Genomic DNA, 232820 nt, shown 5'->3' with positions numbered 1-232820 from the left:
TGAGACCACCAAACTCAATTCACATGTAGCCAAGACCGAGATTCGAACCCCTAGCTGCAGAGGTGATTGGCTTGTCAGCGCAGTGCCAATCGCGTTGAGCCACCGCAGCTCCTCGCCTACATCAGTTTTGACTTCCAAAAGTGTTTTCCCTATCCGTCTTTCAGGACAGCCACAACTTGAGAGATAGGCTCCTCCTCTTCCTTAGGAAACACTGCCCAGCCTTTAAAATCTCTCCTCCCCCTGCTAGACCTCAGTTCTTAGTGTTTCCTCCGGTGGGGAGACACTGCTAAGGAACCAGGCAGGGCAGTCAGGGGACTGTGGCCATCATTATTTTCCTATGGAGAGGGCTTCCTAAAGGAGATTGGGCGAAAGAACTTACCGCCAAAAGAAACGCACCCCAACCAGGTCGAGCGCGACAGACGGTTCTGTGGGGGGGTCCCTATCGTGTCCACAGGACCGCGGCGGGGGAATTCAGCTCCGGGCACCCTGATTACAGGCCGCACATTGTTTTTCTTTTTTTTTAAAATGCGGGCCGAGTGGCGGGCGACGTCATTTCCGGTGCGCCTCGGAAAGGATTCCCTATGACCCGCGACTTCCGGTTCCGGGTCGCGGCGCTGATAAGAGACCCACGCGTCCTGCTGGAGTGTCGGATACTCGTTGGGACGAGTTAGACACAGCGCAACCACCCCGCTATGTCGGTGACCTCTCCGGAACGGGACCCGACTAGGGACGCTACCTCCAGCCAGTCCAAGGTAAGGGTTCCTGGGGAAGGTTCCCAAAACTTTAGACTATGTCTCTTTTCCTTCCTCTATTTTCCCTTGGTGGTTGGGGGAGAGGAGGGATAGACGGCAAGGGCACCTAGCAGTAGTGTCTGTCTAGTGCTTCCCAGAGGGTTGTAACCATGTTGTTTTTAAAAAAAAAAAAAAAAAAAAAAAAACTTTTTTCTTTTATATCTCTGCTCTTTTAAATGTGGGTCCTTATGTCTTCTATTTTTCAGAAGAGCCTAGAAAAGAGCCAAGAAAAAACAGGAAGGACACATAGTTCTAAGAAGAAATGTGCTTCCTGTAGGGATTCCCTTCCTGATTCTTGGGCAAAAGTTTTATGCAGAGATTGCATAAACTCTCTAGTTAGGGAAAGGGATGCAGAACAGGAGGTTAGTCTAGCTGCTTCAGTTAAGGAACTAGCCTCTACCTTTTCCTCTTTCAAAACCTTGTTTGAAAGGGTGCAACCCCCCCTGGTACCCACACAGGTTACAGCCCACCCTGATGTTCAGGGTCCTGCACCTGCCTCTCCTGATCCTTCAGCGGAAGCAGTTGATTTTGCAGGCCCTTCTCAGGGGCAGCACTCCTTAATGGAGAATGTTGCTTCCGACTCGCAGGCAGAGTCAGGTGAAGAAGACCAGGACAGTGAGTCCAAGAAGTCTTCCAGATACAAGCTATCTCTTGATGAGGTTGAGGAACTACTAGGGGCCATTTACACGACCCTAGGCATTCACACGGATATTAAACCTTAGTCTCCATGACCAGATGTACAAAGGTCTAGGGGAACACAAGGGCAGGGTTTTCCCAGTGCACGAACTTCTGGTTGATACTGTTAAGGAGTGGCAGGACCCTGAAAGAAAGCCTTTCTTTTCTCAATCCCTTAAGAGAAGATTTCCCTTTGCGGAAGATTCCACGTCTGTTTGGAATAAGAACCCTAAGTTAGATGTGGCCTTCTCACAAGTCTCTAAAAAGACTGATTTAGCATTTGAGGATATGGGCAACCTGACGGATGCTATGGATAAGAGAATGGACTCGTTGTTGAAAAAAGCATGGGAGTCCATAATTGGCAATTTAAAACCAGAATTAGCAGTTACAGTAGTGGCCCGTAATTTGGAACACTGGCTCTCAAAGATCCAAGAACATATTGAGGCAGATACGGACAAGGACACTATTTTGGCTTCCTTCCCCACAATTTTAAAAGGGGTAGCCTACATTGCGGATGCCTCAGCAGAATCCGTCCGCATGTCAGCCAGGTCAGCAGCCCTGGCTAATTCTGCCAGAAGAGCTCTCTGGCTCAAGACTTGGTCAGGAGACATTGCGTCCAAGTCTAAGTTATGTGGGATTCCCTTTACAGGAGATCTCCTATTTGGTCCTGACCTGGAGTCAGTCTTAGACCGCACGGCAGATAAGAAAAAATCTTTTCCGTTTAAACGTAAAACTCCACAAAAAGGGAGAGGGTTTCGTCCCCAGAGACAAACAGGGGTCCCGAAACCAGAGACTCAAAAAAGGATCTGGACACCTAGGGGTAGGGGAAGAGGAGCGATTTTTCGCCCACCTGACCAGCCCCCCAAAAAACAATGACTCCCAGATCAGAGTGGGGGGAAGGTTGGGGGCCTTCCTCCCACAATGGGAGTCTTTTTCCCCAAACAGGTACGTATTGGCGATAGTGAGAAAGGGGTATTCCCTAGAGTTCTCATGCCTTCCGCCACAGAGGTACCTGGTCACTCAGCTTCCCAGAGCCAAGGAAAAAGCAGAAGCTCTAGTGGGGGCCTTGAGGGATCTGGAGGTCCAAAATGTTGTTTGCAGAGTCCCAAAAGGAGAGGAGAAAAGAGGGTTTTACTCCCACGTTTTCGTGGTAAAGAAACCCTCTGGCAAGTACAGGTTAATCTTAAACCTGAAACCGCTGAACAAGTCAGTAACATACAAAAGATTCCGTATGGAGTCAATTTTCACGGTAAGGGCCCTCCTACCACAGAATTGCTTTATGGTCTCCCTGGACCTCAGGGACGCGTACCTGCACGTACCCATTGCAGAGGGGTCTCAGGAGTTTCTACGGCTAGCGATAGACTTGGGAACTTCGGTGGTGCACCTACAGTTCCAGGCCTTGCCATTCGGTCTATCCTCCTCACCCCGCGTGTTCACAAAGGTCCTGGCGGAACCAATAGCTTTTCTGCGTCTTCAGGGAGTGGGTATAATAGCGTACCTGGACGACCTGCTTCTTTTTGCAGCCTCTCCGGAACAAGTCTCCAGGGACCTGGAACTAACCAAAAAGACCCTTATGGACCTAGGTTGGCTGTTAAACCTAGAAAAATCCAGTCTAATACCATCGCAGCGTATTCCTTATTTAGGGTACACCCTGGACTCCACCCTGCTAAGGGTCTTCCTTCCATTAGAGAAGGCTCTAAAGTTAGAAAAGTCAGTATCTGTCCTCCAGGGCAGCCATCAGGTTTCAATCAGATTCCTGATGTCAACACTAGGACTGTTAACTTCCACTCTACCGGCAGTCCAGTGGGCAGGGATTCACTTTCGGGCCCTGCAGGCCTTTGTACTCAGAATCTGGGACCACAACTCAGAACACCTAGACGTCCTGGTACAGGTCCCAAGTCAGGTAAAGAGATCCCTCTGGTGGTGGAGAAAGATCACCAATCTGTCACAGGGTCGTCTATGGCATATCCGGTCTCCATTGATTGTCACCACAGACGCCAGCGGCAGAGGTTGGGGGGCTCACCTGGGGGTACTTCCAGCACAGGGTGTTTGGGAAGTGGCAGAGCTGAAACATTCCTCCAACTGGAAGGAGCTGAGGGCGATCGGTTTAGCTCTCATCTTCTTTCAGGAGAGACTTCGAGGACACCACGTCCAGGTGAGGTCAGACAATGCGTCGGCCGTGGCCTATGTAAACAAGCAGGGTGGCACCAGGTGTGTAGCCCTGTCGGCCATAACAACAAGAATCTTTCGCTGGGCCGAAACAAACACCCTGTCCTTATCAGCAGTTTTTCTAAGGGGGATAGAAAACAGTACAGCGGATTTCCTCAGTCGAAGTCAACTGAGGGAAGACGAGTGGTCCCTCAATCAGGAGGTCTTCCATCTTTTGGTCAAGAGATGGGGGTCTCCGGAGATAGATCTCTTCGCATCCAGGGAGAACGCAAAAACACATTGGTTTTTCTCTCGGGGCAGGGGAGAGGGAGCAAGAGGGATAGATGCCCTATCCCAGAGCTGGCGATTCGGGAGTTGTTACGCCTTCCCACCCCCAGCTCTTCTACCACTGGTCCTGAGAAAATTTCAGCTGGAGAACACCTCACTTATCCTTGTGGCACCCTACTGGCCCAAGAGGGCTTGGTTTTCGGTTCTCAAGCAACTGACCACAGAACCCCCTCTTTTTCTTCCTCTTCGAGAGGATCTCCTCTCGCAGGGTCCAGTTCTGTGCCCTCAGGTACACAGGTGGAACCTTGCGGCGTGGTTACTGAGGAGTCCTTGCTGAGGTCCAGAGGTTTTTCGGACAAACTGACTGCTACCCTTCTTAACAGTAGGAAGAAGGAGACACGTTCTATTTATAGAAAAGTTTGGATTCGTTTTAATATTTGGTGCCAGGAATTTTCCTTTCCAACACAAAGCCACAAGTCCGTTCTGGAATTTCTCCAGTGCGGAGCAGATAAAGGCTTGTCAGTGAGTACCCTTAAAGGCCAGGTCTCAGCACTCAGTGTATTTCTAGAGAGCCCTCTAGCATCCAATCCCTGGGTCATCAGGTTCTTTAGGGCTTTGTCCAGACAGAAACCTTCCCAGGGACCTCCCTTCCCCAAGTGGGATCTATCACTAGTTTTACAGGTGCTAACAGGGTTGCCCTTTGAACCCTTAGACAAGTGTTCTTTAAAGGATCTAACATTTAAAACAGTCTTTTTAGTTGCAGTGACTACTGCCAGGAGGGTCAGTGAATTGGAAGCCCTGTCCATTCGTCCTCCTTTTTGTGTAATTTTCCCGGATCGAGTTGTTTTTAAAACCGATCCAGCCTTCCTTCCGAAAGTGGCTTCCAAGTTCCATAGAAGCCAGGAGGTTGTGTTACCTTCATTTTGTTCCAATCCCTCTGGTGAAAGGGAATTTAAGTTTAGTACACTAGATGTTAGGAGATGTATCCTACAGTACTTGGAGCTGACTCGAGCTTTTAGGAAGTCAGACTCTTTGTTTGTTTTGTTTTCTGGGACCAGAAAGGGACAGAAAGCGTCTCGGCGCACTATTGCTAGGTGGCTCAGACTAGTTATTGGGCAGGCTTACTCCTTGACTGGTAGGGAAGTCCCTACAGGAATTAAGGCACACTCTACTCGGGCGGTGGCTACTTCTCAGGCTGAAAGGGCTGGAGCGACGCCAGATCAAATATGCAAAGCCGCAACTTGGTCCAGCTACGCCACTTTCATCAAGCATTACAGAGTAGACTTGGTGTCAGCAGGTGAACAAGCCTTTGGGAGAAAAGTCTTGCAAGCCGTGGTCCCACCCTAAATTGTAAGTACTCGATTATCCTCTCAAGTTGTGGCTGTCCTGAAAGACGGATAGGGAAAAATGGAGTTACACTTACCGGTAACGTCCTTTCCAGTAGTCTTTCAGGACAGCCCTAGTTACCCTCCCGAATAGTAGGAAGAAGGGGTTTCTAATCCAGGAACATAGTATGATATTGATGTGTTAACTATGGATTACTAACATGTTCTTGTGTCTCCCCAGCGGACCGGAGTGCTCGTATAAAAACTGAGGTCTAGCAGGGGGAGGAGAGATTTTAAAGGCTGGGCAGTTCTTCCTAAGGAAGAGGAGGAGCCTATCTCTCAAGTTGTGGCTGTCCTGAAAGACTACTGGAAAGGACGTTACCGGTAAGTGTAACTCCATTTTTTTCGCCTTTATCCCCCTCCCACTGAACAGTGGTTCCTCTCTCCACCCCTGAGCCCCCCCCCCCATTATATCTCTACAGGGCTCAGCAGAGTAGGGAACCTGAGTGTAGTGGGGGACACTGGCATAAAATGACCCATGCCTCCTACCTTCTTCCATTCAAGGGCTGCAACCTCTGTCTGTTCAAATCATCTGGGAGTGTTGGTTACCTTTGCCACCCTTGGTGGGTTTGTGTTTGTCAAGGTTTTTAAAATGAACACATCTGCCCCTTTTTGACAACTTTACTGCATTGACCTGCCATCCCGCTGCTCTTTGACATCAACACATATTGAAGGACAAGCTACCTAGATGGTATTGGCACTTCTCTGTAGTTGAGTATGGCAAATGTATGTACAAGTGACTACACTCCAATGCAGGTACATGGCTAAAAAAAAAGTACAATCAGGGTTTTTGGTGAATCTTATTTTTTTTATTTTTTAAATACATTACAAAACATTACAGGGTACATTTCACCACAGGAGATTTCACATATCTTCCAAAACATACGTATCCACATTGCACCTCTATATTCTTCAGCTCTATCTTGGGTGTATTATGTCAAAAAGACCTTAAGTATATACTTTGTTTTTTTTTTCCTCCTTCCTTCCCTTTTTTTATTTTTTTCCTTCCTTCCCTCCCTTCCTTCCCTCCCTTCCCTATCTCCTCCCTCTATCTCACCCAAGACAAAAATATATCACCCTCCCTTCTCGCCTGTTCATTCTACTTCCTCCCGATGGCCAATACATCTCTGTCCCCAAGAATTCTACTTTGCATCAACCGCATTGGGGCTAGACCTGGGGTATCCAGCCAGGGGCCCCATATGTTCTCAAATTTCCCCAGATTGCCCCGATGCTTAAACGTAAGTTGTTCCCTAACGAGTGAATCCTTTACCGATATTATCCACTCTGTATGTGTGGGGGCCATTACAGACAGCCATTTCCTAGCAATAAGTTTCCTGGCCAAAAATAGGGCCCTTAGAATAGCAATAGAAGTATATGGCATATACTTTTCTTCGTCTAACCACCCCAACACACAACGTTTAGGGTCCATAGGCAGTTGAAGATTCCATATACTATTAACAGTGGCCATCACTGCCCCCCAATAGCGCTGCAGCTTCGGACACCTCCAAAGCATATTCACAAGAGTCCCGTTGTCTACTAGACAGAGGGGGCAAAATGGGTCATCCCTTCTGCGCCATTTATACAATTTTTCAGGTGTACAGTATGTACGATGTATAATAAAAAGCTGGGTGAGCTGCTGAGTTGATGACAATGTTACCTTGAGAACATTACCTAATATTGTGTTCCACTCATCAGCAATATGTCCTATGTCGTCCCCCCAGCCAGCTCTACACTTCAAAGTCGTTGCTGTAGAGACGTGGCCCAGGAGGGCGCTATACAGGGACGAAATTTGTCCTTTCCTAGAGGGTGCCATAGTTGGCTTCATAAGCATTCCTGGTCTAGTAAGCTCCCATATAGATGTTGAAGCCTGCGCCAAAATAGCGTGTCGCAGTTGTAAATATTGAAGAAAAAAAAGTGTATTGGGCAGATCAAATTCTGCACGTAGGGACTGGAAATCCCTAAGTACTCCTCCATCATATAATTGTATAATATAGTTAACTCCCCATCTCTCCCAGTTAATAAAATGTTGTAGTTTGTTGAGCTCTGGGTAGTTGCTATTCCTCCATATACGTGACCAGCTAGTGTATCCCATGTATTACAGATGTTTAGTTTTATTCCAAATCTTATCTATGTATAAATTTGGGGTACTGGTCCATAGCCCCCATTTCCCCCGCCTCTATACATTCCACTAGGTTATCTCCAGTTACCTGAGCACCCACCATATTTCTAATGGGGTCTGAGGGCTCCGGACATAACCATCCTGCCAAGTGTTGTAGCTGTGCTGCAACAAAATAATAAAATGGGTTCGGTACTGCTAAACCCCCCCCCCCCCCCCCCCAAGTCCTTCCTCTCCTGCAATGTTTCTAATTTAATTCTTGGGACCAGTTTCCTCCATATTAGTGCTCGATATATAGTATTACATCTCTTAAACACTTGAGTAGGGATCCAAATGGGAGCATTGTGGAGCACATAGAGTAACTGAGGATTCCAGATCATTTTGATCAGGTTGCAACGCCCAACAACGGATAGTGGCAGCCTGATCCAGCTAGTTTTTTCCTGAAATTTTTTAAGAACGGGTTCCACATTCAGTTTAATGTATTGATCTAAATTAGGATGGACCATAATGCCTAAATATTTAAATGTATCCACAACTTTGATCTGATTAGCAATCTGTGGCAAAGGTCCCAAAAGTGGATCCAGTGGAAGAAGGGTAGACTTATCCCAATTTTAAAGCTGGAGAAGGTTCCAAAGGTATGAACCAATTCCATAAGATGGGTCAGAGATGCAGACGTGTCACCCAAAAACAGCGCATCGTCTGCATATAATGCCAACTTATCTTCTAGTTCACCCCGCCTAAAACCCTGTATATCTGGATTCCCCCTTATAGCCACCGCCAAGGGCTCTATGGCCAGGGCGAAAAGCAGGGGAGACAGGGGGCAGCCCTGTCTAGTTCCCCTATATAAGTCAAAGGCGGGTGAAAGGGTGTTTATTCGGATACACGCTTTTGGTGCTTTATACAGTAGTTTAATCCAAGAGATAATATCCTCCACCAGTCTAACCTTCTCCAGCACTTTCCACAGATACTCCCACTCAACGCTATCAAAAGCCTTAGCGGCATCCAGCGAGAGTATGGCCCTATGTCCATGATTGTCAATAGGGATCTGCATATTAAGGAGAAGTCTTCGCAAGTTATTTGCCGTAGATCTGTTTGGTATGAAACCGGACTTGTCCGAATGCACCAGTGCAGTCACCACCGCCGAGAGTCGCATGGCAATCACTTTCGTAAGAAGTTTCAAATCCGTATTTATCAGTGAAATGGGCCTATATGAATTGGGTTTTTCGGGGTCCTTCCCTGATTTCAGTATTACTACCACTACGGCTTCATACATAGATCTAGGTAGGGAGCCCAACTCAAGTGCATTTATAAGCGTATGGAGTAGCTCCGGTAGGAGCACTCCACAACTTTTTATACAGTTCTATTGGCAGTCCATTTCCCAGAGCTTTTGAATTTGGAAAGGTGGCCAGCGCGGTCTGAAATTCTTCAAGGGAGAAAGGTGCGTTTAGACGCTCCCTATCTGTCTCCTTGAGATAGGGGAGTGTGATGGAATCCAGAAAACTAGTGGGTGACTAAAGCGCTAGCCAACAGTGAAAATTAAAAGTGACCAGTGAAAAACAAAATGCTGCTCAAATCTAAAATGTGCTAACAACAAATAAAGAAAGGTCTGAATAAAGAATGATGAGCGCAAACTAAAAATCTAAAAGTGAATATAAAGACAGTCCATAGGGGACTGATAGCAATCAATAAAGATATGCAGTGAATTCAAAATTAGTGAAATAACCCAAAACTGATAATAAATCCAAAAATAAAAGTCCAAATATATAAATCAAAGTTTGGATAAATCAATCTGGTGTGCCAGTGATAAACAAAACTTCTGCACTTCGGGCATCAATGTGGACAATCTTGATAACTCTTTGCTTAGCCTGGGCTCACAGAGCGCTTACCTCCAGACACTAGGTCATGCGTATCAACGAAATCCTCCCAAAACTGGAACAGAATCCAAACAGTGGGTAACTCGTGTTGCACGGAATCTTCCCAGTGCTGAGATAGAGTCGAGGGGCGTTCTCTGTATCCAATACCAGTATCGGTCCAGGCGCAGCGAAGTCGACTCCACAGGATAGCCACAATGTGTATCAAGAGCAAATGTAGAAATAAAAAGCTCTCATGGTGAAGTATGCAAGCACTTAAAATGTAATAAAGGTAAAAATGTGCTTACATTGAAAAAACGAATAAAACGCCAAACAGCGGCACTTCCGGTGGACGGTCAGGGTGTCACGTCACTTTCGGTCACGTCTAACCTTATGCATTACGTCACGACACGTGACTTCATCAGAGGTTACTGAGTGACTAATGGATACTGCCTTATATTGATACAAACAGAAAATGGTCCAGCAGCCATTTTAGATTACAAAATGGCATTTGAACACAGCTAGGCTGCGGCCATTTTGAAGAAGGGCAAACATAAGTGAAAAAAATACTTATTTATTTGAACTGGTGACGTAACAGAAATACGGACCAGAACATGTCACGCTAAAAACAACGGACATATTGAATATGAACAACTCAAAATGCCAAAAAAATAAATTATTATATTAAATTAAATGTAAAACCCACATTAAAACTTGTCAAAATAAAATATGTATATAAATGACAAGATAACAGACTAAGGACTCCTATATTGGATAGATAAACGTTTCATAACAATTAACTAGTGGGGTCCTAAACATTATTTAATTAATTGATGGTAGTCTGTAAATTTTAATAACCTTTCAAGATAAAATTTAAAATATTAAAATGTAAAATACATAAAATCTTGGATTGTGAATGAGGTACTGGACTAGACTGGAGTGAGTGATACCCCTTGCGTTTACAAGTGAATACCCCTCCAATGAATAGATCACATCATTGCATTCTAAACCAGAAATCTAAAACAACTAAAAATTGCTTAAAAAACAGTTGACGTCGAACTCAACATTTAACCCATTAGGCACTAAAGTATTTAAAGAGTGAATCCACTGAGATTCTTTCTGACTTATTGTCCTAACCAAATGGGCTCCTCTCCATGGCTTGTTAAATTTATCTATCCCCCAAAACATTAGTTGTTTAGGATCTTTATTATGTTTCTCCACAAAATGCCTACTAACGTTGTGCTTCGGGAAGCCATTTTCTATATTAACAACATGCTCCTTTATTCGAACCATTAATGCTCTCTTCGTTCTTCCTACATATTGCAAGAGCACTGGAGAACATATACCACCCCTTCAGTATGGCAACTAATGAAGTCATTAATAGTATGACATTCATTTGTATGGGTGGAGATGAACTCAGTCCTTTTTCTTTTGAGGACCTTTAGAATGTTTACAGGGAACAAAGCCCTTCGTATTAAAGAACGTATAACCACTCTTAGGTGGAGGGTCGACCACATTTTTCACCAAAATGTCTTTTATGGTTGGGGCTCTTTTATACACAATATTAGGTTTTTCTGGCAATATGGATTTTAAATGCCTGTCTTCTTTCATAACATGCCAATGTCTTTTGATCAATTTTTCCACATCTTTATGCTGAATATTGTAATCCAAAATAATGGCAGGGGCCATCATATCCCGCTGTTTCTTAATATTTCCCTGTAGCATCGTATTTCGATCTAGACCCGCAACTGATTGAATTTGTTCATCAATAAAGTTATCTGAGTATCCTTTGTTTTTAAATCTTGCACCTATGAACTCTGCCTGAGTCAAAAAATCTGTATTGTTTGTGCAATTCCGTTTAATACGAACTAGCTGTCCCTTAGGAATATTTAGTAACCATGATTTATGATGACAGCTATTCAGTGACAAATAACTATTAGAATCAACACTTTTAAAGTGTGTTTTGGTAATCAATTTGTTGGTTGATATAGTAATATCTAGATCCAAAAAATTAACTGATTTGTCACTAATATTGAACACCAAATTAATGTTTTGATCATTAATATTTAATTCTGCACAGAAATTCTCAAATGTTTCCTTGGTACCTTTCCACACCATGAGCACATCATCGATGTATCTTTTGTAGAATACTAATTGAGTGGGGGTATTGGAATCCATCGTACTATAACCAAAGAACCGGCATCGCCATGGGCGCAAAATTTGCACCCTCGGTGGCTAATGCCTTCATGGCACAGTGGGAGGAGAGTGTTATTTATTCCAATACCCCCACTCAATTAGTATTCTACAAAAGATACATCGATGATGTGCTCATGGTGTGGAAAGGTACCAAGGAAACATTTGAGAATTTCTGTGCAGAATTAAATATTAATGATCAAAACATTAATTTGGTGTTCAATATTAGTGACAAATCAGTTAATTTTTTGGATCTAGATATTACTATATCAACCAACAAATTGATTACCAAAACACACTTTAAAAGTGTTGATTCTAATAGTTATTTGTCACTGAATAGCTGTCATCATAAATCATGGTTGCTAAATATTCCTAAGGGACAGCTGGTTCGTATTAAACGGAATTGCACAAACAATACAGATTTTTTGACTCAGGCAGAGTTCATAGGTGCAAGATTTAAAAACAAAGGATACTCAGATAACTTTATTGATGAACAAATTCAATCAGTTGCGGGTCTAGATCGAAATACGATGCTACAGGGAAATATTAAGAAACAGCGGGATATGATGGCCCCTGCCATTATTTTGGATTACAATATTCAGCATAAAGATGTGGAAAAATTGATCAAAAGACATTGGCATGTTATGAAAGAAGACAGGCATTTAAAATCCATATTGCCAGAAAAACCTAATATTGTGTATAAAAGAGCCCCAACCATAAAAGACATTTTGGTGAAAAATGTGGTTGACCCTCCACCTAAGAGTGGTTATACGTTCTTTAATACGAAGGGCTTTGTTCCCTGTAAATATTGTTATGCCTGTAAACATTCTAAAGGTCCTCAAAAGAAAAGGACTGAGTTCATCTCCACCCATACAAATGAATGTCATACTATTAATGACTTCATTAGTTGCCATACTGAAGGGGTGGTATATGTTCTCCAGTGCTCCTGCAACTTGCAATATGTAGGAAGAACGAAGAGAGCATTAATGGTTCGAATAAAGGAGCATGTTGTTAATATAGAAAATGGCTTCCCGAAGCACAACGTTGGTAGGCATTTTGCGGAGAAACATAATAAAGATCCTAAACAACTAATGTTTTGGGGGATAGATAAATTTAACAAGCCATGGAGAGGAGCCCATTTGGTTAGGACAATAAGTTAGAAAGAATCTCAGTGGATTCACTCTTTAAATACTTTAATGCCTAATGGGTTAAATGTTGAGTTCGACGTCAACTGTTTTTTAAGCAATTTTTTGTTGTTTTAGATTTCTGGTTTAGAATGCAATGATGTAATCTATTCATTGGAGGGGTATTCACTTGTAAACACAAGGGGTATCACTCACTCCAGTCTAGTCCAGTACCTCATTTACAATCCAAGATTTTATGTATTTTACATTTTAATATTTTAATATTTTAAATTTTATCTTGAAAGGTTATTAAAATTTACAGACTACCATCAATTAATAATTAAATAATGTTTAGGACCCCACTAGTTAATTGTTATGAAACGTTTATCTATCCAATATAGGAGTCCTTAGTCTGTTATCTTGTCATTTATATACATATTTTATTTTGACAAGTTTTAATGTGGGTTTTACATTTAATATAATAATTAATTTTTTTGGCATTTTGAGTTGTTCATATTCAATATGTCCGTTGTTTTTAGCGTGACATGTTCTGGTCCGTATTTCTGTTACGTCACCAGTTCAAATAAATAAGTATTTTTTTCACTTATGTTTGCCCTTCTTCAAAATGGCCGCAGCCTAGCTGTGTTCAAATGCCATTTTGTAATCTAAAATGGCTGCTGGACCATTTCCTGTTTGTATCAATATAAGGCAGTATCCATTAGTCACTCAGTAACCTCTGATGAAGTCACGTGTCGTGACGTAATGCATAAGGTTAGACGTGACCGGAAGTGACGTGACACCCTGACCGTCCACCGGAAGTGCCGCTGTTTGGCGTTTTATTAGTTTTTTCAATGTAAGCACATTTTTACCTTTATTAAATTTTAAGTGCTTGCATACTTCACCATGAGAGCTTTTTATTTCTACATTTGCTCTTGATACACCTTGTGGCTATCCTGTGGAGTCGACTTCGCTGCGCCTGGACCGATACTGGTATTGGATACAGAGAACGCCCCTCGACTCTATCTCAGCACTGGGAAGATTCCGTGCAACACGAGTTACCCACTGTTTGGATTCTGTTCCAGTTTTGGGAGGATTTCGTTGATACGCATGACCTAGTGTCTGGAGGTAAGCGCTCTGTGAGCCCAGGCTAAGCAAAGAGTTATCAAGATTGTCCACATTGATGCCCGAAGTGCAGAAGTTTTGTTTATCACTGGCACACCAGATTGATTTATCCAAACTTTGATTTATATATTTGGACTTTTATTTTTGGATTTATTATCAGTTTTGGGTTATTTCACTAATTTTGAATTCACTGCATATCTTTATTGATTGCTATCAGTCCCCTATGGACTGTCTTTATATTCACTTTTAGATTTTTAGTTTGCGCTCATCATTCTTTATTCAATCCAGAAAACTAGTCATATTCATCCATTGGATATATCACCTTGGAAGAGTGTAGGTCTTGATAGAAGGAGTGAAACTCCTTCAATATAGAGGGCGTGTCCGTAACCGTCAATGTCGTAATACTGTGTACCACTTGGGGTGGCTGCTGAGACCTAGCTAACATGTGGCCAGTTTTCTCACCTTCCTCAAAGTATGTATCAGCTTGCTGTAGGTGAAGAGTGCGATAAAGTTTTTGTGCGTCTTTCCACTTCCCTTCAAATTTGGGCGTAGGATCCAAAAAGTACAGCGCCTCCGCTTTCTCCACCGCCCTCTCAGCCTCTTGAACCCACTGCCTGTTCCTTGTTTTAATAAAACTGATTTTATTTTTATACACATCCCCCTAATAAAAGCTTTTAGCTTGTCCCATACCACTCCAGGCGCAGCTGATAATTTATTATCCATTAGGTGACTGTCTAATGTAGTCCCTTTTATTTTTTAAATCAAGTAATTTTTATTTTAGTTTTGTTATTGCTCCTTTTACACACATAGTTGGGAAAGAAGAAAATGTTCCAATTTACATTATATAATACAAAGGTTTTTTATAAGACAAACTAGTATTACAACAATTTGATATTCCAACAGGGTAAAAATACTCAAAGAAAAGCAAAATAATAAAAAGAGTCCTTTAAGGCCTCCTTTAATGCCTGCAGCTTGCTCAGGTACTGCCACCTGCAGCATGGTGCAGAACAGATCTATTGGGGGGAATCTGTGGTGTCATTGGGCATACTTAATTTCCTGATGGTAGCCAAGATGTTTTGTGTCTGTTCAGATGACGGGTCTGTTGGGGGAATCTTTCGGTAGATCTGCAAAATGACATAAAGAATGTCAAAATGATTGATTATCAAACCAGTAATACGTTACTGAAGAAAAAAACTAAAAGCCTGTGTAGGTAGATGTGCAGTCTGTACTCCCCTCTGCAGGTAGTGCTTGACTGAAGCGACAATGCAGAAGGGGAGGAAAGGAAGTTGCAAGGAATCTGGTTCTTCTATGACTTCCTGTGGTCACAAGGAGACAGCTGTCCAATTGAAAGCTGGCACCCCATGTGACTCCAGTGACCATCTTGGATCAGGAAAAGTCTATTTAAAACTATGGCTCCCAAGTTTGGCACACTTTATGTGAGTGGCTAGTAAACATACAGGTTGAAGTCTGGCAGGGACAGTGCTTAGATGTATGGATAGGTTCCTGAGGAGTAGGGACAGTGCAGGGACTATGTCCTTCTCTTCCTAAAAACCCTCCAGCCTGGTCTGGACCGGCCAGGATGCATTCTGCGCCTCATTTCAGACCCTGTCACAATTCGTAGGTGGCTCCAGATGGGTGTGCCTACCCGCTTGCCCTGATTAAGTTGCGTTGAACCTTTCTACAATATACCTCTATTGTCTAACTTGCACGCTATGGCCCGGATTCTCAAAGCACTTACGCGACGTATCTTTATATACGCCGCGTAAGTGCACAGATGTGCCGTCGTATCTATGCGCCTGATTCCTAATGCAAGATACGCCTGAAATGTGGCTCCATCCGACCGATGTAAGTTTCCTATGCCGTCGGAGCCTCTGCGCATATTTACGCTGGCCCGCAAGGGGCGCTTCCATTGATTTACGTGTCGAATATGCAAATGACCGAGATACGCCGATTCACGAACGTACTTGTGCCTGTCGCTGTAATCTACGCCGCTTAAGTAAGGCGTACGTCCGGCGTAAAGTTATCCCACCATATAGGAGGCGCACGCCATGCAAAGGTATGGACGACGGAACAGCCGTCGTATTTTGCGTCATTTAAGTCGTACGTGAATGGGGCTGGGCGTAGGTTACGTTCACGTCGTAGGCATTGAGCCGTCGTATCTTGGGGAGTATATGCGACGTGATTCTAAGCATGCGCTGTTCGTTCGGCCCTTCATTTGCATGGGGTCACGCTTCATTTTAATAGATCACGCCTACTTTGAATTAGGCGGGCTTACGCCGGCCAATTACGTTACGCCGGCGCAACAAAGGGAGCAAGTGCTTTGTGAATACTGTTCTTGCCTCTCTGTTACTTTGGCATAGCGCATATGAAATGCGCTACGCCGCTCTAATGATGCGCCGATCTACGTGAATCTAGCCCTATGTGTTTACTGTCCGCCATACCACACTGCACCCTGCTCATTAACACAGCTCTCCATATACACCCTCTGAGCTCAAAATCTGCTAGACATTGATCTTCAGCATCACAACGGTTGGCAGAAAGTGGGAATTTGCAGCACCATTGCGGTGTATGGAAAAAAGCAAATTACACAATGTATGCTGTGATACGGGCAGAAACTATTCCATTATATGCCTAAATCTAGTCAAAAGTAGAATTTATATTTGCAGAATCATAGTTTAAATGCAAAAATCCCTATAATTACTAGTCAGTGCTTGAATGACAGGAGAGGCCCAAGGGATGAAAGGAAGAATGTATTCAGACTTTGGCACCCTTAGCATCTCTACTGCAAAGTCCTAACTTGCTGGTACTCCCGACAGTATACTCTATATATACTCAATTCAGCCTCACCTTTGCCCATCAATGCAGCCTTGCCAATGCATGGGGAGAGGAGAGCTGCCGGTTTACACAGAGTGGGGATCTCCTGCTTGTGCGGCCACAGTATCACACTAAGTCCTGCCTCCTGGACCGGCCCCTATGATGGACGTCACATGTCCCGGCATTGGACCAGTGTGACGTCCATCATAGAAGCTGGTCCAGGAGGTGGAACTTCACCGCGCTGTGTGAGCGGGAGATCCCGCTCTGTGTAATCCGGCAGCACTCACCCACCCCTTCTTTTCAGGGGCAGCCTGTGCACCCCCAGGATCCCAGTTTGGCCCTGCTTGGGACTTGGGGGCTAATAATTCTGACCTAGCAATATGAGACCCATGACTTTTTGGGTACCCACTCTGGGCTTTCCCCCCGGTCAGCTCCACCTCCCGACACCACTGAACATGGGGTTTGAACTGGTCCTCAGGTATAATTTGAGTTCCTGCTGTAACTCAACTTAGATGTGTTGGTGTACTGCAATGTACCACAGTGCAGCATTGTGTGTCATCTGAATTGCACTGGGGAAAAAATGCAGCCTACCTTAGATTGTAGTGCATTGGGGGGGGGGGGGGCATAACCCTCTGCAATGTGAGTCAATGCATGACTATTGCAATGAGTCCTAAATTGTATTACAAGACATAATACAAAAAAAAAAAAAAGCCCTATTTCATACTTCTCAGCCATACATACATTTCTCCATGTTGTAACCCTAAAAAATGTTCTGCCTTTACAACCACTTTTATTATAAATAATCCCTCCTGAGGGTTTAAAAAAAAAAAACTAAAACATGCATACCTCCTCCACATACTGACGTGTGATGGCTCTTACAGCCTGCATATCTGTAATGTCCATCACCAGAGTCTCAACCTGGCCCTTCTGGATCTTCACCACTCCTTCAAACACTTGCTGGTTGTTGTAGCAGGCGGCCAATGTAGCGATAGCTATCATCTAAAATACACACGGGCAATAGTTATGGTCAAGCGATATTACAGTAATACTCAAATACCCATTAAAGCTGAACTCCCAGAACACAACTAAAATACTGTTTGAAATCATATACAGTTACGTCAATTAATATTTGGACACAGGCACAATTTTCATACTTGTTGGCTCTGTATGTCACCAGAATAAAATTCAAATGAAACAATCCAAAGGAATTTGAAGTGCAGACTTTCAGCTTTAATTTAAGGGGTTGAACATAAATACAAGTATAAGTACAAATTTTAGGAATTACATGTGCGTTCCCGTTCGTAACTAATGGATTTTCGTACAAATTTGTTAGTATTCGTACATTAGTATCAATTCGAACATCCGAAAAGCTGAAAGAACTAAAAGACAAAATTACGAATAAGCAAAATAACGAACAAGCGAAAATACGAACGTATGATTGGACAATCTTACTAAAATACAAAACACCGAAAAAGCAAAAGAACGAAAATGACATCTATAACGAACGATGCATTCCGTATTTTAAATCCTTTGTCTGTTCGTATTTTCATTCGTATGTTCGTATTTTCATATGTATGTTTTGTAAATCTGTTTCTTTGTCTGTTCGTAAATTTGTGTACTTGTATCGTCTTTCGAATGGGCACTGGGCAGTGTAGTTAATGAGTGATATATCTTACTTAATATCTTAGCCAATCAGCTTCTCTCTTTTGTGCTGAGTCACATTGTACAGTGTAAAGCCTCGTACACACGATCGGACTTCAAACAAACTTTTCCGTGGATTTTTGTCTGAAGGAAGTTGGCAGGACTTTTGAAACAGAAAAAGTTTGTCCGATAGAGCGTACGCACGGTCGGATTTTTTGAAAAACGCTCATTTTGACGTTTGTTGGCAAAAAGTCGGACCGTGTGTACGGGGCTTAAGAGAAAGTATATCTTAATATGGATTAGCCGCGTGTTGCTATGTATTTACGAAAGTACAAAATTACGAATCCATTAAACAAAAATTATTATCTAACAAAATTACGAATTTCGAATCAACGAAAATAAATTAGACAGAATTACGAATTATTCAGTATAAATGAAAGTAAAACTGTTACGAAAAAACAAACGGGTCTGAATAGGAAAACTTGCGTCTTACTATATACAAACGGGTCTGAATAGGAAAACTTTGAGTCTTACGAAATTACAAATCTTTACGAATCTACGGAACGAGACGAAACGGAACAAAAAAATACGAAAATTTTTGTTGTGCACATGTCTAATAATCATAAACAAAATGTTCCCTTTTTAATATTTTGTAGAGAATCCTTTACTGGCAATGATTGTTTGAAGTCTTGAACCCGTGCACTGGGTTTCCTCCTTTCTGAGGCTTTGCCAGGCTCTAACTGCAGCTGTCTTCTGTTGTTCTTTGTTTGTGGGTCTTTCTATTTTAGCTCTTTAAAGCTGGTACTTTCATTTTTTTAATCCAGACATCCCTGTAAAAAAAAACTGGACATACTTGCCTTTCTTGCAACACCCACCACAAAAATCTTTTATGATATTCTGGAATCTACTGGTAAACTTCCCACTCCAAGGTTCCCCCACAGTTCTCATGGCTTCCTCCTCCTGTCCGCTACTGTCTGATCACAAGATAGAGGTGTAGCGGTAGGTTGCTACGAGTTACAAACATCCACCAAATCACCCTGCTGCCAGACCCCGCATCTATCACCTCTGAGGCCCCATACAGACAAGCGGACAGTCCGATGAAAACGGTCCGCCGGACCGTTTTCATCGGACATGTCCGCTCTGAGATTTCGGTCTGATGGCTGTACACACCATCAAACCAAAATCCGCGCTGACAGACAGCATGGTGACGTGGCGGTGACGCCGCCACGTCACCAAACCAGGAAGTAAAATACTTCCACGCATGCGTCAAATCCATTCGACGCATGCGGGAGATATCTGTCCGCTGGACAGCTTTCCAGCGGACATGTTTCTTAGCATGCTAAGAAACATTTGTCCGCTGGAAATCTGTCTGCTAGCCTGTACACACGATCGGATCTGTCTGCTGACACTGGTCCGTGGACCAGTTTCAGCGGACATGTCCGGTCGTGTGTACGAGGCCTTAGACAATGAGCAGTCATTTGTGTAGTTTTGTTGCGTTTATTGTGGGATACAACTTGGTTGGGGTAAAGGAAGATATGGGATGCCCATAGCACTTATTGAATTTCCATCACATTTGTAGAACATTGGTTAGTAAATTTAGCCTTGAAAATTATGCACTTCTAACATTCACAGTCTCTTCCCCTGCATATCTCCACTGCAGACTATTACTCCTCCTCCTATGCACTAACTCCTGCAGAGTATCACTCCCTTGAACTCCTCTAGTACAAACCCTTTGCTGATCTCATCACTTCCAGTAAGACACTCTGAATAACCCCAGCTTGCTGGCTGTACTTAGTTTGTTGTAATAAAGTCTCTTGAATTGTGTTGCTGGAGCAAATCAATAAGCCAGAGGCATATAATACCTCTCCCCGGTGGCTCAATGAGTTTGGTAACTACACAGTCTCTTGGATGGTATTACCTGAGTGCTTTACTAGGCCAGAGATACGCGGTACCCACCCTCGACGGCCTAGCAATGGCAGCACACAGTGATAAGCGGACTACTGCTCCCAGCCAGTCCATAACTGCAAATGCTGCGTTCCCCGGCCACAGCATTCTGCACTACTCTCAACAATCCTCCTCATGCTTCTTCCACACTGATCTTCTCCAAAGTACAAGTCCTGTGTTCCCCCGGTCACAGGAGCCTGACACTATCTCCATGGTGAAGATCTTTATCCAGGAATACATCCTAGCAGCTCCTCCGGCCCTCCTCCACGCTCGGCGCGTCCCCATGTGGGGACACCCTGCAGCAACTGCCTAAACCTCCATTCTTATTTCTCCTGCACCGTCAGAATCCCCCTAGCAGCATGTGACCTCAGCTCATATGGGAGGCCTACCCCCTGCCAATACCGAGTGGGGATCGGTCAGAGCTCCCCACATGAGCTGCCTGCCACTCAAACCTCTGTTCCGGAACAATCTTCCTGAAAGCAGGTGAGTCGAAGCACAGGTGATCACACCCACTACTGCACTAAACACTCCCAGCCCCAGATCAAAACAAACAGGCCTAGCCTAAAGCACAGGCCTGCCTAAATTTGCCTGAACTGATCATTTAAACCCAGAAAAATACTATTCTAGCACCTACCTAAAAGGTAGAGGGTGCTACAGAGGATTGACATGAAGCATTACTCTGGGTCAGCACAGCTGGGGATGGGGAGGAGAATTTTAGTGGAAGCTGGAGATAGTGTTGTCGTGGCTTTTGAGGGAGCTCCCCAGTCTGGGAGAAGGGGGCCTTGGGCCTGGTCTCGAGTGCGGGCGGGACCCTTTCAGAACCCAAAGAGATGTCCTGGCCAGGAGGCAATGGGAGCAAGGAGGACAGCGGGAGAACAGTGCTGGTCAAGTCTCCAGGAGCATACATGTGCTTCCACTGAGGAGACTTTACATTTTATAGTTAGGACCAGGGCTGGACTGGGACAAAAATTTGGCCCTGGACTTCATCCAGACTGGCCCACTTTGACAGGTCTCTCACATGGCGGCCGGACAACTCCCGCACCCCCCCCCCAGGCCACCCAAGCCCCCTCTCCCCCTTCACTAGCCACTAGCCATTCTACTTTATTAGAGTAGAACGGCTGGTACTGGTACTCTTATAGGCAGTACCAGTGGGGAAGCTAGACATTATTTAACCCGGGGCAAAAAATCAGTTCGGTGCCCCCCCCTTATGGGACAAGATTAGGCAGAAGTGAGAAACTCCCAGGCCATAGCTGTTGAGTCAGCTGTCTGTCCCCTACCCCATGCTCCTCTGTCATCCACCCTGCTTCTCTGGTCCTCCCCCTGCTTCTCTGTTCCCCCCAGGTGAGCGCTGCGGGGAGGAAGAGGAAGTGAGCGCTGCAGGAAGGGAGAGACAGAGGAGTGGAGGGGAACGGCGGTCCGCTGTCACTGAAGCCGGCCCACTGAGCCATCGGCCCACCGGGAAACTCCCTGTAGTCCCAATGGCCAGTCCATCCCTGGTTAGGACTGCAGTACACAGAGAGCCTTGGCGGGGCCTGCAGCTTACACATGTATTTGCAAATGCGTGCAACTAAACCTCTGCTTTTAACGCATACTGTTAGACAGGTGAATTTGGTTGGTCGGTAAGTTTGAGCTTGGATATTCTGTGTTATATTTGTATGTATATGCGCCCTTTCCAGTGCTCCTTACTGTATAGACCAGTCATAGGTAGGGGCAGTGACATTTGTTATTTGTATTGAAGTCTCCAGGAGCAACAGGAACAGCCAAGAGGGTTGGTGTGTGACACATAGTCAGGAGGACTGGGAGGCATGCCTGAGAGGACTATGATAGAGCAGTCTGGGATTGGTGCAGAGCCAGTCAAGAGGACTGTGATGGCATGGGCAGTGGAAAAGGGCAGCTGCAGCCAGAAGGACTTGCAGGGCCTGAAGAGGTGGTACTGGGAGCAGTAGCCATATGTAGGACAACTAGCACTCAGGACTACCATATTTTTGCTACACTATAAGGGCCTGTAGTCCCTGCATGCAAAGGGCATTTGCTTTGGGCCTCACAGAGTCTGTGTCAGGTCCCCACGTCAGTGCTAGCTGACCCTGGTAGTGATAGTCTGCAAGCAAGTGTATGTGCTGGAGGTGAAAGAGAAGAGGTTGTATATACCAGAGTGTATATAGTTCAGTCCCTATGTCTATTTTTTCAATCAAGTGGGCATCCCATATGTACCCCACCCTCATCCAATTTGAATTCCCCTAATAAAATGTAGCACCCTGATGTTTAGGCAGTGTTGCTCCTAAATTTACCTGCCAGGTGTAGTTACCTTGGCTCATTGTTGGGGATCAGTTGATTTCATCCTAAGTCTAGAATTGCTGCACTTCTCTTTTCTGCCGCTAGGTGGCCAGGTACCTGGTTGCCTTAGATAAGACAAGGGCAAAGCAAGGACAGATTATGAGTATATGGGATATCTCAGCCAATGGGCAGGGGTTTTCTTAAATCCTTTGGCCTGCTAGGAGAACCTATATATTTGGGTGGAGTCAGGTGATCCATGTTCTGTTCCACCTGGATGGCCGTCTGGGTGGACCTGTGTTGTACTGACCAGGCTGCTAGGCTGGAGTTTGGGCCTATCCCGGGCACATCTGGCTGCCAGGCTGTCTGACGGCCTATCCAGAAGCAAGAGAGCAGCGCACTGCTGGGATTGCGGCTTGCAGTCCAACCAGAAGTGACGGTTCTGCCGACCGGAGAACCTGATGTGGTTGGAGGTAGAGGGAAAGCTGTCGCCACTAAGGGACCATCCACCTTATTACAAGGGACCACAGACAGTAGCCGAAGCAAGTATCGGAGCAGAATTTTCAATAACCGGGGACAATGAAGAATCAGGAAACTTCAGTGGGTATCAAGCCAGGGACCCAGCCAGTGGAGGTCACGCTTGCAGAGCAGCCTTGTGTGTCAAGCCAGGGACCCAGCAGGCCAGTGGGGTGAAGCTTGAGAAGTATCTGCCTGCCAAGCTAGGGACCCAGCAGAGTAGCAGGGGTGACGCTTGAGGAAGATACTTAAAGGAGTTGTAAAGGAAATAGTGGCAATGATGCTTGAGGAAGATACTTTTAAGGAGTTGAGGAAGATACTTAAAGGAGTTGTAAAGGAAACAATGGCCGCTCGCTGTATCACGGGAGCGCGCCCACAATTAGTGACCACCATGCGAGCTCTCGCATGACTGTGGTGACTAATTGCGGGGAGGACCAAGACAGCCGCCGAGGAACCCCAGAAGACGAGGATCGGGGCCACTCTGTGCAAAACGAACTGCACAGTGGAGGTAAGTATAACATGTTTGTTATTTAAAAAAAAAAAAATTCCTTTAGTAACGCTTTAAGTGAAGATGGGAAGAGCTGAAGGGATTTAGTGACGGCGAATCATCTAGTCTTGTGAGAGAGACTGGGAGCTCAGTAGGTTGAAGAACTACAAGAAGTGACAATCACTTGTAGTGGAAGTGACGGAACTGTTACACCTTGTGTTAGAAACTGTTAAAGACTGTTGCCATAGGAGACAGCATTCCTACACATGCAGATGTGGCATCTTGCTGGATGCCTTTAACTGCATGGCTGTCCTCCTGTAGAAGTCTTGGAGTCTGCCAATTAACCACTTCCTTACTGGGCACTTGAACCCCCTTCCTGCCCAGAGGACTTTTTGCGATTCGGCACTGCGTCGCTTTAACTGACAATTGCGTGGTCGTGCGATGTGGCTCCCAAACAAAATTGACGTCCTTTTTTTCCCACAAATAGAGCTTTCTTTTGGTGGTATTTGATCACCTCTGCGGCTTTTATTTTTGCGCTATAAACAAAAATAGAGCAACAGTTTTGAAAAAAATATATATATTTTTTACTTGTTGCTATAATAAATAGCTGAATTTTTTTTAAAAAACAATTTTTATCCTCAGTCTAGGCCGATACGTATTCTACATATTTTTAGTAAAAAAAAAAATCGCAATAAGTGACTGGTTTGCGCAAAAGTTATAGCGCCTACAAAATAAGGGACAGAATTATTATTTTTTACTATTTTTTTTTTACTAGTAATGGCGGCGATCTGCGATTTTTATTGGGACTGCGACATTATGGCGGACACATCGGACACTTTTGACACATTTTTGGCACCATTCACATTTATACTGCAATCAGTGCTATAAATATGCACTAATTACTGTATAAATGTGACTGGCAGGGAAGGGGTTAACACTAGGGGGTGAGGAAGGGGTTAAATGTGTACCCTATAGCGTTCTAACTGTGAAGGAAGGGGGGTGACTGGGGGAGGTGACCGATCTGTGTCCCTATGTACAAGAGACACAGATCGGTCTCCTCTCTCCCTGACAGGACACTGTCAGTGTGTGAGCCGGCAATGAGAGATGATCTCATATGTTTACATATGAGATCATCTCTCATTGGCCGCACAGATCACCTGGCAAACGGCCACTCCGATTGGCCGTTCAGGGCGATCTGTGATTGGCTGTGTCCAAGGGACACGGCCAGCACAGAAGTTCCCCGCTGCGCGCTCGGGAGCACGCGCGGGGAACGAGCAAAGGGGCGGCCGTAAAAAGACGGCGCCCCAGAGAAGTAGAACCACCCTGCGGCCGTATATAGTCGTACGGCCGTCGGGAAGAGGTTAACATTGCAACTGCTTAAGGGTGTCCTGGTCCTAACCCTCTCTCCCAAAGTTCTGTTCAAGAGAAATAAAATCTCTTTGCATTCAAGAAGTGGCTGGCGCCCATGAATCTACTTTACACTACAGCCCCGATATGCCTTACAACCCACCCTATATGGAAGGATGTCAGCAGCTCTTGGCTCTGGAGGTTCTCATTAGACTGAAGGATGTCTAGGACCTTGCTACAAAAACAACCAAAAAAAAAAAAGTTCAAGGACTTCTTCTTGACTCAGTGTGTTTGGAAATTTTTGTGACGGGCTGTGCAGAGTGGGAGACGAACCACATTCACCAGCGGCCCCTGGGGGTGTAGCGCTACATATTTTTTTTTTTTAACACACATTTTACATTCATACCTTTTTTCCTATCTTTGGTTGAGTCATGTGATGGAAAGGCTCTTCTTTGTTCATTTCTTCCTCCAGGGATGGGTAGGCCCTAAATACTGCATAGAACGATGCCGTGTAACAACCTGCACATTGTTCTCTGCAGCATTATGTGTAAGTCCAGATCACAAGTGGGTAGGTCCATCCCTCAGGTCACAGGAAATGGGTTGAATGATGCTGGGTGTTTATCAACCCAAAACAGGACCAGCGCTGAATGGCAGAGCTGAAAGTCTGCCGGGTGACCATTGCAGTGTTCTAATAACCACTTAAGGACCACCTCACGCCGATATACGTCGGCAGAATGGCACGGCTGGGCACAGGCACGTACAGGTACGTTGCCCTTTAAGTGCCCAGTAGTGGGTTGCGCGCCGGCGCGCTAGCGACCCGATCCGAAGCTCCGTGACCGCGCTCGCAGATCCGATCGCCGCCGGTGTCCCGAGATCGGGTCACAGGAGTTGAAAAACGGGGAGAGGTGAGTGTAAACAAACCTTCCCCGTTCTTCTCTGTGGCCTGTCACTGATCGTCTGTTCCCTGTCATAGGGAACGACGATCAGTGACGCGACACGTCCAGCCACGCCCCCCTACAGTAAGAAACACACAATAGGACACACTTAACCCCTTTAGCACCCCCTAGTGGATAACCCCTTCACTTCCATTTTCACAATAAGCAGTGCATTTGTATAGCACTTTTCACTGTGAAAATGACAATGGTCCCAAAAATGTGTCAAAAGTGTCCGATGTGTCCGCCATAATGTTGCAGTCATGAAAAAAAAGAAAAAAATATCGCTGATCGCCGCCATTACTAGTAAAAATAAATTATTAATAAAAATGAATTAAAACTATCCCCTATTTTGTAAACGCTATAACTTTTGCGCAAACCAATCAATAAACGCTTATTACGATTTTTTTTTTACCAAAAATATGTAGAAGAATACATATCGGCCTAAACTGAGGAAAAAAAGTTTTTTTTATATCTTTTTTTGGGGATATTTATTATAGCAAAAAGTAAAAAATATTGCATTTTTTTAAAATTGTCGCTCTAATTTTGTTTATAGCGCAAAAAAAATAAAACCGCAGAGGTGATAAAATACCGCCAAAAGAAAGCTCTATTTGTGGGGGAAAAAAAGGACGCCGATTTTGTTTGGGAGCCACGTCGCACGACCGCGCAATTGTCAGTTAAAGCGATGCAGTGCCGAATCACAAAAAGGGGCCAGGTACCTGCAGAATCCGGGTCTTAAGCTGTTATGTATTTTTTTCATTATCTGTATAATTCAGATTTTTTTTTTTTTAGATCTGCAATGACTGTCTTTGAAATTGCCCCAGATCCTGTTCAAATCCAATCTGGGGACAAAACCAGGGACAGACTTGGTCCGGGGACAGTGTCTTCAATCCGGGGACTGTCTCCGGAAACCAGGGATGTCTGGTCAACCTAGCTTAGACTAGCATCTACTATGAAATATTTTCACTTACCATCTGGACTGCGCAGAATTTGAACACACTCTGGTTTCTCAGTTGTGACAGGTACAGAAATACGTCGGGCACATATTGCAGGTCATTGGTGATGAGCTCATTCAGGCACTGCAAGGCTGGCACAATATTTTCCGGCTTGGTAAAGTCACACAAGTTCTTCCCATATTTACTCCACACCTGGTAGAGGTAGAGCGACAGACATCAGATACTGATCTTAGATCTTAAACCTATTCCAGAACTAGTACTGCATCTAGGACAGGGTGTCAAACTCAATTTCATTGTGGGCCGCATCATCTTTCCCCCCTTACAGTGCCAGTTCCCACTTTTTCTCCTCAGAGTGTCAATGTCCCCCCTCTCACTCATACAGAGCACCAGTGCCCCCCTTTACCTTCACAAAGCGCCAGTTCCCACCTCTACAGAGCATCAGTGACCACCCCCCCCCTCTTCCTAGCGCCAGTGCCCCCTTTCCCCCCTCACAGTGCCAGTGCCCCCTTTCCCTCCTCAGAGTGCCAATGCCCACCAGTGCCCACCTCTCCCTCCACAAAGCACCAGTGCCCCCCTCTCCCTCTGCATAATGCCAGTTCCCCCCACCCTAAGGCAGAGAATCAATGTCCCACTCTCCAGTCCCACCACAGAGCATCTGTACCCCCCTTTCTACCTCCGCAGAGCACCAGTGCCCACTCTCCCTCTGCCTAACATAAGTGTCCCCTTCCCCCCTCACTGTGCCAGTTCCTCTTTCTCTCCTTAGAGTGCCAATGTCCCCCCTCCTTCATGTAGAGCACCAATGCCCCCCTCTACTGCCGCAGAGCACCAATGCCCCCCTCTACTGCCGCAGAGCACCAATGCCCCCTCTACCTCTGCAGAGTACCAGTGCCCACCTCTACCTCTGCACAGCACCAGTGACCTCTCCCCCTCTTCCTAGCGCCAGTGCCCCCTCTCCCCCTCACAGTGCCAGTGCCCCTTTTCCATCCTCAGAATGCCAATGCTCCCACTACCCTCTCCCTCATACAGAGCACCAGTGCCCACCTCTCCCTCTGCATAATGCCAGTTCCCCCTCATCCTAAGGCAGAGAACCAATGCCCCCTCTCTCACCACAGAACACCTGTACCCCCCCCCCTTTTCTACCTCCGTAGAGCATCAGTTTAACTATGTTCCTTTAGGCTATGCCCAATATACAGCGTAATTTAGCCACACCCACTTTTCGGGCTGCCCCTTATTGTCAATTTCAAATGTTGGAAGGTATGCTAATATAAATCCTATGAAGTGGCACTGCTGCTGAGTAGGGGGTTGTGTGTGCCACTTGATGGATGAGAACCAATAGCCTGCAGACAGCCTCCTCTCTCCTCTTTATGGAGGGTTTTATGTTATGTTATTCACATTTATATTTGGTGATGTACACTTTATTATTGCTCTTGCTATTTTGTTATTCATTTGGAGTTTTTGTCACATGACTTTTCTTGTTGCAATTTTATTTTTATAGATGGTAATACATGTTACACATTCATATTTTTTGTACTGTAGCACTTATATTCATATGGAATGATCAACTTTTTGCTTGCGGCTTAATTCATAGTTTATAGCTGGAGGGCAGGATTTTCTTTTTAAGTAATAGATGAGATAGCCTGTGATTATCTATCACTGTACAGACCGTCTGCGTTTTTTTTCCTCTTGCTCTCCTTGCTAGAGGAGAAAAAAAGTGTAATGCAAACTAAAGCCCTGTACACATGATCAGAAAATCGTACGAAAAATAATGCTTTCGAAGCGATCGCATGACAATCGGTTTGTTATCACAGAGCTTTCGAGAGCCGATCATGACATTTCATCCGATATTATTCGATCGGGCATGCACAATTTTTTTTTGTTGTACAATGCCAGATCGTACTATTTTCGTTTAATCAGTACAGCTGTCGTTCGAAAATGCATTACAAATGCATTACAACACATTACATCACTTCTGAATTTTTATTCTGTCGCAGGGGAATTTTTGTGACTTTAGTAAACTCTTCAGGTTCGATCTAAGATTAGCATGCAAACAAACAAGAAGTCTTATAATCTTGTTGTGTGTACCAGGCATAAGTGTGTGTTAAAAAAATAATAATAAAAAAAAATCCAGAAGTTTTTTGGTATTTTTTACACAATTTTGTGCTAATATTTTCTTAGGTAGTGGGAAGAAGTCTGTACTCACCTCTTTTGGCCAGAAAGCTTGGCCATTCACCTGGTCTTCCAGGAAATCACGGATGATGTTGGATTTCTGCAGGAACAAACCAAAAGAGGTGGAGAGCCTCTTATCCTCTCCTACAATGGGATTCTCCAGACCTTTGACAAAGAATATTACTGACATGCCACGTGTTACCGAAGCGAATACATGGTCACAGTACTGTGGGGGGAAATATGAAAGACCTTAGAGGAAACAAGTAGTGATTTTATGCATTTTATTGTATTATTATGTTCAGTATAAAAAAAATATCTACTTTTTTGTTAAGCTCCAAGTCCTCTGGTTGTAGGTCGTAGGTCGTAGGTCCTCTGGACCTGGAACTTGGCACACATGTAGCCCCATTTCTCCTCTATAAGTGTGCAAAGTTTGTTGTCTGGGGGACCTATGGCTGGGGAGCACCGATTTTTCAAAGCCGGGCACCGCTTCCATAGACTCCCATGTTAAACGTCAGTCTAGTCATGGGCACAGTGAGGCATGGGCACGGTGAGGCATGGGCACAGTGAGGCAAAGTGAGGCACAGTGGGGAATGCAGATGGACACCCTAGGCTTATACTTGAGTCAATAAGTTTTCCCAGTTTTTTGTGGTAAAATTAGGTGCCTCGGCTTATATTCGGGTCGGCTTATACTCGAGTATATATGGTATATTGCAGAATAAGAGAGAAGGTGGATCTATCTCTGGTGCCCAGGGGTGTACACAGTCATATTTAGATTCCATTTTCACAGTCTTGCCCCTATTTCTTTGTTGTATCAGTAGTGAGGGGAGATGGTTCATGTAATGTTCATCTGATTGCGTATTTATTTTTGTGACTTCTATCAGGCTTGACATTCCAGCATTTGACAGATGAATAACAGAGGGTGGGGCTTACTTCTAGTAAGGGGCAGGGCTTCCTCCTGATTTGGACAAAGGTGTTCCACAGGGATCAATTTGTAGAATAATACAGGCATTTTCACTTTAGCACGGTTGATACTTTAGAAACATTTTAGGCTAGATCAGATTCACTAACATCAGTCGGTTTGTACAGGCTGCAAACAGCTACTGTATAAGGTTTTATAGCAACGGCTGGGTCCATGGTTTGCTAACACATTGTCACGTCAGTGACAAACTTCCATTTTTGTTTCTTTGTTTTGTAAAATAAATTATTCTAATTAAATTCTACTTTAAAACATCAGTATTAAAGTAGAACATAAGGCTAACTAGCAAACTGACGTTTTTTTATTCCCTCCCCTTTTCTCCCCACGTCTCTGCACGGCTTTTATCGCTAATTGCCATGTAAACAATTTTTTTTCTGTGTTTTATACATTCAATGACCACCAAGCTCCAGGTCCTCTTCCCTCTGGCATGCTTACTACTGCACAGAGGGAAAATGGATGTCCCCTGATCTCTCATATCTGAGAGATCCTAGGAGGGTGAATGGAGTGGCAGCCTCAGCATGGACTACGACCAGGCCACACCCCCTTACTACTGCAGCTAGTGGGAGGCGTCCCTTCTATGGTGGGTGATGTCACTGTTCTAGTCAATTCATCCCCTCCCCATTGCAGAGAGGACTTGGAGCTTTAAAGTAATGTGGTCACATGCAAAAAAAAAATGCTAAAAAAGCTATTACACAGCGATATGGCACACTTGCTTTGCAGCTGATCCCCATCCATGTTCCCCCTCATTTTCCTGTATTCGCTGATGCCATCTTCTCCAAGTCTTCTTTTGGGTAACACAAGTAGGGTCACACTGGTACCGATACTAGTATCGGTATGAGTGCCGATATCGAGCATTTGCACTAGTGATATAATTTCTCACCTTGTCCCAATCTTGTACAGACTCTACTTGCTTCTGTAGGTACTCCACCATTCCATCCGCTATCTCGCAAGCAACATTAGCAATCACCTCCTGGTAGGCCACAGCCAAGTTCCTGAACTCCTGAGAGATCTGGGAACAGATCAGAACAAAACAAAGCAATATGAAATAATAAGGATGTTTTCCTTTTTTGTAAAATTATTATTATTTTGAGAGTACAGTACAGGACTCTATCACCTTTACGTCATTCAACTGAGGACACTGGCAAACAAAGTTGCTAGGACATCCCATATAAACCCTTTCAATCCCATCAATTCTCAGGGCCAGATTCAGATAGACTTTACGTCGGCATATCTATTGATACGCCGCGTAAGTTCTAGGAAGCGCCGGCGTATCTTCTTTCTGTATTCAGAAAGCAAGATATGCCAGAATTTTACTAAGATACGGCCGGCGTAAGTCTCTTACACCGTCGTATCTTAGTTGCATATTTACGCTGGCCGCTAGGTGGCGCTTCCGGAGATTTACGCGTTGAATATGCAAATTAGGTAGATACGCCGTTTCAGAAACGTACGTGCGCCCGGCTCATTTTTTTACGTTGTTTGCATAAGGCTTTTTCCAGCGTATAGTTACCCCTGCTCTATAAAGCGTACGCAATGTTAAGTATGGACGTCGGGCCAGCATCAAATTTTTTTACGGTTTACGTTGTTTGCGTAAGTCGTTTGCGAATAGGGTTTTGCGTAAGTTACGTTTACGTCGAAAGCATTGACTATTTGCGGCGTACTTTGGAGCATGCGCACTGGGATACTTTCACGGGCGGCGCATGCGCCGTTCGTTAAAAACATCAAAGACGTGGGGGTCACGATTAGTTAGCATACAACACGCCCCCTACCAGCCATTTTTGAATTAGGCGGGCTTACGCCGGCCCGTATACGCTACGCCGCCGTAACTTTGGGCGTAAATTGTTTCTGAATATGGGACTTGCCTGTCAAAGTTACGGCGGCGGCGTTAAGGGTGACCACACAGCAGGGGTGGACTGACAACTCATGGGGCCCCTGGGCGATAGAAGATTATGGGGCCCCCGGGCTTACAGATGGCCACCACGCCAGGAGGCATTGTATTGGCAGGGGAGCTAAAATCTCAGGATTTTCACATCAAAAGCATGTCGGTTTTGGACATATCCGGGACAGATGAAAAAAAATTGAGCCTGGCAACCCTGATGGGGCCCCCTAGTGGCATGGGGCCCTCGGGCAGTGCCCGAGAGTCCCAATGGTTAGTCCGCCCCTGCCACACAGTGAAAGGGGCAAAGCCCTGAACTTACCATGCCACCTATCTAGACCACTAGGTGGAAATGACTTGCTTTGCCCACTTCAGGAAAGCTTACTCTCTCCTTCATGAAGAAGGTCTTCAGGGACTGGAGCTACTGTATATATAGAGTACTTTGCAGCTAACTACACCATGTTGCACTACTGTACTGAGGCTGATTGCCACATGCAGAGTAGTGATCATTTCAGAAGCTGCAATCCTAGTGCCTTAATGGTATAAGTGCAACCAGATGGAGACAGGACTTCTACATGTGAAGAACCAAGCTTCAAATTTTCAATCTTCCAGTATTATCAGAATCATAACCCAGAAACCTGATCTCAGTAGAGAGGCCATACACCAACTTAGGACACTAGCAAAAAACTGAGAATTTCTCGGAGTGGGAGGTTCATATGGCCTGTCCTAACAATTTTGTTTGTCAGTGTCTTCACTTGAATGTGGCAGCATAAGTCATGGTCAAGACTTAGAGGAGCTCATGTCCTGTACTGCACGATTAAGTATTTGCAAATCCTATAGAAAGTTGGACACTATGGAAAGTTTCTATTCCTTTAAAGTCTCATAATGTAGGAGTTGCAAAGGTTACTTTATTTTTACTTAGCAGCTGAATTAACAATAATTTACTGGCTAGTTGTTTTGTAATAATACACTGACCATCAATGAAAAGGGGCTCTTCACTGACAATTAAATGTTAGGAGGTACTACAGTATACTGTACTGACCACCAATTTTAGAAGACACTACACCACAAAACTACTAATATAAGGGGGCATTATACTGACCATAAATGTAAAAAAGGCACTATATCATTAATTAGTGTAAGGGGCTCTTCTTTATTGGCTAACATTATAAGGGGGACTTAAATTGATAACTAATGTAAGAGGGGCCCTTTTGTAATGACCAGTATAGTGGGGCCCTTTTCCACTGACTACCAATGGAAGACAGCCCTTTGCTACTAACCACCGATGTAAAAGGGGAACCTTTCCACTGATCATCAAAATAAGGGGACAATTTACCAGTGGCCATCAATGTAAGGAGTCACTACACCACTGATGAGTAATGTAAAGATGCATCTATCCAGTGACCACCAATTTAAGAGGACACAAGTCTCCACTGACCTCTAATTATAGGGGTGCTATACTGACCACCAATAATAGGGGATTGTTACAGCAACACCCCTTAGGAAGGTGGTGCATTCTCACCCACCACACACAGTCTAAGCACCAGCTGACCTTCACCAAAGCACTTGAAGGTGGAGATGGGCCTGGAGCCCTATTGGCCCCCAGAGATCTTTGCTGAAGGCTGGTACCAGGTTGTAGCCTTCAAGATTGCTCTATCAATGTGTGAGCGAGGACATGCAGGCTACAGTGTGGAGAGTGTACACAAAACATTTGGCAAAGGAGATGTAAGATCTAAACATAGGTTGTGAGTAAACAGGAGGAATGAGATTGGTCAAGTACAAGGCTACATTTGCAGACAGTCAGCAGGCATAGCCAGGTCAATCTGGGTCAGCAAAGAAACAGGAAATCAGTGGTGTAGTTTAGGCCTTTTGCACATTACAGGGTATCTGGCAAGAGAACACAGCACCAGCCACTTCCAAGGCTGGATCTTAAATACTATCTCAGAGGACATGCCCAGCATCATTTAAGGAAACTTGAAGTTCTGGCAGGAAGTGCAAGAGTTCTGGAACTCCAACTGCAAACACCATAGGAAGTACTGGCAGAGATGTCCTTGGTAATCCTGTGTAGTGCCCCAATAGGCTACCATTGTTAAAATGCGCGTCAGGACCCTTCAGGGTAAGACCACCCTATATTAAGACATCTCTCAACTCAACTCAAAATTTATATTTTTGTTGGCCTTCCTGTTGCCAGGGAGAGCAATGATCTTTTAATAGTGTCTGTTCTGGGTCCTGTTGGTGCAATCTGGGTTACTTCCCCCTGCATCCCACGATGCTACGGGATATAGTGTGTGAAAGAACCCAGACCGTGGCCTGCATATAATACTTCTTCAGCCAATCCTTGGTCAGGGGGATGAGTGACCAGAATAGGGCTGAGAGGGCTAGGATCCAGAACAGAAGTCTCTTGTTCTGGGAGGTGTAAGACCCAGCCAGAGGGCTGTGGCACTACTGGGAAAAAACCTGAAGCTATAAGAATCCTGCTTGTGGTCCCAGCTTCTGTTTGTCTGGGGGACATCTGGCCTGTGTTATAAAAGCGTGAGATGCCTTTGGAGGTTTTACTATTTGATAGGAATTGCCACACTCCTTCAGGTATATCTTTTTGAAGTTGGGAGTTGTGTATTTGGCAGTGGGTTATTTGGATATACTTGAAATAGTATTTGTGGGGAGTGAGAATGCTTGTTTCAGTGATGAAAATTATTTGAGGAAATTGTTTGAATAGAGATCAGCAACTTGTGTTATACCTTTGTCCTGCCAGGAGGACAGATGTAAGTTAGAGATCATTAAGGCTATAGTCGCTATTGGAAGTGGTATTTTACATGTTTTTGATTCCTTGGAGATGTTGACAAGGAAGTAATTGAAAGCTGCTATGGAGGCATAGATGGTTGGGGAGATATTTTTGTTACTATTCTTCAACTTAGGTGCAAAGAAGCCAGTTTTTTAGGTTATGTCCGGGGATCTGGAGGGCTTCAATGGTACTCCATGGGCAGTTAGAGTCAGGGTCAAACCAGGTTTTAAGTTGTGCCAGAATTGTAGCATTATATTAATCTCTAAAATTAATATAACCCATCCCCCTGCTGATCTGTACTCTATTAGGATGGTGTGAGAACGTCTAGCTTTTTTATGTTGCCATACAAAGCGTCCTAGAGTAGATTGCATTTGTGTAAAAAAGGATTTGGGAATTGGGATGGGGAGTACTCTAAAGAGATACAATAGTTGAGGTAATTTAAGCATTTAAAATGCTGCTAGTCTGCCAGACCATGAAAGTGTTAGTTTGGAGATACTATCTAATTCCTTAGGGAGGTTGTTCAAAAAGGCAATAAAGTTGGCTTGGTAAAGAATGGATGTTGATTTGGTTAAGGTGATCCCTAAGTAGGTAAGGGAATCTGTGATCCATGCATAAGGTTATTTACTTTTTAAAGCGGAGTTCCGGACACAATTTCACTTTTTAAATATAAATACCCCTGTAATACACAAGCTTAATGTATTATAGTAAAGTTAGTCTGTAAACTAAGGTCCATTTTGTTAGGTTGTTACAGCATTTAGACACTTTATAAAATAGAAATTGACTGGGGCCATCTTAAGTGTGGGCATCATGAAGCCAGACTGTATGACTTCCTGGATTTCAGCCTTGCAGATCTTGCACATGCTCAGTGCTGCACAAGCAGTGTAATAGGTTTCAGATCAGGTTTCAGCACCTGTACTGTCCAAGTCACATGATTCTTCGAGACTGGGGAGTGCACAGACTCCTGGAAAGTTACACCCACTACATTCCCAGGAGTCTGTGCGGTGTAGGTTAGGAAGCTTAAGCACATAGGTGCAGGAAGAGGGAAGATTAACTATTCTACCTAGCAACAACACTTTGAAGGCATCTAAAAAAAAAAAAAAATATTAAAGGACTAATGACATTTTTTTAAAACTACTGATGTAATGTTATATTTATGGGTGGAACTCCACTTTAAGGAAGTTTGTTGCTATGTTGTCATTCCTAGAGATAGGATATGCGATTTGGATGCATTTACCTTATAATAAGAGACAGAGCTATATTCTTCCAGTATTTTTTGCACTGAAGCCAGGGAAGAGACTGGATTGGTTAGCATGAGGATGACATCATCCGCAAAAAGGCTGATTTTGTGTGGATGCGGTCAATGACCAGCTCAATGTTTTTCTTGTCGGGAAGTATAGCTTTATTTGGGCCTTGTGCATATGAAGATTGGTCGGCAGGTTGCACCGATTCCAGAATCCTGCGAATCTTGATACGGGACCTGTCTTCTATTTCTGCTATTTTATCCTTTATCCATTTAGTATCATGAGCCTGGTCCTCCTGGGTATCGATTATGTAATTCACAGTATTAGTAAAGTCACCCATGTTTGCTTCAATGTGTGTAACCCTGTCCTCCAGTACACCAATGATGTGACCGAATCTCTGCATGAAAGAGAGCATGTCTGATTTCAGTGAGCTCCCTAGGGACACTAGTATGTCTTTAAGTGTGGTGTCCAACACTGCTTGTCATACAGTAGGAAATGCAGCTATAGAGTCTGGCTGGGGGCTCTGGATTGGTGTCATAAAGACTTCATTTTAAAAGGGGGTGCAGACAGTGCAATAGTTCAAGTTTAGTGTCCTCTACTGTAAGTTTCTGTTTCTTGGAGTATACTTAGGCTCACCCTATCCAAGTTCTTTAACAAAAATAAAACTAAAAAAAGAAATGTACAGACTGTTCCCTGATTTGAGTGACTGTGGATTACGGTGTGCCTATCAGGGAAAAGAACCTGGGACCAAACAGCCAGACCAGTCCTGACTCTGCGCTACACCTGAAAATTGAGAGAAGTGTGTCCTGGAAATGCAGAGATAGGTGATAAACAGATCTCCATCTCCACTGACCAGCAATATAAGAAAAAATTGCAATGACCATTTAAGGGGGCACTTCACCACTAGCCACCAACAGAAGGGGGTACTTCACCACTAGCCACCAATATACGACGATCCTAGTGACCATCATTGTAAGGAGGCAATACACTGACTACTGATGTAAGTGGACAACAACTAAATATAATTCATACAGTGCTGATGCGATCTAATAAAGAGTCCAATAAACGTGCTTTGAAATGGAAAATAATGCCATGGTAGCATCATGGTTCACATAAATGAGTAACAATTTGTACTCACAGTTGGGAAATCCTCAAGCACTTGGCGACTTTGCTTCTTGCTGTCCATGAACCTCCAGTCAGGCTGGTACAGTAGGTTGTGAAAGTTTTTCAGAATGGGGACCTTGGTCTCCAGACTGATAGTCATGTCATCTTCCACAGTGTCCATAGCCCTCACAACCAGATAGAGGATACAAAATATGTGCCTAAGGAGTACAGACAGAAAACAGCTCCTTACAATCTAATAGTACAATTTCTGCAACCAATCCACCCTCTAGTGATGGCCCACTTTTTTTAAATCACTAGTGCATGCTGCTTCTGTTGCTGGCATCCTAGGGTGCTATTCCAGCTACTGAAAAATTAAATACAAATAAACTAGTGCACGCTACTTCTGTTGCTGGCATCCGAGGGTGCTATTCCAGCAACTTAAAAATGAAATACAACACCATAGGCTAGATTGACCCCATTAGATGACATCCCATCAATGCTAAGGCACTGATGCTTGTGCAACTCAGACAAAAAAAAAATTAATTCCCAAATATTTCAAAAACAGTATTTAAAAAAAATCTTATTTAACAGACAATACACTCACCGAAGCTCCCCTTTCAAGGTCTGGGTGATTGGTGCGTAGCTCCTGCCCGTCTCATTCAAGTATTTGTAGCAGGTCTGCAGGCTCTCACTCATGGGATCCTGTTGGGAAAGAGAATGGATGGAACCTTCAAAGCAATTGTACACAGCCTTCTATGAGCAGTCCCCTCTCCCTCACCCTGATTCTGCACTTCCGGGTCTGCAGTGCACGTGTGCGCCACCGGCGACCCCCCCCCCCCTGTGATTGGTCACAGCGGGAGCCATATCAGCGGGTCAGACGGACCCAATGTCTGCCGGGACCTGCCAATCATTCCCGACAAAGGCAGAACGGCAGTCTGCCTATGTAAACAAGGCAGATTGCCATTCTGTTAGTAGGGAAGACAGAAATCCTGTATTTCTGCTTAGCAGGAACACAGATCTCTGCCTTCCCACAGTTAAAGCACCCCCCGCATAGTTAGCAAGCACTCCCTAGAAACACATTTAACCCTTTGATCTCCCGTAATAGGGCATTGCAAAACCCCCTTCTTAATTATATTTTGAATGATGTATTGCACGAATTGTGCGGCGGCCGGCGGGGACAGCTGCACATGGAGGAACTGATCTTTCCATATTCCTCCTGCAGCTGCTGAATGGCCGTTTCTTCTATGGGCGTTCATTGGCTGCAGAAAGAATATGGAAAGATCAGTTCCTCCATGTGCAGCTGTCCCCGCCGGGTACTTACGTTCTCTCTGAGCGGTCAGCCAGGCTGCAACAGGGGCTGGGATGGGATCCATCCACCGCTCTTTTACTGCCCCCGTGCTCCCTGGTTCCTCCCAGTTCTCCCTGCATACCCCCTGTGTTTAATGGTTCCCTCCCCCAGTGCTCTCTGATCGTGTGCTCCCTGGCTCCCCCACTGTGCTGTCCAGTACCCCCCACTGCTCCCCAGCTCCCCCCCATTGTGCTGTCCAGTACCCCCACTGCTTCCCAGCTCCCCCCCACTGTGCTGTCCAGTACCCCCCACTGCTCCCCCCACTGTGCTGTCCAGTACCCCCACAGCTCCTCCTATGCTCTCCCTCCCACTGTGCTGTCCAGTACCACCCACTGCTCCCCAGCTCCCCCCACTGTGCTGTCCAGTACCCCCACAGCTCCCCCTATGCTCTCCCCCCCACTGTGCTGTCCAGTACCCCAACAGCTCCCCCTATGCTCTCCACCCCCACTGTGCTGTCCAGTACCCCCACAGCTCCCCCTATGCTCTGCCTCCTACTGTGCTGTCCAGTACCCCCCACTGCTCCCCAGCACCCCCCCCACTGTGCTGTTCAGTACCCCAACAGCTCCCCCTATGCTCTGCCTCCCACTATGCTGTCCAGTACCCCCCCACTGCTCCCCAGCTCCCCCCACTGTGCTGTCCAGTACCCCCACAGCTCCCCCTATGCTCTGCCTCCCACTGTGCTGTCCAGTCTCCCCAACTGCTCCCCAGCTCCCCCATGCTCTCCCCTGACTGTGCTGTCCAGTACCCCCCACTGCTCCCCAGCTCCCCCATGCTCTTCTCCCCACTGTGCTGTCCAGTCCTCCCACATCTCCCCCTATGCTCTCCCTCCCACTGTGCTGTACAGTCCCCCCCACTACTCCACAGCTCCCCCATGCTCTCCCCCCCCACTGTGCTGTCCAGTCCCCCCCACTGTGCTGTCCAGTCCCCCCCACTGCTCCCCAGCTCCCCCTATGCTCTCACCCCCACTGTGCTGTCCAGTCCCCCCACTGCTCCCCCTATGCTCTCCCTCCCACTGTGCTGTCCAGTCCCCCCATGCTCTCCCCCCACTGTGCTGTCCAGTCCCCCCACTGCATCCCAGCTCTCCCTATGCTCTCACCCCCACTGTGCTGTCCAGTCCCCCCACTGCTCCCCCTATGCTCTCCCTCCCACTGTGCTGTCCAGTCTCCCCACTGCTCCCCCTATGCTCTCTCTCCCACTGTGATGTCCAGTCCCCCCACTGCTCCCCAGCTCCCCCTTTATGGATGTAGGGGAGAATGTGTTCCCACACCCCCGATGGTAGGTCTAGGCTTCTAGGGAAAGCTCCTGTTCCCAGTGTTGGCTGGCCTTGTTTAGTTTGGGGCCGATGATGGTAAACATAATAGCGTAAAGGCTTTTTGGGTTTTGTTTTCACCAAAAATATGCATCAGAATACATATTGGCCTACATTTATGAAGACATTTTTATTTATTTTTTTAATTGGATGTGTTTTATAGCAGAAAGTAAAAAAAATATATATTTTTTAATTGTCAGTCTTTTTTTGTTTATAGCGCAAAAAATAAAAACCGCAGAGGTTATCAAATACCACAAAAAAAAGCTCTATTTGTGGGGAAAAAAAGACATCAATTTTATTTGGGTACAGCGTGGCATGACCATGCAATTTTCAGTTAAAGTAATGCAGTGCTATATAGCAAAAAAATGGCCTTGTCATGAAGAGGGGTAAGTCTTCTGGAGCTGAAGTGGTTAAAGTGTTACAAAACACACAACAGTAAAATCAGTCTGTATTTGCACAAAAACAAGCTTGTTATACTCACAGTGGAACCTAAGGAGTTATTCGTCTGTGTTGTGTATAAAGGCTGTGTGATGCTGTATCCACAGATCCTCCTCTTCTTCCACTGACTCCAGACCATTTCCTGATAGAACAGAGCATTAGGGAACAGGCTGCACATGCTCAGATTGGTGTGTATTGCTAGAGAGTTTTTTTTTTCTTGGGAGAGTGCATGTGATCAGTACAGGGCCAATCAACACTGTCCAGACAAAGGGTGAGGCGAAAATGAAAACTCCTCCTACAAGCTTTAACCAGACACTGATAGAAGTCATAAGAATGCTATATACCGCTGATGAGAAAAAGGTATTTAGAAGTTTATATTTACTAAAATAATTGCATTTCCATGTTTTGTGTATTGTGGGAGAGCAGATATAGTGCAGGGTCCTGAGTTTAGTAGTGATTCTAAAGGTTCTCTGCATTTTATCCAACAATCACCAAGGTGGTGGGGAGATGATATGTCTTTTCCTCACTGCCTGTTTTAACCCTAAAAAGGCTGACAACCACACAAACTGCATGCCAGTTGCAGCATGGCTCAATACACTTAAATGGGTTGTGTTTAGTGGCACTGTCTGCCAAAAGCAGCATGTGATTTATTTTTTGTTCACAAACTTTTTTATTTGAGTTAAATTGTGGTACAATGAGAGAATTGCAATAAAAAAAATAATATAATATAAAGGTTATTCAATGATATACCTTGTGTAAAATTGACATATAGAAAATATATCTGTACAATCATTTTAGTATTTTTGTACGAAATAGTACTTGTTCATTAGTATTAGGGTTGTCCCGATACCGATACCAGTATCGGTATCGGGACCGATACCGAGTATTTGCGGGAGTACTTGTACTCCCGCAAATGCCCCTGATGCCTGAATAGAATACTTGCCCCCCTCCGCCGCAAACCCGCCACCGCCACAAACCGCAAAGCCGCCGCCGCGTTAATCAGCATGCGGGGAACATTACAGCTTTCGTTTGAATAGCTGTATCCCCGCCGCGCTGTGTATAGACACTCCCCCTTGCGTGGGATTGGACAGATGATCTGTCCAATCCCGAGCAAGGGGGAGTGTCTATACACAGCGCGGCGGGGATACAGCTATTCAAACGAAAGCTGTAATGTTCCCCGCACGCTGATTAACGCGGCAGCGGCGGCATCATACAGGTATGGGGGACATGGCTGGATATATGTGGGGGGACATGGCTGCAATATGTGGGGGGACATGGTTGGATATATGTGGGGGGACATGGCTGTAATATGTGGGGGACATGGCTGTAATATGTGGGGGACATGGCTGTAATATGTGGGGGACATGGCTGCAATATGTGGGGGACATGGCTGCAATATGTGGGGGACATGGCTGCAATATGTGGGGGACATGGCTGCATATGTGGGGGGACATGGCTGCATATGTGGGGGGACATGGCTGCATATGTGGGGGGACATGGCTGCATTTGGGGACACATTTAAAAAAAAGTACCGGTATTCGGTATCGGCGAGTACATGAAAAAAAGTATCAGTACTTGTACTCGGTCCTAAAGAAATGGTATCGTGACAACCCTAATTAGTATAAATAAACTTATACCAAAAATATAGAAATACACATTTAAACATACATCTCTATTCTTCTTTTCTGGTAGGCCTTACAAAATGTAAGTGTTACTGAGATAATCGATAAATGAGATCAATTATTTGCAGGCCTGAATAATAATATAACACTATACAATTTTATAATAAAAAATTGGACTTTTTTTTTTTCAAAGCAAAGAATAATGGCTATTGCATGTGTACTGCCCAGAGCGGCCCAATGCCCTTATTTAGATGGGCAGAAAAATCGCATCTCTACCACCTGCTTCAATTACCCTCTCCTGACGCCCTAAACATGCACAGCAAGCATAATAAATACAGCAACTGTAATACAGACTCCAAATGGAAGAAGAGAATTCTAGATGTTGGGCAATGGGGGTGAATTTGACTTTAGTGGGTATCGCACCCATTTTATAAATGCAACAAATCTGGTGAAAAAGTGGCAAATAACCTGATAAGCAATCATAGTTCTCTTATGTGTGCCCCCCTCCTAGGACAGGTGTATAGGGATCCCCTCTGCTCAGACTTGCCTGCTCCACCTTGGCCAGGCCACCCATCTTGTACCTGATGAGGTTGTAGATCACCTTGGGTTGGAAGCGCGACCTCAGGAACTCCATGGCCGGGGATGATCAACTCTCCGCAGTGGCTGCATCCACACGCTCCTGCCACTTTTATAGTAGCAACAGGCGGCCCGCCCTCACCTGTCATCAGCAGCCAATTACTGTGCGGAGGAACAATGTAGAGGCACATTTCTCATGGAATTTCTTGTTTTATTGAGCTGAAAGATATCAGATATGTAGTCAGCTGCTCTCTGTAGCTCCTGACCTGGGGGTGTTGAACCAGTTAAATTATTCTTTGGTAAGGTTACATGTTACACCCGTATTTAGCCTCCTGCTTGGCTCTCAAACATCCCTGGAGGACATTTCCCAGGATGATGAGAAACATGCACGGAGGATGATGATTTTTTTTTAAGGCAGTCGAATATACTTAAAGTGGTTGTAACCCTAAAAAAAAAAAAAGAGAGAGGTGCTGTTCCTTTATAGTAGGTTAAATAGCACAGTGCTTGTGCTGTCTAATTTGTCCCTTTTCTAAGCTGTAAAATACCTGGTTGATCCTGCCTGTTCTGTGTCCCCCTATGTGTGCTGACCAAGATAATCATAGCTGCTGAGCAATGATACTGTGTTCAGGGTATGTACCTCCATCATCCCACTGCTCTCCTCTCATCCCCCTCTCCCTGCCTGTCAGCTCCTGTGTGTGAGCGATCTCCTCCCTGCCCCTCCCCTCCTGTCACTATTAGTAGCTGGCAGTAAGGTCAAATAAAGTTCCTACCAGTGCCAGCCCCTCTCTGTTCTACCAAGCTACAGTATATAATACACAGTGTAAATGTTTGTATAAAATGATGCCTCAAAATATCTTAATTCAGATCATTTCAGATACGTGACCTCCGGCCGCTCTCCTCGCCTGATCTTAGGACTATGGCAGGAGGGGCTGAGCGTACAGCACAGCTGTCATGTGATCTCCCGGCTAATGTCGGAGGGGGATCTCAGCCCCTCCCACTGTAGCCCTAAGATCGGGGGAGTAGAGCAACCAGAGATAGTTCTAAATTGTTTTATCAGTGATATAGGCCCCTTTCACACGGTCGGACCGTTCAGGTCCGCCTGTCAATTTTGTCGGCGGACCTGAATGGCAGCTCCATGCAATCCTATGGAGCATTGGATGTCAGCGGAGACATGTCCGCTGACATCCGACCCGATCCAATCTGGCAAAATCAGACGGATGGTGTCCCCATCCTTCCATGGCGGATCAGATCGGGTGAGATCTGATGAAAACGGACATGCTGTCCGTTTTCATCAGATCTCTCCTCAGGAGACAGCGGCGCTGCAAAAGCCCCTCCCCACTCAGTGAGCAGAGAAGGACTTGTCATCCGTCGGCTTAGCAGAGACTGGTGAAAGAGGCCTTATAGTCCCCTTGTTTCTTCTTCTTTCCTCTCCCAGTGGTGTCCCGTGCCTCCCTCCTTTTTGTATATCATACATTTTTTTTTTTCTATTTATCTATTCATCATTTGTAGACCATTTTTTTCTTACACACATATACAGTATATGGGTATGCAATCTGTGATTGTTTTGGTACAATTTGCATTTTAGAACCTTCAATTGCCTTATTTTAATATATTTTTTCTATGTGGCATGTTACTATTGTATATACTGTATGTGGTCTGTGATTTATATCTTAATTTGCAAGGGTTATTGTCATTATATTGTTTTTTCTTTTTTTAACCACTTCAGCCCCGGAAGAATTGGCTGCTCAATGACACTGCATCGCTTTAACTGAAAATTGCACGGTCGGGCGATGCTGTAAACCAAACAAAATTGATGTCCTTTTGTTCCCCACAAATAGAGCATTCTTTTGGTGACCCCTGGAGCTGCTTAATAAATTACTTTAAAAACCTGTGTAGTGTGCTTCATTTTTGACACTTTTTATTCCAGGTGAATGGGTAGGGGTATTTTGGGCCCCCGCCTCAAAGCACCCACCCCCCATGTTGAGGGCATGCGGCCTGGTACAGTTTGGTAGTTTTTGCTCGCCCCATTCCTGCCCTGCTGGGCTGTGTGCTCGGATAAGGGTCTGGTATGGATTTGGGGGGACCCCCACACTGAATCCTTGCAATTCATACCAGACCAAAGGGCCTGGTATGCTCTTGGAGGGGGAACCGATGGCGATTTTATTTTTTAAATTTGGAGTGCAATTCCCCCTAAAGATTTATACCAGACAGTGCCTCTTTTTTTTTTAATCCAAAAAAACAAGTTTATTGATCATAAATTTGTCACTTACAGTCCAAAGTACCTTAATCATACACAATAGAGCAGATCCATACATGGCCATGTACAAAACATTCACAGGTGTAAGTTTAAAACAACATTCTGACAGGTCCCATGTGCCGCATCCCGCCCTCACACCTCAACTCATCTCTCTAGCCCAAGATTCTGTCCATGACCAGGTCGTTCGGGGCTAGCCCCGGCGTTCCCAGCCACGGATCCCATAACCGTTCAAATTTTCCAGAGCAACCCCTATGCTGGTATATGACCTTTTCCATCCTTAGCGTACCACCGAGTGCAGTTATCCACTCCCCAACCGTGGGAGGCTCCTCTGATATCCAGTGCCGCATAATTAGTTTCCTGGCCATGAACAGGGCCCTGTTGATGGCCTCTCTAGGGTGGGGTTCCCACTCCAGCTCATCCAAAAGGTTCAGGATACACTGCTTAGGGTCTACTGGGATTGAGACCTGGAACACCGCGTTCAGCGTGTCTATCACATCCGCCCAGTAGGTGTGCAACTTGGGGCAGCGCCAGAGCATGTGTATCAAATCCCCATGGTCTCTTTTACATCTTGCGCATGTCGGTGTGGGCCGCACCCCCATCAGATGCAATCTGTGGGGCGTATAGTATACTCTTAGGAGTATATACAGTTGTGTGAGTCGCTGTGTCACATTTAGGGAGCAGCTGTTAACTGACTGCAGGGCCTCCTCCCACTGCTCCTCCTCCAGGGGGCCTACATCCGCTTCCCATTTCTTCCTAACTGTCAGAGGGTGTTTTTTAAGGTACCTACAAAGCAGTACACTATAGCTCTGGGATATAAACCCTTTAGACGTTTCTGCGCTCTTGAGCTGGGAGAGGAGTGGAAGGGATTCCACATGCCACTCCGAGGCCCTGGATTGGGCGACAAATGCGTGCCTAAGCTGCATGTAGTAGAAGAACATGCTCGCTGGCAACTGGTATGTCTCCCTCAGCGTCTCAAAAGGCAGCAGACCACCACCACCCAGAATCTGTGATAAATAACGGATCCCATATCTCTTCCACCTTTCCCCTTGTTGCAGTTTGGCCAGTTCAGGATACGATTCATTTGCCCAGATAGGGCTAAATTCGGTGACCCCCGAGGCCCCTTGTAAATACTTGGCTTTGTTCCATATCTTCTGTATTAGGCTATAGGTGGGGAAGTTTTTATGGGATTTTTCAAAGGCCAAGGACTCCAATGCTGTCGGGATTGACTCTCCTCCCACCGTCCTGAGCATAATATGCTCTGAGGCGCTGGGGACCCTGTCTGACTGCCCCCCCTCTAGTACCATGGTACCTATTAAGTGCTGCAGTTGCGACGCCAGATAGTACAGCCAAGGATTCGGGAGGGCCAGCCCCCCCTCCTCCTTGGGGCGCTGCAGGTGCTCTAATTTTATCCTGGGTGGGCGATTCTTCCATATCAATTCTCGAAAGATGGTGTTAACTATCCTAAAGGTCTTTAGGGGGATAACCACCGGGGAATTGTGCAGCATGTAGAGCAGTTGGGGCATTAGAATCATCTTAATCAGATTCACTTTGCCCGCAACTGACATACACAAAGCATTCCACGTCTTAGCCCGGGAGCGAAATCTAGTCAGCAGCGGGGAGATGTTCAACGAGCCATATTCCCCAATACGCGGCGTCACCTGTATTCCTAAGTATTTGAAGGTAGTGGCTACAGGGATACCACCCACACTGTCTCCGTGTTGCAGCTGGGTATCGTCCAGAGGCATCAAGGCAGACTTAGACCAGTTTATTTTAAGGCCCGAAAACTCCCCAAATTTGACTACCGTTTCCATTGTCCTGCTCAGGGAATGCTCCGTATCACCTAACAGGATCATCGTGTCATCTGCGTACAGCATCACCTTCTCCTGTCTATCTCCATAGCAGAAGCCGGTGATACCCCTATGATCCCTAATCTGACTCGCCAATGGCTCTATTGCTAGGGCAAACAGCAGGGGGGACAGTGGACACCCCTGCCGCGTACCCCGGCCCAGAGCAAAAGACACAGACACTCTCCCAGCCTCTCTGATAGCCGCCTGGGGGAGATGGTACAGCAACCGCACCCAGGAGATAAACACCTCACCGAATCCGAATCGCCGCAGCACTCCCCAGAGATACGGCCACTCCACGCTATCAAAAGCCTTCATAGCGTCAAGCGACAGCAGAGCTCTCCTCCCCAAGTTATCTGCCCTGGACTGCATGTTGAGAAATAGCCTTCTGAGGTTTATGGCAGTAGATTTGTTGGGCATAAATCCCGCCTGGTCCGGGTGTATGACTGAGGAAATTACTTTATTTAACCTGAGGGCCAGCACTTTCGCAAGGAGTTTGATATCAGACTGGAGTAGTGAGATCGGCCTGTATGAGGCCGGATCCACTGGGTCCTTGCCCGGTTTAAGGATTAGTACAATGTGTGCCTTAGCCATGGAGGATGGGAGGGCACTAATCTCCCTTGCAGCATTAAATACCCTCAGTAGTCTGGGCAATAGGATCTCCGAGTATTGTTTATAAATCTCCATGGGTATTCCATCACCCCCTGGAGCTTTACAATTGGGGAAGGTCGCCACTGCCTCCTGTAGTTCTTTTAGGGTCAAGGGAGAGTCCAGCTCCGAGCTCTGGGAAAGGGATAGACACTGAAATGCTATGCCGTCCAAATAGGCGGACAGCTCCTCAGTGCTACAGGTCGAAGCCGGGCGATACAGCTGTTCGTAAAAATCCGCTAGTGTCTGTATGATTAGGTCGGGAGTATGAACCAGACGCCCAGCTACGGTCCGCAGTGCCCCAATAGCTGGGGACTTCTGTTCAGAGTTTGCTATCCTAGCCAGGAGACGACCCGTCGTCTCTCCCTCCTCAAAAAATGCGGTTTTGGTGAAAAAACGTTTTTTTTTCGGCCGCGGAGGCGAGCAGGTGCTCATACGCATATTGAGCAGACTGCCACGCCCCTCTAGCTGTCTCAGTGGGGTCCTGGACATACTTAGTCTCGAATGTGTGGACCTGCATCTCCAGAGCCTCCCTGAGAGCCTCCGAACGCCTCTTAACCTTATTGACCTCCCCACTAAGCAAACGTTTAAGGTACAATTTGAAAGATTCCCATTCAGTAAGGATAGATTCTGGGCTGGGCTGGTCCGCAAAAAAACTCCGGATACTCCCCTCTAGTTCCTCCGGGGCACTAAATAGCTGAAGCCAAAAGGCATTGAACTTCCAGGGTGCTCTGGGAAGAGCAGATGGATGAGACACCGTAAGTGATATTACCATGTACGAGTGGTCCGAAATACATCTAGGTCTGTAAGCAACATCTGAAACCGAGGGGAGCATCGCGGAATTACCCACCGCCAGGTCTATCCTAGATAGCGACCCATGAGCCTTCGTAAAACATGAGAATTGTCTAGCTGTGGGGTTTCGGTGTCGCCACACATCCAGCCAACCCACCTCCCGCAACAACCTTGCCAACGGGGTGGCCCTGTGAGGGTCTGCCCCGGGTGCCGGATGTTTATCCAACCCCGGGTCCAACCAGCTATTGAAGTCCCCCACAAGAAGCATCGGGAGATCAGGCCTACCCTCCAGGAATTCCAAGAGGAGCCTCAGCACCCGAGCGTCAAATGGGGGAGGAATGTAAACACACGCCAAAATACAGTTCAAAATTCCCATCCGACAATGTAAAAACACAAACCTCCCCTCTGAGTCAACTTTAGAAGCATATTCCTGGTAATCCAGGGATCTGTGTACCAGTACACTCACACCCCGAGAAAAGGAGGTGTGAGTGGAATGGTAAGCCCTACCCACCCATGAGTATTTCAAACAACTTGTGGTATCATGTGTCAAATGCGTTTCCTGAAAACATAAGATAGCAGGGTAAAACTTTTTCATACATGTAAATATCATTGTGCGTTTCAGGGGGGAGTTCATGCCCCTAACATTCCAGGAGATCAGGGGGGTGTCCTCCATTGCAGCAGCAAAAGTAGTACTCGGGCATGAGGGGCGATGCGGGTAGTCTTACACGATAGCAAATTATCGGGTGGCCAAAATAAAAGAAATAAAAAAGAAAGATACGGTAGGTACAACAATATTCCCTTGGACTGTAGGACAATGAGTACTTCCAAATATAACCAGGCACAACGGTGCCCCCAAAATTAGTGCAATGGTGCTTAGGCAGGCCCCGTTCGGGCACGCCATCCCAATTCCCGGGAGGACCCGGAAGGAGCCCAAACATGGTCAGGCAAGATGCCAACAGGGCAAGAACAGGCACTCTAACCCGGCTCAAACGTGAGCCCACTATTCCCCTCAACATCTCGGCTGAAGTCTTATTCAGTTGCATAATACAGTCACAGTTTGTTTCCTAGCGCTTTGGAAAAGTGAAGAGATTTCCCCGGCATCTGGTACAAAAGAGAGAACCGGACCTGCACACAGGATAATTCAAAAGTCAGAGCCGCAGTTCAACAATATGGGGAGAGTATCATGCCCATTGCAGAAGCACAGTCAGTGTGGCACGGATCAAGCCATGGTCAGTCTCCTCCCGCGTCAGCCCTGCGGTGGCGCAGGGCCTGTTCATTATGATCCAGCCAAGCCATAGCCTCCCTGGGGGACTCAAAAAATTGTGCATGCCCCTCTGCGGTAACCCGCAACTTGGCCGGGTAGAGCATGGCATAAGGTAGCTGTAGGGCCCTCAGGCGTTTTTTGACATCAACGAATCTTGCTCTGCTCCTCTGCACTTCGGCCGAGAAGTCCGGGTAAAACGACACTCTGACTCCATTAAAGGTTACATTTCCTCGCTCCCGTGCGCAGCGGAGAATCGCCTCTCTGTCGCGGTAGTGCAAGAGCTTGGCCAGCATCGACCGGGGGGGGGCCCCTTGTGGGAGGGGTCGGCCCGGTACTCTATGAGCTCTCTCCACAGTGAAAAATGGCGAGAATACTTCCCTCCCGAACACTTCTATGAGCCAATTCTCCACAAACATGGTAGGGTCTCTGCCCTCTGTCTTCTCCGGGAGGCCAACAATGCGTATATTATTTCTGCGTAAACGGTTCTCTGTGTCCTCGGCTCTGCTTAGCGTATCTTGGGCCATACGGTGTGCCGCTCTAACTTCATTCGCTATATGTGGGAGCTTATCTTCCAGGTCACTTACTCTGCTCTCAACCGCGGTTGCTCTCTCCCTGACTTTTTGGAGATCCTGTCTCAGAAGGGACACCTCCTCTCTCAGGCCCCCGAACTGCTCCTTCATGTCAGCATTGCCCACCTGCACCGCCTTTAGAATGTCTGCCAGCGTCGGTTGCCCCACATTATCTTGTGTATCATCCGAAGGGGGGGGAGCATCAGCGTCTGCCTCTGCCCTGGAGCTATGGGGTGTTTCCTCCGCCTCATTTCCCCACTCTAGCTGTGTTGCACGGCCTCCACCTCCACCACCATCTGCCGACCCCCCCGCCCCAGTGCTAGCAGGGCCCTTGAGCTTTTGGGCGAAAAAGAGCATGTCCCTCGGCTGCTCCTTACCCTGAGTCTTTGGTGGTTTCCTTGCGGTACCCTCCTTAGGCTTGTCAGCTCGTGGTGTGCGCTGTGAGAGGGCCGCGGCGGCGCCATCTTGGATGTCCGGTCCCGTCATCTCCGCCGTTCCGCAGCGGGTCTTTCCCCTAGTACAGAGGGCCGGGGGTGGGTCCGGGCGGTGCAGGGACTCGGTAGCCAGCTGATGGGTCGAAGAGAGCCGGATCAGAGACGCCGGGGAAGGATCAGTAGACGGATCAGGCAGGAGCTGTGAGAAGTGCGTCCTCTCACATGCCGGTCTTGGCCACGCCCCAGACAGTGCCTCTTAATTGAAGTTGGACTTCAAGTCGCATGGCAAAGTTGGATCCACAGTCATATGACTGTCTTGTCAAAATCGCTCGACTTTGAAGTCGCACAAGTGTGAAAGGGGCCTAATGCAGCTTTTATTTGACAATAACAAGTAAGTTAGTTCAGGGAAATTTGCTCATGACTTGTGACACAACTACTGATTGAGTTGGAAAACACAAACATGAAGGAAATAATTTGAGCTTGCAGACGGCGCAGGTGGGATTTTTGGTTGGTCTTTAAACTTGCATGACTACATACATTTTATAGAATTATGAACAAGAAAGTTTATCAGCAGGTTGCTCACCCCTGGTTCAGTTTTAGGTTTTTAATACTGCCTAACACCTGTTGGAATTTTTTTAGGGCCCATTCACACCACAACATGAAGTGGTTAACAGTGTTGTAAGTTTCCATATGTTTACGCTGTGTAAGGGGTTAGCTCGGTAGCGGGGTGTGTGACCCCCTGGATGGGTTCACTACACACTGAATGTATACAGACAGGCAGTCGAAGATGGTTGGAAACAAAGATTTTGGTTTATTCTTCCATCTTCCTGGAAACAAGTGCAAGCATCCAAACAGCATAAACAAAATCAAACATAAAATAAACCCTGGCCACTTGAGGCGTCTACCTTCACCACACAGGAACCTATCTAGGGAGCCTGGCACAGCCTAGTGCTGGGCAGACAATGCTGGTCATACAGCAGAAAAACAATAGTCTTTTGATTTTTATCACACAGAAAAAATCAATCACCATCTCACCTCCTCAGAAGACTTTCAGCTACTGCTCTCTTTCACTCAGAAAACCTCAGGATGCAGCAAATCAGTGGTAATCCTCTGGATTACTTATAGAGGCCTTAACTGCCTCATTCTGAACAGCTGAAGTCTTCTAACGCCTTTAGGCCTTTTCTGGCTACATTTGCAGCCGACGCCTAATAACAATTGGTGTATTGTCTAAACAAGGCAGAAATGTATGTCCCATCTGTGACAACACCCACAGATTTACCTGACTTCCTGTCACATACCCCGCCCCCCCCCCTCTTGTTTCAACCCTAGGGTTGGGACACAGGTTGCCAGGCAGGCATGCACTCGGGACAACCCATCTGCATTCCCCATTTTAGCACCGGGGCGATGCGTTACCACAAAACTAAATTCCTGGAGGACCAGAAACCACCTATTTATTCTCCTATTGGTATCTTTGTTCTGTGCCATCCACTTCAATGGGGCATGATCCATCACCAGTTCAAACTGTCTACCCACAAGGTAGTACCGGAGAGAATCCAAAGCCCATTTCACCGCCAAGCATTCTTTTTCAATGGTGGCATAATTCTCTTCATGGGTCTTCAACTTTCGGCTGAGGTACATAACAGGGTGTTTCTCCCCCTTGATAATCTGAGACAGTACAGCTCCTAAGCCCACATTTGACGCATCTGTCTGAACCACAAAGTCCTGTGAAAAATCAGGCAAATTTAAAACTGCCTGACTACATAAGGCCTGTTTTAAAGCCTGAAAAGCTGTTTCTGCTTTGGGAGTCCATTTGGTCATTACAGACTCCTTCCCTTTGGTCAAATTGGTCAGGGGAGCAGCCTGTGAGGCAAAATGGCGATAATAGCCCGCAATCCCCAAAAATGCACGAACCTGTTTCTTGTTGGTGGGACGTGGCCTATCCTGAATAGCCTCAACTTTGTTTATGTGGGGCTTGATTAGACCTCTTCCAATGGTATACCCCAGATACTTCGCCTCTTCTAGCCCAAGGGTACATTTTTTTTGGATTGGCTGTAAACCCGGCTTTGCAGATGGAATCCAACACAGCCTGAACTTTTGGCAAGTGTGATTCTAAATCCTCACTGTGGATGACAACGTCATCGAGGTATGCAGCAGCATAGGCTCGATGAGGCCGAAGGGTCTTATCCATGGTGCGTTGAAATGTGGCGGGTAGAATTCTGTAACCCAAAAGGCATCCTCCGATATTGGAAAGATCCGTCTGGAGTTACAAATGCTGTTTTTTCGCTGGCCGACTCTGAGAGAGGAATTTGCCAATAACCCTTGGTCAGGTCTAACGTTGTCATGTACCGGGCAGTGCCTAGGCGATCAATCAGTTCATCTATGCGGGGCATAGGATAGGTGTCAAACTTAGTGATTTTATTCAGGCGGCGAAAGTCATTACAAAACCGCCAACTTCCATCTGGTTTGGGCACTAAGACAATGGGACTGGACCAATCACTATTTGACTCTTCTATCACCCCCAGCTCAAGCATATTTTTTTACTTCCTGGCGAATTGCCTCTCGCCGGGCTTCTGGAATTCTATAAGGATTCAACTTGACCTTATCCCCTGGTGTGGTGATAATGTCATGTTCAACTCCGGAGACCCAACCTGGCAGGTCTGAAAACTTCTCCTTATTACGGAGCACAAATTCTTTAACCTCCTGTTTGAGTTTTGGATAGAGTCCAACTTCAGGGACAGCCAGGTTAAATGGAGCAGAAAATCGGGTAGTCTTAGCGACCAAGAACTCTCTATCCTTCCATGGTTTCAGCAAGTTCACGTGATAGAGCTGCTCAGGTTTTCGTCTTCCCGGTTGGCTAATTTTATAATTCACCACTCCCATTTTTTCCAACACTTCATATGGACCCTGCCATTTGGCTAGGAATTTACTTTCGACCGTGTGGGGACCAGCACCAGCACCCTATCACCAGGTGCAAAGGAACGGACCTGGGCCCCACGATTGTAAATCCTTTGTTGGGCCAATTGGACTTGGGCTAAATGTTCCTTCACAATCGGCATCACTTGGGCAATTCTATCTTGCATTTGGGCTACATGTTCAATCACACTTCGATGAGGGGAACTCTCACTCTCCCATGTTTCCCTGGCAATGTCCAGTAGGCCCCGGGGGTGCCTCCCATACAGTAGTTCAAACGGAGAGAACCCTGTGGACGATTGGGGAACCTCTCTTATTGCAAACATCAGATAAGGGAGTAGATAATCCCAATTCTTTCCGTCTTTATCCACCACCTTCCTCAACATTTGTTTTAAGGTTTTATTAAACCTTTCCACTAACCCGTCTGTTTGAGGGTGATATACTGATGTACGTAATTGGGTCACTTTCAGGAGTTTACAAAGTTCTTTTGTCACCCTAGACATTAACGGGGTGCCCTAGTCAGTTAGGACTTCCTTAGGAAGACCCACACGGCTGAAACCCTGAAACAACTCTTTGGCAATGGTTTTAGCAGAGGTGTTTCGGAGAGGAATCGCTTCTGGGTAAGGGGTGGCATAGTCCATTATTACCAAGATGTGCTGGTGCCCTCTAGTGGACTTCAGTAAGGGGCCAACCAAGTCCATGGCGATCCTCTCAAAAGGGACCTCGATAATGGGCAGGGGTACCAACGGACTGCGGAAATGTGGAATGGGTGCAGTAATCTGATATACTGGACAGGAAGAGCAGTACAATTCCACTTCTTTAGTGATCCCAGGCCAATAAAACCTCTGGGTGATCCTCTCCCAAGTTTTTTCTGCTCCCAAATGTCCCCCAAGAATGTACCCATGGGCCATTTCCAAAACCATTTTGTGGTACGGTTTAGGCACTACCAGTTGCTCAATGGTGTCCTCGAATCTGTGACACTCTGTGACACTCGATATAACAGGTCCCTTTCAATAATGAAGTAAGGGAGGGAAACCCTCTCGTCAGGGTTAACTAACTCCCCATCTATCTTTACTACATTCTCCCGGGCTCTTAGCAATGTGGGGTCTCTCAATTGCTCAGTGACAACATTTTCTCTGTGCACATCAAGGTCATCAATCCCTATCGGCTGCTGTTCCTCTTCTGAGGTAGCAGGCTCCTCCCTAGGGACTGGTGTTTCCCCTGCTAATACTGAGAATGGAAACTCAGGAGAATCCTCACAGTTGTTGGTTTCTGGAGTAGATGGTTCAGACTCAGAGGAACCACCTACTGGGGAATCTGGGCAGTCCCAGAGTTCCCAGAATTTTGGGAAATCCCTTCCCACAATGGCGTCATGTGGCAGTTTGGGAACTAAACCCACCTGGTGACACAAGTTACCGAGGGAGGTTTCAAAGGAAACCGTAGTCACCGGATATTCTCAAGTGTCCCCATGTACACAAACTACAGCCATTTTCCTAGGATGTAAGGTTTTTCCCACCACTAGATCACTTTTCACTAAGGTGACCAGGCTACCTAAATCCAACAATACCACAACATTTTTACCATCTAAGCACATCCTATATAAAGGTTTCTCATTTCCCTTTACTGCAGTGCATGTGGTTGCAAAAAGGGACTGTCGTCTCTCTGTCAGAAAGTCACACTGCATGGGTTCATCACCCGCTGGGCAAACCGCTGCTACATGTCCCTCTTCCCGGCAACGGTAACAAATCAACCTTCTGGTCCTCTCCTGTAGGATGGGTCTTCAAGGCTGCTCTCGCCAAACATTAGCAGTAGTCCCAATAATTCCTCTAGTTGCTCCTTGGTCCCTCTCTCCACCCCCATCCCTTGATGCAGTCTTGCCTATAGGTGGGGAGGGTCTGGTCTTGGGGTGAAAAGTCTGTGCGTCTCTGGTGGAAGAGGACAAATTCTCTGTTGTTAGGTACCTTTCGACCAGGTCTACAAGTTTGTCTGTGGTTTCCGGACCACCATGGTTCACCCATTTCTGCAGGGTGTTAGGAAGAGACCTAAGAAATTTATCCATGACTACTCGCTCCAAAATTTTTGGTCCGGACAGAGTTTCTGGCTGCAGCCATTTCTTAGCCAAATGGATGAGGTCATACATCTGCAACCGAGGTGGCTTCCTCTGCTGATAACTCCAATTGTGGACCCGCTGAGCACGGACATCCAAGGTTACACCGAAACGTGCCAATATTTCCAATTTTAAGCGATCATAGTTTTTTGCATCTGCAAGCTCCAAATCAAAATATGCCTTTTGGGCTTCTCCAGATAATAGGGGGCCACTAGTCCAGCCCATTGTTCTTTAGGCCAACTCTCTCTTTCCGCTGCTCTCTCAAATGTGGTCAGAAACATCTCAGGGTCCTCATCTGCAGTCATTTTTGGCAATAAGTGTCTTACCCGAAAAGTCGGTATGTTACTGGCCTGACTCCCAGCCTCGGTCTGCTGTCTCTGAAGCTGTGTCACGATGGCCTCCATTTGCTTCTGGTGTCTCTGTTCCAAGCCTGCAAATGCTCTCTTGGTGAACCTTTTGTTGAGTTGCCATGCTCTCTTGGTGAGCCTGTTGTTGAGCTGCGCGAGCCTGTTGTTGAGCTGCAAGGCTCCGCTGCAAACCTGCGTTTGTCTGCTGTTGATTTGCATTGGCTAAAGCCAGCTGTTTTAGTATCTCCTCCATTTTGGGTTTACTTTAACTGCCCGCATTCTCCACCATGTGTAAGGGATTAGCTCTGTAGCGGGGGTGTGTGACCCTCTGGATGGGTTCACTACACACGGAACTTAAACAGAAAGGCAGTCGAAGACGGTTGAAAACAAAGATTTTGGTTTATTCTTCCATCTTGCTGGAAACAAGTGCAAGCATCAAAACAGCATAAACATAAACATAAAACATAAAATAAACCCTGGCCACTTTGGGCGTCTACCTTCCACACAGGAACCTATCTATGGAGTCTAGCACAGCCTACTGCTGGGTAGACACTGCTGAACATACAGCAGAAAAACAAAAGTCTTTTTGATTTTTATCACACAGAAAAATCAATAGCACCTCACCTCTTCAGAAGTATTTCAGCTCACTGCAGTCCTTCACTCAGAAAGCCTCAGGATGCAGCAATCAGCAGTCATCCTCTGGCTTACTTATAGAGGCCTTAATTGCCTCATTCTGAACAGCTGAAGTTTTTCCCACGCCCTTAAACCTTTCTGGCTACTTCTGCAGCCGACACCCGATAATAATTGGTGTATTGTCTAAACAAGGCAGAAATGTATATTATATATATATATATATATATATATATATATATATATATATATATATATATAAATATCCCCCCCTTTCCTTCTCTTCTTTTGATAATTAATAATAAATATTTTCCCCTCCTTTCCCCCCCTCCCTCATATCACCTAAATTTAATCACTATCAAATGTGCACACACACTTATGTGCAGTCATGCACATATGTACACACACATGTGCACAGTCAGTACCATCTGTCGTGTACACAAATTCCTCCTTCCCCTTAAATTAAATTATACCTCAATCCATACAAACTTAGTCAGCCATACTTGTATATTGCTACCATAACATAAGACAAAACCCCAATCTTGTTTTAATTTAAAATAATATTTTAAAATATTATTTTAATATTTTAACATCCTAATGTCATTTTTATTTTTGGTCCTAATCTCCAAACATTGGTTTTAACTCGTTTTTAATTCTAACACTGATTCGCCTTGTCATATATCCATTCTGGTTATGTGCTTATGCTTTGGCACCGTGCGGCTCACTGCACCGTCCTTTGCTGACACTTCCCCCTTTCTTTCTTTTCTCCCCCTCCCCGTGGCCACCTTATAGTTAACACTGCATATCTCGGCCCCGAAGCGCCCGCCCCCCTCCCGCACGTCACGTTCAAGTCCTTCCTCCTTATAGTCTTAACACAGATGATAGTGCCGTTCTTGTTCCGCCTTGGCTCATGCCCCGACATGCCCACTGCCACCGCCCCCTCCTCTATACAATTCAGCTCCAAGTCCCCACACAGTCAGCTTGACAAAGGAGCGCGACTGCCGCATCATCGCAGTACGCCCGCTCAGAAACGCGTTGCACGCCAGTGACGTCACCACCCTCGGACTGCTGCTATCTCCAACCTAAACCTTGTTTTGAAGCTCCCCCACCGCCGCCGGCCTCAACACCTTACAGCGGTGATAGATATCTTCACTCAGCACAGCGCCCCAGCAGGAAAAGGAGTAAAGTGACCGACCTGATGTCTTCTTTTATGGAAATGTTGTACAATGCCTATTTGAACTCTACCAAATGTGAGTTGCCTGTACTTATCTATTCATTAAATTGTTTTAAAACATCTACACTTAGAGGCGCCTCTTCCCTTGCTTTTTGTTTACAGTACTGGAACATGGTTTATGTTTCTCTATGATGGCAGCCCTGAGTTTGTATTTGTGACCCCTGCAACAACATTCATCCATCCATCCCTGGACTCTCTCCCATTTATACCTCCTTGAGCTTGGACTCTTTATACTGTACATTTTTTTGTACACTATTATTAATAATATTATTACAATTTGCTTTTTTATATTTATATTATTATTAATTTTATATTACCGAGGTATTCTTGTTTTTAGTTCATGTACATTCTTGTGTACTCTTTATCTTCTCAGATGGTAAAGCTGCCCATTCCTCTTGGCAAAAAGTCTCCAGTTCCTGTAAATTCTTGGGCTGTCTTGCATGAACTGCATGTTTGAGATTTCCCCAGAGTGGCTCAATGATATTGAGGTCAGAAGACTGAGATGGCCACTCCAGAACCTTCACTTTATTCTGCTGTAGCCAATGATGTGTTTTGGATCATTGTCATGTTAGAATGTCCAAGTACATCCCATGCGCAGCTTCCTGGCTGATGAATGCAAATGTTCCTCCAGTATTTTTTGATAACATACTGCATTCATCTTACCAACAATTTTGACCAAATTTCCTGTGCCTTTGTAGCTCACCCTTCCCAAAACATCAGCGATCCACCTCCGTGTTTCACAGTAGGAATGGTGTACCTTTCATCATAGGCCTTGTTGACTCCTCTCCAAATGAAGCGTTTATGGTTGTGGCAAAAAAGCTAAATTTTGGTCTCATCCCTCCAAATGACTGTGCCAGAAGATTTGAGGCTTGTCTCTGTGCCGTTTGGTGTATTGAAAGCGGAATACTTTGGCATTTGCGTAGTAATGACCTTCTTCTGGCGATTCGACCATGTAGCCTATCTTTCTTTAAATGCCTCCTTATTGTGCATCTAGAGTCCTGTATTGCACCTGAAGTTATTTGTGGGTTTTTCTTTGCATCCCAAACAATTTTCCTGGCAGTTGTCGCTGAAATTTTAGTTGGTCTACCTGACCGTAGTTTTATTTCAACAGAACCCCTCATTTTCCACTTCTTGATTAGAGTTTGAACAATGCTGATTGGCATTCTCAATTCCTTGGATATCTTGTTATATCTCTTTCCTGTTTTATACAGTTCAACTACCTTTTTCCCGCAGATCCTTTGACAATTCTTTGGCTTTCCCCATGACTCAGAATCCAGAAACATCAGTGCAGCACTGGATGAAAGATGCAAGGGTCTGTCAGGAGTCCAGAAACGCATTGATTTTTTATACACACACACACTAATTACAAGCACACAGATGGGGATGGGTACCTTTAATAGCCATTCAAACTCCTTTGTGTCAACTTGTGTGCATGTTTTCAGGCCAAAATCACGTAGGGTATGTAAACTTTTGATTAGGGTCATTTGGGTAGTTTCTGTTGTGTTTATGATTTAAAATAGAGTAAACACAGTTGATTGATAATAAATGGCTTCAGCCAAACACTAACCATGAGTGAAAAATGTTTGTGTCATCATTCATATTTTCTGAAAAATGGCCAAGAAATGATAAATTCTGCCAGGGTGTGTAAACTTATGAGCACAACTATGAATGGGGATATACTATACTCTAATCACTTCTCATGGATGGCTGAGAAGCAGAAGTGTGACCAGTCCAGGCTCTGCACACAGGTAGCAGACAGAAATCCATCACACAGGACCCTGAGCTCAGGAGCAGAGCACAGGGGAGGCTACAGCATGCAAACACACACACTGTGTGAAGATCGTATCTTGCATGTCACAAGAGGCCAGCCAGATGTAATAAATGTTGCATAGAGAGAAAGAGTGCAGGTTGATAACAGTGGCAGTGTTCTGGCAGCAGGATCTGCGGGATGCCAGGACATTGTATAGTTTCCAGTCAGTAGTGTATTTAGGTTTTGTGCTGCTCTAGGCCTGACTAAACTTGTGCGCCCCTAATTTAAATATGGCCCACCCCTTCCTGTCAAGGCCACACCCCTTGCCGTTTAAAGACCCATCCTGAAAATTTCGAGTGGGGACACTAGTCCTGAGGGCCTGGATTCCCTTAATTTGCATAGAATTCCTCTCACTTCCTGTTTGGCTATGGGGCAGAAAGTGAAGGAAAATCTCTGCAATGGGACAGGGATGGTAAAAAATAAACTGACGGGGGATATAACCCACCTTTACTCTATCCAAAATTAAAATAAAAAGTGTTATCTATAGTTCTACTTTAAGCACAAATTTCTGATAATTTTATGGAGAGGACTAAGAAGATATAACCATGCCAATGGTGCAGCAGCAAACAGCACAGTGAGGAAGGTTTGTGGTCCAGGATGACAGGACAGTCAAAATTAGAAGCACCCCCCACAGTTGCAGAATGCCGGCCGCCCGCTTACCGGAAGCAGTGCGGCCACTTTCTGGGGGAGCTAGACTAATTTGCCTCTCTGCCCAGTCCGTCCCATAAGACTGGCACTACACTAACAGTATAGTGCAAGCCGGCGGGGACTCTTTCTGTGCTGCCCCCCCCTGCATGGTGCTGCCCTAGGCCTGGGCCTTGTTAGCCTAGGCCAGGATACAGTGTTGTTTCCGGTACAGTCCTGCAAGTTCCGGAAAAGCTGGGGAGGTGTGCCGGAGCCCCTCTTAAGGCAATGCCCAGAGTAGATGCAGGAATCAGTCTGACCAATTCCTGCATAGGCTACGGGGACAATCTTGATGTTGAGCTATAAAAGTGTGATTACAATATGATCTGTATTACATGGTAGGAATTTGGTGCTATTCTCTGGCAGTCATTTTGGCCCTGCCTGGGCCTCTCTGGGATGTGTCCTATGTATGCACACATATTTAAGAAGCTGAAGGAGGTAGCACTGCTAGGCTCTGAGGAAGACTGTTATCCTTCGAAACGCGCCAGCCTGCGGTGGTTTTTAAGTCGTCTCTTTTGCCATTTGGAGACTGTGGCTATTAGACCGATTGTCATCCTTTAAAGGCTTCTATATTGCGGTTTTCTTTCACATGCTTGTGAGCCCTCTCTTTTCTATTTCTTTTCCAACAAGAGGGGGTGCAGGAGGCTTTTAAGAACACTATCCTTTATATACTAAAACATCCTCTGGTTCATACATTTCCATCCATCCCCCAACCCTCCATTCAGCTGCTGGAAGTACCTTTTTTTTAAATGCAACTTTTATTGAAATTAATTAAAAAGCCTTTGTACAGAGTTTCTAAAAAATTAAGTGGTATAAAACATTGCCAGAAGTGAACGGGCAAAGTACTAAAGTGAAGGTATCAAACTAATCAATGAGGTAGAACACAAGGAAACATTGGATTGCTATACATCGATGGAATGTAGCACCTGACCTGGTGTAAGCCCATGAAAAATCATAAAAGAGAATCAAAAATTGGAACCTGAAAATGATCGCGACGGACTGTAGACCAAAAGGCGGTAGTTACGCAGAGTAAATCAGCCACGAGACAAAATAAATTAATAAAAAAAGGTGTTTTAGAAAAATGTTCTATCTTGCTTCTTTGAATTTTCTTCTCACTGCGGCTGGAAATGAATGTTGATTTGACACCCAACTAATGAACATTCTTAAGCCCCGTACACACGGTCGGACTTTTGCCCAACCAACTTCAAAATCCGTCACTTTTCGTATTTGTCCGACCGTGTGTACGTTCCATCGGACCAACTTTTTTGGCTTTCATCGGACAAAAAGTTGGGTCTGCCAACGGACCAACTTTCTGGCAAGAAAAGTCCGATGGTGCCTTGTCCGACCGTGTGTACAGCAAACCATCGGACTTTTGGACAAAGTACAAATGCGCATGCTCAGAACCAATGTTAAACTCAACCAACAATAGCAGAAGTTAACCAAAGGGTGGCAGTAAAGAGCAAGTAAAACCATGTGATGTTGGGAAAGTGTTAGAAAAGTTTGCAGAAAAGTCCGAGCGTGTGTATGCTATGGGTGTGATCGGACAAATCAATTAAGACAAAAATCCAAGGGAAATTTTGTTGGATGTCCGACCGTGTGTACGAACCTTTACTTTGAATTTTTTTTTAATGAAATTCTACTAGTGTATAGCCAGTGCATGCCAAGTGCCAGCACAGTCACATGCAGAATGTCCATAGGTGTGTAAACTCATTGCGTCTTCTGCTCCAGGTGGTTGAATACAGCGACAGGAGGTGAAGATAAGGTGGGCGTGACCCTGAGCTGCATGGATAAAGAGGTGATTTTTATTTGCTCAAGGAATACTTTTATACATCTCAGCTGCATTGGTGTCCTCAGAAGTCTCAATCCTCTGGATCCCTCAAGAGATAATTACCATGGAGAGATGGGTGCATTGCCACTGGTCCATGTGGACCCCCGTCCTGAATATTGCTCAGTTACTGCCAGCAGAGGGCCACCAGTAGCACCATTGGGCACACTTAGTTTCCTAATGGTAGCCAAGATGTTTTGCGTCTTTTCAGATGATGGGTCTTTTGGGGGAATCTTTTGATAGATCTGCAAAATGAAACAAAGATGTCATGATTGGTGAAGTAAATCTTGCAATACTATACACTCTGCTGAACTTACAGTATATAGTTATTGCATATATGTATTCATCTGTATGTTCCTATATTGCTAGACTAATCTAATTTAGAGTATGCTAGGCCTAATGATATAATGTTAGCTATGAAGACAGACGCATTTGCTTAGTAAACAAGTTACATTTATTTCCTTTAAGAATAGGAATATATACCAACAACAGATATCTATAAAGTTTTCTATAACAATAGAGCTAGGTCTCTTATGCCCTGTACACACAATCGGTTCATCCGATGAAAACGGTCTGATGGATTTTTTCATCAGATATCCGATGAAGCTGACTTTCATCAGTCGTGCCTACACACCATTGGTTAAAAAAACGCGGTGACGTAAAACACTACGACGTGCTGAGAAAAATGAAGTTCAATGCTTCCGAGCATGCGTCGACTTGATTCTGAGCATGTATGGATTTTTAACCGATGGACGTGCCCACAGACGATGTTTTTTTTCTATCGGTTAGTTAACCATCAGATGATTTTAAAACAAGTTCCTAGTTTTTTAAACCGATGGATAAAAAAACGATGGGGCCCACACACGATCGGTTAGTCTGCTGAAAACGGTCCATCAGACCGTTTATCAGACAAACCGATCGTGTGTACACGACATTAGGGCCACATGGCTTAGGCCCTAAATAGCAGTCAGAGCAAAGTCCCAAGATGACATAGAGAGAACCTCATGGCAGGCTTGCAACGAAAAGAGAGACTAAATTCATTCTTTGTGAGCTTTTTACTTGAACACACACTCCCACTCATAACCACTCCCCCTTGCATCTTATCCAATAAGGTATTGCCAAGCGATAGCCCTTGTATTGGCCACTAGGGGCAGCATTGTAAGCTTGCTTGCAGAGTATTGTCTTACACACACACACACACACGAGCCAGGCCCCCCTGTTATGCAGATTCTGCCTGGGTCCCAATTCCTCTATACCTTTTAAAACCATGGGACTGCAAGTGTCAGCTTGTTGTAAAAACAGAGGTGTAGAAACATTAGACCATGTTGCCTTCCAACAATTGGCATTTTCTTTAAATATCAAAACCAGTGATAAATTACTAAACAACTGAAAGCTTGTGTCTACAAACGTGCCAACATGGCTCTCCATATACAAATTGGAATTAAATCCTGCTAGACATGGATCCTCTGCATCACAATGGCTAGGAGAATGGGGGAGCTGGTTGCAACATTATTCCTGTGTATAGATAGAAGCACACAATGCATGCTGGGCTATATATTCCATATGTGCAAACATCTAGTCAAAAATAGACTTTACATTTGCAGAACCATACTGTAAATGTGTTCAAATACATTTTACCACTGCAGAGTCAGTAGGCGGGAGTAACACAGTCCAGATGCAATAGAAATAACTTTTATTGTAGTCAGAGTATAACAGTTCACAACAAGCCCGACAGAAAGCCTGACTAGATTAACAGCAGATTGTAGCAGAGCACATCTCAGCCAACTGGTCAGCAGTCTTGAAGGGTGGAATGTGCCTAAGCAGGGAGGTTTCCAACAAGGGCGGTGGATTCCTAAGCTTTCCCTACTCGCCTGCAACCTTTCCCTGACGCTATTACTGTCCGACAGGTGATCTGTCCCTGCTCTACCCACACACAAATGCACACCAGAACCAGGGTCCTAAATAGACTGAGCCAAGATGGCCACCAGAGTCACATGAGCAACCAGCATCCCACTGGACCGCTGCCCCAGAAAACCATAGAGGAACCATGTTCCTCTTGACATCTGACCAAGGATCAACATGCAAGTGACTCTCCCTAGCAAACCCAAGAATCTCAATATTTATTATAGTCCGTGCTTGTATCACAGAGAGGGGAGGGCGAGAGCACAAACCACTATGGTGTAGTAAGTTCCAACAAAATTTGATGACAAAGATAAGTTAAAAATGAATCACAAAAGTATAAAAACCACACATACAGTGCCTTGAAAAAGTATTCATACCCCTTAAATTTTTCTCAAAATGTTGTCATGTTACAACCAAAATTTATTTTATGTGATAGACCAAGACAAAGTGGTACAAAATTGTGAATTGTGAAGCGCGTCAACGTGCGTCTCAACGTGCGCGACGACGTGCGCACCAAGCCTCATGCAAGCATCATATGCAAAGCCGTGCGCGCATGCGCACCGCGCCGCTAAACAAGCCTCGTTTTCAACAACTGTCTAAGGACAAGCGCACAGACGCACTAGTACCATGAGCCAAGCCTCACTCTGAGTCACTGTCCCCAGATGTAGGATAACATATAAAAAGGAAGAAAAAAAACTTTCGTACTCTATTGGGAAGTCATGGAGATTCATGTTATACCAACCACAACATAGAACCCAAAAGAAAACCGCCACAAAGGCTGTTAAAAATTGAACATTATTAAAAATGGTGTTCGCTTAAAACAATGGAAATGTTAAAAAATAATGAAATTTAATAAAATATTTGAAGCCCAATTTAATATAAAAATGTAACTGAAGGTAAATTACCAACATTTATAGTACTAAAACAAATAGAAATTGTACTATCGCATGCAGAGACTCAAAATGACAAGTTTTGGCCCATGATACCACAGAATTCCATCCAATGAAAGTAAGCATTTCTAGCAATCAAAATACAATAGATGCTACATATTATAAACACATCGGTAAGATTATATGATGTTGTTTTATATATATGCTCAGACCCATGTGGTAATCAAATGAAATGCTCAGTTTTAATCACCACAGCTGCCTCCTACTGGCAACTTCAAAACCTAACCAAACCTCAAACATGAATGTTGAATAAAAATATTTATAAAATACCTATAAAACAATCCAAAATATTAGTATCAGATATTAATCAGATCCTCCTACAAGTTGTTAATGAATGCGTTAACGTCCGTGTCGTCGTTAAGGCCAAAAGGAACATAAGTCTTAGGTTGATAAATCCAGGACATTTCCTGTGAACCTTGTTCACTAAGGTTCTCTAACAAACCTATGAGGGCTTCACAGAACAGCTGTACTTAAACTGAGATTAAATTACACAGGTGGACTCCATTTACTAATTAGGTGACTTCTGAAGGCAATTGGTTCCACTAGATTTTAGTTAGGGGTATCAGAGTAAAGGGGCTGAAAAACAAATGCACGCCACACTTTTCAGATATTTGTTTAAAAAAAAAAAAAGTTAAGCATTTATTATTTTCCTTCCACTTCACAATTATGTGCCACTTTGTGTTGGTCTATCACATTAAAACCCCCAATAAAATACATTTACATTTTTGGCACACAAATGCGATTTTACAATTTACAACAAAATGGAGCAGCACTCAAACCAAAAAAGCTTTTTTGGTTTATGAGCGCGACACCATTTTTGTGGAAAAAAACCTCTTTAAAAATACCAGAGAGCTCCTAATTTCCTGTTTGGGCTGACAGTCATTCTGCTGCACTAAAATCTCAGTCAGTGTCGTCATCCCTGCTGGACCACAGGTCTTCACCTATCCCACTGCTTCTCATTGCTCCTATCCCTAGGCATACATTGCATACTTTCCCAGCAAAATAATGCTGCCGCTTTGACTCCCAAAAGCCTGCCTATGCACCATGTAGAGAAAGGGTTCAGGTAAAGCCAAGCAACCCCATAGACTTAAAGAAGGGCACTTTGAATCCTGGGAATTGTAGTCAAACACAGCAGCCATGTAATACAGGAACTGACTTTCTGAACCATATATGCCAGTGTAACTCCACCCCTCCTCTACAGTGAGCAGGCACAGCAAACACCCTGGGAACTTGTAAAAGGGTAATCTACCCATTATTTACACATATGGCAGAGACTGAGCCAAAGAGCAGGACGTCAAGTGCACCCAGCTCTATACTTTACCCATATCAAAACATATACTGCAGTTATACTGAACTGTCAATGCATTTGACCCACATTTACAGTGTACCTGTTCCACACCTTTTTTAAAGCGGTCGATAAGTGTAAAACTGCTTCGTAAAGGGCCCCCACAATAGCCGGCAGAACACAACAAAGGAATTCCCCTCCAGCAAGTCACTTGACACACAGCTCTAGGCCTAGCATAGTCATTTATGCACTTTAGCAGTATATCCTCCTATATTCACTAAATTAAGGTTCATTACTGCCCGCAGCTGCACTTTAGATGGCCTTGCTGCCGTGTATGCTGATCTGGACGCCACATGTCATCTTATGCCAAGTCCATATTACTAATAATTCTGTATGCAAAATGGTGTTCTTGCATTTGTTAATCCATTTTTTTCCATGCTTGCCTCTTTACCCACCATATCAGTTGACAATGTGTTAATTTTGCCTTTACCAACTGGTTCGGTGCCCGTTTTATTCGACATGGTAGCATTAATGGTTATCAGATATTACTTTAAGTGATTTTCTAGTGCTATTGCATGCTTTGTACTCTCAACCTAGTGTGTCAGAGGGATGAAGTTCTTGTAAATTGGAGGCAGAGGACCCTTAACCAGCGGCTCCTACAGGGGTAGGCTACACCAGTAAGAACTGAGATCCCTGTAGTTTCCCCAGCAAGAATTTTATAGGCCTGGTGGCTAGATCACATCGAATAGTAAAAGGCATTTCTCACTACAGAAACAAGGTATGAGAGAGAAAAAAAAAAACTCTAGGGTAGCATAAAGAGATTTTTAATACAGCTTACCTGTAAAATATTTTTCTTGGAGTACATCACGGGACACAGAGTGGCATATTTATTACTATATGGGTTATATGGAGTACCTTCAGGTGATGGACACTGGCAATCTCAAACAGGAAGTCCCCTCCCTATATAACCCCCTCCCATAGGAGGAGTACCTCAGATTTGTAGCAAGCAGTATGCCTCCCAAAATGGTCCCCATAAGAGGGGTGGGAGCTCTGTGTCCCGTGATGTACTCCAAGAAAAAGATTTTACAGGTAAGCTGTATTAAAAATCTTTTTCTTTATCGTACATCACGGGACACAGAGCGGCATATTCATTACTATATGGGATGTCCCAAAGCAATGCTTATTGAGGGGAGGGAGAACATCTTCCCAAGACAAAAGGATTTAATTTAGAGATATACTCAAATCCTAATAAATCCAACTTATTTGAGAAAAAAAATAATTTTAAATTTTAAATTTAACTCAAAAGGGAGCCCCCCGGAATCCGAGGGTCTCAAACTGCAGCACTGCCTGCCCAAAGGCTGTATCAGTATTCCTTCTTACGTCCAACTGGTAGAATTTTGTAAACGTGTGGACAGAAGACCAGGTTGCCGCCTTGCAAAACTTGAGCCATAGAGATCTAGTGGTGTGCTGCCCAGGAGGCGCCCATGGCCCTAGTAGAATGAGCCTTTAATGATAACGGAGGAGGCAACCCCTTCAAGCCGTAGGCCTGAGTGATTAACTGTTTAATCCACCTCGAGATGGTGGATTTTGCAGCTGCCTGCCCCTTTTTGGGCCCATCCGGTAAAATGAACAACACATCCGTTTTCCGAATCTTCTCTGTAGCTTTAAGATAGGCCTTCATGGCCCTGACAATATCCAAGGTATGCAGCAACCCTTCCTTTCTGGAAGTAGGTTTAGGAAAGAAGGATGGTAATACCAAATTCTGGTTTAGATGAAAACTGGATATAACCTTTGGTAGGAAGGAAGGATGAGGGCGGAGAACGACCTTGTCCTTATGTAAAATAAGATATGGTTCCTTACAAGATAAGGCTGCCAGTTCCGATACTCTTCTGGCGGAAACTATGGCGACCAAAAATACTAACTTCCTTGTCAGTAAAACCAAAGGAATCTCAGCCAACGGCTCAAAAGGTTGTGTCTGTAAACTTGACAGAACAAGATTTAAATCCCACGGACAAAGTGGGGATTTAACTGGAGGATTAATACGCAAGACCCCTTGAATGAAGGTCTTAACCAGCGAGTGGGTGGCCAGCGGCCGCTGAAACCACACTGACAAAGCTGAAATCTGTCCTTTGATTGTGCTTAATGCCAGTCCTTTATCCACTCCTAGCTGTAGAAAACTTAATACTCTATCGATGGTAAACTTGCGGGAAAGCCATAGCTTGGACTCACACCAGCCTACATAGGCCTTCCAGACCCTGTAATAAATTACCCTAGAGACCGGTTTTCTGGCTCTGATTAGGGTAGAGATTACCTTCTGAGATAGACCTCTACCCCTGAGGATCAGGGCTTCAGCTTCCAGGCCGTCAAATTTAGATGCCGTAAGGCAGGGTGGAGGATCGGGCCTTGCGATAGCAGGTCTGGCCGTAGAGGAAGAGTCCAAGGGTCTCCCACTACCATCTTCAGGATTAGTGAATAACATGCCCTTCTGGGCCATGCTGGAGCTACCAGGATGACTGGTCTGTGCTCCACCCTGATCCTGCGCAGCAGGCGGGGTAGTAACTGGAGCGGGGGAAATGCATACAGAAGTTTGAACTGATGCCAGGGGCAAACCAGCGCATCGGTTCCGCAGGCCATCGGATCCCTTGAGCGGGATATGAACCTGTCTAGCTTCTTGTTGACTCTTGATGCCATGACATCCACGTCCGGCACTCCCCATCTCTGGCAGAGTGTCTGAAAGACCTGTGGATGTAGAGACCATTCCCCCGGCAACAGAGTCTGGCGACTTAAGAAGTCCGCCTGAAGGTTGTCCACTCCTGGAATGAATATTGCCGATATGCAGGGCACATGAGCCTCTGCCCACAGGAGAATCAAGCTCACCTCTGAGCGGCTTGACTCTTGGTTCCCCCTTGGTGATTTATATATGCCACGGCCGTGGCATTGTCCGATTGAATTCTCACCGGGAACCCCTGCAATTTGGACGTCCAAGCCCTGAGGGCTAGTCGAGCAGCTCTGAGCTCCAAGATGTTGATGGGCAACTGCTTCTCTAGCTTTGCCCAAGTACCTTGGCGAGTGCAACCATCCAAAATTGCTCCCCAGCCCGTCAGGCTGGCGTCTGTGGTTACTATCTTCCAAGCCACTGGGCTGAAAGACTTCTCCTTCAGTAGATTCTGAGGGTCTAACCACCAACACAGACTTTGTCGGACTCTTGATGAGAGCGGCAAAGGGATATCCAAGGCCTGTGGCCTCCTGCTCCATGCTGACAGGATGGCTGCCTGCAGGATGCGAGTGTGGCTCTGGGCGTACGGTACCGCCTCAAATGTGGCCACCATCTTGCCTAGTAACCGCATACATAGGCGAACAGTTGGTTCTCTCTTGCTTAGAACCAGTAGGATTAACTCCTTGATGGCTTTGACCTTTATCAGAGGCAGGAACACCTTGTGTTGTTCTGTGTCTAACCTCATGCCGAGATATTCCAACTGCCTTGTGGGCTGGAATGCTGATTTTTCTCGATTTAGGACCCAGCCGAACCTCTCGAGGTACTGAACCGTGAGGGCCACTGCTCGTTCCAGGCCAGGAGACGAGTGATCTATGACTAGGAGGTCGTCCAGGTACGCTAGGATCGTGACCCCTTGGATCCTTAGATTGGCTAGGATTGGAGCTAGGACCTTCGTGAACACCCGGGGGGCCGTAGCCAACCCGAAGGGAAGCGCCACGAATTGGAAATGACGCAGAGCCACCGTAAAGCGTAGAAATCTTTGATGTGGCTGATAAATTGGAACATGAAGGTAAGCATCCTTTATGTCTATGGATGCCATGAAGTCGTCCTTCTGGAGTGCGGCAGCTGCTGACCGCACGGATTCCATCCGAAATGAGCGGACCTTTTAGGTATGCATTTACCATTTTTAAGTCCAAAATTGGCCTGACATCGCCGTTGGGCTTTGGGATGATGAATAGGTTGGAGTAGAAACCTAGCCCCTGTTCTTGGACTGGTACCTCTACTATTACCTCCTGGGAGAGTAGATGATTCAATGCCGCCATTAATGCGGCTCCCTTCCCCGGATCGTTTGGTAGCCTTGACTCCTGGAAATGAGGAGGAGGAAACCTTAGGAAGTCTAGTTTGTAGCCTGTAGCCACGGAAGACCGTACCCATCTGTCGGGAATGCTGGCCTCCCAAACCTCTGCAAAGAGACGCAGCCTTCCCCCCACCCTCGTGGGTGGGGGCGCCCCTTCATAAGGCCGGCTTGGGGGCTGGCTTTGCTGGCTTGCGAAACCACTGCTTCTTGCCTCCAGCGGCCTGTCCCTGCGATTTATTGTTAAAGTTTGATCTTGCAGGAGGCCGTCGAAACTGTATGGTATTGGAGGGCCCCTGCCCAGGGGAGTACTGTCGTTTAAACGCAGGCCCCCGAAACTTTTTCTTGGTTGGCAAAAGAGTACTTTTGCCGCTTGAAATGGTCTGAATGTATTTATCCAGGTCTTCTCCGAAGAGTCGTCCTCCATGGAAGGGGAACCCTACCAGGAGCTTCTTGCATGGGGGCTCTGCCTCCCAGCTCTTTAACCATAAGAGTCTTCTCATATGGATAAGGGATAACGATAAACGTGACGCTTGCTGGATAGAATCCTTAATCGCATCTACCGTAAAGCGTATGGCCCTGGGCACATCCGAAAATTCTTCTGCCTGCTGGGCAGGAATAAGTTTAAGCATCTGCTTAGCTTGATCCGATAATGCTTGTGCAACCCCAATCGCAGCCACAGCTGGCTGCACTACTGCCCCTGCAGTAGTGAAGGAGGTTTTAAGTAGCGTTTCCAAGCGTTTATCAACCGGATCCTTGAACACCTGTATGTTTTCTACAGGGCATGTTAAAGATTTATTAACACATGAGATGGCTGCGTCCACAGCCGGGGTTGCCCATCTCTTGGAAAATTTCTCTTCCATAGGATATAATGCAGAGAATCTTTTAGGTGGTAAAAAGATTCTATCTGGCTTGGTCCAATCTTGGAACATAACTTCCTCTAACAGAGGATGGATCGGAAAAACTGCGTTGTTTTGAGGCGTTTTTAGTGAGCCCAAAGCTGAAACCGTCGATACTTGAAGATCTGGTACTGGTAAGTTGAATGCCCTATGGACCAAGTCCATTAAGGCTTGAACCCACCAGCTCTCCCCTTGGGAGGCTGCCCCAGACTCCTCCGTATCTTCGATCCCCGAACCTGCTTGGTCCTTGTCCAAGAGGTCGACCAATTCCCCTGCAGAAAGGACTTCCTCATCTGAGGGTCCGCGCTCGGGCGACGGAGACCTATTCCGTTTTCTGCCCCGCATAGCCTTGGCTATCATCTTTTCCACTCTTTTTTCCATTTCTTTTAAAGAGGTGGCCAGCACCTCGTCCGTGACCACCCCAGGGTTGGACTGACCCGTGCCAGCCCCAGCGCCAGATCCCGATGGTCCCACCAAGGCTCCCTCTCGGGAAAGCAGCGGCATAACTTTGTCCGAGAGCTCAGACTCTCTGGGGGAATCCCCACCTCTTGTACCCTCTGATCCAGATGCCATGGTACAATACCGAGGTACGCCCGCTAACTTAACGGTGTTTGGAAAAATAATAGTTATTGCCCAAAAACCCTTTGGGGGGTAAAAAATGCCTTCTTTCCTTTTAATGGTTTGTTTTCTTCTTTTTTTTTTTTTTTCAAACCAAAAGAGAGAAGAAAACACTCTGTCCCCCTTAGTAGTATTGCCAACAACTGCTGAAAAAGAAAACAACCTATCTCTAGGCTTGGACAGTCTATTCAAGACTGTAATATTCCCTTTGGCCACTGTGTGTCCTCGGCGCCCCATGCTGCCGCTCTGGTTTCTTCCTCTCTCAGTCTCCTCACACACTGAGCTGGCAACAATGGAAGGGCCGCCCCTTCCTTTAACAGACTGGCCCGCCCTTCCCCCCCGGGGGGGGGACACACGAGGAGGCCAGAGCTTGCATCCTGCCATCCAGGGCCAGGAGGAAAGAAAAAATCCTTATGCAGTGCAGCAACCGCCTGGAGGCTTGCAGGTAGGCACTCAGACCCTTCCCAAGCGTTTATCTCACTTTTAACCTGAGAACATTTATAACACACAGGCCCCTTTTTCAATGCTTTTACCTAGCACCAGTATACAATACTACCAGGGAGGTCACCTTTATGGGGAATACACATAGAGCCATCCTATCCTAAGATATGTGACTCACTTTGCCAGATGCAGCGCATAATCCTTAGGCATTTCCCACTGTGACCTCCCCCCCCCCCAGAAAACCTGCTGCGAACCAAGTTCCGCAAGCTTCCCTTTACTTACCTGCTCCATGCCGCAGGACTTTGCACAGCAAGAGGCCCAATCTTCCCCCATCTCCGTGGGGTGTCTAGACCTTCAGGCCCTGGGTTCCTATGAAGGATCCACTGTCCTGGGCCCATATAGCACTCTGGCAACAGAAACATTAGGCCCCCAAAGGTTTCTAAGTCCTGGGCCCAGAGTCCAGCTCTCTAAAAAGAAAAGCATTATGGGCTATACCCCATTGGTTTGGGGTCCGGTTGCTGACCACTTTAGCGCTGAGGCCTTTGGACAGAACCGGTTAGCCCACCTTAATCCCAAGGATGTGGAGGCAAGCTAAACCATGACCAACACCTAAGACACTGGCGTAAAAACTGAGGTACTCCTCCTATGGGAGGGGGTTATATAGGGAGGGGACTTCCTGTTTGAGATTGCCAGTGTCCATCACCTGAAGGTACTCCATATAACCCATATAGTAATGAATATGCCGCTCTGTGTCCCGTGATGTACGATAAAGAAAGTAAGTTTAAAGGTAAATTTGAGTCAGTTAGTCCAATACAAACCACTTTAATATCTGCCTTAAGATTTGTTTACAGTCAAGTTATCTGCTTTAAGGGTTTAAAAACCATAAGACATCCATACCTCCTCCACATACTGAGATGTGATGGCTCTTACAGTCTGCATATCTGTAGTCTCCATCATCAGAGTCACAGTCTGGCCCTTCCGGATCTTTACCTTTCTTTTAAACAGTTGCCAGTTGTTGTAGCAGGTGGCCAATGTAGCGATAGCCATCATCTAAAATACACACACGGTCAACAGTTATGGTCGCGCAATACAAAATGACTGTTCCAATTTTGTGGTCTAGGTACGGAAAGACAGTATACCCAGGTCTTTGATCTTCACAGACTTTAGAATAGGTTGATCAAGAACCCACCTCCAGCCTGCTGAATCAACAACGAAGGAACCATTTTTTGCAATCCATACACCTCTACTAGACGGCACAACGAGAGTGACATAACTTTTCAGCAATATGACTGGGCAGCAAAAGAACAGCAACACACCAATAATTCATCAACTTCACTCTTGTCACCTGTCAGCACATGTGCATTGCAGTAACCCCCGATTTGCTCCTAGAACTGATCTCACCTCTCATGCCTCGTACACACGACCGGTTTTCCCGGCAGGAAAACTGCCATGAGAGCTTTTGGCCGGGAACCCCGGCCGTGTGTATGCTCTTCCGAGGGGAGTAAAAAACTGTGCATGCTCAGAATCAATCGAAATGGAGATAGCACAATTGTCACGCTCTAAGGGACTGAAAAGCACGAAGACTGAAAAGAACGAATCGTCTCTTAAAGTTTTACTAACACGAGGATCAGCAAAAGCAGCCCAAAGGGTGACGCCGTTTGAATGGAACTTCCACTTTATAGTCCGTCCTACGTGGTGTATGAGGCATCAGAGTCTGAGTTTGTTGTATTGGGATGACAGGAGGTGGATATCATATTATATTTTTAGGATGGACATTCACCCTGAAGGTCATGTTGTCCTGCCACTTCCCCCCTCTCACAACACAACATTCTTTATTACCTATGTAATTTGTGCTGGAAAAGCATTGCTTCCACACGTCTCACCTAGGTACGAATTACTGATTTTGCTTTCTTCCCGCTCTCTGTGCATGTGCAGATGTGCCACAGGGCACAAAAGTGAGTCTGTTGTACAGCTGTGAACACACTGGTTTTGCTGACCATTTTCATATGTATGGAGTTTCCCCGTGCATATGCAAAAACAACTATCAGTGAAGTCCCAAACTGTGGAGGAGGTACAGAACAAGGTTACTGCAACTGGCTCCATTATCTGGGGACTCAAAAGCGGAAACAAAGACCATGGTATCGGTCTGCATAGTGGTGGAGCTCTGCCTATCAGTCACCCCCTTCACTCAGATGCCGCTCCAGTACAGTAAGCAGGGCTGTCTAACACAGGGCAAAGGGGGAAGCTGCCCCTGGCCCAGTCTCTGTGGGGCCCAAGACAGCTTCCCCTTGAGCCTGCATTGCCTGACAATAGTTGGCAAGTGGATTCGGAAGGGCCCAAGAAAAGGTTTGCCCAGGATCCAATGATTGTGAAAGACAGCCCTGAATGCAAGCATGATTAAAGTGATACCTCAAGTGCTGTACTGTGTTAAAGTACCGCCAAAGTTGCAGAGAATGGTTGTACCCAAGTCATCTATGTTGACTCTGAGGCCATATGGTTTTGGAACTGTTAATCACCTTGCTGCTGCCCTCCACAGGAGTTGTTACTTCTAATTAACCAAATAATGGTGCCACTTACTATGGTCTCTGTGTGCCTTACGCCATCTTGATACCTGTGGGCAAGGCCTTGATGCCTTGGGGGGGGGGGGGGGGGGGTCACAAGAAGTGGGTTGCATGATGCCGGGCATTATCCAAATGCAGAAGAGGGCCAGCATTGGACTGCAGCGGAGATGGGGTAAAGGTAAGCATTGCTGTGGGAGCGGATTTCTTATTTTAACTTTTGTGGGGGAAATAATTTTTTGAAATGCTGTAGTTGAGATACAATTGAAAGGAAGACCATCCATGACTTGGAAGAAAATCTATTATTTACTACAAAACCACTTAACATTACCATTTACTACAGAAGTTTGGCTACTTACCAGGGGGACTGCACAGAATTTGAACACTCGCTGGTTTTGCAGTCGGGACAAGTACAACAAGACATCAGGCACATGTTGCAGGATATTTGTGATGAGCTCGTTCAGACACTGCACAGCTGGCACAATATTTTCTGGCTTGGCAAAGTCAGACAAGTTCTTCCCATATTTACTCCACACCTGGTACAAGCAGAGCGACAAACCTATGATTAGCAGCTGATGTCTATCTCAAACCCTTTCCATCACATACAGCTCATAAGCCAGAGGTCAACACTGGGAATAAAAAAAAAAGGCAATTTCCTTCCTTTCCTTCCCAAGGATTCACAGCCATGTACAAAGAATTCTGGGTCCTTTTGCTTTGGAAAATTTCAACTGGCCGTACTCATGAGTTGGGGATTAGAGGGGGCATACTTGAAAACAGATGGGTTTAAAAGGACCGACTTCTGGAACTGGTGCTAGTCCTGGGCAGAACTTTGGCATACCTCCCAACTGTCCCTGGATTTCATGTGAAAGTCCCGCCTTGGGGAGGTCTGTCGCGCATCCCGATCACCTTCATTCTGGGACAATAAAATGTCCCGGATCCGTGCCCATTCCAGAGCTGATGGTGACTGCCAATTCCCTTTACTTTTGTATTGTTTATGTTTTAAACCATTGTAAGGTGTATGTTGACACCCAATAAAAATTGTCAATTATAAAAAAAAAAAAAAAGTCCCGGAATTGCCCCCTGGGCCAATCTGATGCCCCCTAAAAAGGCCGCTGCTGTCCCTCACTGCCCAGTGTACTGCTGGCTGAGACCCGCCCGTTGCGCTTTACCCCAGACGCTGCCTGGTTTACTGCCCAAACAACTGTTTGCTAGGCACAGTCCGCCTGACATCTAGCAACCAGTGACATACTGATGAGGAGGAGAGCAGGGCCCAAGCATTCAGAGCAAGCCGTAGGAGAATCTCGTCCTTGTGCCTAAGCTCCGCCCCCCAGACTCTGGGTCTTCCGTGATGTCTGTTCCTGCTTTGGAAGTAATGTAGGAGAAATGCTCCCTGCCCAGAGGACGCTCATAGTCACTCTGCTCCCTCCCGTACACTGCCCCTTTCCAGTCATACTGCTGTACAGTCCCCCCTCCCATCATACTGCCTTCCACTACACCCCTCCCATCATACTGCCTTCCACTAGCCCCCCTCCCATCATACTGCCCCCCCTCCAATCATACTGCCCTCCACTGCCCCCCCTCCAATCATACTGCCCCCCCATCATACTGTCCTCCACTGCCTCCTCTCCCATCATACTGCCTTCCACTGCCACCCCTCAAATCATACTGTCCTCCACTGCCACCCCTCCCATCATACTGCCCTCCACTGCCACCCTTCCCATCATACTGCCCTCCACTGCCACCCCTCCCATCATACTGCCCTCCACTGCCCCCCTTACCATCATACTGCTCTGCCCAATCATACTGTCCTTCACTGCCACCCCTCCCATCATACTGCCCTCCACTGCCACCCCCTCCTATCAAAAATGTATAAAAATTATAGCAGATAGGAACATTTCATACAGCACTATTGGCTCTCAGTTCTATAGTCTTGGAATGAGCCCTAAAATTATGGCCAATCTAGCATTTTAAAATTGTGTAGCTTTTAGTTATCAATGGGAAACCTGAGCCTGGGGTGATGCATACAACCCACTTTGATTAAATTACTCATCTAAACTTCACATCGGAGATCCTCCCATTGCATCAGTGTTTCCCCTTCATGCCTCATCACATCAGAGGTCCCTCCATCACATTAGACTCCTTCATGTTGGCATCCCCCCATGGCAGAGTCCCTCCCGTTTCCCAATCAGGGTCCACCATCACTACAGAATTCTACCATCAGAGTCCTCTAATCCCATCAGAGACTAAACCCCCCCCCCCCCCCCCCCAATTACAGTTCACCCATCACAGGCCCTGCAATAGGCTCAAAAAAAAATATCCAGGGTAAATTGGGTCCCATGCATGTGGCCCCCTCCAGAAGAACCCAAACAGCACTCCAGGGTGCCTCAACACCTTGGCAGACCAAACCAGTTGACAAAGTGCAGGTGGTTGCATAACCATCATCTCATGTTCGTGTGCTGGGATTAGAGAACCTTGGATTTTCTATACTTGGCGGCGAGCTGGTCAATTTCTGAGGACACACAACAGACAGCAATACCTTTGGCAAGGTTTGGCCTCCCTTGTGCCTTTTGTACCCCGATTTGCGACAATAGAGCAGACAAATTATTGAAGAATCCCACAAGGTGGTAAGCCTTCTTCAGAACTAGCACTGCATCTATGAGATGGCCAACAGCCACCTCCAGTGCTGGATATGAGAGTAAAGACACCTGCACATTCCACCGTGTTTTGTCTCCAACACCACAAGTACAGAAAAATCTGCCAATCTGCTAAAAATCCAGTGAGCTCCATCAGTCCTGTTTGAGTTGACTACACAGTGACACTGAAACCCCAGGCAGTGTTGTCAGCCCCACCCAAGTTCTCCTCTGCAGGACTACAGAACTCTTCCTTTTAAGGTTACGAAGATGAGGTGCAAAAACCAAAATGTGCCTAATGCCAAATATTTTTATTTGAATGCAGCCAGGTTTAACAGCTTCTTTTTTCCCCTTTGACTCTATAGTACTGATGAGGCCCCGAAATGCATTTGTTACCTCTGTCACTTTTATCATTAGAACAATGGCAGGCTACCAAAAAGGAAAGCAAGGAGAAAGCTGCAATTTCAGCGCCCTCTGTTGTAAGGCCCCATGTACACAGGACGCTGGTGCAAACTCTTCTGAACGAAAGTTGAAACCAACGTTTAGAAATGTCCGTTTTGCCGCGTTTGCATGCCGCGTTTGCGTCTAGAAGCGTTTAGTTGAGAAACATCATAAGGACCCTCCCTAAGCTAAAAAAACAGTATTAACCATTTCAGCCATTTTGTGAGACCAGAGTGAGTAGCAGCAAGTGAGAGAGCAGTAGAGAGTGTACTTGTATTGAGCGTGTCACTTGCCACAAGTTGTGGATTGTCCACTTGCCACAAGTTGTGCATTGTCCACCTGCCATGTCACCTGCCACAAGTTGTGGATTGTCCACAATGCAATGCAAGCAATTACATTTTTTTTTTACATTTTTTTCATGGCAAATGAAAAACCATTATTTGAGATTGTTAAAGTAAAAAACAATAGGTCACCTTTAAAAATGCATATAAATGAAAACGCGGCAAAACACCGGTACCGCGTTTAGCCACATTTAGTGTCTGAAACGTGGTAATCTTTGGAGTCTGAACCCATTTTTTTGCTTTCAGAAAAACAAGGTTAAACACAACTGCCTAAAAACGTGGACACATAGGATAACATTGAATGTGTTCAGGGGCAGTGGAAAAAAAAAAGTGTCCAACTGCCTCTGAATGCACATTTACCAGTGTCCCGTGTACATAGAGCCCAACAAGCAGTAAATATTTAAATGTTGTATCCTGGCCACATATTTAATTTAAATAAGCATTCTACACAAAACTGAGTTTTAGCTCCAGGCTCATGATAGTGAGCAGAAAACCCATACTCGCCTCTTTTGGCCACAACTCTAGTCCGTTCAGCTGGTCTTCCAAGAAATCACGGATGAGGTTGATCTTCTGCATTAAGAGACTTACAGAGATGGAGATCCTTGTGTCTTCTCCTACTATGGGTTCTTCCAGCCCTGAGACAGAGAACATTACTGACAGACCAATTACCGTTGGACTAGATGCGTAATAACAGTACTGTGGGGGGAAAAAAAAAATGTAAATAAATGTATATATATATACACACACACACACACACACACACACACACACACACAGTATCCCACAAAAGTGAGAACACCCCTCACATTTTTGCAAAGATTTTATTATATATTTCCATGTGACAACACTGAAGAAATTACACTTTTCTGTATAACAGTGTAAATTTGCTGTCTCCTCAAAATAACTCAACACACAGCCATTAATGTCTAAACCTCTGGCAACAAAAGCGAGTACACCCCTAAGTGAAAATGTACAAGTTGGGCCCAAAGTGTCACGATTTTGTGTGGCCATCATTATTTTACAGTACTGCCTCAACCCTCTTGGGCATGGAGTTCACCAGAGCTTCACAAGTTGCCACTGGAGTCCTCTTTCACTCCTCCATGACAACATCATGGAGCTGGTGGATGTTAGAGACCTTGCGCTCCTCCACCTTCTGCTTGAGGATGCCCCACAGATTCTCAATAGGGTTTAGGTCTGGAGACATGCTTGGCCAGTTCATCACCTTTACCCTCAGCTTCTTTAGCAAGGCAATTGTTGTTTTGGAGCCATTTGGGGTCATTATGTTGGAATACTGCCCTGCGGCCAAATCTCCCAAGATAGGGGGATCATGCTCTGCTTCAGTATGTCACAGTACATGTTGGCATCCATGGTTTCCTTAATGAACTGTAGCTCCACAGTGTGGGCAGCACTCATGCAGCCCCAGACCATGACACTCCCACCACCATGCTTGACTGTAGGCAAGACACTTGTCTTTGTACTCCTCACCTGGTTGCCTCCACACATGTTTGACACCATCAAGTTTATCTTGGTCTCATCAGGCTACAGAACATGTTTCCAGTAATCCATGTTCATTGTCTTCAGCAAACCATTTTAGGGCTTTGTGCATCCTCTCAGAAGAGGCTTGCTTCTGGGACGACAGCCATGCAGACCAATTTGACGCAGTGTGCAGCTTATGGTCTGACCCCCATCCCCCCCCAACCTCTGCAGCAATGCTGGCAGTGCTCATATGTCTATTTCCCAAAGACAACCTCTGGATGACGCTGAGCACATGCACTCAAACTTCTTTGGTCGACCATGGCAAGGACTGTTCTCAGTGGAACCTGTCCTGTTAAACCCAGTGGCGGTGCGTCCATAGGGACGCAGGAGCGCCGCCCCCTCTGGCTCGCTCACAGCCAGTAAAATATACAGATTCATACACTGTATGAATCTGTATATTTTCGCCGCTGCCGTCCACTATTCAGCTGGCCGGAAGTTGAGCGCCGGTCAGCTGAATAGCGGCAGCTGACTGGCTGTGTGGAAGTGCCTATCAGGGCCAGCGGCCCTGATAGGCTGTCCGAGTACAGCCCTGAGGCTGTAGTCGGCTTCCTGAAGCTCATCCTCGGGGCGTACCGGCCATACGCCCGAGGATAAGACTGACAGGCGTCTCAGCCAATCAGGTAACCTGATTGGCTGAAGCGTCATCGAGGGCGGGACGAGGGACATCGAGGGACGTAGAAGCCATAAAGGCAAGTGCGGGGGGGTACTGGGCACAGTGGCTACAAGTGGGGGCACAGTGGCGACAATTGGGGCACAGTGGCGACAATTGGGGGCACAGTGGCGACAATTGGGGGCACAGTGGCGACAATTGGGGGCTGTGTTTGATGGCATAGTGGTGACAATTGATGGCACAGTAGCTGCGTTTGATGGTATGGCACAGTGGCTGTGTTTTGATGGCATGGCACGGTGGCTGCGTTTTGATGGCATGGCACAGTGACTGCGTTTTGATGGCACGGTGGCTGCGTTTTGATGGCATGGCACAGTGGCTGCGTTTTGATGGCATGGCACAGTGGCTGCGTTTTGATGGCACGGTGGCTGCGTTTTGATGGCATGGCACAGTGGCTGCGTTTTGATGGCATGGCACAGTGGCTGCGTTTTGATGGCATGGCACAGTGGTTGCGTTTTGATGGCATGGCACAGTGGCTGCGTTTTGATGGCACGGTGGCTGCGTTTTGATGGCATGGCACAGTGGCTGCGTTTTGATGGCACAGTGGTTGCGTTTTGATGGCACAGTGACTGCATTTGATGGCATGGCACAGTGGTGACAATTGATAGGTACAGTGAGGCTGCAATTGTTTTTTTTTTTTTCCGTTTGCGCCCCCCCAAAAATTTTGAGCACCAGCCGCCACTGGTTAAACCGCTGTTTGGTCTTGGCCACAGTGCCGTAGCTCAGTTTCAGGGTCTTGGCAATCTTCTTATAGCCTAGGCCATTTAATGTCATGGAAAGAACGTTTTTCCTCTACGCGATTCTTGTCAAGCTTGCCTTGCATACACACAATCAAGAAAAAAAAATGATTGAGCAAAGCGCGGTGACGTACAACGCGTATGATGGCACTATAAAGGGGTAGTTCCATTCGGATGGCGCCACCCTTTGGGCAGCTTTTGATGATTTTGTGTTAGTAAAATTTTGGTGAGAGACGATTCGCGCTTTTCAGTCTTCATGTTTTTGAGTCTGTTACGCTAGTTTTACCAGAACGAGTGCTCCTGTCTCATAACTTGCTTCTGAGCATGCACGTTTTTCCGTCGTTAAAGCCTACACACAACCGTTTTTCGCGACGTGAAAAACAACGCGAAAAATTAGAGCATGTTCTAAATTTTTAATGCCCATTTTTCACATCGAGAAAAATGCTCTGGAGCCTACACACGATCGTTTTTAATGACCAATTTAAAAAATTGCATGTTTCTCTTCATGAAAAACGGTTGTGTGTACGCGGCATTAGAGAGTTCTTTGCCATGAGGTGCCATGTTGAACTTCCAGTGACCAGTATATGAGCGTGAGAGCGATAACACCAAATTTAACACACCTGCTCCCCATTCACACCTGAGACCTTGTAACACTAACAAACAGTGATTTGATCGAGGTAGAAGGAAGTCCATAATCTTCCTCCTAATTTCCCCTGGGATTCTCTCTTCTCTCCCCGATTCACCACCTCTGAGCAGGTGAATTCAGACACAGATCGCCAGTAAAGTGCTAAGTTTGCACCTTCATAAACTGGCTGTTTCTGTGTCAGTCAGTTACAGCTCGTCTGTGTGCGGAGATAAATCGGTGGAGCACATGTTTTCCCCCAAATCATTTATTTTTAATAAACCGTTAATGAACTGAGATCAGCGGCAATCTTCAGTTTTATAAACAGACATCCCCCCACCCCCAAGACAACAAAACATGTCCCCCTGCCATGTGTGTGTGTGTGTGTGTGTGTGTGTGTGTGTGTGTGCGCCAAGGCCGTCTTTAGCACAGGGCAAACGGGGAACTTGCCCTGGGCCCAATCCTTGTAGGGGGTCCCACGCTTCCTGTGAATTGGGGCCCCGATGACGGCTTTGCAGAGTGCAGTAGTGCACAGAGGACACGGGAGGCTGTATTCCCGATCTAGCTAGCAGTGAGGAGGCGGGGCCACAAGCTCCACTGACACGATGACCTCGCCCCATGTAGCCTGTATGCAGAGTGGCTGTAGTAAAAGCAGTGATCGGAGTGGGCGCGGCAGTGGAGCTCCCTTCCCCGCCCCCTCTATACTGGTTGGGGAATACAGAAGTCCCGGGTGGGGCCGGCAGCTCCACTGACACTCCCACTCTGATCACTGGCTCTAACTACAGCCGCTCTGAGTGGAGCTCCCGGCCCCACCCCTTCTCTGCTGGCTAGCGTGCGAATACAGCCTCCTGTGTCGTCTGTGCACTCTGCAAAGTCTGTCATCGGGGCCCCAATTCACAGGAATCACGGGTAATCTAATACAGCATGTCCGCAGTCTCTGGTAATCTCGTGCAGCATGTCCGCAGTCTCTGGTAATCTCGTGCAGCATGTCCGCAGTCTCTGACCCTCTCCTGTAGTATGTGTATTAATGTGCCGCTTTACTTGCTCAATTATTTGGGATTGCTCCACCGCTCAGTGAGTGGTAATGACGTGCATTAACCTATAGCAACCAATCAGTGAGCGCTAATATTGTGCAGTAACCTCTAGCAACCAATCGGCAAGCAGAAATTATGTGTTGTAACCTCTAGCAACCAGTGAGCGGTAAGGATAGGCTGTAACCTCTGGCAAACAAATACAATCTCTGTGTGATCTGCTGCAGTAAACTGAATTTGAGTCTGCTATTTTTTTGTATGTCTTAGAATGGAGGAGGGGGGCCCAAAAAATGTTTGCCCAGGGCCCAAACAAAATTAAAGACGACCCTGGTGTGCGCGCACATACACAATTTATTTTTTATTATAATGTAGAGGGGACTCATTTTAGTACCATGAGGTGGACGGTCTCCTCGGACAATGTCCGTGTACTGAGCAGTGGATAATTTACTGTGGCGTAACAAACAGACACCTAGAGTGTTTCAGTGAATTTCTGGTACTGTAATCTCACTAGGTCTCATGAGATTACAGAACCAAGAGGCATTCTCCACTGTTTGCTTCCCTTCTCAAAAGGAGAAGTAATCTACAATCTACACCACTTCGTAAACAGGCACACAGGAGAACGATCTCCTCTGAATGCCGGAGAACTGAGCAGTGGATATTTTCCGCTGCTTCATAAATGGACACCTTAGTTTGCAAAGAATTCAAGCCATAGATGGTTTGAATCTCAGCAAGGAAGTAAAAGATTCAAACAATCTATGGGCAGGCCAAGCGGTTGTCTTGGGTACAACCAGCTTGTCTGATTTTTTTTACACACGATTGCCAGCTGCTATAGCCACTAGCAATAATCACTGCTCTCCTGCTGGGAGAACACAATAGCTCCACGGGAGGCATTCCCCTCAATACTGAATGTGGGGGAAATCGAGCGATCGCATCACCTATGGCCTGCCTAAGTGTCAAACAGTCTCTCTCCCATTTCTTTCAACATGCTCTTAGGCCCCGTACACACGACAGAGGAACTCGACGTGCTTGGCACGTCGAGTTTTGGGATGAAGCCGCCGAGGAGCTCGGCGGGCCGCCTTCTCCCATTGAACAACGAGAAAATAGAGAACATGTTCTCTATTTTCTCGTCGAGCTCCTCGGCGGCTCCATCGAGCCAAAACTGTACAGACGACAGAGTTTCTCGGCAGAATCCGGGTTTTGACCGAGTTTCTCGGTGAATTCTGCCGAGAAACTCTGTCGTGTGTACGAGGCCTAACTCTACCCCCCTGTACACGCACACAAACTTGAAAACAGTCAGTCATATGTTCCGTGTGATATGAACGTTTTGGGAATATGGACATGAGGTCAACATACATCTGACCCACATGCAAAGTGACTCATATCCAGGGCCGTTTGAAGGAATTAGGGGGCCCCAAGCAAAATGGACATGGAGGCCCCCCACCCGCGCACGCAGAACCACAGCAAGCAGAAAACCAACAGCCAGGTGGATGGAAGGGGTGATGGTGGGGCAAGATGAATCACTAGTGCCCCAGCATAGCATGAAATATAAAAGAGGGCTCCATATGGTGTAGATCAACCAATGAATTTTATTTATAAAAATATCTTACAAATCAGTGTAAATATAGCCAATAAAAGTTATCACAAAATGGTAAAATATGAATAAAAGCAATGTGGGAAGCATAAAGATGCCAGCATCTTTATGCTTCCCACATTGCTTTTATTCATATTTTATCATTTTGTGATCATTTTCCATGCACCCAGCTGTGCCAGTGAGCTCTCTTCTTTCTATTCACAGTCACTGAGAGACTCTCACCATATAGCATCATTTCTTACAACTTGTGATTGTGTTTTTATTTTATTCACAATTTCTTTTACATATTGTCAGCAGTGTAGTGCAACGTCATCATATGACGGCTGCATTTAATTTTTTTTTTTTACATACTGATGACAAAAAATAATCCTTTTTCATTCAATTCTTTAAACTTTTTTAGTAAAAAAAAGAAAAACATACTGTAACCGGAGTACTGTAGTTTAGTGTCATCATAGTGACATAGTAAAAGTATAGCAGAAAGGCAGCCTGCCCCACTGTGTTAAGTTTGTTTCACCAAGTAGAATTTTAATGAGAAGTATACTGGCCAAAGGGCTGGTCTTGGAGAGCGAGAATAGTGGCTTACCATGGAAAGCAAGGTTGAAATGATAGATCCCCCCCATGTTTTGTTCTATTCTCACTCCCCTTCTTACCTGTAGCGTGGCCGAGCTCCTCTTCCTCCTTTCAGTCAGGTGTCCTGCCGTATTTTCGGAGACTCGGCGTCGCGCATGCGCAGTACAAAGAAGGTCCTTATCCCCCGGGCAGAACTTATTCGGCAGAACACCCAGTGTGCACTTCCTGTCAGTCCGGCCGGGAAAAGGACACTGAATCTCCTGTACCGCGTGGTACTTGGCCGGACTGACAGGAGGAAAGAAGAGGAGCTCGGCCATGCTACAGCCTGGAAAGGGGAAGTTGGGGGCCCCAGGCCAGCTCGGGGCCCCAAGCAATTGTTTGCTTTGCCTGTCCTGTAGCGACGGGCCTGCTCATATCTACAAAACCATCACATCCGAAGATTGGTTGGACATTTGGCAAACAATCCATTTGGTCACTCCAAATATTGTATAGTTTTACCAAGATGGTACTTGGTGCCATACAGGATAGAGAAGTGTATCCTGAGCTACTCATCTGCCGGTTTTCAGGGGGTGTGGGGAGCACAGAACACACATATGTTATTTCTTGCAAGTGTAGCGCCTGGTTACTTTAGAGTACCGATGCTATTTAAATTTAGAGGGAGATCAGAGTAGTTAAAGTGGAGTTTCCATCCCAAATTTTGTTTCCATTATTGTGCTCATTAGACCTAAAAAAGTGAAAAATCTGGAAATGCCTGTTGCTATGCGGTCCCATGAAATCTGCCTTTGAAATCACCTAGGATTCTGACATCATCTCCCTCTAATGCTCCTGGGAAATGTGTGTCATTTCCCAGGATGCAGTGCTCTGTCCAATTATCACTCCCCATTCAAGACTTCCAGGAAGTAAGTGCTTGTAGGCTTAACAATGCCCACAAGCTAAATGACAACAGTGTAGACAGTTTTATAAACTAGGGGCTAGATTCAGGTAGATTTCGGCGGGCGTAGCGTATCTCAGATACACTACGCCGCCGTAAGTTAGAGCAGCAGGTCCTGTATTCACAAAGAAGTTGCGCTGTAACTTACGGTGGCGCAGTGTAACTGGGCCGGCGTAAGCCCGCCTAATTCAAAATAGGCTGGTTGGGGGCGTGTTCTATGCAAAATACTAGTGACCCCACGTATTTGACGTTTCTAACGAACGGCGCATGCGCCGTCCGTGGACGTATCCCAGTGTGCATGCTCCAAATGAAGTTGGCAAACCGTTAATGCTTCCGACATGAATGTAAATTATGGCCAGCCCCATTCACGAACGAGTTACACAAACGACGTAAAATTTGAAAAATTTGACGCGGTTCCGACGTCCATAATTAACATTGGCTGCGCCATCTTTTTGGTGGTTTATCTTTACGCCTGAAAACCCCTTGCGTAAATGGCGTATCTTTACTGCGACGGCCGGGCGTACATCAGCGTACACGCCCCTAGCGGGCAACGTAAATATGCAGTTAAGATACGATGGCGTAGGAGACTTACGCCGGTCGTATCTTAGCAACATTTAAGCGTATCTCAGTTTGAGCATACGCCTAAAGTTGCGACGGCGCGGATTCAGACTTACGATGGCGTATCTACTGATACGCCCGTCGTAAATCTTTATGAATCTGGCCCTATCTTTTTTGAATATCTATGCGGATTGTAAAATAGTAAATGACCGGATTTATATATTTTAAAAACGCAGGATGAAAGGACATACATTTAAAAAATGCCAATTGTGGTTGGAACTCCGCTTTAAACTCTGATCCAAATTGTTATGTGCAAAACAGGGTCTCTGTCTCAGCTTGGCTGTGCTGTGAGCTCATTCTGCTGTGCTGGGGTGTTCTTCCCACCCCTGTGCAGTAGATGGCAGCAGTGGAGTCACGGCGCCCCGGCGTTATGGCCTACCTGGCCGGGTCGTGCGTGCCTACTTGGCCTGGGCGTGCGTGCCACGTGGTGTTCCTGGTTTCGGGGCCATGTTGGCCCGGAACATCTGAGCAGCAACGGAGACCCAGTGAGCGACTGGGTTCCCACTTTTGAGGATCCCAAGCGGTATTGCTGTTTAGTGGAGAGTCTGTCTGAGGAGCGCCATTGAGCGGCTGGCGATCCAAAAGGGCTTCCACAAACCACTGGGGATCAAGGTAGCCAGACACTGAAGGATTGATCACCTGTCAGTCGGTACCTGGGCGACATTAAGAAGGAGATCCAGGCATAATTCACCAAAGGAGGATTGCCTCCGTAACTACAATCAGAGAGGGCCTGTGGCAGAGGTGTCTCCCTGACGTTCATTCAGGAGGGTCTGTGGCAGAGATTTTTGATCAAGTTCATTCAGGAGGGCCTGTGGCAGACTTTATCCTACAAATATTTGAGTGATACTCTGGCTGCCAGGTCGGTGAGAGAGGCCTGTCCGGGTACGCTATGTCCACTCAAGCAGGAGTGGCGCAGAGAAGTGTTACACGTGGGAGCAGGACTGTTTCCCTATTGCTACACCTGAATTTGCTATTCTCCTTTCTTGCTTCAACTTTACTTTCCTCACCACAAGTTTTATTTTTTTTACCTGGCTGGGTAATAAAGAGCACAGCAAAGAGCACCTGCTGCAGACATTCCTTTACTTCTGCTAAAAGCACCATTCACCCCTAGGAATTCGGAAGAGCCACGAGGTAAATGTGCCACCCAAAACAACCAGCATCTCCTCCGGGGGTAATGCTACACGTGGGTGCTCATTGAGGATAGACTTACCTCGAATACCCTAATTCAGAAGTTTAATTCCGCCATTAATTTAAGGAATTGTTTTGTGTTAAACTGTGCCTGGTGAGGAAGGAGTTAACGTCGCCATTGAAGTTGAGCGCGGGTGCAGCGAAGCCACGTGTGCCTGCAACGTGTAAGAAAAAGAACTTAGGTGGGAGGAGTCATCCACCCCTGCGTGAGACGTAGGGCGAGTTGGCGCCAAAGGACAGAGTGATTGCCCGCCCACGAGAGAGAGACGTGCAAGCATGTCTGTGCCATCAATGCCATTTGAAAGGCTACGACCCCTGATGTCTGTGCCGGGAGTCAACACGATGTCTGCTACTGCTGGAGTCCCCCTGACAGATACTGGAATCCGAATGCGGACCCAGGGGAAGTTCATTTTGTTTTCCAGTGGTAGCGTGGAGGTCCTCGGATTGTCCTGCCCCTGCTGTTCGGAGCTGGACATCCGCATTTTGCCTTTTGCCCGGTGCAAGAAGTGCCGGAACTATTTGTTCCAAGTGGAGCCACCGACAATCTCCCCGGGAGTACAAGGTGGACTGGATCACTGGGACAGTGTCCGCGGAAGTAGAGGCCCCATGGCCAGAACCCTTTTCAACTACTGCGATTGCTGATCCGGAGACAGTGACTGTCTCGTCTACACTGACTCTGCCATCGGCCGTTACCCCAATCGTGTCACCGGAGGTAAGCGATGCAGATGACAGAGAGAATGTGCCTATTGTGGAAGCAGATGCCATAACGGAGACAGCGCTTACCAATGTGGTCTCTGTTTGAGACGCTATTGGAAAGATGGGCCCCGTCCAGGTCTCCCACGGCTGTGGTAGAGGCCTACCCTTTTGCAAACATGACAAGGTCAGTACCTTTGCTGAAGAGTGTGTGTGTTTGCCTGCTGAGTATGACACTTCTGACCTGGACTCATTATCTGATGCTGGAGATGACAAATGGTTCAAGCTGACAGAGGACAGATTTACCTCGGCCCTACACAGAATCTTGTTCGCTATGGCCTGAAGGGCGGGGATACTTGTGCCCTCCTGTTTGTTTGCATATGCGACAGCCGCCGCATTGTCTGTCCGCACCTGTAGATGCTGTCCCAACTATCTGGGATTGGAAAGCATCTATAGCCCTCAGAATCGCTAAAAGCTCGACAAGCCTCTACTGGTGACCAGGCTCCCTGGGCTAAGGCTTCCTCCAGATGGGCCCCCCAACCCAATGCACTGGCGTCGGTTGTCACCACTATGGCCGTAGGCCTGGCCCAGGACAGACCCTTCTCCAGGTTGCGATAAACTCGCCACCACCATAAAGTCCTTTTGACCTTGGCTGAAAGGAGCACAGATTGATCTAGGCTTTTTCTGCCATCCCAGTGACTCAACATGAGACTCTGTAGAGGGTGCTGATGAAGCCTTGCCCAAGGAACTTCTGGGAAGCAGGACGACATCAAACCCAGTACCCTCATAACCTCTCTTTAATTAGGGATACCTGATTGGTTTGAAGTTGGGCTACTGCCTGATCCACTTTCAGATTTGTCCTGGTTGATTAACCACCCCAGAGATAGTAGGAAACTCTGGGCCTCCTGTAGGTCTCCCTCTAGTTGGTGAAAAGATGGGGCGACAAACAGGAGATCGTCCAGGTAGGGGATCACCGTAATGGCTTTTGACTCTCAGCGGGGCCAGGGTGTTGCAGAGTATGATGGATAAGTGCAGCAGAGTCTAATTCAGATCAGACATATTCTGTAGTAACAGAAACTGGCTTGTTTATTGTAGGATCATCAGGCAGACAAAGATGTCTCTCTGCCTCATGGCAAGAAGAACACACAGATTACAAGCAGGAAGAGAAAACCAACGAGTACATCACTGTGATACAGAAAACACAACATATCATAAAGAACACATCATATCAATGATCACTAGCGACATCTTGTGTCCTTTATCTAAACTGCATCTGATATATTTCTAAGCTATAGTTTGTTGCATATATCCAACACCCCTTCTCAACAAACTGAGGCTTAGTCCATTAAACCTATCTTCTTCGTAAGCTTTGAATGTCTTTCGGCGGTCAGAGGCTTTGTAAGGATGTCTGCCGTCATTTCCTCTGTTGGGCAATAAAGTAACTCAAGAAGACCTTGCTCTTGAAGATCCCTAAGAAAGTGAAACTTCACATCAATGTGCTTGGTTCTTGAATTAACTCCTTCCGTATGTGCAAATCCAATGCATCCTTGATTGTCCTCATAGATTTCTGTTGGTCCCAACTGTGGTTGACCTAAATCTGTTAATAGCTGTCTCAGCCATATAAAACTTCTTTGCTTGCTTCCGCTGCAGCAATGTATTCTGCTTCAGTAGATGACAGTGAAACAGTCAGTTGCTTCTTACTAGTCCAACTGATGGCGCCTCCTGACAGGAAAAATAAGTAACCACTGGTAGATTTTCTGTCATTGGTGTCTCCCGCCCAGTCAGCATCCACATAGCCTGTTAAGGTGCTTTCATCGCTTGCTGGTAACTTGAGCTTGTAGTGCAAAGTCCCTTTAAGATAGCAAATGATTCGCTTTACAGCATTCCAGTCCTTTTGATTTGGTATTGAAACCTTTCTGCATAGGATTCCAACTGTTGCTGCAATGTCAAGCCTTGTAGCTGTGGTAAGGTACAGCAATTTCCCTATTGCTTTCCTGTATTGAGTATTAGTTGGTAATGGGTTATCTTGACATTTCATCTCCTTTAGGTAGTTGGTTTCCATGGGAGATTTCACTGGTTTGGCGTCTTCCATTCCAAAAGTTTCAATTATTTCTTGTATTTTGTGTCTTTGATTCAGAAGAAAGCTGCCATCTTTCTCTCTCTCGATCTGGATGCCGAGGTAATTATTTATGTTGCCGAGGTCTTTAGTGTCAAAGTGCTGATTTAGCTTTTCAAGTATTTCTGCTTCATCCCCTTCTTGCTCAAAACAAATCAGAATATCATCCACATAAATAAGCAAATAGATCCATCTGTTTGCCAATTTCTTTGTGTATAAGCAGGGGTCTGCTTTGCTCCTTTGAAAGTTTTGATCTGTAAGCACTTCATTTATTTTTATATTCCACGCTCTGGCGGCTTGCTTTAGGCCATATATACTCCTGCAAAGTTTGCATACTAGGTCTGACCTTTGTTCATCTTTGAATCCTGGCGGTTGTTCCATGTAGATTTCTTCTGTTAAATCGCCATGTAGAAACGCGGTTTTCACATCAAAATGTTTCACTTGCATTTTCCTTATGACGGCTACTGTCAGTAAAGTCCGTATTGTAGTGTGCTTGACTACTGGTGCAAATGTCTCATCGTAGTCCTCTCCATATTTTTGAGAATAGCCTTTGGCTACTAGTCTTGCTTTGTATCGTTCAATTGTGCCATCTGCATTGTATTTCACTTTAAAAGTCCATTTACAGCCTATGGCTTTCCTTCCGGGTGGTAGTTCTGTAAGTGTCCATGTTTTAGTGTCATGCATGGATTTTATCTCTTCCTCAGCAGCCTTTATCCATTTAGTTGCTTCTTGTTCTGAAAGTTGAGATATGTCTTCCCATTTTACACAGGTTCGTTGATACTGGCAGTACTTGCTTTGTATGAGAGATGTATAGGTGGTTTACCTTTGTTTTCCCTTGTTGACCGTCTCATTTTTTTGTCTGAGCCTTCTTGTGTCTGCTCTTCAGTACTGGTTGAGTCTACGCTCACGTCAACTGTTTGTTCAGAAGTTACAGAGATGGGCTGGTCAATGTCAGTATTCTCTTGTATTCTTGCTTCTACTGTTGTCATTACATTGTCTCTTAATCTTCAACAAAAGTTACGCTGTCGCTAATGGTAACCTTGGCTGTTTTGGGATCTAGGATTCTGTAACCCTTGACATTGTCACTGTATCCAACGAAGATACCTTCAATTGCTCTGTTTTGGAGCTTGGTGCGTTTTTCTTCAGGTATGTAGACAAATGCTTTGCATCCAAAAACTCTTAGATGTTTTACACTTGGTTTCTCATTGTGCCATAGTTCATATGGGGTTTTCTCCACTGTTCTGGAAAGAAGTCTGTTCTGCAAATATGTAGCTGTCATTACTGCCTCACCCCAGTATTTTTGTGGTAGCCCAGAATCTGTCAGCATACATCTGATCATTTCGGTCAGAGTTCTATCCTTTCTTTCAGCTACTCCATTTTGTTCTGGTGAATACGGAACTGTATTTTGATGTTCTATTCCGTGCCTTTAAGTATTCTTGTATCTTACCTCCTGTGAATTCACCTCCATTATCGCTCCGGAGTATGAGAGGCTTCCTCTGAAACTTGTTACTTGTCTTTGTTACATAGTCTTGTAATTTGTCGAAAACTTCACTCTTGTGTTGCATTAGGTAGGTGACTGTATATCTTGAATAGTCGTCTATGAAAGTCACTATGTACCTGTTGCCTCCAGGTGTTGGTGGGTTTAGGGGACCACACACACACGTCACTGTGAACCAAGTCAAGTGGTCTTGAAGCTCTCTTTTGACTGACTTTGGGAAGTGTTGCTCTTGTAGCTTTGGATTTGATGCAACACTCACATTTGATAGTGACTGGACAAGGGGATATTATCAGATCCCTTGTCATATTCCTCCTCTGTAGTTCCTGTATGCATTCTGGGTGTCTGTGACCTAGACATCTGTGCCATTTATGTATACAGTCATTGTGCTTGTGTGTACATAGTCTCACCTTTTCCTTCACTGTGTCGAGATGATATAGATGATCATCCAGCTTGGCACTTGCTATTGTCTGTTTCCCGTTTAGAATGGAACACTTGTCACCTTGGAATTTCACAGCGAGTCCTCTGGCTGTTAGATGTTTCACAGATAAGAGTCCTCCTTCTAGATTAGGAACATAAAGTACATCTTTCACTGGTATGGTTAAATTGTGTCCTGCATCATCAAGGCATACAAGGGTTCCGTGCCCACATCCTTCTGCATGTATCTTGCTTCCATCTGCAAGGTAAATACTTTCTTTGTTGTTCAGATCAAGTTCTGTGAAGAAACTATCACTCGTCATGTGACTGGTTGCTCCTGAATCGATGCACCAGTCTTGGCATTTATTGTTGCCTGTCACTTTAAATGTGGCATTCCAGTTGCCTTCCCTTGGGTCATGGATTGTGGTTTTGACCTTTTGTTTAGCATAAGAGGGATGTTGTCTCATTTGCTCTGCTCTCCATATAGTACAGTCTTTCTTTATGTGTCCCTGCTTGTGGCATCTGAAACACACTCTGGTTTATTTTCTGTGTAATCTTGCGTCTGTAGCTTTACGAGCGGTGCTGGTGTCGGTTTCTGTGGAGTCATGCATTAATTCCTTTCTTCTCTGATACTCGTCTATGAGCCTGGTTTTTACAAATGCTACCTTCAAATCTGTTTTGGCTCGTGTCTCCAGTGCATTTATTAGTGCAGTGTATGTATCAGGTAAACTGCATCACAACATGGCTGCAATGTGACTGTCTGTTATGTTCTTCCGATTGATCTGAGTTGCGCAATCACTTCCAGCATTGCGTTTATATGCTCCTGCATGTCCTGTTCTCTGCCAAGTCTCATTTTGTAAAGTTTACGCAGCATAAACAGCTTGTTGCAGTCTTTTCAGTATATCCCACATGCCTTTCGCTGTGTCCTCATTGCGTATATGAATGAGCTGATCATCTTCTACTAGTAAACTTATTGTGGCACGTGCTTGTTTTTTTCTTGTCCCAGTCCTGATTATTATCCTGTTGTCTGTCTGTAGTGGTAACCTCCCACAAGTCATCTCTGGATAACAGCATTTCCACTTTAAACTTCCATAGCTGGTAATTGTCATTATTCAGCTTTGCCACTGAGAGTTTAAGCTCTGAGTTTCCGGCCATTTTATCCCTCCTTTATATATAAACAGTCTTACTTGTCTATAGGAGATGTCACTGGAAAGCTTCTTTATGTCGATCTCCGCATCAGCCACGCTGTCTTCCGTTCAGGCTTTTGTTCTGCTTAGGCCGCACCTGGTCATAAGACTTTATCCGGACTCTGGGCCCATAACCTGTTGCAGAGTATGATGGATAAGTGCAGCGGAGTCTAATTCAGATCAGACATATTCTGTAGTAACAGGAACTGGCTTGTTTATTGTAGGATCATCAGGCAGACAAAGATGTCTCTCTGCCTCATGGCAAGAAGAACACACAGGCCCGGATTCAGGTAGATTTGCGCATTTTTTACGGAGGCGCAGGGCAACGTTTTTGCCCTGCGCCCCCGCAAATTTACTGCGCTGCCCTTGATTCATGGAGCAGTAGCTCCGTAAATTGCGTGGGCGCGCTGGCAAAATGCCCGGCGTAAGCGCGCGCAATTTAAATGATCCCGTAGGGGGCGGGAATCATTTAAATTAGGCGCGTTCCCACGCCGATCGTAGAGCGCATGCTCCGTCGGGAAACTTTCCCGACGTGCATTGCGGCAAATGACGTCGCAAGGACATCATTTGCTTCAAAGTGAACGTGAATGGCGTCCAGCGCCATTCACGAATCACTTACGCAAACTACGTAAAATTCTAATTTCGCGACGCGGGAACGACGGGTATACGTAACATTGGCTGCCCCTGCTAATAGCAGGGGCAGCCTTACGCGAAAAACGCCGTACGTAAACTGCGTACGCAGGGCTCGCGTAACGTTGTGAATCGGCGTTAGTATGCAATTTGCATACTATACGCTGAGCACAACGGGAACGCCACCTAGCGGCCATCGCAAGAATGCAGCCTAAGATATGCGGGCATAAGAGCCTTATGCCGCGCATATCTTAGGCTGCAGTCGGCGTAACGAGGTTCCTGAATCAGGAGCATTCGTTACGCCGGGGCAAGTAAGCAATTGCGCTGTGTAACTATGGTTACACAGGCGCAATTGCTTCTTGAATCCGGGCCACAGATTACAAGCAGGAAGAGAAAACTAACGAGTACATCATTGTGATACAGAAAACACAACATATCATAAAGAACACAGTCTATCATATCAATGATCACTAGTGACATCTTGTGTCCTTTATCTAAACTGCATCTGATAGATTAGAATATATATATATATATATATATATATATATATATATATATATATATATATATATATATATATATATATATATATATATATATATATATATATATATATATATATATATATATATATATATATATATATATATATATATATATATTCTAAGCTATAGTTTGTTGCATATGTCCAACACAGGGCCTCTGCTAGAACCTTCATAAAGATTCTTGGCGAAGAGGACAGACCGAAAGGCAGTGCCCGGAACTGGTAGTGCAGAACTTCTGAATTTATTTGGACCGCCAACCTGAGGAACTTTTGAAATTCCTGATGTATGGGGATATGCAAGTAGACATACCTGAGGTCTACTGTGGCCACGAAATAGCCTGGAAACAGGATGTTTGTCACTGTAAATATTGACTCCATCCTGAATCGCTTGTACCTTACAAACTTGTTCAGGGGGCGGAGATTAAGGATTAACCTGAACTTCCCTGAAGGTTTTTTCACAACACACACATGGGAATATACACCCTGACCCTGCTCCTTCTGGGGGTACCTGAATCAGGACTTTTTGATCCACTAGATCCCCTAATAGACCGACGTAAAGCTTTCGCTTTTTCCCGGTCTCTGGGCAGCTGGGTAAGCTGAAACATTGAGGGGGGAACCGAATCAAACTCCAATCTAACTGTTCCTTATGATATCCAGAATGAACAGGCTTGAAGTCGAACTGGTCCATTGTGGGAGGAACTCCCCCAGTCTCCCTCCCACTGGGACACAGTAGTCACTGGGGCTTTGGGGTGGTTTTAGGAGGATTAAATAGGATTCATCCTGTTCCCCACCCCTTTCCTGTTGGCCCTGTTGTCTGCAGCCTTGATAAGGAACTGGGGCCTTTTCAGGAAAGGCTTTCTTCCTACCCCAAGTTCTTTCCAGTGCCTCCTGTAGGCCTGGTCCGAACAGGTGGTCACCTGAAAAGGGTAACCCACAAAGCTTAGAGGCGGAATCGCCTGTCCAGGTTTTTAGCCATACAGCCCTTCTAGCTACATTTACTAGTGCGGCAGACCTCGCTGCCAGTTTTACCGACTCTGCGGAGGCGTCTGCCAGAAAGCCCACTGCTTTGAATAGTAAAGGGAATGATTTCAATAGCTGCTGGTACAGGTGTGTGGGATTGTAATTGTGTGAGCCAGCACTCCAGATTTCTGGCCACACAAGTGGCTGCAAGGGCTGGTTTCAACCCTATTGACAAGGCATCCCAAGCCCTCTTTAGCAGCACATCCCCCTTTTATCCATGGGATCTCTGATCCCAGGTCAACAAAGGGCAAATCTGTCCTTTTACAGACTTTGGCCAACGGTGCATCCAGTTTAGGAATCTTATTCCAGGGATGAGAAGTGCTTGCTTCAAAAAGGGAACCTCCACTTGAGACTACCATAAGAGAATGGTCTCTTTTCCAGCCGTTCCCACTCAATCAGAAATGTATGTATGGGAAACACACTGTCTTTCTGTGCACTAGAACCCCGATACATCAGGTCGCGCTTGGAGAGTTGGACCTGCTCCTCACGGATTTCTAACGTGTCGTAAATCGCTTTCAATAAATCCCCCACATCGTCCAGGGATAATTTGTATCTGGACCCCCTGGAGGAATCATCCTCCCCCTCAGAGCCAAAAGCTGAATCTGCCTGAGAAGAGGCTAGCGATCTTGGTACCCTCTCCCTATCCACCTCCTCCTGACTGGGCTCAGACAGGGAAGGCGCACTGGCTGCTCTGGATAGGGATGAAGAGGGACCCTGCATCCTGTCCATCGTTCCCTTGAACAACTGAAATGTGAATGCTAGCTTGTCTTTAACCGAAGTCAGGATTTTGTGACACTGCCACAGAATCATCTGTGATGAGGCTGCTGACACAATCAAGGCATAATGGCTTCTCCCAGTTAGAGCCTAACTTGGCCCCACAAACGGCATACTTTTTTCCTAGGCGGCTGCATACGAGTCTTGTCCTGGGCTTTAACCTGAAAGCCAAACAAAAGAGAAATGACAAAAAATTTCCAGTATGCCTCCCTGACCCACACCACCACTGTGCTAGAGTCAGCCTAGGAAGTGCCCAGCCCATCACCTGAGGTTCCCCACCCAGGGAGGGAGTACATGGGTCCCAAAGACCCTGACCCCCCCAGTGTAAGAAGTGGTCCACCCTCACCACCTTATCTGGGAGGTGCCGGAGCCTGTTGAATCGCAGTCTATCACTATTGCAGCTGTCTCCATGGTTCTCGGTGCTTGCGCAGCCTCGCCGAGCCTTCTTCACTGCTCCGGATGCCTGGCTATCCACTGCTGTGCCAAAGAGACTGGAACCGCGTCTCAGGGTGCCCCTTGATGACGCGGTTCCGCCAGAAGCCATCGTCACTTCTGCCTGCTGGAACGCAGAAGCCCAGCCCCCCGCGCTGTACCCGGAAGTGTCGGCCGAATCGGCGTGGCCGGCTGAGCATCTGCCGCCCGCCAGCCCAGGACACAGAAACACAGGTACAGGCGGTTTAGGAGGGCATAGGGGTCTGTGGTCACCAAAGGTCCAGCTCTCTCCGAGCTAGTGGTAGCGGTGGGGCCACCAACCTTGCTCTTCCCCAGCAGGACAGAGATTTGCCCAGGCAGAGGAGAGCCAAAGCCAGGGGCTCTTCCCAGGATAGTCCTGAGACATGGTGCTCCCTTAGTTCCCTAGCATGCTCCTTTCCGTCCATCAGGAAACACAATAACTGAAGAGAGGCCTGGAGGACCACCTTTTAAAGATATTTGTATGCGTGTTTCCTGTCCCTGAGGAGGAGCCCTATGTCTCTATGTCTGGAAGACGAAAGGAGAAAACGTACTTGCACAAAGTCAGGAATTTTGTAGGATTAGAGTTGATTAAACAATTATACCAAGCAAATGCTAATGATCCATTTTAAATGTAGGTTGAAACACATTAAATGAAACAAACAGCTCTGTAAGGGGCTTACAACTGGGTGAGGAACAGCCAAACTCTGCTACTAAGATGAGATTGTGGAAGACAGTTTCAGTGATAATGTGGCTGGGATTACAAGGAGATAGAAGGATTTGAGGCAGCTGACATCCACAGAAGATCTGTAATTTGTTCTCCAAGATGTTTGGAACAACTTACCTACAAAGTGCCTTCAAAATCTGCGTGTAAGTGTACCTAAAAGAATTGATGCTGTTTTAAAGGCAAATATTGATTTGAATTTTTCTGTTCATTTACTTTCCATTTTGTTAATAGAAAAATAAACTAACACATATATTTCTAAAAGCATTCTTCATATATAGCATTTTTTTTTATATTTATCCATTTTTTTTTACACACACACCTGCCTAAAATACTTTCAGGGTCTTCCAAAGTGCCCACATCCAGTGAAGCCATATCTGCCCTCCCCCTTATCACTGCTGTTAGTGGGGGAAGGGAGCTGTATCAGCAGCAAGAGAAACTTCTATGGCAGAAGAGACCAACAAAAAAAATAAAACCCACACTAACAAATAAAGTACCACGTTTACAATCTAATCAGCACATGGGGTATGAATGAAGTAAGGCTGGCCATACAATATACAATTTTCTTGTTCAACTTCGTTTAGATATGTCAAAACCATATAATATGAGGTCAAACCTAAACCTTTTTGATTTGTATGCAACCAGGTAGGCCCTTGTACTCATAGTTGTAGGTAAATCTAAAGAAAATTGAATAAGAAAATTGTATAGTGTATGGCCAGCCCAAGCAAAATATTATAAATGCCCTCTTTACTAGCAATCTTATTTCTCACCTTGTCCCAATCTTGTACAGTCTCTACTTGCTTCGGTAGGTACTCCACCATCCCCAGCGCCACCTCATGAGCAGCATTGGCAATCACCTCCTGGTAGACCACAGCCAAATTCCTAAACTCCCGAGAGATCTCAGAATAAGAAGAGAAAAATGTAATGAGTATAAAAAAGGATAGGCACTAAAAAAGTTGCTCTTAATGAGTGAGTGAGTGAGTAACTTGTATTGCGCAACAAATGCGAACTTAATCGCCTCACGTAATCTAAGGCCTAGTACACACGAGAGGATCGATCCGCGGAAACGTTCTGGGGGACCGTTTCCGCGGATAAATCCTCTGGCGGATTTTGATCTCATGGTTGTACTAACCATGAGATCAAAATCCTCGCGGAATTCCCTCCGCGGTGACGTGTCGCGCCGTCACTGCGATTATGACGCGGCGACGCTGTCATAAGGAATTCCACGCATGCGTCTAATCATTACGACGCATGCGAGGGATGGAATCGGACGGATTGATCCGCTGAGTCTGTACAGACCAGCGGATCAATCCGCTGGACTGGATTCCAGCGGATAGATTTCTTAGCATGCTAAGTAATCTTGATCCGCTGGAAATCCATCCCCGGGGGAAAAAAATCAGCGGAAAAATATCCGCTGGATCGTACACACCAGGGGATCTATCCGCTGAAACAGGTCCGCGGATCGATCCTCTCGTGTGTACGGGGCCTAAAGCACTTGTTTCAAACAAGGCCCGCGGGCCAAATTCAGCCCTCCAGGTCATTTCAGGTGGCCCTCACAGTTCATGCAGCTCTGCCTCCAGATTCTTCCTGACAGCAGTACAACGTTAGGGGGGGGGGGGGGGGCTTTGTCATGTAAGGGAGAGTGGGGGGACTCTTGACTTCCAATGGTGGTTGGGGTAGTTCGGGACATTATGAGAATACTACAATTCTTTGCAAGTTGAAAAAAAGAGGGTTGCACACTGCTGGTATCATCTACAAAAAACTTTATTGGAGACAAAACCATGTTCTGTCTGAGCAGTCTCCAATAAAGTTTTTGTGGATGAAACCAGCAGTGTGCAACCTTCCTTTTCAGACTTGCATAGGCAATTTTTTAATATGATCAAATGTAGGTACATTTATATAGTCTTACAGATACATCTGGCCCTTTGAGGGCAACCATATTGCCCATGATAAAGTGGAGCTTGAAACCTTTGTTCTAAAGCCTTGTAGTGTGAATGTTCCAAAATATATTTTACACCTAGAAGTTGAATTTATTTTTATTATTCAGACCAACTGCTTCATAATATCTTTGCAGTAATCTATGGACCATCAATGTGAGGGGGAGATACATAATCTTACGGAGACTGTGACAGACTCACCCGGGACATCCCCGAACCATCTTAGGTTTAAAATCATCCCATGTCCACTAGGGGCATAGGAGGACTTAGAAATGATATCTTGGACTACCTGAGATGGGATTATTTAATTATTATCCACAATATATTCCAAGATATCTGTAAGAACTATTTACAGGTTGTCGATTCTGAACATCATGTTGGGACACATACTGTTAGATGCTAATTGACCCTGCTATTGTGGAGGTGTTCTGTGTTTACACTTATGATAATATGTATTGTATAGTAGGTGAGGAGCCGGGATGTCTACCTTGAAAGGTCATATCTCGAGAGTCACCTTGTCTGGGTAAATGATTAGTTAATTAGCTCATGTTAATTTATGTTGTGGTTACCTCCTCTAACTGTATACAAGGATATATTCTTGGTTCTATTAAACACTCCATGTTTAGCACACAACAAGTCTCGTCTCGTTGTGTGTTGAGAGCAGCTGGAATATCTGATATCTATATCCAGACTGATAGGAAGCGGTATATGACGGAAGCACTCAAACGAAATGTGTGGGACGTTCCGTTACAGAGACCTCCAATTCCAAGGAGGCACTATACCACTGACTGCCAACATAAGTGGGTGCTTACCCACTGACTACCAAATTTAAAGGGACACGTTTCCACTGGCTATAAAAGTATGGTGGCACTTCGCTAGCCACCAATTTGAAAGAGCCCTACTAACCACCAATGTAAGGGGGGGAGGTCCTCCTGCACTGACCACCAATGTAAAAAGTTCACTTCTCCATAGACTGCCCATGTAGGGGGGAACACTACAGTGCCTACCAAAAGTAGAGGAGCACTTCACAATTAATCACCAAGGTAGGCTGGCCCTACAGGGACCACCAACTACCAATGTAAGGAGGCACTTCGCTACTAGTCACTTACGTAAGGGAGCCCTACACTGACCAAAAATCTAAGGGTGTACTTCACACATAAGAGTGAATAGTAAATATACTTTACTGCATCAGTGTACTAAATAGTCCAATAATAATGCTTTGAAAATAAAAAAACAAACAGTGGCTGCATGGTATAAGAGTTCACATAAATGGGTCCCTAACTTGACTCACTGTTGGGAAATCCTCGAGCACTATGCGATTCTTCTGCTTGCTGTCCATGAACCTCCAGTCAGGCTGGTACAGGAAGTTCTGAAAGTTTGTCAGAATGTGGATCTTGGTCTCCAGACTGATAGTCGGGTCATCCTCCACAGTGTCTACAGCCCTTGTAACCAGATAGAGGATACAGGCTGCATGGCTGAGGACAGAAGACCCATATACACCAATCAGGCATAACATTATGATAATGTGAAGCTATAAAAACTGCGCTTCGAGCAAAAAATAAAATGAAAAACACACACACACACACACACACACACACACACACACACTAACTTCACATTTCCACAGATGCACTCGAAAAGCAAAGAAATACATACAAATGCTCAAAAAACTGCTTGCGGTGTGTGAATATCCAAAAATCATGCAAATATAAACCAAAATTAGACCAATTAGGTGCTTCTCCTTAAGTGCAAATTGTTCCAATCACCATATAAAAAACGTATATCTTCAACATAAAGAAAATTGTGTTCATCATGTCATTTAGGCGGGGTTCACACCTATGCAAATTGAATGCACGTTTCCCCGTATTCAATTCACATAGCAGGAGAATGTGACTGGCTCTCTATGGAGCCGGGTTCACATATCTCTGCAGCGGGTCCGGTGGACACACGACCGAACATGTCTGCTGAAACTGGTCCATCGGACCAGTTTCCGCGGACATGTCCGACCGGACAGTTTTCCGGCCTAGCGGACAAATGTTTCTTAGCATGCTAAGAAACATGTCCGCTGGAAGCCTGTCCGTCGGACATGTCCGACGGTTAGTACGACTCACCGGACATGTCCGCTGGCCCGAGAACCCACTCATGGCGTCGAAGTGGAAGCATTGAACTTCCGGGTTTGCGCACGTCGCCGCGTCATCGCCACATCACCGCGTCGTCTGTCCGCGGGGAATTTGGTCTGATGGTGTGTACAGCCATCAGACCAAATGATCCGAGCGGACATGTCCGATGAAAGCGGTCCGCGGACCGTTTTCATTGGACATGTCCGCTCGTCTGTACGAGGCCTAAGTGTGTGAGGAATGCCAGACACACAGGGGTATGGGAAGCATGACGTGCTGCAATCACCAAACAAAAAAAATCTGATGTAAAGGGGGACTCTGATGGGGACACCCAATGTAAAGAGGGGCACCTGCTGTAAAAGGGGGCTTGGATAAGGACACCTTATGTGAAGTGGTTTTATTTTATTTTGAAATGTGGATGTGATTGGCCTACTGTGACAGAAACAGTGAGGCTGCATATGATGGGCACAGTTGTATCTAGCAGTAATGATACATAATCACCTTATAATGGCTATTTACAGTCCTGCATTACTAACAGTTAAACTTTTCAGTTTGCACCCCCAAAAATTTATTTCCAGCCGCCACTGTTGTCAAGAGGATCGGTATATGCTTACTTTTTTTAAGCTTTTCAAGTAGTTTTCAGTTTTTTAGTTAAACATTTGACGGTATTACACTACAGGGAGTGCAGAATTATTAGGCAAATGAGTATTTTGACCACATCATCCTCTTTATGCATGTTGTCTTACTCCAAGCTGTATAGGCTCGAAAGCCTACTACCAATTAAGCATATTAGGTGATGTACATCTCTGTAATGAGAAGGTGTGTGGTCTAATGACATCAACACCCTATATCAGGTGTGCAGAATTATTAGTCAACTTCCTTTCCTTTGGCAAAATGGGTCAAAAGGACTTGACAGGATATCTTGCAGAGGGATGCAGCACTCTTAAAATGGCAAAGCTTCTGAAGCGTGATCATCGAACAATCAAGCGTTTCATTCAAAATAGTCAACAGGGTCGCAAGAACCTTTTAGAAAAACCAAGGCGCAAAATAACTGCCCATGAACAGAGAAAAGTCAAGCGTGCAGCTGCCAAGATGCCACTTGCCACCAGTTTGGCCATATTTCAGAGCTGCAACATCACTGGAGTGCCCAAAGGCACAAGTTGTGCAATACTCAGAGACATGGCCAAGGTAAGAAAGGCTGAAAGACGACCACCACTGAACAAGACACACAAGCTGTAACGTCAAGACTGGGCCAAGAAATATCTCAAGAATGATTTTTCTAAGGTTTTATGGACTGCTGAAATGAGAGTGAGTCTTGATGGGCCAGATGGATGGGCCCGTGGCTGGATTGGTAAAGGGCAGAGAGCTCCAGTCCTACTCAGACGCCAGCAAGGTGGAGGTGTAGTACTGGTTTGGGCTGGTATCATCAAAGATGAGCTTGTGGGGCCTTTTCAGGTTGAGGATGGAGTCAAGCTCAACTCCCAGTCCTACTGCCAGTTTCTGGAAGACACCTTCTTCAAGCAGTGGTACAGGAAGAAGTCTGCATCCTTCAAGAAAAACATGATTTTCATGCAGGACAATGCTCCATCACACGCGTCTAAGTACTCCACAGCGTGGCTGGCAAGAAAGGGTATAAAAGAAGAAAAACTAATGACATGGCCTCCTTGTTCACCTGATCTGAACCCCATTGAGAACCTGTGGTCCATCATCAAATGCGAGATTTACAAGGAGGGAAAACAGTACACCTCTCTGAACAGTGTCTGGGAGGCTGCGGTTGCTGCTGTACGAAATGTTGATGGTGAACAGATCAAAACACTGACAGAATCCATGGATGGCAGGCTTTTGAGTGTCCTTGCAAAGAAAGGTGGCTATATTGGTCACTTATTTGTTTTTGTTTTGTTTTTGAATGTCAGAAATGTATATTTGAGAATGTTCAGATGTTATATTGGTTTCACTGGTAAAAATAATTAATTGAAATGGGTATATATTTTTTTTTTTGTTAAGTTGCCTAATAATTATGCACAGTAATAGTAGTCACCTATACACACAGATATCACCCTAAAATAGCTAAAACAAAAAAAAAACAAAAAAAAACGACTTCAAAAAATATTCAGCTTTGATATTAATGAGTTTTTTGGGTTCATTGAGAACATGGTGGTTGTTCAATAATAAAATGAATCCTCAAAAATACAACTTACCTAATTACCTAATAATTCTGCACTACCTGTATTACTCTTTCATCTAGCCAAGTTAAGGAGCAAGGACTGGATTGGAGTCTCACATTGGAATACAGTCGGTGTTTCCTACGCCATAAGATCCTTGAAGCAAGGTCCACGCAGCTTCATACCTAGTTGGACCACCTATAATTCGGGGGGGGGGACTAACGCTCTAGTATGAGCCTGTGGTTTTAGCACTGGTGGACATACCGATTAGGCCTGGTTCACACCTAACAAAAAAGGACCAATGAAAAAATTCCAAGCTCTTACTGACCAGCCTATGACTAATCAGATTAACCTGTCTAACAGTACGTGTTTAAAACAGGGGTTTAGTTGCACAAATTTGCAAATGCATGCGTAAGCTACAGAGCCCTGCCAAGGCACCCTGGTATCTGTAGTCCTTTAACTTACGGTTCACACCTATGCATTTTTTAGTGTGTTTTCATATTTGCAGAAACACACTACAGTCTCCATTTAACATGGGTCACGTTCACATCTGCATTTTGAAGAAAAGGGCCAGAGACTTTTCAGTTTTTTGGTTCCATAGACTTCAATGGAACAAAAACGTGTATTGAAAAACACAAAATGCACCTGGGATATGCAAACTGCAACCTACATAGGTGTGAATCAGGCCTAAGGCTCTATTCACATCTATGCATGTTGCTTTTGAGCGTTTCAGCAGTTTTGTTTTGATTTTTTACACCCTTATCCAAGCATGCAGCCTGGCAGCTTAGGAAAGGGAGGGGGGAGTGTTAGGAAAGGGTTCACCCGTTGGTGGCGCTGTCGGTCCTGTGGATCGCAGTACCAGTGTGCACCAGCAGGTGTCTAACAGTCAGGATCTGTAGTCAAGGGTTTCACTTGCTAGTGGCACTGTTAGATCCTTGGGCTGAAGTACCGGTGTCCACCAGCGGGTGTCTCCCAGCAGTGTGGAGCCAACATTATCTCCTGCGATCAGGCGTCACCTGAACCTGATTGCAGGAGATGTGTATAAATACCCGGCAACACACACCCACACACAAAGTTGCCTTGGTATCTTCCTTGCGCCCTGACCCAAACCTGTTATTTCGGAACTTGACCTTGTCTCTGTACCCGATACCTGAACCCTGTGCCCTGTACCTGTACCTGTCCCTCCTGAAACTCTATTACCTTTACCATACCCTGCAGCCTGATCCATCCATCCTCTGCCTGTCCTGTTCCCTGTCTCTATCTGCTGATCTCCTGTGAATGACCCTGGCCTGGCTAATGTTTACGATTCCGGTATTTTCTCATTTATTGTATATCCCTGTCTGACTATTGTCATTTGTGGGTCTCCGTCTGTTAGTTGGTTTGTTGTGCACTGTGTTATATTGGAGGTGGTTGTATTTATATTATTCACTTATCTTAATAAAACACCATTTTCCCTTTACATGCATTTGGTTTTCCTCTGTTGATATCCACACAGTTCTGGTCACACCTGATTCGTGACAGGGAGGAGCGAGCGCCCCCCCCCCCCCCTGAACCATACCACATGCCCTCAACATGAGGGAGTGCTTTGGGGCAGGGGACAAGGGCCCCTTTCCGACAACCCTGGCCAGTGGTTGTCGGGGGTCTGCGGGCAGATAACTTATCACAGCACAGTGGTGTAATGAGTAGCACTTTCGCCTAGCAGCAAAAGGGTCGCTGGTTCGAATCCCGACCATGACACCATCTGCCTGGAGTTTGAATGTTCTGCCTGTGTATGTTTCCTCCGGGTACTCCATTTTCCTCCCACACGCCAAAGGTAGGTAAATTGTATCTTGTCCAAATTGGCCCAGTATATCTGTGTGTCCCAAGCGTGTCGAGATCCTTACGGGGTAAAATGACCGCACCAGCCAAGCAGACACTGGCTGGAAAAAGCGCCTAGAGGCGATTCAGTTCGCATGTGTAGCGCTATACAAGTCATTCATTCATCAGAATCTCCCTTTAACAAGGGAGCCCCCGGCCTCCCCCCATGTGGATGAGTATAGGGTACATTGTACCCCTACCCATTCACCAAAAAAGGTTTAGTGTGACATAAGACAGAGAGGCCCAGATTCAGAAAGCCCATCGTAACTTTGTGCGGGCGTAGCGTATCTCATATACGCTACGCCGCCGTAACTTAGTAAGGCAGGTTCAGTATTCAGAAAGAACCTGCGCCCTAAGTTACGGCGGCATAGTGTATGTGGTCCGGCGTAAGCCCGCATAATACAAAGTTATTCACCAATACATGTGGTTTCTGCAGGTGGTAGTCTACGGTGCCATTTATTTTAAGTGTAGCTTAAGCCTAAATTGACCCCATCTGATGACAAGCCATACATGCAGACAGACTGATGCTTGTGCCACTCGAACAGGGGGGGGGGGGGGGGGGGTAAAAAAAAAACATTTAAAGTGATAGAATTTTCATTAAGACAGTACATTCTCACAAAATCAACTTACTGCAGCTATTAAGGGGTTAAAACAGACAATACACTCACCGTAGCTCCCCTTCCAAGGCCTGGATAACAAGTGCGTAGCTCCTGCCCGTCTCCTCCAGGAATTTGTAGCAGGTCTGCAGGCTCTCACTCATGGGGTCCTGTCAGGAAAGACAGACAGAGGATGGAACGACAAGTTTCCAGTACAAAGCAATTGTGCATGGTGTGGTCTTCCCCAAGCCCCTCTCCTGCAGCCTAATGACCCTCACCAGCAACAGATGCCCACTGACTTCATTGCAGGGGAACGGCACACAGTTCAATGACAAAGAACATCTGAATTCTCACTTTGAGGCACACTGGGCATTTGCCCAGCTCGGATCGGGGTTGCTCTACTCCATAGATCAGGCAAGTATGAAATTTTTTTTTATCCTTTATGAACTTAACTGAAAATAACTTACATTTTAAAGTGGAGTTCCACCCATAAATATAACATTACATCAGTAGTTTTAAAAAAATGTCATTAGTCCTTTACGAATTTTTTTTTTTTTTTTTAGATGCCTTCAAAGTGTTGTTGCTAGGCAGAATAGTTAATCTTCCCACTTCCTGCACCTAGGTGCTTAATGCTTCCTAACCTACACCGCACAGACTCCTGGGAATGTAGTGGGTGCAGTGGCGTCACTAGGGTTGGTGTCACCTGGTGCGGTAAAATATGGTGTCACCCCCCCCCCCCAATAAAAATGTTCAAATATTTTTTACCCTACTGTTTTGCTCTCTGTTCTCCTTTCTTCCCCTTTTCTCTCTCTCCCTATCCATCTTTCTTGTGCGTTCTATCCCTTCTTCTTTCTCTCCATTTTTCTTTGTCCCCTCCCCCCACCTCTCTTTCTCCAGAACCGGAATTCACATCTCAGGAGCCTATAGGGGTGTAACTTTCCAGGAGTCTGCACTCAAAGAATCATGTGACTTGGACAGCACACGTGCTGAAACCTGATCCGACACTGCTTGTGCAGCACTGAGCATGTGCGAGATCTGCAAGGCTGAAATCCAGGAAGTCATACAGTCTGGCTTCATGATGCCCACACTTAAGATGGCCCCAGTCAATTTCTATTTTATAAAGTGTCTAAATGCTGTAACAACCTAACAAAACGGACCTTAGTTTACAGACTAACTTTACTAGAATACATTAAGCTTGTGTATTACAGGGGTATTTATATTTAAAAAGTGAAATTGTGGCCGGAACTCCACTTTAAGAGATCAGGATTCTTATGCAGGTGTATTAGCTTTGTGAATTGAGCCTACAGCATCCTCTTAAACAAGTTAATCGCCACAGTTAAAGTGGAAGTAAACCCTCCTATTGTTTTCAGCCAAGGAAGCTGCCATCTTGGCCTCCGTTTAATCTGCAACTGCCACGATGCTGCACATGTGATCAGTTATGAAACCAGCCATTGAATGGTTTGACAGTTTGGTTGAGAGCACAAGCAAATGTGACATCTAGCATTTCTGGCATGCCGGGAATGTTAACTGTTTTTTTAAACTATCAAATAGATGGGTTTACTTCCGCTTTAAAGCAGACATTCAACCACCAGACGATCCAAGGCTCCAATCACCCCAACGCAAATCAGCACTTTACGTTTTGTGCTGCCCCAGGCCTTGGACTGAGGAGGACCACGATAGCGCTGTGAGAGCTGGGCTGCTGCACCTGATCAGGAGACAAAGCTGCCCAACAGGTAAGTGGGGCTTAAAAATGTACACTGCTCATTAACCCCCAGAGTCAGAACAAGTAACTTTTCAGCAATCGTGAGAGGTGCTCGCTCTCAGGCTGCCAAAAAAAAAAAAAAAAAAAGGAGGGGGAGGTGGGGGGGGGGGGGGGAGAAGGTTGCATGCCCACTGTGAGCAAACACTAGCTGGGCAGCACTCTTCATGACCGACTCCCTGATGTTACACAGCCCTTTGTAATGTTTGCTGTGTACCACCAGAGGGAGCTCTAGAATTCAACAGAGTTTATGCTGCTCCTCGTTCTACCGGGTTTCCTCGAAAATAAGACCTACCCCGATAATAAGACCTAGCATGATTCTTGGGGAGGGCTGCAATATAAGCCCTACCCCGAAAATAAGCCCTAGTAAAATTAGTTTAAACTTTTTTAATCTGTTTTGCAGAATGATTGCAGCGGCTTCCCCTCTTCTCTCTCCTGATGTCCGCAGCCCCTCCCTCCTCAGTACATGGAGCAGGCAGACGCCAGCGGGACACTGGCCCCCCCCCCCCTCCTCCCGCCCGATGCCCCTACCTCAGCATACAGTGCGGGCAGACGCCAGCAGGTCACCGGCTCCCCCCTCCTCTGCTCTCCTCCCACCCGACGCCCGCGGCCCCCTCCCCAGTGCACGGAGCAGGCTAATGCCAGAAGGATGCCGGCTCCCCCCTCCTCTGCTCTCCTCCCGCGGCCCCCTCCCCAGTGCACGGAGCAGTCACGGAGCAGGCCGACGCCAGCGGGGATCCTGGAGCAGAGAAGAGCCCAGGCAGACCATGCGACAGCCAGGAAAGTCAGGGAAGCTGCAAGAAAGGTACCCACTTTAGGATCATTGTACATACCATAGTTAAATAAGACACCCCCTGAAAATAAGCCCTAGTGTGTTTTAGTTTGCCAAAATTAATATAAGACCCAGGCTTATTTTCGGGGAAACACGGTATTGTGATGGTTGCTTGTTCCCTCCACCTTTTCACTTTAGCTCTTTTCATAGCTTCCTCTGTGTCCCACATGCATCACGTCCTTGTATTTTTCACCCTCTGGTCCTTGTGAAAAGAACTTTTCTGTTAAACATTGACCTATTCCTACTGCATAACCCAGCCATCGTATATTTGCCTTATCTGGGTCAGAAATCAAAACTACTGAACCAATTCACAGAGCCTGGGTGGCATGGGTGCTTTCTATTGGCTGTCCAGTGTCAACACCTTTCAGGACTGATGTCACACAGGCGACTGGTGGATATGTTTACAGACTATACCTCTAAAACCATCATTTGTCACTCCTGGAAGTGGCGCCATTTTTTTATTTTTTTAATGAATGTCCAGAGATGTACTTTAAAATGGAAGTAATGTCTGTAATACTTACCTCTCCTTGAATGGTCTGAGGTCCCTCAACCACACTGGCATCTCCTGGGTCTTCATTGACCAGCGCAAGCTGACATCACACCTATGCATGCAAAGGGTTTTAGTCATCCAGACACAGGGGGCCAGATCCAGAGAGCAAGTATGCCGGCGTATCTACTGATACGCGGGTGTACTTTCAAATTTCCCGCCTCGTATCGTTGTTTTGAATCCTCAAAACAAGATACGACGGCTTCTAGGTTAGATCCAACAGGTCTACGTCTTCGTACGCCTTCGGATCTAAGATGCAATACTTCGGCGTCCGCTGGGTGGCGTTTTCCGTGTCGGGTATGCAAATAAGCAAATTACGACGATCCACAAACGAACGTACGTGCGGCCATCGCATTTTCTAATGTTGTCGTTTGGCTTTTTCCGGCGTATAGTTAAAGATGGTATTTTGCGCCGTATAGATAGACTTGCCATGTTAAGTATGGCCGTCGTTCCCGCGTCGAAATTTTAATTTTTTTTTTTGCGTAAGTAGTCCGTGAATAGGCATGGACGTAACTCACGTCTAAGTTCAAAGAATGACGTTGTTGCGACGTCATTTCGCGCAAAGCACGGCGGGAAATTTCAAAACGGAGCATGCGCAGTTCAATCGGCGTGGGACGCGCTTCATTTAAATGAATCACGCCCCCTATCCACCCAATTTGAAATCCGCCGCCAGAAATACACTACGCCGCCGTAACTTACGGCGCAAAATCTTCCTGGATTCGACTTAGAGCCAGGTAAGATACGGCGGCGTAGCGTATCTGATACGCTGCGCCTGGGCATTTCTATGTGGATCTGGCCCAGGATGTCTGCCAGACCATAAAATGGGCAGCACAAGAAAAGAAAAAAACACCCTACACCCTTTACAACTGTAAAAGCGTGATTTTTGACACGTGTTATGTCAATGGCTTTTCTCATGACTTTAGTACAACAGATGTCCTACTTCACTTACTTACCACCTTAACAAAAACCCTTAGTATCCCCCCAACCTCTGCCCATTAAATTGAGACCACACCATTGCTTGTTGGGGAAAAATAGGCCGTAGCAGCCTGATTTATTAACATAATAGATTTTAACACAAACTAAGCAAGAACATCTGCTAACTTGAACTACCTGAAGTTGGTCCCCGCAGGCAAAGCCTCTATCCTTCCGTAAACTATATATATATATATATATATATATATATATATATATATATATATATATATATATATATATATATATATATATATATATATATATATATATATATATGTTTATATATATATATATATAAACATATATATATATGCCCTTTTTGATGCACTCCGGTCTTCGGATTCCTCTGCAGGCCTCAAGCCGAACAGGCTCAAAGGCGTCTCACGACCGTAGTGCTCCATACTCCATTCTTCCAGCTAACCTCCGTTAACTGGCATCACCCTCATCATCGCCTGTCACCGACAGGTCATTAATTTCATTCTCAAAGTCTATTCCTTACCCGCAGGGACCAACCAACGCCACCAGCACCCAAAGGTAAAACCTTACCCTTGGGTGCCCCTCCACACCCTAATGGCCCTCTGAATCCCATCCTGTAACCCCAATACCCACATGTCAATCCCAACTGGGCTAAGGTGGACCCCGTCTCCTCGCAGATACCTCCAGGTCTCTTCCTCTAATTCCATATGGCGTACCACCAACCCCCCGTTCCTCACTACAAACTTGGCCACGTCCCTATTAATTTTTCTCCGGGCCCTGTTGATTCCCGCTACAGACCTAGCCATCCGCCATGCCGTCCGAGCCACAATGTCGGACCACACGACGATCATATCCGGAAAGGCCATCCGAAGTCTCAAGATATCAAACTTGATATCCCGAGTGATGTCCATCATTGCTCTGACCCCTAGGTCGTTGCCCCCCACGTGCAAGAGTAAGACGTCGGGGGGCCTGTCCAGCCGCGCAAAGCGATGCACTTCCGGAACCACCCTGCCCCAGAGCATTCCCGGAATCCCTAACCAGTGCACGCTTGCCTCTTCCCTCGGGAAACCCAACTGCCGACCGCTATGTCTAAGCTCAGCCCGTTTGCCCCCCAAAAGACATAAGAATGTCCCATTATCCATACTAGTGCCGGGGTCCCACCTGAAAGAAAAAAGACAATTGCACCGGGTAATCCACCGCATAACCCAGCAACACTCAAACAGATAACACCACACCCCAGACCCCCCCCCCACCCCCACTTGACGTGACCGTCCTATACATCCAATAGGTGGGGGCGGACATAACTCTGAAACCTCCTAGATTCCCATCTGCCTATACGCTGTATGGCTTCCGTACCCAATCCCCAACGGGCCGCCTCTGAGGCCGCCCCTATCCTAAAGGAGTGGGAAGAAAAACCCTTGCCATCCAACCCCATGGCCAACAAACACTTCCTAAAAACAGCCCCGAACTGATATTTTGACAACGGCAACCCGTCCCTATGTACCAGAAACGACCCCGTCGCCTCAGGCCGTTCGGCCACGAAGGCCCGCACCGCCTGCACCGGACATAAAGGAGAACCCGTAATTGTAAATACCTGTATGGACTTGCCCCGTCCCCCCTGGTCCGTCTTTGACTTCGGCAGCCAAATAGATACCCTGTCCTGCCCACAAGCCACATCTTGAGAGCCCAAGCCCCCTTGACATTTGGTAGACGGGCTGACCAGCTCACTGATCCTGAAAGCCCCAAAGAAAGCTAACGTGAAGGCCGCCCTGAACAGCAAAAACTCATATTCCGAAGAACAAATAACCGGTAATTTTTCCAGCATTCCTTCCAGTAGAGCAAACGACACGGGGCGCCTGGAGTCCCTTGTCGTTCCTGCCTTTCTATAACCTCTCAGCGCCTGCCGCACCCAGAAGTCCTTCGTGAAGTCCTGGCAACCCCGCAATTTAAAAAGGAACGCAAGACCTGCCATCTTTTTGTTCAGCGTGGCCACAGACGTGCCGTCTTCCATGTTCCTAGCCACGAAGTACAACACCAGCCATCGTGTCTCCGACCCGAACGGGTCCACAGCCACCATTCTCGCCAAAGCCTCCCATTCCAACCACACCTTGCTGTATGCCCCCCAAGTGGCCTCACTCACCGACCTCTTGAGCCATTTTGATATCACGCCAATGCAACCCTCCACAGCCAATCCGGACAAGGCTCTCCGTGTCGTTCCGCCTCCGGGGCCAACTCTCGGAACCTGTCCCACTGAAATCGAAACAGCGCGTCAGCAATGACATTCTCAACCCCAGGCAGATGAACTGCATGGACAAAAATATTCAACTGTAGGCACCGTAGAACCAGATGCTGCAACACCCGAACCACCGGCGGTGATGAAGCCGATACCCTGTTAATGACCTGAACCACTCCCAGGTTATCCCCATGGAACCTGACCTTCTGATCCCTGAACTCCGAGCCCCACAACTCAACCGCCAGTACCACTGGAAATAATTCCAATAGCACCAAATTCTTAGTGAAACCCGCGTCCACCCAGTCTTGCGGCCAAGGACCCGCACACCACTTGCCCTGAAAGAATGCCCCAAAGCCTGTGGAGCCCGCAGCATCCGTGTACAGCTCCAAGTCAAAGTTACTGACCGGGCCCGCCATCCACAATGCCCGGCCGTTGAATGACTCCAAAAAGGAGTGCCACACCCTCAGATCCTCCCTAAGAACCCTGCCGAGCGTGACAAAGTGGTTAGGGGAACTCACGCCCGCGGTCGCCGCCGACAGCCGTCGGCTAAACACCCGCCCCATGGGCAAAATACGGCACGCGAAATTAAGCTTACCGAGCAACGACTGTAGCGCTCTCAGCTTCACTTTCCTGACCCCCAGCATGCCCCTGATTTCTGCCTTCATCGCCTCAAGTTTGTCCTCCGGCAGGCGGCATTCCATTGCCATGGAATCCAATGTTATGCCCAGGAAAGTCATCTCCGTGCTTGGGCCCTCCGTCTTCTCGGGAGACAGGGGGACCCCGAAGCGCTCCACCATGTGTTCCAGCGTTGCCAGCAGAATCGCCGCGATCCGTGACGCCGCCGGTCCAACGCACAGGAAGTCATCCAGATAGTGGATGATGGAACTCACCCCGGCCACGTCCCTAACCACCCATTCCAAGAATGAGCTGAACATCTCGAACAGTGCACAAGAAATGGAACACCCCATGGGCAAGCACTTGTCCACATAAAACTGCCCCCCCCAATGACACCCCAACAGCCGAAAGCTGTCCGGGTGCACTGGCAATAAGCGGAAAGCCGCTTCAATGTCCGATTTTGCCATCAAGGACCCCCGCCCATAATGTCGCACCCAATGGACAGCCGCATCGAATGACGTGTAGCTCACTGTGCACGCCTCCTGGTCTATAGCGTCATTAACCGACCCCCCTTTTGGGAAGGAGAGGTGGTGTATCAGCCTAAACTTGTTGAGTTCCTTTTTGGGCACCACCCCCAGCGGAGAAACCACCAGATCCCCCCAGGGTGCCACCGAAAAAGGACCTCCCATGCGCCCCAGAGCTACCTCCTTCCGCAGCTTCTCCGAAACCACTTCTGGATGTAAGAGAGCAGACCGCAAGTTGCGCGGGACCGGGGGTACCACCCCCAGCGCACACGGTATTTGAAAACCCTCTGAGAAACCCTTTTCCAGTGCCCGAGCCGCCCCCCTGTCCGGATACCTACCGAGAAACGGCCGCATCCTTTCCACCATCACCGGTGTCGTCCCTCTTGTTCGCAAAATCTCCGGAACGTCCCTTACCCTGTTTGAAGCACTTGGACAACGGGTGGGAGCCTCCGCAACCAGAGCACTCGTGTTTGTATCTGCAGGTGCCTCCGAATTTGCAAGTGCCGGAGCTAAACTGCCAACACACCCCTTTTGCCCGACCGGCCGGTTGTCCAAGGGAAGATGGACCCCCGGCCCCCCCTTGAAAGGACTGCCCCGGAACCCTCGCCGCCGTCATCAAACACAGCCAAAGGTTCATATCCTTTTGATTCCAGCGCAGGTCCTGCCGCACCGCCATCCGTTGCCGGAATTGCTCATCGTATCGCAGCCAAGCGGATCCTCCGTAGATCCTGTGTGCCTCCCCTATCGCATTCTGATATATGAAGAGCCCTGAGCAGCATTCCGGCTTTTTCTCCCCTACCACACACGCTAGGATGCTGAACGCCTGCAGCCAATTGGTAAACGTCCGTGGAATCAAGCGATACCTCCGCCGTTCCTCCTCCTCCTTCTTGGATTCATCCGGCTTCCCCCTGTCCAGGTTGAACTTCTCTAATGGGAGTAACGCGAAAATCTCCACATACTCACCCTTCCATATCTTCTCCCGGACCTCTGCCTTCAAATGTGTCCCCAGCGACGCCTCATAGCATAAGTACACCTCACATTTCGCCGCGTCAGTGAGGCGGATTATTTCCTGTCGCGCCGCCTCACTTGCCACCGCCCCTTTTTCCACTGTTGCTGCCGCCGGAGCCGCAGCTGCTCCCGAACCCCCGCTCACCGCGGGGGCGGATGCCACCACCGGCCCAGCCGTCACCACCGCCGGCAGAGTGTTAAGCGTAGCGACCACCCCTCCCCCCACCGGAACCGCAGGGGGGACCCAAGCCGCAACCGGGCCCGCAGTCGCCCCATCTGAGCCCTCAAATCTACCCACCAGCTCTTTTATGCCTGCCAAAAAACCTGCAAAACCACCCCCCCCAGGGACACCCCCCCCGCCCGGTGTCACAGTCTGAGAGCCCCCTGCCCGAGTATCCGCCCCCCCCGAGCTGACACCCCCCCCCCCGCTGCCCCCAGCAGACATCACACCCCTCCCCACAGTACAAGGCAAAGATAAAAGTGACTTACCGGGCTGCCTAGGTGATGACCCACCAGCCGATCGTCCCGTCTCCACCGCCGCTGCTACCGTCCTGGATGGTTGTTCGTCCTCCGAATCCGTCAGCTCCCCTTCCGACCGTAGCGTGGATGGATCCTCTTCTTCTGCTGATTGCACCCCAGGGAAAGGATCCCTGGCTGCCGTGGGCCTGGCGTCCGCCTGGTCACTCCTCCGCGCGCCCGACCCGTTCACCGATTTCTGCGCCGCTTTCCGTGGGCCTGGGGGGGGGTCTCCCCAGCCCTGCTGCCCCCAACTAGGTCGCCGGTGGTCCCCTCCCCCTCAATCCGCACCGCGGCAAGGCTGTGGGCCGAGGAAATAGGAAGCCCAGCAGCCGGGCCTCTAGGTCTCCCCCGCTGAGGCGCCGCACCCCCCACGGTGGCGCGGGGGGCGGGGCCCGCCGAATCCCCAATCCGTACGCCGCGCGGGCCCAGGTGCTGCTCCAGGGCTGGCCGAACGGCTGGCTGCCGCGCCACGGCCCCGATTGGGATTCCTCCCGTTCCCCCCCTTTGTGGGCAATGCTGCGCGCTTGGCGGGGGGCCCGGAGGGGCCCGCGAACGGGGGCTCCCTTGTTTTCTTTGGGCCCTGGGGCATGTGTCCGGGGAAAAGCGCTCCGGCGGGCGAGAACGCCGGGCGCGTCCTGTGTCCCTCCCCCCCGCGTCCTCAATAGCTGCCGACCTACCGAAAATAGGCCGCAGCTGGTCCCGAAGCCACTCAGGGCCGTGCGCCGACGCCTCCGCCTGTAGCTGGGCTAACATGAGCTGCACTTCAGACATTCTCCTGGAACTTTCCTCCGTGCTGTGTTGCCGGGAGGGCGGGAACCAACCATTAAATAAACTCCCTTCCCCGCCCCCCGGGTCCTGACAGCCAACCATTGATTTTGCTGTCCCCTGTGACGTCAGTCATGCCAGCCCTCCACCGAGTCCACTGCGTTCCCCTGCTCTGGGCTTTTCTGGACATTTCGTTCAAAAGTTCAAATAGCCAGGCTTACTCAAAGTGTGAGTTTTATTTTAAGTTCAAATCTTCATACAGCTTGATGTAGTAAAACAAAAGATAGTTAGGAATAAAAGCTTAACCTGCCTGGCGGTCTTCACGAGTCTGACTCGGGGTTAGATTTTCCTGCTGCGAGCGGACACCCCGAGTCAGACTCGGGATCGCCTCGCTAGATCCACAGGCACAAGTTACTTACCTTGTCCCTGGATCCAGCGATGCCACCGCGCTGTGTGAGCGAGTGGGACCTCGCTCGATTCACACAGTGCCTCCGTGTGACGCCGATCTCCGTTCCCTGCGACGTTACGACGCACGGGGACGGAGAACGGCGCCAAATTCAAAAAAGTAAACAAACACCTTACATACAGTATACTGTAATCTTATAGATTACAGTACTGTATGTAAAAAAAACACACACCCCCTGTCCCTAGTGGTCTGTCCTGTGTCATGCATGTCATTTTATATAATAAAAACGTTTCTTTCTCCCTGCAAACTGTAGATTGTCCATAGCAACCAAAAGTGTCCCTTTATGTCAAAAATAGTTTTAGATCAGCTAAAAAACAGCGATAATAAATTATAATCACTTGCAGAATTGTGCGATAGCGATTTGTGGGGAAATTCGTCATAAAAAAAAAAAAATAATGACAGCAACAATTCTGCAACTGAGCAAATTTCAGTGATTTTGATTTGATTACATTATTGAATAATTTTTATTATAATTATATTATTATTTGTTATAATTATTTATAATTATTTATTATATTATAATTTATAATTTTGTTTTTAAAAAAATGTCATACCTGGGATGCCTATTAGAATCTTGTTTGGTCAGATTTAAGTGAGTTATTTCTAAAAATTACAGACCTACAATATAAAACGCCAAATTTCCTTGCAAATAATGGTACCGCTTTTAGCATGTTTTTTCTGACAGAATCATACCGCCAGGGAGGTTAAAAGAAAAAAGTACAGGAAAAAGACTCAGCTTCTTCTGTTGTGAGAGAGGTGTCTGCTAGAACAGCGGTTTGTGAGGTAGGCTTGTGTATAGGCTTAGAGCAGTGGTTCTTAAAGCGGGAGTTCACCCCCCAAATCAAATTTCTGACATTAGTTCCAGCATACTGCTAACATCTGCAGAATGCGGGTTTTTTTTCCGCTACTTATCGTTTTATGAGCCCTTGTTATCCGGCTCCGAGCGGGGATCGCTTCCGGGTATAGGCGTTCCTAAGCGAAGAGGAGTTGATTGACGGTCGGCTAAAGCGTGTCACTGCTTCCGAAAATACCCGAAGTGACACTCGGGTGTTTACGGCGCCTGTGCAGTCAGCTCTACACGGCAGGCGCAGGCGCCGTTTAGCGCCGTAAACACCCGAGTGTCCCTTCGGGTATTTTCGGAAGCAGTGACGCGCTTTAGCAGGCCGTCAATCAACTCCTCTTCGCTTAGGAACGCCTACTCCACCCAGGATTCCCCGCTCGGAGCCGGATAACAAGGGCTCATAAAACGATAAGTAACAAAAACAAAAAAACAGCATACTGCAGATGTTCGCAATATGCTGGAACTAATGTCAGAAAGTTGATTTGGTGGTGAACTCCCGCTTTAACAGGGGTGTTGCTAGGTGCCAAAAAGACCAGGGGCTACAGCCCGAAGCCAAGCCGACACCGGGGGGGGTGCGTTCACGCGCAGTGCCACGTGGTTACCTGCTTGACACACATACACACACGCTGACATAACCTACATACACTGACCTGTCCTGACCTACATACTCTGACCCAGGCCCGGACTGGGACAAAAAATAGGCCCAGGCATTTTAGGCTGAGCAGCCCATTTTTTTTTTTAATACAGATCAGGGAAGCATGACATGTTTGTTATTTAATCAAACCCCGGCCCCCTCCTGTCAAAGTGCGCCCCCAATTGTAAGCATCTGAGACATTTCATGGTCTGCAGCTGTACATATACAAGAGGAGTGTGCAGCTGCGGGGCTATGCTGGCTGGAAAGCTGAGGATAGTTCAGACTGGGATCCATACACACCTGAGCTCACTCCTGCCAAGTGGAATGCTGCAGCTGGCTTTAAGGCCTCAGCTCAGGTTCACACTACTGCGGTGTCAGACACCACATGTAATTCGCACAGGACTCACAGCACATTCCTGCGTGAATTACATGTGGTGTCTCTGGGGGTGCGATTTGAGCCATGGATTTGTATGGCTCAAATCGCACTGCATTCAAACCAAACTGGTGCAGGACCCTTTATTGTCCACACCAGAATCAGATTGCATGGGTGTTCACACCCATGCGATCCGATTCGTCAAACTGAGCTGCGTTTTGTAAACCGATTGCGGGGTGTCATTAATTTAACATACACTCTGCAATTGGTTCACATGGACAGGTTGTGATTTTAGATTCAGTGCGGAAACCGCAGCAAATTTTCTGTGAATTCACATCACATCTAGTGTGAACCCAGGCTAAGAGATAACAGTTAATTTTAGGGCACATTAAAAATATATTACCCAAAATTATATATAAAAAAATAATCCATTTAAAGTGTAAATACTGTAGGATTTTTTTGTTAACACTGCACCACACTTACCAAGCCAACCAGTACTTAATATACCACAATTACAAACACAAAAGAAAAAAAAAATAATCACATATACACTTTAAATGCAGGACACATTTTGTGCCCAAGAACTGTCCCTCTCTCACACAATTTTTTACACCGCATTTACACAGCATGATGAGAGCATGCTTTGGTCTGGTCAGTGGTCTCTTTTACACCGTATAGAGTGATGCTGAACTATTTTTTACTGTGTAAAAGAGACCACTGGCCAGACCAAAGCACGCTCTCATCATGCTGTGTAAATGCGGGTGTAAAACATACTTTTTTGCAAAAACAGACATGCTGCCATCACTTACATTTTAGCAGTCTTTTCCAGGCCCTGTGGCTGCAGATACATCTTTCCGACATCAGGCAGAAGGAGATTCCTCCAGGCATCCCCTCCCCATTCATGGTCACATGACCGGTCTTGACCTCTTAATTTCCTCCTTCTAAGCTTGAGAAGAAGGCTGGCTGGACAGCCGTGGAGCCGGCCGTGGTGAGCGGTGCCAGCATGGGCACAAGGAGAAGCCCAGCTCACTGCCTTGAGAGTGGGGACCCGGCCGGAACTCTGCCTGAAATAAATGCGGCCGTCTCCGCAGAGTCGGCCGCGGAGCCAGACGCGAACTTGTCGCTGAGAGGCCGGCCAAGCAGCTGAGAGTGGGGAGACATGAACTCGCGGCCCACCGGGCAAATGCCCGGTGTGCCCTATGGCCAGTCCGGGCCTACTCTGACCTGTCCTGACCTACATACTCTGACCTGTCCTGACCTACATACTCTGACCTGTCCTGACCTACATACTCTGACCTGTCCTGACCTACATACTCTGACCTACATACTCTGACCTGTCCTGACCTACATACTCTGACCTACATACTCTGACCTGTCCTGACCTACATACTCTGACCTGTCCTGACCAGTGGCGCTCAAAATTTTTGGGGGGGGCGCAAACGAAAAATAAAAAATTGCAGCCTCACTGTGCCATCAAACGCAGCCACTGTGCCATGCCACCAAATGCAGCCACTGTGCCATCAATTGTCACCACTGTGCCATGCCATGCAACAACTGTGCCATCAATTGTCACCACTGTGCCATGCCACAACTGTGCCATCAATTGTCACCACTGTGCCATGCCATCAAATGCAGTCACTGTGCCATCAATTGTCACCACTGTGCCATGCCATCAAACAGCAACTGTGCCATCAATTGTCACCACTGTGCCATGCCATCAAACACAGCCACTGTGCCATGCAACACAGCAACTGTGCCATCAATTGTCACCACTGTGCCATGCCACCAAATGCAGCCACTGTGCCATCAATTGTCACCACTGTGCCATGCAACACAGCAACTGTGCCATCAATTGTCACCACTGTGCCATGCCATCAAACACAGCAACTGTGCCATCAATTGTCACCACTGTGCCATACCATCAAATGCAGTCACTGTGCCATCAATTGTCACCACTGTGCCATGCAACACAGCAACTGTGCCATCAATTGTCACCACTGTGCCATGCCATCAAACGCAGCTACTGTGCCATCAAACACAGCCACTGTGCCATCAATTGTCACCACTGTGCCATGCAACACAGCAACTGTGCCATCAATTGTCACCACTGTGCCATGCCATCAAACGCAGCTACTGTGCCATCAAACACAGCCACTGTGCCATCAATTGTCACCACTGTGCCATACCAAACGCACTCACTGTGCCATGCCATCAAACGCAGCCACTGTTCCATCAATTGTCACCACTGTGCCCATGGTCACCACTGTGCCCATGGTCACCACTGTGCCCCATGATGCCACTGTGCCCCATGATGCCACTGTGCCCCTTTCCCTGTAAAAAGCACTTACCTGAGGATTCCATGTCCTCCCTCGATGTCTTCTGCCGCTGTGGTGAAGCTTCAGCTAATCAGGTTCCTGATAACCAGAATCCGGGAACCTGATTGGCTGAAACGGCCGTTTGTCTTATGCAAGGAGCGCAGATTGCCTGCGCTCCGAGTATAGACATCTGAGAGCCGGAGAAAAGCCTATCAGAGCCGCTGGCTTTGATAGGCAGTTCCCCTCAGCCAACCAGCTGCCGCTATTCGGGTAACCGGCGTCCCGCGATCCGATTATATGAATAGACCAGGCAGCTGGCAACCAACCAATAACAAACATTCGTGCATTTATGCATGAATGTGTGTTATTTGCGAGAGGGGGTGGCGCTGCAGCGCCCTCTATAGACGGCCGCCAGAACTGCGGTTAAAATGTCAAAATGACATTTTAGCCGAATAAAAGTTCTTAAAGGGCCCGTTTTTTTTATCTGTGACTGTGGGAGGGGGGGCAGCACCCGTTAGTCCCTATGGACAGGCCGCCACTGGTCCTGACCTATTACTCTGACTTGTCCTGACCTACAGCCGAAGAGCAGAGGACAGCTGAGGACAGCCGAGCCGCCACAGGGAGCTGGGATGTGAGGTGCGGCGCTGGCATGCCCAATGTGTCTGACCCTGTCATGAGATGCAGCCAGGCTCAGGAGGAGCCGAGGAGGAGAGAAGAGCCGCTGAACCGAGCGGGGATGGCTGTGACATCATGGTGCGCCGGGCGGCTTTATAATTCCCGCCTTCTGAACTTGCAGCGCCTATGAATGACGTCACACGTCCGCAGTCCCGGATTGGACCAGTGGGATGTCCTTCATAGGCACTGCAAGTTCCGGAAGGTGGGATCTGCTGTGTCTCTCGGCCACACTCGTCAACACGGCGCTCGCTGGGCTCGGGGCTCGTAATTCACTATGGTGTGCCCGAGACTCGGGGCTTTACGGCTACCCATTCGGGGCTCCAGCCTCCCCAGCAACGCCCCTGGTTCTTAACCTTGTTGGAGGTACTGAACCCCACCAGTTTCATATGCGCATTCCCTGAACCCTTCTTAATTGGAAAAATAAAATATGATTTTGCGTGTGATGGGCACAGTGAGGCTGCTATATATATATATATATATATATATATATATATATATATATATATATATATTTTGCTAGTCAGAGAAGGCTCATTTAAAATAACACAATTTTTTTTTTTACCCCAGTCACCTCAGTCAGCCTCCTCCCCTCCCCTCCCCCCAATCCAGCCATTTAATTATATGCTCTTAACAGGTTCTACTTACTTTTAAACAAGTTCAGTAGTCTTTTAGCACACTGTCTGCTAGGTTCAAATTCCACTAGTCAGGCAGGCTCCTGGAGACTAGTCCTTGCCCAGGGCCGATCCTAGGGTCACAGGTGCCTGGGTGCAGTAATATTTCTGATGCCCCCACAAGTCATGGACGTGGTCATTTTACTAACCCCTCCCATTGACAAATGTTTCTATGGCAATGACAACCACAGAGATGCTCCCCTACAAAGTCTTCATTAACCTGGGATCCTTACATGATCTCTTAACAATAAACAAAATACAGGAAGAGAAGCAGAGTACTTTATTGGGACCTGGAGGGGAGCCTCTCTGATGGACACAGAGAGGGCTTCTGTTAGAAAAAAAAAACAGACATACTACAGACATGATACAGATGGTCAGAGACTGCAGACATGATACAGGAGACGATCAGAGACTGCAGACATAATACAGGAGACGGTCAGAGACTGCAGACGTAGTACAGGAGACGGTCAGAGACTGCAGACGTAGTACAGGAGACGGTCAGAGACTGCAGACGTAGTACAGGAGACGGTCAGAGACTGCAGACGTAGTACAGGAGACGGTCAGAGACTGCAGACGTAGTACAGGAGACGGTCAGAGACTGCAGACGTAGTACAGGAGACGGTCAGAGACTGCAGACGTAGTACAGGAGACGGTCAGAGACTGCAGACGTAGTACAGGAGACGGTCAGAGACTGCAGACGTAGTACAGGAGACGGTCAGAGACTGCAGACGTAGTACAGGAGACGGTCAGAGACTGCAGACGTAGTACAGGAGACGGTCAGACTGGAAACATAATACAGGAGATGGTCAGATACTGCAGACGCAGTACAGGAGATGGTCAGAGACTACAGACATAGTACAGGAGATGGTCAGAGACATCAGTTCTGGACGGACACAAACAAGGAGAGAAGGAGGGAGGGGAGAACTCTGCCCCTTTGGCGCCCCCACCTCTGCAGGCGCCTGGGTGCAAAGCACCCTGTGCACCCTGCCTAGGATTGGCCCTGTCCTTGCCTCTCTAGCTCGTCACAGGCAGCGCCGACACACAGCTCTCTGCGCAAGGGAAAGGAATCACCGCTCCAGGTGGATCTTTAGCAGACAATTTGAGGAACCTCCCAGGAGTCCAAGGTGCTGGCAATGCACTAGGCAAACATGGAAAAAATGGAAATGGATGGACAGCCGCACTCCGAAGGAACTTGAAGAAGTTGTCTTTATTAATAAAAACTGGACATGCATAAGGGGACAGCCTCTCTGCGCAGCGCTCCGAGTCCCCCCCTTCCGGCCATGAGTGGAGTGACGTCACGCCGCTGGAAGGGACCAAGAGACTCCTTCATAGGGGGAGTAAACAGGCTGCAGCAGACAGGAAAGGGAGGCGGGAGGTGACGGTCCCGGATGCAGAAGTGCACTCGGCACACAATTTGTACAGTGCCGCTGGCAGTCGCGGCCGTAGCAGAGCTTCACCTGCGACTGTGCCCCCCCTCCTATATGAAATGGTATCGCCCAGGGCACCCGCCCCTGCCTTGTACCGGCGGCCCTGTGTGACCTCCGCCAAACCCCCGAGACTCACTCACCGAACCCCTGGGGTTCGATCGAACCCAGGTTAAGAACCACTGGCCTAGAGTAAACAAAGTCTTTCTTGATGTGTTTCCTTCCGAGTGTATGTGTAGAAAGAATCGTGTGGTGTTTGTGTGTCTGTATGCCAGTTGAAACTCTTTTATTCTATTCTCAAACCTATATGTCAGCTAAATACAAAGGTAACACCCTTTCTTGCATAGATGCTTTATATGGCTTCAATCTATAGTTAAATTACATAGCTCCACCCATTATCCTGATATGGTTAAACTTCAAAAATAGAGATTACAATTTATCCCCATATTTGTCTGGATCACCTTGCCGAGATCTGACCTATCTTTCAGGCTGTTTTGATTGACAACAACATAGAACAGTTTCCTATAAAAAAAAAAAAAAAAAAAAAAAACAGTGTTGACCTTCTGTTAAATGCCAAATTCTTACAATAGATATATCTTTAACCACTTAAGACCCAGACCTTTAGGCAGCTAAAGGACCCGGCCAGGTTTTGCAATTCGGCACTGCGTCGCACGGTTGTGCTACATGGCTCCCAAACAAAATTGGCGTCCTTTTTTCCCCACAAATAGAGCTTTCTTTTGGTGGTATTTGATCACGTCTGCGGTTTTTTAGTTTTTGCGCTATAAACAAAAATAGAGCGCCAATTTTGAAAAAAAATTCAATATTTTTTACTTTTTGCTATTATAAATATCCCCCAAAAATATATAAAAAAAAAATTTTCCCCTCAGTTTAGGCCGATACGTATTATACCTATTTTTGGTAAAAAAAAAAAAAAACGCAATAAGCATTTATCGCTTGGTTTGCGCAAAATTTATAGCGTTTACAAAATAGGGGATAGTTTTATTGCATTTTTATTAATTATTTTTGTTTTACTACTAATGGTGGCGATCAGCGATTTTTTTCGTGACTGCGACATTATGGCGGACACTTCAGACAATTTTGACACATTTTTGGGACCATTGTCATTTTCACAGCAAAAAATGCATTTAAATTGCATTGTTTATTGTGAAAATTACAGTTGCAGTTTGGGAGTTAACCACAAGGGGGCGCTGAAGGGGTTATGTATGACCTAATATGTGTTTCTAACTGTAGGGGGTGTGGCTGTAGGTGTGACGTCAAATCGATTGTGTATCCCTATAAAAAAGGGATCACACGATCGATGCAGCCGCCACAGTGAAGAACGGGGAAGCCGTGTTTACACACAGCTCTCCCCGTTTTTCAGCTCCGGGGACCAATCACGGGACTCCAGCGGCGATCGGGTCCGCAGCTTCAGACCGGGTCACGGGCGTGCGCCCGTGACCCACGGCTGGGCACTAGCACAGGACGTACCTGTGCGTGCATGTGCCCAGCCGTGCCATTCTGTCGATGTAAATGTGCAGGAGGCGGTCCTTAAGTGGTTAAGATTCAGAAATTCTGTACCAAAACTTACAAATGCATAACCAACTCATAATTGAATACATACACACACACAGTACAGACCAAAAGTTTGGACACACCTTCTCATTCAAAGAGTTTTCTTTATTTTCATGACTATGAAAATTGTAGATTCACACTGAAGGCATCAAAACTATGAAGTAACACATGTGGAATTATACATAACAAAAAAGTGTGAAACTGAAAATATATTTCATATTCTAGGTTCTTCAAAGTAGCTACCTTTTGCTTTGATTACTGCTTGGCACACTCTTGATGAGCTTCAAGAGGTAGTCACCTGGCGCAGCACCCCATCACTTTCCTTCTTGGTCAAATAGCCCTTACACAGCCTGGAGGTGTGTTTGGGATCATTGTCCTGTTGAAAAATAAATGATGGTCCAACTAAACGCAAACCGGATGGAATAGCATGCCGCTGCAAGATGCTGTGGTAACCATGCTGGTTCAGTATGCCTTCAATTTTGATTAAATCTCCAACAGTGTCACCAGCAAAGCACCCCCACACCATCACACCTCCTCCTCCATGCTTCACAGTGGGAACCAGGCATGTAGAGTCCATCCGTTCACCTTTTCTGCGTCGCACAAAGACACGGGGGTTGGAACCAAAGATCTCAAGTTTGGACTCATTAGACCAAAGCACAGATTTCCACTGGTCTAATGTCCATTCCTTGTGTTCTTTAGCCCAAACAAGTCTCTTCTGCTTGTTGCCTTTCTTTAGCAGTGGTTTCCTAGCAGATATTCTACCATGAAGGCCTGATTCACACAGTCTCCTCTTAACAGTTCTAGAGATGTGTCTGCTGCAAAAGGTGGCTACTTTGAAGAACCGAGAATATGAAATATATTTTCAGTTGTTTCACACTTTTTGTTATGTATAAGGCTCTGTTCACACCTAGGCGTATATACACCTGAAGCGCGATGCCGCAGCAGCCCCTAAGACGCTGGAGGGATGATTTTACATTGCCCTCTATGGAGATGGTTCACATCTCCACGCCGAACGCCTGCCGTCTGAAAACAAGTCCCGGACCTTTTTTTCCAGGCGGCTTTCGGCATAGGAGATGTGGACCTGGGGGTAAGCTGCATTCACAATCGCGGCGTTTTATCGCGGGACAAAACGCCGCGATTAGGTACGCCAAGGTGTGAATGCAGCCTAATTCAACATGTGTTAATTCATAGATCACTTCACACGAACTCTAAATAATTAAACAATATCAAATAACTAGCTAAGTTATGGATGATCTGTGATTTTAGCTTTAAAACATGTGAAGACATTTCATTACTTGGTTCAGCTCTGACACATGAACTCTGTGTGCATTCTTATCTGTGACCCGCTGACCTCATGTCAAACCTTGGATACTGGAGAACAACCGCGTCAAAAACCTGACATTCAAGATTCCTTATGTTATTCTCAAATTGGCTGACCAGAAATATCCAGCAAAGCTCAGCTTTAGATTGAAGAATTATGTCATATCAATTGACCAAGGTCATTCACTCATACCCAATTATTATGATTAATCATAAAACCAAATATGTTTTGCAAGCTTGCCATGAATTAGGAATTTGAAATAATATTCTAACAACAGCAGAGACTTCCTTCCACCGATGGTCATCTGAAAGGCCCCTTACATTAAGGCGACCAGATTTTTAAAATTAAATCCGGGGACATATTTTTTTTTTTAATTGGCAAATGGTAAACTATTTTATACACATATTTTTCTCAAATTATATATGCAGTCTAGGGTGACCACGTGTCCCGGGCACCTTCATTCCAGGACAATACAGTGTCCCGGAATGAAACTGACACAGCCACCCCCCGGGCCAATCTGATGCCCCCCAAAAAAGCTGCCACATCACCGCTTTACTCACTGACAGTACTTGTCCTGACCGGGAATGCCAGGAGGAGCACAATCCCGCCCCCTGCTTGTGATTGGAGAAATCATAAGTCCCGCCTCTTGTGTCCAATCACTGTGCTGTGATTGGTTACAGCACAAGCTGATTTTTGGTTTCCCTGAATGGTAGTTTGGAAATGTGGTCACCCTAATGCAGTCAGTGGTGTAGCGTGGGTTGTCAGCGCCCAGGACAAGGCAAGAAATTTGCCCTCCCCCCCAGTTTTTTAACACTACCCGAGTCCCTTCCACTAGTACTGACCAACTTGATTCCTACACTAACCTACCTGTCCACTGCACTAACAACTACACTGACCTACCCGATTCCTAGACTGACCCCTACACTAACTTACCCGATTCCTACACTGACCACTATACTGACCTACCTGAATCCTACACTGACCACTACACCGACCAACCTACCAGATCCCTACACTAACCTACCAGATCCCTACACTGATCCATACACTAACTACTACACTGACCTACCCGAGTTCTATACTGACCACTACACTGACCTACTCGATTCCTACACTGAGCACATTGACCTACCTGATTCCTATACTGACCACTACACTGACCTACCCGAGTTCTATACTGGCCACTACACTGACCTACCTGATTCCTGCACTACTCACCCCCCCCCCCCACAGGAACAGTGTAGATTGGGTGATTTTTCTCACCTCTCCATGGCCTCCATGATAATCCATCCCCAGCACCAGGCACTGTTCCCGACACCCAGCCGCTCCTCAGTATCCCCTGCCAAGAGCTTCTCCAATAGCCGCCATATGCTCTGCACTGCTCCTCCCCTCCGCTGTTCTCACACACAGGCCATCCGCACCAGAGGGATCATGGGGGACAGGCTGGACAGTTTGGGTTTTGAATCATGTGTCCGAGTTTCAGTCCACCTGAAACCCAGACACGAGCGTGGCTCAGAATAGGGCCTGACAGGAGGCACTATGTTCGCCGCATTACTATTCTCTTTGGAGTGCCCAAAGGTGTCCCAGGTCTGTTGCAATCCTATAGTGTACTGTATACAAAAAAAAAACAAAAAAAAAAAAAAAAAAAAACTTACTGTGCACCGCTAAAGTGTTCGGGTTTGGCTTGAAGAAACCCAAATGCAAGGAGTTTAGCCCCGGTGTGTCACATCCCAGCATTTGGATGCCTGAGACACACAGGTGCAACGTTCATGCATGGACAAGAATGGCACATTCCACCTAGGGTTGCCACCTGTCCAGAATTCACCTGGTTCCGCCATGTAGACGGTGTTACACGTCGCTTCCAGCTACCCATGTCACCTTCCTCAACATTTTTTACATGTATGTGGGGGGCTCAACTTTTTCTCTTTTTCTCCTCCTCTCCCCCACCCCCCAACACATATATGCACAAAGGTAAATTCAATAAAGCCCTGCTGGCGATCCACAAATGAAATATTGACAGGCATGCTGGAGTGGGGGATATAACTCTAGGTCCATTATTCTTGGTTAACTCTAAACTGATGTAGGGGGGCTTTAAAGTGGTTGTAAAGCCCCCCCACATCAGTTTGAAGAACTGATGTTCTTCAAGCCGTTAAAGGCGGCTCCAGCACATTCGTGGGAGTGACATCACGCGACTCCGCCCAGTCGCAGAGCCGGAGTTTGCGGCCTGGAAGGAAGAGGGGGTGAAGAATGGGGGTTGTAATAAGGTAAAACATTTCCTAAATAGCTTCCTTTACCTTAGTGCAGTCCTCCTTCACTTACCTCATCCTTCCATTTTGCTTTTAAATGTCCTTATTTCTTCTGAGAAATCCTCACTTCCTGTTCTTCTGTCTAACTACACACAGTAATGCAAGGCTTTCTCCCGAGTGTCGTGCTCGCCCCCTCCCTTGGACTACAGGAGAGTCAGGACGCTCTCTACGCTGCAGGTAGAGAAAGGAGCCGTGTGTTAGTGGGCGTCCTGACTCTCCTGTAGTCCAAGGGAGGGGGCGAGCACGACACGCCACACCAGGGAGAAAGCCTCGTATTACTGTGTGGAGTTACAGACAGAAGAACAGGAAGTGAGGATTTCTCAGAAGAAATAAGGATTTTTAAAAGCAAAATGGAAGGATGAGGTAAGTGAAGGAGGACTGCACTAAGGTAAAGGAAGCTATTTAGGGGAAAAAATTGTTTTCCCTTTACAACCCCTTTCAGGCTCGATTCACACCTATGCATGCTGCTTTTCAGCGTTTTTGCAGTGCTTTTTGTGGTGCTTGCTGTATTTTTTGGCGTGCGTTTTTACCACGATTTGCATTTTTTATTTTTTTTTGCCATCAATTTAATTTGTTTTACATTTCCTTTAACAACCAGCTATAAACAGGTTAAAAAAAAAGCAAATCGCGGCAAAATCGCAGTAAAAATGTGGTAGTTGCATTTTGGATGCGGGTCCATTGAATTCCATTACATGCAAGACGCTGCTTTTTGCGGGAAAAAAATTCTGACATTTTCCAAAAACGCAGAGGCACAAAAAAGCATTGATGTGAACATGTTCCATAGGAACCCATGTTAAAAAAAATTTCCTGCTTTTCTGCAAAATGCACCAAAAATCGCATTAGTGTGAATCGATCCACACGATAATTTTTCGGCATGAAAAAAAACGACATTTTTTAAAACGTCATTTAAAATCATCATGAGTGGGCTTCACGTCGTTTTTAGGCTTCTGAAAATTCGAACATGCTGCATTTTTTCCATGTCGTTTTTTAAAAGTACGTTTTTCGTGTTGTAAAAAATTATCTTATGTGGGCTAAAACGACGTTTTAAACCCCGCACATGCCCAGAAGCGAGTTATGAGATGGGAGCGCTCGTTCAGGTAAAACTACCATTCATAATAGAGTAAGCACATTCATCACGCTGTAACAGACCAAAAAAGCGCAAATCGTCTTTTACTAACAAGGAATCAGCTAAAAGCAGCTCAAAGGCGAATAGAACTTCCCCTTTAGAGTGCCGTCGTACGTGTTGTACGTCACCGCGCTTTGTTCATCATTTTTCAAAAACGATGGTGTGTGGGCAACGTCGTTTTTAATGATAAAGTTGGGAAAACGTTGTTTTTTGGACATGGAGAAAAATGACATTTTTTTTCATGCCGATCGTGTGTACGCGGCATAAGGCTCCATGCACACTGGAGCTGATAAACTGCAGTTTATTGAGGTTTAGGCATTTTTTTAAAAAGCGCATAAACTCCACTCCAGCTGACGTTTTTCAGCTTTAATGAGCAGTGGCGTTTATGGGCTTTTTTCTGAACGCCCAAACATCGCGTTCAAAGTGCCATTTTTTTTATCTCAAAAAGGGCCAAACGCCAATAATAAACGTCAATAAATGTTCAAAAACGTGGCTCACCAGCCATAAAAAAAAAAAAAAAAAAAAAACGAAAAAATGCTAATAAACGCTATTGCAAAAAAGGTAAACATTGTTGAAAGACTCACTGCAAAGCTGCTGGAGTTTTTTTTTTTTTATAAAATAATTTTAGCATCCAGTGCGCATGGAGCCTTAAAATGTTGTCTATGGAAAAATAAAAGGGTACTGAAGTTTGCCGTCACGTCACAGGAGCGCGCAATTTTAAGGCTGGACATGCACCTCTTTACTCAGTGAAACATCATCTTTTTGTTTTCCAGAAACTCGGGTTAACATTTGCATCTGTGAGCCCCAAAAAAATAACGTTAATGTATTTTTTAGTGTTTCATAAACCATTGCACTAATATTGTGCGACTTTAGAAAATAGGGACTACCAGCATTTTATTCTCTAGGGGTGTGCGCTTTCAGAAAATATAGAACGTTCAGAGATTTTACGTAATCTTTAAAAACAGCTTTGGCTGAAAGCGTTACTTTAAGAGACCCCATCCCTAATTGGATGAGTGATGTTGGATGGACAGCACTGAATGTGACTTGTTTGGCACATGGAGGACACTTATTTCTAATATAATCAGAGAACCAATCATGGTCCTCTTCCTGTGTGTGCCCCCCTCTTAGGACAGGTGTACAGGGGCCCCCTCCTATAGGACAGGTGTACAGGGGTCCCCCTCCTATAGGACAGGTGTACAGGGGTCCCCCTCCTATAGGACAGGTGTACAGGGGTCCCCCTCCTATAGGACAGGTGTACAGGGGCCCCCCTCCTATAGGACAGGTGTACAGGGGTCCCCTCCTATAGGACAGGTGTACAGGGGTCCCCCTCCTATAGGACAGGTGTACAGGGGTCCCCTCTGCTCAGCCTTACCTGCTCCACCTTGGCCAGGCCGCCCATCTTGTACCTGATGAGGTTGTAGATCTCCTTGGGGTAGAAGAGTGACCTCAGGAACTCCATGGCCGGGGATGATCCGCTCTCTGCTATCGCCGCCTCCGCACACACCGGCCGTATTTATAGTAGCAGCGGCCGGCCCCGCCCCCACCTGTCACCAGCCGCCAATCGCTGTGCGGAGGGACGATGTAGGGGCGTGGCGTGATGCTTCCAGTGACAGCTGGACGGGGCTGTGCAGGTGCGGTGGGCGGGTCCAGCCATACAGGAGACTTTCTTTTTTTAATTTTCTATTAGAATTGCATCAAAGAACTGGATCACAGCATACAACCCAGGAGAAGCCTTTTCTCATGGTATTCCTTTATTAATAGAGCTGATAGACATCAGACAGTCTACATTTCAGCCACATCAGATGCCTGCCTTCTACACGATATTGCCAAAAGTATTGGGACGCTTGCCTTTGTCCGCAAGATTTAGGAGTGTCTATGGGAATGTTTGACCATTCTTCTAGAAGCGCATTTGTGAGGTCAGACACTGATGTTGGATGAGAAGGCCTGGCTCACAGTCTCCATTCTAATTCATCCCAAAGGTGTTCTATCGGGTTTAGGTCAGGACTCTGTGTAGGCCAGTCCATGTCTTTACGGACCTTGGGCCAGATTCACAAATGAGATACGACGGCGTTTCTCCTGATACGCCGTCGTATCTCTGTTTCTATCTATGCGACGGATTCATAGAATCAGTTACGCACAGATAGGCAGAAGATCCGACAGGTGTAATTGTTTTACACTGTCGGATCTTAAGATGCAATACCGCGGCCGCCGCTGGGGGGAGTTCGCGTCGTAAACCAGCGTCGGGTATGCAAATAAGGAGTTACGGCCGATCCACAACGGTTTTTCGCGTTCGCTACGTCGCCGCTAGTATATTTTCCCGTTGGATAGTTACACTTTTTTTTTGGTGCCTTAACTTTAGTCAGCAAGTGTATTGCTGTCTAAAGTATGGCCGTCGTTCCCGCGTCGAAATTTAAAAATCAACGTCGTTTGCGTAAGCCGTCCGGGAATACGGAAGTACGCTACGCGCGTCGCCGTTCAAAAAAATTACGTCACGGCGCGCAAAGCGGGAGTTAGGAAACGGAGTATGTGCAGTAGGTCCGGCGCAGGAGCGCGCCTAATTTAAATGGCACACGCCCATTTGAATTGGCCCGCCTTGCGCCGGAGGCCGCGGGCATAGGTTTTCATCGCAAGTGCTTGGTGAATCAGGCACTTGCGATGAAAAATTGCGGCGGTGTAACTTATCTAGGATAAGTTACGCCACCGCGATTCTACGTGAATCTGGCCCTTTATGCTTAAAGTTCATGTGCATGTAAAGGCAAGTGTCCCAATACTTTTGGCAATATATTGTATGTATATACACACACTCCTATAAATAAATGCAATCATTTTTAAAAATGTATAAAAACATTGAGGTTTCAGTAGAACATAGATTGCTGTCAGTAGGACACTGGATGGTGTCAGTATTTTTTTTTTTTTTATTATTATTATTATTTTTTTTATTATTATTTGCAATTTTATGTTTTTATTATTATTTAAAAAAAAGATTAGGAGCTCCTTTTGGAGGCTTTGGTGAATATTAGCAGGGGCAATCTGCACTGCAGGGGGTGATTAGAGTGTGCCCAGGCACATCCGGCACACCCCCTGTGTACTCCTATACTTTAGTTATATTTTAACCACTTGCCTACTGGGCACTTTCACCCCCTTCCTGCCCAGACCAATTTTCAGCTTTTAGCGCTGTCACACTTTGAATGACAATTGCGCAGTCATGCAACACTGTACCCAAATGAAATGTTTATCATTTTTTCCCCACAAATAGAGCTTTCTTTTGGTGGTATTTGATCACCTCTGCGGTTTTTATTTCTTGCGCTATAAACAAAAGAAGAGGGACAAGTTTGAAATAAAACACAATATTTTTTATTTTTAGCTATAATAAATATCCATTTTTTTTTTTTTTAAATGGGATATTTATTATCCACTTCAGCCCCGGACCATATTGCTGGTCAATGACCGGGCCACTTTTTGCGATTCTGCACTTCGTCGCTTTTACTGACAATTGCGCGGTCGTGCGAGACGTGCCTCCCAAACAAAATTGACGTCCTTTTTTCCCCACAAATAGAGCTTTCTTTTGGTGGTATTTGATCACCTCTGCGGTTTTTAGTTTTTGCGCTATAAACAAAAATAGAGCGACAATTTTGAAAAAAAAATGAATATTTCTTACTTTTCGCTATAATAAATATCCCCCAAAAATATATAAAAAAACTAATTTTTTCCTCAGTTGAGGCCGATACGTATTCTTCTACATATTTTTGTAAAAAAAAATTGCAATAAGCGTATATTGATTGGTTTGCGTAAAAGTTCTAGTGTCTACAAAATAGGGGATAGATTGATAGCATTTTTATTATTATAATTTTTTTTTTACTAGTAATGGTGGCGATCGGCGATTTTTATTGTGACTTCGATATTGCGGCGGACACATCGGACACTTTTGACACATTTTTGGGACCATTCACATTTATACAGCGATCCCTGCGATTAAAAATGCATTGATTACTGTATAAATGTGACTGGCAGGGAAGGGGTTAACACTAGGGGCAAGGAAGGGGTTAATGTATTCCCTAATTAGTGATTCTTACTGTGGGGGGAGGGGAGTGATTGGGGGAGGTGACCGATGGTTGTCCCTATATACAAGGGACACACCATCGGTCCCCCCTCCCTGACAGGATGTGGATCTGTGTTTACACACACAGATCCACTTTCCTGCTCAGTTCCTGAGCAATCGCGGGTGCCGGCGGCCATCGCAGCCGCCGGGCACGCGCACCGGGTCCTCAGTGACGTGCCGGGCGCGCGCCCGCCCCCTAGTGGTTTTTAAAGGTGCAACGTCATATGAAGTCGACCCAGGATAACAGAGTCTTCCTCCCTAAAAAAAAAAGCAGCCTTTGAAATACAGAGTAAAAATAATTAATATCAATAAACTGTTTTAAATTATCATAAAAATTATATATTTGAAATCAAATCTTTATTATTTTTTTGGCAATAACATGGTGTGGGCGGATTTCTGCCAGTCACAAGCTGTGTCACGCCCCTCCAGCCTGTGTCACAGAATAAGAAGGAGGTGAAGCCTCCATCAATCTACATGTAATATCCCACCCATATTGTGTTTAGTTGGTCAGTGGGCATGGAGAAGGAGGGAGGGAGTGTCATTTACCACTGTGTATACATCGACGTGTGTGACTCTGTAGTCACACGATCTGCTCAGATGTGATAGGGAGGAAATGCTCAGCATAGAAACTCACTGAAAACTGAGCATGTGCAGAGCTGCCAACACTGCTCTGCAAAATTCCTAGCTGAATTGGGGACATGGACAGAAGGTGGAGATAAAGAGCAGCAGGATCAACCAGGTTTCTTTGCAGAAAAAGAATCTTGAAGTATTAACAGCATGTAATACACAATTTATTGATAGTTCTTTATGATGTGGATTTAGTGACAACTTGTCACAACTGGTTTGTAAACCCTTTTTTATAACTTTTTTAACCACTTGCCGCCCGCCAATGACAAATTGACGGCGGCAAAGTGGTTGTAGAATCCTGATTGGATGTCATATGCCCCCGGGGGCACGCATCGCGGCGATCGTTGTTGCAGGGTGTCAGTCTGACACCCCGCAACACCGATCTCGGTAAAGAGTCTCTCACAGAGACTCTTTACCACGTGATCAGCCGTGTCCAACCACGGCTGATCACGATGTAAACAGGAAGAGCTGTTGATGGCTCTTCCTCACTCGTCTGAAGTCTGAAAAAAAGTCAAAAAAAAAAAAAGTCTGAAAAAAAAAGTCTAAAAAAAAAAAAAGATGCCAAAAAAAAATGCCAATCAGTGCCCACAAATGGGCACTGATTGGCAACATAAGTAAATCAGTGCCGCCCCACAGTGTCCATCGGTGCCACCCCACAGTGTCCATCAGTGCCACCCCATAGTGCCCATCAGTGCCACCCCACAGTGCCCATCTGTGCCACCCATAAGTGCCACCCCACAGTGCCCACCTGTGCCACCCATAAGTGCTGCCCATGAGTGCCCATCTGTGCTGCCTATGAGTGCCCATCAGTGCCGCCCATGAGTGCCCATCAGTGCCGCCCATGAGTGCCCATCAGTGCCGCCTATGTGTGCCCATCAGTGCCACCTATGAGTGCCCATCAGTGCCGCATACCAGCGCCGCCAATCAGTGCCACCTCATCTGTGCCCGTCAGTACTACCTCATCGATGTCCATCAGTGCCATCTCATCTGTGCCCATCAGTGCCACCATATCAGTGCCCGTAATTGAAAGAGAAAACTTACTTATTTACAAAAAAAATTACAGAAAAAAATAAAAACTTAATTTTTAATCAAAATTTTCAGTCTTTTTTTAGTTGTTGCGCAAAAAAAAAAATCGCACAGGTGATCAAATACCACCAAAAGAAAGCTCTATTTGTGGGGAAAAAAGGACGCCAATTTAGTTTGGGTACAGTGTAGCATGACCGCGCAATTGCCATTCAAAGTGCGACAGTGCTGAAAGCTGAAAATTGGCTTGGGCAGGAAGGTGCGTAAGTGCCCTGTATGGAAGTGGTTAATTTCCCCCTGTGTCTGCATGTCCCGAAGTCATCTGCACATGCGCACTGGGGCAAACTGAAGCAACGGCACCCTTGTGCCGTTGCTTCAGTCTTTGTGCTGCTACCAGCGGCTTCTCGCGTGCATGACGTCATCCCGGCTCCGGCCAATCACAGCGCCGGAGCAGTGATACCCGGAAGTAACTCCGGGACGACATGTCGGCGTCCGGAGGGGGAGACGTGGAACGCTGCAGGGGGCTTTGATTGGAGGTAAGTAATAGATAATGAGCTAGTATGCTAGGCTATGCTTGAGGAGGGTTTACTTCCTCTTTAAAGGAGATTGTATAATGTATGGTGAGTAGGGTGACCACATTTCCATACAGCCATTCAGGGACACCCCCCCCCCCCAGCAAGCAGCGGTCGGTGACATCACAAGGAGGCAGTGCCGCAATATGACGTGGCCGAGAGGCCCCGCCCCTTACCTATTTAAGCATTTGTTTCATGTATGGAAGCCCAACATTGCAGCTGCTTAGATTCACAGAGTGTAATTGTTCTTGCGATGTTGGGCTAACATACATGAAACAAATGCTGTTTATATCTAAGGCACTAAAGTTGTATATAAAACCCTGTACTTTATACCACAAAAGAAATACAAATGACACAAGGGATCTGGGGTAAAAACTGCACATACACTGACCTACCCGACTACTACACTGACCTACTGTACCTGATTCCTACACTGACCTACCTGACCACTACACTGACCTTCCTGATCCCTACACTGACCTAATTGATTGCTGCATTGAAATACCTGACCACTACACTAACCTGATCCCTACACTGACCTACCTGATCATTACACTGACCTACCCGATTCCTACCCCATCCATTGGGGGAGCATGTCAGATCCTCAGCTCTAAGGGACTAATGCTGGGACCTGTAGTCCTTCATTAGGAGGATGAGGCCAGTGGCAGACTGGCAGTGCTGGGGGCATGGGTTAAGTGGCAGTGCTTGGGAAGGGATGGGATCACTAACTCTCACTTGCTGTCACCTGTTAGTGTCCATTTGGGAGGGGAGAGGGGCTTGGTGAGGGTGGGAGAAGGGGTGGGAGAGAGAGAGAGAAGGGGTGAAAGAGAGAGAGAGAGAGAGAAGGGGTGAAAGAGAGAGAGAGAGAGAAGGGGTGGGAGAGAGAGAGAGAAGGGGTGGGAGAGAGAGAGAGAGAAGGGGTGGGAGAGAGAGAGAGAAGGGGTGGGAGAGAGAGAGAGAGAAGGGGTGGGAGGGAGAGAGAGAGAGAAGGGGTGGGAGAGAGAGAGAGAAGGGGTGGGAGAGAGAGAGAAGGGGTGGGAGAGAGAGAGAGAAGGGGTGGGAGAGAGAGAGAGAAGGGGTGGGAGAGAGAGAGAGAAGGGGTGAGGTAGAGAGAGAGAAGGGGTGGGAGAGAGAGAGAGAGAGAGAAGGGGTGAGGTAGAGAGAGAGAAGGGGTGAGGTAGAGAGAGAGAAGGGGTGAGGTAGAGAGAGAGAGAAGGGGTGAGGTAGAGAGAGAGAGAAGGGGTGAGGTAGAGAGAGAGAGAAGGGGTGGGAGGGAGAGAGAGAGAGAAGGGGTGGGAGAGAGAGAGAGAAGGGGTGGGAGGGAGAGAGAGAGAGAGAGAAGGGGTGGGAGAGAGAGAGAGAGAGAAGGGGTGGGAGGGAGAGAGAGAGAGAAGGGGTGGGAGAGAGAAAGAGAGAAGGGGTGGGAGAGAGAGAGAGAGAGAAGGGGTGGGAGGGAGAGAGAGAGAGAAGGGGTGGGAGAGAGAGAGAGAGAAGGGGTGGGAGAGAGAGAGAGAGAGAAGGGGTGGGAGGGAGAGAGAGAGAGAGAGAGAAGGGGTGAGGTAGAGAGAGAGAGAAGGGGTGAGGTAGAGAGAGAGAAGGGGTGGGAGAGAGAGAGAGAAGGGGTGAGGTAGAGAGAGAGAGAAGGGGTGAGGTAGAGAGAGAGAGAAGGGGTGGGAGGGAGAGAGAGAGAGAAGGGGTGGGAGAGAGAGAGAGAAGGGGTGGGAGGGAGAGAGAGAGAGAAGGGGTGGGAGAGAGAGAGAGAGAAGGGGTGGGAGGGAGAGAGAGAGAGAAGGGGTGGGAGAGAGAGAGAGAGAAGGGGTGGGAGGGAGAGAGAGAGAGAAGGGGTGGGAGAGAGAGAGAGAAGGGGTGGGAGAGAGAGAGAGAGAGAGAAGGGGTGAGGTAGAGAGAGAGAAGGGGTGAGGTAGAGAGAGAGAAGGGGTGAGGTAGAGAGAGAGAGAAGGGGTGAGGTAGAGAGAGAGAGAAGGGGTGATGGAGAGAGAGCGAAGGGGTGATGGAGAGAGAGCGAAGGGGTGAGAGAGAGAGAGAAGGGGTGGGAGAGAGAGAGAAGGGGAGAGAGAGAGAGAGAGAGAGAAGGGGTGGGAGAGAGAGAGAGAGAGAGAGAGAGAGAGAGAGAGAGAGAGAAGGGGTGGGAGAGAGAGAGAAGGGGAGAGAGAGAGAGAGAGAGAGAAGGGGTGGGAGAGAGAGAGAGAGAGAAGGGGTGGGAGAGAGAGAGAGAAGGGGTGGGAGAGAGAGAGAGAGAGAGAGAGAAGGGGTGGGAGAGAGAGAGAGAGAGAGAGAGAGAGAGAGAGAGAGGGGGGGGGGGGTGAGTGAAATTGAACCCCTAAGCTGGCCTGCAGTCCTTCCTGTACCCCCTGTCCCAGCCCCTGTCTGTGGTAGGTGTGTGTGATGTATGCACCTACCTCCAGACCATCCTTGTCCTCTCTGTCAGCCTTGATGATAGGCACAGCTGGAGCAGACGTTGGGGGAAGGTGTGCAGGCTCTGGGAGGATGTCACTGCTGCTCAGGTCTTCTCTCACTCCCTCTCGTGCTGTTCCTTCCAGTCAGTCTCCTGCTGCTCCCCGGGGCCACCACTCTCTGTTGTCCTTAGGTGATGATGCTGCTCTCCCTCTCAGATCAGATTCTGCACATTTGTCCCTCTCTGGTATGTCAGGGGGCAGCCTCGGAGCTCAGCTGCTTTGGGTCCCAGGAGGCAGACAGAGCAGAAGCGCGGAGGAGGAAGTGAAATCCTCCCGCGCTTTCAGTTCTGAACAGAGGGGGTGCACTGCAGCCGTGATGTCACTGGTTGCTACACGCCAAGCGGCTGTAGCAACCAGTGAGCACAATGAAAGTCATGGGGAGGTGGTTCTGCATGCCGCAGACAGCGCTACCGCGGCTCAGACTCTGCTGAATTCATAATGACTTTACCCAGTGCTTCATTCCGGGACATTGTATTGTCCCGGAATGAAGGCATCCGGGAACAGGGACACAGATGCCAATTAAGGGACAGTCCCGGGCAATCCGGGACACGTGGGCACCCTAATGGTGAGTTAGAGGCCATGTTCACATATGTGCGGCCGTGGCTCACCGCAGGGGGTCTAGTGCATCCCTGTTTCAGGTGCGAATCAGGTCAGAATTCTTGCCTAATTTTGCACCTGAAGATGCACAAGACCCGTTCCAAATGCGGGCCGCGGCCACCCTGGAGGTGTGTGAACCAGCTCCATTGAGAGCCAGTCACACTCTCCTGTCATGCGAATTGGATATGGGGAAACCCACATCCAAATCGCATGAGTGTGAACCCAGCCTAAAGGAGATGGTACATTCAGAGTGTAACGTGTGTGGGGAGCTTGACAAAGTGATCAGGCCAGTTAGGTTGGCCATACACGGCTAGATATTTCATTCTGAAAAATGTTAAAGCTGAACTCCAAGGCCCCGTACACATGAGAGGATATCCGCTGGAAACGGTCCGCCGGACCGTTTCCAGCGGATAAATCCTCTGGCGGATTTGGATCTGATGGCTGTACACACCATCAGATCGAAATCCGCGCGGAATACATCCGCGGTGACGTGTCGCGCCGTCGCCGCGACGACGTGCGCGACGCTGGAAGGTAAATACTTCCACGCATGCGTCGAATCATTACGACGCATGTGAGGGAGGGGAGCGGACGGACTGATCCGGTGAGTCTGTACAGACGACCGGATCAGTCCGCTGGACTGGATTCCAGCGGATAGATTTCTTAGCATGCTAAGAAATTTTTATCCGCTGGGAATCCGTCGGCTGGATTTTTATCCGCCGGGAAATGTCCGCTCGGACGTACACACGACCGGATCTATCTGCTGGAACTGATCCGCGGATAAATCCCAGCGGATAGATCCGGTCGTCTGTACGAGGCCCAAGGATGACTAAAAATGCTTCTTTATAGTGGGGCTGCCCCTGCACTGCAAGGGTTAAATGTTTGTCTAGGTCTGGTGGGTGGCAAAATGCAATTTTACTTACCCAATCGTTCAGCTGAAATATAGGAAAACCACCTCAGCTGGAGGGCAGTGCCCTGCGGAGAGAGGGATCCACCCCTGAAATTGTTGACAAATGATTTACACAGGATATTAAGGAGAACAAATTGAGGATGGGTGGTGAGAACCAAAGAACCTGTATAACTTGTATAAGACAATCTGACGCCATCATCCTCCTAACTGAACGGTAACAGTAATCCACATTCTGTACATTTATAAAGTTCATTGACATAGAATAAAAACGTCTCCAGAGCCCTGGTGCAAAAATAATGGACAATGCTGAACCTCAAGCTCACCATACATAGATTGCTCCTTTTTTTGGATCAGCCAATGGATTCTTCCATCCACACAAACGAGTTGGAGGATTCCTCCGTACTGCGATATTGTATTCTGACAGCAGAGACTTTTCCACTGTCAGTATTACTTATGCCTTGTACACACGGTCAGACTAAAGTCAGACAAAAGTCCGCCGTGAGTCCGTCGGAAGTCCGACGGAAAAATAGAGAACAGGTTCTCTATCTAAGGTCTGTCGGACTTCCGAGAAAAAAAGTCAGATGGAGGCTACACACGGTCGGACTTTTTTTTCGCGGAAAGTCCGGCCGTGTATACGAGGCATTACTGTATCAGTGCTGCAGCCAATTAGTTGCAGCCGTTGATCGAACAAAAATTTTCCAACAGTCCTATTTGAGAAGAGTCAATCATTAGATCGATTTCTCTCCAACGGGAACACCATAGATCAACATTTGGCTGGTTTAGCGAGGACTGGCCGAAGGTCGATCCATCTATGGCCAGCTTTAGCCTCAGTGCAACTCTGAAGCCTAGCTTCAACCGATTTTGAAAAATTGACCCTTGACCCAATTCAGCCCTAATTGCCAAAATATTTACAGAAATGTATATAACGGGCTGTCCATAAATCAGTCTTTCTCAGCCAGGACTCCCGGGAACCCCAGGGTTTTTCCAGAGTTTGCTAGGGGCCCTTGGAGCAGTGAGCAGTGATGTTTGCATAGTCCTGAGGCCAATGTCCCATGGCATGGTACCAGCAAAACCTCTCCTTTCTTCGGTAAGTAAATATCCATTTAGCTGTTGTTAAGGGGGCATCATGATTACCAATGCAAGGAGACCCTTTCTTACTGCCACCAATGTAAGGGGGTCTCATTCAGACTGACCATCAATGGAAAGGATGTCCTTCTGCCACTGACCACTAATGAAAAGAAGTCCTTCTCCCACTGACCACCAATGAAAGGAAGTCCTTTTGTGACTGACCACCAATGAAAGGAAGTCCTTTTGTGACTGACCCCCAATGGAAGGAAGTCCTTCTCTGACTGCCCATCAATGTAAAGGATGTCCTTATCCCACTGACCACCAATAAAAGGAAGTCCTTTTGTGACTGACCACCAATGAAAGGAAGTCCTTTTCTGACTGACCCCCAATGGAAGGAAGTCCTTCTCTGACAGCCCACCAATGTAAAGAATGTCCTTCTCCCACTGACCACCAATGAAAGGAAGTCCTTTTGTGACTGACCCCCAATGGAAGGAAGTCCTTCTCTGACAGCCCACCAATGAAAAGAAGTCCTTCTCCCACTGACCACCAATGAAAGGAAGTCCTTTTGTGACTGACCCCCAATGAGAGGAAGTCCTTCTCTGACTGACCACAAATGGAAGGAAGTCCTTCTCCCACTGACCACCAATAAAATAAGGCATTCCCCCACTGACCAACAATGTAAGGGAGTCCTTCTCCCACTGAGAACCAATGAAAAAAGGCATTCTCCCACTGACCAACAATGTAAAGGAGTCCTTCTCCCGCTGACCACCAATGAAATAAGGCATTCTCCCACTGACCACTAATGAAAGGAAGTCCTTTTGTGACTGACCACCAATGAAAGGAAGTCCTTCTCTGACTGACCACCAATGGAAGGAAGTCCTTCTCCCACTGACCATCAATAAAAGAAGGCATACTCCCACTGACCAACAATGTAAGGGTGTCCTCCCACTGAGCACCAATGAAAGAAGGCATTCTCCCACTGACCAACAATGTAAGGGAGTGCTTCTCCCGCTGACCACCAATGAAAGAAGGCATTCTCCCACTGACCAAGAATGTAAGGGAGTCCTTCTCCTGCTGAGCACCAAGGAAACCTTTTCCCACTTAACACCAATGTAAGAGAAGTCCTTTTACCACTGAACTTCAATGTACAGGAGTTCTTCTCACACTGAGCACCAATGTAAGGAGCTTTTTCCACAAGAGGAAAAGAAGCAGTTTAATAGCCAGAGATGGTAGTCATCTATAGCTTAGCAATCAATCATTCAATCAGATGCAAGACAAACAGACTAAGTACAAGCTGAATTTAAGGTGGCAACATCTGAAAGTGGCAAAGATTGTGTCAATAACTGTCTGTCATTGATTCCAATGCACTATTCCAATATGTCTTCAGGGGCAAGAACTAACTAACAGACAGGAAAGATGCCATCTGTCTTCAGGCAGGTGGTCAGAGCAAACAGCAGAGAGTGGGAACAGGGTAAGCAGGCACAGACAACCCATTCCCAAAGAAAATACAGGTTCTTCACAAGTAAATAGAGCAATAGCAAAGCCAATAATCAGAAAAAGCACAGACAAGTTGAATACAAACTTAATCTAAACAATCTGCAGAAATAACCGAGAACGAACAGACAGACATCAGACAGAACTGAATCTAGGGCAAACATACACAGATTAACTTGCTGGTCAAGCATATGCTAAATGTCAAGCAGTCTCCTTAAGCGCTTGCTTCCTTAGGGCAGGTGTACAAAGCAAAAAACTGAGCTGCAATACTAAGTATCAACCAGAAGATGGCGAAGGTTCAAGCCTTATTTCAAGGTGGCAAAAGGAACTTACCTGGTTATAGAACATGGAAGTGCTTAGTTTGCTACAAAACACTCCAAGGATGTGACCTACTGACTTTCTTCTTTCATAGTAGATGCTAGATATAGAGAACAGAGCATCTACCATAAAAGAATTAGCAAGGAAGAAGAGGTAACAGCAATCAAAACAATGGCCAGGACCACAGAGAATAATAGATATACACACCCAGGGCCGCTGATAAGCCAGTACAACTGGCCCAGAGGCCCACAGGGTCCAACTGGCCCAGAGGCCCACAGGGTCCCAGATGACAACTCCCCCTTTTTTTTATTTATTTTTTATAAAAAATATATATATTTTTTTTAATATATTTTTATTTTAATTTTTATTAAAGGGCCATTTTTTTTTTTAGAGGTCCGGGGGTCCCCAGGGGTCCGAAGGCCCCCAGGGCCCTGGATGGCAACCCCCCTTTTTTTTATTTATTTTTTATAAAAAAAATATATATTTTTTCTAATATATATATATTTTTTATTTTTTATTAAAGGGACAATTTTTTTTCTTAGGGGTACGGGGGTCCCCAGGGGCCCGGAGATCCCCAGGGCCCGGGATGAAAACACCCCTTTTTTTAATAAAAAAATAAATACATTTTTATATATTTTTTATATATATATATATATATATATATATATATATATATATAATTATTAAAGGTCCCCAGGGCCCTAAATGGCAACCCCCCCCCTTTTTTTTATAAATGTTTATTTATTTATTTCATATATTTTTTTATTTTTTCATTTTTATTAATAATTTGTAAAGGGCCCCCCTCCGCTTCTCAATTCGCGGCAGCCCCCCCCCCCCCCTCCCGCTTCTCAATTTCAGACGGCAGCCCCCACCGACCCCCCACCCACCACCACCGGTTCTCTGCTCCAGGTGCCTACCAGTGCCGCCAATCCCGTAACGTGCTGCAGAGACAGTTTCAAGGCGGGGCCAGGGGTGGAGCTAAAGGCGGGACCAGGGGTGGAGCTGAAGGGGGCCCCGTCAGGTAGGCTGTACGGGGCTGTACGGGGCCCCATGATTTCTATCAGCGGCCCTGTACACACCACCAAACAAAGCAAGGCAAATAAGTCCAATGGATGATGAGAATTATAACATTAGCAAGATTATGTAAGGCAAGGTTACCCAAGACTAGACAGGGAAATTAAGGACACTGTTGTACATAAGGCAAAGTGCCTTAAGTTAGACCATAAGGTGTGACAATGTCCCAGCACCTGGCCAACAGGGAGGCAACACTAAATATCCATAGGCAGAGCACAAATAGAAAACAGGTGTGGGCAAGCTGAGCAGGGTGGAGGCACAGCCCGGGGACAGCTGACATACAAGTGACAGTAGGAAAAGAGAAGAAGAGTGCACATAAGAGCCAGGAGAATTGGGATTGACTCCAAATGTTCCTTACATAAGCTGGGTAAGAAATGAAAAGGCCTGCTTTATAAACCTTTTTAATACTTAAAGGGGAGGTTCACCCTATAAAAAATTTCTAACACTACATCCAGCCCAGTTCTGCATATAAAATTACACTGACCTTTTTTTTTTTTTGCCGTAGATATCGTTTAGCCTTAGAATTCACCACGGCTTCCGGGTAGGGAATCCCGCGGGAGTGGGCGTTCCTATTGACATGCCAATTGATTGACATGCTAAACGACGGCGCACACAGTGCGTCACGACTTCCCGAAGGAAGCTCGGGTCGGCTCGGCTTTATGGCCGGCGCCGAATAGAGCCGAGCCTACCCGAGCTTCCTTCGGGAAGTCGTGACGCGCTGTGTGCACCGTCGTTTAGCATGTCAATCAATTGGCATGTCAATAGGAACGCCCACTTCCGCTGGATTCCCTACCCGGAAGCCGCTGTGAATTCTAAGGCTAAACGCTATCTACGGCAAAAAAAAAAAAAGGTCAGTGTAATTTTATATGCAGAACTGGGCTGGATGTAGTGTTATAAAAAATTTCCAGGGTGAACCTCCCCTTTAATTCTTTATGTCTGAGAAAGCCAAATGGCAATTGTCCAGAGGCCCTACAACTGATCTCCAAGGATCTGAAATGGTCACCTACCACTGGACACTCTACCGATTGGTGGTGTTTTCTGAGTTTTAACTGAAAGTAAGAAAACCACTTTCCCATCACTTTGAAGGGAATGTGCTAGAAGCATGAGCCTTCATCTCCGATCAATATCATACTGCGCCAGTTTGGTAATACAGGCTTCACCATTACCTTTCACCATTAAATCAAAAAAAAGGGAAAAAAGAGGTAACAAGCCTCGGGGACTTTAACCACTTGCTTACTGGGCACATATACCCCCCTCCTGCCCAGGTGAAATTTCAGCTTTTGGCACTGCGTCGCTTTAACTGACAATTGCGCAGTCGCGCGACGTGGCTCCCAAACAAAATTGACGTCCTTTTTTTTCCCCACAAGTAGAGCTTTCTTTTGGTGGTATTTGATCGCCTGTGCGGTTTTTATTTTTTGCGCTATAAACAAAAAAGAGCGTCAATTTTGAAAAAAAATACAATATTTTTTACTTGTTGCTATAATAAATAGCCCAATTTAAAAAAAAAAAAAAAAAAAAAAAAAAAATTCTCAGTTTAGGCCTAGGCCGATACGTATTCTACATATTTTTGGTAAAAAAATAAATAAATAAGCGACTGGTTTGCGCAAAAGGTATAGCGCCTACAAAATAGGGGACAGAATTTTTATTTTTATTTTATTATTTTTTTACTAGTAATGGCGGCGATCTGCGATTTTTATTGGGACGGCGACATTATGGCTGACACATCAGACACATTTTTGGCGCCATTCACATTTATACTGCGATCAGTGCTATAAATATGCACTAATTACTGTATAAATGTGACTGGCATTGAGGGGGTTAACACTAGGGGGTGAGGAAGGGGTTAAATATGTTCCCTGTATAGTGTTCTAACTGTAGATGGAGGGGGGTGACTGGGGGGGGGGGGGTGACCGATCTGTGTCCCTATGTACAAGGGACACAGATCGGTCTCCTCTCCAGAGACAGGACGCTGTCTCTGTGTGAGCCGGCAATGAGAGATGATCTCAAATGTTTACATTTGAGATCATCTCTCATTGGCCGCACAGATCACATAGCAAACGGCCACTCTGATTGGCCGTTCGCCGCGATCTGTGATTGGCGGTGTCCAAGGGACACGGCCAACACAGAGTTTCCCCGCTGCGCGCTCGGGAGCGCGCGCGGGGAACGAGCAAAGGAGCGGACATCAATTGACGTCCAGTTGGATTTTCAGGTCCGCGCTGTAGCCGTCATTCGGCTATAGCGCGGGTCTGAGGTGGTTAAAGGTGTCAAGTATCAAATAATAAATAACAATCGAATTACAAAGTTGATAAAAACATGATAGAAATGGATATATCTTTGGGATGGAATGGATATATCTCCATAGGAGGTATAATTAATATCAATACTTGTATCTTGAATATATCTTATCACCTGGCTATATTACATATAAGCCAGAAGGAATGTATCAATATATTGATATATATGAAATCATTTTATCCATTTAGAATTTATCATCGGAATCGTGTATTATTGTGTGAGCTCCTGTGCCCTCCGGGTGGGCCACCCTCCTGATCCATCTATCGGCCTTTTATGGCGCAGTGCCCGCGGTGAGATCACGGGGTGGACTGGGCGTGGTTCATGGGATGGATGCACATCCTTTTTATAAAGTGTAGTCTATTATATTATACAGTGCCTTGCGAAAGTATTCGGCCCCCTTGAACTTTGCAACCTTTTGCCACATTTCAGGCTTCAAACATGAAGATATAAAACAGTAATTTTTTCTGAAGAATCAACAATAAGTAGGACACAATCATGAAGTGGAACGAAATTTATTGGATATTTCCCACATTTTTTGTTAACAAATAAAAAACTGGAAAATTGGGCGTGCAAAATTATTCAGCCCCTTTACTTTCAGTGCAGCAAACTCTCTCCAGAAGTTCAGTGAGGATCTCTGAATGATCCAATGTTGACCTAAATGACTAATGATGATAAATAGAATCCACCTGTGTGTAATCAAGTCTCCCTTATAAATGCACCTGCGCTGTGATAGTCTCAGAGGTCCGTTTAAAGCGCAGAGAGCATCATGAAGAACAATGAACACACCAGGCAGGTCCGAGATACTGTTGTGGAGAAGTTTAAAGCCGGATTTGGATACAAAAAAAATTCCCAAGCTTTAAACATCCCAAGGAGCACTGTGCAAGCAATAATATTGAAATGGGAGTATCAGACCACTGCAAATCTACGAAGACCTGGCCGTCCCTCTAAACTTTCAGCTCATACAAGGAGAAGACTGATCAGAGATGCAGCCAAGAGGCCCATAATCACTCTGGATGAACTGCAGAGATCTACAGCTGAGGTGGGAGACTCTGTCCATAGGACAACAATCAGTCCCTGTATACTGCACAAATCTGGCCTTTATGGAAGAGTGGCAAGAAGAAAGCCATTTCTTAAAGATATCCATAAAAAGTGTTGTTTAAAGTTTGCCACAAGCCACCTGGGAGACGCACCAAACATGTGGAAGAAGGTGCTCTGGTCGAACTTTTTGACAACAATGCAAAACGTTATGTTTGGCGTAAAAGCAACACAGCTCATCACCCTGAACACACCATCCCCACTGTGAAACATGGTGGTGGCAGCATCATGGTTTGGGCCTGCTTTTCTTCAGCAGGGACAGGGAAGATGGTTAAAATTGATGGGAAGATGCATGGAGCCAAATACAGGACCATTCTGGAAGAAAACCTGATGGAGTCTGCAAAAGACCTGAGACTGGGACGGAGATTTGTCTTCCAACAAGACAATGATCCAAAACATAAAGCAAAATCTACAATGGAATGGTTCACAAATAAACATATCCAGGTGTTAGAATGGCCAAGTCAAAGTCCAGACCTGAATCCAATCGAGAATCTGTGGAACGAACTGAAAACTGCTGTTTACAAACGCTCTCCATCCAACCTCACTGAGCTTGAGCGGATTTGAACAGGGGCTGGGGCAATTTCAAAGACAGTCAGTGCAGAATAAAAAAAAAAATCTGAAATACACAATCCCCCTCTACCGCTCCTACTAGCTTAGTGGGTGTATTTTTCTCCATTATCTGTGACCCTTTCTGATGATAATGTGCTGGTCAGAGCGGAGGGAAAATGTCTTCAGTTTTGGGTGCATGCCCATTCAGCTCCGCTCATATTTTCTTTTGCCTTGGCTCAAGAACCGGCCAGCCGACCTGTATGTTTATCGCCTTGCCTTCCTTTGTGGAGTGATCTTCCTCCGCTCCCCACCCAGTAGTAGCCTGGGGTCCAGAGAATGAGGCCGCGTACACACGATCAGTCCATCCGATGAGAACGGTCCGAAGGATCAGGCCTATTGTAAACAACATTATTGACAAAGATACACTTATATATACAGTGGATATAAAAAGTCTACACACCCCTATTAAAATGTCAGGTTTCTGTGATGTAAAAAAATGAAACAAAGATAAATAATTTCAGAACTTTTTCTACCTTTTTAATGTGACCTATAAACGGTACAACTCAATTAAACAACAAACTGAAATCTTTTAGGTGGAGGGAAGTAAAAATAAAAAATGAAAATAATATCATTGCATAAGTGTGCACACCCTTAACCACTTTAGATCCGCGCTGTAGCTGAATGCCGGCTTTAGCGTGGACCTACTTTGCCAGGAGGGCGTCAATAGACATCCTCCTGTGCTCGAGCGGCCTGCGCGCCCCCAGCAGGGAGACTCGCTGGATCACAGATCTGAGTAAGCGGTCGATACCGACCCCTTACCACGTGATCAGCTGTCAGCCAATGAAAGCTGATCATGTAATGTAAACAGAGCTGGTAATCGGCTATTTTTTCTCCTCACGCTGATAGCGTGAGGAAAAAAAAAGCCGATCGATGGTGGCTGTCAGAGGGAAATCGGTCCCGATCAAGAACAGCTCATCTGTGCCACCTGCCAGTACACAATAGTGCCACCTACCAGTGTGTCCCTAGTCCCTTTCCCTGTCTCAGAGGGGAGATGTCAGAGGTCTGTTAGGACCCCTGATATCTCACCAAAGCCCCCCCAATTGCAATAAATAATTTAAAAAATAAAATGTACCCCCCCCCCCTTTAAAAAAACTATTACTGTAAAAAAAAAAATCACTTTAAAAAAAAAAAATTGTAAAAAAAAAAAAACGCCACTGTCACGCGGCATTAAAAAAAAGTATCGATATTCGATATCGACGAGTACTTGGAAAAAAGTATTGGTACTTGTACTCGGTCTCAAAAAAGTGGTATCGGGACAACCCTAGTGGAAAGCTTTACAACACAATTAACTATTGGGAAATTTCACAAAAAAAACATCACAGATGGTACCTTACCCCAAATGTATCAATTTGCAAATTTGGATGATGATCTCTGTTGGAGGGGATGTTCTCAATCAGGTTCACTTTTACATATTCTATGGGAATGCCCCCACATATATTCCTTCTGGAAAAAAGGAATTCTCCTTGATCTCTGAAACTACAGGTATCCTAACTAAACCCTACCCTCCATTAGATATTCTCAGCATAGGAATAGAATCCTTTCCACATAACCTCAGAACCCTGGTCATGCAAATACTATTTACCAGCTGATTACTCATCATGAGTAAATGGAGAAAGTAATCCCGAATATCTCCCATGTTAAGCTCCAACTAAACTTAGTCAAAGAAGATTTCAAACTTTTTTCTGCTCTGAAGAACAACACGCATGTCAATTACATCAATGTATGGAAACCCTGGCTACAAATCCAGAAAGTATAAAGCTGCGTACACACAACCATTTTTCGGGTTCTAAAAAATTACGTTTTAAGGGTCTAGAAAAAAACGACGTTTTTTTCAACCTGATCATTAAAACGGCCTTGCCTACACACGATCGTGAAAAAAAATGCTCTAGTAAAGCGCGGTGACGTACAACACGTACGACGGCACTATAAAGAGGAAGTTCCATTCGGATGACGCCACCCTTTGGGCTGCTTTAGCTGATTTTGTGTTAGTAAAAGACGATTTGCGCTTTTCAGTCTGTTACAGCGTGATGAATGTGCTTACTCCATTACGAACGGTAGTTTTAACAGAACGAGCGCTCCCGTCTCATAACTTGCACACGGGAATGTCCGTGACCGCCGGGTCCGGAGGATCACGGATCACGGTAAATCGCCGCTGATATCGGCGGTTTACCACGTGATTGCTCCGTCCAATGACGGAGCGATCACTTGTAAACAAACCGGCGTCATGAGATGACGCCGGTTCCTCCCTCCCCTCTTTGTACCGAACGGTACAGTGTGAGAGGAGAGGGGAGAGAGCGGATGCAGCACGAGTACTGTGGGCTGGATCTGTGACAAATGCAGTCAGCGTGAGGAATTTATTCCTGCACATCAGCACTCAGCAGCTACTGAAAACTAGAACCCTTGTGTCAGGAAGAGGAGCGGTCCCTCCCCTGAGCACTGCCAGGCTGGACGGGCTGCCCTATGCTCACACATCAGTTCTGGACGGACACACACCTATGCTCAGAACACTAGTTCTGGACTGACACAAACAAGTAGGGAAGGAGGGAGGGGAGAACTCTGGCACTTCGGCGCCCCCACCTCTGCAGGCGCCTGGGTGCAAAGCATCCTGCCTAGAATCGGCCCTGTACTCTACCCCATAGCCCAGACTTATGAAGAATATGGGAGATTGTTGTCACATGTACCACACAGCCAGTACTTGCCAGATATTCCTGCAGCTCCTTTAATGTTGCTGTAGGCCTCTTGGCAGCCTCCCTGACCAGTTTTCTTAAATTCTTCAATCAATTTTAGAGGGGCATCCAGTTCTTGGTAATGTCACTGTTGTGCCATATTTTCTCCACATGATGACTGTCCTCACTGTGTTCCATGGTACATCTAATGCCCTGGAAATGATTTTGTACTCTTCTCCTCATTGATACCTTGTAACAATGAGATCCCTCTGATGCTCTGGAAGCTCTCTGCAGACCATGGCTTTTGCTGTAGGATGCGACTAAGAAAATGTCAGGAAAGACCTACTAGAACAGCTGAACTTTATTTGGGGTTATCCAAGGCACTTTAAATGATGGCAGTGTGTACTGACTCCTATTTAACATGAGTTTGAATGTAATTGCTTAATTCTGAATACAGCTACATCCATAATGGGTCTGCACACTTATGCAACCACATTATTTTCGTTTTTTCGTTTTACTCTCCCCCCACTAAAAGATTTCAGTTTGTTTTTTAACTGAGTTGTACAGTTTATAGGTCATATTAAAGGTGGAAAAAGTTCTGAAATTATTTATCTTTGTCTCATTTTTTTTACATCACAGAAACCTGACATTTGAACAGGGGTGTGTAGACTTTTTATATCCACTGTATGTAGAATACAAATCTATCAAGTATATAACATATTAAATATACAATCCCCCTATGTCAGGGAGACAAAGTTATTAAAGCGGAGTTCCACACGGTTTTTAGTTTATTAAAAGTCAGCTACAAAAAGTATAGCTGCTGACTTTTAATAAACCGACACTCACCTGTCCCACGGGCTAGCGATGCGGCCGCATGGAGCCCCGCTCCTCTCCCCATCCTCTCCTTGGCGCTGTCATATCTACTGTGAATCCCTTAGCTGTCACGGCCGGGTGCGTACTGCCCATGCACGAGTCACGCTGCGCTCTGCCATTGGCCAGCGTTCTTCTGGGACCTGTTTTAGGTCCCAGAAGATCGCTGGCAGGGAGGGGCCGCCTAGGGCAAGAGGAGGAGTCGCCAAGGCCAGTGTTCCCCAACCCCCGGGCCGCGGACCGTTACCGGTCCGTGGATCAAACAGTACCGGGCCGCCCGAGGAACTTTAAATAATCCGCCTACACACTGCAGCGCAGAGAGATGACATCATCTCCCATCCGCATCACTGCTGTGTCGTGCTCACAGCGCGGCCCCTATACTTAGGCGAGCGAAAAGAGAGATGACATCATCTCCCATCGCCCGCCCGCCCACATCACTGCTGTGCCGTGCTCACAGCGGGGCCCCTATACTGAGGCGAGCGAGAAGAGAGATGAGATCATCTCTCACCGCCCGCCTGCATTGCCGCTCTTCCCCGCTCACAGCGGGGCTGCTATAATGCTGGGAAAAAAAAGACTTTGGGGTAGATTCACGTACGGGCGCCTAAAATTAGGACGGCCTAGCCTACTATTTTTAGGCTACACCGCCTTAAATTATTTAGGTTAAAAGTGATTCTCAAACCACTTACCTTCAAAATTTAGGCGGCGTAGCCTAAAACGCGCGGGCATAAGCGTGCCTAATTCAAATGACTGGGAGGGGGGCGTGTATTATTGAAATGAGGCTTGACCTCACGTTTTTTGACGTTTTTTACACTGCGCATGCGCCGGGTGACTACATTTCCCAGTGCGCATTGCGGCTAAGTAGGCCGTACGGGCCTATTGATTTCGACGCGTATGTAAACGACGTAAATCCCGATTCGCGGACGACTTGCGCAAACGACGTAAAAAATCCAAACCTCGCGGCGGGAACGGCGGCCATACTTAACATTGTTATTCCACCTCATAGGTGGAATAACTTTAGGCGGCCTATCGCGTACGGAAACTACGTAACTCGACGGTGTAGGCCCGGCGTACGCTTGTAAATCGTCGGGAATCGGCGTAGACCCTCATTTACATAATCTAGGCCAGCCGCAATGGCAGCGCTATCTAGCGGCCAAAAGAAACATTGCAGCCTAACATAGAATGGCGCAAGCCAGCCAGGGGTGCTTAAAGCAGAAGTTGCACTTTTGGGTGGAACTTCCGCTTTAATCCCAGAAATTGAAAAAACGACAAACTAAAGTCCTCATGAATGTGCTGTTTAATTAACAATTATAATCTTCTAAACTGTGGCTATCCTTGAGTGATCTTCACACCAATGTGTAACCACCACCATTTCCGCTCACCTTCTATATTGACTAATGGTTAGTCAATGGTCTAGCGCTTGTCCATTTAAGGGCAATATCTAGCTAGGATCTGATCTTCCTCTGGTCTCCTCCTGGTCTGTTTTCTCATAATGACGCTCAGCAGATATCACAATTGGAAGCACACAAATAAAATACATGGACCATCATAGCGTTTACCATAAAACAACCAAATTTATTAAAACTTTATTGAGTAAACTCAGGTTTTGGCGTGCACTAGAAGCTGGTGCAAAACAGACAAGTAACAAGCGTAAAAACTGCTGAAGGCTGCAGCTTGTGGATGGATAGTTGGGACTCATCCCCTTAAGGCTGTAGTCTGCTTCTCTGTGTAATGTCAAGTTTATTCTGTGGTCTATTCAGTGGCAGTGCATCCATAGTGGGCTCAGGAGCGCCACCCCCTCTCTCTTGCACCTGTCAATCAACAATAGATAGATTTGTGCATTGCGTCATTTGATGGGGCAAACTGGCGGCATTTGATGGGGCAAACTGGCGGCATTTGATGGGGCAAACTGGCATCATTTGATGGGGCAAACTGGCATCATTTGATGGGGCAAACTGGCATCATTTGATGGGGCAAACTGGCATCATTTGATGGGGCAAACTGGCTACATTTGATGGGACAAACTGGCATCATTTGATGGGACAAACTGGCGGCATCTGGTGGGGCAAACTGGCAGCATTTGATAGGGCAAACTGGCATTTTTTGATGGGGCAAAGTGGCTGCATTTGATGGGGCAAACTGGCTGCATTTGATGGGGCAAACTGGCTACATTTGATGGGGCAAACTGACTGCATTTGATGGGGCAAACTGACTGCATTTGATAGTGCAAACTGGCTGCATTTGATGGGGCAAACTGACTGCATTTGATGGGGCAAACTGGCAGCATTTGATGGGGCAAACTGGCGGCATTTGATGGGCACAGTGGCTGCGTTTGATGGCACAGTGGCGGCAACTGATGGGCACAGTAGCTGCATTTGATGGGCACAGTGGCTGCAATTTATTTTTTTCAGTTTGTTTGCGCCCCCCAAAAATTTTGAGCACCAGCTGCCACTGGGTCTATTGCTGTGACCACTGAAGAAATGGGAAGGGGTAGAGCTAGAGACATCCAAGTCAAGGAGAAGTAATGCATGTCCTTTGAAATTTGAAATAAGTAGGGGTGTAACGGATCAAAAAACTCACAGTTCGGATCGTTCCTCGGATTGGAGTCATGGATCGGATAATTTTTCGGATCACCACCATATATAGTCCCCTCTGTAATGTCCACATCTCCCCCACTGTAATGTCCATGTCATCTCCCCCACTGTAATATCCACAGACATCTCCCCCACTGTAATGTCCACATCTCGCCCAGTGTAATGTCCACATCTCCCCCACTGTAATGTCCACATCTCCCCCCCCCTGTAATATCCACATATCCCCCCCCCCCTGTAATATCCACATATCCCCCACTGTAATGTCCACATCTCCCCCACTGTAATGTCCACATCTCCCCCACTGTAATGTCCACATCTCCCCCCCCTGTAATATCCACATATCCCCCACTGTAATGTCCACATCTCCCCCACTGTAATGTCCACATCTCCCCCATTGTAATGTCCACATCTCCCCCACTGTGATGTCCACATCTCCCCCACTGTAATGTCTACATCTCCCCCACTGTAATGTCCACATCTCCCCCACTGTAATGTCCACATCTCCCCCACTGTAATGTCCACATCTCCCCCACTGTAATGTCCACATCTCCCCCACTGTAATGTCCACATCTCCCCCCCCTGTAATATCCACATATCCCCCACTGTAATGTCCACATCTCCCCCACTGTAATGTCCACATCTCCCCCATTGTAATGTCCACATCTCCCCCACTGTGATGTCCACATCTCCCCCACTGTAATGTCTACATCTCCCCCACTGTAATGTCCACATCTCCCCCACTGTAATGTCCACATCTCCCCCACTGTAATGTCCACATCTCCCCCACTGTAATGTCCACATCTCCCCCACTGTAATGTCCACATCTCCCCCACTGTAATGTCCACATCTCCCCCACTGTAATGTCCACATCTCCCCCACTGTAATGTCTACATCTCCCCCACTGTAATGTCTACATCTCCCCCACTGTAATGTCCACATCTCCCCCACTGTAATGTCCACATCTCCCCCACTGTAATGTCCACATCTCCCCCCACTGTAATGTCCACATCTCCCTCACTGTAATGTCCACATCTCCCCCATTGTAATGTCTACATCTCCCCCACTGTAATGTCTACATCTCCCCCACTGTAATGTCTACATCTCCCCCACTGTAATGTCCACATCTCCCCCACTGTAATGTCCACATCTCCCCCCCTGTAATGTCCACATCTCCCCCCCTGTAATGTCCACATCTCCCCCCACTGTAATGTCCACATCTCCCCCATTGTAATGTCTACATCTCCCCCACTGTAATGTCCACATCTCCCCCACTGTAATGTCCACATCTCCCCCACTGTAATGTCCACATCTCCCCCACTGTAATGTCCACATCTCCCCCACTGTAATGTCTACATCTCCCCCCGTAATGTCCACATCTCCCCCACTGTAATGTCCACATCTCCCCCACTGTAATGTCTACATCTCCCCCACTGTAATGTCTACATCTCCCCCACTGTAATGTCCACATCTCCCCCACTGTAATGTCCACATCTCCCCCACTGTAATGTCCACATCTCCCCCACTGTAATGTCCACATCTCCCCCACTGTAATGTCCACATCTCCCCCACTGTAATGTCCACATCTCCCCCACTGTAATGTCTACATCTCCCCCACTGTAATGTCTACATCTCCCCCCCTGTAATGTCCACATCTCCCCCCCTGTAATATCTACATCTGCCCCCCTGTAATGTCCACATATCCCCACATCTGACCTAGGCCGCCGCCGCCGGGTGTACCAAGATGGCCACCGCACCGAAGCTAGGCCGAAGCCGCGGCCTTTCCTATGGCCGCAATTCGCGGATCGTGTGGTGAGCCGAACCGAACGCGGCGCAATGATGATCCGTTGCACCCCTAGAAATAAGCCTATGGTGAACTCATGCTCTGTGTCAAGGAGAAGCAATGCATGTTTGTAGTCCTCTACACACAAGAAAGGAGCATGATATATAGAGAAATTATCTTTTTGTTACAATATTAACAAAGCACCCTTGGTCAAGGTGGGACTCTAAAGCCTCAAACGCACGATCTGACTTTCCGACAACGGTCCGGACCAAAATCCAAAAGTAAAAACACGCATGCTCAGAACCCATGCTAAACATCAGACTACAATAGCAGAAGTTGCCCAAAGAGTGGCGGTAAAGAGCTGAAAACCATGTGATTTGGTGAATGTTGGCTGAAAATGTTCTGACTTGCGTATGCATACCAAGTTCACAGCCAACGCCCCTTCGGACTAAAATCCACGGAAAAATCTGATGGACGTCCGATCGTGTGTACGAGGCTTAAGGGGTTTGCCAGACAGACATACTGTTTGATGTTTGAACTGTATGAGATACAGGCATCTCGGATCTTGGTTGAGAAATATGGAAGTTGTTTTTAGATGTGTATTTTAATATTGTGATATTTTGTGTACAATAAAGTGAGGTGATTTAACGCATTGTTTAGCTATGTACTGTATTTATTGGCGTATAACACTCACTTTTTTACCCTGAAAATAGAGGGTAAACTGTGCCTGCGTGTTATACGCAGGGGGCTATGGAAGTTTTTTTTCCTGGAACTTCCCTCTTAAAGTTAGGGTGCGTGTTATACGCTTGTGCGTGTTATATGCCGATAAATATGGTATATATACATATTCAAGTAACCAATTTCCAGGTTTGGCAGAGTCTGTAGAGCCATTAGGTATACTGAATTTCCTAATGGTAGCCAGGATGTTTCGTGTCTGCTCAGATGACGGGTCTGTCAGGGGAATCTTCCGGTAGATCTGCAAAATGAGAAGAATATTATTTCATATGATTAAGGCCCCATGCACACGAGACGCAAATGCAAACACATCTAAACACACGTTTTCAAAGGCAAAAACCGGCGTTTAAAACACCCGTTTTTGCGGCGAATTTCGCTGCGTTTTACCGCGTTTGCGTTTATAAGCGTTTAGTTAAGAGACATCATAAGACCCTCCCTAAGCTCAAAAAACAATATTATTTAACCATTTCAGCCATTTTGTGAGACCAAAGTGAGTAGCAGCTGAAAGAGCAGCAGTATACTTGTATTTAGCGTGTCACTTGCCACATCACCTGCCACAAGCTGTGGATTGTCCACTTGCCATGTCACCTGCCACGTCACCTGGCCATGTCACCTGCCATGTCACCTGGCCACGTCACCTCCCACAAGTTGTGGATTGTCCACTGGCCACATCACCTGGCCACGTCACCTGGCCACGTCACCTGCCACAAGTTGTGGATTGTCCACTGGCCACATCACCTGCCACAAGTTGTGGATTGTCCACTTGCCACATCACCTGACCACCTCACCTGCCACAAGTTGTGGATTTTTCACTTGCCATGTCACCTGGCCACGTCACCTGCCACATCACCTGGCCACGTTACCTGGCCACCTCACCTGCCACAAGTTGTGGATTGTCCACTTGCCACGTCACCTGACCACGTCACCTGCCACAAGTTGTGGATTGTCCACTGGCCACATCACCTGCCACGTCAACTGGCCACTTCACCTGCCACAAGTTGTAGATTGTCCACCTGCCACGTCAACTGGCCATGTCACCTGCCACAAGTTGTGGATTGTCCAATTGCCATGTCACCTGCCACGTCGCCTGTTCACATCATCTGGCCATGTCACCTGTCACTTCAACTGGCCACTTCACCTGCCACAAGTTGTGGATTGTCCACTTGCCACGTCACCTGGCCACATCACCTGCCACGTCACCTGGCCACATCACCTGCCACGTCACCTGCCACAATTTGTGGATTGTCCACTGGCCACGTCACCTGCCACATGTTGTGGATTGTCTACAATGCAATGCAAGCAATTACAGTTGTTTATGTTTTTTTAATGGTTTTTCATCATTTGGCATCATTTTTGAGATTTCTAATGTAAAAAAATAGGTCACCTTTAAGAACGCCTATAAACGAAATCGCGGCAAAACGCCGGTAACGCGTTTTGCTGTGTTTTGCGTCTGAACCCAAAATTTTGCTTCTGAAAAAACGAGCCTAAACCCAACTGCTTTAAAACGCAAAAAAAACGTGAATGTGTGCATGGACACATAGGATAACATTAAATGTGTTCAGGGGCAGTTGAAAAAAATGCCCAAATGCCTCTGAACTCGAGTTTACCAGCGTCTCGTGTGCATGGGGCCTTAATGTCAATTAAGAACAAAGCTCCTCGCAGCCGCCCCTACAAGAATTGTACAAACCTGGAAAAGATCTCACGGAAAGTAATTACTGTATATTGTTCAACATATTTGAACATGCAAGCATTAGATCTTGATTAAAATAGTGCCTACAGATACATGTGATATACTTTACCAATGCCACATATCTAATCTAATTTCTCTTCTAACATGGAAAAAGTAAGTACACCCCTACATTTACCACCGTTTCAAACCCAAGGAATTAAAAGTGGGTGTTCCAAATTAGGTGCCAATGATTACAACCTCTTCAGGAAGTATAGGTGGAACCTCTGATATCAACGGTCTGGTGTTCACTTTGCCATTGACATGTATAGTGCCCATCATGCTAAACTCAACAGAGCTCTGTACGGCCCTCAGAAATAAAGATGTGGATGCCTATAAGGCCCCTTTCTCACTGTGGCAGTATAGCGGCACGATTATTTGCGCCGCTATACCGTCGTATTAAACGCGATTTTTGGCTGCTATCGGTGCGGTCTTAACTCCCACTAGCGGCCGAAAAAGGGTTAATACCGCCGGCAATGTGCCTCTTACAGAGGCGCATTTCCGGCTGTATTACCGCAAATTCAATGGGAATTCAATGGGAAGGAGCGGTATAGGAGCGGTAAACACCCCGCTTCTATACCGCTCGAAAGATGCGGCTAGCAGGACTTTTGGAGTGGTCCTGCTAACGTACCGCTTCAGAGTGAAAGCCTTCAGGTTTTCACACTGAAGACTACAGGGCACGATTTTTTCAGGTGGTATAGCAGTGCTATTTTTAGTGCTAAACTGCCAGAAAAACGTGTCAGTATGAAAGGGGCCTTAGTCTGGCAAAAAAACGTAAAAAGATTGCTAAATGATTTGAATTTTTCAAGATTGTATATCCAGCATACACTGCCTTGAAAAGGTATTCATACCCCTTGAAATTTTTCACATTTTGTCATGTTACAACCAAAACTGCATATGTATTTTATTGGGATTTTATGTGATAGACCAACACAAAGTGGCATATAATTGTCAGGTGGAAGAAAAATGATAAATAGTTTTCAATTTTTTTTTTACAAATTAATATCAAAAGTGTGACGCACATTTGTATTCAGCCCCCTTTACTCTGAAACCCCTAATTAAAATCTAGTGGAACCAATTGCCTTCAGATGTCACCTAATTAGTATTAGCTGTGGGATGCTTTTCTTCAGCAGGGAAAGGGAAGCTGGTCAGAGTTGATGAGAAGATGGATGAAGCCAAATACAGGGCAATCTTAGAAGAAAACCTGTAAAGCCCTGTACACACGATCGGTCCATCCAATGAAAACGGTCTGATGGACCGTTTTCATCGGTTAACCGATGAAGCTGACTGATGGTCAGTCATGCCTACACACCATTGGTTAAAAAAACGATTGTGTCAAAACGCGGTGACGTAAAACACAGCGACGTGCTGAAAAAAATGAAGTTCAATGCCTCCGAGCATGCGTCAACTTGATTCTGGGCATGCATGGATTTTTAACCGATGGACGTGCCTACAAACGATCGTTTTTTTTTTTCTATCGGTTAGGTTTCCATCGGTTACATTTAAAACAAGATTGCTTTTTTTTAACCTATGGATAAATAACCGATGGGGCCCACACACGATCGGTTTGGTCCGATGAAAACGGCCCATCAGACCGTTCTCATCGGTTTAACCGATCGTGTGTACGCGGCCTTATGCCCTGTACACACGATCACTTTTTGTGATGAAAAAAAATGTCATTTTTTATCATGAAAAAAAATGTCATTTTTCCAACTTCATCATTAAAAATGATGTTGCCCACACACCATCATTTTTGAAAAATGATGAACAAAGTGACGGCACTCTAAAGGGGAAGTTCTATTCGCCTTGAGGCTGCTTTTAGCTGGTTACTTGTTAGTAAAAGACGATTCGTGCTTTTTCGTCTGTTGCAGCGTGATGAATGTGCTTACTCCATTATAAATAGTAGTTTTACCTCCCATCTCAAGACTTGCTTCTGGGCATGTGCGGGTTTAAAACGTCATTTTTGCCCACACACAATCATTTTTTATGACACAAAAAATTACATTTTAAAAAATGACATAAAAAATTCAAGCATGTTCGAAAAAAAAATTTGTCATTTTTCAGAAGACATAAAATGACATTTTGCCCACACACGATCATTTTAAATGACATTTTTAAAAATGTCAATTTATTTCATCACAAAAAGTGATCGTGTGTACAGGGCATTATGCCGCGTACAGACGGTCGTTTTTTGTGATGAAAAAAAAACGACGTTTCGAATCATGAAATAAAACGACGTTTTTGAAACTTCATTTTCAAAAACGACGTTGCATACACACCATCGTTTTTTAAAATGCTCTAGCAAAGCGTGGTTACGTTCAGCACGTACGACGGCACTCTTTTCCATTGAAGCTAGCTTCATAACTTGCTTCTGAGCATGCGCGGGTTTAAAAACGTCGTTTTGCCCACACACTATCATTTTCATTGACACAAAAAACAACGTTTTGAAAAACGACACAAAAAATTCGAGCATGTTCGAATTTTTTTTGGTCGTTTTTCAGAAGACATAAAACAACGTTTTCCCCACACACGGTCATTTTAAATGACGTTTTCAAAAACGTAGTTTTTTTTCATCACAAAAAACGACCGTCTGTACGCGGCATAATGCCCCATACAGACGGTCATTTTTTGTGATGAAAAAAAAATGACGTTTGAAGTGATGAAAAAAAACGACATTTTTGAAACTTCATTTTCAAAAACGATGTAGCATACACACCATCATTTTGAAAAATGATGAACAAAGTGACGGCACTCTAAAGGGGAAGTTCTATTCGCCTTGAGGCTGCTTTTAGCTGGTTACTTGTTAGTAAAAGATGATTCATGCTTTTTTGTCTGTTACAGCGTGATGAATGTGCTTACTCCATTATGAATGGTAGTTTTACCTCCCGTCTCAAAACTTGCTTCTGGGCATGTGCGGGTTTAAAAACTTCGTTTTGCCCACACACTATCATTTTCATTGACACAAAAAATGACATTTTGAAAAACGACACAAAAAATTCGAGCATGTTCGAATTTTTTTTTTGTCATTTTTCAGAAGACATAAAACGACATTTTCCCCACACACTATCATTTTAATTGACATTTTTAAAAATGTCATTTTATTTCATCACAAAAAATGACCGTCTGTACGCGGCATTAGAGTCTGCAAAAGACTTGAGACTGGGGCGGAGGTTCACCTTCCAGCAGAACAACGACCCTAAACATACAGCCAGAGCTACAATGAAATGGTTTAGATCAAAGCATATTCATGTGTTATGCCGCGTACACACCATCACTTTATGTGATGAAAAAAAAACGACATTTTCTGTGAAGTAAAAAACGACATTTTTGAAACTTCAATTTTCAAAGACGAAGTTGCCTACACACCATCGTTTTTCTCACAATGTTCTAGCAAAGCGAGGTTACGTTCCACCACGTTTTTCCATTGAAGCTCGCTTCATAACTAGCTTCTGGGCATGCGCGGGTGAAAAAACGTCGTTTTAAACAACGTTTTTGCTACACACGGTCAATTTCTGTGAAGTAAAAGTTGACGTTTTGAAAAACGACACATAAAATTGAAGCATGCTTCAATTTTTTTGGGTCGTTTTTTAGAAGACATAAAACGACGTTTTCCCCCACACACGGTCAATTAAAGTGACGTTTTTAAAAACGTAATTTTTTTTCATCACATAAAGTGATGGTGTGTACGGGGCATTAAAATGGTCCAGTCAAAATTTAGACCTAAATCCAATTGAGAATCTGTGGCAGGACTTGAAAATTGCTGTTCACAGATGCTCTCCATCCAATCTGACAAAGCTTGAGCTATTTTGCAAAGAAGAATGGGCAGAAATGTCACTCTGGATGTGCAAATCTGGTAGAGACATCCCCAGAAAGACTTGCAGCTGTAATTGCAGAGAAAGGCGATTCTACAAAGTGTTGACTCAGGGGGCTGAACACAAATGCACGCCACACTTTTCAGATATTTATTTGTAAAAAAATAAATGAAAAACATTTATAATTTTCCTTCCACTTCACAATTATGTACCAATTTGTGTTGGTCCATCACATAAAATCCCAATAAAAAAAATTACATTTTTATTTGTAACATGACAAAATGTTGAAAATTTCAAGGGGTGTGAATACTTTTTCAGGATACTGCAAGTCTCTTTTTCCTAGAAGGACACAATGTACTAAAAACCATAAGGCATCCATACCTCCTCCACATACTGACATGTGATGGCTTCTACAGCCTGCATATCTGTGGTGTCCATCATCAGAGTAACAGCCTGACCCCTCCGGATCTTCACCTTTATTTGAAACACTTGCGGGTTGTTGTAGCAGGTGGCCAATGTAGCGATAGCCATCATCTAAAATACACACAGTCAACATTTTTAGCCTTACAGTAATACACAAATACCCGCTAAATCTGAACTCCCAGGCGCATCGTATCTGAGATACGCTACGCCGCCGTACCTTACCTGGCTTTGGTTCGAATCCATAAAGATTTTGCGCCGTAAGTCACGGTGGCGTAGTGTATCTCAAGCGGCGTAACGGCGCGGAATTCAAGTTGGGCGGGTTGGGGGCGTGTTTCATTTAAATGAAGCGCGTCCCCGCGCTGAACAAACTGCGCATTCGCCGTCCCTAAATTTCCCGCCGTGCATTGCGCAAAATGACGGCGCAAGGACATCATTGTTTAGACTTGGACGTAAATTACGTCCATCCCGCGATTCACGGACGACTTACGCAAACGAAAAAAAACTATACGCCATGAAACAGCAGCTTTAACTATACGCCTGAAAAAGCCGACTAGAGACGACGTAAAAGAATGCGACGGCCACTCGTACGTTCGTGGATCGTCGGAAATAGCTAATTTGCATACTCGACGCGGAAAACGACGTGAACGCCACCCAGTGGACGCCGAAAAATTGCATCTTAGGCCGGGTACACACGAACAAACATGTACGGTGAAACCGGTCCGTCGGACCGTTTTCACCGTACATGCCTGCCAGAGGGCTTCTGTACGATGGTTGTACACACCATCGTACAGAAGTCCGCGCGTAAACAATACGCGGGGCGTGTCCGCGACGATGACGCGGCGATGACGCGGAGACGTGGGCGGGCCTGCCATTTAAAGGCTTCCACGCATGCGTCGAAGTCATTCGACGCATGCGAGGGACGGCGGGCGCCTGGACATGTACGGTAGGTCTGTACTGACGACCGTACATGTCCGAGCGGGCAGGATTCCAGCGGACAGTTTTAAAACACGTCCACGAATATTTGCCCGCTGGGAAAAAGCCCGGCGGGCAAATGTTTGCTGGAATTCGGCCCGCTTGCGCCTACACACGACCGAACATGTATGCTGAAACTGGCCCGCGGACCAGTTTCAGCATACATGTTTGGTCGTGTGTACGGGGCCTTAGCCGTACGCCTGTCGGATCTAACCCAGATGCCGTCGTATCTTGTTTTGAGGATTCAAAACAAAGATACGACGCGGGAAATTTGAAAGTACGCCGGCGTATCAGAAGATACGCCGGCGTACTCGTTTTGTGGATCTGCCCCCCAGAAAGCATTCCAAATACAGTTCAAATACATATTCAGTATGTGAATTGTATTAACTGGAAAATAATTAGAATCCAGTTTTGCATTCAAGTACCCCCTTACAGAGAGTATACTTATGCCTCGTTTCCACTGAGCGGATCGGTTCGGTGCTGTACGCTATTTTGGGTGTTTCCATTATAAAAGCGTGCCATAAAAGCGAACCGTACCGGACCATTCTGGGTCCTGCTTCAGATGTGGGGCCATAGAAAATGGAACGGTTCCATTAGGGCGGACCTACAAATACATCTCACTGATTGGTGGACGCGCTAGGCATTTTTTCTAAATCCTGTATGGTCCCGACGTTCCGATTTGCAGTGGAAACACTCACGAGAATAGACCGGTCCATTCTAAACCGTTCCAAACAAACTGACCCGAACCGTTCCGTCCATTGGAAACAAGGCATTCGTTTCTTGACCTTCATAGCAGTCAATCAGAAAAGGTTGGTCAAGAACACCCCCAGCCTACCGATTGGACAATAACAGAACCACTTATGCAATGCATGCATCTCTGCAAGATAGCACAAGGAGGGCGAGATTGCTTTCTCAGCATGAAGCCAACACTTCCAGGAGTGTCAATCTTCTGCGTCCCCCCCACAGCTCTCACGGGTTCCACCTGCAGAAGGAGAAACCAGAGGGAACTAAAAAAGTAGCTATAAGTGTAGAATCCAGCAGAAGATTCTAGAGTAGAGTGAGCAGACATCCCAGGTTTCCGGGGACAGTCCCCGGATTGAGGAAATTGTCCCCGGATCAAGTCTGTCCCCGGTTTTGTCCCCGGATTGAATTTGAACAGGGGCTGGGGCAATTTCAAAGATAGTCAGTGCAGAATTAAAATAAATAAATCTGAATTACACACCCCTGCTCCTACTAGCTTAGGGGGGTGTATTGTTTTCGATTATCTGTGCCCCTTTCTGATGATCATGTGCTGGTCGGTACGGAGGGAATATTTCTTCAGTTTCGGGTGCATGCCCATTCAGTTCCATTCACATGTTCTTCTGCCTTGGCCAGCCGCCTGCCTGCTTACCCCCTTGCCTTCCCTTGCAGTGATCTTCCTCTGCTCCCCACCCAGTAGTAGCCGGGGCCCAGAGAGTAAGACTTGACAGGCTGTGAGGCGGGCGGCTGCTGCGATGGGCAGAGAGTCGCTGATTGCTGCCATTACTAGTAAAAAAAAATATATATATGCCCCCGGATTTCATCTGAAAAATTAGGTCACCTTATTCTAGAGGGGGTTTTAAAAAAAAATCGCAATAAGCGTATATTGATTGGTTTGCGCAAAAGTTATAGGGCCAGATTCACAAAAGAGATACGACGGCGTATCTCCTGATACGCCGTCGTATATCTGTGATCCGCCCGTCCTAACTATGCGGCTGATTCATAGAATCAGTTACGCATAGCTAGCCCTAAGATCCGACAGGTGTAATTGACTTACACTGTCGGATCTTAGGATGCAATTCTATGCCGGCCGCTAGGTGGCGAGGCCATTGCGGTCGGCGTAGAATATGCAAATGACTAGTTACGGCGATCCACGAACGTCCACGTTACCCGTCGCTCTAACTTTACGTTGTTTCCGTCGAGATACGCGTCGTAAAATTAGGGCTGAGCCCTAGGTGTTCTAAGCAATGTTAAGTATGGCCCTCGTTCCCACGTCGAAATTTAAAAAATCACGTCGTTTGCATAAGTCGTCCGTGAATGGCGCTGGACGCCATTTACGTTAACGTCTAAACAAATGACGCCCATGCGATGTCATTTAGCGCAATGCACGTCGGGTAATTTTCCCGACGGAGCATGCGCAGAACGTTTGGCGCGGGAACGCGCCTAATTTAAATGGTGCCCGCCCCGTTACACCGCCGCAAGTTTACAGGTAAGAGCTTTGTGAATCAGGCACTTACGCTGTAAACCTGCAGTGGTGTAACGTAAATGGGATACGTTACGCTGCCGTGGAGCAACGTAAATGTATCTGAATCTGGCCCATAGCGTCTACAAAATAGGGGATAGATTTATTGCATTATTTATAATTTTTTTTACTAGTAATGGCGGCGATCAGCGATTTTTATTGTGACATTACGACGGACAAATCGGACACTTTTGACACATTTTTGGGACCATTTACATTTATACAGCGATTACTGCTATAAAACTGCACTGATTACTGTGTAAATGTGACTGTCAGGGAAGGGGTTAACTCATTGGGGGCGCTGAAGGGGTAAATATGTTCCCTAGGGAGTGATTCTAACTGTAGGGCACGGGGACTCACAAGGGGAGGAGACCGATCTGTGTTCCTCTGTACTGGGAACACACATCGGTCTCCTCACCTCTGACAGGGCGTGGATCTGTGTGTTTACACACACATATCCACAGTCCTGCTGTGATCACGGGCAACCGCGGGTGCCCAGCGGACATCGCGGCCGTCAGGCATGCTTACTGGGTCCCAAACGATGCCACGGGGGCGCGCGCGCCTCCTAGATGGCTGGGAAGCCCGGGACATCATATGACGTCCAACCACTATGGGAGATCCCTCCTGTGGACGTCATTTGACCATGGGCGAGTACTGAAGTGGTTAAATAAAACCTGTCATGACAAAAAAAAAAAAAAAACACACAACAATTTTGTTCACTATAAAAGTGCTTAGAGCACAATTTACTATGTAATATGGTTGCACCAGTTGTTGGACTTACCAGCGGCACTGCACAGAATTTGAACGTGCTTTGGTTTCGCAGTCTGGACAGGTAAAGCAAGACGTCGGGCACATATTGCAGGGCATTGGTGATGAGCTCATTCAGGCACTGCACGGCTGGCACACTATTTTCCGGCTTGGTAAAGTCAGACAAGTTCTTCCCATATTTACTCCACACCTGGTAGAGGTAGACCAACAGACATTAGATCTTGAACCTATTCCACCATCCTCAGAACTCGTTCTGAATCTAGGAGATGGACAATAGCCACCTCCAGTGTTGATAAAGTCACATGTAGTACATCTCTGCATTAGATGCACATTCTATCTGCAAGTACAGAAAAATAGCTGTTGATCTGCCAGAAATCCAGTGAGCTCCTAACTGTTGAGCAAAAAACAAAGTGGCATAGAAACCCCAAGCAGTTTTACCAATATTACCCAAGTTCTCCACTGCCAGACTACAAAACAACTTCCCCTAATGCTGTGGAGATGAGGAGAGGGAGGTGTGTTCTGTTGTCTAGCAGGTATTCCTAACAATAGAGTTGAGCCGAACATCCCCCACCCCTCCCCCCCCGGTTCGGTTTGTGCCAGAACTCTCGAACATCGCAAAAGTTCAGACCTGAAACGCAAACCCTATTAAAGTTTATGGGACCCGAATTTAAAAAATCAAAAGTCCCCATTGTGGGGTATGGGGGTCCGGGTACTGCACTGAGGGACATGTATCAATGCACTGATTTTATGCACAACTCAGACATGCACTTGCGGCCCAATTCCCGGAACCGGTTACGCTCGAGTCGGACTCGATTGAGCGCCTTCTGATTTCGGATGTTATGGGGAAGCTCCTTTCGTCCCTATACCTACGTTTCGCGGTGGCGTACGACACAAGCACGGCAGGGGTCCTGGCCAAATGGAATACTGATATCCCGGATCTGGACGAGGAGATTTGGGAGGACTGTGTCTCTTCCTTTGTTCCGTCTATGATCGCCTCCAGAGACCGATTTATACAACTAAAATGTTTGCACCGGGCCTACTATACCCCGCAGAGACTGGCTAAGATTTACCCCTCCAGGAGCCCCAGGTGCACCAGGTGTTTGGGGGAAACGGGCTCGTTCCTTCATATGGTCTGGTCCTGCCCCAGGCTGGCTTCGTATTGGCGGAGGTCCTCTCGGACCGCTGTGGGGTGGAGCTTGTGCTGGATCCGAAAGTGTTCCTCCTTAGTTACCTGGGTGAGGTTGAGGGTGACAGGTACACCAAACTGGGTATCACCTTTGCTTTGTTCTATGCCAGGAGGGAGATCCTGCTGCGCTGGCGGGGCACTGAGCTCCCCACAGTGTCCTCCTGGCTGGCTACGATTAATAGAGTTCTCCCACTCTATAGGTTGACATATGAGAGCAGGAACTGTCCAGCAAAATTTGAAAAAATCTGGTCTAAATGGATTGACTCTCCTAGCTGATCTTTTGATAGTCCCCCTGTGATGACTCCTGACTGAGGTGTCCTGCGGGTCGCTGTTCCCCCCCCCCCCCCCCCCCTCCTCCTCCTTCCCCTTCCCCCCCCGCCCTTCTCCTCATTGTCTCCCCCCCTCCTCTACCTCCCTCGCCCCCCCCCCCCCACGTGGGGGGGCAGGGGGGGTTACGATGCGGGGAGGACGTCCGGATGGTGACTCTCCACAGTTAGTGCCCCGAGCCTGGCAATTGTCTTATTTATAAAGTATGTCCTGTGATTTGTGTGGCCGGCCTACTATCCCACCATAAATGTATTATGTATGTGCTGAATTCCTATGACTTGTGCAATCATTCTGTTGCCTTTGTGGCTTGTACTGTCATTGATTTGTGTGTATCTTTGTTGTCGGTCTTCAAAATAAAAATTTTACTATCAATGCACTGACTTTAATGATGCTTAAAATGAAACAATAAAATAGAAATTCCTTTAACCACTTCCTTACTGGGCACTTAAACACCTTCCTGACCAGAGGACTTTTTGCGATTCGGCACTGCGTCGCTTTAACTGACAATTGCGCGGTCGTGCGACGTGGCTCCCAAACAAAATTAAAGTCCTTTTTTCCCCACAAATAGAGCATTCTTTTGGTGGTATTTGATCACCTCTGCGGTTTTTATTTTTTGCGCTATAAACAAAAATAGAGCGACAATTTTGAAAAAAAAAACTTGTTGCTATAATAAATAGCTCAACTTTTTTTTACGTTTTTTTTTTATCCTCAGTCTAGGCCGATACGTATTCTACATATTTTTAGTAAAAAAAAAAAAAAAAAAAAAAAAATCGCAATAAGCGACTGGTTTGCGCAAAAGTTATAGCGCCTACAAAATAAGGGACAGAATTATTATTTATTTATTTATTTTTTTACTAGAAATGGCGGCGATCTGCGATTTTTATTGGGACTGCGACGTTATGGCGGACACATCGGACACTTTTGACACATTTTTGGCGCCATTCACATTTATACTGCAATCAGTGCTATAAATATGCACTAATTACTGTATAAATGTGACTGGCAGGGAAGGGGTTAACACTAGAGGGTGAGGAAGGGGTTAAATGTGTACCCTATATAGTGTTCTAACTGTGGGGGAAGGGGGGTGACTGGGGGGGGTGACCGATCTGTGTCTCTATGTACAAGAGACACAGATCCGTCTCCTCTCTCCCCTGACAGCTCGGGAGCGCGCGCGGGGAACGTGCAAAGGGGCGGCCGTAAAAAGACGGCCTGTCAGAGATTGGGAGCCGCGCTGCGGCCGTACAAAGTCGTACGGCCGTCAGCAAGTGGTTAAATATAGGCTAACCGCTAAATGCTTGCTCTGCCGTTTAAATAGGAAAGGGCCAGGGCCATCTGGTGACTTCACTTGGTGGCACCGCCCCCTTGTAAAGTCACCGACCACTGCATGCTGGGTCTGTGATGTCACAAGGGGGTGGTGCCACCAGGTGACATCACCAGGTGGCCCTGCCCCTTACCTATTTAAGAACTGTAAAATGGCAGAGCAGGCATTCGGTGGTTAGCCTTTGTTGCGGGCAGAGCGTTTTTTTTGGGGGGGGGTTTTGACGAGCGTCGTGATCGACAATGGATGTACATCAGGGGACATTGTCAAAAACTGCCTCCTGTCTTTATTGATTTTTGACACTGTTTTGGTGCATGAGTAGGGATACAATGTGCCCTTACTCATTCACATGGGGGGAGCCGGGATCTAGGGTCCCCCTCATTAAAGGGGGCTTCCAGATTCTGATAAGCCCCCTGCCTGCAGACCCCCACAACCACCGCCCAGGGTTATCATGAAGAGGCCCTTGTCCCCATCAAACATCCCTCTGAGCACCCTGCAAATTCGGGTGTTCGCTGAAAAGGCAAATAGGCGATGTTTGGGCCGAACAACATTACCAGCTCACTTACCAGCCAGCCTGTAACAAAGCCTGTCAAACAGTTCACTTTATAACAAGGGGTTTAGTTTGCACACATTTGCAAATATGAGGCTCCAAAGTTGGAGCCTATGAGCCAGATCCACATACATGTAGAACGGCGCAGCGTATCAGAGATACACTACGCCGCTGTACCTTACCTGGCGCATTTTCGAATCCTCAGCGATTTTGCGCCATAAGTTACGACGGCGTAGTGTATTTCTTGCGGCGGATTTGAAATTGGGCAGGTTTCATTTAAATGAAGCGCGTCCCCGCGCCAAATGAACTGGGCATGCGTCGTCCCGAAAGTTCCCGCCGTGCATTTCACTAAATGATGTCGCTAGGACGTAATTTTTTTAACTTAGACATGAGTTACGTCCATCCCTATTCACGGACGACTTACGCAAAAAAAAATTCAAATTTCTGCGCGGGAACGGCGGCCATACTTAACATGGCAAGTCTATGTATACGCCGGAAAAAGCCGACTACAGACGACGTTAGAAAATGCGACGGCCGCGCGTACGTTCGTGGATCGTCGTAAATCGCTAATTTGCATACCCAACACGGAAAACGCTACCCAGTGGACATCTAGGTATTGCATCTTAGATCCGAAGGCGTACGAAGACGTACACCTGTCGGATCTAACCCAGAAGCCGTCGTATCTTGGTTTGAGGATTCAAACTAAAGATACGACGCGGGAAATTTGAAAGTACACCGGCGTATCAGTAGATATGCCGACGTACTTCGTCTGTGGATCTGGCCCTATATATAATAATGGATAGATTAAAGGGCAGGTATGCCTGCAGGGGGCTTGTTCCTCCTTAAAAGGTTTAGGGACACACTGGACACCCAGCAATAGCACAATGGCTGCAAAGGTATCCGGTGTATCCCCTCACCAATTCACCAACAGTACAAACAAATCGCAACCACCCCAACCTATAACTGGCCTTTGCAGTAAGGAGCACCTGGAAAAAACAAACAAAAATTCAAAAAATGCAACAAACCAAATTGTCCTGTCTAATAGTTCACATTAAAACAAGAGGTTAATTTGGTTTGTTGCAGGCTGGCAAGTAAGCTGAGAATTTGTCTTTGTAAGTCTTACTGAACACCCTAATTTTTCTGAGAATTCACAAGTCAATAACAACAATGGTCAGATTTAAAGCTCATGTCTGTGCTAGGCAGCCATAGAAAGTGACATGTTCAATATAACATAGGAAAGCTAGAAAGGAATGCAAATGTTATAAACCTCCACCAGAGGGTCTTCAAAAAAAACTTCTAATGGCGAGTACACACGGTCGGTCCATCCGATGAGAACGGTCCGAAGGACCGTTTTCATCGGTTAACCGATGAAGCAGACTGATGGTCTGATGTGCCTACACACCATCAGTTAAAAAAACGATCAAGTCCAACGCGGTGACATAAAACACAACGACGTGCTGAGAAAAATGAAGTTCAATGTTTACAAGCATGCGTCGACTTGATTCTGAGCATGCGCGGGTTTTGAACCGATGCTTTTGCATACTAACCGTCGGTTTTGACCGATCGGTTAGGCGTCCATCGGTTCAATTTTAAAGCAAGTTCTAAATTTTTCGACCGAAGGATAACGGACCGATGGGGCCCACACACTGTCGGTTTGGACCGATGAAAGTGATCTTCAGTCTGTTTTCATCGGTTTTGTCCGATCGTGTGTACCGGGCATAAAAGGTCCAGTCGTAATAGTTGTAAACCATCCAGTGTAAAGAGTGGACCAAAATCCCTCCTGAGATGTGTGCAAACCTGGTAACCAACCTCAAAAAAATTTCTTACCTCTGTTCTTGCCAACAAGGGTTTCCCCACCAAATACCAAGTCATGTTTTGCTTGGGGATCAAATATTTTTTATTTTGTTATATATCTACTTACTACTTACGCTCCATCCACTGCCTGGTTCCCCTGGCTTCCAGCTCCAGGCTTTGGGTGCTCAGTCAGCTGACCCATTCCTCACATGACCAATGTCAGCAACGCTATACCAACAGGTTTCCCCTGGGCTGTCAGCGGTTACACGCCATCCCGCAATCCACAGCAACTCCAGTTCCATGCCAGCTCACATTTCGATCTCTGGCTAGTGGACCCAATCCTTTACCGGATTCCATCTGGTATAGCATGGACATTGGTGCGTGCCCCCCAGGCTCCACCACCAGCACTCCTGGATGTCGTCAGCTCCTTACTGCCCTGGTGATCTCCAGTGGCATTGTAGGCTCTCTTTATTCATAATTTACATTACAACTCCATCACAAGCTTTTAAAGTGCTCTGAAGGAAATAAACGTTGTCTTCTTTTTCATCTATTCCTGGTCCCATAGACTTGACATTTACCTTCCTTATTAACCCATTGAGCGCTGAGCACCCTCTCTTTCTCTGCATGTCAGATTTCCAGAGGTCTTTGGTCAGTTGCACTCAGTCTAATCAACTGCCAATTACTCATTATTTGATGAACTCTTATGGCATTATCCATGGTTTTGCTTCGTCCAGCAACTTTCAGTAGAATAGGCCCCCCAGCTGGGACCTTGATGAGCAGCAGACACATTGAAGGCTTGCCCAGTGGGGCAAATAACTACACCCACCCTCCCCAGGTTGTGATCTCCCCCTCTAGGACAAGACCCCTCTGTTCCAAGTCTCAGTATTTATACACACTCCCAGCCACCATCTGAACACTCTCCCAAAGGATTGGTCTGGGCTGCATAAAAATTCAGGTGCATGATTTAATCTCCTAGCTCTCTATCCTCCATAATGTTTCCAGACAGACAGAGGACAACAGTCAACCCTGCAGCCAGTGAAACACAGAACAAACCAGAACAAGCACATGCAGCTCAACTGATTACAGTGAGCCAGTACCTAAATTTACCCAAACTATCACCTGTCTAGGAAGGTGCTACACAGCTATATTTAAAAAAAAAATCCTTGATAGTGGGAAGGAGACTGTACTCACCTCTTTTGGCCAGAATGCTTGGCCGTTTAGCTGGTCTTCCAGGAAGTCACGGATGATGTTGGTTTTCTGCAAGAACTGACCAAAGGAGTTGGACAACCTCTTATCCTCTCCTACAATAGGATCCTCCAGACCCGAGACAGAAAATATCACTGACAGGCTACGTGTCAACGAAGAGGATACATAATCACAGTACTGTGGGGGGAAATTTGAAGAGCCTTAGTAGGAAGCATATAGTGATTTGTATTCATTTTATTTTGTTATTCTGTTCAGTGTTTATATATATATATATATATATATATATATATATATATATATATACTGCAAAGACAGGATCTCCTAATCTCTGCAGGGGCCAAATGCTGTCAAATGTTTCCCCTCTGTCTGTTATAAGAACTTTGGGTTCTTATAACAGACAGAAGGGAAACATTTGACAGCATTTGGCCCCTGCAGAGATTAGGAGATCCTGTCTTTCCAACATACAGAGGAAAGTTACCAGAGGCTAAGGAGGTGATCAAACACTGGTCCAGTGACATCTTGGGATCATCACAAGACCCTGCAGAGGGTTGTATCTGCATGCGCTGTAGACCTTGCCACTAGCAGAGGTCCATCTTATCTGGTAAGGTTACCCATTTCATTTGACGTCCATCACGGGGAGAAACCTTACCTGTGGTGCTGGTGGATTTACTTCTGCCATCTTCATTATTGCCTTCTTTCAACACAGTTTTTAATTATTTTGGAATTGGACTTCCTGCTTACTTTTTTCACATCTTATTTCCATTGAACTGTATTCAATTTTATAAAAAAAAAAATTCAGGGAGCACTCACGTGTTTATGTGTATGATCTTTACTCATTTTTGGTAATTCACACTTGCTGCACTGTTGTCATACTTACTTTTGTATATCATTATTATTTTTTGTTTCCCAATTCTGATCGTTTTTTTGAACCTTCAGGATTCACATTATGTTCACTAAGTGTGGTTTATATGTTTCATTTGATCTATTCAGAAACCACGATTCATTTATACAAGTTTAATAATCACACCTGATTCACTTAGACCAGGCATGTCCAAAGTCCGGCCCATGGGCCAATCGCGGCCCGCGTTTCGGTTTTGAACGGCCAACTTGGTTACTTGGACATATATATCTTTTGTGGCCCCCGACGATCTCCCAGCGCTGGGGCCACAAAGATGTATATGCCTTGGAACGGGACAGGGAGGAGGCGGGACGAGCACCATACACACACAGGAGAATTTCCTGTTTATGGGCGGCCTCTGTAATAGAAAGTGCCCCGCTGTCATTGGACGACTGTTCTGTCCATCAAAGGAGGTGGGTCTTTCTATTAAAGAGGCCGCTGTGTAAACAAGAGATTTTCCTGTAATTACTCTTTGGCGCTTGTGAGTGCATTCCTGGTAATGGTGCTGCATTCCTGGCAATGGTGCTGCATTCCTGGCAATGGTGCTGCATTCCTGGCAATGGTGCTGCATTCCTGGCAATGGTGCTGCATTCCTGGTAATGGTGCTGCATCCCTGGTATTGGTGCTGCTTTCCTGGTAATGGTGAGTGCATTCCTGGCAACGGTGGGTGCATTCCTGGCAATGGTGAGGCTACATTCATGGCAATAGTGGGTCTGCAGATGGGCACTTGTGAGGCTGCAGATGGGCACTGACCCTTATTTTGCTTCACAGTTCTTTATTTAAATGTATTTATTTTTTCCTGAAACTTCCCTCTTAAAGTGAAGGTGTGTGTTATATGCCAATAAATAATACGCCTAAACTCATCTCTTTACTCACACACAGCCACAAAGGCAAAAGATTTCTTGTTGAGTAGTGTATTAGTGCTCGGACGAACACACTTAGATCGAATTTTAATGGTTCAAACAATGTCAGTCAAAATGGTCGGTCCTCACGCATGTTCACTTCATCAAATCTGGGCCTCTTTGAAAAAAGTTTGGACACCCCTGACTAATCACTGATACCAGCAAGGGCTTTTTGTATCTTGAGATACACACCCCTGTGTTTTGTTTGCCATCACAGGGTTTTCATTCATTATATTTAGCGTGGCTTTCTATCCTTTTATATTTTGTTTTTGCATGGTTTCACACGTTTTGTATGTGTCACAGCTTGGCTTTTATTAGCTAAGGTATTCCTGCATTACCTGGGTGGTCGTATTACCTGTTTCCTCTATCAGATGGTGGCAGCGGTGGGGATGAAATAATCACCTTTGGTAAGTAAGGACCCAATTTGTCTTTTAGAGTTTTCTCTTGCCTTAGCTCTGATTTAAATTTATGTAGAAGAGGGATACGAACCCCGCCATGGTGTATAGGGGATTTTGGGGGGAAATCTACCTTTGAAAGTACCTCTGAGAAGGTCTTAATTGAATAATACAGCACTGTACAGTCCTTTTGGGAAGGAACTGAAATAATTAATGAGGATTATACTTCAGTTACCCAATCTACTTTCGCTTTTCTTTCTTTTGCATAAAGTATAAGAAATATTACAAGTATACGATAATTTGTTTGTGTGGGAGAAGGAGGTCTGTAAGGCAAGACAGACTCTCACTGTCACTATTTTAATATGCGTCAAGAACAGAGTAAAAAACCTCCCCCATATCCTAATCCCAGGGAAAAGTGTAAAGATTATGTAGCCAAGGTATGTGGTACTGACTATGAATTTATAAATTCCCGGGTTTCTAATTTAGCCGGGTGGACAAAATCCATGCATAGTTCTGACCCTTTCCCTAGGGATGGAGCCAACGATGAATTCCATATGGACATAATAAAATACTTGGGTCATTATAGAAACCAATGTCCATATGGCATACCTGAACAAAACACCACATAAGTCACACAACCCTCACAAACCCAACCACATCAAGGGCCAAAATACCCTATCCAATGGAAACAACCCCAACCCCAATGAGGATGCCCGGAAGGTAGTATCCCAGCATTTCCCCTGGTTTCATCCTCTTATTCAGAGCCGCCAATTATGTTGCATGTGAATCGAATGGGAGTACCATTTCTCCTAGATTCAGGTGCCACAAGGAGCACCCTGAGTGAGGATTTTTATAGAGGTGAAACCACAAATGATGAGCCTTCAATGGAAATTCATGGGATACTTACCAAAACACCCAACCTATTTGTCATAGACCCCTCATATGGTGACCAACCAGTACTCAAACACTCCTTCAGAATTATCCCAAATTGCCCTGTAATCTTTTGGGAAGAGACCTTTGGGGCAGACTTGGAATAGTTATGAAAATGACAAGAGGAAGGAGGAATCATAGTGCACTCTAAAAAGGTTTCCATTCAAAGGCAATTTTTATTTTCAGAACCTGATGATGGTGACCTACCTGGTCCCAATCATAAAGTATGGTCTATAAATAGCCTAGATGTTGGTCTCATCTCATGCACCTCGTATAAAGCCACACTGAAACCCGGAGCCCAACCCATTTATCATAAACAATATCCTCTTTCTAAAGAAAAGGAATAGGGGATTGTGCCTATGATTGAACATTTCCTGAAACAAGGCATAGTAAGAGAAATCACTGGAAACAAATGGAATACACAAATTAACCCTGTAAAGAAGCCTGAGGGTTCTTATAGATTTGTGCAAGATCTTAGAGCTGTCAATAATTTAATTGTCCCCATAGCTCCTATAGTGCCTGATGTACCATCCCTCCTTACTTTTTTCTGTTATTGACTTGACAAATGCCTGTTTTTTCTCTGTTCCTGTGGACAACGAGACACAGCACATTCTTGCTTTTTGTTTTTGAAATCTCCAAATGACATGGTGTAGAATTCCCCAGGGTTATGTGGACTCCCCTGTAGTCTACTCAGTTGTGCTCCAGGCCACATTGCGGTCCTGGACTCCGTATCATGGTTCTGTCCTACTCCAATATGTTGATAATTTGTTGTTCTGTAGCCCAAGCCAGGTAGTCTGCAAGGAGGATGGTTTAGATCTGCTGCATTGGTTGGCAGATAATGGTCATAAAGTTTCCCAAAAAAACTTCAGTGGTGTCAAAAAACTGTTGAATACCTTGGTTTTACACTCACAAAAGGTGAAAGGAAAGTCAGTCACAAGAGAGCTGCAGCTCTCGTGGGTCTAGCCCACCCACAGACTAAGAAGGATATGCTGTCCTTCCTTGGCATGATTGGTTACTGTCGCCAATGGATACCTAACTGTTCCTACTATGATAACATAGGTACAAACCACAGGTACTGACATGCCAGATCGTATAAAATGGAATGATGAAATAGTACCTTAAAACATCCACGGTAACAGCTCCTAGTCTTGGCCTCCCTGAGTATAGCAAAGGGTTTCACCTAATTGCTAGGGACAACTGTAAAACCATGGCGGAAGTTCTAGTGCGAGAACATTGGGCAAGGAACATGGGGCAAACTGCGCCCTATTGCTTTTTTCTCAAGAGTGGTGCCTATGCCAGGTCAGGGAATGCTGGCGTGTCTAAGAGCACTTGCATTCTGTGCTATGGTTGTGGAAATGGCCACATCTTTCACTTTAGGTCACCTAACTACCCTTCACACAACCCATAATGTATCCATCCTCCTAAAGAATATCCACACCCAACATATGTCTGCCCAGCGGCTGAGTGGGTATGAGGTAATTTTGCTTTCAAACCCCAATTTGGAAATATAATATGCCTCCCCCAGCTCAGGCCCAGTTTCAAATGCTCTACTAAGACTCAAAAATTAGGAGGATGAGGTAGCCCCACAACGTGAATGTATTGAAGCCATACAGCAGAACACATCCCCTAGGGAGGATATGTGTTCAAGTGCAAATTCACACATATCATGCTGGATATGCTGTAGTCCAGCTGCCGGATGTTGGACTCGAAGCAAACCCAGTCCTTTTTCAATCTGCACAAGCAGCTTCCAAACAAGAGGCCACTATCCAGATGCCTTCTCTAGCCCCTGAAATACCCCGACTTGACCAAACACCCTGATTTACAGACATATGCTACTGAAACTGACATAAAACAATGGAATATGGTAAGTGTGCAAAAAAGCCTGGAATCTGGACTTATCTGCGAAGAGGGGAAACCATGTATACCTGTAGCTAGTGCCCCATTATTAATTTCACAATACCATAGGGTGGGCACAGAGGCTGGTAAATGACATGTGAATTACTGGATAAAGATTTTTTCAACCCAGATTTTCCCTCTCTTGTGAAATCATATGTCTCTAGATGCATCACATGCATCCGGAACAACCTGAGAAATTCACACAAAGCAAAACACGATCATCTGATATATCCATCCACACTATTCACTCATTTACAGATTGATTTCACCCACATGCCCCAATTAGGCAAACAGAAATATTTACTAATTGAATAATAGACATGTTCTCAAGATGGGTAGAAACATTTGTAACTACAAGAGAAGATGCTCAAACAGTTGTAAAAATCATTACTCAGGAGATCATTTCTCGATGGGGATGCCCACTACAGATCAACTCAGACAATTGCCCTGCTTTCATAGTCAAAGTTTGCCATCATCTGGTAAAAGCATTAAAAATAGATTGGAAATTTCACATCCCTTACCATCCTCAAAGTTCAGGAATTGTGAAAAGAATAAATAGGACAATCAAAGATACGATCAGGAAGGCTACAGGTGGAGCTTATAGCAACTGGAAAATGGTGCTTCCGGCAATTCGAGGTAAGAATGACCCCAAATAATAAGACAGGTTATTCTCCCTTTGAAATTCTTATGGGCAGACCATTTCCCACTCCCTGGGTCAGACAACCCTTAAAGCGGGGGTTCACCCGCACATGACACTTTTTACCCTTAGCTTCATGCTCGTTTTGTCTAGGGGAATCGGCTAGTTGTTTTAAAATATGAGCTGTACTTACCGTTTACGCGATGCATCTTCTCCGCCGCTTCCGGGTATGGGCTGCGGGACTGGGCGTTCCTATTTTGATTGACAGTCTTCCGACGGTCGCATCCATCGCGTCACGATTTTCCGAAAGAAGCCGAACGTCGGTGCGCAGGCGCAGTATAGAGCCGCACCGACGTTCGGCTTCTTTCGGCTACTAGTGACGCGATGGATGCGACCGTCGGAAGCCTCTCGGAAGACTGTCAATCAAGAAGGAACGCTCATCCCGAAGACCCATACCCGGAAGCGACGGAGAAGATGCATCTCGAAAACGGTAAGTACAGCTCATATTTTAAAACAACTAGCCGATTCCCCTAGACAAAACGAGCATGAAGCTAAGGGGTTGGTTGAAAAAACAGTTTTATGGGTGAACTCCTGCTTTAATGTTAGAAAGACCGGATCTTGATCTTATTAAGGAAGAATATGTAAGAAAATTAACTGAAACTGTGACATGGTAACTTTGGGTGGGGGGTTTGTGCAACTCAGCTTACCTTGGAGAGCTCTGGAAACGCTGTGTCCAGCTTCCCCAGGCCCTCTTACAGTGGGGCAAAATAGTATTTAGTCGGCCACCAATTGTGCAAGTTCTCCCACTTAAAAAAATGAGAGAGGCCTGTAATTGTCATCATAGGTATACCTCAACTATGAGAGACAAAATGTGGAAACAAATCCAGACAGACAATCACATTGTCTGATTTGGAAAGAATTTATTTGCAAATTATGGTGGAAAATAAGTATTTGATCAATATCAAAAGTTCATCTCAATACTTTGTTATATAGCATTTGTTGGCAATGACAGCGGTCAAACGTTTTCTGTAAGTCTTCACAAGGTTGTCACACACTGTTGCTGGTATGTTGGCCCATTCCTCCATGCAGATCTCCTCTAGAGCAGTGATGTTTTGGGGCTGTCACTGGGCAACACAGACTTTCAACTCCCTTCAAAGGTTTTCTATGGGGTTGAGATCTGGAGACTGACTAGGCCACTCCAGGACCTTGAAATGCTTCTTACGAAGCCACTCCTTCGTTGCCCAAGCGGTATGTTTGAGATCATTGTCATGCTGAAAGTCCCAGCCACATTTCATCTTCAATGCCCTTGCTGATGGTAGGAGGTTTGCACTCAAAATCGCACAATACATGGCCTCATTCATTCTTTCATGTACACGGATCAGTCGTCCTGTTCCCTTTGCAGAGAAACAGCCCCAAAGCATGATGTTGCCACCCCCATGCTTCACAGTAGGTATGGTGTTCTTTGGTTGCAACTCGGCATTCTCTCTCCTCCAAACATGACGAGTTGTGTTTCTACCAAACAGTTCTACTTTGGTTTCATCTGACCATATGACATTCTTCCAATCCTCTTCTGGATCATCCAAATGCTCGCTAGTAAACCTCAGACGGGCCCAGACATGTACTTGCTTAAGCAGGGGGACGCATCTGGCACTGCAGAATCTGAGTCCCTGGTGGCGTAGTGTTTTACTGATGGTAGCCTTTGTTACGTTGGTCCCAGCTCTCTGCAGGTCATTCACTAGGTCCCCCCGTGTGGTTCTGGGATTTTTGCTCACCGTTCTTGTAATTATTTTGACCCCGCGGGTGAGATCTTGCGTGGAGCCCCAGATCGAGGGAGATTATCAGTGGTCTTGTATGTCTTCCATTTTCTAATTATTGATCCCACAGTTGTTTTTTCACACCAAGCTGCTTGCCTATTGCAGATTCAGTCTTCCCAGCCTGGTGCAGGTCTACAATTTTGTTTCTGGTGTCCTTTGACAGCTCTTTGGTCTTCACCATAGTGGAGTTTGGAGTGTGACTGTTTGAGGTTGTAGACAGGTGTTTTTTATACTGATAACAAGTTCAGACAGGTGCCATTAATACAGGTTATGAGTGGAGGACAGAGGAGCCTCTTAAAGAAGAAGATACAGGTATGTGAGAGCCAGAAATCTTGCTTGTTTGTAGGTGACCGAATACTTATTTTCCACCATAATTTGCAAATAAATTCTTTCCAAATCAGACAATGTGATTGTCTGGATTTGTTTTCACATTTTGTCTCTCATAGTTGAGGTATACCTATGATGACCATTCCAGGCCTCTCACATCTTTTTAAGTGGGAGAACTTGCACAATTGGTGGCTGACTAAATGCTTTTTTGCCCCTCTGTATGTGTACATCACCCTGCGTCTCTAATAGGGGCACAGGGTGTATGAGAACCCCACTATGATCTGTGCTAGTCAGACTTAATGTTGTATATATGTATAGATTGTGTGTTGTCTCATGCTGTTGTGTACTCTTTGCTGTGATCGTTTGGGGTGTGACTGTATTCTATTGTTCTATTGTGACTGTCTGCCTCAAATATTATGGGCGGTTTAAGTGTGTTTGCTGTGCTCCAGCAGCCCCCCTGCTGATAATACATGTAGCGCTACCCCCTCAGGAGCCGCTGGTTGTTGTGGGGATCGGCATATTAAGTTACCTTTCAGTGTTGTCTAGGGGTGTAGTTGATGAGTAGAGTAGTGAGCGAAAGTCCAGTCAATGAATAAAGGTTTTCAAATGCTTTATTTTCAGGCCCAACACAGGCAACATCAAATAGGGGGAAAAGGTTGATGAGGCAAGAGAGAACTTTGCAGTATCAGGCCTGGATAAGAACCGAGCAATCCTGCTCTCAGTAATATAAAATTGCAGTTCGTCGCCACTCTAGCCAGAGTGGGTGAAGTGCCCCCGGACAGACTCCTGCCACGAGCCTGGCAGACGAAGATTGCTGGGAGGAACAGACCTCTGCCACAGGCCTGGCTTTAGGGCCTCTGCCACAGGCCTATTACTTGAATGAGCTAAATGGACGAATTGAGCGAATCCTCCCAGTAGATTAAGCATAGGTCACCGGATGACAGCAAAGTGTACCTGTCAGCATTCCGGTCACCAGATCCCCGATGGTTCGTTCAAGCCCTGTTGGACAACCTGCCTCCGAGTTCTCCTCAAGCCGACCCCCCAATCAAGCAGCACCCAGCCTGGGATCTTCTCAGTAAAGTGGGGGACCCAGTAAGTCACTGGGGTCCCTCTCAGCAACATGGAGCTCCGCGTAGAATGCGACCCTGGCCTGGAAGGCCATCGCTGGGGTCCGTTGGATGCGCACGCCCTAAAGGTGGGTGCCGCACCTGGAACCCGGAACCCGCGAAGAACCACACAAAATGGCGTCTGCCACAGATATACCCTCCCCCAGCATGCCCCGCGAGGCAAAACTCCTCTAATTGGCTGCTGGGGAAAAGTGGCTCTGCCAGAACCCCTCAAGCGCCACCTGTCGCCCAGGGGTGGAAACGACACCCCTGGAGCGCAGACTGACCTACAGGACAGTTCAGGAATGACAGCAGCCCAAAATTTAGCAAATTGTGAATGGGAGCAAAATAACTCTCCCATTCCCCACTAACTTTAGCGTAGTGCCCATACTGAAAGTAAGGGGAGCGCTACATACTGTTTACTGATGAGAAGTTTGAACACACCTGACCGGTGTGTCTATTGTCTTTGGACAGTTTAATCCACCCTGTTTTCCAAAGGGTGGGGGGGAGAGTCTGAGTTATTTATCTGTTGTGTCCATGTGTGATAATAAATCAGTTTATTGTTTGCCACTCTACACTGTGTTGCGGCTGGTGACTGGGTGGGCTAAAGAGTCTTGGATAGTGCTAGTTCTGGACAGAGGAAGCATTGATGGCAGACATAGTCTGGTTTGAGGACAAGGGTTCGTCACAACTGGTGGCAGCAGTGGGATCGTGCTTCCTGGCTGCGAAGACGTCCAAACCTCCACCTGGTTCCAAGATCGGGATAGCAGATTTTAGTCACCCCAGCGGAGATATGGATCTGGCATCAGAGTTCTCGGGGCTGCTGCAGATCGTCCTTTCAGCATACACCAGGTCTGTGTCTGCGGATGAATACCTGGAGGTCAGGCAGCAGATTAAGGTAAGACACTGAATTAGAGCCTTCCAGGTTGCTGGTATGCAACAGGGCAAGTGCTTTTCAACCCCAGAGCAACATGTCAGTGAACAACGGGAGTTACGGATGCAATTCCTGAGAGAGCGGCCCCAGGAGCAATGGGTGACTGTAACGGAACCCCAAATGGGACAGGGGTTAAATCCGTTCATGATATTCCATTCCACCCAAGACAGCTTATCGACACTCCACAATCAGGCAAACGAACACGACCGATGATAATCCCCCCCAGAAACGAGACACACAGCTCTTGTTTGAGGTTCAACACAGGGAATGACTCTTTATTATCTGCACATGGTAACACATTCCTCTTCAAAATACATCCCTCCCACCCTTGGGAAACAGGGTGGGTTAAATTGTCCAATGACAATGGTGATACAGGTCAGGTGTGTTCAAACTTCTCCTTCAGTAAACAGTCTTAGCAGGGGGGGGGTTGCTGGAGTGATTCCCCCCCTTTCCTCACAGCAAGACACTTTAACATCCCATAATAGGTATGCAGACTGCCTACCAAGCTCCAATCCACATAGCAGACTTAATTACCACAATAGACAATGGAATGCAATCACACCCCACCCCTTTCATCACAGCAAGCTTACTAGTATACATCAGCCAACACACAATATATATACAATATCTGACCGCATTAAATGTGACTAGCACAGACCATAGTGGGGTTCTCATTCACCCTGTGCCCCTAAAGTCACTCCTGTTACAGTGACTAAGCTGGAAAGGCTGGTCCAGCAGGAGATAGAGCTGGACAATCGGTATTGGGCTCTGCAATGGCACACGGAGGAGAAATATTTAGGGGAGACAACAGAATGCTCTCCGGAGGGATATGACTTTGGTGGCCCTGGATTGCTGTGGGAGAGCCTTACAGATTGTTTTGTGTTTGGCGATGAAGGGGAACCTACCCTTGAGGACCTGTGAGAATACAGAGAAGCTATGCTCGGTCTTGCAGGGGTCTCAGAGCTTAAACCTGATCTAGACTATTTGCTAAGGAAGGAACAGCATCTGGAAAGGGCATACAGGAAACTGCTAGAATGCGTTTAGCAGCATGCCAGAGAATCGGTAGTGGAAACTCAGGGGATTGTCGGCTCCAAAGCTGAAGTGCTGACAACAGGGCAGAGCGCTGCTAACCTCTGCCCAATACCAACAGAAGCTTCAGCCTCCCGGAGAGAAGAGGTAGTCGGCCATTCTCCCACAATACTGACAGAGACATGGGATTTCCTGCCAGCAGCATCTGTGGAACAGAATTTAGAACAACAACTCCCATATATCAGCAAATCTAAGATAAGATTTCACATAAGTTCATGAAATTGAATATGATAATGGCTGTGAAACAAGCATCTTCTCTGGGAGTACAGTTGAACCTCGGATTACAAGCATAATCTGTTCCAGGAGTATGCTCTTAATCCAAAGTACTCGCATATCAAAGCGAGTTTTCCCATTAAAGTCAATGGAAACTAAAATAATTTGTTCTGCATTGACTTCAATGGGATGCAATACCGAATGTGGCCAGGGGTGGAGGGGTTCCAGAGAGCGCCAAAAACGTCCGAAAAGGCCCGAGGACACTTCGGCTTGTCTCCTGCACCTCCGTACCTTAGGCCAAATGGAGGTACTGCAGGCCAACGTTCAGCTTTTCTCTGCACCTGCGCCCCCGTACCTCAGGCCAAATGAGGTACTGCAGGCCTATTTAGCTTGAATTCTGCTCATCTTGGGAGTCAACACTGGCAAACCAAATCAGATAATAAAAAAAAAAAAGTTGCTCGCAAACCAAAACGCTCTCAAACCAAGTTACTCTTAAACCGAGGTTCCACTGTACATCTAACTGTGTGAGGGCTGAACTCATGTAGTTATTAAACTGATGGGGTGCGGAAGTAGTAATCACATATCGTGGACATCCTTTGCACTAATAATGTCATTTGTCACCTTGTCCAAATCTTGCACAAACTCTATTTGCTTCTGTAGGTACTCCGCCATCCCAAACGCTACCTCACGAACAGCATTGGCAATCACCTCCTGGTAGAAGACACCCAAGTTCCTAAACTCCCGAGAGATCTGAGAACAGAAAAAAAATAAAGCATTTGTAGCACTACCCATCGCTGAGTATAGATTTCCCTGGACCTCCCTCTGATTATCCTGCAGCCAGATACTTGGGTATTTTCACACAACCAGGTCAAACACTCATCCACTCATTATCTAATGACCATTTTAGAGGATTTGTTTTTTGTATTTATTGGTGTAACTTGGATAGGAGAAGGGATTTGTGGGATACTCCAACTTTAACTATGCACAGATGAGGACAACTCTCACTTTGCCTCACTTGGCTGAACTGAATAGCAGACCCTCTGCTGAACTATACAGCATTTGTATGGAAGAAAAAAATCATTTGCTTGCTCCGGCAGCAGACTCAAAGTAAGGTCCGGAGCGAGAGAAATAATAAAATGAAAGATAGTGCAGGGCCGGCATGACAGTGTGAGAAGGGGAAGCAACTATGGGGTTAAGGATTGTAGGTGGAGAATGGGGGAGAGGTGGATTGGTTGGAGAAACAGGATGAGGAGGGGTTTGTGGTAGTTAGTTAAGGGATAGCTGGGGTCTCCTGGACAGCAGAGAAGGAACAGGTGACAAGCAGGCAGTTTATTACACGTTGCTGCTTGTCACAAAAAAATGTTTTATTTTTTTTAAGCATGGATGAGGTGGACATGATCCAGGCACGACTGCGGCAGCTTCCAGGGGGCCAGAGGACTTTGGAGCCGGGTATATGCTATGATAGAGACACTGGGGCTCTGTTGCAACCCTAAAGTCACACGATTTTGCCGCCGATTTTGACACGACTTGAAGCAATGCCTGTATATTCTTGAGGTCTGTGGACCTCAAGTCGCATCAAAGTGGGACCAAAGTAATGCAGGGACTACTTTGAAATTGCTGCGACTTGAAGTTGCACAAATATGAACGGTACTCATTGGAAATCATGGGGCATGACTTGTCATGCGACTTAGGACTGCAAAGTGGCATGACAAGTCACACTAGTGGAAACTGAGCCTAGTGTTCAGGTCAGCAGCAAGGGGGGTGGAGCATCCCGCGGTTACCAGCTGCAACCTGCGACACTAATGTCTTGCAGCGACCCCTGCCATAAGTAAGAGGGGGGGGTAATGGTCCAGGAGAAGGCAGATGGCGGCCTGGGATACTGCAAGTGCTGGAGGTCTGCTCAATATATTGACAGGTGGATCCTGTGCAGGGAGGCGGAGCCAGGTACGGCACTGATCCACAGCACCCGGGCCTTCCTCGCTTGGGGATGCTTCAAGGCAAGGAACCACAGATCCCAGAAGTGAGGTCAGAAGATGAACTATCCTGGTCTGTAGAAGACGACTCGCAAGGGCATCCGGTATCGGGGGATTCTGGAGCGACGGCTGTTTGGGGTCCCCCTTGGCAGCCTGGCAAGTCGAAAAAATGTATTCAACAGCTCTCTTGGTAATGTAGTGGGTAACTTGTTGGAGTAGCTGATGGGAGCGTGGCAGCCCCTCACGTGCCACGTCATGGGTAGGGGTATGTCCCACAGGTGGCGGGTTTTGCACCTGCCTCGTCTGGGATGGAAGTGCAGTTGCAGGATTTATTAGGGGAGGGCTGCATGATTTGGTGCACCATTTTATGGGGTAACGGGGCAATTCCCTGCAGGTGGCGCCGCAGTGAAATAGTGTGGTCGGAAAAGGCAATGGACACAGTGTGGTACCCCCTCCCCTCCCCCTGGTTACGGCATTAGCATCCACTACCACGGGGCCCATAGTATCCCCCCAGAAAATGTGGCTGCTGTTGCAGCATCAGGAAAGGAGGCCAGAACATTGCAGAGGGTCGCGGGAAAGCTGAACGCTGTGCGGATAGGGTTATGCCCAAGGATTCAAAGAAGAAGGATGAAGAAGGAGGCGGTAAAGACTGATACTTACGTTTTTCGCCAATTGGCTACAGGCGTTTGCCATTATGGGAAGTGTTATATGTAAAATAACCCATAGCATGGTTCAGCGTTCTGTTATATGGCGACCACCAAGACATCAGCCCCTTGATGCGGCTTATGTCCTTAGCGCGGGCTCCAAAACAGTTTTACAGGAGGAGGCGGTGGTGCAGCTTCCCCTGGACAACCGGCCACTAAGCAGTGGGGTTTTTATGTGGGCAGTACGACAAGGGCAATTGCAAGTGTGCGAGCTTCTGTTTTATTCCCGAGTGCTCCAAGGTGGGGAGGTTCTCCTCCTGGGTACCAAGGTTTTCTTACTGGGAGTCTGCAAACGAGAGGGAAGACACCGGTAAGGAGGGGGGGGGTAAGGGTGCCTTTTATTAATTTGGTATCCGGACCATGAGGCTGTGCGGTTGCTGCGGGGGGGGGGGGGGGGGGGGATTCTTGGAGGGTTAGGGTCCCTCGTTTACCTTATGGCAGCTACGCCTGTGTCCCAGTATTTGCGTTCCGCTTTAAAACATCTAGGGGAGTATCTGTACAGCTGGGTAAGGAGATAGCGGGGAGTCGCATGTGTGGGCCGTTCGCGGTGAAGCCTTTGCCGGATTTAGGGATTTTGCCTTGAGGGGCGGTGACCAAGTAGGAGGCGCACACACACACACACGTTTTGCCTTATCTATTGTTTGCCGCTGCGGAAACAGGGCTCTGAGGGTGAACACGGACATTGAATCTGTTTTTCCGTTCACTCCCCGTAAACCTGGACAGTTTCCACCTGCTGAGGTGCTGCTGGCAGGATGGATTTTACGTATATCGTTGCTTACCCATGGGCTGCTCAGTTTCCTGCACCGGATGTTCAGTTTCTGTGTGGAATGGGTGGTCCGGGAACTATCAGGGTTGAATTCCGTCATCCATTAATTGGATGATTTCTTTTGCATAGGGACCCCTTTCGCTACGGTGTGTGGGATACTTGTGTCTATATTACAGCAGAGTCGGTATTCCCTTGGCGGAGGGCATGAAGGATGGCCAGACTACCATGTTTAGTTTTATTCAGGTATAGTAATCATTTTGGACACTATGGAGTATCGGTTGCTGGAGTATACATTGGTGGCCCTCAAGACAGATCCGTGGGACGTTGGCAATGCGCAAGTTAAAGCCGATAAGCTACAGTTGGGCAAGTTAATTTTGCATGTCGCATTCTCCCCATGGGCTGGGTTTTTGCAGCCAGTTATCGGCTGCTACGGCAGGGGTTAAGTCCTCTACAGACTTTTTCCGTCTTAATCTGAAACATCGGGAAGACTTGAGAGTGTGTCACACATTTTGGTAGAGTATAATGGGAGATCGGTTTGTATGTCGGAGGGGGGTGAGCTAACTCGAATTGGGGTTTTTACGGATGCTACAGGGTCATCGGGTTATATGGCTTTCTACCAGGGCGTTTGAGCATGGCCTTCCAGGTTAGACGCTGTTTTTTTTTGGTAACAGGGTGCTCCTGATGCTTCTTCCGGTAGTGCTGGCCATGGAAATCTGGGGCGAGTTGTTTGAAAATTAAAAATTAGGTTGAATTGTAACTACATGGGAGTGGTTGAAGTCATTGACCACATCTCAGTTCGTCCCAACCCGGTCTAAGGCTGTTGCTCCACAGGGTGCTTCGCTGCCTACAATTGAACATCTTTCTATATGCTGTTCACCTCCCTGGGGTAGACAATACGCTAGCGTACTCATTGTCTCGGTTCAGTGGGATAGGTTCAGAGGGCTGGCACTGGCGTCCTAGCAACAGAGGGTTCCTTGGCACGGGTGACTGTGGGAGATTGTATTGGAGCCGGCGCAGGTTGGATCAGGTGGTCAGTGCGTGCGGTTACGGGGACAGCCTACACCAAGTTATGGTGGCAATTGTGGTAGGTCTGGTGGCTAGCGTGGGTGGATCAGGTGCAGTCGGAGGTAAGGATGAGGGTCCTTTATTTTGTCTCTAGGAACGTGCTGCGGGGTGTGTCAGTGTCTTCTATAGAGAAGCTGGCAGACTTAGAGTTTTTCTTTAAGTTACAGGGCAGAGTGGATGTTACAAAAAGATTTGGGGCTCGACAGGCAGTAAAAGGATATCAGTAGTCACAAAAACGCAAGGATGTTAAGCGGCAGGTGGTCTTTGCAAATTTGTAGGCCAATTTAGCATGGCTGGGATCGCCATGTTCATTCAGCTACAAATTTGCCTTGAGACCAGCGAGCTGGTCAGTACAGCTAGGAAGTTTTGGGGGGTGGGTATTTGGGTACAGGAGGTGCTCTGGTAATAAGGACAGGTGGAGCGTATTGCTGCACAGTTCAAAGGCGGACCATGAGAGCTAGGATGCAACTGTTTCCCTTGCCAGGTTCCACTGTTTGTCCGGTGCAGCAGTTTTTGGAGGTTTGCCCGCTAGTGGTTGCTGTGGCATGGGGATGGGTCTCCGTTGTCCAAGTTTCTGTTTTAGCCAATCATAGGGGTCTATGGGCAGCGTTTTTTTGGGGTAAAAAGACAGTATGCCTCGCATTCCTTCCGTATCAAGGCGGCCACAGTGGCTGTTCAGTATTGGTTGGATGAGGATGCTGTGGAGCGGAGTAGGAGATGGGACTCCAGAACATTCCGTAGTTACATTCACCCTCTGTGGTGGCTGATTAATCGTGGAAAATGGGGGGGGGGGAGAGAATAGCATCATGCTAGGCAAGTATTCATGGTTGTGTTGCGGTTATAGTGTTTTGTTCTTTCAGATGGAGTGCAGCACACCTCGTCTGGATCTGGGGTTACTCTTATGTTCTGGGGGCCAGGCGAGCTGCCTTTAAGATGGTGGTAGGTAACTAGCAATTTTTCAGGGGGGAGGCGGGTGTCCGCTGGTTAGGGGTACTGGGGATGAGGTGGAGCTTGAGGTGCATTTCTTTGCATGCCTTGACAGGCCACTGGAAATTCTGGTACTACATGTTGATGGGAACAATCTGGGGGGTTCGCTCCAGTAGTGAGCTCATTCGGGAGGTTGAATTAGATTTCCGGCGGCTGTATACAGCTTTCGTGGATATGCTGGTCTTGTACTCCGACATGGTGGCTAGGACAACTTGGCGTATAGCATAGTCATTTCTGAGATTTTACAAAAAACAAGAAAAAAAGAAGACGTTTAAAGTGGTGGGTCGAATTTTTTTTGTAATGGGGCATGGTCATTTGCCATTTAGTATTGAAGTTCGATACCGGGCAGTACTACAAGAGGGGGGGGGGGGTAGGGGGTTAATTTATCTGGGGCGTGTATTGATTTGGGGTTCCAGGATGGGATTTAATGTACATTGCGGTTCTGGATTGCCCGCCCCCAAGGGTAAGGTGTCACCCTAGTGGGTGGTGTTTGGTCTTTTGACGGTGGAGGAACATACGGTTGAGATGGAAGTGTGGGGGGCTCATCGGTGGCATTTGCCCCTCTGGTGTATTCCAGTTACTAAGATTATCTAGAATACGGTAATGGTTGCACTGCGGGTGTGTGTTGTCTACGAGCTGGTGTGTCACGACTGGAGGCCTGGTATGGTAAAAGGTCCCACCGTGTTACAAGTGGAACAAGTTTGAATTCCGGGTGCCGTCAAGACCAACAAGCTGATAAGTTGCTTTTGTTAATAAAGAGGCCGCTATGGCCATTTGTACTCCAATTCATGTGTGGTCTCATTCATTTAGATAATAGCAAGGGGGATGGTGAGTACTCATGGTCGGGCAGACAACAAGGTGGGCCATCTATTCTACACTGGTCATGAACCCCGATTCTTCAGGACACTAACCAGTATCCTCTTTAGCTGGCACCCATCCACTGACTTTACTAGCTTGCAGGGATGGTCCTCACCCAACAGGCCCCCCTAAACTTAAAGGAGAGAGGGGTTTGGGTACTTTAAGTGAAGCACATTGCACAATTGGCTCAGTGCCTCCATGCCTGTATATATGCAAAAAGAGAGTAGCGGTTGGGACTTTGAATGAGGTACATTCGAAAAAAAAAAAAGTAAATAGTGTGGATTAACCATATAAAGGATTCTTATGTATGTAAAAGTAGGAGTAATATATCAATACATATAGAAAATCATGATGTTGAAAGCAGTTTTTATTGGACAGCCTCAACAAAATGTAGAAAAATACATATAAACAGTAATTCATACAAATAATAAAAACATTGCCCCAATGATTCAATCATATCAAACACATTGTAAAACGTACTTTGGATTTAGAGCAGATGATGTAGGTACAAAACAATAAAATTCATGATTGTCAAAGGTTCCATATATCATATAAAGCATATATACAAACACGAAGTAGTAATTGCAACCTATAAGGCTAGATGCGGCAGCATAGTAACAGTTTCACATAAACTAGTCCCTAGCTTTACTCACAGTTGGGAAATCCTCTAGCACTTGGCGACTATACTTCTTGCTGTCCATGAACCTCCAGTCAGGCTGGTACAGTAGATTGTGAAAGTTTTTCAGAATGGGGATTTTGGTCTCCAGACTGATAGTCATGTCGTCCTCCACAGTGTCCATAGCTTTCAGAACCACATAGAAGATACAAAATACGTGCCTAAGGAGTAGAGACAGAAGACAGTTCCTTACAATCTAATAGTACTATTTCTGCAATCCAATCTCTAGTGATGCCCACTTCTGTTAAATCGCTGGTACATGTGTAGCGCTACCCAAGTAAGAGCTGCTGGTTTCTCACGGGTTCCTTTCCCCACTAGTGCAGTGGCAGCCAGGCCTACAGAAACATTTCCTCATCTGGCTCAATAAACAGCCCGGGGGTTGCTTTTTTTATATTTATTACCGAACAAACTTGGATAGGACACTGGGAGCTAGTAAAGTAAACTTAAAATAATTTAAAAAGAAATCTCATCAAACGCTGCCACTGTGCCATCAAATGCTGCCACTGTGCCATGTGCCCAATGCTGCCAGTGTGCCTCAGGTGTTGTCACAGTGCCCCAAACGTTGCCCCCCCGCATGCCCGCCGTCTGTCCAGCCCTTACCTTGTCTCGGGTCGGCAGCGGGTGACGGCGGCGTCCTCCATTTCTATCTCAATGAGGAAGACTTCTCCTGCCCGCTCCTCCTCTCGTCCTTCCAAACCTGCCGTTTCAGCCAATCAGGTGACCGGTAACTAGACCCAGGGAGCCCCATTAGCTGAGAGACGGGTCAGTGTTAGGGAATCGCTTCCCTAACACAGCACTGTTTAACCAGGGAACGCACAGCCTATGCGTCCTCTGGTTAACCATTTGGAAGCCGATTAGAGCCCACAGGCTGTAATCGGGAAGCCTATTAGAGTCTCTCGCTTTAATCAGGCACTTTCAAAAACACACCCAATGCAATGCATGAATCTATGTATTGTTGATTGATGGGTGTAGGAGAAAGGGTGCAGTGCTCCTGCGCCCACTATGGACACACCGCCACTGCTAGGAACAGTCCCTTCAATGGTAGCACCCCCCTCAAAAAAAAAAAAGTGTACAGCATTGAGACACCATATGCAATGTCCCAGGCCAGGCAAACTTTAGCCTTGGTGCTCAAGGGGTTGCAGCAACAGGCACACAGTGTCCCTGGATACTTGGATGCCGCCTTCCAATATCCAAAAGACTTTCCTTAGTGAACTCTCCAGACTGGATCCTCAACAAAATCTCTTGTACAGCTGCAGTGATTCTCAGCAAGTAGCCAAATACCCATGATGAAAGGACTTTGAACCTGAAACGCTTTGGGTACCAGAAGGCTTTTTCTGGATGTTGGCTACTGGAAAGTGTTTGCGGTTTCTGGAGAGAAACTACTCTATATACATACTTTTGTATTCTATTGCAAGATATTGTATTATGTGTGTATGTGTCTGATGTTCATGTTTGTTTTAGCAATCATGTGATGATTTTTTAGTTTCCATTTGTATTAATAAAACTATTTTTTACTCATTCCATTAGTGTTGTTGCCAATTTAAAGTGCCAATTGGGGGTACCCAAACTTTCTCAAACTTCTCCTCCTGGACGATAACAGAGCTGCCTCAGTCTCCAAACTATTTATGCACTCCCACAGCCACCTTCTGGGCACCCTCCCCAAGGACTGGATGAGACAACAAATATTCAGGCTGTTGATTTGCCTCCTCCCATCCACTACATTCTGGAATTCCCCAAAAGACAGGAGGAAGTAATCAAAACCCGCAGCCTGCAGAGTCCAGAGTAGCCCAAAGTAATCACAAACTGCTCCACTGATTACAGTTGAACCAAACAGAAATAGATTTGCCTAACTTTCCTAGCAGCCTATCTGGAAGGGTGCTACACATGCTACTTCTGTTCCTGGCATCCTAGTGTGCTATTTCCATCTACAGAAAAATAAACGCCCATAGCCTAGGTTGCCCCATCAGATGACACATCAATGCTAAGGCACGAATGCCTCAGTGACTCTGACAGAAAATAAAAATTCCCACATTTTTTTAAAGCAGCATTTTCTAAAAACGTATGTTTAACAACAGAAAATACTCTCACCGTAGCTCCCCTTCCACAGCCTGGATGACTGGTGCGTAGCTCCTGCCAGTCTCATTCAGGTATTTGTAACAGGTCTGTAGGCTCTCACTCATGGAGTCCTGTCAGGAAAGAGAGATTGGATGGAACCTGGAGATGGACAGACATTTTGCAGTACAAAGCATTTGCACACAGTGCAGCCTTTTATGAGCAGCCCCGTCACCCATAGCGTGTGAAATGGTGACTGCTGCCCACTGGGCTTCTGTGCAGGGGAAGGGCATACAGCTTAATTCACAAAGCTCTGAATGTGAGACATTGAAAATCAAATGGTGTTCAAAATCTATTTCTATTAAAGCTGCCACATCTTGAGTAGAAAAGCCTGTCCCCAGCCAGCATGCTGCAGAGAAGGACCCCTGCTCTCTGTGGGGAAGCACTGGTCTCTCTGCAGAGGTCTGACACACTCCATGCGTTCGAAAATATACAGGGAGTGCAGAATTATTAGGCAAATTAGTATTTTGACCACATCATCCTCTTTATGCATGTTGTCTTACTCCAAGCTGTATAGGCTCGAAAGCCTACTACAAATTAAGCATATTAGGTGATGTGCATCTCTGTAATGAGAAGGGGTGTGGTCTAATGACATCAACACCCTATATCCGGTGTGCATAATTATTAGGCAACTTCCTTTCCTTTGGCAAAATGGGTCAAAAGAAGGACTTGACAGGCTCAGAAAAGTCAAAAATAGTGAGATATCTTGCAGAGGGATGCAGCACTCTTAAAATTGCAAAGCTTCTGAAGCGTGATCATCGAACAATCAAGCGTTTCATTCAAAATAGTCAACAGGGTCGCAAGAAGCGTGTGGAAAAACCAAGGCGCAAAATAACTGCCCATGAACTGAGAAAAGTCAAGCGTGCAGCTGCCAAGATGCCACTTGCCACCAGTTTGGCCATATTTCAGAGCTGCAACATCACTGGAGTGCCCAAAAGCACAAGGTGTGCAATATTCAGAGACATGGCCAAGGTAAGAAAGGCTGAAAGACAACCACCACTGAACAAGACACACAAGCTGAAACGTCAAGACTGGGCCAAGAAATATCTCAAGACTGATTTTTCTAAGGTTTTATGGACTGATGAAATGAGAGTGAGTCTTGATGGGCCAGATGGATGGGCCCGTGGCTGGATTGGTAAAGGGCAGAGAGCTCCAGTCCGACTCAGACGCCAGCAAGGTGGAGGTGGAGTACTGGTTTGGGCTGGTATCATCAAAGATGAGCTTGTGGGGCCTTTTCGGGTTGAGGATGGAGTCAAGCTCAACTCCCAGTCCTACTGCCAGTTTCTGGAAGAGACCTTCTTCAAGCAGTGGTACAGGAAGAAGTCTGCATCCTTCAAGAAAAACATGATTTTCATGCAGGACAATGCTCCATCACACGCGTCCAAGTACTCCACAGCGTGGCTGGCAAGAAAGGGTATACAAGAAGGAAAAACTAATGACATGGCCTCCTTGTTCACCTGATCTGAACCCCATTGAGAACCTGTGGTCCATCATCAAATGTGAGATTTACAAGGAGGGAAAACAGTACACCTCTCTGAACAGTGTCTGGGAGGCTGCGGTTGCTGCTGCACGCAATGTTGATGGTGAACAGATCAAAACACTGACAGAATCCATGGATGGCAGGCTTTTGAGTGTCCTTGCAAAGAAAGGTGGCTATATTGGCTACTGATTTGTTTTTGTTTTGTTTTTGAATGCCAGAAATGTATATTTGTGAATGTTGAGATGTTATATTGGTTTCACTGGTAAAAATAAATAATTGAAATGGGTATATATATTTTTTTTGTTAAGTTGCCTAATAATTATGCACAGTAATAGTCACCTGCACACACAGATATCCCCCTAAAATAGCTAAAACTAAAAACAAACTAAAAACTACTTCCAAAAATATTCAGCTTTGATATTAATGAGTTGTTTGGGTTCATTGAGAACATGGTTGTTGTTCAATAATAAAATTAATCCTCAAAAATACAACTTGCCTAATAATTCTGCACTCCCTGTAAGAAGGTTTATAAAGAAGTTTAGAAAACACGTTAGGCTTTAATACAATAAGGAGAATGATAGAAAATCATGTTATTGCCAAATATATATATATATATATATATATATATATATATATATATATATATATATATATATATATATATATATATATCTGCATGTACATCATATGTATGGGTGCTGCCTTGCCTGTTGGAGGAGTGGAATGTGTGCTCTGGTGCACGCTAAGAGGGTGGAAAGAGCAGGACTTTTCTGGCAAACTGGCTGGTGGGAGGACAGTACAGTGCGGGTCAAGAATGAGAGAATATCCTGTGTTGTGTGACCATCCCAGAGGACAGAGAGAGGGAGGCGTTACCAATGTGCTGAGTGACTAAACTGTGGCCAGGATACAGTCCATGTTGTGCTGAGGACCACAGAACATAGAAGTGAGCAGACACCCAACCAGAGGCACCACTGCAGTTGTGTCACTGGGTCTAGTGAAAGGACCTTGCTGTCACAACCCATTGCTACTTGGGAGACAGACCTTTAGGATCTGACTACACAGCTGCTTAGTAGCCCTATTGCTGACTGCAGATTTGACTGGAACTGTGGAACTCAAAGGATTGTTATGTCAAACAATGACTTAAATGTTGCCAACATCTCGTCTATGGACAAATGGATAAAGGGGTCCCCCTATAGGGGTGGGACTTTACAGGTGTGAAGGATGCTTCAGTTTAAATTCTCCCTGCTAAGTAATATTGTGTGTGGGTTAAGTGTAACAGGCTTTTGAAATGTTAATGACCCTTCCTCAGCCAGTACTATTTCAAAGGGTAAATGGTCTATTGTGTGTGTGAAGGAGCCCTGTGGTTACTGTTTACTGTGATTAGATAAGTGGCTCATGTTAATTATTCTGATTGCTTCATTGTGGTAATTATCCCTTCTATGTGTGGGGCCAGGCCGTCTAGATAATGTATTCTGTACAACTAGTAATTACCTTCACTGATGTCATTATCTAAAGAAAATGTGTTTTCAGGATCGACTCCGAAAAGTCTGCCTATCATCTGTATGGAAGCCCCCCACTGTGTGTGAGAAGGGGGTGGAGATTTCATTGTTCCTTGATTGAGGATTTAGCTTGAAAACTGTATATATACCCAGCAGCAAGCTGCCATTAAAGTGTGTTGTTCCAGCAGTAAGCGTGACCCATGTGTGGCTTATGGCGATTCCAGGATGGGATGTTCTTTTATGGGGAGAAGGGAATCTTTGATGGGGATATCATTCTAATACCGTCACAATTGGTTGGCAGCAGCAGGATTTTCCCTTTAACTCTCCTTAACACCCGGATTCCAAGCAGACACTGGAAGAACTACTGGAAGTTCGTGGAAGGATTGCTAGCAACAAAACCAAGCGGGTCATCATAGCAGAATCAATGGAGCTAGACCAGGAGGACGGGATTGCAGCAACGCCAGCAGTACAAGAGATGGAGACACCAGTGATTCAGGAGGAGGAATCGCCAGCCAACAAGCTAATGAGAGAGAAGCTAGCATGGTTCGGTCCGAACCCAACGGCGGATGTGGTGCTGAAAGTGATGGACCTGTTAGCGGAGGAGGCTAAACAAATAAGAGACGCAGAACTACAGAAGGATAAACAAATAAGAGACGCAGAACTACAGTTAAAACTAGCAGCAGTCCAACAAGCAGCCGCACATTCTCCAAACAGTGAGTACAGCACAGTAGACGCAAGGAACATTCCGTTTAGCGCTTTTAAAGCTTTTGATGAAAAAGGACTGTGAGATTGATAACTACCTGGCAGATTTTGAGCGACAATGTAACCTGCACCGAATAGCTAGAGGAGAGTGGGTTGCAATATTGTCAGGCAAACTGTCAGGCAAAGCTTCTGATGCTTTCCGGACCGTGCCAGATCAGGATATCCATAGCTACGCCCGGGTTAAAGAAGTGCTCCTGGCTCGTTATGCAGTAACCCCAGAGTCTCACCGACAGAAGTTCAGGGACTCACGCAAAACCACGAAAGACTCTTACGCGGAATGGGCATGCCAGTTATCCCTGTCGGCCTCTAACTGGGTTAACAGCAGCCAGGCCACCACCGCAGAGGACATTTTGCAACTAATGCTCCTGGAGCAATTTTACAATCACATCCAGACGGATGTCAAAGATTGGGTGAGAGATCGCAGGCCCATGACTCTACCAGAGGGCGCTAAGTTGGCGGATGAATATGCGGATACTCGCAAGACGAACCAGGTCACACCACAGGTACAACCTCCACGACCAACGGCGCCCTCACACCCACCAGCCGCTAGATACCCACCTAACAGACCGGTGACATCTAGCCCTCGCTATCCACGCCAGGAGGACAACGAACAACGCTGCTTCCGGTGCAAACAGCTGGGTCACTTCAAGCAGAATTGCCCCATGAACGACAACACCAGGTCAAATTGGTCTCAACTTGGGTACCGCCCACCAGCAGCAGCCCATTGTGTAGACTCGGGTTGGGATCTCCAGGAGCTGGGTCAGGAAGAACCATTGGACACCCCTTACGAAGCCCTCATGGTACAATCTGTTATTATGAACAACAGGGAACACCATTGTCAGCTGGTCATGGGTGACAGCCATGAGCCGGAGGGGCCCCGGAGGGAGCTGGGCAGAAAGAGGCACGGCCGGCTACCCCCCAAGAAGAAGAGGTCCTGGAAGCCGTATAACAAGCTGACCTGGGAGGAGAAGCGACTGGAGGAGAGGGAGTCGCAGTGGGCGTCCCAGATGCGGGCCGAGATGTTCGCCAAGGGTCCCCCGGTGGCCCCTTACACCACCACCCAGTTCCTGATGATGAAGGACCACGTGGAAAGCCTGCAGGACATGAGCAAGCAGGAGCTGATCCGTGAGTACATAGAGCTGGAGGAGTGCATAAGCCGCATGGAGGAGGAGAACAACCACCTGAGGTCACAGCAGGCTGACCCCCCCAGGCTCCATGAACTGGAGATGGAGCTGGAGAAGCTCAAAGAGGAGAACCAGCGGCTGCGGAGGGAGCAGAGGGTGGCTGACCCTATGGGGCACTGATTTCCCCCCCCCCGAACTCTGAGCACAAGTGCTACAGCATTTCAACAAATATAACTTTTTCTTTTTTTTATATGAATCTCCTGTGATTGTCACTTCAGAGCCATAACCTGCCCCCTCCCATAGCGGGACACCTAGACGGCGGCGCACAGACCCATTTGCCGTCTTCACAGTGACTTCTGGAGACTCTGCAGATCGCGCAAAGACTTGGGGACTGACCGGCGTGTGATCCGACGACCCGGTGACCTACCTGAGTCGGAAGCAGTTGCCAAGGGAGGTCAGTCACGCCAAACGGAGTTAACCTCGGACTAAAAGCTCTGAACCCGTCAACCCTACTGGACCAGGGAAGGTCCAACCGGGTTGCCGGAGCAGGGAGAAAAAGGGGGGCCATTGTGAAGGATGCTTCAGTTTAAATTCTCCCTGCTAAGTAATATTGTGTGTGGGTTAAGTGTAACAGGCTTTTGAAATGTTAATGACCCTTCCTCAGCCAGTACTATTTCAAAGGGTAAACGGTCTATTGTGTGTGTGAAGGAGCCCTGTGGTTACTGTTTACTGTGATTAGATAAGTGGCTCATGTTAATTATTCTGATTGCTTCATTGTGGTAATTATCCCTTCTATGTGCGGGGCCAGGCCGTCTAGATAATGTATTCTGTACAACTAGTAATTACCTTCACTGATGTAATTATCTAAAGAAAATGTGTTTTCAGGATCGACTCCGAAAAGTCTGCCTATTATCTGTATGGAAGCCCCCCACTGTGTGTGAGAAGGGGGTGGAGATTTCATTGTTCCTTGATTGAGGATTTAGCTTGAAAACTGTATATATGCCCAGCAGCAAGCTGCCATTAAAGTGTGTTGTTCCAGCAGTAAGCGTGACCCATGTGTGGCTTATTATGGCAATTCCAGGATGGGATGTTCTTTTATGGGGAGAAGGGAATCATTGACAGGGATATCATTCTAATACCGTCACAACAGGCAACTATGGAACTGTTCTCATGTGCACCAACGATACAACTGGGCCCCAATGCTAGCTGGCTGATGAGTTAGGACTAAGGACTGCTCCTTCCAATTGTTGCACAGAGATATTTGCCCATTAGGTTTGACTGGAACTGTTCTTGTGTGCACCAAAAATGGTACAACTGGGCCCCAACGTTATCCAGCTGATGTGTTATGAGAATACCTGTAGTGGGTGGAGACCAATGGCCGATAACGTCAGGCTAAGCATAGTTCTCAGTTCTGCAAGATTAAATTGTCTGAGCCGTTAGAACAATGATAAGTGTTGGGGTCACAAGCCAAGGTCGGTGCAGGGGAAGATTTTCGTAGTCACAAGCCATGGTCAATTCCAAGTAGCAAGAGAAGTAGCTCAAGGCAGCAAGCAGGATAAGAACCACAATAATCTGGCAACAGGAAGTGCAGAGACATGCTTATATCAGGACATTCATAGGAGGGGCAAAGTGTTCAAGGTTTAACAGAAATCCAGACACAAGGCAGGGTTGTCCAATGGATCAGGCACAGTGCTGTCCAGCATCTCAGGTAGCTCAGCTCAGTGAGAAGAATCATTGCCGGACACAGAAGAGATCCCAGGTTCAAGTCCAGGCCCTGACAATGAGTTAGGACTAAGGACTGCCCCTTCCAATTGTTACACAGAGGCAATTCTTTACAGTGGTGCATATAAGTAGAGTCCCAGTAAAGTCTGTAGGCAGTGGTAAAGGCTTCTAGTCAAATGCCCAATCTTTGCTCAGTCTCTACTAGCAGTAACAGGTCAATGGCAGCAATGCCCTCTCACCAGTCCCAGTGATCCAGCTGCAACTGTACTCTGGATCTGGATCTCAATGGGCAGGTATGACAGAGTGCTGCCTGTCGAACTCTTCAGCCCAATTTAAAAAAAAAAAAAAAAAGGTTGTGTAGGGGTAGCAGTAATAGTGCCTTATATCAGTGGAAGGAATAGTGTCCCAGGGGCCTGATAAAGGCAGACAAAGGGCCACATGCGGACCACTGGTGTATAACCTACTCTATGAGTGTGTCAGGATTCAGCTCTGTTCTTTTCTGCCCAAAGCTGCAGGCTGTGAGCAGTCCCTTGGTGTCACCATGGGTAATAAAGTGTTACTAAAGTCACAACACTAAAATAAGTCTGTATTTGCAGCATAGCATGCTTGTTATACTCACTGTGGAACTTAAGGGGTTAATCCTCTGCATTGTGTAAAAAGGTTGTTTTATCCTGTATGCATAGATCCTCCCCCTCCTGCAATGTTTATCTGGGGAAGGCCAGCTAACACAGGCAGGGTAGCCGACCTGCACATGCTCAGTTTAGTCTCTATTGCTGGAGAGAACATTTCCTTGTTCTCAGAGCTAGTCAGGTCACATGACATTGGCATCACACATGTGGGTGTGTATACAGGCTGTAGTGGAAATCTCCTCCTACCTGAACACACAGATCTGGATAAACTCTGCAGGTTATCATGTAACCGTGGTATACAGATCAGGCAAAAAGGTATATAGCGGCAGTATTTTTATGTAAAAAGAAGATTTATAAGCTGTGGGCACTGTAGGTGGGCAGATTAACCATTTTCATACTACTGGGTTTAGTAACACTTTAACCCTACATTGTACGTGGGGCAGGCAAGCATGCAACTGCAGCAGAGAGCACCTTAAAGAGACAGCAGCACTGGACTGATCATATGGATGGAGGGAGCCTGCCGGAACCAGCATTACACCTTAGAAATTCACATTTAACCCTTGCAGTGCAGGGGGGGTTCACTGCAAAAGTAAAAATCTCTGCAGTTCAGCTGTAAAAAAATTGTAGCCACTGCAGTGATGGGGGCGCCTCTAAGAGTATCTGTAACTCTACAGATGTATTGAAACGTATTCTGCTCACCTTAGTGGATCACATATGGCATTTATGTGTACTTTACCAGGGTGAAGTAAGGTGAGTATTGCTCATGGCTTTTAACCCTATTATCAATGGCATCATAAATGTGCATTTTAGTCATTTTACCTGGGGGTGGGGAGGGTTTCCGTTCTGAGAACGCTTGTTTGCCATTGTACTACTCCTAAAGGCAGATCAATGTTTGCTCAGAATATAGACGTCATTTGGAGTTCCAGCCTTCATAGCCTCCTTACGGGATCTGTGAATCATCCAGCCCCCTGGATATCAGTAATACAGAGCGTGATCACCACTAGGGATGAGCGCCGCGTTCGATTCGAACGTATGTTCGAATCGAACATCGGTCGTTCGATCGTTCGTCGAAACTCGAACAAAACGGGTCGTTCGCGCCAAATTCGAATGACGCAAAACGTCCCATAATTCACTGCGGCGTTGAGCGCTGATGATTGGCCAAGCATGCTGTATGTCCCGCATGCTTGGCCAATCACAGCGCTCAAAAAACGAAGAGCCACAATTGGCCAAAGCCAGGGTGGCTTTGGCCAATTATGGCTCAGGGGGATTAGTACACGCCCCACACTATAAAAGGCAGCCTGCACGGCTGCCTTCTGTAGTGTGTTCCAGCTTGTTACAGAGAGCAGATCAGTCAGACAGAGAGAGATAGATAGAGAGATAGAGAGATAGAGACGTGTCTTTTCTACTAGATAGATAGATAGAGTAGGAAGTGTAGTCAGTATAGTTAAAACTACAGTTTGTAGAGAATATATTCACATCCTTAGGCGTTGTCAATATATTTATAAACTGTATAGCTCATCTAGTTGATCTATTAGTATCTGTCAGGCAGGAGATTGTTCTACATGCAGTGCTCTAACGTGTTGTATTGCCTGCATTAGGGATTAGCTTGAAAATATTATTCTGAGTTATTGAACATGTGCTAGTTTAATTGCACACACAGACGCATTACCTGTTACTGCACGTGTGCAATTTATTTGCACAGAAGCGCAGTCGCGGTTAATGCAACTGGGCTATTGAATTGCACAGAAACGCAGACATTCTTACTGCGTGTGTGCTGTTTAATAGCAACTAAACGCAGTCGGTGTCACTGCGTGTGTGCTGTTAAATCGCATTTGACCACAGTCGCTATTACTGCGTGTGTGCTGTTTAACCACTTCGTTACCGGGCCTATTTTGGCACTTCTCTCCTTCATGTAAAAATCACAATTTTTTTGCTAGAAAATTAATCAGAACCCCCAAACATTATATATTTTTTTTAGCAGACACCCTAAGGAATAAAATGGCGGTCATTGCAACTTTTTTTCTCGCATGGTATTTGCGCAATAATTTTTCAAACGCCTTTTTTTAGGGAAAAAAACAGTTTCATGAATTAAAAAATAACAAAACAGTAAAGTTAGCCCAAATTTTTTGTATAATGTGAAAGACTATGTTACGCCGAGTAAATAGATACCCAACATGTCACGCTTTAAAATTGCGCACACTCATGGAATGGCGCCAAACTTCGGTACTTAAAAATCTCCATAGGCAACGCTTTAATTTTTTTTACAGGTTACTATTTTTGAGTTACAGAGTAGGTCTAGTGCTAGAATTGTTGCACACGCTTTAACGCACGCGATGATACCTCACATGTGGGGTTTGAACGGTGTTTACATATGTGGGCGGGACTTGCATGTGCGTTCGCTTCTGCACGCGAGCGACCGAGACAGGGGCGTTTTAAATTTTTTTTTTTATTATTTTATTTTTTTACTTAATTTTTTTATTTTTACACTTTTTTTGACATTTTTTTTTTTTGATCACTTTTATTCCTATTACAAGGAATGTAAACATCCCTTGTAATAGGAATCAGTGTGACAGGTCCTCTTTATGGAGAGATGTGGGGTCAATAAGACCCCACATCTCTCCTACAGGCTTACAAGCATGAAATCGGTGAAAAAAATTTCACCGATTACATGCCGACAGCCGCGATAGCGGCTTGGTTTACTTCCGGGTACCGGGCGTGACGTCATAACGTCGCGCCCGGCCCTCCGACGGTCATAGAGATGACTGTGACCGTCTGGTCACCAGTCATCTCTATGGTTCACCAACGAGCGCCGGCCGATTCGCTCTCCGGGCCCCCGATGGCACGGGAGAGCCCGGAGAAGCACCGGATGGCGGCGGGAGGGGGGGACGGGGACGTCCCCTCCCGCTGCCTAGAAGAACGATCGAGCGGCGGAACCGCCGCTTTGATCGTTCTTCTGGCGCACAGAATCGCCAGCTGAAGACAGCGATATCTGAATGATGCCTGCAGCTGCAGGCATCATTCAGATATCACCGCTCAAAGTCCAGGACGTCCCACGGATCTGAAGTGGTTAATAGCAACTAAACGCAGTCGGTGTCACTGCGTGTGTGCTGTTAAATCGCATTTGACCGCAGTCGCTCTTACTGTGTGGTTGCTGTTTAATACCATCTGAACGCAGTCGGTGTGACTGCGACTATTTTGTTACATAACACTTGAGCCAAGTCGCTCTTACTGTGTGGTTGCTGTTTAATACCATCTGAACGCAGTTGGTGTGACTGCGACTATTTTGTTACATAACACTTGAGCCAAGTCGCTCTTACTGTGTGGTTGCTATTTAATACCATCTGAACGCAGTTGGTGTGACTGCGACTATTTTGTTACATAACACTTGAGCCAAATCGCTCTTACTGTGTGGTTGCTATTTAATACCATCTGAACGCAGTTGGTGTGACTGCGACTATTTTGATACATAACACCTGAACGCATAACTATGGCTGGAAGGACAAAAAGAGGCAGAGAGTCACGAGGGCAAGCAGGCTCTGCATCTAGAGGTAACGCTGGTGATAGATGTGGTGCATCCTCTTCAGCACGTGGCCGTGGCCGCTCATCCTTCTTTTCGGGAGCTGGCCGTGTTGAGCCTCAACATGCTGAGAAATTAGTTGAGTGGATGATCAAGCCGTCCTCATCCTCCTCATCCTCTCTCACACAGACTGATCATAGTTTGTCTGGCAAAGCAGCTGCCAAGGCGTCCTCTACCCTCTGCACAATGGCATCACACAATCCTTCCCTAGTCCCACCGTGTCCTCCTGAGGAGTCCCCCGAACTGTTTCAACACAGTGTTGGGTACATGCTAGCTGAAGATGCGCAGCGTTTTTAAGACTCCGATGACGGAACACTGATAGAGGAAGGCATTGATGTGAGCCCAGGGAGAGGGGGTGGCCGAGAGGGACAACAATCTGGGAGTGATGTTCCCCCAGCTGGAGCATACTGCCAGGTTGTCGCCAGTGATGATGAGGAGGGAGGGGATGACGAGGTCATTGACTCTACCTGGGTGCCTGATAGGAGAGAGGAGGAGGAGGAAGAGGAGGACGAGGCACAGGCACATCTCCAAAGAGGCAGGATGCCCTCCAGGGGTCAGCTTAAGGGCAGCACACCAACTGCATTACGTGGCGCTGCTGTGTCTCAACGGTACAGCAAAAGTTCTTTGGTGTGGGCCTTTTTTGAAACCTGTCCATCAGATCGTACCTTTGCTGTTTGCAACATATGTCTCAAGCATATCTCGCATGGCCAAAACATCACCCGCTTGGGCACCACATGCTTGTCCAGACATATGTGGACCTGCCATGCAGCTCGTTGGCAGGCATACCAGAAAGACCCACACCAAAGACCAAAGCGGTCCTCCCCTTGCCCTTCTGTGACCTCCAACCCCACTAGACCCCCAGTCCTCTCTGCAGCCTGCACCGAAGGTGTAGAAATAGGTGTGTCACAATGTAGTTATGGTAGTACATGCGGGCAATCTACTGATATTACCAGACAAATTTCCCTGCCCCAGCTGCTGCAGCGCGGAAAGAAGTACGCTCCCAGCCATCCACATGCCCAGCGGTTGAATGCTAGCTTAGCAAAATTGCTAGCACTTCAACTGCTACCTATTCAGTTGGTAGATTCTGCCCCCTTCCGTGAGTTTGTGGAATGTGCAGTACCTCAGTGGCAAGTACCCAAACGCCACTTTTTCTCACGGAAGGCGATTCCAGCTCTCTACCGGCATGTGGAAGGCAATGTCCATGCCTCGCTGGACAGGGCGGTCAGTGGTAAGGTGCATCTTACCGCTGACTCATGGTCCAGCAGGCATGGACAGGGACGTTACTTGTCTTTTACGGCCCATTGGGTGACTCTGCTGGCAGCTGGGAAGGACGCAGGGCAAGGTACAGTAGTTTTGGAGGTTGTTCCGCCACCACGCCTCCAAAACACTACTACTGCTTGTGACACACCTCTCTCCTCCACCCCCTCCTCTTCTTCTTCCTCTGTGGCCTCTTCCTGTGGTGATGTTGGCTCAGAACCAGCCGTGCTCCGTAGGCGTACGACGGGCTACGCAGGAATGCAGGGCAAGAGATGCCATGCGGTGCTAGAGCTGGTGTGCTTGGGAGACAGGAGCCACACTGGTGAAGAGGTTCTTTCAGCTCTGCAGGAGCAGGCTCAGAGGTGGTTGACGCCACGCCAGCTGAAGCCTGGAATGGTGGTCAGCGATAATGGCACCAACCTCCTCTCTGCCCTGCCACGTGGAAAACTCACCCATGTGCCCTGTTTTGCGCATGTTCTCAATTTGGTGGTGCAGCGGTTCTTGGGCAGGTACCCTGGCTTACAGGATGTCCTGAGGCAGGCCAGGAAAGTCTGTGTGCATTTCCGGAGGTCATATAATGCCACTGCTCGGCTGACAGACCTCCAGAGGGAATACAACCTGCCCAAGAACCGCCTAATCTGTGACATGCCCACCAGATGGAACTCTACGTTGGCCATGCTGCAGCGGCTGCACACGCAGCAGAGGGCCATCAATGAGTACCTGTGCCAATATGGCAGCAGAACTGGCTCAGGGGAGCTTGGGTTTTTTTCACCACGCCAGTGGGCCTTGATCAGGGATGCATGCACTGTCCTGTCACCATTTGAGGAGGCCACGAGGATGGTGAGTAGTGACAGTGCATGCATCAGTGAGACTGTCCCGCTTATTCACATGTTGGAGCACACCCTACGTGGAATAATGGACAGGGCCCTTGAGGCAGAACAGAGGGCGGAAGAGGAGGACTTCCTTACCTCTCAAGGCCCCCTTTATCCAGACACTGTTCCTGCTTGCCCACCTGGAACACAGGAAGAGGAGGAGGAGGATGAGGATGAGGATGAGGATGAGGATTGTATCAGCAGCATGGAGGTGGAGCCTAGCACTCAACAGCAGCAGTCTTCAAGGGATCATTTACAGTCCCAAGGAACACGTGGACTTTTACGTGGCTGGGATGAGGTGGCTGAGGATCCTGTCGTCCTCAGTGACCCAGAGGACTGTGCGCCGAATGCCTTTGCAAACCTACGCTGCATGGCCTCCCTGATCCTGCAAAGCCTGCGTAAGGATCCTCGTGTACGTGCTATCAAGGAGAGGGATCATTACTGGCTGGCAACTCTCCTTGATCCACGTTACAAGAGTAAGGTAACGGATCTTATGTTGCCATCGCAGAGGGAGCAGAAGATGAAACTACTGCGGGAGGCCTTGCAGAAGGGTCTGTGCAATGCGTTCCCAGAACCGGGGGGATTACCAAAACCTGGCCCTGGACAACGTCTTGCTGAGGCTTCGGTGAGTCAGAGAAGGAGCGGTGGAGAAGGTGGCCGTCTGACCGATGCGTTCAGACAATTTTTTAGTCCGCAGCCCCAAGGTCTGACCGGTTCCAGCAACCATCGCCAGCGTCTGGTTTACATGGTCCGGGAATACCTAGCGGCAAGATCCGACTTGGACACCTTCCCCACGAAAAATCCTCTGGCTTACTGGGTCTTGAGGATGGATCACTGGCCAGAGCTTGCACAGTACGCAATTGAGCTACTGGCTTGCCCTGCATCCAGTGTTCTTTCAGAACGCACATTCAGTGCTGCTGGAGGCTTTGTGTCCGATCACAGGGTACGCCTCTCCACCGACTCTGTTGATCGACTGACCTTCATCAAAATGAATCAGGCTTGGATCAACACCGGCTACCAAGCACCTGATGCTGATGTTACTGAATAAGAATTTTGTGTTGAAATATCAGATCCCTTTGAGACTGCTGATGCTGAGTGACTGTCCTGTTGTGCTGCTGATGGAATATCCTTCTCCTCCTCACTTTTCATGCTGTTAGCTAGTAAGAAATGTTGTTTTTCTGTGCTCCGCCACCAGTGCCTAAGGCCTAATTTTTCTGCCCCTGTTTAACAGGGGCGCCTAATAACAATTTTTGATGCAATACTTGGCACGTGGCTCCTTGTTGCGCTCCAATTACAGATATTGGGAGGGGTTGCAGTGTTATGTTGCGTCTACGGACACATTTTTATGCCCCTGTGTAACAGGGGCGCCTAATAACAATTTTTGATGCAATACTTTGCACGTGGCTCCTTGTTGCGCTCCAATTACAGATATTGGGAGGGGTTGCAGTGTTATGTTGCGCCTACGGACACATTTTTATGCCCCTGTGTAACAGGGGCGCCTAATAACAATTTTTGATGCAATACTTTGCACGTGGCTCCTTGTTGCGCTCCAATTACAGATATTGGGAGGGGTTGCAGTGTTATGTTGCGCCTACGGACACATTTTTATGCCCCTGTGTAACAGGGGCGCCTAATAATTTTTGATGCAATACTTTGCACGTGGCTCTTTGTTGCGCTACAATTACAGTATGTTTGAGGGGTGCCCTTTTTTCTACAATTTTGCTTTCCCAAAAAGATAATGCCACCCCCCCACCACCCCTAAAATAATCGAGATATTGTTCCCACACAGCACGTGCGCAAGCAGTATTAAATTACTTTGTTCCTATAATAATTTAATGTTGTGCAGGGACATTTCTAAACACGTGCCACTACTAGAGACACACAGCAGGTGTGATATTTGAAGGAATTTTTAATTTTTTTTTTTTCACTTTAAACATCATTAAAATCGCTGCTCCGGAAAAACGGCCGTTTTTAAAATATTTTTTTCGATTGATACATGTTCCCTGGGGCAAGACCCGGGTTCTGAAAGACGTTTACCAACATTAAATGGTCTTTAAAATGATCGTTTTTGAATTCGAACGTTCGAGTCCCATAGACTTCAATGGGGTTCTAAATGTTCGCGCGAACCCGCGGTCTGTTTCGAACGTTCTGATGCGAACCGAACCCGGGTATGTTCGGCTCATCCCTAATCACCACCAATCATTTCAGCTGAGCTTCCCCATTGTTGGAATTTAATCTTTAGACATGGGGAGGACTTCACCAGGAATCTGATCTGCTGATCCCAGCTGAGCAGGCAGATAGCTGGTCCGTGTCCGCTCCATTTCGCTCCATTTTCTGCACAAAATGCAAGCACAGTGGCCCAGATTCAGCTAGCAATTGCGCCTGCTTAACCGTAGTTACGCAGCGCAATTGCTCACTTGAGCCGGCGTAACGAGTTCTCCTGATTCAGAGAACTCGTTACGCCGACTGCAGCCTAAAATCTGCGTGGCATAAGGCTCTTATGCCACGCAGATTTTAGGCTGCATTCTTGCGTTGACCGCTAGGGGGCGCTCCCATTGTGGTCAGCGTATAGTATGCAAATTGCATACTTACGCCAATTCACAATGTTGCGCGCCCCCTGCGTACGCAAGTTACGTCGGTTGCGTACGGCATCTTTAGCGTAAGGCTGCCCATGCTAAAAGCAGGGGCAGCCAATGCTAAAGGATACCCGGCGTTCCCGCGTCGTTCGCGTAAGTGAATCGTGAATGGCGCTGGACGCCATTCACGTTCACTTAGAAGCAAATGACGTCCTTGCGACGTCATTTGCCGCAATGCACGTCGGGAAAGTTTCCCGACGGAGCATGCGCTGTACGCTCGGCGCGGGAGCGCGCCTAATTTAAATGATTCCCGCCCCCGGCGGGATCATTTACATTGCGCGCGCTTACGCCGGGCAATTTTGCCGGCGCGCCCTCGCAATTTACGGAGCTACTGCTCCGTGAATCGAGGGCAGCGCAAATTATTTGCGGTGGCGTAGGGCAAAATCGTTGCCCTGTGCCTCCGCAAATAAGGCGCAAATCGTACCTGAATCCGGGCCAGTGTTTTCCCATGTACCAGTGAAACCTTGGATTGCGAGTAATGCTTTTAACGAACGTTTCGCAATACAAGCTTTTTTTTTTTTTTTTTTATCCTGACTCGGTTTGCTAGTGTTGTCTCGCAAAATGAGTAGGATTCAAGCCACAGCGGTGTCCAGTACTGCATTTGGCCAGAGGTTGTGGGGGGGCGCTGGAGCCGATCGGAGCCGTTCGGAAATACTCTTTCCCCAAGCCTTTCCGAGTTCAGCCGATCTGTCCCCGAGAATTACTGAGGCTCTCCGCCCCCCCCAACCTCTGGCCACATGCGGTATTGCAATCACATAGGAGTCAATGCGGAACAAATTATTTTCGTTTCCATTGACTTCTATGGGGAAACTCGCCTTGATATGCGAGCAGTGGTGGCTGGTACTCAAAGTTTTTGGGGGGGCGCAAACGAAAAAAAAAAAATTCTTTCCCGAAACGCGCAGGTGTGAATGGGGCTTAAAAGCAAGCAGAATTACAAATACAGCAGACATAACGGAGACCCCAATGGGAAGAAAAGACAGAACTGGAGAAAAAAAAAGTGAATTTGACCTAACTGGGCACACAAGTTCATACATTTTATATAAATATGACAAATCTGATTGGTGAGAAAATAATTAGCTAACCAATCATGGTCCTCTTCCAGGTGTACAGGGGCCCCCTCCTATAGGACAGGTGTACAGGGGTCCCCCTCCTATAGGACAGGTGTACAGGGGTCCCCCTCCTATAGGACAGGTGTACAGGGGTCCCCCTCCTATAGGACAGGTGTACAGGGGTCCCCCTCCTATAGGACAGGTGTACAGGGGTCCCCCTCCTATAGGACAGGTGTACAGGGGTCCCCCTCCTATAGGACAGGTGTACAGGGGTCCCCCTCCTATAGGACAGGTGTACAGGGGTCCCCCTCCTATAGGACAGGTGTACAGGGGTCCCCCTCCTATAGGACAGGTGTACAGGGGCCCCCTCCTATAGGACAGGTGTACAGGGGTCCCCCTCCTATAGGACAGGTGTACAGGGGTCCCCCTCCTATAGGACAGGTGTACAGGGGTCCCCCTCCTATAAGACAGGTGTACAGGGGTCCCCCTCCTATAGGACAGGTGTACAGGGGTCCCCCTCCTATAGGACAGGTGTACAGGGGTCCCCCTCCTATAGGACAGGTGTACAGGGGTCCCCCTCCTATAGGACAGGTGTACAGGGGTCCCCCTCCTATAGGACAGGTGTACAGGGGTCCCCCTCCTATAGGACAGGTGTACAGGGGTCCCCCTCCTATAGGACAGGTGTACAGGGGTCCCCTCCTATAGGACAGGTGTACAGGGGTGCCCTCCTATAGGACAGGTGTACAGGGGTCCCCCCTCCTATAGGACAGGTGTACAGGGGTCCCCCTCCTATAGGACAGGTGTACAGGGGTCCCCTCCTATAGGACAGGTGTACAGGGGTCCCCTCCTATAGGACAGGTGTACAGGGGTCCCCTCCTATAGGACAGGTGTACAGGGGTCCCCCTCCTATAGGACAGGTGTACAGGGGTCCCCTCCTATAGGACAGGTGTACAGGGGTCCCCCTCCTATAGGACAGGTGTACAGGGGTCCCCTCCTATAGGACAGGTGTACAGGGGTCCCCTCCTATAGGACAGGTGTACAGGGGTCTCCCTCCTATAAGACAGGTGTACAGGGGTCCCCCTCCTATAGGACAGGTGTACAGGGGTCCCCCTCCTATAGGACAGGTGTACAGGGGTCCCCTCCTATAGGACAGGTGTACAGGGGTCCCCCTCATATAGGACAGGTGTCCCCCTCCTATAGGACAGGTGTACAGGGGTCCCCTCCTATAGGACAGGTGTACAGGGGTCCCCTCTGCTCAGCCTTACCTGCTCCACCTTGGTCAGGCCGCCCATCTTGTACCTGATGAGGTTGTAGATCTCCTTGGGGTAGAAGAGTGACCTCAGGAACTCCATGGCCGGGGATGATCCGCTCTCTGCGATCGCCGCCTCCACACACACCGGCCGTATTTATAGTAGCAGCGGCCGGCCCCGCCCCCACCTTTCACCAGCCGCCAATCGCTGTGCGGAGGGGCGTGGCGTGCTGCTTCCAGTGACAGCTAGGTGCCGCGCCCGCCATACAGGGAATGCTGAGCCCTGTGGTGCACACACCATGATGGGGGAGGAATGGAGGTATTCCCAGCTCTGTGTATCTGTATTCCTCATGTCTCTGGAGAGGGGACAACCCATTGATGACTATGGGCAGCACCAGCTCAGCTTTATGTCATGTATCCTCATGGTACTGTCAGTGCAAGATAGCAGTGCCCATAGACATTAGAAGATCATCTCTGGGTGCAATTGTCTGTATTGAAGACACATTCATTACTATTGTTTCCATCTAGATAAACCAATCTCCCCCACCTGCCTCCTTTCCCTCTTCCTACCTATTGGATTGGAGAAACCATTATAAATATCTATATATATATATATATATAGATATATATACAGTGGCGGCTGGTGCTCAAAATTTTTGGGGGCGCAAACGTAAAAAATAAAAATAAAAAACGTGCCTATCAAATGCAGCCACTGTGCCATCAATTGTCACCACTGTGCAATGCCATCAAACACAGTCACTATGCCATCAATTCGCACCACTGTGCCATGCCATCAAACGCAGCCACTGTGCCATCAATTGTCACCACTGTGCCATGCCATCAAATGCAGTCACTATGCCATCAATTCGCACCACTGTGCCATGCCATCAAATGCAGTCACTGTGCCATGCCATCAAATGCAGCCGTTGTGCCATGCCATCAAACGCAGTCACTGTGCCATGCCAAACGCAGTCACTGTGCCATGCCATCAAACGCAGTCACTGTGCCATGCCATCAAACACAGCCACTGTGTCATCAATTGTCACCACTGTGCCAATTGTCACCACTATGCCCCTCAATTGTCGCCACTGTGCCAATTGTCACCACTGTCCCCCTTAATTGTCGCCACTGTGCCCATTGTCACTACTGTGCCCATTGATGCCACTGTGCCCATTGTCACTACTGTGCCCATTGTTGCCATTGTGCATGTCACTGTGCCCTTTAATTGTTGACACTGTGCCCTTTGTCGCCTCTGTGCCCTGTAAAATGCACTTACCTTAATTCTTTCGACGTCCCTCGATGTCTTCTCCCGCCTTGGTGACGCTTCAGCCAATCAGGTTACCGATAACCAGAATCGGCGAACCTGATTGGCTGAGACGTCCGTCAGTCTTATCTAAGGAACGCACCCCGTACGTTCCCTGGATAAGACATCCGGGAGACGAGGGCTGTACTCGGAAAGCCTATCAGAGCCGCTGGCTCTGATAGGCACTTCCGCAGCACCAACCAGCTGCCGTTATTCAGGTGGTCGGCGCTCAATTTCCGGCCACCTGAATAGACCAGCGGCAGCTGGCAATAATAACATACATTCATGCAATGCATGAATGTATGTTATTTTCAGTGGCAGTGTGGAGCCAGAGGGGGCGGAGCTCCAGCGCCCTCTATGGACGAACCGCCACTGTATATATATCTATATATATATATAAAGATAGATAGATAGATATATATATATAGACATATCTATATATATATACACACACTGTATGATGCATACTGGTCCCATCATTTACTAATGGCCATATCTACCTTTGCAGAAAACAATTGAAGAGCTGAAGGGTTTCGGATTCACAACCACTTCAACCCCGGAAGGATTTTCCCCCTTCCTGACCAGGACATTTTTTGCGATACAGCACTGTGACGCTTTAACCGACAATTGCACGTGCGACGTTGTACCCAAATAAAATTGACGTCCTTTTTTTCCTCACAAATAGACCTTTCTTTCAGTGGTATTTGATCACCTCTGCTGAGTTTTTATTTTTTGCACTATAAACAAAAAAAATAAAAAACGACAATTTTGAAAATAAATAAATATATATTTTTTTACTTTCAGCTATAAAACATTCCCCCCCCCCCCCCAAAAAAAAAAATGTATTCATCAGTTTAGGGCGATATGTATTCTGCTACATATTTTTAGTAAAAAAAAAGAAACACCGCAATAAGCGTATATTGATTGGTTTGCGCAAAAGTTATAGCGTCTACAAAATAGGGAATAGATTTATGGCATTTTTATTATTTGTTTACTAGTAATGGCGGCGATCTGCGGTTTTTAGCAAGACTGCAACTGCAAGAGCAGACACTGAACTGACCTTTTTGACACTTTTTTGGAACCAGTGACATTATTACAGTACATCAGTGCTAAAAATATGCACTGTCATCAGTGGCGGTTCGTCCATAGAGGGCGCTGGAGCGCCACCCCCTCTGGCTCTCGCCCGCCACTGAGTCTAATAACATACATTCATGAATCGCATATTGTTGCCAGCTGCCACTGGTCTATTCAGAGATGGCCGGAATTTGAGCGCCGGCCACCTGAATAACGGCAGCTGGTTGGCTGTGCAGAAGTGCCTATCAGAGCCAGCGACTCTGATAGGCTTTCCGAGTACAGCCCTCGGCTCCCGGATGTCTTATCCTCGGAACGTATGGGGGGTGCGTTCCTTGGATAAGACTGACGGCCGTCTCAGCCAATCAGGTTCCCCGATTCTGGTCATCGGTAACCTGATTGGCTGAAGCATCAACAAGGCGGGAGAAGACATCGAGGGACGTGGAAGGAGTAAGGTAAGTGCATTTTACAGGGCACAGAGGCAACAAAGGGCACAGTGGCATCAAAGGGCACAGTGGCATCAATGGGCACAGTGGTGACAAAGGGCACAGTGGTGACAATGGGCACAGTGGTGACAATGGGCACAGTGGCAACAATTAAAGGGCACAGTGACATGCACAGTGGCAACAATGGGCACAGTGGTGACAATTGATGGCACAGTGGCTGTGTTTGATGGCATGGCACAGTGGCTGCGTTTGATGGCATGGCACAGTGACTGCGTTTGATGGTATGGCACAGTGGCTGCGTTTGATGGCATGGCACAGTGGTGACAATTGATGGCACAGTGGCTGTGTTTGATGGCATGGCACAGTGGCTGCGTTTGATGGCATGGCACAGTGACTGCGTTTGATGGCATGGCACAGTGGCTGCGTTTGATGGCATGGCCCAGTGGTGACAATTGATGGCACAGTGGCTGTGTTTGATGGCATGGCACAGTGGCTGCGTTTGATGGCATGGCACAGTGACTGCGTTTGATGGCATGGCACAGTGGCTGCGTTGGATGGCATGGCACAGTGGTAACAATTGATGGCGCAGTGGCTGCGTTTGATGGCATGGCAACAGTGGTGACAATTGATGGCACAGTGGCTGCGTTTGATGGCATGGCACAGTGGCTGCGTTTGATGGCATGGCACAGTGGTGACAATTGATGGCACAGTGGCTGCATTTGATGGGCACAGTGAGGCTGCAATTTTTTTCTTTTTCATTTGCGCCCCCCCAAAAATTTTGAGCACCAGCCGCCACTGACTGTCATTGTACTAATGACACTGGCAGGGAATGAATTAACATCAGGGGTGATCAAGGTGCTAAATGTGTTCCCTCTATGGGGGAAGGGATCACTGGGAAAACACACAGATCCATCATCCTGCATAGCAGAAAGACAGGATCTGTGTAATCTCCCCTGTCAGAACGGAGATTTGCCTTGTTTACACAGGCAGATCTCTGTTCTGTCACTGCGGGGGGGGGGGGGAACGATCACGGGTTGTCAGCGGACATCAAGTCCGCCGGACCCTGCTGATTGGCCTGGAGGAGAAGCAGGAAGACAATAGCGAATATTCATTCGCTATTGTAACACAACTGGGTGGACCCAGGGCACAGTGCCCTGCGCCCCAAGCCCACCCTTTTTTTAAGCCAACTAGAGCCTCACGCTCTAATCATGTGCAAAAAAAAAAACATTGAAATGCATGCGTCCGGTGCCCTGCATGCAGATTAGGGGCTGGGCACTTAGGCTAGGGCGGCAGCGCCCCTGCCCCTCTAATGAAGCGGCTGCCACTGCCGGGCCCCCCATTTGCCCCTTTCCCCAGCAGCACTTCCAGCTCCCCTTCTCTCCTCTCCCACCAGAAGCTACTCTAGGCACAAAGGGATCACATGCCTGATGACGGGGTCCTGCGTGACTCCAAAACGTTGCACTAACTTTTTGTCATGTGATCATGCTTTATTAAAAAAAAAACTTTGGACTCTACCCAATGATCTGTGGTGTGCTGACACCAGTGGCGGTTTGTCCATAGAGGGCGCTGGAGCGCCGCCCCCTCTGGCTCTCGCCCGCCACTGAGTCTAATAACATACATTCATGCATTGCATGGATCTATGTTATTGTTGCCAGCTGCCGCTGGTCTATTCAGAGATGGCCGGAACTTGAGCGCCGACCACCTGAATAACGGCAGCTGGTTGGCTGTGTGGAAGTGCCTATCAGAGCCAGCGGCTCTGATAGGCTTTCCGAGTACAGCCCTCGGCTCCCGGATGTCTTATCCTCGGGGGGTGCGTTCCTTGGATAAGACTGACGGCCGTCTCAGCCAATCAGGTTCCCCGATTCTGGTTATCGGTAACCTGATTGGCTAAAGCGTCACCAAGGCGGGAGAAGACATCGAGGGACGTGAAAGGAGTAAGGTAAGTGCATTTTACAGGGCACAGCGGCGACAATGGGCACAGAGGCGACAAAGGGCACAGTGGCATCAATGGGCACAGTGGTGACAAAGGGCACAGTGGCAACAATTAAAGGGCACAGTGGTGACTATTGGCACAGTGGCAACAATTGGCACAGTGGCGACAACTGAGGGGCACAGTGGCTGTGTTTGATGGCATGGCACAGTGACTGCGTTTGATGGCATGGCACAGTGACTGCGTTTGATGGCATGGCACAGTGACTGCGTTTGATGGCATGACACAGTGACTGCGTTTGATGGCATGACACAGTGACTGCGTTTGATGGCATGGCACAGTGGTGACAATTGATGGCACAGTGGCTGCGTTTGATGGCATGGCAAATCAGTGACAATTGATGGCACAGTGGCTGCATTTGATGGGCACAGTGAGGCTGCAATTTTTTTCTTTTTCGTTTGCGCCCCCCCAAAAATTTTGAGCACCAGCCGCCACTGGCTGACACATTCCTTATTATCACCACAACATGAGCAGTTCTCTAGCTATGCTGGGAACTCAGTGTGAACTCTCTTCCAATGATCAGACACACCCCCTCACACAGCCATTCACTGGGAAGCTCAGTATGCTGCTGCTTCTCCTCTCCCAGCTCTTATGCAGCTGAGAACAGAGGGAATGTGATCATTTAAAAAAAAGGGAAATTGGGAATTTAGTTAAAAAAATGATATCTTTACAAAAAAAATATCCTTTTATTAAATAAATTTCACAAGCCGATCGTTTAGAATCAGTTTAAGTACAACTAAATTGTATCTGATCGCCACAAACTGAAATTGCTATTTAACCACTTCACTACCAGGCACTTTTCCCCCTTCCTTCCCAGGCCAATTTTCAGCTTTCAGCGCCGTCGCACTTTGAATGCCAATTGCGCCATCATACAACACTGTACCCAAATGAAATAATCTTGATTATTATTCAATAACAGGGGAGAAAGAAAAAAAAATACAAAATAATATACATAATGTGAAGCTGAATTGTTAGGGATCCATTGATTCATTGCGTTGCTTACCAGTGGAGACCAATAGAGCATAGAACAGCACCTAATGAGGCACCCGAAGGTAATCCCCCACAGCGGACACGGGAAACACTTGATTGCTATGATTGCAAAAAATGATAATAATATAATAATAGGTGGGAGCAGTGGTCTGTTAACCACTTCATTACTGGGCCTTCCTGCCCAGACCAATTTTCAGCTTTCAGCTCTGACGCATTTTGAATGACAATTGCGCGATCATACAACACTGTACCCAAATTATATTTTTATATTTTTTTTCACACAAATAGAGCTTTCTTTTGGTGGTATTTGATCACCTCTGCGGTTTTTATTTTTTGCGCTATATACAAAAAAAGACAGAAAATATTGAAAAAAAAAAAACACAATTTTTTACTTTTTGTTATAATAATATCCCATTTTTTTTTTAATATTTTTTTTCCTCAGTTTAGGCCAAAACGTATTCTTCTACATATTTTTGTTAAAAAAAATTGCAATAAGCGTATATTGATTGGTTTGCGCAAAAGTTATAGCGCCTACAAAATAGTGGATCGATTTATGATTTATTTTTATTTTTTATTTTTTACTAGTAATGGCGGCGATCTGCGATTTTTTTTGTCAGGCCTGCGATATTGCAGCGGACATATCGGACACTTTTGACACAATTTTGGGACCATTCACATTTATACAGCGATCAGTGCTATAAAAATGCACTAATTACTGTATAAATGTGACTGGCAGGGAAGGGGTTAACACTAGGGGGTGAGGAAGGGGTTAAATGTATTCCCTGGGTGTGTTCTAACTGTGTGGGGGGAAGGGACTGACTGGGGGAGGTGACCGATGCTGTGTCCCTATGTACAAGGGACACAACATCGGTCTTCTCTCTTCCTGACAGGACGTGGAGCTCTGTGTTTACACACAGAGCTCCACGTCCCTGCTGTCACGCCGATCGCGGGTACCTGGCGGACATCGCGGCCGCCAGGCATGCGCATCGGCTTCCCAGCGATGCGTCGGGCACAGAGTTTCCCCGCTGTGCGGCCCCAGCGGCGCGCACAGGGAATGTAAACAACAGGACGTCCACCCGGCACTTGAGAGCCGCGCTGTGGACGTCTTTTGTCTACAGCACGGGTCTCAAGTGGTTAACAAGCACAGGAAACACAGTATGTATTCTAGCGGGGACAGCAAATCGAGCTGAAGATAAGAGAATTAAAAAGAAAAAGAGATAAACAGGAAGTAATGGGGAAAAAAAGGGGGGGGTGGGGTGGGAAGGAAAGGGAAAAACAAAGGAAGAAAGAGAACGAAAAAGAAAACAGGAGGGATAAGACGAGAAATATTTGTTGTCCAAACCCACCTACTATATCAAGATACAGTGGAACCTCGAATTTCGAGTAACACGGTTAACGAGCGTTTTGCAATACAAGCACTGTATTTTTTAAATTTCTGACTCGGTTTGCGAGTGTTGTCTCGCAAAACGAGCTGGATTCAAGCCACAGCGGTGTGCAGTACCACGTTTGGCCTGAGGTGGGGGGTGCCGGAGCCGAGCAAAAAGACTTGGAAATACTCCGTTCCTGAACCTTTCCGAGGTTTGTCAATGTCAGCCGAGCTGTCCTCTGGCCTTTTCGTGTGTTTCCGAGGCACTCTGGCTCCCCCCACCTCTGGCCAGATGCGGTATTGCATGCCATTGAAGTCAATGCGGAACAAATTATTTTTGTTTCCGTTGACCTTAATGGGGAAACTCGCTTTGATATGTGAGTACTTTGGATTACAAGCATTCTCCTGGAACGGATTATGCTCGTTATTCTACTGTATGGTGTATAGAAACCCTGGGGGGCAGAGGCAGAGGGTGGAGGGGGTAATTTGAATTGGGGACCGAGGATGCTGATGTAAGAACAGGTTCAGATCTGTGCATGTGCATTAGGTGCACATGTAGTGGGTAGGGCAGTCCATTTTAATGGGCTGCACTACCTGCAAGAAACACAGTGAATGAAGGCATTAACCTTTTTTATTTTTCAAAATTGTGCTGCACCAAGCTGTATGATGCTGCAGCAACATGTGGTTTGGCGCACACGAAAAAGTGCCACGGTTACCGACACAATATTGGGGCCTCTGCTGGAAAAAAAATGTACTATCCGGACCTCTGTGAATTTTAATACCCCTGCCATAAATCACCCAGAGCTCTCCTCCGCAGTAATCTCTTTCCACCACTAGAGGTCACCAGTCTTCCAGGTTGAATAGCAACCAGCTTTTTATTCTATCTCTCTCTATGTATATATTAATCTTGAACCTGTTCACTGGGGGTGCAGCATCCTGACAGCATGGGCTCATTTTAGTGCCTTGTTAAAGTGGAGTTCCACCCATAAATATAACATTACATCAGTAGTTTTAAAAAAATGTCATTAGTCCTTTAAGAATTTTTTTTTTTTTTTTTTTAGATGCCTTTAAAGTGTTGTTGCTAGGCAGAATAGTTAATCTTCCCTCTTCCTGCACCTAGGTGCTTAAGCTTCCTAACCTACACCGGACAGACTCCTGGGAATGTAGTGGGTGTAACTTTCCAGGAGTCTGTGCACTCCCCAGTCTCGAAGAATCATGTGACTTGGACAGTACAGGTGCTGAAACCTGATCTGAAACCTATTACACTGCTTGTGCAGCATTGAGCATGTGCGAGATCTGCAAGGCTGAAATCCAGGAAGTCATACAGTCTGGCTTCATGATGCCCACACTTAAGATGGCCCAAGTCAATTTCTATTTTATAAAGTGTCTAAATGCTGTAACAACCTAACAAAACGGACCTTAGTTTACAGACTAACTTTACTAGAATACATTAAGCTTGTGTATTACAGGGGTATTTATATTTAAAAAGTGAAATTGTGGCCGGAACTCCGCTTTAAGTAGCAATCACATGTCACTACATACAGCATCTCACAAAAGTGAGTACACCCCTCACATTTTTGTAAATATTTTTCCATGTGACAACACTGAAGAAATGACACTTTGCTACAATGTAAAGTAGTGAGTGTACAGCTTGTATAACAGTGTCAATTTGCTGTCCCCTCAAAATAACTCAACACACAGCCATTAATATCTAAACTGCCGGCAACAAAAGTGAGTACATCCCTAAGTGAAAATTTCCAAATTGGGCCCAAAGTGTCAATAGTTTGTGTTTTTGTTATTTGTCATTATTTTCCAGCACTGCCTTAACCCTCTTGGGCATGGAGTTCACAGGTTGCCATTGGAGTCCTCTTCCACTCCTCCATGATGACATCACAGGGCTGGTGGATGTTAGAGACCTTGTGCTCCTCAACCTTCCGTTTGAGGATGCCCCACAGATTACACCCGGAGGAGCTTCTGGTTGTTCTGGGTGGCACATTTACCTCATGGCTCCCCCGAATTCCTAGGGGTGAATGATGCGTATTGCATTTGGAAGAAGTAAAGGATTGTCCGCAACAGGTGCTCTTTTGCTGTGCTCTTTATTACCCAGCCGGGTAAAAACAATAAACTTGTGGTGAGGAAAGTAAAATTGAAAAAGAAGAAAGAACTGCAAATTCAGGCATGATGGTAGGTAAACAGTCCTGCTCCCAAGCGTAACACTTCTCTCACTGACCTGGCAGCCAGAGTATCACTCGAACATTTGTAGGATAAAGTCTCTGCCACAGACCCTCCTCGATGAGCCTCAGAGAGATAACTCTGCCACAGGTCCCCTCTGGATTGTAATCACAGAGTTGATCCTCCTTAAATGAGTTACGTCTGGATCTCCTTCAACTTGTCGCCCAGGTTTCCCGACTGACAGGTGATCAATCCCTCAGTGTCCGGCTATCTTGATCCCCGGGGTTTCTCAAAGCCCTTTTGGATTGCCAGCCTCTCAATGGGGCTCCTCAGACGGACTCCCCACCGAACAGCAATACCGCTTGGGATCCTTAAAGGTGGGAACCCAGTCACTCACTGGGTCACTGTTCAGATGCTCCGGGCCAACATGGGCCAGGATCACCACGTGGCACGCACGCCCGGCCAGGTAGGCCATAACTCCGGGGGGCCGTGATGTGGTCACCCTAAAGGTGGGTGCCACACTCGAAGAAGAAGACCCAGAACCAATGGCATCTGCCTAGTAAATACCCCTTCCCAGCATGCACAGCAAGGTCAAACCCCCCTGATTGGCTGCTGGGAAAGAGCACCCAAACCTTGACTCCACTGCTGCCACCTGCAGCACTGGGGTTGGAAGAACACCCCAGTACAACAGAATAAGCCTACAGTACAGCTAAACTGAGACAGAGACCCTGTTTTGCACTTAATCTGGATCAGAGTTTAACTACACTCTGATCTCCCTGTAAATTTAACTAGCACCGGTACTGTAAAAGTAAAAAAGTAAAAAAAGGCGCTACACTCAATAGGGTTTAGGTCTGGAGACATGATTGGCCAGTCTATCACCTTTACCCTCCGCTTCATTAGCAAGGTGTGAAGGACTTTTATGCAATTGCCTATATGCTTCAGTTTAATTCTCTCTGTGAAGGACTTTTATGCAATTGCCTATATGCTTCAGTTTAATTCTCTCTGTGAAGGACTTTTATGCAATTGCCTATATGCTTCAGTTTAATTCTCTCCCTGCTATTTTAATGTCTGTGTGTTAGGTGTAGAAGGTGATTTCATGGGGACCCGAATGACTCATTCCTCTGCATAACAGACTGTTGAAATGTTAATGTCCCATCCCCAGCCAGCTCTCTATTCTAAAGGGTAATTGATCTATTGTGTGTGTGAAGAAGACCTGTGTTTACCCTTAAGAGATGTGTATTGTATCGTCAGGCTAAATGATTAGATAATTGGCTCATGTTAATTATTCTGATTTCTTCGTTGTAGTAATTAACTTCACTGATGTCATTATCTAAAGAAATGTGCCTTGTCAGGCTCAGCACCAAAGTGTCTACCTATAATCTGTATGGGAGCCCAATGTGTGGAAAGGGGGTGGAGATTTCATTGTTCTTTGATTGATGATTAGCTTGTAAACTGCATATAACTAGCAGCATGCTGCCATTAAAGTGTGTCTTGTTCCAGCATTAAGCTTTGGCTCATGTATGGTCTTTTATGGGAAGAAGGGAATGCTTGACGGGGATATTCTCTACTACCGTCACACAAGGCAGTGGTCATCTTGGAGGTGTGTTTGGGGTCGTTTTCATGTTGGAATACTGCCCTGCGGCCCAGTCTCTGAAGGGAGGGGATCATGCTCTGCTTCAGTATGTCACAGAACATGTTGGCATTCATGGTTCCCTCAATGAACTATAGTTCCCCAGTGCCGGCAGAACTCATGTAGCCCCAGACCATGACCCTCCCACCACCATACTTGACTGTAAGCAAGACACACTTGTCTTTGTACTCCTCACCTGGTTGCCCCCACACACGCTTGACACCATCTGAACCAAATCAATTTATCTTGGTCTCATCAGACCACAGGACATGGATCCAGTAATCTATGTCCTTAGTCTGCTTTTCTTCAGCAAACGATTTGTGGGTTTTCTTGTGTGTCATCTTTAGAAGAGGCTTCCTTCTGGGACGACAGACATGCAGACCAATTTGATGCAGTGTGCGGCATATGGTCTGAGCACTGACCCCCCCCACTCCTTCAACCTCTGCAGCAATGCTGGCAGCACTCATACGTCTATTTCCCAACATAACCTCTGGATATGACGCTGAGCACGTGCACTCAACTTCTTTGGTGGACCATGGCGAGGCCTGTTCTGAGTGCAACCTGTTCTGTAAAAACGCTGTATGGTCTTGGCCACCATGCTGCAGCTCAGTTTTAGTGTCTTGCCAAACTTCTTATAGCCTAGGCCACAGGTGTCAAACACAAAGCCCGCTGGCCAAATCTGGCCCTCCAGGCCATTCCATGGGGCCCTCGCACTTCTCCTGCAGCTGCAGGAGAGCTCCTGACCCCCTCTGTTCCTCCTCCAGATGCCTACTTTCTGCTTTCAAGCAATGCATCCAGCTTCTGCCCAGCAGCAGCATAAGGAAAGGGGGGTGCACTGTGATGTAAGGGAGAGTGGGGGACTCAACTTCTGATGGTGGGGTGGCTCTTGACATCTAATGTAAGGGGAGGGGATGCGCTGGACATCTAAACTTACAGATACAAGCGGCCCTTTTGAGAATAATCATAATGCTGATGCGGCCCACAATGAAATTTAGTTTGACACCCCTGTATAGTCTATGTAGAGCAACAATTATTTTCTCAGATCCTCAGAGAGTTCTTTGTCATGAGATACCATGGTGAACTTCCAGTGACCAGTATGAGAGAGAGCGATAACACCAAATCTAACACACCTGAGACCTTGTAACACTAGCTAGTCACATGACACGGGGAGGGAATATAGCTAATTGAGCCCAATTTGGACATTTTCACTGAGGGGTGTACTCACTTTTGTTGCCAGCGGTTTAGACATTAATGGCTGTGTGTTGTTATTTTGAGGGGACAGCAAATTTACACTGTTATACAAGCTGTACACTCACTACTTTACATTGTAGACAAGTGTAATTTCTTCAGTGTTTCTTCTTCTTCAGCCACCACTGAAGTGAATTGAGGTTGTGGTATATGTGCTGGGGGAGGGGGTGCTAATAAGGATAAGTACATTAATCTTTTAAGGATCAAGGTACGTGGGTGTTGGATTCAGCAGTAATTCATGTGTAGAACACTTTCAGGTCGAAAAGACTTGGATGAGAGATGTTAGGGGAAGCATTTCCAATGCCTGCAGCTCCAATCACTTGTACAGAGGCATAAAAGCAGGTGAAATATTGCATATGCTGCCTTTGGAAAGACGCAACATATTGTATGACAACACCAACACTATGAAGAATATCTTATACATGGTGTGTAGATGTGGTGACGGGGCAGCAGTAAAGTATTGCACAGAATTCTATGCAGTTTCACTTTAACTGACAATTGCGCGGTCGTGCGACGCTGTACCCAAATACAATTTACTTCCCCCACAAATAGAGCGTTCTTTTGGTGGTATTTTATCACCTCTGCATTTTTTTTTCGCTATAAACAAAACAATTGCAACAATTTTGAAAAGAAAAACAATATTTTTTACTTTCTGCTATAAAACATATCCAATAAATAATAATGAAAATGACAATTGCAGTGTGGGAGTTAACCACAAGGGGGCGCTGAAGGGGTTATGTGTGACATCATTTGTGTTTCTAACTGTAGGGGGTGTGGCTGTAGGTGTGACGTCATTGATTGTGTTTCCCTATAAAAGGGATCACACAATCAATGACAGCGCCACAGTGAAGAACGGGGAAGCTGTGTTTACACACAGCTCTCCCCGCTCTTCAGCTCCGGGGACCGATCTCGGGACTCCAGCGTCGATCGGGTCACGGAGCTTCGGACCGGGTCACGCGATCCACGGCTGGGCACTTAAGAGGACATACCTGTACGTGGATGTGCCCAGCCGTGCCATTCTGCCGACGTATATGTGCAGGAGGCGGTCCTTAAGTGGTTAATGGCACCTTTAGCGCAAGAAAAGCTCAAGAAAATACATCTCTTTAAATTCTATGTCTGTCTCCACACTGGTCCGTTACACTTCCGTTATGGTGTTAAAAATCTGGCTTGCTGCCTTTTTGTTGAGTTTGAAAAAAAAAAAAAACGCACCTCCCCATTGAAATGCATTGAAAATTCAGCAAGAGCGCATCAATAACACCCATTGAGTCACAGGTGTCTGTCCCTGCATAGAATGTGCCAATATTTGCTGAATATATCCTCAATCGCAGGAAATTGGAGATGAAACCCAACATATTTTGGTCATTCTTTACTCCATCCTCCTCCGTCAAGCATTGTTCTCTCGGGATTTTTGCTACTTCAGTAATAATCGTATTAATTGTCTCCTCTTTATATCCCTTCTGTAAAAATGTATTTCCAAGTATATTGGCCTGAGTGGAATAGTCAATTAATGAGGTGCAATTCCGACGGACTCTCAGCATCTTGTCCCTTGGATATATTTTTAATCCAGTACACTGGAGAGGCAGGGGAGGCGTTTTTCCAAGTGCTATTTTTACCCCTTCAGAACCTGAAAAACGCCCCTGTGTGAAAGTAGCCTTATAAGTAACCCTATAAGTAAAAACAGCACACTTTGCACAATCCACAGAGCTAGTCACACATTTAAACCCTTGATCACCATAGATCAGGGGTCTCCAAACCCCGGCCCACTTGTGTGATTTATCCGGCCCGCAGTGTAAACCAAGCCGCCCATGCTGCCATGGCCTTTAACCACTTGCCGACGGCGCACCGTCATTATACGTCCACAAGGTGGCTCTGCTGGGCGAGAGCATGTAATATGACGTCCTCTCTCCCAGCCGCCACTAGGGGTCGCGCGCCCCCCGACTCCCGTGCGTGTGCCGGCGGGCGCGATCGCCGCCGGGCACACGCGATCGCTCGGTACAGAGCGGGGAACGGGAGCTGTGTGTGTAAACACACAGCTCCCGGTCCTGTCAGCAGGGGAAATGCTGATCTTCTGTTCATACAATGTATGAACAGAGGATCAGTGTTTCCCCTAGTGAGGTCACCCCCCCCCCCACAGTAAGAACACACAAGGGACATACTTAACCCCTTCCCCGCCCCCTAGTGTTAACCCCTTCACTGCCAGTGGCATTTTTATAGTAATCCAATGCATTTGTATAGCACTGATCGCTATAAAAATGCCAATGGTCCCAAAAATGTGTCAAAAGTGTCCGAAGTGTCCGCCATAATGTCGCAGTACCGGGAAAAAAAAAAAATAAAAAATAAAAAAAAAAAATCGCTGATCGCCGCCATTACTAGTAAAAAAAAATATAATAAAAATGACATAAAAATACCCCCTATTTTGTAAACGCTATAACTTTTGCGCAAACCAATCAATAAACGCCTATTGCGATTTTTTTTACGAAAAATATGTAGAAGAAAACGTATCGGCCTAAACTGAGGAAAAAAAATGTTTTTTTATATATTTTTGAGGGATATTTATTATAGCAAAATGTAAAAAATATTAATTTTTTTCAAAATTGTCGCTCTATTTTTGTTAATAGCGCAAAAACTAAAAACCGCAGAGGTGATCAAATACCACCAAAAGAAAGCTCTATTTGTGGGAAAAAAAGGACGCCAATTTTGTTTGGGAGCCACGTCGCACGACCGCGCAATTGTCTGTTAAAGCGACGCAGTCCCGAATCGCAAAAAGTATTCTGGTCTTTGGGCAGCAATATGGTCCGGGGGGTAAGTGGTTAAAAAAAAAAAAAAAAAGAGATAAGCAGCACAGTTTTTTTACATTGGCTGCTGCCAGGGATGCCGAGGCGCAGCACCTCCCCTCTTCCCGCCCGCTGTTTGAAGTTACGATCCTTCCACGAGTGATGCCACAGGCGCGGCACCTCCCCTCTCCCCACCGGCTGCTACACTCGTGAAAGGATCGTTAATTCAAACAGCAGGCAGGAAGAGGGAAGGTGCCGCGCCTGTGACATCACTCGTGAAAGGATCGGAACTTCAAACAGCGGGCGGGAAGAGTGGAGGTGCTGGGCCTCGGAGACAGGAGCTGCAGAAGAGCTGAAGTCGATAAGTATGGAGGTAAGAGGCTGATCATGTTATTGTGTTGCACAACGCTGACACTACAGGGGAAATTGCTACATTGCTGTGCTGATGGGAACATTGCTGGGGACACCTGTGTCCCCATCATTGGCGTCCCCATCAGCAGTGTCCCCATCAGCAATGATGGGGACGCTGCTGATGTGGAGACCACTGATGGGGACATGGGGTCACCAGTGTCCCCATCAGCAGTGTCCCCATCATTGGTGTGCCCATCAGCAGTGTCCCCATTAGCAATGATGGGGACACTGCTGATGGACACACCAATGATGGGGACGCCGCTGATGGGGACACTGCTGATGGGGACATGGGGTCACCGCTGATGGGGACACCATCATGATATCCCCATCAGCGGCGTCCTCATCATTGGTGTCCCCATCAGCAATGAAGGGGACATGGGGTCACTGGTGTCCCCATCAATGGCATCCCCATCAGCGGTGTCCTCTGATGATGGGGACATGGGGTCACTGCTGATATTTTATACATAACTTTTTTTTTTTTTGGCCCCCCCGAATACTTGTAAAATGTACAATGTCGCCCTCGTGTTGAAAAGTTTGGAGACCCCTGCCCTAGATGCTAACCCCTTTCCAGCCAGTGTCATCCAGGGCTGTGGAGTCGGTAGATAAATGTTTTGACTCCTAAATGTTCCGACAATCTAAATATAGTTGGAGTCGGGGGATTGTTTGCCGACTCCGACTCCAGGTACCCAAAATTTCCTCCGACTCCACAGCCCTGATTAGTACAGTGTATATATTATCACTAATTACTGTATAATTGTCACTGGTGATGTCAGTTAGCCAGTCCGCCCCCCCCACCGCACTATTGCAGTCCCATTATAAATTCGCTGATCACCACCATTAGTAGTATAAAATAGAAAAATACAATGCCATTTTATATATATATATATATATATATATATATATATATATATATATATACACACACACACATATACACACACACACACATACACACACCATAGATTGTAGACGCTATAACTTTCACGCAAACCAATCAATATACACTTATTGTTTTGTTAATAAAGACATGTAATGACGTGAAAACCACGCATGCTCAGCAGTTATGAGATGGGAGCACTTGTTTTGGTAAAACTAGCGTTCATAATGGAGATAGCACATTCGTCACACTGTAACAGACTGAAAAGCGCAAATTGTCTCTCACCAAAGTTTTACTAACAAGAAATTAGCATAAGCAGCCCCAAGGGTGGCGCCATCCTAATGGAACTTCCCCTTTATAGTGCCGTCGTACGTCACCGCGCTTTGCCAGAGCATTTTTTTTTTCACGGTCAAAAATCAGGGTGGAACTCCACTTTAAAACCACACAAACTGTATAAAATGGTGAACTTTGGTTTCTATGCAGAAATGAAGATCTAATATAAATTTACAGCAGACAGTATAAAAAAAAAAAAAAAAATTGTCAAAATTCGGTAAATTGATCAGACATGTGCACACGCATTCAAGAAAAAAGGGAGGCAGTGACAACATAAATTATTTGAACTGACATTTTATTTAATAAAAATTAAAATGCATTGTATAACAATGTCACAATACAGATCATTCCCAACACACCCAACTGTGCAGACACGTGTAGCACTGCAATGACACCTGTGTGTAGACAGGTGGCGACAAAGCCACCTATCGAACCAGTCCTATCATTCTCTGTCCACAGGAGACATTACTAAAAAGGCAATAAGCAGCGTGGAAGGTGAAGTCATTCAAAGCAACCAAACAGCGATCATCTCATTCAAAACGCTAAACTATTTAAAAGATCCAAGTCTGATTGGTTGCTATGAGATACCAGGCTTTATCACTTATATTTGAATTGCCTTATTAAAGGATTTCTTTATCCAGTATGGGATGATGGTTTAATCAATGGAGCATCGGGAATGGAGATTTTCTGAATCATCTATTAACATCCTCCAGTTGGTTTCACTGAAGTATTTATTTCTTTTTTTATTACAAAGAGAAATGCAAAAAAACCAAGAACTAATTACATATCCTAACCTCTTTGCCGATGGCATCAAACACAAAGACGGGGTTTAGAGGGCTCGTACCCACAAATCCGTAGTGGACACCAAACCTTTATTCTGTTGCATTTTGAAGGCCAATTCAATCCAACCCAATTTCATTTTTTTTTTTGTGGACACCGATGGATTGAATCAACTTACTGCTTCTTAAGCCTCATACACACGATCGGACTTCCATCAGACTTTTCCATGGATTTTGGTCCAAATGGGCGTTGGCTGTGAACTTGTTCTGCATACACACGGCAGAACATTTTATGCCAACTTTTATCAAATCACGTGTTTTTTCAGCTCTTTACTGCCACCCTTCACACTTCTGCTATTGTTTTTTGATGTTTAGCATTGGTTCTGAGCATGCGTGTTTGTACTTTGGACTTTAGTACACACGATCGGATTATCCTCCATCGGACATTTGTTGTTGAAAAGTTTGAGAGCATTTACAGCGAACATTTGTCCATTGAAAAAAACGAAAACAACTGTCCGATGGACCATACGGACGCTCGGATTGTATGATAAAACACGTCCATCGGACCGTTGTTGTCAAAAAGTCAGATCGTGTGTATGGGCCTTTATAGCGACTCCAGTGCTAAAGATTTCCCTGCAGTAGTCTGTCCCTGCCCCCTCTCATGGGGCCATATTAAAGGGTGTTACTCTTTAGCCAGTACCCAACAGCCATGGTAGCTGATGTACAACTGAAAACTCCTGTGCGGAATCGTTCTTCACTGAAGTCCCAAGAAGAAGAAGCCAAGGAGTAAATCACTCTACTGGACAGCAATATTAGTCTTGCTTGGGGTTGACCAATAATTTTAGTATGCTTCTTGGGTTTAAAATATACTGACCCAATCATAGTCTTGCTTGGGGTTGACCAATAAATTTAGTATGCTTCTTGGGCTCAAAATGTATTGACCCAATCATAGTCTTGCTTGGGGTTGACCAATCATTTTAGTATGCTTCTTGGGCTTAAAATGTATTGAGCCAATCATAGTCTTGCTTGGGGTTGACCAATAATTTTAGTATGCTTCTTGGCCTTAAAATGTACTGACCCAATCATAGTCTTGCTTGGGGTTGACCAATCATTTTAGTATGCTTCTTGGGCTTAAAATGTGTTGACCCAATCATAGTCTTGCTTGGGGTTGACCAATAAATTTAGTATGCTTCTTGGGCTCAAAATGTATTGACCCAATCATAGTCTTGCTTGGGGTTGACCAATCATTTTAGTATGCTTCTTGGGGTTAAAATATACTGACCCAAGAATAGTCTTGCTTGGGGTTGACCAATAATTTTAGTATGCTTCTTGGGCTTAAAATGTACTGACCCAATCATAGTCTTGCTTGGGGTTGACCAATCATTTTAGTATGCTTCTTGGGTTTAAAATATACTGACCCAATCATAGTCTTGCTTGGGGTTGACCAATAATTTTCGTAAGCTTCTTGGCCTTAAAATGTACTGACCCAATCATAGTCTTGCTTGGGGTTGACCAATCATTTTAGTATGCTTCTTGGGCTTAAAATGTGTTGACCCAATCATAGTCTTGCTTGGGGTTGACCAATAAATTTAGTATGCTTCTTGGGCTCAAAATGTATTGACCCAATCATAGTCTTGCTTGGGGTTGACCAATCATTTTAGTATGCTTCTTGGGCTTAAAATGTATTGAGCCAATCATAGTCTTGCTTGGGGTTGACCAATAATTTTAGTATGCTTCTTGGGCTTAAAATGTACTGACCCAAGAATAGTCTTGCTTGGGGTTGACCAATAATTTTAGTATGCTTCTTGGGGTTAAAATATACTGACCCAAGAATAGTCTTGCTTGGGGTTGACCAATAATTTTAGTATGCTTCTTGGGCTTAAAATGTACTGACCCAATCATAGTCTTGCTTGGGGCTGACCTTTAATTTTGGCTTAAAAGTACTAACCCCACATTACAACCTATAACAGTTCTAAGGTCCTCTCACCAACAACAGCCAAACTGAGAAGAAAAAAAAAAAAACTTATGGGAACTTAAGGAGCATCAGAAGTACCACCTATTTATGTAACGGACCAAACATACTCATATTGACGATACATCACCAACCTGTCACTGTGATTTAAGGTAGGCACCTCCAAGTTGGTTCAGCATTCATCTCATACATGGCTGAATACCCAAAGAAATGTGTAGAGACCAGGAGGTGCCTGTTATTACATCCAAGTGATAGGGTAGCCATTTCTTTTTTCGGTACAGGTACACTGTAACTAGCAGGAAAACAAGGGTTGAGCGTGCTGTACATACTGTGCCGACCATCATTCCATCTGGGCCTTTCTTGGGCCTGTACATGCTCATCTCTCCTCAAAGAGTCTTGTGTATCTATAAGGTGATCTTCAATACCTCATGAGCCAAAAGTATAGTAGTGGACCTGTAAATGTTTCACTCTCCACAAAATGACTTGGGGTGGGGATCTCAAAACACACGTTGAGCTAAAGGTTAAGCAGCGGAATACCACTTGGATTATCAATACCCTATGAACGTGAGGCAAAGTAACTGGTACCTCCTGGAAAGGCATTGACAATACAGATATAAATGAGGTGGCACTAAGCCAGTCCACCAACCCCCAAATAGTTGGCCAATGAAAACGTTTTTTTTCAGCGTTGTCCCTATAAAGTGCACTACATTTTGTAAAATAAGCCTTGAAAGACCTACACAAAATGCAGGGGTCCTGTACTTTGTCCAAGCATAGCTGCATTTCAAGATATCACCCTACTAACCTAAGAGCTACTTGTTGCCAATACTCAAGTGGTGGTAACACCATCTGCCAAGACATGACAGGCCAGCTTTACCTAATCCGCCCCTATAAGACAGAAAGGTAAGTTGCACTATGCAGAACCAGGTGACCTCAGCAGGAGGATCCACCCAGAAGCACATTTAGCATCCAAAAACCGAACTGGATTGGAATTACATGAAACGGAGAACATAACTAACCTAAAAATGGTATGGATCTTCAGTTTAGATTCCTATATATCATTGTTAGGTCACCGAGTTCATTCATTGCCTGTAATTGTAACAAGTGAGATACGAGCAGTTGAGCTGCCATTGCCAACTTATGTAGATTCTGTAATCATCAACCTCGCCCTGTCTTTACTGGCTGCATTCTTGTTCCAGGTAACCAATCACTAGATAGCAAAGCAAGTACAGTGGAACCTCGGATTACAAGCATAATCCGTTCCAGGGGAATGCTCGTAATCCAAAGCAATCGCATATCAAAGCGAGTTTCCCCATAGAAGTCAATGGAAACAAAAAAAAAAATTGTTCCGCATTGACTTTAATGGCATGCAATACCGCATGTGGCCCGGAGAGCCTCAGAAACAATCAGAAAGGCCCAAGGACAGCTCGGCTGAACTCGGAAAGGCTTGGGAATGGAGTATTTCCAAACGGCTCCAGTGCGCCCCCCCCCCCACCTCAGGCCAAACGCGGTACTGCACACCGCTTTGGCTTGAATCCTGCTCGTTTTATGGCTCCTATTGTCCTTTAATTCGCAACAACCAACAGGAGGTACTTCTGCTCCTAAAATATAACCCATTATAGAAGTTTACTGCCAGCCTCTATGGGAAGAAGACTTTCCTCATATCAAATACTTATATTTTTATAGCGCACATTGATCAAAAAAATTAGGAAACGTTCCCCCAGACTACAATCTTATCCCCTCAGTGAAATTCCACCAAAAAAAAAAAAAAAAAAAAAAAAACGAAAACAGAAAAGAAACGCATTTCATAAAAGTTCAGAAAAAACATTTAAAATGAGAACTTTTACATTGACTGTAGAAGCCCTTACTTTTTATACTGGGCAGTGTTCATGACATCAATAAGTGTATCATCATAGAATTTGAGGGCATCCTTTAAATAAAAGGCTCAAATTGTATCATTGTAATCGCAGATTGTGATTTCCAACCAATAGGATTACTTGACCCGACAGTCTAAAATATTTTGTTTTTCTACCTCGACTGCCGTATTTTGTTTTTCTACCTCGACTGCCGTATTTTCATCAGCTATTAAAACTGCGACTGAACACCGTGCTGGGACTTGACCTTCCACCAGAGATGCACAGATGCATGCTGGCCAAGCTAAGCTTAGGGGATTAGTCCTACTTAAAAGGTAGTCTGAATGGATCGATGTTGGTGCTGCCCAATGTTGACGTCTTTTTTTCACTTGTGTACCACCATATCTCATGATTTGTGACCAACATTACCTGGAAGGTCCTTTTCGGATAGTGGAAATGCACCTCCTGCCCTTCCGTCTTGTGCTGGCCTTGCAGTATGATGGACATAGTCCTCATCCCACGTGTCCCAGCACAGACTTGTATTGTAAGGAAGTGAGGGGACAGTGTCTGACCACTTCTGTTAGCTAACAGAGAGCACTGGGCAGTGTGGTCAGACTTTGGTGCCTATTGGACTACACAGTCATATTTAGACATACACAAATGTATGGAGGTGACTAGAAGACTATGAAAACCATCCGATTAGTCAATTCTGTGAGCTTTTTAGGGTGCAAAAGAAAATGCTGTTATCCATGGCCTTAGCTTTACTGCTTGCTGAGTGAAAGGCCACACAGAAGTCTAGACAGTGAATTTGGGGCTTCCCACCGCCATACTTTTTATGCCTTTCTAAATAGTAAAAAAAAGGGGAAGAAGGATCACAGCCCAACAACATAAGCTTTTAGACTTCTATCTTAAAAGGGGTGTTCCAGACTTTTAAGTTTATTAAAAGTCAGCAGCTATAAAAAAAAGTGTAGCTGCTGGCTTTTAATAAACAGACACTTACCTGCTCCACGGTTCCAGCG

The 232820-nt window shown here is 46.4% G+C and overlaps 3 protein-coding genes across 5 annotated transcripts; all 3 read right to left on the bottom strand.

Annotated features, from left to right (window-relative positions):
- Positions 1–14203: 14203 nt before the first annotated feature.
- Positions 14204–42139, bottom strand: LOC120936190 (squalene synthase-like). 2 transcript variants are annotated; one of them, XM_040348357.1, is made up of 9 exons: positions 42041–42135; positions 39881–39979; positions 37347–37444; positions 36777–36960; positions 30623–30751; positions 28801–28992; positions 26616–26792; positions 17353–17505; positions 14204–14816 (listed from the first exon to the last, which is right to left on the bottom strand). In XM_040348357.1, the coding sequence occupies exons 2-9, from the start codon at positions 39974–39976 to the stop codon at positions 14706–14708; spliced, it is 1140 nt and encodes a 379-aa protein (XP_040204291.1). In that variant the 5' UTR covers positions 39977–39979; positions 42041–42135; the 3' UTR covers positions 14204–14705. The 2 variants fall into 2 exon arrangements, with proteins under 2 accessions (XP_040204291.1, XP_040204292.1); XM_040348358.1 differs by lacking the exon at positions 39881–39979 and having other exon boundaries at positions 42007–42139.
- A 19033-nt stretch (positions 42140–61172) lies between these two features.
- LOC120936189 (squalene synthase-like) lies at positions 61173–130738 on the bottom strand. Of its 2 annotated transcripts, XM_040348355.1 has the most exons (8): positions 130585–130736; positions 105808–105905; positions 100295–100478; positions 97837–97965; positions 78030–78221; positions 74473–74649; positions 72453–72605; positions 61173–61635 (listed from the first exon to the last, which is right to left on the bottom strand). In XM_040348355.1, exons 1-8 carry the CDS (start codon positions 130669–130671, stop codon positions 61453–61455), a joined length of 1203 nt encoding a protein of 400 aa, XP_040204289.1. In that variant the 5' UTR covers positions 130672–130736; the 3' UTR covers positions 61173–61452. The 2 variants fall into 2 exon arrangements, with proteins under 2 accessions (XP_040204289.1, XP_040204290.1); XM_040348356.1 differs by lacking the exon at positions 72453–72605 and having other exon boundaries at positions 130585–130738.
- Positions 130739–142169: 11431 nt separating this feature from the next.
- On the bottom strand, positions 142170–210752 carry LOC120935611 (squalene synthase-like). The gene is made up of 10 exons (XM_040347660.1): positions 210606–210752; positions 192710–192807; positions 190599–190782; positions 184214–184342; positions 172437–172628; positions 166084–166260; positions 162029–162181; positions 156145–156350; positions 142410–142494; positions 142170–142178 (listed from the first exon to the last, which is right to left on the bottom strand). Exons 1-10 carry the CDS (start codon positions 210690–210692, stop codon positions 142170–142172), a joined length of 1320 nt encoding a protein of 439 aa, XP_040203594.1. The 5' UTR covers positions 210693–210752.
- Between the last annotated feature and the right edge of the window lie 22068 nt (positions 210753–232820).

This window comes from Rana temporaria, chromosome 4 (assembly GCF_905171775.1).
Source record: "Rana temporaria chromosome 4, aRanTem1.1, whole genome shotgun sequence".
NCBI lineage: Eukaryota > Metazoa > Chordata > Amphibia > Anura > Ranidae > Rana > Rana temporaria.
The sequence above is the reverse complement of the archived record's forward strand: the minus strand, read 5'-3'. Positions and strand labels throughout refer to the sequence as shown.

Excerpts from the sequence above, each read along its gene's own strand:
- LOC120936190 (XM_040348357.1), bottom strand. The coding sequence starts at position 39,976 with ATGGTCTGGAGTCAGTGGAAGAAGAGGAGGATCTGTGGATACAGCATC. Across the intron at positions 36,961-37,346 it reads ACCTTGAAAGGGGAGCTTCG|GCACATATTTTGTATCCTCT; the intron begins GTGAGTGTATTG and ends TGTACTCCTTAG. Across the intron at positions 14,817-17,352 it reads CACGTCAGTATGTGGAGGAG|ATCTACCGAAAGATTCCCCC; the intron begins GTATGCATGTTT and ends GTCATTTTGCAG.
- LOC120935611 (XM_040347660.1), bottom strand. The coding sequence starts at position 210,692 with ATGGAGTTCCTGAGGTCACTCTTCTACCCCAAGGAGATCTACAACCTC. Across the intron at positions 192,808-210,605 it reads GCCTGACCAAGGTGGAGCAG|GACTCCATGAGTGAGAGCCT; the intron begins GTAAGGCTGAGC and ends CTTTCCTGACAG. Across the intron at positions 166,261-172,436 it reads AAGCATTCTGGCCAAAAGAG|GTGTGGAGTAAATATGGGAA; the intron begins GTGAGTACAGTC and ends TACCTCTACCAG.
- LOC120936189 (XM_040348355.1), bottom strand. The coding sequence starts at position 130,671 with ATGGAGTTCCTGAGGTCACTCTTCTACCCCAAGGAGATCTACAACCTC. Across the intron at positions 105,906-130,584 it reads GCCTGGCCAAGGTGGAGCAG|GACCCCATGAGTGAGAGCCT; the intron begins GTAAGGCTGAGC and ends CTTTCCTGACAG. Across the intron at positions 78,222-97,836 it reads CTGTACAAGATTGGGACAAG|TACTGTTATTACGCATCTAG; the intron begins GTGAGAAATAAG and ends TTCCCCCCACAG.